Source organism: Mytilus trossulus, unplaced genomic scaffold (genome assembly GCF_036588685.1).
Source record: "Mytilus trossulus isolate FHL-02 unplaced genomic scaffold, PNRI_Mtr1.1.1.hap1 h1tg000244l__unscaffolded, whole genome shotgun sequence".
Classification (NCBI taxonomy): Eukaryota; Metazoa; Mollusca; class Bivalvia; order Mytilida; family Mytilidae; genus Mytilus; species Mytilus trossulus.
In genome coordinates, this window is record NW_026963317.1 from 270,717 (window position 1) to 559,074 (window position 288,358).

Below are 288,358 nucleotides of genomic sequence, written 5' to 3' on the forward strand. Positions count from 1 at the left end.
AAACTTGCAAAATAATACAGATTAAAACAAAATACAAATGATGTCTTTAAATCTTGACTATCAAGTAGTCAGATTGGTAGTCAGTCATGATAAAAGTAGATATAATTTTTGTCTTAGATTGAGAGAAAAAAATCCTACTTCTATCACTAAAAGTATGACTAATATCAATATATACCGTGAAGTAATGAACGTCAGAATGCTTAAATAAATGATTCGTTTATGTCATTCTCTACGCATGCTCATACAATAGAAGAAACACAGATAGACATAATATTTGTCAATATCTGAACACTGAGCGGTAGCGAGTGAAAAATATCGATAAATGTTTTAATGAGCATAAAACATGAAAAAGACGATTTCATCGATTATTATAGCCTATTAGGACACATCAGAACTTTTGTGTTTCGTATCAGATCTATAAGACTCATTCGATACACAATAGCAGGAACTTTGGACCGTCTAATAAAAGATACCAGTATGTGCGAATGACAAGGAGTGGTATTTGGTTCCTATATTATACTTGAATATATAAAAAATGAACCAACAATTGCAAAATAATAGGACAAAGAAAACATATGAATTATAGCAGGGTATTTTCCTTATCAGCATTATAACGGGACTGACATTTTGAAAGAAAGTGACTTTAGTTAATGACCCCAGGAAGGACAGTTATAGATGTAATGATATGAACAATCTATTTACCACAAATTTAGCCTATATACTTTGAAGGAGAAAATAAAACAATAACTGTGAAAGAGAGGCAAGACATACTAAAAAGGGCATTCACGCTCATTAGTCGAAAATAAACTGCCGACGCCATGGCTAAAAATGAAAAAGACCAACAGACAAACAAAAGTATACAAAAAAAAACATAGAAAATTAATGACTGCATGAGCAACACGAACCCTACCAAAACAGGGGATGATCTTATGTGCATGCTCCAGATCATTTATATATTCAAAGTCTCTGGGTTTTTTTTCGTTTGTTTCATTGCTTCTTTGTGCGTTTTGCATTGTTCTACTTTCCTATATATACATATGATTTCCCAACAAAATCAATAACCTTGACTGGACTTCTCAAGACTTCAAGATCAACATAGACGTACGGTGACCTATAGTTGTTAATGTCTCTGTCATTTTGGTCTCTTGTGGAGAGTTGTCTCATTGGCAATCATACCACATCTTCTTTTTTTATATGTATTGTTTCTAGCAATAATCTCACAATATCGTACGACATTTTAAAAATAAAAGATGAGTGTTATTTGTTTGAAGGATGCGCTGGTCGAATGTATAGTTATATTTTTTTAATAATAATAATACTTTATTCAGAAGCAATACAGCTTGTAGAATATACAATTTTACAATATATTTTTTGAATGCATCAGTGAAATATAAATACAATATTTATACAAAATAAATGTATGGCGGAAAATAAAAATAAATTCATATGATAGATAAATAATACAACTACATATTACGATTTTTTTCAATATTAAACAAAAATTTACCTAAATAATTAAGTTCTTTCACATTATGAACTGATAACAACTGTATAAGTTTAAAAGTGGATAGATATTGCCAATAATATTTCTTAATGTATACTTTTCTTACATCACTATATCTATTACATTCTAGAATAACATGGTATTCATCTTCTACAATATTGTTAGTGCACATAATGCATATATAAATGATAGGATAGGATCAGATTCGGGTGAATTTTATATCTTGAAAAGTGGGCATGACTCTTTTAAACACAAGAAAGCCAATACGGATTTTGCATGTGACTGCTTATATGTTCTTCTAATCGAAACAGAATTGGAAGCAGAGTTTCATTTATGCCATATCAGCAATTCAAAATCAAAATTACTAAAAGAAGTTATGCGATGAAATAAACCAACCAGGATGTCTATAATCACGCTATATAAGAAGCCTTTGCACCATGAATATAGCCTTAAATTTTAATTCGTACCATACAAAATTTATCTGTTTTTGACAACTGTTTTTTACAGAAGAATGCCGAATGTTGCGTTCTTCGTATAACGTTCTTTGTTCTATTTGCAAAGACTGACTAAATGGATTATTTGTCAGTAATTTTTACCCGTGAGTTCTAAAAATGCAGGAAGTTTTGACACTTGACGTTAACCAATCAACAAGTCATCATGCCTGTAATGAGACTTGAGGCGATAGTCGTGTATAAATAAAGACGTCATTGCTATCTTTGGAATTCTGCAACACTTGGCCTAAGAATTTGCAGCATTTGACCCGAGTTAACGTCATAAAATATTTCTTTTTTTCTGTCTTTTTTGTATGATTTTTCATCTCTTCAGAATGTTTCTGAACCTACTGTGGTGCTGTGTAATAATTGTTTGATCTATAAATAGAACAATTTTCGTAGGGGCCACCTATAAAATGTAAAATCACAAAAATACTGAACTCAGAGGAAAATTCCAAACGGAAAGTCCCTAAACAATTGACAGAATCAAAAGCTCAAAGACATCAAATGGTATGGATATCAAATGTCTTATTCCTGACTTGGTACAGGCATTTCATTATTTAGTAAGTGGTGAATTGAACCTAGTTTTATAGCTAGCTAAACCTCTCACTTGTATGACAGTCGCATCAATTTCCATTACTAGTATATTGACAACGATGCGTGAACAAAACAAACAGACATAATCGGTACAATGTATATAATACAGCAGTCAGCAGTCAACATTGTTCTACAGTTCTTATCACTAAATAAACATACACACATGTAACAAAGAAACACAAAATGGCATACAGACCAAACATATTCGTAAAAATTAAAGACAAGAATACAAAAATTTACCACGGTATAATATCACAATGACGGGTGTATATAAAGTACAGAGCCACGTCAAATATGTAACGAACAAACATTAAAAAAAAAAAGAAAGACATTACAGCAAATATATAAAGTAAAAATAAAAGACGAGTTACAAAAAAGTACTTGAAGTAACACCAAATGGCATATAGACAAAGCATATTAGAAAACTGAAAGACAAGCATATTAATACCAATAAAACATACAAATATTTTACAAAGATGCACGAAAAAGCATATTTCAAATGTAACAACCTCATTCATTGCTTTCTTTTAAAAGTCCTAAAGTCTCAACAAGCCATTCAAAATATTCTTTCCCCTTTCAAGGGTGGGGGAGAAGATGCAGGTGATTTTGAGTTTGTGGAAATTAGAGAAAAATTATTGATATGAAAAGGTAAGAAAAATCTAAGGAAACAAAGATTTCATAAATATCATTTGCAAACAGGAACTTATTTTAACATTTTCCTTAAAAATGTTATCGTTTCTACAGAGGACGATTGTGTTAAAAACAAAGGAAAAATTAAATACTGTAAATATTATCTATAAGTTTGGAGTATATTGTTCAATTAAATAAATAAATTCCTCTTTATATTTTGTACACAAATATCAGCCACGAAAAAGATACAAATACCAAAAATAAACATTATAAATTAAAAAATTAAATTCTTATAAATATTTTTTTTTTTAGTGATTGTTATCTACCTTATATGACTTTTCCTTGTATCGACAAAATAATGAGATGAATGTAGTATTGACAATTCTGAGCAGCAGTGCGACGCAAACGTTTGTTCACAGATCGATACTATCAACAAACTGCCAATAGACAGACAACATCATCGATAAATGGTAATTTATCCATACACTATATCAGGTCTCTGTGCATATTGGATTTTTATATATAATTCTACCATATTTTCAATTTTGCTTATGTCAGACATATTTTGTTTGTTGCAATATTATATATATTTATTTACTCATTTATCAATTATTTGAATCAACAACAGCATATTAGTTTTAATGCATTTGATTTGCAAGCATCCTTTTCTAAAGAATATAAATCATTTTAGAGAAAATAAATATATCACATATATAATATCTGTAATCATATTTGAAAGGCAATCAAATTTAAATGTTATCATTAACACGGGCTTTACTCATTGTTGAAGGCCGTACGGTGACCTATACTAGTAGATGCTAGTTTCTGTGTCGTTTTGGTCTCTTGTGAAGAGTTGTCTCATTGGCAATCATACCACAGTCTTCTTTTTTTATATGTATTATAATTCAGAAATTTACTAGTCTTACTTTTGCATAGAAAAACTATCATAAAACGAAATAGGTGTGCTGGAATTTAAAAAAACAAAACAAAGTTGTTTCAAGACAACAAATAGCGGTCAACAAATAAATGAATGAAATATGCATCTCTATACAACATACCGTTTAACAAGATATTTTTTTTAATGTTTGTTTAACTCGTAAATTACATTATACTATTTTTTAAACGCCAGTTTTGGTAAAAAAATATCTTGATTAAATGATTTTATCTGTGTACCAGTCTTTGGTATGGTTTTGAAATGATATCCCTCTACACAACTCTATACGTATATGGTCAATTTCAAAAGCAACTTGACACAATTACGGGTCACATTTCTGCAGATATTAATGATCTTCAATTTAAAAAAATATCACAAAACAAACGATATTTGTGCAGGGTTTCAACTTGAAGTAGATATAAAGCTTAGAATATCTCATTTCCTCTGTGATATTCATTTCAGGAACCTAATATTTTGGGGTTTTAAAACCACAAAGATGAACATAATACGAAACATCCATTTACTTAATAAATGCTAGATTTTTTTATATCGCATTATTTTTATTCGACAATCATAGCCTTGCGTGTTGTGGTTAAGAAAAACAGACTCGTAAAAGGGATTGATCTTAGTTTTTACGTAGTATGGGAAAGTCTTTTCCCATCAAGACGCTGTCACCTCGAGACAACAGTTAAGTCGCTAATAACACTTGTATGTAGACATAGTCTTAACACAGTCCAAATTTACTTGCAATGAATTCATTTCAAATGAGATAGAATGACAACTTTATTTTTTCTTGTCAGTCAATGTGAAGAAACATATCATTTAAAAAGCATTTGGTCCAGTGAATGGGGATAATATTTCTGACATTAAACATGAATCCAGGTATTTGGGGGACGTTTTCATTATGCACGGGTAATTATTGTTGCTTTAAGAGTAGATTGCGGCGATGTTAAGCGGAAGTAAATAAAACAATCTCAAGTCAGTCCAATCTATCTTCTGACAGACTATTTTCAAATTTGCTGACTGTTGTCTGTTGTAAAATGTGCGACTCTATCATTTTAACAGAATTTATGTTGGCTTTAAAACAATTAAGTTCAACTTTTACTTACAATTTACATAAATGCATCTTAAAATGAATATATCTTAAAAGCAATTTTAAAAATCAAAACCATTAAAACTTCGGATGTAAATGCACCTTTCCCTCGTCAGTTGTCTTCGGTAATGTTTTACTAGTATTATTTTGAGTCGTCTCATATTGAATTGACTAGCCTTAATGATAAATCTTGTTAGAGTTTACAGTTAACATTTACTCAACTTGTCTGGACTTTGGTCGATTTAGATCTTGACGTTTGGTACGTACATATACACAGTTGTTGAAACCGTGCGTTGACCTCTGTATGCCTGTGTGTGTGGTTGATGTTTGATATATGTGTACCCAAAATCTCTTTCTTTTCATACACTAAGTATGAATTAAAAGAATATAAAAATATAGAAAAGATGTGATGTGACAATGAGGCAACACTCAAACAGAAATGACGTAAAGTTAACCATAATAGGACACCGTGCGACCCCCATCAATGAGACAAGACATAATTTGTAATTTACCAGCAAGAATATAATTTTTTATATATAAATATATAAATACATGTATAGTTTTCACTCAACTTTAAAATAAAAAAAGAAGTTCCTGTTTTTTAAAATAGTTGATAGTATTTATGTTTCAGACTGTGTTTCCTTATATTACATTTAGCATAAGGTTGTGATTCTTATACACGACTTGATAAACCGCGATATGGTTGGAGTATTTTTTGGCAAGATATCGTATATTTGTGACATGAAATCAAACACAGAATTATCTCGGCTAAGTCAATATTATACCTATATATTCTTTTAAAAAACTTACATACGTGTCAGTACCCTTGTGATGATAAATATCACAGTATATCGTAAAGAAAATAGTAATGAACCTTAAATGTTTTTGCAATACGAGCTTGAAATCAAAAATACGTATCAGTAGAAATGTCAGAATTAGCAGCAAAAAACCGTGGGCTACTAGCTTAGGATTGACAAAATATCAGAAGGAGATCAGAGGACCTCACACACACACTGATTACAGACTTCATGGATTGTCACCTCGTACAAAGGGGACATGGATCGAATGTTATCTAAAATTACAGACAAGTCAAAAAGATTGACTAACGGAAATTAGATCCATCGAGATGGACACGCTATTGGGAAATACTGCTGTGGCATATACATAAACAGGGCTTTGTTTTCTCTTTCCCACGTAATGCTTTGTATGGTGAGAATAATGAAGTCTATTATCAGAGCTACTCAATTTATCTTCAGCTAAATCTATCATTTTTCTTCTGATTCTGGAAAAGTGCTTTTCTTTAGCTGTTTTATTTTAATCTGCAATTTGTAATATGTAAGTTTTGTGCTGCATTTCATATTTGTATAGAAATTATAATGTAAACGTACTTTTATAATTTGTCATCAGATAAAAAATCAACTGTCTCCTTTATTATATCAAATTTAAGAAGTTAGTTAAATGATTCAGAATACAATCAATATCAAAACAGTTTTTACGATGCCACTGCTAAAATATTTTCATTTGTCCCCCCCCCCCCCCCTTTTTGAATAATGCACATGATAGTATGTACATATAGTTTTTTTTCTTATATAATTTGTTGTTTGTATTTGTGTTGTCAAAATTGCGTATTACTTTCCCTATATTTTCGATCGATAGCGAGAACTATGTCCAGTACACACGAAAAAAATAAGTGTTCCGAAAAAGACCTTATAAATACAATTAGGTGTAAGATAAGATTACAAGGTATACAAAAAATTGCAAAAGTGAAGAAAGCAACAACAAATTGTCTGATTATTTTATAGAAGTACGTTTTAGTTCTGTTATGTTTTTTGTGTGTGCTTTTTTTTTTTAATGATTTAAGGTATCTTTTCCATTATGAATAGAATGAGTCGCTGGGAGTGTACGCAAATGTAACTGCAGACAAAGACAAAATGTCAAGCCATATACCGTATAGCGGGTTATTTTCACGGGTGAAAATTTCACGACTTTCATTGAATAAGATATAAGAAATATTTTGGCGGCTATTATTTTGACGGATTCAAAACTTTTATCGATACCTTTGCATGTGCACTTTGAAATTGGCGGCATTTATTTTGGCGATTTTGTTCTATCCTCGAAAATAAGCGAAATGGAATATATTAAACAGAAACTCTCGCAATTCTCCAAATATATGTTTTCGATAACTTGAGAAAAAAAACCGACAATTACTCACTTTGAGATCTCAAACCTCCTCTTTGACTTTCGATAAGTAAACGTCGAAAGAGTGAATATATAGAAGTACATACAATAAATAAAAACAGGAAAAATATTTGATTCTATAAATTAACCGAACATGAGATCTAAACAAATCGGATTACATCAAAACACAATGAACTATATCAAGTTTGACCTATACCATTCCAAAATCAAAAACATCGCCTGAAAGCAGAACTTTTTGAAAATTCTGGTTTTTCATTGCTCTGCAACTTTGTTATTGATTGGCCGTTAAATTGTTTAGATTCAAGCTACACTGGTTAGTCTGATGAAGACCAAAAAGAGCGTCAGGTGAACTAAGTTGTAACTTTGCTTTTTTTTAAAGAGCTGTTGTAGTTGAATCTATTTAAATAAATAAAAACATCTTTCATAAATCATATATACCCATTCAATCATTTAAACAATAATTGGTGATTCGAGTTGAAAATCACGTGACATGCGTATACTACATGTAAATGCACTTAATGTCGTTAACGAATAGACACCAGCATAAAGTATCGTTTTATGAAGATGTCAAGATGTTACACAGAATGGAGCCCGTAATTGGTAAGGTATTTATTGATTTCTCCCGGTTGTCGCCAATTTGAAACTGTTCACGGATATTAATTTTAATACTTTATCTGATAACCGAATGTCTTTGAAGATATAAAACACGGCCGTCAAATCCAATGGCTGATCTGTTGATTAACCATTTAGAGTAAACTATCATATCAGCTAGACTCTAACTAGGTTCTTTTAATTAAATTCACAAAAAGTAAACTCAAACATCAACAACTTTGTATACGACAATAATCATGTTCCGATTTAATTTCAATGAGGGTCTGGCTGGAGGTCAACATAATATCATAATAATGGTAACAATATGGAGAATACAGAAAAATGGACCAAAGTAATGAAATAAAGATAAGAGAGTGACGGGGTGCTAAAAAGTAAAATAACAAAAATTCAAAACGGCAAGTTTGTAGTTATATGGCAAATTCAAAGCTCAAACACATCAAACGAATATATGACAACAGTCATTTTTTAGGTGCAGGCATTTTCTTATGTGAAAAATGGTAGACTACACCTGTTTTATAGCTAGCTACACCTCTCACTTGTATAATAGTCACATACAATTCAATCATATTGACAACGATGTGTGAACAAAACAAGCAGACATAATAAGTAATAATGTCAAAAATTAGGCAGAGGTGTCAACTTTTGGGTTGTATCTTAATCACTAAAACAAACAGATATATAACAAAGAAACGCATAAGGAATATAGACAAGACACAATAGCAAAAATGAAAGACAAGAATCCTAAAAATTACCATAGAAAAATAACACAAAGCCGGAATGTATAAGTACAGAGCCACGTCAAATGTAACAAAGAACAAAAAAAAAGCATATAGACAAAGAACATTGGCAAAATTAAAAGACAGGAATACAAAAACTTACCATAACACAATAACATTATGACGGGATGTATAAGTACAGAGCCACATCAAATGGATGTTTCTAAAAACATACAAAACAGTAAAGGTAATATTCATAAAGATATATACAACAATACTGTAACACGTTATTCAGATGATAAACAACGTCAGTACCTAGAATCTATAATTCGAGATCATCGTGTGTTATTTGTGAAGTTGATACGGAATATTATCAACAAGGTCTTGGTACCTTCCGGTGAACTTTTTTTTTTTTGGAAAAAGGACAGGACGTTCTTTTGCATACCCCTTGGTTCATCGGCTTTCTACCCAAACACTGTTGACGTTTTACAAAGTATGTGTAGCAGCTACAAGTTAATGAATATCGAATAAGTTGGAAAATATTTATCCTATATGCAGGTGAACTTGGTATATTGCTTCTATGGTGGGGGAATTGAGATAATTTTGAAATTAAAGAAACAACAGACACGCCTTACTCCGCCTCATTTTCAGGCTTATACCTCGAATTTGACTCACGCAGTCATCTCATTTTCAAATCTATAACAAACGAGACGTTTCGTTCGTCATAGATTCTGAAAATGAGATGAACGTGTAAAAGTCTTATTCGAGGGATAAGCCTGAAAATGAGACGGGGAGAGCCGTGTCTGTTGTTTCATTAATTTCTAGTTCTTGTAGGAATTATTAAGACTAGAGAAAAATGGTTCAAAGACAAAGGAAAGTGATACGAAAAAATAAAAAAAATACAGAACTGAAGTACCCCATATAGACCCTTATTCGAGGTATAAGCCTGAAAATGAGACGAGGGAAGCCGTGTCTGTTGTTTTTTAAATTTCTAGTTCTTGTAGGAAATATTAAGACTAGATAAAAATGGTTCAAAAACAAAGAAAAGTGATATAAAAAATTAAAGAATACAGAACTGAAGGACCCCCATATAGACCCTGTTCAATTATACGCAATTGAACTTTTCATAACCAATGTTTCATCTGTTGTCAATATATGTATAGATAATATTGTCAGAATAGCTAAAAACCAATATACTGTTGATAAGGTAATGGAAAGAATAGTTATATTTGTAATATAAATCCCATGTGCTCTAGCATTATATCATATACTAGTATGTGAGCTAATAATAACAACTTATAACTACCACACGTGCTATGGACAATATACAAAATGGTATAAAAGGAATGGGCTCAACTATCACACAGTACAACATATTAAAGCAACAATACCAGACTTTTCTTGGAGTAAGCCTCAACATTCGAGAAGAATAGTTTTGAAATTAACATTTAAACTAACTGAACTATTGCATATTCGTACATAAATGCAACAGACAAGTCTGCCTCACTTCTTGATTTCCATCTATAAATTGACAATGTGGGTCGGTTAAGAACAAAATTCCAACGACAAGAGATATCATTTCAGATTCCCCATTGTTTACTTTCCACTTCTTTGTAATGACATTCGACCAGCGCCTGTATTCCCTATCATGGTATCCTTAAAAGCTTGATTGAAGTTTGCTGCTCATAAGGAATCTATTAAACCTAGAGTTCCAAGTGGGTAAAGTTTTTTTCTCAACCGACCCTCATTGTCAATTTATAGATTTCTGTCAAGATGTGAGACAGACTTAACTGTATCTTTTGTATCCTTACCAAATCTGATAAATTAGTTCAACATATACACCAAGTTTTGAATTATTTAGTGAGGAGACATCAAGTACTAGTCGTAGTCAACACTTAGGTTTTGACATGAATATCAATAATGTCGTCATTTTCTATAAATTTCCTGTTTACAAAACTTTTAATTTTTGGAAAACTAAGACCTTTCTTATCCCAGGCATATATTACCTTAGCCGTAATTGGCACAACTTTTTGGAATTTTGGATCCTCAATACTCTTAAATTTTGTACTTGTTTGGCTTTATAAATATTTTGATATGAGCGTCACATATAGTCTTATATAGACGAAACGCGAGTCTGGCGTTCAAATTGTAATCCTGGTACCTTTGATAACTATATATATAGTGGAAAGCGAAAAATTATTATGGTAGCTTCTTTTCGTTCTTCATAAGAACATCTTTCATTAAATCAGCCTCACATGAGTAAAAGAACAAGAAGTCGATTCACATGGGAATGACGACTGTTTGTTGAAACACGTCCTCCAAAAGTTAAAAATATGTTTTCAGTCAAGAAATCAAGCATTTGAGTTTCAGAGAATGGTTTTGTTCGAAACAGACTTTACAAAGTACAATTCATCCCTTGCTAAGACAAGATGCGTTTTTATCCATTGCTAATTCTTTATGACTCAAAGCAGGGTCAACTCTTTCAACTTGTCTTTTATTTAGGAATTGGGAATACTTATGTAAAATAAAGAAAAGTAAAATGTTTTAATACCATTGCCAGAATAAAAGTCTTAGATTGTATGTAAACAAAATTGAGAAATATTTAGTATCTATATCTGATTCACGCCGCCTCTTAGCCCTCTAGAACAGTTAGTTTCACAGTACTTTGAAAGTAATTCGTTTAGGCTAATACAGGTAAAGTTAAACCTGTTGCTAAGGTCACAAAGACATATTAAGTCTGTTCATCATCTTCCTTTCCTGATGTAGTTATACCGATACGTTTCGAAATACAATTCAAAATTAACTTCTATTATACATTCAGTTTTCTATATCCCCAAAATTGACATACTGTATATGATTTGTACTGTTTATTAATAAAGATTATCATTTTAGATAAGATGACACCATGTTGCATTATTTGATTTTACTTGAGTAGAACCAGAAAACTGAACTTCGAGGAAAATTAAAAAAGGAAAGTCCGTAATCAAATGGCAAAACCAAAAGCGGGGTTTCTAGCTAGCTAAACCTCCCACTTGCATGATAGTCGTATTAAATTCCATTGGATCTGAAAGCTTTCTATCTGATTACAAAATAATATTTATACAATTGTAGTACCATCGGATAAATAATGTAGTGTGACATACATAGTATTTAAAGCGGTAATGTAATATTACCCAGTGTATTGTTATGATTCGTATGACTGCCGCTGCATGTAGGACATGGGTACGATTAGAAGTTCAAGCGATTTCCACAGTATTTCCCGCAGGAATGCAGGTACAGTTAAAATGATTTCAGAGATGCGAACATCGGTAAACTGCTGTTGTCTCTTATTTAAGATCCTTTCACGCAATCATGTTTTACTGACATCAAATAAATGATTTAGAATATCCTTGTTCACAACTCTGTCTTCGAATGGCAGACAACAGCACAGCAACCAAATCAAAGACAAAAGGACCACATAATAATAACTATATTTATGTGCCGTCGAAGAATTTTCAAAACCATTCTGTTGCCCTTTTATAGTTTTCATACATGATAAAACATTATTAAATAAGAGCAGTCTTTAATATCTAACAGAATGCTACCCCAAAAATACCTTACTCTAGATATAGGAAGATGTGGTGTGAGTGCCAATGAGACAACTATCTAGCTGTTTATACCAAACTGTTCCGAATTTGATGTCATCAATGCCTCTTCCTCTGCACCAGATAAAGCTTTTTATCTTTTCCATTCAAGCGTTACTGATATAAAAATAAAAGATGTAAAATGATAGCAAATACTACAACACTCCACCAATAACAATTGACATAGGAGTTTAAAACAACTATTGGTCACCATACGGACTCCAACAATGGTCAAATCAAAATCTGCATATCAGCTTTTAAAGAAATCGAAATACCAAATGTAAAAAAATTCAAACGAGAAAGTAAATCGCACCATGTATTTTCAAAACAAAGGACCAAAACAGATATGATATACTCCAGCAAACGACAACCGCAGAATTACAGTCTCCTCGCTTTGAATAGGCAAATATAGATTAATATAAAAGCGATAAGTCTTTTGTATACCAAATGTCGTGTGTGACGTACACAATTGTAAGACTGGTCTTGACGAGTTTTCTATTATGTGCTATTCCTCTGAATAATGTATGCAAATTATGAGAACAACTGGCACTGCCGACTGATTTCTCTATCAATATATTTATTGAAAGAGAAAATCTTATTCTAAATCAGCAGTATACTGTGGATGGACAAATATTAAAAAAGGCAAAATAAACAGATATACGTAGGAAGATGTGGCGTGAGTGCCAATGAGACAACTCTCCATCCAAATAACAATTTATTAAAGTAAATCATTATAGGTCATTGCACGGCCTTCGACACGGAGCCTTGGCTCACACCGAACAACAAGCTATAAAGGGCCCCAAAAATAACTAGTGTAAAACCATTCAAACCGGAAAACCAACGGTCTTATCTATATAAAAATCGAGAAACGAGAAACACGTACAAGTAACTTAAACAAACGACAACTACTGTACATCAAATTCCTAACTTAGGACAGGTGCAAACATTTGCAGCGGGATAAAACGTTTTAATGGTACCAAATCTTCTCACTTTTCTGAAACAATAGCATAACATCACAACATTGAAAAACACACGATAAAATATTAATTGACGGGCTTAACTCAATAAAGTACGAATGTGAAGAGCATTGAGACCCCAAAATACTGAATTTGTTTTCCAAATTCAGCCAAGGTAACATATTCATTGGGTAGAAATGCGTATGAATTTAAAAAACCTAAAAAAAAATTGTAAACAGTTTATTCATTATTTTGACCATATCAGTTCATGTCTGCACAGAATTGGATACCCTTGAGTATGTCAATGTGTTCATTGACTGTACTTTATTACGTACATGTTTATTTGTTATAAAGCATGTAATCATAACTTTAAAATTTTTGAGTTTAGGGAGATTGATTTATGTAAGAGCACTGCTCTTTTCTCCTAATCCCAATTATTGAATCACTTGTATATTTCGTATTGCCGTCTTTACCTTTGTAGCTTTTTATATAAAGATTTTTTTAATAAAATATATTAGCACTAAGTGTGCTGCTTATTTTGATTAACTACATGTAGTTAAAATTGACATTAATTTTAGGCGGAGAACAATTTATGATACAGGAAATGATCTCAATTTTCCCATTGTGAACTTTACATATCTTTATACCGTATTATGTTCCAGCCGCATTTTAACTATAATATACTATGTTTTGCATATTACTGCCTAAGAAAATTGAATGTTATAAGATATCCGGCATCTATTATGCTTTATCCTAAATACTGTATAACTCCGGACAACTCTGTTCTGAATTATTGAATGCTAACATTTTGTATTTACAATAATATTACGATGCATATGGCTTTAGACTAACATTTGTCGGGGGTACATCTACTGCATAAAAACCGAAATTATAATCAGTTAAGCTTTAAACACATAAAGTAAAAATATGAAAGCGAATGAGAACATCTGCAATTCTATACACAATACAATTTCTTGACCAATGAAATGCGATGTTACAATTTAGATGGCCCGTAACACTTTCCGGATAAATGTATTGCTTGCTATATTTGATCAGTTATCGTTAAATTACATATAAAATGATAATGCCCTTTCTCGTGTGAAATTGTGATAAATTAAATTTATGTATATACATAAACAAATCTTGTTTTAAAAAGGATACGTTTGACTCATTTTACTGTATGATAATAAATAAATCAAATCAAACGTAACAAATTATATATGTTATATTCTACTTTCTAACATAAAGTTCATTGTAACACTTTTTACACTTGACATAAACTCGTTTAAAACCAGCCTTTTGGCTCAAACCATCTCAAATGTGAATTAAAAAACTCAATTAATTAAAAAGATGATAATCAATAGGACATGTCTCATAATGTTTATTTATCAAGTGTCTATAAAGTGGTGTTGGGTTACACATGAAATGCTATGGTGTAATTGATCGTCAACGCTACACTATAATTTGTTCAGGGAAATTCAATGTCGACACTGACACGGAATCCTTATAATAAATATTTCAATTACGTATCATCTTACTTTACCGTCAATTTTGTAATCTATAGCAATTGAGGGGTGTTCAAGTTACAGCACGAATCGTGAGAATGACATTTTAATAACAAAAATACATCCTATCTTCCCGTTTGGGGAATTCCTAACTGCTTTATCAGGATTATAAATGTAGATTTCATTTCTCGTGTATTGTAGTGTTAGGGTATTGTTGTTACTTAGATTTTATTTGGATATATAATACTTCTAATTTCTTAAAACTGAAAATTATATATCATGTAGCTAAGGCAATGGTCATAAAAATAGTTAATACTGGTAATTTGTTATATGAATCTACCAGTTAAAAGAAACTTTGGAAAACATTAAATTTCTCTGAATAAAAGTCAACGACTGTTCGGATTATTAAAATAGTCAAATAAAAATAAACTCTATGTTTTAGAGATCATTGTTTTATATGCCCCAAGAGAGAGAATAAAACTACTAGAATGTCTTGAAAAATCCTACCTGATCACATATGACACCAAACATTATTATAGACCCCTTTATAGGGACGGAATAAGGATCTTTGAAAGATGGCGTAATCCGCGATTATTGACCATATAGCACAGAGCTTAGCTTGGCGAAGATATTTTTTGAACTACCATCAAATGTTTTTTTTCTCACAAGATCAACCCTGAAACAACTAAGAGTCGGAATTGCAAACAACAAAATAAACAATTGATGTGAGTGGTTGAATGTCCTTTATTTTTAAATCATCAAAAATAATTTATGCACATGTGAAGTGAACGGATTAGTCTTTAGATGTCATGAAAACATACCAAAATTTGTTTAATACAATTTATCATATGGTCAGAAAGTAAATAGTAGTTATCAAAGACACCAGGACTATAATTTAATACGCCAGACAAGTTGAGTGCAAAAATTATATATATATTTCAATATCAGTATTTCGGGTTATTCTTCTTCTTCGTATACACACTCAACAAAGCTTCACTGTATGACTCATTATTGTTTGTGTTGATGAACTTATGTATTTGATTCCCTTTCTACTGGTACCGAAGGTTATGTCTCAATGACTGTTTTTCTTTGAATAGTTCAGCACTGATGACAGGTCTTTGATGTCTTTGTGGGTTTTTCAAACTTGTTGCTGTTGAACGCTGGTTCTATTCAGTCTCAGTTTAATCAACTCACATCTTGTCCATTCGAGGTGAGATATAGATTGACATATGTCAAATCTCATCTGAATGAAAATCGGAAAAAACTTATTCTAATGATGTGTTGAAAAACAAAGGTCAGCCAAAATAATGAAATAAATGGAGGAGGTATGATAAGCATCTTATTTGACCCCTGATATTGAGATCAGTAATCTTTATCCAAAGATTACATGAACAAAAGCTTTTGGTCCCAAACACATATTCCACATCTTTTGTGAAATAACCATTCTATAGCAAAATACCTTAATGTAAGGCTGATGTTCATACCTTAATATTGATGACAAAACATCACATGGAGGCTAATTTTGCATTTTATTTAAATATTTTCGACTACATAGAAAAAGGTTGAAGCCGTAACTTAATAGATAACACAAATTTATACATTTACTAATGGCATCAACTAAAACATTTATTGTCTATGGATTTATGAGTTTTGAACAGCGGTATACTACTGTTGCCTTTATTTACATCCTGGTATCTATGATGAGTTTATTTACAACCACGGGGTCGATGTCACTGTTGGCGGAGTTTTTATTCTCAGAGGGTATCACACGTCCAGTAGTCAGCACCCCTTTGTTGATAATTGAATAATTGATATATTAAATAAGTTTAAATTAACTGCTTACAAAACAATTTTTTTTTGAAAAAAAAAATGTTTTATCTACCTCTGGAATATATTTCCTTAGTTTTACTTGGCAAACATTTTAGGAATTTATGGTCCTATGCTATTAACTTCGTACTTTATTTGGCATTTTCATTTTTTTTTATTTAAGTGTCACTGCATGATGAATCTTTAATAGACTAAACGCGCCTCTGTCACAAATTCAAAATTTCAATCCTGGTATCTATGATAAGATTATCTACATAAGACAGACAAGAAACTCAGTATTGGAGCGAGTCATTATTATAAGCAGACATCAAAAAAGAAATCAGGGAGTCTGAATGCAAGATCTATATTGATGAACATTTGTGTACATAAGGTCCTCCACCATTAGAATCTTTCTAAATGCCTATTTCTAGTCAGACATAAGAAAATTGTTTCTCTCTCGTTCCATCGCTTGGTAATTCTTGATATTATCAGTGTCAATAGATTTCACCTTTTTGTTTTTAGCTGGGATAATTATTATTATATCTTTTTAACAAAAATTAAATGCTTAGTGAAATTAGAGTCTTTCAATCTTGTTTAATCTCCCCTTAAGTGTTTATAAAGTCATGACTATTACTGACGAACACGTCAAATCTATACCCTATTGACATTAGATTTTCAGGATGCTTTAAAGTCATAGTGACATCGGTATGTGTAATACAATTATTTTGGAATGGATTATATTACTACCTCTGGGTACGGTTATTGTGTTTGTTAAAATTGTGACAACATTTTTGAAATTATTTTTAATAAAAGAATATAATTGCCTCATGCAAATCTCCGATTCCTTGCCAGATTTTTTGCTATGCTTTTGAGACTTTTTTGGTTAAAAGCCCATCCTGTATGTGTTATGCTTTAAACTTGGTACCGTTAATGTTGTATGAACTATTGATATATGCGGGTTTTTTAAATTTTGATATCGTATTGATTTTACTTTTGTCATACATATATACGACCACATGTAATGCCAAAGTCAAATAAACCTTGTCCATAAAACAACAGGTGACTTATTCTCACCGAAAACTGACCACAAGGACCAACTGGATGATATATAACATTTTCAAACAAAGTCTTAAGTATCATCAATGATAGTGATTAAATACACTTATTAAATTGATTTTATTTACTCAACATTTGAGAACAACGAGATAATCGACTATCATATATTTTATTTGTTGTAGAGAGACAAAGGACACACAAGAGACATTCAAACTCATAGTCGAACATAAACTGGCTAGAAAGAAAAGGACAAACAGACTAACACCAAGGGTTGGTGTAAAACTTCACGCCGTATTTTGCTCTAGTGAGTGTGTTCATGAGTTGATACATTACTCACTAAAAGTACGAGTGTCTCGATTTAGATTCCACGTGATTTATTCATAAATCTTGTAACGGAAATTCATAATTTAGTGTGTACTTCAAATTCAAAACAGGATAGCATTTCTGTTAAATGTTTTAGGTGCCGACTTTGTGTATCATTTTAAATACTTTACATTTTTGAATTTTAAACATCAGTATACTACTGTTGTCTTTATTTACAATTTCCCCTTGATTTTTCTTTGTACAGCTATGTCCCGTTTGAGTGTTTATCAATTTTTAGATTACTCACTAAAAGTACGAGCGTCTTGATTTCGATTCCAATGTGCTTTACTGTTACATCTTGTAAAGGAAATTCATAAAAGAGTGTGAACTTCAAAAATAAAACGTAATGGTGTTTTCAGTCATATGGTCTAGGTGCTGATAATGTGTACAATTTTAAACGCTTTGCATTAATGACTGTCGAACAACGGTATACTACTGTTCTCTTAATTTATAGTGTTCTCTTTATTTTTCTTTGTACAGCTATGCCCCTTTTGGTGGTATTACTTTTGAAGTGCTCGATATTTATACATTCTGGATACGAACGTTCTTTGCGCTGGTTAGTTAAGAGTTGCGATATGTACACCTGAGTTTTAATTATGGCACCCTCAACGGAGTTGGGGTGTCGTATTGTTATTCTACGTTTCTTTTTATTTTTTTTATTTCTATTTTTCTTCCACACTTTTTTGTCCACTCTGGATCTCAGAATTGGAAGAACCCAAGTTGATGGAACTATACCATAATGTTAACCAACATGTGAAGATTTGCAATTGAGGGTTGGCACTTCCAAGATGGCTGCCGTTTCCATGGAAACAGCAAAAATCCGAAAATATTCAAAGTGTTCCAAACTGGATGAAACTTCACAGAATTAGTAACTGGCATAAGCAGACTTGCATTTTGAAGTTGGAATTTTCAAAATGGCCGCCGTTACCATGGAAACAGCAAAAATGTGCAAAATTTCAAAATGCTCCAAACTTAATGAAACTTTACAAAAATGATGATATGCATCTGTAGATGCACTCTTTGATTTTGGAATCTTCTAGATTGCTGCTGCTCGCCTGGCAATAGGGGGAGGGTGCCATCCGCTATTGCTTGCAATGGCAAATCTAGTTATAGTTATTTTCCGTTATGTTTACATTTTATTAAACTTGCACTCTATTGGAAACGTATAAAATGTACATATGTTATTGTGTTAAATGTACTGTAAGAACAACAATGATTTATCAGTTAACGTAGGCAAAATTGACCTTGGATGGATTTTCTTTTTATGTCCCTTTTGTTTATATACCTCACAACTTTAATGCAGTCTTTGTTCAGGGGCCAGCTGAAGGACGCCTCCGGGTGCGGGAATTTCTCGCTACATTGAAGACCTGTTGGTGACCTTCTGCTGTTGTTTTTTTTTTTTATTTGGTCGGGTTGTTGTCTCTTTGACACATTCCCCATTTCCATTCTCAATTTTATTTGCCTTCCTTTTTTGTAAAAGCATTTCTTAAATTAAAGACCTAATGAAAAACGTGGCAGTATCAGTTACAAATAAACTACAAATAGTCTGCCCCAGAAAAAAATAACAAATTTATAGACGCCATGTTTGATTAAGTCGGAATGATACATTGAAATCGGAAATGGTTTTGTGATAACTATCATTTGTTATTACTGCAACACGTATAAGGTACCAGGTGCAGTCTGTAATTATATGGCATTGATTGTATAAATTCATAACTATAAAGGAAGTCTAAGACAGAAGAATGATGATGAATACGCTTTCTACAAGTTACAACTGTAAATCGTAGAGGTTTAAGATGGCGCCGCGACATACAAACAAGCTTTGATTAACTTCCGGTATTGAGTACCAAACAGGAAATGCATCCGATTGTCCAACTAAAATATACAAGAAATAAATACCGTCACGCAAAATATGTATCTTTTATTATCGTTGCATTTAATGTAGCGGTTATAACCGTCAACGATTTCTGTAGTTTGTGAATGACCGATGCGTGTTTAAAGTAATACGCGATCTGTAATGTGCATACGTATTGTATGCAAAATTGACAAAAATAGATCAAATCTAAAACTTGTAATAGTAAGGTATTACCACCCGTCAATTACCAACAATTTATCAAATTTAGGTAGATATGATTGTTTATAATATTTGCACTTATCTATTTAGATAAGTTCAGTTAAAATTAAAAAGAATATTTAAAAAATTCGCATTGTGTTTCCACTTGTTTTGTCTTCTTTTGTTTAATGATACTTTCATCTGCTTATTAGATGTAAAAATTTATAATTTAATTTCGAAAGTGATCAATGAAAATAAGAATTCTGTACCAAAGTAGTCGAGGGATAATGAATACAAAGTGATTGCATGAATGTATATTCTTTTTTTTTTTTAGAAAACTTTGCAATTTTTCGGGTAAACGCCACATAATTATCATTTACTTTTTTGTAAATAGGATTGAAGTATATCAGATCATATCTTAACTTTTGATGCTTGCAAAATGACGTTGCTTACAAATCCTTACATTTAGATAGAAATAAAAAAAAAAAATCGTCAGCATATCATGCAATTAAAATATATATTTTTTAAAATTTTAAAAAGAATCATAGAAATAATTTTATGACTGGTTTAAAAGTCATATTCAGCGACCATTTATCCTTTGTATAATGGCAGAGGGATTGGATTTTTTTTAAGACAAAATAGATAAAATTGTAAACAATTGCGTATGATATATTATATTTTTATGTACTTTACTGTAAGAATAGTCTAATTACATTATAACATATAACTTTGTACTTTACTGTAAGAATAGTCTAATTACATTATAACATATAACTTTGTACTCTACAGTAAGAATAGTCTTGTTACATTATCATATAGATCTTCATAAAGATGATAAATCACAACAAATCAATTTGTTTCGTGCTCGTTTCAAATTTGGCTTTCTATTAAAAACTGACAATTACACAATATCGATATGCCATGTCTTTATATTAATACATCTCATGATTTAGCAATACACGTCATATATCTCAAAAATTTAATTATTGTCAATGGTATAAAGTTTCCTCTGCTTTCTTGTGGTTTTTAAATTGCTCCGGATCTTGTTTCCAGAAAACCGACAATTTTCAGTTTTAATAACGAAACAACGGTTCTTCTGTTTCAATGTCAATTATACAAAAATACGTTACAACGCCAAGAGTAAAAAAAACGCACAGATGACGGCGTAATTATTTCTTCTAACGGAAGCCAGAAGATTGACAGATATGATCTTTAATCATCAGTTCGCGGAAATTCGATCACATATTAAATTTAACATTATTAGAATGTACATGTGTGTTCAAATGATAAATCGCATTGCTTCGCCTAAGTCTGCATTGGAGGTCTAAATTAATCTGTAATTACTGACAAGATTTTTATTGTCTGTTATTGTAGCAAGCAACGCCTATCCAAAGTGAAAAAAAACACGCGGATTTCTTTTAAGTGTTTTTTTTGCAAGTTTGACAATAAGTCAGGATATAAATGCAGGGATTATTTTTTGTTTTCCATCAGACAATGGAGCATTGGAACAGAACTTGCCTATCATAAATGTATATTTGAACGAAACGTACGGCCATTATCAAGAGAATAAGTAAAAGCTTTTACTGAAATTGTAATGCATAATTCTAAACTGGCTATTGAACAAAGATTTTAGTCATAATTAAATTGAATTGTTGCCCTAGAACAAATAAAGAATTAAAACAAAAGAGATCAAAGTTGTCATTTGAGAGTTGCAGATAATCTTGAGAAAAAATGATTTTTTTTTTCTCATTCTTCACAAATCTAGGGAATCAAAATACTTATCAAATGAATTATAACCTCTCACAAATAAATAATGCGTGCTATGTGCTCACAAATAGTAACGATATCAAAACGTTAGCTTATTCCTTAAATGTGTTGGCTGTACTGGAAATATATACTTCATTTTGTTTTCAAACCGTGTTTGTACTTTTCCAAATTATTTATAAGCGAGGAATATTGTAATCTAAGACTGAACTGAGAATGCATTTTTTTTCTTTTCATAGATATACGAACGAAATTGCATAAAATGTGCAAAGATTTCTTTTGGATATCTTCTGAAAAAAAAACCACATATGGACCCCTCAAAAATTCGCTTGAAGGTTTATAAACAAAGGTGAGCGTAGCATTCTTCAAACAGCAAATTGACACCCTCTGTAGTATTAGTTTTAACGACCGGATGAGCGAAGTTAAGAAAGTCAGAGCATAGTAAGTCCAGTCTGTACTGAAACTTCTGATCAGGACTCTTAGTGTATTATTTTTCTTTTCTATATTTATGTTTTAAAACATGATCACTAATTTTCGATTTGTGGGTCCTCAATGCTCTTCGATTTCGTTATTTATTTGACTTTTTTAAAAAAAATATTTCGAGTTTCTCTGACCAGTGTTCCACATAAAAAAACCAGCAAGCTATAAAGGACACCAATTATTCTAGTGCAAAACAACACAAACAATCCAAGCAGGGAAACCAACTGTTTAATCTATTTAAAAAAACGAGGAACGAAAATCACTTGTGAACCACACCAACAAATCACAACCACTGAACAACAGGCCTCTGACTTAGGCCAGGTGCATACACATGCAGCGGGTTTAAACCATGTGACATGCGTCAATCTTCACTCCATTTTGAAAATCATATGTAATTATTTTTAAGGCAATTGAATAGATTTTAAATGGTTAGATATAATAGTTATCAAAGGTACCAGGCTTATATCTTGATAAGCCTGTCGCGCGTTTCATCTACATAAGACTCATAAGCGACGCTTACATGTGCTTCTAATATTAGCACTGAATGCAACTGCTTTAGAACCGAAAGTGACCCTTTTTAGTTCTGTTGTATAAACTGGACATGTTCCGACCGAATATAATGTTCAAATCATGCAAACGACGAATACTGGAACTAAGATACCATAAGAATTAATGACAAACTGACCATTTATTAAGATCCATTTTCATTTTGAAGAAAGTTGCATAACTTGTTTCTTGTCCTTTCTGAAAAGCAAATCCAATCCTTTCCCGTTTGTTCCTAGAAATTTTGTGGACCCTTTGAATGTTTTCTGTGTGGTATGATCCAAGACTCAGTGTTAAAGACCGTACTGTAATCTATAGTCGTTTACTTTTCTAAATAGTGATTTTGAGGGAGAGTTGTCTCATTGCCACTTATACCACATCTTCTAATATCTGCTTGACAGAAAACATTAATCAGATGTAGTATCTTCAGATTCGAATTAATTCTCATACACAATATTCTTCAATCTTGAGTTTTGATTTAATTAAAAAAATACAGTGTAACTTGCCTAATCCGACACATGAGTATTCCAACATCCTGCTTAAACCAACACATTTTCATGGTCCCAAAATATGCCTATTCTTGCAGAAAACAAACCATAAGTATTCCGAAACCCTGCTTAATCCAACATTATTTTCAGGTCCTTCAGTGTGTCATTTAACAAAGGTTACACTGTAATGTTAACAGGTTTTTTGGTCTTTGGTTTTATCAATTATAAAAAAAATTTGTCGGCCTTGGTTAGTTGAAATATTTAGCTAACAAATGTGTTGTATATCTGTGATATCTATATAGTGATGGCTGTTGTATAATAATTATTGTCACATTACACTTTTGTGGTTGTTTTGGCTGCTGACTCAACTATAAACAACTAGTCAACAAGTGGGAGGATTATCTAGGTATAACACCAGGTCTAACACACCTTCGGGAAATGCCTTTACAAAATCAGGAAAATGGCGGGTTTTTTTACATTCGATATTTTAGTTGATAGAGTTCAGCATTTGACTTTGTTAGTTTGAATGAACTTTCCCTTTTCTTATGTTCATTGTTGGTCGGTATTTTTGTTACACTTTTTTATTCAATCCTCCAGCACACAAAGGGTCTTTTTGACGTTCCCTAAAGCTTGTATCGATTGAAGCTACACCACATTTGTCATGACGGCAGTAAAAACCCACCAAAGATAAATAAAAAAGGTTAAAGAAGAAATATATCTGATATCCGTTGATCTTGAAATAATGCCTAATCTTTAACGGGTATGCATGTGACCAAACATGTGTTTATCATTATTTTCTCAATTTCAATTATCAGTCTATTCCGATACTCAACAGTTTGAATATTTTCCGTGAAAGTATAAGTTATCCATGCAACAAAACAAAAGGAAGTTCATAAAATGTTGCGTTTTGTTTAATTTAATTTTGATACAATCTATCTCCTTCTATGTACAGTACTATAACGGTAATTAATCATTATTATTATTTTATTTGTATGAATCAATCTAAAAAAATAATTTGAAGGATTTTTTGGTAAATATTAAGAACTAAAAATATTGTGTTGGTCCCTTGTAAATCATTTGAGGAAATACAAATAATCCGATTTATTTAAAGTTGGAACCCGATGTAATTCAAAAGAGATTAATTTTGTCAATGTAATGGTCCTTAATACGTCCATTTAAAGTACATATAATAATTCTTCACAGAATTAAAAACAAAAGTCCATTAGTTTATTTTTGTGCATACTATATGCCGATTATGATTGTTCAATGTTCGTTTTATTTAAATAAAAGCAACAGTATTCAACCGCTGGTCAAAATTCATAAATCGATAGAGAATAAACAAATCCGGGTTACAAACTAAAACTGAGGGAAACATATCAGCTATAAGAGAACTACAACAGCAACAGAAACTCAATACTCAATTTCGTTAAGTATATATGATCATGATTCGTAATAGTAGATTTGTAACTTGTCTTGAGAATAGCCATTGTAGACCCCGATCGAGCGAAATGCATTTATGCAACCATCATTAAATTGAAAGTTAAAACACAGTCTTGAAAAAGTCTAATTTCTAACACTTTTTTCATAAATGTTCAATGTGTTGTATTAGAAGTTGTCGTTATAAATTAAACTGTCTTCAAACAAATCTTAATTATTAGTGTTTTACATCAGAAAAAGAAAAGTTGAATGATATCAAAGAGACATTTGAACTCAAAAGTCGAAAGCAAGCTGACAAGCCAGTGAATAAAAAGAGAAAAAGACCGACGCACAAATATTAAATAGTACTAGTAATAAAAAAAAATACCATAAATATAAGTTCTGAAAAGGGATCGCAAAAATGTTACAGGAACAAAATAAAAGCACTCTAAATTGTCTGCGTCAAGCTTAACGTATTTTCTCTGTTTCTCTGTTGCCCAATTCAAAATGCATGGTCCATGGTATTTTACAGCAACACATCAACATACATTGAGTGCAAAATAACAACACAGTTTTGTAAAATGAAAAACTTTTATTCTGAATTTCACCTCAGAAACAGAAGGAAAATTGTTTTAGAACTGTAAATCAGCGATTCAATCTTAGTTTCCAAAAATAGGTATAATTTTAAAACATCGGTACGACATTAAAAATATATTATTAAAATAAAACAACTTATACTTATTCGAAGGACACATATCATGCATGTTAGCTTTATCTATAGTATCACATTTACCTATTATACAGCAACATGTTAACATGTCATAGTTAACATGTCATACGAAGAACGCTTAAAAATTCTGAAAATTCCAACTTTAAAATTTAGAAGGCTAAGAGGCGACATGATAGAACATACAAGATAACAACAGGTGTATATGACTCAAAAGTGACAGAAGGTCTATTTACTCGTAATACCAGCTCGACAACAAGAGGCAACTCTATGAAATTGGTTAATATAGAAGCAGACTAGACATTAGAAAATACTACTTTACTAACAGAGTAGTGGAAGTATGGAACAGCCTACCAAACATCGTAGTGACCGAAAAGAATGTAAAGAATTTTGGAAATCTCCTAGACAGGCATTGGAAAGAACACCCAATGATATATAACTTTGTTACTGAATACACCTATAACACCGTAAGTAGCACAAGTGTAGTTAGTGACGATGAACAAGAGCCAAATATAGAGGAGCAAACTGATCTCCTGCGTTTGGAAACACTTAGGTAGACTTAGGTAGGTAGGTATGTGAGTACAAGATAACACAATTATGTAAAAAGACCGTGGCAAATTTTGATTCAGAATCTCCCCACATAAAGGAAAAAACCGCAGATAATTAAAGGCGTGTTTGAAATACAAATAAATGAACAACTCGTTACAACATAGACGGCATAATTTCATAACACCAGTATCAGTCCAAAACAAATTATTCAAAAAGGACAGAGTTCAAGGTCAACTATTATACTTGTTAGCTTTATGAATAATGTCATCTAAATGTACTTGGTGTAAAACACAACTCACTCAATTCCCCTGTAAGTGAAGACGTACTTTACAAGTTATTGTGATAAAACACATTAATATGTGTGCTATCTTTATCTATGTTTCCAAAAGATTTTGTTATAAGCATATAGTTTTCATTAAAATCTGAGACGCCACTGCTAATACAGGCATATCAAATCAACTGGGAAATGAACACTCCATATCAAAGCTTCGACTCCATATGTTATTTCAATTTGAGTATTAGTGTTGGATTGTATGAACAAAGGATATATGTTACTGAGATTTGCTATCCACATTCAAATTAGTACATTTGAAACATAATGAAGATAGAAAATTATGGTTTTTGAAGTCGTAAATATTCAGTACAATTATTATTAATGTAGATTATATTATATGATGTAACTTTATGATTATCAAAACAACTTAATTGTAATATTGGTATTAAATAATTTCAAAACGTCTGAAAAGTGTGAAATGTCTTCCTTACGACATAAAACCCTTCATTTATAGCTTTACTTAATATTTGAATATAAATTAAAATTGGGCATAATTCTCATTTTTGTTGTTGCAAAATGAGACGTAAAACTTCCCGTCTAAAACGAAAACAATAAATGATAATTCATGTATATCCAGTATTCTTTATTTTTACAGAATACAGGAGATTTGTGATATGGGAACTTTTTTTTAAGATAATGAATCTCTTTTGGTTTTATGACTCTTTGTTTACTCCTTGGTTTTGATTGTTATTGTATCTTATTAAGCATTTACTTTGTTGAACAATAAATGATAGTAAAAAAAATGAAACAACACGCGCGTGTACGTACAAGTATTTCATGCGTCTGGAGCGCTTTTCTGGATTTACCTTCATCAGGAACGCTCAACTATTTGAAAGCCAAGGATGTATATGAACCGCCATCAATGAGTTTGGCTGTACCTTTCGTATCTTTCGTCCCTCGTTTTAAAATGCTTTAGTAGAGTATCTTTGAAAGTGACTTTCTTTCATATTAAAGATAAAATATATTAAACATACAGTAAGGACAACAGATGTAAGGAAAACCTTAACTGAACAAAGAATTAACACGACGGGTACCGTATACGGTGCATGAAATGCTTATCCTTCCGGAGCACCTGATTTAACTCCCGGCTTTTAGTGGAGTTCGTGTTGTTTCTTATTTCTTTATTATAGATGTTGATTCAAATGTCCTTTGGTTTTGTGCGTCTTTCTTTACTACTTGGTTTTGATTGTTATTGTCTTAAACAAAAGATAATCGGTATAATGTTGAATGGTACCTTGATATACAATGTCTTTGCTTCTACGACATTTCAATTTAAAACTGGAATGCATCATCTTTTTTAATAACGAGACTCATTTCAAAATAGTTAGAGTAAAATTATTGATGTTTACGTTTTCATTTGTGTTTGAGCCTTAATCATTTAAACTGCTCTTTTTGATATGAATTAAATGCAGAAAGTATAAGGTAGAATACTTGTTGCTTTAAAATGTAAGTTTTCGATTCTGAAATTAGCTGACAATAAAAAAATAACTGATCTAGTAATAAAATTCTATTTAGTATAAATCTTTTTACAATAAGATTTATGTTAAAAGATCATTCATATTTTAGTAAGTATAAAATAAATAAACTTCCGTTGAATTTCAATTTTTTATGATTTTTTAATTAAGATTTTGATCGTTCAAACATTAATGTATTGATCCTGCATAAAATCTATCTCACAAACACAAATATGTACCAAAACTATATCCATACCAAAACAAACGAATAATGCATCTTACGAACAATGTGTTTGGTTTCCAAAAATTACCCGATATTTAGTATAAAAATAATACCATTTTGAAATAAATGTGTAACAAAAAATTGAAATTTGATTTTTTTTTTTTTGAATTCTATAAAGAAAGATTTTCAATGCCGAAAGTAAATATATTATGAATAAATTAGGGTTAAAGCTTTTACAAACTGTAAGCTCAAGTTTTGTTTTTTTTGTTATCTTTTTTCTAAAAAAAAATAGCAGATATATAATTTTTACTAGCATTATATTTATTTATTGTATTATTATTGTTATTATCCATTTTATTATTATTATCATTATTATTATTATTATTATTATTATTATTATTTTTATCATTATTGGTGTATTGTTGTTCGTGTTGGTTTTGATTTGAATATAATTTTTTTTTTGTGTGTGTTAAATTATGCGTTGTGTACATTATGTAAACATTGCAATGGAAAATAAATTATACATACCAACAGTTGCTTTAATTCCTACAAAATAATTACATGTTTTAAAAACTAGATTTATCATGCAAAATAATTTTTTAATGTGGATAAGCCATAAAATCTTAATGCAAAAATAGTAGACGCGCTTCCGATTGTTTAAATTGCGACAACTGCTTTAGGGCAGAAATGACCATTTAGATGTCTGAAGAAGACAATTCCTCTGAAGATATGCCATGGTCAGTAACCTATGGTATAGTAGCTCATCATCTTATTAATTTGATAAAAATAATAATTTGTTTATGACGAGGCGCATAAGTGACTTTCGTCAAACGAGACAAAAGTCTGGCCATCAACTTGGGTGGTTCATATTGATATTGAGCTAATACTCATTACTTCATGTTATCTACTTTGCTTCTATGATTGACATTCCAGTTTCATTTTGTGCAGTAATGAACTGCAAAAGTATAGTTCTATTCTCTAGTGTATGTTATGTGACGTCACGTATAGTTACATATACACCTCCCATGTCTGTGATCTTATATCAGAGTTACCATGATGAACTCTGCTTGATTCCCTTCTGTCCAAAATCACCACACAAATTAATATTGTAATTGACTGTTTGAAAAACTGTCTAAGTGACACAGGTAATCTATCTGTGTGGTATGATTTATTAAGCGATCAATGTGTGTGGTTAAACCATAAAAAACACACATCTTTATGAGAAAAATTATCAGCGAAACCTTGAATATTCATCCCAATTTGTTATTTGATTTCTTTGTCATCTTTAAAACATAAGCTTGGAAGAATGCTGATAAGGGTGTTTAATTTCGATTGCAAACAAAGTTTTTGGCTTTTAACTTATTTTGTAATAGAGCATTATCTACCGCTGTAAAACTCACGTACGAAGATCTAACGTAAACCGTTCAGTGATATGATTATATCATCGAGGTTTCACCTAACATTGATAGCATTTTCTTTTCTTCATATCAAACTTCTTTTGATCCACGTCTTCAACAACGACAGCGTAGACACTGATACACTAATGTTGAGCCACTAATTAAACAAAACCAATAATGTTTAATTATAAGCCAGTGCAAATCATCACAAATTAAGTGACCTTCCAACGAACTTATGAATAATACTAATTTTGAAGTGGAGAAAAAACATATGTTTATATTTAGCATGAATTGTGCAGGGGAAGAAACAACAACTAAAATCAAACAGACTATAAACAGGTTGCGAAATTCCTTAACAGATTATACCCATCACCTCACAACTGAGCTCCATAAATACATTAATAAATACATATGTATTAGAAAACAACTACCGCTATAAAGAGTTCTGGTGAAGTTCCTGACCTGTGATAGTAACGTGAAAAGGTAAAAGAATTCAACAATTTTGGTACTTTGAGGTCAAGGTACAGAAATATGTAGATGTCACAAAATTATTTTTTTCTGAATGCAAGTTTTGCTTTTTAAACTAGTACTGAAAATAGGAAAATAATGCATCTATTTTGTTTATTTTATGAAATATTACCAATTGAATTATTTCATAAAATGGTGAAAACTTATATAACATGCACATAAATCAGCAAAAAAAAATTCTTGAATGTGTCTTTTAATCAAAAAATTTCATATCGATATTGTTTATTTCATAAATATAAGTAGTATTATATGTGTTTTCATGTCTGGTACATGTCGGGTTCGCTCTATCTTATTTATTTCTCTGTAGTGATATATTGACTTTTGTATGCATTTCTTTTATGATTTTCATTGTTCATACACGTTTTATGGTTAAAAAATGACTATAAAGGGCAATAACTCCTAAAGTGGTCAACTGACCATTTCGGTCATGTTGCCTTATTTGTAAATCTGACTTTGCTGAACATTGTTGCTGTTCACAGTTTATCTCTATCTATAATAATATTCAATATAATTACCAAAAACAGTAATTTCCTTTAAATTACCAATTCAGGAGCAGCAACCCAACCAAGAGTTGTCTGATTCATCTGAAAATTTCAGGGCAGATAGATCTTGGAAATACTGAGCTTCTTAAAAAGTTAAAATTTAACTGTTGAGAGTGGAGAAATATCGTGATGCACGAGTTACAGTGGTTGAATCTGTTCCTCTTATGATTTTTATCTTTTCTTTTCAAAGATTTGAGGAAAGCTGTGTACTTTTGATGTGACGTCATCAGGCATGGTCGCCTTTTCATGACGTCATAATAAGAAAAATCAGAAGAAAACAAGAAAATTTAATCACAATTAAATGTCAACCAATCTTTTGCCGAGAACAGATTTTTTACTAGTGAGGAGAAATATTTTTCTCACACCGGTTATGAAATGTGAAAATAGCACAAAAATTAGAGAAACTAGTATTCAAACTCATTTTGCGGAGAAAAACGGACAACGACGTAGATAATAACAAAAACAGACAAAAGATTAACAACAAACCACAAAAAAACATCCCAAGTGAGCAACACAAACCACATAAAAACACAGGATAATTTCAGAGCTTCAGAACGGTAAGAAGTTTCTGCTCAATATGTTTTCGACCGGGTTTTAGAGCTAAAGACTCTAGGCGAGATATGCATACGGTGTCGATCTAAAAGAAATGTTAGTATAAAAACTATGCAAGTGTCTATTCTCTCGGAACGGAATCAAAGCATTTAACCTTCCTTATTCATAGTCTTCTCCATTCTCAACTAAAGACAGATTGAAAAAAGTCCTCATTTTTTCATAAAAAAGATAGACCAATGTAGACATAAATATCTTGATTTAAAAATAAATTAATTATAATTTGAAAATAATACATTCCATTAAAAAAAACTCTAGGTGACAAATTTGATCAGAATGCTTACTGTATTATTATTTTTATTTTTGACTAAATCTTTCTTATGAAATAATACGTATAATAAATTGTAGGTACTGACGTTGTTTGTCATCTTAGTAACGTGTTATAATATTCTTTTATTTGTCCTTGTGAATATTGCTTTTGCTGGGTTTTTTTGGTTTTTTTTATTGATATCCATTTAGCATGGCTCGGTACCGATACATTCTCTCATTGTGTTAATGTTCGATGATAATTCTCGTATTCTTGTTTTTCGTTTTCGCTATATCATGTGCTTTGTTTATATGCCTTTTTGTGTTTCTTTGATACATATGACTTTGCTCTGTACTTATACATCCCATTATTGTGCTTTTGTAAAATAAAAATGGAAAATTGTCTTTCATTTTTGCTTATGTGTTTTGTCTTTTTGCCTTTCTATGTTTCTTTGGTACATATATGTCGTGACTCTGAACTTATACATCCCGTCCTTATGGTATTTTACTATGGTATATTTGTGTATTTTTGTCTTAAAATTTTGCTAATATGATTGGTCTATATGCTATTTGGTGCTTCTCTATTAAATATTTGTTGGTTTAAATAGTGATTAAGATGTTGACTGCTGTGCCTCTTCTTTTTTTTTGGACATTTTAACTAGTGTGTTCTTTTTTTGTTGTTGACACATCGATGTCAATATGATGGAATTTGATGCGACTTTCATACAAGTAAGAGGTTTAGCTAGCGTTAAAACCAGAATTAATCCACCTTTTTTCATAAGAAAATAACAGTACCAAGTTAGGAATATGACAGTTGTCATCCATTCGTCCGATGCGTTTGAGCTTTTCATTTCGCCATTGATTAGGAACTTTCTTTTTTGAATTTTCTTCGGATTTTTTTGTGATTTGACATTTTACGTTTGGAGGAAAAGTTTTTCACAAACAATCGGCGTTCCTATGGTAACCAATTGTGCTCCTCATTTTGTTTTCTGGTTCCTTTATTCACATAATGCAGATTCCATACAGGAGCTTCCCCAAAAGAATGGCAGTCTAAAATTCTCTTTTGATTCATGTTCCGCCATAAAGATGATGTCCTTTTACTAAATATTTGAAATTTTGTAGATTGTTGAACGCATATTTCCAATCAAATTTGAACGAAGGTTCAAGTTAAGTCTGCTCTATACTTTGACTTACATCTAGAAATTAACAATATGGGTCGTTTGAGAACAGAATTATGAAAAATCGACGATTTAAGCTTTCAAATTCTGAACTTTCTATATCATTCCAACAGAACATTCATAATGAGTATAAACCTCATTGATGGTACAAAATTGCATTTTCCATAATGACGGTATTGGTAGAATATTTCTGTTAAACAAAGAGTTATTGAACCAAGGGATTCATCTCTACAAAAGTCGTACAGTCTCTACCACGAGCTGGTTGGCTTGTATAAAATATATGTGTCACACATTATAACGTATATGTTTCCAATTTTTGTAACAACAATCGTGTCCCTTTTACTCTATTCTGACATCGCCTAATAAAATAATCACAGAATTTTTACTTTCCATGGGTCTATTGTATTTTACTAATTGTAGCTTTTGACTGTGTTCTCAACCAATAGCTTTTTTTATATATTCTTCGTCAGCCTTCTGTTATTGACAAAGATTGGCGTATGAGTGAAAAAAAATAGAACTGCAGTACTGTGTATAAACAGGCAAATATGCTGTCTTTTTTATGATTTGTTGAAATCCATTTAAAAGTCAATAATAATGGCCCTTTTGTGGTGGTATACTTAGTTAAAAGCCTGATTTCTTTTTTACCTATTACCATATCGAATGCAACAAAATAGTATGTATCTTTACCAACGTTAATAAATGACAATAATACTCACATTTGATGGTTCTGGCGCGCTTTTCATTGTTTAAACCCCTAAATAAAAGAGTAATTTCAGTCACGGAATATTTAATGCAGCAGGCTAGAAATTTGATAAAGCTGTGAAGTTATAATATTTAAAAAAGAAAACTTAATGAGTCTACTAACTCTCATGCTACATTGACCTTTAAAGACCCAGTTGTTGCTAAGCAAAAGTCTTTCTTTCATGATATATACGTTGTCCCCGTAGATAACTCCCGAAAAACGTCGTGTCTGCGTGTAAACTGATATCCTATTATTCCTGGCAAAAAAAAATCCTGGATAATCATGTCTGTTCTATATTCATTTTGCAATTGCAATCAGAGATGGAGAACTGGAATTTCCTTCGTTGAAATTAGTATATGAGTGTCCTTGCTCTTCAACTTTTTACTTGTTTGGCTTTATAAATATTTTGATATGAGCGTCACTGATGAGTCTTATGTAGACGAAACGCGCGTCTGGCGTACTAAATTATAATCCTGGTACCTTTGATAACTACTTGCAGACAACGTTATAATGCTAGTTCTTCCCATTGCTCAAAGATTACTCTTTTGAAAGAATAAAGACTTGTTTCAACAGCAACCAAAGCGGGTACTTCAAATCAATTGTAAAACTACCTATTCCATCGGCGGTGCAAATGAGATGTGGATACTAAAGAATGAAATATGTGTTATAGTAAAAACCAAAAAAAAACCACTTCTAAGAAAGACAAAAACACAAACAAACAAAGGATGAACAATATTTGCTAAACGAATTAATGAAACAATGTATAAAGCAAAATAAAAAAAAAACGTTTTTACTTAAAACGTTTCCTTGGGCAATTAAAACTGTTTATAAAATGCTGGTAGAAATTGTGAGTTTTAAAATTATGAATCATTATCGTTACTTGGCGACAAAAAAGTTATACTTGTTATTTTTTAATAAAGTGTCAAATATTTTTGAGTTTGATATTGATACGAACAAAAGCGATTGTTTTGAATAGAGGATAGATACAAGAGATTTTTTCACCATCTTTAAAGATCTTGATTCAACAATTCATCATCCATACAAAAGAATGGGAATGACGAGAGTTGCAAGCAGCTGGATATTTTTGTTATTTGTGATTAATACATGTCCAATGTGTGTTTCTTGTGATGACGTATCACCGACACAACGTCAAAACCGTATCATGGTACCAAACAGACGAAAAGAAGTTATTACTAATCCCAGTAATTACCGGATCCTTTTTCATTTCGTAATCAATCTAGTATCAAATGTCGTGTAAAATTCATGGTTATACGGTGTCATCTATCTACTAGACACAAAATTATCCGGCGTAAATAACTATTTTAATACCTGATACTGAAACAGAAGATTTAATGGTCTAACAAGAATGCCTTAAAGGATATCAAATCCTGCCGGTGGTCCCTTGATATCATAACGCAGCTACTAGTTAAAATCAGATTTACACCGCAAATAAAATATTAATATATTGCATTTAAAAATCCGATTTCGTTTAAAATGCAAATGGATTTCTTTTTTACATTTATGCCATAAAACTTGGATGTTTTCATTGTAAAATCTGTTAACTTGTGTATGACAAAACCACACAAACATCTAAATATAACACTGGTTAAAAGAACGTACTCTTAAATATTTTATTTTATTTTGGGAGTATACTTTATAAGTTTGATTAACTGTATTTTATCAGTTTGCATAATTCAGCAGTGGTTAATATATAATTATAATTTAAGTAATATAAAACGTTATCAAAGAGATAAACATAAATAATATCAAGAGTACCGAAATAAAAAGTAAATTAAAAATCGTCCTTAAAACCTTAAAAAAGTCAAACTTCGACTACTGAGGATTTTTTTTTCTTTTTGTGTGGAGGCTTGTTTATTTTATTATGCCAAAGTCTGCATACATTCTTATACAACGATTTTTATAAACTTATAAATCGTTGTATACTAGTAGTTGAATTCGTTATTCCCCTTTACCCAAAACATATACGAAAGTGTCTATACAAATTGTATAAATCAACAGAACGAATAAGAATTTAACATCCCTATATGGTGACGTTTGATATCGACTTTGGTGTGCACGATATGTGTTTCTAGAAGCAAATCACATCAACTATCTGGAGTATAAAGTGAGAGGTTTAGCGCTATAAAACAAGGTTCAATCCACTATTTGATACATTTAAGAATGCATGTACCAAGTCAAGAATTTAACAGTTGTTGTCCATTAATTTGATGTGTTTAATCATGTGATTTTGTCATTTGAATGGGGACTTTTTGTTTTGAATTTGCCTCGGAGTTCAGTCTTTTAAATTTTTTATTTGTTTATATTTCTATTGAGAAAAAAACCTGGGTTAAGGGAGATAGCTCATTACATCAATAATTTGATTGTTGAAGGCAGTTTAATTAATACTTTTCAAGTATTCTTGTGAAATAGAATTTAAATTGTCTGTTTTACTTTGAAACTTAAAATATATAATTATGAAATTAATTGATACACACATTCAAGTGATTTGTCAGAGAAAATTAAGTCCCTATATTAACTACTTAAATACGAAATTACAATTTTAGTGTACACGACATATATTCTTCTAAAAACGTCGAAACATCCGCTCAAGACTGAATGTTTATGAAGCAAAAATAGAAATATTCTCATCACAAAGGCTTTTTTTCAAAAAATATATTTTATTTTTAAATCTCACTAGCAAATGACACTAAAGAAACTTAATTATTGACTTGAGAGGAAGGCGGAGTATACCAAGGAAACAGTAGCCGAGATTAACTGGAAAGTTCTTGTCAAAAAATAAAGCTAACCGTTCACAAACCCTTGATAACAACTAAAGACTGAGCAACACGGATCTTTCAAAGTCTCTCTGGTGCCCCTGTTGCTCATGGTAAGTGCACTTTATGCCCTTTTAGTGATGTTACAATCGATAATGAAGGGATTGTAGATATGTATATATCCATGGTCATCTGTAAGATTCGTACTTTCGAAGCGAACTTTTCGAAATGCGCATCTGGTGCAACAAAATTGGTACCGTTGATTTTATTACTACCACTGGGTCGATGCCTCTGCTGGTGGACTATAAGTCCCCGAGGGTATCACCAGCCCAGTAGCCAGTACTTCGGTACTGGCATGAAAATACGGATTTTTTGTGTTATTAAAATTTGCTGTTACAAAATATTAAAAATTATTATAAATTAAGGAATGTATCTCCCTCTGGCAAAGCTCTGATTCCTTTCACGAATTTGGCTTTACTTTTTGGACCTTTTGGATTATAGCTCTTCATCTTTTATATAAGCTTTGGATTTGAAATATTTTGGCCACGAGCATCACTGAAGAGACATGTATTGTCGAAATGCGCATCTGGTGCAACAAAATTGGTACCGTTGATTTTATTACCTCTTGAAATCATTGGTTCATTATCTTTATTGTAAACACAATCATATCTTAAGAAAATCATGATTAGAAACCCCATCTCTGGAACATCGTATCATTCAGGCGCAACTCGAATGTTGTTCTGCTGTGGAGGGGTTTTTGTATTCTTGTCAGTCGTTTTGTGGAATGTGCTTTGTATCTGAGCCTTTTATGTTTCTTTGTTATATACCTGTATTCGGTGGGTTTTTTTAAGTGATTAAGATTATAATACAATGTTGGACTGCTGTATCGCATTTTACATACTATTTCTGTTTGTTTTGTTCACACAGTTTTCAATATGATGTATAAAAAAAATCGACTGTCATTCAAGTGAGAGGTTTAGTAAGCTATAAAAAATGTTTTTTACACCGTTTTCTAAATATCTGTACATATTAGTAGTCAGGAAATTGACAGTTGTTATCCACTCGTTTGATGAGTTTGAGCTTTTTATTTTGCCATTTAATTACTGATTTTTTGCTTTGAATTTTCCTCGGACTTCGGTATTTTTGTTATTTGACTTATAGGCAAGCTAAAATCATCCCTTTTGTATGTTTGCCAATTTTTAGAGGTAAGTTAATATATGAGGCATGCAGATTGCATGAAGAAAGTCACCAAACCTAAACTTATTAAGTCTAAGGATATCATCTATATAACGAAACCTTAAATTAGTTGATATTCCTAGCTTCTTTAACATTATTTCCAAAACAAATCCTGTATGAAGTCTGTCACAATCATTCAAGCTAAAGGTCGGAAAGTAGATCCAATTAGTTCCGGTAGGAATGTTTTTTTTTTATCTTCATACGTAAAAATATGCTGTCAATAAGAAAATATAGCATCTTAATATTATCATTTTTTTAAATTGTGAATTATCTCTTTAAAACATTATATTTGCATCTACGTTAGACATTATAAAAAAGGGGGAAAGATACCAGAGTACAATCAAACTCATAGATAAGAAATACTAGTAACTGACAACGCCATAGCTTAAAAACGAAAAAGACAGACAAGTAATAGTTCACAAGACAAAACGTAGAAACTAAAGACTCAGCAACACGAACCCCACCAAAAACTTGGGGTGATCTCAGGTGCGCTTGGAAGGGTAAACAGATCCTGCACCACATGTGTTGCTCATGTTATTACAAACCCGGTATATAGTCTTATTCAGTACGTCACATTCGTGAAAAGGGAAAAGGATTGGAGTGACGACATAAGGTATATATCCGATTTGTGTATCCATTTGATGACTTTTTAAACTGATTTTTACTTTTTTCATTATTTGTCTTATGTTTAATTGCCACACTCCTGTCCAAGGTTAGAGGACGGTTGAGCACTGACCAAACTTTTCAACCCAACCATATACTTTATAATACTGTCAGAAGACAGGAACCTGTTGTTCAGCAGTTGTCTTTGGTTCATGTCTTTCATATTTTTGTTTTTGTCCCCCTCTTTTCTCACTTGCATTGTTTCATATCTTTTTTATGTCGGGACCTTTTATAGCCGACCATACGGTATGGAAATTGCCCGTAATTGCTTACATCCAAATCATTTGAACTTTTTTTAGGTACTCGTAGTTGTCGCATTGGCTATCATACCACATTTCCTTATTTTGTGTAGACATATCTGATTACCAACTCCTTTAGAGTAGATAGGTTTACAGAAACTGTGAAGCTCGGTTTTCATAGCCAATAAAATTGATGTAAACATTTTGGAAAGAGGTTTTGAGAAACAGTATCGCGTTGTTTGTAAGGCACTTACATCAAAATGTATCCAGTACAATGTAGAAAATTCAAGTTGTTCATATTTGGTTGAAACAAAAAGAAAAGAAAATATATTTTTTTTGGTCATAAACTCTGATTTATAACATTACAGAAACAAGTCTGCTATTAAAGGGATATAATTGGTGCCCATAGGAATACCTACAACTTTCGATAAACTTTATTCCCGAAACGTACATAACAGTTGTCAAAGAGAAAATGTTCAGCTTTGATCACCTAATAACACCTCTTTCAGTAGGTAAATCTAGCATGTAAACCTGGTTCAGCAGATACATTTGGGTTTTTAACGACCATTTAATTACATAGGAAAAGATTGAGCAGAAGTGTTGTGTAAAGAGATGCTAAACTGTCAACCGAAATAACATTACCATTTAAAGCATGGTTTTATCAAAAGCATCTAGAGATTTTTTTATTTATTCTACTATCCTCATGTGGAAAGCATATCTCATTTTTATATAAAATTGAGAATTTAAATTGGGAATATGTCGAAGAGACAACAACCTGATCATAATACAGACAACAGCCGAAGGCCACAAATGAGTCTTTAACGCAGCGAGAATATCCCGCACTCAGAGGCGGTCCTAAGCTGGCCCCTAAGTGAAATTGTGTACTAATTCAATGAAAACGAACGTCACACATAACTTAAAAACATATGAATGAACTAAAATTACTTTAAAATCATAAAGACTAAAAAAGAACAGAGGCTCCTGACTTGGGACAGGCGCCAAAAATTAGTCGGGGTTAAACAGGTATTGTGAGATCTCAACCCTCCCCTATGCCTATATCAAATGTAGTATAAAGAAACACATAGCAAACCGCACAGTAAAACTCAGTTTAAATAGAAGTCCAAGTCCGATGTCAGAATAGGTAACAAAAGAAACTTAGTAAAAGACAAAGCTACATAAATTAACAAAGGACTACTAGCAGTTACTGACATGCAAGCTTCAAGCCTTAATTGAACCACCAAAAAGATTATATCTGAGTTTTCCGATTAACTGCTGACATTCAATATTATGCTATATTTCAATTAATTTCTTAAGGGCAAAAAAAATAAATTAGGTTTATGATAAAGGTTAAGATCACTTTTATATTTACCAGTGGTTTTATTAACTGAATGATATTTGGCTTATACGTGCAAAGCACATTTGTATTATTTAATCGTGTTGAAAAAGTCAATTCGTTCAAATAAAAAATGAACAAAACTACAAACATACATACTTTTGCAAAAACAAAATGCCAAGACTTTAAAAGACAATAGCATAATGCATTAATTTGCTAAACTATGAATTTCTGGATTCCACTTAAATCCACCGTTTAAATCCATTTGAATTTTTACATCAAAGGCTGACTTTACGTAAATAATATTTTTTGCCCTTTGGATTATTCAGCTGCACTTTGTCTTTATCTTTCTTCTCCGAAATACCAATTGTAGTCTCCTGGTTGTGGAAATGTATGCTATGTGCACTTAAGCGTTTCGTGAATAGACCTTCTTTCTATAGAAAAAAGGCGTCAGTATTCATATCACATTATCTTGCAAATGAAGTAGATTTTATATGATGAGTATGCCCTATCATTATTTGAGTTTCAATACCAGATTTGATTTAAGTAGCAAGCAATGTGCTCTTTGAAAAACGTCCGATGAACAATTTTAAAATGTATTATACCTTAGGGACTTTCCGTTTTGAATTTTCCCCGGAGTTTAGTATTTTTGTGATATTACTTTTTATCACATATCTGCCAGCTTTTATGACATGTACATGCAGTACACGTTAATACCCCCTAATCACAATTGAGCGATCGAGAAATAAACGGAAACACACTTTTGAGAAAATGTTCATGAAAAAAATAGCTGTTCTCGTATATTAACTTTTCTGAAGGTAGACAATCAAGATCAACGATAATGTGTCAATTAAAAGTAGTATTTCCTTTTGTCCTGATAAATGTTACTATTTAAATATCAAAAACACTAATAAAAAAAAAGTAAAATCACAAAAATACTGAACTCAGAGGAAAATCAATTAGGAAAGTCCATAATACATGGCAAAATCAAATAACAAAACGCATCAAAAACGAATAGACAAGAACTGTCATATTCCTGACTTGGTACAGGCATTTTCAAATGTAGAAAATGGTGGATTAAACCTGGTTCGAATTTATACTCAATATTTGTCTATTTTCAGTATAACTGTTTGTTGTCATTTAGAACATTTGATGTAAGCGGGCATATCTTTGTTATCTTTATTAAATTTATTTACAATTTTTTTCGTGCATGTATTTCGTTGTTATCACATTGCCGTATACCTTCCATGTCCTTTTTTCGTGTAAAATATAATGTTGAATCGTAAGCTATTATTAACACAATTTAAAAAGGTAGGTTACCAAGTGAAATGTAAATGATCGTCAGACAGCAATCCAATACTAAAACAAGAGAGGCAGTGTCTGCATCAAATCGTGTTAAGCAAATGTCTCGTTTATTATGGTACGTATGACAAAACTGAATTCCACGGTATGTCAAAATCAAAAGCCCAAGCACATTAAATGAATGGATTACGACTGTCATACTTCTGACTTGGTACAGGCATTTTCTAACAAAGAAAAAGGTTGATTAAACCTGGTTTTATAGCTGGCTTAACCTCTCAAATGTATGGCCGTCACATAAAAGGAAGCACTGTTGGATTAGCACAGAAGCTGAATGTTTGTAAAATTGTTCTCCAGTTAACATTTAAGATATAAAAAGAAAGGTAACTCTATTTGCTTTTGTGGAAATATTAAGAGTGTGATACTGGTATACAATCATTTGTATTTATTTTTTTTAAACATAAATGGTCTGCCTCAAAGCTCAAAAATAATTCAGGTTTTATACTATGGTATTTAGAAATTTTTGCTGAACTAGTATACGAATATATGATTGTAAAATAAAATTCTCAAGTTCACTTAAAAAAACTTTATGATTTTAAACTTAAAACATAAAATATTTGCTTTTTGGACAATTTTGGTTTAGGGTTTTCATATTTTGATATTGGTATGTATTCAATTACATTTTAAAACGAATTCAACTAAATACATGTAATCAATCATTTAATTTAGCTGAGACTGTTTGTCTTTTTCATTTTTAGCCATGGCGTTGTCAGTTTGTTTTAGATTTACGAGTTTGACTGTCCCTTAGGTATCTTTCGTCCCTCTTCTAAACAGAAAATTATCTTTGATCATAAAGCAGGTACAGCAACCGAGAAATCTAAGTAAATAGATCAATTCGCTATCACGTATCATTTGTCAAAAATTCGAAATGGGTAAATTGTGTTTTATATATCTCAAGACATATACTTTTAAAGTCATACACTTGTTGGAGGCAACTATGTATCGCTGTGTGGCCTTCAAAAATTATTTTATAATTAACCGCGATTTTTTTATATTAAAAAATGGTACTAACCAAAATAATTGAATCTGCAATCATGAAAAATGAAAGTGAAATTTGTCATTTAATTTTTATAAATATTTATTTGAAAATGTTATCAGTGTTCAGTTGTTTGGGATCTTTTTCATATAGTTATACATGTGTATAATAGATATATTAAGACAACTAAATTTTAAGCAATACAAACCCCATCGACACCGGTGAATGAAACCAAGTACTACAGAATGGTAAGCAGGCCTTGAAACAGCAGTGGCATACGCAGATCTTTTAAATTGATGATTTATGCTTATCACTTACTTACCTTGTTTACAATTAGAGAGCTTGCCTCTGTTTATGAAATTTACATACTCATAGCCGTATTGATATACATGAATTATTTGCTGCGCAGATGATTTGTTACTACTCGAAAATGGAAAGATCCCAATACGGAACCTGTAATCATCGCAGACGAGGATAATCATAGTTAAGGTGGCATGGGTGTCTTCCTCCATCTTGGATTGTACAAAAAAAAACAGAGAACCAAATGTCCAGATGTTCTATCAAGTCAGCGAAATCTGATGCAGGAATGCAGATATTTAATGTGAATTTTCATTTAAAAAGTAAAAACACAAAAATACTAAACTCAGAGGTAAATCAATTCGGAAAGTCCATAATCACATGGCAAAATCAAATAACAAAACGCAACATAAACGAATGGAAAGAACTGTCATATTCCTGCCTTGGTACAGGCATTTTCAAATGTATAAAAAAAAATCATTTAAAAGAACCAATTTATAAGAATAAAACTTATAAATATTTATATTTTGCAAATGTTGATAAATTATGGTTGTTTAGAAAGAAAAAAAATTGGCATTTTAAGGGGATGTAACTCTTAAACAGTGCATTTTCGGAAGGAATCTACATGGAATTTTACTATTTTGTATTTTAGCCGGGAAAAACGACCGGTTACCCTATCTTTTCTTTTGATATTCTCAGAGCGTTGTCTGCAAGCTATTGTTTTCCTTAAGTATTTAACAATTCTATCATTTTGTTTAGTTTCTAATCCCAAAATGGTGTTTTTCCTGTATAATCCATACAAAATGTGTCATTTTGTCACGACCTGTAGCTTGAGAAAATGCGCGGTGACCTATCATTTTTATTATATTTTTCAACATATATCAATAGATTCTACGTCTTGGCAAAGTATGAACAGATTCTATCATTTCTATTTTAGACTTCCATACCACCTTAAATTATCTAAACTTAGATGATATATATATAGGACTGATAGTGTAAGATTTGTGCGCACAAAGTAAAAATGACGGGAAAATGTAAGATATAGAACAGGACGCATGCAAAATACTTTCTTTTAAGGTAGCACAATACAAAGGTTTTTCATCCCCAATCAGACATCTTTAAACTGATGTAATTCCACTCATCTTTCTTTGAATTTTATAAACGAGGTACTAAAAGAAAGAAGAAGGATTAGTCTTTCTAATTGTGATAATTTCATTATGACTTAATATTTCAAAATTAATTGTTGTGTAATTAGTTGCAATATTGTGATGTCCATACCTGGATGAATTTAGCTTCTTTGTTTTTCATAGCATCCCAAAATATTTTATAGATTCGTGCACAACACAGTTTGACCTCCAAAACTGTGTCTCAGATTTTTCCTATTGTATTTCATTCTTTCATAAATCTTCAATGAAGTTTGCAACATCAATTCATAAGAGACCACTAAATTCATTTGGGTATAACATTTGTTCTATTGATGGTTTTGGAAATCTGAGACACGGATTTGGAGGTCAAGCTGTGTTGTACAAGAATCTATAAAATATTTTGGGATCACAATATAGCAACTAATTACATAATCATTAATTATGTAATAATTATGTCATAATAAATATATGTTTTTAAACACAATTTGAAAGCTTCTTTCTTTTGGTAACTCATTTATATAATATAAAGAAGGATTAAATGAATTACATCAGTTTAAAGCTACCTTAAGTGAAATAAAACTCAGATCAAATGAAATAGGAATATTACCATGTGCTTATTACTTCCTAACCTATCCGGTCTCGCTGTATGCACTTGATTCGGGAACATTGCTATTGTCTTAGGAGGGATAAATCATACTTTGTAAATAATCACTCTTTTCCTATATTTTAATAAGGCTTGTTTCATATAGGAACTATGAAGAAAGATCAGAAGTTAGCAATATCCTTTAATTTTACTTTCCGCTATAAAGATGATGTTCTATCACTAAATAATTCAAAAGTTGGTGACTATATATAAAAAAAGAAGATGTGGTATTATTGCCAATGAGACAACTATCCACAAAAGACCAAAATGACACAGACATTAACAACTATAGGTCAGCGTACGGCCTTCAACAATGAGCAAAGCCCATACCGCATAGTCAGCTATAAAAGGCCCCGATAAGACAATGTAAAACAATTCAAACGAGAAAACTAACGGCATTATTAATGTAAAAAAATGAACGAAAAACAAATATGTAACACATAAACAAACGACAACCACTGAATTTACAGGCTCCTGACTTGGGACAGACATATATATAAAAAATGTTCAACGCATCTATCCCATCGAACAAGAGAAAGAGGATACCGTTAAATCTGCCTCATATCTTTACTTACATCTAGAAATTGACAATGAGGGTCGATTGAAAACAAATTTTTACGACAAAACAGATGATTTTTAGCTTTTCAATTGTGAACTTTCCTTTTCTATGTAGCAATATTCAAGCAGCGCATGCACACGGTGTAAAATCTACCAATTGATACGACATTTCCGGGCTTGTTTATCCTATCATGGTTTCCTGCTGTTCACAAGGAAGCTATTGAACCAAGAGTTGTAAGTGGTGAAGTTGATAGCACCCCTTCGTAAGTTTTATGGACGCAATCACGAGTTGGTCGACCGTTATGGAATATCCATTTCACAGAAAATATCGGATATGTTCATTGTGTCGTAACTACAATCCCGTTCCCTTTTAACGAGTGTGACCTACCATTTTCTTGACTTGGTACAGGGCATTTTAAGAAAAAAAATGCTGGGTTGAACCTGTTTATGTGGCATGCCAAACCTCCCGCTTTTATGGCAAAGTTAATCACAACATTAAAAATGACAAAATTACATGACAGGACTACAATACAAATAAATGGGGGAAAATATAGGACAGAGAAACAAACGAATAATAGCCAACAAAAGGTACCAGGTTAAAAAATATTAATACGCCAGACGCGCGCCACGTCCACACAAGACTAACCAGCGACGCTCAGATGAAAAAAGTTTGAAAGCCAAAACAAGTAATAACATAAGCAACACGACGGGTGCCAAATGTGGAGCAGGATCTGCTTACCCTTCCAGAGCATCTGGGATCACCCCCAGTTTTTGTGGAGTTCTTGTTGCTTAGTCTTTAGTTTTCTATGTTGTGTCTTGTGTAATATTATTCGTCTTTTTATTGAGCCATGGCGTTGTTGGTTTAGTTTCGATCTGTGAGTTTGACTGTCCCTGTGGTATCTTTCTGTCCTTTTTCATGCATCAGTAGATATGTACCCCACTCGATTGGACGCAGAAACGAGTAGATATTAGATGTTCTCCTACATTTAAGTAGTAATACAGTATATGGTTATGAATCTATTCAATTTAACCTGAGATGAATTCTTGAAAACAGAAAGGTTATTAATGTTATGTTTTCTTTTTCTATATCTTCCGTTTTATGCAGGGTTAACTTTGGATGCAGACGAAATACATGACTGTAATAATTGCATGCACAAGAATTGTACACTGTATATTCCGTACTTAGAGCTTAAGTTTACATAAGAACTAGAAAAAAAAAAGCAGCATAATTATCTAATCCGATGATTTTAGTTAACATATTGTGAAATTCATGTTATGCAGCAGTAACAAACCATGTCGAGAATATCAAATCAATAAGGAGATAAATACTCCGTATACAGGTGCCGCTGGAATGTTGCTATATAGAAATGGAAGGTTCACAATTAGGAAGATGAAATCGCAACAGAGCTCAATTGTCAATTTCGAGATGTGAGTCAAGGGATGAGGCAGACTTAACTGTACCTGTTGTATTATTTGTCTTTAGTTCGATGAGATAGCTGCGTTCAACATTGTCACCTAATTCAAAATTATTTAGTGAGAAAACATCATCTATATAACCGACCGTAATGTTACAGGATATAGCTTACTTCTTATCTTTCTTCTTAAGAAGTTCTTATACGAAGTCAGCCTCATAATAATAAAAGAAAAGTCACAAGATATAGAGTGACATAATTGGTTCCCATGAGAATGCCGAAGGTTTGTTGAAAAACAAGTCCTCAAAATGTTACAAATATGTTATCAATCGAGATATCAAGCATCTTGATTCTGTTAGGTTCAGAGATTTTTTTGTTTAGATCAGAGTGATTTTTACAAAATAGGATTTATCCCTACCTAAGACAAGATACTTGTAGCTACGTTGGCCATTCATTTTTTACGGAACAATGCAATACCACATCTTTCAATTTGTCTTTTTGTTAGGAATGGGGAATACTTGTGAAAAGTGTAGAAAAGTCAAATGTTTTAATACTATTACAAGATGAAAGAATCTTAGATTGTATATACTCTAAAAGATCTTCGGAAATGTTAAGTGTTCACATCTGAATCACACCACCTCTAAAATAACTGATCATTCACTTTCACTGAAGCCAAAAACAAATTTAAAGACAATTTTCAGTGTACAGTGAGTATACTTTAATTTCAAAGTATCGGCTAACTTGACGAAAGTTTTCTACTCTAGATCCTTCGGTTGGACGGGCGGAGTGGAGTTGTTACAAGACCTTCTCTCGCAGTTTGTCATGCAAATTAAAAATTTGCTCAAATGAAGGGCATTGGAGTTTGTTCTATTTTTGATCCACAATAACATAAGCTATTTTCTTTGTTCTATTTATATTTGCTTGGACATTATACCCAGATACGTTTTTGCAAAAATTATCATATAAATTAAGAAAGTCCCCAAACTACTTTTCAGGAAATCATTAGAAAAAAAACTAGTTTCGTTTTTATAAGAGGTTGTGAAATCCATCTCAATACAAGCCAACTTAATAATGGAATATACGTCTACTTCCTCTAGCTAGCTGAATATTCACAAACATAACAATTCTTAAAATTGAAAATGGAAATGGGCAATATGCCAAAGAGACATGAACCGGGAGCAGAAAACAGCCGAATGACACCAATGGGACTTCAGCGCAGCTAGAAAATCCCGCATCTGAAGTGTACCTGTGCTTGTTTATATTAGAAGTATTTAATCTTATAGTTGATGTGTTTCCTCAGTTTGAGTTTGTAAGCAGAATTTGTTTTCTCTCAGTCGATTTATGAAGTCAAACAGCGGTATTCTTCTGTTGACTTTATGTATTACCATCAGTTTAATTGGTGAAAGGTTTAGCTAGCTATTAAACCAAGTTCAACCTACTATTTTAACATAAGAAAATGACTTTACAAACGTCAAGAACATGACAGCTGTTTATCATTTTTATGTTTGCGATTCTGATTATGAAATTTGATAAAGGAATCTCCGTTTAAAACTTCCTTTGAGTTCGATATTTTTGTCCCTTTATATTTTATTTTTTTGTAACAGATTATTAAAAAATACAGAGAATGTCTGTTTATGATTAGATTTGATGACAAGTATACAATAACGCAATTTCATGTAGAAGTTGTATGAGAATATGATATTGTTTGTCAATATTTAGATGCAGCTCCACGAGTTTGAGTATACAAAAATTTCTAGAAAGCATAAAAACATCTAAATTATATGTACATGAATTAGACCGTTGGTTTTCCCGTTTGAATGGTTTTACACTAGTAATGTTGGGGCCCTTTATAGATTGTTGTTCGGTGTGAGCCAAGGCTCCGTGTTGAAGGCCGTACTTTAACCTTTAATGGTTTACTTTTTAAATTGTTACTTTGATGGACAGTTGTCACATTGGCACTCACACCACATCTTCCTATATCTATGAAGTTCACCTTTTAAATGAAGACTGTTCATTGAAATCGTAAGGACCCACAAAACAAGCCGACACTCAACAGTAAAATCGGATAATATAATGAAGAAAAACTTTTAAAAAGCACACGATTTGCTGTTAAAAAAAAAATCAAGAAATTTTATTTGATAAATGAAATTAGTAGATTCATATACTAGTATCTATATTAGTACTTTTGAATTGCAAACACGACAATGTGTTACCCAAGCATGGATTACCTTAGCCGTATTTGGCAAAACATTTTGGAATTTGGGTCCTTAAAGCTCTTCAACTTTTACTTGATTGGCTTTCTACCTATTTCGATCTGAGCGTCACTAAGTCTTAATATAGCCAAAACGCGCGTCTGGTATATTAAACTATTATATAAAAAAGAAGATGTGGTATGATTGCCAGTGAGACAACTATCCACAAAAGACCAAAATGACTCAAACATTAACAATTATAGGTCACCGTACGCCCTTCAACAATGAGCAAAGCCCATACCGCATATAGTCAGCTATAAAAGGCCCCGATAAGACCATATAAAACAATTCAAGCGAGAAAACTAACGGCATTAATTATGTAAAAAAATGAACGAAAAACAAATGTGTGACTCATAAACAAACGACAACCACTGAATTACAGGCTCCTGACTTGGGACAGGCACATACATAAATAATGTGGCGGGGTTAAACATGTTAGCGGGATCCCAACCCTCCCCCTAACCTGGGACAGTGGTATAACAGTACAACATAATATAAGCCTGGTACCTTTGATCACTATGCACGCCACTGGGTCGATGGCACTGCGGATGGACGTTTCATCCCCAAAGGTACCACCAGCCCAGTAATCAGCACCTCGATGTTGACATATATATCAATTATATGGTCATTTTTATAAATTTAGTGTTTGCAAAAACATGAATTATTCGAAAAAATAAAGATTGTCTTCGCCAAGGCTTATATTAACTTAACCGTATTTGACACAACTTTTAGGAATTTCGGTCCTCATTTCTCTTCAACTTTGTGCGTGTTTGACTTTCTACCAATTTTGATTTGAGCGTCACTGATGAGTCTAATGTAGACGAAACGCGCGTCTGGCGTATTAAAGCAAAAGCCTGGTACATTTTATAACTTATTATCATTGCACCAAACAACGCGTTAAGCATAAAAGATTTATCTGAAACGACTATTTCTAATGGGGGGAACTTTCCTATGTGTCATATTAAGATGTTGATTGGTTATTTGAATGACAGGATAATTCAAAATATGTAATCGGGTAGGTGCTACTACAAATCAGTCTGCAGAAATTAATAAATCTTGAGAATACCGGACAGATTTCTGTGAAATCAAAGAACTCGAGATAGTTCGTTCTTTATATCCACACAAACGTATTTACAATTTGACATAAGATACGATAGGACAAAATATTGAAACACAATCTGATAAATGAATATGGAGAAATTCGTTACAGGATGTATTGGGCTCATCTTGTCTTTGATCAGTGCCACAAAGTGATAGCAAAAGAAAAAGTCAAACTAAAACTAAAATGGTAGGAGGGGGAAATACAATATTGGGAGGTTAAGAGGCAATAGACAAAAACAGAACAGTAAGCTGTGCTTGTTAAGCGGGTTGGTTTTCGTTTTTGGTTGAAGGTCGAACGGAAAGCTATAGTTGCTGAACTTGTACGTCGTTTTGTTTCTGGTGGAGAGCTGTTTCATGAAAATCATACCATATCTTCTCGTTTTTATATTAAAGAAGATACAATCTAGAAATTGTCAACGAGGGTCGGTTGAAAAAAAAATTTACGACACAAGAGATTTTTTAAGCTTCTCAATTGTAAACTTTCCTTTTCTATGTAGCAACATTCCAGTAGCGCCTGTATACGGAGTATATATCTCCCAATTGATACGATATTCACGGGCTCGTATTTCCAATAATGATTTCCTTGATAGATGGTTTCTGGAGTTTGTTGTTCAACATGTGATTAAGCTAATCATATGATTAATTTTAATCAGTCGTTAAACGTTAATCGCATGATAACTAAATATAATGATTAAATGGTCACTAGGAAGCTTTTAAACAAAGAGTTTCAAATTGTGAATTTTACAGACGCCATTACGAGATGGTTGGCCGTAATGGAATATCCGTTTCATAGATCTAGCGGATAAGTTCCTATTGTCGTAACTACAATATTGTCCCCTTTTCACGAATATGACCTACCAAGTAAGACTTGTTAACGGGTTTGTACTAAATGGAGCACCACGACGATTACCAAATGTGGATCAGGGTCTGCTTAACCTAACAGAGCACATGAGAGCATACCAAGTTCTAAATGGGGTTCATGTTGTTTGGTATTTAGTTTTCTATGATAAGTTTTGTGTACAATAATTTGTCTTTTTTACTTGGCAAATAGTGAAAAAGACAAACACACAACCAATAAGGGACTGTGATAGTTATGTAATTTGAGTTGGTTCAAAGTGATCTATAACAGTCTTGTTACATTTGCTACATCACGCTCTTCGGTTTGATTATTCAACCTCGGAAATATCAACATTGTTCCAAACGTTTGTTCCGAAACAACAGTCAGTCGCATTAATTCCATTATATTGACAACGATATGTGAAAGAAACTAGACATATATTATATATTATATATAAGGCCGTTTCTCATTTTGGTCTCATGTGGACAATTGTATCATTGGCAATCATACCACATCTTCTTTTTTATATAATAGGTAAAAGTGTTAAAAAGGGAGAACAGTTTGTTGTAAACTAAATCTTTAAACAAATAATCATATAGACAAAGCAATTAAGCAAAATTGAAAGACAAGAATACAAAATACGACCACAACACAACAACACCCACAACACAACAACACATTGGTGGGATGCATAAGTACCGAGCCACACCAAAAGAATACAAGTATTAACAAATATTGACTAATCAGTAATGGTTCATATATTAAATTTAAAAGATAAATAAAGAACACCCAGACCACATCTTCTTATTTTTATAGATTTTTTGACTGGTCCGTTTGTAGCATATTGCTATAAAACTTTTATCACAGGCCAACTTTTTGTTTAAATGACAGTCTTTATTTACACACTTTCATTCGATCGACCAATTTTGAAGATCAAATTTGTTGTACTGATGGTCACACTATATATGAAATTTGCAACGTGAGGTTAAGCAAATGAAAATCAATTTGAAAATAACCAAGTTAACACCAATAGTCTTTATTTGGCAGATCAACGTTTGAGCTCATTGGTGTAACAATTTGGCTAAAAAAGAAACTCGTTTCGGCCAGAAAGGTATCATAAAACAGTTTTAAAAATATATATTAACAGAGAGGCGAAAGACAAGGAGACATTCAAACTCACAAGTCGAAAGTAAAGTGTAAACGCAATGGTTAAAAGAGATAAAGACCAACAGATAAATAATAGTAAACAAAACACATCTAAAGAGTAAGCAACACAAACCCCCACCAAAAAATGGGGCTGAACTCGGGCAATAGCAGACAAATACCTGTTCCACATTTGGCACCCGTCATCACGGTTGCTCATGTTAGCACAAACCAAGTAATAAGTATAACTTAGTGAGGATGTAAAAAAAATTCCAATTGATTGTTCTAAACACTGCTTGTGGCCCTCAATTTAAAGCTTAAAGACTTAAAAAACGTAATCTTGTGAAACTACACGATTCAAACTACAAACTACTTTTTATTTAAATGGTGTAAAGCCTTTAGTTTTATTCTTAAGATCAAATTATTAACTATTAGTCCAAATATAATATTGTCCCGCTAATGTTTAGCCAAAATGATAGCATACTCTTGTGATTAAATCCAAGTATCTTGCGTTCGTTTAGTGTATCAGCAGGTTTTCAGGCGACGTATATGCATGGTGTTTGTTGGGGTTCGTGTTCCGCCAATATTTTATTTTTCAGTGAAGTGTTTTGTGGACTAAAAAATTGTCTTTTCTCCATATTTCTTTTTGGTCATCTTGTTGTCTAATATCATTGGCAGTATTATTTATTTATACCTCCTCCTTTTTATCTTCTAATTCATGTTGTGGTTGTTGTTTCAGTTCTATTCTAATGAAAACTCATTTTTGTCTGAATATATGGGGAAAAAATCACTAATAATTAGGTATTGCTGATGATACTTTCAAATACATGTTTTTCACACATTTCATCTTTTCCTATGAAATTGAAAGCTGCCGACCGTAAATTATACCTTGATTCTCTATTATAATTTCCGTTAGTGCTTTACTTTGGGTGTATATTCACACTATTGATTTACTAATCTGATCAGTCAGTTTAATAATAATCTGGATATAAATATTAAGACTTCTGGTTTAAATAGTCGTCATGGCATGAGGTAACAGTTCAGGTCATGAAAAGTTCACTTGCTTTTCTATTGACTATACGAAATTTTCTTATTTTCTAACTTGCACGGCGATGAAACTACCATATAACTATGCATGTTCAACGATTTATTCCAAATGTGTCTGCATTCTTGTCATATCTATTGTATATTACTTTTGCATCCGAAATATGTAAATCGGCTCATAAACACAGGCACTTGTCTCTTTCCATACGAAGGACGACTATCCAAAAAACTTCTATGTATATGGTTTGTCCACTTTCGTATGGATAGAAACAAGTGTCTGTGCTCATAAACATGAATTCTGACCGTCTGCAAAGATCTTAATTCATTAATTTTTCATGAAGAGTTTTAAAAGTAGAAAGTAATAACCACGAGACATCTCAATTTGTTCAATTTTCCAGAACTTAATTATAATGATTTGATATTTAAGAATAGATGGCGAAAAAAAAACATTTGCTGGGTTTTTTTTTCCTTTATGTCGTATTTAAATTTTAAAGATTTACTGCCTCCCAAATTCCACATCCGTTTAAAAAAAGAACTCATCAAAACAAAGGCTACGACTATCTCTAACAAAGATTGCACTGATGAAAAAATACTGAACTCCGAGGAAATTCAAAACGGAAAGTCCTTAATCAAAAGACAATGGCAAAATCAAATGATAAAACACATCAAACGAATGGACAAGAGTTTATCTACAACAAACAGGTAAATGCCAATGTTTGCGGATGATACCTCCACGAGGGTACCACCAGCTAGGTAATCAGCAATTATGTCTTAACAGTAATTATTATTGATATGACCATAATTATTAATCAACTGTTTGAAAAACTTCAAATGTCCGAGTAGATTACCTTAGCTGGATTTGGCAAAAACCTGTTTGGAATTGTGTGTCCTCAATACTATTAAATTCGTGCTTTATTTTGCAGTTTTCACCTTTTTCATTCGAGCTTCACTGATGAGTCTATTGTAGACGAAACGCACGTCTAGCGTATAATATTTAACCCTGGTATGAGTATTTGTATAATTTATTTAGACAACTTTGGGTGTTCTGATTAGCTTTTGTTACTATATTTATGATTCGTTTGTTATGCATTTAACGTAACATGTACATGTAAATCCACAAAAAAAAATGTTCTCAATGAAAGTTCTACCCGAATCATATATCATGTGCTCTAGAATCATATATTTACATTATACCTTCGAAGAACATATAAATCTGATACTAGTATTTTGCATGTGCTTCTATCGACTTTTCCTTGTTATCAGCAAGACAAGTGACTGCTGTCATAATGAATATAATGTATTTCACTTGATTTTATTGTTATAACATGTATAAAGCTACATATTATGATGTAATAAAAAGCTAATATTAAGGTATAAGTATTATTTTGAAATTTGTTTTTGATTGTCTGTATTATAAGCTTTTTATATTTTATAACTAACTATCTGTACTCAAAGCAAGAAAGAATTGTGCAGAATAATAAGTTATCATCACAAAAAACTGTGTAAATGGTACGGAAAATTTCCATTTGTCAACTGCTATCAGGAAATCTGAGAAAATAAATAACATGCTACCGACACATGCAGCCAGTGCCGGAAATGTTTTTGTTCGTTCATATGTATTTGTCGCTCTCCAAGACATAACAAGGATCAATGTCATATATACCATCACCAGACAAAACATTATAAAACTATCAATGTCTGCGTGCAATGTCACTGCAAGAGCTAAATATCCCAGAATATACAAATTCTGTAATCTGCTTTTGCCACTGGACGGTTCAAAGGCCAATATATAGAACAAATGCGCAACACCAAAGACCAGCATACCTGGAATGAAGAGAGCGGTACGAGCCACTAATAATGCGTCTCCCAGACTGGATGTTAGTAATCCAATGAAAATGAATTTCTTATAGTCATTGTCCATAAGTGCAGACAATTTTCCTTTGACGGTGGACCGCACAAAATATGCCAACGACAACACTGGAAGGATTTTAAAGAATGCGGCGAAGAATGTTATAGGAGGATACCCTATAAAGGGCTGATATAACACAAAGTATAAAAGAAGTGTCCCATAGAAGGGATAAAGTGTTGGTTTAGGTAGGTATCCTAACAGCTTCGTCTTCATCATATCCATGTCCTGTAAGAATAATAACAATAAATTATTACATAAACTCCTTTATCCTGATTTAGGATAATTTCTAGCAATTTGATTGGCTGATATTGACGTAATAAATTTCAGTACAATTTTTTATTTCGTCAATTTGAATTATCTCCCTTTTAACGTTGACCTAATAAAAATTAAAAAAATTTGGCACATGCAGATAACCACGAGTATATTTGGCTGGCTACAAAATATAACCACTTAGAGCATAAGCGGGAACTCCTTATCTTAGTTTTTCTTAGGTTCTCGATGGGATTTATATCCTTATCAATCTTTTGTTTTCTGTATACTGTTGTATGTACTGAAGATTAATTGTGCGGGATGTATAAACATGCAGCCTCATCAGTTAAAAAATGGGACGGAATGCCAAGTTTCCAATACGATAAGAACCCATGCAGCCACTCTTTTAGGGGTCCGTTGCAATGCTAAATTATTCCATATGCAATTTACACTCATTTTTCATGATCTGATCTTGTGTACTTATTGTTAATTAGTTATCGTCCTGGATATGCATGAACCATTTGTCACTGGACAAAAAGCAAACAGTAACCAATCAGTCAATTTAAAACAAACTCCATATATTCATTTCAAATGTCTGCTTTCGGTCAATTTGTAGATCAAATTTACACGTATCGATGATTAATGATTCTGATGATGTCTTCAAGGTGAACAAGAGATATTTGTCAGCCCTGATTAACAGAGTAATTAATCTAACTGTTCTCAGCGGGGCTCAGCACGGTATGATAAATGTTTGGTTTTCTGTAGACTGTTTTTCGGATGATTTTATTTTGTCCTCGACTTATGCTTGAGATTGCCCCTCTTTGCTCCCTTTTTGCATTAATCAAGATGTCTCAAGGGGTATTTTTTTAAATCTGATTTGAACATCCGTCTTTATTTGTTAATTTAACCCTACTTGCCAGAGAACTCCGTTCGACTTTTGTGAACCATTTCTCTTGTGGAGTAATAATGGGTGGGAGTGAGATCGTAGGTTGTTCTGAGAATGGTAATCCTGGCAGACAGAAATCGGTGAAATATCGGACTAATAATACGCCACCGAAATAAGATTCGATGTGAGTTGCATTGAAAGATGTATAAGAAAAGATCACGATAAAAAAACATCACCAATTGCTTATTCTAAATAGTGAACCCGGAAATATAGCTTCGATTCTCTATAATATGACAATATCAATAAGTGACACCACTTCATTGAAAACTAAACCTGGTCCTTTGACAACAGGTTGGCAAATACGAGCGAATAAAACGCTTATTGACATAAAATGTTCAGAGTGTTACACAATATCGAAAAAGTACCATTTGTTAAAAGTTCTTTAACGTTTGCGCACTGTGCAAATAATCAATCATCGATTTTTTTTAATGAATGTTTTGAAAAAATTGTTAAACTACAAAGATATAAAATTTCACCTACCATATTTCAAGTACGGATATCCTTGATATAATGTGTACAATGGGGTGTGTCGACACTCAGACAGACAAAGATAAAATTAATATTTACTCACCTTGAATATATTATCAGCGAATCTCTGCAGTACACTTAATATAATATATAGTCATGTGGTTGCAAATAAGGTACAAACGAGATTTAAATACATTAATAGCTTTACCTTTCACTTTCGATAAATTGTAAACTAAATCAAACTTAGTTCGGATTGTTATTAAATAAATCGACCTTCATTGTACAAAGCTTACATATTGCACAATTGCGTATTATAAATATTGAACAGGTGTCTACGTATATTTGGCACTGTTTTACTTAAAATTAAACTTGATCTTTTGATCTTTATACATTCATATTTTACGGTCCGTATATAAAACTTTTAAACATACTATGCCATAAATATCCCAATTAAATATTAAGTATGGATTGTTTCTCCTCTTAGTAACGCTGAACGTCTTCGACGGATCACGTGGATAAATCCATTAACTATTCTCCTTTAAAGGGCATTGCCCTTAAAATCTGGATAATAAAGTACTTTAGCTTATTCTACTTTTCTTATTTGTATGTTTTGTATGCCTACTTAGCTGTGAAGTGTACGTTCTTTACTTTGAAATAGATAGTATTGAAAGACCATACAACAACCCTTATATGTTATTATCATATATATGCATAAAAATGAACAGCAACCCAACACACAGAAAAACACAAGAAATGTATGATCAACTATGCTAAGCGACATATCTTCGGTTTTAAAAATAGTTGCAGGCAAACAATGTAAGCTAGTCCCTCCCCCCTTAATTTTCATTTTTAACCGAAAGTTTTTCGTTCGTTATGATCGATTTTCAAATGTTCTATCGTCAATAATCGATGATCTCATGTTCCATCGAGCTCCATCGTACGAGACTCGATGTCAAGTCAGAAAAGAGACGTTAAATTCGAAGCTTCGTGTAAAGAGAGTACAAACCCCGTTAAGAACCCTTGCAAAAAATCTATGTGTTCCTTTTGTGATTTGTTGACAGGCTAAATTTCTGTCCCTATTCAATATATCCTTATTATCCCGTGGCATTCCAAATTTGCCACACTGCCTCTATAACATGACTTATTTTTTGTTTCTAGTTAAAAAAAAAATCGTCCTGAACATTCATTATATATTTGCCACTGGACGTTAAGCAACCAACAATCAATCAAGCAATCCATTATCATACATGGCAGGCATGCGAAAATCTGTTTCAATCGTATACTGTTCCGAACGAGTGGGTAAGTGTTTTTTTTCTTAAGAAAATTGACTTACGGGGACATTTTTAAACGTTTTTTATTCTTACATATTCTCTAGTGTACGTTCATCCCACGCTTGAAAATTGTTTATCAATATTTACACAGAATTCTACACCATGTATCAGCAAAAACTGCACGGTTCAGCTACTAAATCTGTTAAGGGGATATCTTTATTGAGATATTCGATGAGGTCGACAATGACAAGATACCAATGGTGATTACAAGTATAAAGGAATTTGAAAATTAATGGGTTTCTTCAAATACCTATTTTATAAAACATCACTCATTTAAAGCAAAACTACTGTATATCATAAATATCTGGTATATTGTGAAGAAACATGTTAAATTAGCCTCTATTGTTTCTATATAAAATCAAATATTTCTAGAATATCATCTATCATCAGATACCAATGCGTCATCTAATAGATAAGCGGTCAATCAAAAACATTTTAAAATAGCAAATATAACGCTCTACAATTTCACTCGTTTTAACAGAAAAAAACACAACAAATAATGTACAATTCTACTGCATTGCTATTACTTACCTTTGAATGTCGCTATCAGATAATACCATTACGGCTTCACTGTTCAAGGCTAGCGCAACAATGTCCTTGATTCTGACAACTAACCTGCGCAACGAAGTTACATCAGGAACAATTATTGATTGTACTGGCAGTACCTAACTTTCTCAAATCACATGCTATTAAGCTTTACAAAGTAAGCTCATTTGTCAGCGGTAAAGTTACAGTTGTCTAGATTATTGATTGAGTATTTCTACAGTTCATATAGATCTTAGAAAGATAAGAACGTGAATAAAATAGCATATGGTATATCATGCTTTGTTGTCTTGTTAATCAATATGTAGTTATGTCTGTATTGTAATCAAAATTTTACATAATATATATAAAAAAAAAAAAAAAGAAGATGTGGTATGATTGCCAATGAGACAACTATCCACAAAAGACCAAAATGACTCAAACATTAACAACTATAGGTCACCATAAAGAAACTGGATATTTCTTTTAAACTGCATCCCATCAAAGGAGCGTGTCTCAGGTGTCAATGGAAATAGTACATACATGTACTAAACTAATCCTTAAAGAAGTTAACTTAAATGGTATATGAATACTTTTATCAACCGTGGAAGGTCCAAATGACATGCTTCTGTATACAAGATCAGTTAAAAAGTTTATCAAAGTAAAATATAAAGAAAATCTATATTTTGAAGCGTTCTTCTAGCGTATCCTGCGATAATCAATGAAACCAAACGCCAAAAAATTGATTGATGCTGTTTAAAACATATAGCGGCAAGTATTACAAATTTAGGAAGAGATCAGATTAATTATTAGCAATAAATGTAACTTTTGTAGAATATTAACTGTGCAGATAACTTAATGGTAACTAACAGTCATTTTTCGGTTGCTTTTTTTCCAATGGCGTTTTCAGTTTGTTAAAAAAAGCAAAATGCCAGAATACATAATACAAATGTTAAATTAAAAAAAAATAACAAGATTTGCGGATCATTTACATCGAAAAGAAAATGTAAGTACAAACTAAATGTTGAATATAAGGGTAAAAGGATTGATAAATATAAAAAGATGTGGTAGGAGTTCCAATGAGACAACTCTCCATCCAATTACGTATCAGTTTATAAAAGTAAACCATTACAGGTCCAGGTACGGCCTTCAACACGGAGCTTTGGCCCACACCGAACAGCAAGCTATAAAAGGCCCCAAAAATTACTAGTGTCAAACCATTCAAACTGGAAAACCAACGGTCTTTTCTATATACTTACGAAAAACGAGAAACACCTATGAATCACATAAACAGACGACAACCACTGAACATCTGATTCCTGACTTGGGACAGGTGCAACAATTGCAGAGTCTGTTTATCTAATGATGTATACAATGTATGACAAAACACTCAGAATAAAATTGAGAATGGAAATGGGGAATATGTCAAAGAGACAACAACCCGACCAAATAAAAAAAAACAACAGCAGAAGGTCGCCAACAGGTCTTCAATGTAGCGAGAAGTTCCCGCACCCGGAGGCGTCCTTCAGCTGGCCCCTAAACAAATATATACTAGTTCAGTGATAATGAACGCCATACTAATTTCCAAATTGTACACAAGAAACTAAAATTAAAATAATACAAGACAAACAAAGGCTAGAGGCTCCTGACTTGGGACATGCGCAAAAATGCGGTGGGGTTAAACATTTTTGTGAGATCTCAATCCTCCCTCTAACCAATGTAGAAAAGTAGACGCATAGCAATACGCACATTAAAATTCAGTTCAAGAGAAGTCCGAGTCTGAAGATTATTCGACATCACACGCGACAATGTAATCAGTCAGCTTTGGTGCAAAAGATAAATAATAAATATCATAAATTTTCATACGCAACCATCACAAATTTACATTAATATTAAAACTTGGGGTTTTATCTATCCTCTACATTTATAATACTATTCCGTATGTGTAATTGAATGATTCACACATTGACAGAACAATTTAGCCTCTAGTGTAATCATGATTGCCCTTTTCTACTAAGTTATTCATACAAATTTCTTATTTAAGTATAAAAAAAAATCTTATACTTCGTGACAAACCACATTGATTCAATCTTAGATGTATGATTCAACAAACAGTCGATAGTTCAATCAATACTGAATGTGACATCCTACTTACGGACTATTAATTCACATAGCCGACATAATGACCCGATGTTATAATCAGTGTGGTGTCCGTCGTCCGTCCGTCCGTCTTAGTATACATTTTTTTTTTAATTTTCTCTAATAACTGCTTTCTCTAATATTTTCCATATTTTACCTTAATTTTTATAATGGAACATAGTTTTAAAAGCATATCTGGGAATTTAATCCATTAACAAGAAGGTTGCTGTAGCAAATAATAAAACACAGAGGTAAAAGATTTGCCTATTATCTCAAAGACTATACTCGAAGAATCGTCTGATCTCTAAAATATGCGCGATTGTGTCCTTCCCTATCATTAATGTTTTGCTGTCTGGATTCGTCTAACGTCGCATGATGCATACAATGTATCTAGTTTAAAATTATTGCCCAAACTGTAAACTCAAAGGGGCACATCTCCTAGAAAAAACATTGAATCGTAATTCCCTGTGGATGAAAACACACATATATATATATATATATATACCGTATAGCGGGTTATTTTCGCGGGTGTAAAATTTCGCGATTTTCATTGAACAAGGTATACGAAATATTTTGGCGGTTATTATTTTGGCGGATTAAAAACTTTTATTAATACCTTTGTATGTACACTTTTAATTTGGCAGAATTTATTTTGGCGATTAAGTTCTGTCCGCGAAAATAAGCGAAAATTTGCACCCCGCGAAAATAACCCGCTATACGGTATGTGACTGTATCTTACATTAATTTGTAGGATCCTTTACTATAGATAATTTAGCTGATCTGTAACAATAACATCTTCATGCCTTATATATCATGTACTGTAGTACGACGCTAGATTAAAACTGACGTGGAAAGGTAACATATGGCCACCGATAGCTCTTTTTTTGAGAGCCCAGGTGGTCGTGTGGTCTAGCGGGACGGCTGCAGTGCAGGCGATTTGGTGTCACGATATCACAATAGCATGGGTTCGAATCCCGGCGAGGGAAGAACCAAAAATTTGCGAAAGCAAATTTACAGATCTAACATTGTTGGGTTGATGTTTAGACGAGTTGTATATACATTATGTACACAGCCATGTATCACCATCATTGATGGCGATCCGATGGATACATCTGTTGTAGGGTTGTCACTGACTCAGACGTACTTATGAATATAATTATTTTCTGTGACTGTATCTTACATTAATTTGTAGGATCCTTTACTATAGATAATTTAGCTGATCTGTAACAATAACATCTTCATGCCTTATATATCATGTACTGTAGTACGACGCTAGATTAAAACTGACGTGGAAAGGTAACATATGGCCACCGATAGCTCTTTTTTTGAGAGCCCAGGTGGTCGTGTGGTCTAGCGGGACGGCTGCAGTGCAGGCGATTTGGTGTCACGATATCACAATAGCATGGGTTCGAATCCCGGCGAGGGAAGAACCAAAAATTTGCGAAAGCAAATTTACAGATCTAACATTGTTGGGTTGATGTTTAGACGAGTTGTATATACATTATGTACACAGCCATGTATCACCATCATTGATGGCGATCCGATGGATACATCTGTTGTAGGGTTGTCACTGACTCAGACGTACTTATGAATATAATTATTTTCTGTGACTGTATCTTACATTAATTTGTAGGATCCTTTACTATAGATAATTTAGCTGATCTGTAACAATAACATCTTCATGCCTTATATATCATGTACTGTAGTACGACGCTAGATTAAAACTGACGTGGAAAGGTAACATATGGCCACCGATAACTCTTTTTTTGAGAGCCCAGGTGGTCGTGTGGTCTAGCGGGACGGCTGCAGTGCAGGCGATTTGGTGTCACGATATCACAATAGCATGGGTTCGAATCCCGGCGAGGGAAGAACCAAAAATGCTTTCGCGATGGATACATTTGTTGTAGGGTTGTCACTGACTCAGACGTACTTATATATATATAAGAAAATTATTAAAAGATAATAACGGTTTCAATGCATATATATATATAAGGGTCTAAAAACAGCACAAACAACATTTTCCAAAAGACCAAAAGAGTGAAAAAGTATATTTAAACAAAACGCATTTGACTAACAGGTCGAACAACTGATGTTCTTTAACCCTGCTGACTGCCATTGGCGATTGCCAAATAAAATTGATCACAGGTTGTAACAAAATGGATCTTATTATAAATTTAATACGTCACAGAAAAAAAAAAATTGTTAACTTGTGGACAGGATGTTGTGCCACAAACATTCGGTGTCAATATTTCTTTAGTACACCATATCCGGATTTCGACAATAAATGTCTCTTCAGTGATGTTAGGGATCGAAACGGTATTTGGAAGGCCATATAAAAAGCACCCTCATTTTTAGAGAAAGTACCCTCATTTTTAGATTAACTCTTGAATTTTAAGAGTCAATATATAGGATGAACGGATCATATAAACCGGAGGGAAAATATGATACATGCCCAAACAAAAAATATAAACGAGTCTAAATTGAAAACTACGTTCAAACCTATGACTGCGTTGGATAAAAACCGCAATTTTTATACGTGTGCATGTCAAACAAATTTCGTTGTAAAAGGGTCTAAAAACAGCACAAACAACATTTTCCAAAAGACCAAAAGAGTGAAAAAGTATATTTAAACAAAACGCATTTGACTAACAGGTCGAACAACTGATGTTCTTTAACCCTGCTGACTGCCATTGGCGATTGCCAAATAAAATTGATCACAGGTTGTAACAAAATGGATCTTATTATAAATTTAATACGTCACAGAAAAAAAAAAAATTGTTAACTTGTGGACAGGATGTTGTGCCACAAACATTCGGTGTCAATATTTCTTTAGTACACCATATCCGGATTTCGACAATAAATGTCTCTTCAGTGATGTTAGGGATCGAAACGGTATTTGGAAGGCCATATAAAAAGCACCCTCATTTTTAGAGAAAGTACCCTCATTTTTAGATTAACTCTTGAATTTTAAGAGTCAATATATAGGATGAACGGATCATATAAACCGGAGGGAAAATATGATACATGCCCAAACAAAAAATATAAACGAGTCTAAATTGAAAACTACGTTCAAACCTATGACTGCGTTGGATAAAAACCGCAATTTTTATACGTGTGCATGTCAAACAAATTTCGTTGTAAAAGGGTCTAAAAACAGCACAAACAACATTTTCCAAAAGACCAAAAGAGTGAAAAAGTATATTTAAACAAAACGCATTTGACTAACAGGTCGAACAACTGATGTTCTTTAACCCTGCTGACTGCCATTGGCGATTGCCAAATAAAATTGATCACAGGTTGTAACAAAATGGATCTTGTTATAAATTTAATACGTCACAGAAAAAAAAAAAATTGTTAACTTGTGGACAGGATGTTGTGCCACAAACATTCGGTGTCAATATTTCTTTAGTACACCATATCCGGATTTCGACAATAAATGTCTCTTCAGTGATGTTAGGGATCGAAACGGTATTTGGAAGGCCATATAAAAAGCACCCTCATTTTTAGAGAAAGTACCCTCATTTTTAGATTAACTCTTGAATTTTAAGAGTCAATATATAGGATGAACGGATCATATAAACCGGAGGGAAAATATGATACATGCCCAAACAAAAAATATAAACGAGTCTAAATTGAAAACTACGTTCAAACCTATGACTGCGTTGGATAAAAACCGCAATTTTTATACGTGTGCATGTCAAACAAATTTCGTTGTAAAAGGGTCTAAAAACAGCACAAACAACATTTTCCAAAAGACCAAAAGAGTGAAAAAGTATATTTAAACAAAACGCATTTGACTAACAGGTCGAACAACTGATGTTCTTTAACCCTGCTGACTGCCATTGGCGATAGCCAAATAAAATTGATCACAGGTTGTAACAAAATGGATCTTATTATAAATTTAATACGTCACAGAAAAAAAAAATTGTTAACTTGTGGACAGGATGTTGTGCCACAAACATTCGGTGTCAATATAAAAATTGCGGATTTTATCCAACGCAGTCATAGGTTTGAACGTAGTTTTCAATTTAGACTCGTTTATATTTTTTGTTTGGGCATGTATCATATTTTCCCTCCGGTTTATATGATCCGTTCATCCTATATATTGACTCTTAAAATTCAAGAGTTAATCTAAAAATGAGGGTACTTTCTCTAAAAATGAGGGTGCTTTTTATATGGCCTTCCAAATACCGTTTCGATCCCTAACATCACTGAAGAGACATTTATTGTCGAAATCCGGATATGGTGTACTAAAGAAATATTGACACCGAATGTTTGTGGCACAACATCCTGTCCACAAGTTAACAATTTTTTTTTTCTGTGACGTATTAAATTTATAATAAGATCCATTTTGTTACAACCTGTGATCAATTTTATTTGGCAATCGCCAATGGCAGTCAGCAGGGTTAAAGAACATCAGTTGTTCGACCTGTTAGTCAAATGCGTTTTGTTTAAATATACTTTTTCACTCTTTTGGTCTTTTGGAAAATGTTGTTTGTGCTGTTTTTAGACCCTTTTACAACGAAATTTGTTTGACATGCACACGTATAAAAATTGCGGTTTTTATCCAACGCAGTCATAGGTTTGAACGTAGTTTTCAATTTAGACTCGTATATATATATATATATATATACAAAATATGTCCTGAGTATCTGCAAAGTTTCATGAAATTCCGTTGTCGGTTTCATGGGAGTTGCTACAAAAAATTGCTGCAGTATAATATTTAGGTCAAAATTCTTAGTTCAAAGGGCATAACTCCTAGACAAAAATTGAATCATAATTCTTGTCAATATGCAAGTCTACATAGTATGTCCTTATTATATACAAAGTTTTGCAAACTTTTGTTTTGTGGTTTCAGAAGAGTTGCGATGTCAAAATGTTGAAGTAGTATTTATTTGACTAAAAATTTTAAATTAAGGGGTATTACTCTTAGAAAAATGAATCATAGTTTCCTGTTCGGCGATATGCGCATCTGCATAGTATGTCTTTTTATCTACAATGATCTACATTTTTCGTGAAATTCCGTTTTGGTTTCAGAACCCTAAGTTGCATGCGATGGCTAACACAGAATTGACGGATTGACGGACAGATCAACGAAAACATAATACCGACTAATTATAAAAAAGAAGCAATGCTGCGGTATGATTGACAATGAGCCAACTCTCCACAAGAGACCAAAATGACACAGAAATTAACAACTATAGGTCACCGTACGGCATTCAACAATAAGCAAAGCCAATACCGCATAGTCAGCTGCAAAAGGCCCCCGAAATAACAATGTAAAACAATTCAAACGAAAAAACTAACGGCCTTATTCATTTAAAATAACGATAAAAAATTATGTAACACATAAACAAACGACAGCCACTGATGACCACTGATCTTCAGGCTCCTGACTTGGGATAGGCACATACATAACACAACTACCGACTAACGCAACTTGCGTGTGTATAAATAGGTTCTTCTGTTTGTAATATATTGATATACTATTATTTAATACAAACTTATACTGTTAATCCGTAAGCACTCAGATTAAACAGGCACAATTTGTAAATTGTAACAATATAAGCCGCGACACCAACAAGTATAGAAATGCAATAAATTAAACAATCAACATGCAATCTCTCAAAAAATATGTCAGTGAAATGTATCCTAACTATGGGTGGGTTCAACATTTAAGATACTCTGGTCTTGTGTTGACAGGTACCGGTATAAGATTATCAACTGACATTTAAAAATTGTTTGAAAATGATGATAAATTTAAAAGAGGACAATTTTCGGCTTGCTCCCGTTTGTAACACTTCAGTCTTCTCTTTAATTAATTTCCCTTTCCGTGTTCAGTGGCGTAGCTGGGTAATTTTTACGTGTACGCCCGAACCTTGGCGAGGGATATGAGGGTGCCAACCGCTCAATGTTAAACCTGCTGGTAGTGGCTTCGAAAGAAACGAAGCCCCCGAAAGCTGTCAAGAATGAGATTCCGTAACGATTCCTGTCAGTAAAAAATCATTGATAGCAATATACTTTTGAATCTAAATAGTTTGCTTGTTTTGGTTAATTGCATATGTAAACTTTATATCCATCGTGTTAAACTGGAAGATAGCCTAATGGTCATTGGTTTTAGACAAAACGTCCAAACCAATATTACTTTTAAATAAGTTTAAAGAGTGCCGCGAGTGAGCATACAATCGACAAAAGCACCTTTCAATGAACACGGAAAAAAAACATTTGTAAGAGGTGCAATATTAAAAAATTTCTGGAACGCCTAGGATTTCTTCCTACAAAAAGTGACTCAATTTATCATTCTTTTAAAGGGATTTAAAAACAAAAACAAAATCTTTTGATATTTTTTTCTTGATCTGGAATATTTAATGACAATCTTTGAAGGTTTATAAATTGAGCATGTAAAACAATTAATTGCGTAAAGAAGAGTTCGGCTATCTGTCTATCAGAAAAGAACAGAACAGAAAAATGAACGAAAACAAATGCTTTCAAAATCTTAGCTTTAGACATTAGTCATAGAAAAAGCTTCTTCGGCATTTTCATAAAATTCGATGAAGGTTCGACAAGTAGTTAATGTAATTGAGAAATAACAAAATGCAAGCCCAAACTGAGAAAGAAATACATGTTGTCCTTAAAATGCGGGAAAGATATAATTGCATTATTAGATTGCTCTAAATACTCTTTTGATCATAAACAGTTTGGTATCCGGTCGTTCCGGCCCCAAACCGATCCGGCCCCAAGTCAATCCGGTCCCACGTCGATGCGGCCCCAAGTCGATCCGGCCCCATAATAAAATATGAATAAACTATATTGATTTTGAAGGAATTTGTGACAAATTCTAACAGTATAAATGGAAATTGCAAAAAGTGTCGGGATGACAACAGGTAAGGGAAGTATTGATTGGAGTACCAGTTAAAGAACTATTTTAAATTGATACGAGCATGACTAGTGTTATTGTGTCTGTTTGTATAGCAGCTTCAGCATATTTAAAATATGAAGGGTTTTTTTTCCATGATAAGTTGGAATATCATGGCGATTTTTATTTTATATAGTTCATTCACAGAAAAGCTAAATAGCTATTTACAGTCCGATGGAACCTATAAAATTTAACTCATCATAATGACTTGTTTAATCAAATCATGAGTCTGTAATTGGTTTGTTTATTCAACAATTGTCTAATGATTGTGAACTAAGGTAATCACGGGTGTCATTCGGTTTATCGAGAGAAATGATAGTGAAAGAATATCCAACGGCGGTCAAGTATTGAGAGACGATCGTGAAAGTTCTGGTAACGGATCGTGAAAGACATTTAATGTACATTCTAGTTCAGAATCTTTGAAAAAATCGCTTAATTTTCAAAACGCAGAACAAATTCGAACAAAAAAAAATATGTCTGTCAAAATGGTTTAACTTCCTCAACATAACTGTGAAAGAAGATAAAGAAAATATGAAGTACTTTTTGAAAAAAATACAAAAGGCGCAATGCGTGTCTGTGAAATTAATTACAAATAACATGCTTTTTGTACCTATAATCATATTTCAAAATATCATTATTTATTTGAAATTTAATCTTTGGTGTATCTGATAGTACAGTAAAATTAAAGTATGTTCTTCCATTAAAAGCGTTAATTTGTTTATGAAAACCTTGAATTTGTTGAATTTCAATCAAACTTGATCGTGAAAGAGCAGGCAACGTATTATGTCGATCGTGAAAGAAAATGCGTGACCAGACTTAATACTAGTAATCAGAAATCAGTATTTCTTTTATCATTTGATAAATCCGCAAGTGGTTGAAGCCTGTAACTATTTTTATAAGGATGAACATTAAAGCTATAATAATAATTATCTTTTTTTCTATTCAACACTTTACCTCGAAAGTTAAACACAATTGAAGTCATTATGGTCATATAAGAAACAGACATGTACACCATACACGAAACATCTTGTCGCTATAGCATACAGGTACAACATGTATATATTCAAAAGGCCAAACCATTGCCGAATGATGCATGATAATGAGTTCAATGTTAGTTGAAACCTTGCACAAGTCGAAAATATACACATTACAATCATAACAACAGACAGTTATCCTAAAGCTTAACGAATCCTCGATACGGACTTGACCACTAAAATGAATCTTCATCCATGAAATGAGGCAAATTGAGGTTGGGGTGATTCCTGTCTGACGGACATTTAGTATAGAATCCAATATACAAAATATGGGTATCCTATAACTCATGATAAGTGTGTACTTCACATAACAATAAAAAAACTTCATCCTACAATCATCCAACTATTTTTTACAAGCAACATGTTCACAAATACCCAAATAATAATGTTAATGTATTTGCTCGTCTGGCGTACTAAATTATAATCCTAGTACCTTTGATAACTATTTACGCCACTGGGTCGATGCCATGTTGCGATGCTGGTGGACGTTTCGTCCCCGAGGGTATCATCAGACCAGTATTCAACACTTCGACGTTGACATGAATATCAATAATGTGGTCATTTGATACAAATTTCGTGTTTACAAAACTTTGATTTTTGCGAAAAACTAAGGATTACTATAGTCGTATTTGGTACAACTTTTTGGAATTTTGGATCCTCACTGCTCTTCAACATTATACTTCTTTGGCTTAAACCTATTGAGGATGTTGACCTATCTAGCCTTTTTCAATATCAATAACAAATATGAATTATCATATATTGAAAGAATAATGTGAAAATCTTCGTAGCATGAGATCTTTCACGATCCTTTTCACGATCTTCAAAAATGCGGTACGTGATCTTTCACGATCCAAAAAAAAATAAAAATTTATGGAGGTAGTTTACCAAGTTTCAGATCATATTTATACAAAATAACTATAAAAACCGTTTAATTAATTCCAATACAATGCCCTTATTCTGATAAACGTAGTATATCTAGTCGAATTTGTGAAAAAATCGTGTTTGTTTACATTTTTTATGTCATTGAAATGTCGAGAAGTAATCAGCCTTTTGTCGTTTTGTAATAACTATGTACTTTTGAAACTGGATATTCTGACATACTGATCATAATGTTGAACCATTTTGACAGACAGTTTTATTTTGTCGTAAATGTGTCTGTGTAATTAATTAGATTATAATATTTACTGGACTTTCATATGTCTTCTCGATTAAATGTCTTTCACGATCCGTTACCAGAACTTTCACGATCGTCTCTCAATACTTGACCGTCGTTAGATATTCTTTCACGATCATTTCTCTCGATAAACCGAATGACACCCGTGGTAATGCCACTCGTAATTACTTAATTAAATCAAATCCTGATTAATTAGAGTTACGTAATTTTTTATTACTTTAAGCACATTATGCTTATCAGTGCAATAAATACAAATACATTTTTATAACATAATGATCTTTATAGATGTCGAGGTCTAACATGTTGGTCACATACCACACAAGGAAAAGCCATTGTGATATTAAAATTCCGCTGCATTCTATCTTCTCTTTTATAGAAAGGATTCGGGAAATCAAACAACATTTCTCAATTTGAGAAAGGAGTAGGTCCGGTAAGGGCAGATTTGGGCCTCAAATTGCAGGTTCATCTATTCAAGCTTAAATTTGAAAAATTTAATAAATATAAAATAAAACGTCACTTTTCAGATATTTTTTGGTCAAAAATGAAAGTGGCCGTATCCGTGTTCATCCTCACCTTTATATATGTGTTATGTATTATTATCATTAAGCATGACTGAATGATGCTAGTATACCCCATATATGTGCATTGTACTGTCAAAAACAGCCCATATTTATGTAGCAGAAGCATTCTTCTTTCCGGTAAATAGCTAAAAGATTATATTTTCACAATTTTGTAAAGCTGCTATATTTTGGGGCTTAGCGGTCGGCTTGTACCGTATTTTATATACGTTTTGATATAATTATACCAAATTATCTTGAAAACTTCTAATAAAAACATAATCGACCTAGTTGTTTTATACTCATCTATTTTTCAAAGGACCTTTTTTTTTACCGTAACCTTTTACATTATAATAAAAATCATACACATTTATAAATTTCAATTAATATATATCATTATTTTTGTTCCTTATAAAATATTTTTTGATGGGGCCGGATCGACTTAAGGGCATACGATACAGTTTTGATTCTGTATTTACAAGTTCATGAAAATTTGCATATTGGCTATTTTTTACCTGATTAAGTCAAATATGTAATAAAAAATATACCTTCATATGCTACTTTTTGAGCAAAATGAGGTCGAAATTTTGTATATTTGTTCAAAATTCAGATTTGTGGCCGTAATTTCTTTTTCGAAAGAAAGACATAACTTTTTTGTTATAAAAGATAAACACAAATTGTTTTTGTTAAATAATCGGTAATTTCTGCATTTTATAAGTATCATAAAAAAATATGCAATTTTTTATTCAGAAATAACTCATATTTATCAAATGATCATGAATTGAGGAAAAAACGTCATTTTTTACTGCATGTTTATCAAAATTAAAAAAAATCCTCTATTTATAGTTTTATAAAATTTTGGTCACATAATCTCCCTGCAAAATGAAACAAATTGCCGTTTTGAAAAATAGGGGTCCATGAATTAATTAAATCAGTTTGAATGACAAAAAACAGTCGAAAAATGCATCTTTTCCCGATATGTTACAGTTTGACGTCGCGCAAATAACATTTTACGTTAGCAACGTCATTACCTCCCCTGTAGCTGTATCGTATGCCCTTAACATTTGGGCCGGATCGACGTGGGACGGATCGACTTGGGCCGGATCGACGTGGGGCCGGATCGACCCGAAAGCAACAGTTTCTGTCAAACTTTCGTAAAAAATCACGAGAGTCATTCACATTCGGAACCTAAATACACTTTTGAAAACGGTATGATGCCAGTTTGTTTTTCATTTTATTATGCACAAAGCGGCAATCATCATGATTTATAATTAAATATCACACAGTCTGAATTCGTTCATGCAATGATGGTAGATATATGTATCTGCATTTGCATATAAACTTACCTGTTCACCGACTTCTATGTACATTTTCCAGGACCGTGGCTGTTGATCATTATTAAAATATTCTTTTGGGTTTTAGGTAATATTGTAATTTCATGTTATCTCCCTTGCGTCTCCAACATAAACAAATTTTATCTGACATTTACAATTTAGTGATTATTATAATGTAGATGGGACTGGCATGCACAAGACCTGATATTAACAATGTCATAGACTTTCCACAAAAACTATTGTTGCTCGGGAAAAGCGGTGCAGGTACAATGACAAAATAATATGAGTCATACAGAAATCGCACCCCCTTTTTATATTTTTAGTAGATATTTTATTTTATTAATGTGGAAAATTAAAATAGAGGGCTGTCATATTTTTATGCTGTGTATGGTTAAATCTTACAGATAAGTAAATAGTACGGATAAGAGCAAGAACATATTTGATAAGCTAAATAATAATAAATTACTATAAAGAAATAAACGTAGTGTCTGGGCAACAGAATCCTGGTCTGTTTGCGGCCATTCATGTTCGCCCCCTTTCACTTTCACACCCAAAGTCCATTCACCCTACATGGTCGCGCCCAATTTTAATTGGTTTTGGGTTTAATAACTTTGTAATTAAGTTTTGGCAAGTAGTATTCTTATAAGTATAAATGTATGGCAAGCCAAAGTGGACAAAAAGAGCTATTTTCTAATATTAGAAAATCATTTTCTAATATTAGAAAATCATTTTCTAATATTAAAAAATCATTTTCTAATATTAAAAAATAAGGTACTTTTTAATATTAGAAAATCATTTTCTAATATTAAAAAATGATTTTCTAATATTAAAAAAGGATTTTCTAATATTAAAAAATGATTTTCTAATATTAAGAAATGATTTTTTAATATTAAAAAATCATTTTCTAATATTAAAAAGTACCTTATTTTTTAATATTAGAAAATGATTTTCTAATATTAAAAAATGATTTTCTAATATTAAAAAATGATTTTCTAATATTAGAAAATCATTTTCTAATAATAGAAAATCATTTTTTAATATTAGAAAATCATTTTCTAATATTAAAAAATAAGGTACTTTTTAATATTAGAAAATGATTTTTTAATATTAGAAAATCATTTTTTAATATTAGAAAATCATTTTTTAATATTAGAAAATCATTTTTTAATATTAGAAAATGATTTTTTAATATTAGAAAATAGCTCTTTTTGTCCACTTTGGCTTGCCATATAAATGTTATCATTGTCTCAAAACTTAAAGTGAGACAGCATTTATAATTGTGTTGAATAAATCTGAATTTAGTTTTGGATAGTGTATTGTTAAAAAAAAAATTCCTTTCTAAATAAAGTGGGATTCTGTCAACGTTTTATTTTGTGTTGAATAACTCTTAATCATGTCTTGGTTAGTGTATTGCTATAACTTTTGTTACATTGACTTGTTTCGAAATGGAGTGAGATTCTGACTACGTTTTTTTTTTGTGTGTTGAAAATTTTTTATCATGTTTGATCATGTTTTGGTTATAATAGTGCATTGCTATATTAAGGGACCTGGGAACAGTATATCAGTCAATATATATGTTCCTGAAGGGACCAAGCTGTTAAAATCTTCAATCTTTTACTCATACCAAGCTATAAATACATTCAGTATTTACAAGATAGCAATTAAAAACAACAATCATGATTTTTCAATGATTCAACTGGAATTTGAATTAAAATTGGGCGCGAACAGACCTTGGGTGCGAACGTATATTGGACGCGAACAGACCTGATACCTGGGCAACACAGCATGAGGGGACACATAGATAAATTCATGTTCATAGGCAGTCATAGGCTTCATGAACCAGCTTCCAATTATATTATTGAACATCATTGAATCCAGAATAAAACATGAAGTAATGGCAGAAACTATCACAAAGTTAAGTAAATAAATTGTTTCGATTAACATGTTTTATTAGTTTCCAAATATTTCTGATATAAGTATTAACTTAAACTATAATTACTGATATAATGGAACTTATGATAGAATTCTGCTTCTGCCAGATAATAGCCACATTCAACAAACTGATTATACTGCCATGGATATGGTACGCATACTAGTCTACTAGACCACACCCTCCCCAAAATTTGTTAATTTAGTTTAGCTTGTCATTAAGACTTTAAAAGCCTTGACTGACGATGCTGATACAAAACCAAGAGGAAAAGCATTCCAATCCTTGATGGTTCTTGGAAAGAATGAGTGTTTGTGATAATCACTGGATGCTGATGGTACATTTTTGTTGTTCCTTTGGAACATGTATCTTCCTAGTTTTATTCTCCCTTTGGAACATGTATCTTCCAAGTTTAATTATCCCTTTGGAACATAGACAAATTAAAATCTTGAAATAAGTTTATGATTAAAATCAATGAAAATAGTTTAAGGTTAAAGTATAGATAAAAATGTTTAAAAGTAACAAGGGACATTTATTGCACATTTCATGGTTTGACTCCTGATCCAATGACATCCAATAATGATTTTAATTATAAATCCAGATGCTGGTATGTATAGCTTACAAATGCCAGTATTTGAATACTCATCCCCCATGTGCAGTTGCAAAGACACTACTAAAATAAAACACAAACAAAAAGTACAGAAAAATGGAGGTCCACTCCCCATATGCCTGTGACAGAAACCGGTAAAGACATATGGGGGAAAAACACTTGTTACTGATGTGTTAAATGGGAGAGTTTGCAATTTTGATTTCTTTGAATTGTTTGCATGTTGATTCATTGATTTTTGCATAAAGGAATCAATTTTTAATAATATAGGGTTATTGCATGAATATTGGGGAGTATTGTCCCGAGTAGAAATGTATATTGCACGAGCTGGCGAGTGCAATATATGTTCTACGAGGGACAATATTCCTCAATATTCATGCAATAACCCTTTTATTGTATAGCAATATAATATTTTAAAGTAAACATTGTTTAAATTAAGATTTTGTCGCTGATGACATCATGAATTTTGAAGATTTATTGCACTAGTGCAATATTGGAATTTATTGCACGCTAACTTTTGGTTACTTTCTGTGGGAAATATTATATTGCTATACAATAATAAAGTTTATTACATGTAATATGAATATAATTTTTTATTCAAAGGTAAAACAAGCTTGCTTTATGGTTGGAAGCTAGGGTGTGATTCTGTCATAAAACCAATACCTACAGAGGATTTTAATGTTGAGAAAATTGAACATAAGGGACAAATCTACATAGCATGGGATTTAAGTGGTGCTCCCTATTACCATCCAAGATGGAGACAGTTTTACCATGGAACTAATGGTATATATTTATCTCCATTTTATTTGATAATGAATGATAATTTCACTGATAATCTTCCTGCTGGATAAAAGAGGCTACTTAGTGGCAGGTTTAGAATGATATTTTAAATAATCTTCAGGAATTGTAGTACATTTGTAAATGATGATATTTTTAGTTTAGAACAAGGTTTTACTAATCCCAAAACTTCAATGTAACAAAATATTTCTATAGTCATACAATGTATAACACATTTAATACTTCAGCAATACACAGATTATATATTCCTTTCAATATTGAATTTATTAATGTAAAACTATTAGTTAAAACCAAAGAAAAAAAATAAAATTATGAGCCCTCACTTTGTTTTGGGATATTTTTTCTGACATCCTGACATCACCTATTTTGTATCAAGTCAAAGGAGTCATAACTATTTGAGAATAACAAAAAAAAAGTAATTGAAATTGATAGATTGTTGTTTGCTTAATGTGCATCAACAACTGATTTTTAATCTTGATATGCAAATGTACATGTATGTTGCTGTACGATGTCAGGCCTTTAATAATTTAAGCTTGAAATATTGTATAGACACTTATCTATTTTTGAAGACTTTATTTTGTATTCTCAAAGTCTTAGTTATTTCAAATTTGTGTTGTCTGTTTGCTCCTGTCTGTATATTACACATCTCATTTAATTTATAATTACTTCCCCTTGTTTTGTAGTGTTAGTTATCGTCGTAGACAGTAGTGATGCAGATGTTATGAAATCACTGAGGGAAGATGTCACCTCCATGCTACAGGAGAGAGATTTAGATGACATTCCATGTGTACTTATACTCAATAAATCTGACATAACTGGTAGGTTTCATTCATAAAAACTCAGGAACCAAACAAAACAAAATCAATCAATTATATAAATTTGAATTAAAACGTAAAATCACAAAAATACTGAACTTAGAGGAAAATCAATTTGGAAAGATCATAATCACATGGCAAAATCAAATAACAAAAAGCATCAAAAACCAATGGACAAGAACTGTCATATTCCTGACTTGGTACAGGCATTTTCATATGTGGAAAATGGTGGATTAAACCTGGTTTTATAGAGCTAACCTCTCACTTAAAACTACTTCTGTCCAATACAAATATTTAAGTAGACAAAGCTAAGGCAAAGTTAATATTCTAAACTATTATTATGATGGTTGAAAATTTTAGGCTCTTAAAAACTTTTATTTCATTTTTTTATAAACATAAAACCACACACTTCTTCCAAATATGTTCCTTGCACACACAAGGTCAATGTTCAGTTTCAGTAGCAACAAATATGTTTTATGTTTGAATTTTTACCATATATTCTCTGCAAGGTTTCCCTAGAAAGCTCCATTTAGAACTTCTATAATCAAACAAACAGTGATGATTTAATACCACACATAATTAAAAGTCACAATTTTATTACAAAATTCATCTATTAAGGTGTTACCTAACACTTTAACTAAAATTAATTTGGCTCGTTTAATTTTCTTAAAATTTTGACAAAGTGTAACTTTGAACCTTTGACAAAAATAGAATTTTTTTAAAAATTTGTACCAATCGTTTATTCTGAAAATGACACTGGTTATATAGCAGTTTGACAAGCACTTATTTTGATCATTGAGAAGCTTAAATTCCCTTATGAACACAAAGTCATTAAAACATTCTGTTGATTTTACAGAGTTATCTCCCTGAAGTGTTGGGTACCACCTTAATTCTTCTTCTAAAAGTTTAAAAAAAAATCTATTTTTAGATGAGAAACCAGAAGCAATGGAGAAGACTATAGACTTTCCAAGTTCACCTAATCTTCATGTTATCTCCTGCTGTGCCAAAGATGACAAAAGTTGTAAAGCTGCTTTAGAAAAAATATCTGATGTGTGTAGGAATTCAAAACGTTTAGAACAATAGATGAAGTTTTTCGCTATAATCAAAGCACATTGTTTATTATATTGAAAGAACCTTAAAATACTCAATGTATAAGATCTGTAATTTGTCTTTTTAATTAGTTTATATTTCAAATCTATTCAAAAAATTAAAAATAAGTTAAGGGCTCATCCAGAATAAAACACATATGTAAGGCCTTGGGAGGCTTTTTTTACTCCCACTTATCAATTTTGGAACAGCTCCCAAATAATAGTCATCAATGAGTTGTGTATAAATATTAAAGCATTTAGTGTAATCTTTAAACTTAAAAATATTATAAAATAAAAAGATTTGGTTAATGGAGTTCAAAATGAAGTCTTTTCAACAACTGATGTATATTCATCAAGATACGTTTGTGTGTTTTTTGGTTTTTTTTGTAAGTTAGTTTTTTTTTTTAGATTCAGGTACTGGTACTTTTTTTAAATTAGAACTTTTGGCAGATAAAAATGTCTTTTGATTGTCATATTTAACCCCGCCACATTATTTATGTATGTGCCTGTCCCAAGTCAGGAGCCTATAATTCAGTGGTTGTCTTTTGTTTATGTGTTACATATTTGTTTTTCCTTCATTTTTTTACATTAATAAGGCTGTTAGTTTTTCTCGTTTGAATTGTTTCACATTGTCTTACTGGGGCTATTTATAGCTGACTATGCGGCATTGGCTTTGCTCATTGTTGAAGACTGTACGGTGACCTATAATTGTTAATGTCTGTGTCATTTTGGTCTTTTGTGGATAGTTGTCTCATTGGCAATCATACCACATCTTTTTTTTATATATATATGTTGAAGTGTATGCAAAAGTGTTAGAAAGAAACAGGACTAAATATTTTGCCAGAAGTGTAGAGATGTAGGTACAAAAGTTGTTTCAATGCATTGCCTATTAAACCCTTTGGCCTAAAAAAAGTAAGAGTTGAAAATATGAGAAACACAATTTTTATCATTTATAGAAGATGCCTTGGTGCAAACATCAAAGAGACAGCAACCCAATGACACACATAAAAGACAACTTGAGTGATGATTCATTGTCTAATAACTTCAGTAATCAATTTCAAATCTTTTAAGTTAACAAGGGTTTTGAACATTCAGTAATTTTTGTAAACAACTGAAACTAAATCAAACAGTTTTGTTGAATTTGCAATAATATATCAATTTAATAAATTTCATCCTAAGCTAAAGTATAAATGTTTAGTGTGGTTAAATATTTTAAAAACATCAATAAAATTAGTCAGACCTTCATAATAAACATAAAGCATCTTAAAAAATGTTATTTAAAAAAAAATCCATATTTAATGAAATAGATTTTAAGCTTATTGTACAATTTTGTCTGACCATGTGTTGCATATATTTGTTTTTCACTGTATATTGCAATTCAGCTTGTACTAAAAATGTATGAAAAGCTTTACAGTTACGCAGCATTAACATTAGACAAAGACTTATTAATATTTTGATAACTTATTGAAATCAGGTTGTATTTTTTATTTAATAATTGTTTTATTTTACTTTTTTTACATACATGATTTCATTTAATCTGTTTTAGTGCAGACACACATTGTTGTATATTTATATGTGTTGTGAAAACATTTTTAACATTTTATAATAAAATTTTATCAGTTTCAATTTGTGATGCTGAATTTCATAAAGCCATTAGAAACCACCAAAATTATTATAAGGTGCATATGTCTTTGGCAAGATTTATCTCCCCTTAACCTCATTTTCTTGGTTCATCAGTCAGTGTAAAGTGTTCATGGTACAGTAAACAATGGTATATCAGGTGTATGGAATGATTGCAAGTTGAAAAAGTCAATTTTGCCAAGTTATTCTGACCTAAACCTCAGTTTTCAAGGTTATTTGGTCTACATTTAATACCTACTGGTAGTAAAACATTGATCTTAAAGTCTTTCAACATATCCATACTTCAATATAGACCAGTAAAGCAGCCTGGACATTGCATTGTGTGCACCTTTGTTAAGGAATGATGGAGGATATAATCTCATCCTAAGTTAATGCCGGTCAGATTAGAATCCCTATGTCTGATTGGTCATACAAAAAGTATGCAACTTTCTAGTATATTTAAGGTGGTACCCAACACTTTCACTAAAATTAATTTGGCTCATTTAATTTTGTCAAAGTATTTACTTTGACACATAAACAAAAATACATTTTTTTTTAAATTTTTGAACCGACAGAAAATTACACTGGTTATATAGCAATTTGACAAACACCAATTTTGATCATTGAGAAGCTTAATATTCTTTTTAGAACACAACATAATTAAAACGTTTAGCTGACTTTACAGAGTTATCTCCCTGTAGTGTTAGGTACCACCTTAATTTCCTTATATTATAATATTCTTGTTTAAGGCTGTACAGTGACCAATAACTGCTATACCCGTTAATGCTTGTTGTTTTAACTCAAATTTTAATCTAGTCTGATCAACAAACATACCACATTTTCTTGTATTTGTAATATTAATTCTATATCTCTACTTTAACAAGAAGATTCAGGATTACATTTCTTCATGGACATCCTCAGATTTATGTTCTACAATTGTGGTAAAAATAAATATCATTACTTCTGCAGGGTTTAAGAGTTGCTCTTACATGATACAATTATTTTGAAAATTTGTTTCTTTAGTTCCTTTTCAACACCTAAGACTGAGATTATATACCTCTATGCACATACTCTGGCAATATTCTACAACCCTGTCAAGATTCAACATATTCATCATACACCTCGAGAGGCTTTAAGCTTACAATGCATATGGACAGACTCAAATACTGTAAATTCAGAAATTATTACGATGTTTTTAGTATTGCAAAAAAATTTGAAAGGGTTATAATCAAAATAGTTTAAACTCGCATTTTGAAATTTTTTATATAAATTGAAAAGGATTTTTCATAATATCACAAAAATAAAAATGCATTTTAGTCCAAAATGATAATATCACAATAATTAATGCACACAATAATTACTGAATTTACAGTACAAAAAAAGTAAGTTTGATACTTCCCCCTAAAACAAGTACTGGGATCATATTCCTAAATGCAGATTTCCAAGTACATTTTATTATTTTACAACTGTCAAATTTCATAAATATCTCTCCAGTCTGTTAGTTGACTGTAATGGTCATAGATAGACATATAGATGGAACAAGATCTCCTCTTGAACATGGTTGACCTCATGTCCTGGATTGTATTCTTCTTTAGTAAGTTTTTAAAACTGTGTCAATTTTATAAGTCAAATAAGACAACACTGATTGCAATGGTAAGTCGGGTTATCTCCCCTTTAACATGAAGCACCAGAATTACATTCCTGTATGTCAGGTAGTTTTCTACAACTGTTCAATCAATATCTATCCAGGGGTTACAGGGGGCATGGACAGACATATGGTTCAAAATATGAAAAAGTAAATGAATAAAGCCATTAAGCATTTTATAAAATTTTTGAAAATATGTATTCAACATTTATTTGAGAGAATGTAGGAACAGCATACCTCTCGCTGTCAAGTCAGACAATAAAAAGTAGGGAAAAGTCATCACCAGGTGCTGTTATATAAATGTGTTTTGGTATAACCTACTTATTTATTTTTCATCATTTTCTCCCCACTGATGCACATAAAAAATTAATATTCAACTTTTAGAGACCTCTTTATGTCAGTTTTCTCTTTAATAGAGTTTATTATAAATCCAATCTTAAAGTTGCAGATGTAACATTATATCTAAATCTCTTCAAACCACACTTGTATTTTGCATAAGGAAAATTCACACAGATTTTTTTTTACATTTTATATAAAGAACTTCATGTACAATCATAACTGACTGACAGCCAATATTAAATATAAACAATTTGCCAACTAAAAAATCTCTATACAGATATCTTAAAAACTGTGTTTCTCACAACTTTAACAATACCATTCAAAGAAATATTAAAAGTCCTTTATAGTTTAAGTAAAATTGTTAACAATTTAGTTGATAGTCTATGCTTACACACAAACTTAAAATAATGTCTTTAAAAAAATTCTTACATAAACAAATGGTATACAATATTTCAATTTGACTTAAAATCTATTGTGTTTTTAAATAGATACATTTGTATTACCCAACTGCACGATAACCACTTCAGGTGTTGGTTTACCTTGTTCAAATTCATAGATGAAAAGAGTATGATTGTTTTTTGCTAGTAAAATTAATGTTACTCTTGAATCTTTTTAGCACTTCATAAATTTATTTAACATTCAATAAACTGTTTTGATTTCATTACATGAAATATTACATTTAATTTTTCCACCAAGGAAAAAATTCATTTAAAGAAATGTTGTTCCTTCCATTCTTTTTTGAGTGCTTAATTTAATTACACCACTTCATATCAAATGAATATATCTGTTCATCTGCCTGTTATTCGTACCATTGCTAAATTCTGATTTTGACCTTGTTGTGATGATTGTGTCTGCGACTTAGATGAACGTGGAGTACTTGTGCCACGAGGTACATTTGATGTGGCACCACGTTGGTTAATCATTTGCTGTTGTTGTTGATATCCCTGTTGACCTCCTGCTGTGTTGTAAGGACTTGGAACTGATGATGATGTGGGAGGATATTGACCTGGGTACTGTTGTTGCCCCTGCTGGTACTGCTGATAATTAGCACCTTGGGGATAAACCTGCTGTTGACCAGGAACCTGTTGACCTGCAGGATATGCTTGTTGTGGATATCCAGGATATTGCCCCTGGGCAGAATACTGTTGTTGAGCTGCCTGTGCATAATTTGCCTGTTGGTAGCCAGGAGGATATTGAGAGTAGTGGGCCATGCCCTGAGGTGTTTGTTGCCCTGGTGGATAATTCTCAGCAGAGCCTCCCCCTCCACCCCCACCCCCACTCATTAAATTCTGTATAGATTTACTACCCTCTCCTGACAAGAATGATGAACTGTACATGCTACGTGACATATATGGATTATAAGATGAGAACTCTGTAGTTTGTGCAGCACCTACTGTCTGTATAGTTTGTATATTTGCGTCATCTGAGGAATGTGATTTAGACGCAGCATTTACCATGGCAGTTTGTCTGAGATCAGAACTAGAATTAGATTCTTTTACTTTTGGTGTTGTTGTTCGACTATCTACTCTTGCTAATTTACTATCTGGTGCTCCATCTGCTGGAGTGGTCTGTAATTATAATATTAAAAATACATTTACTTTCTTTTATAACTGAGGAAGTAATAAGAAAATGTAGGGGGCAAACATTTTAATTTTAATTCAGTAAAATATTTTTTTTCTTTATTTTTTTTCTTTTTATACTTTTCTTGCCTTCTACTCAAAAGTCTGTTCCCCAACTTATGAATAGAAGGAAATTAGAGGTACATATATACTTAAATAAGACAGCAAAACAACCACCACCAAAGAACATCTAGACTTTAACCCTGCCTCATTCTGAATGTTCCCAAGTCAGGAGCCTGTAACTTGGTGGTTATCATTTGTTGCTGTATTTCATATTTGTTTTCGTCTATTGTTTTATACATAAGTCATGCCTTAAGTATTCTCATTTCATGTAATTTCAAAACTTTTATAGCTGACTATACGATACAGCTTTTTCTAATTGTTGAATGATGTACAGTGACCAATAGTCATTTGGTCTTTGTTTTATTGGCAATCATACCACATCTTTTATTCTTATATTTTATTATAGACAGGTTTATATTCAATATGTCTTTCAGTTTCTATAGTATTATTTTTTGAAGGAGTATATTTTAAAAGCACAGTAATAACTAAACCTTTAATGCAACATAAGTTTATTAATTATTGCTTACGGTAGTTTTTTTTTACCGTTGCCAAAAAATCAACTGAATGTAATTGTCCGGAACTCACATGCTTTTCCCCATTATTTTATTTCAATTTATGAATTTCTGCAATGATGGAGTACTCATGACTGAATCATTTCATTATATACTTATCAAATGTTTAAATATAGATGAAATTCAGAGTCTGCATACCATACTTACACTCCGTTTCTGCGGAGGTGGTGGTGGGGGTGTTTGTCTGTGTGATTTACTAGGTGTGACTGGAGGTGAATCTTCATGTTGCTGGGGATTTTTACTGTACAGGTCTAACACCTTATGACATATATCTGAAAATAAAAGGTTATATGTTTAATAAACAAAGATAATATATATATATTTTTTTTATAAATCTTTAAAAAACAATTGATTTTTTTACCAAATTTTTTACCATAAATCATGTTCAAAAATCTATTTCATTTTCAAGCAGAGTCATCTATATATACATTCATGTAAGTTTGGTCATTGTCTCTGTGGTGTATTCCCAATTTCCAATTTCAATTTTTAAGAATAAATGTATGTGTGAGTTTAGCGCAATCTGATGAGATTAATAATCAAAAGACATCAAGAGGACTCATGTATTTCATTACATGGACTTTTGTTATGAGAGTATTCCAATAGCATTTAAACCAAAATTAAAATGATACCATTTCTAAGACTCATAATGCTTAATTCTTCCAAGATTCCACAAATATTTTTCTAGTTGATTTTGGTACAGTGCAAATTCTAACTTTTATGGACCTCTTCTATAAATGATTTGTTTCTATAATTGTAAATCTAGCTAAATCTTACCCTCCATTAATTCCACTGTGATATCTTCGACGATCCCTTCCCACCATTTTAATTTACTTCCTGGTGGCTTGCCTTGCCAGTCAGATATCTCAAACTTTGCCAGACGTGTTGCCAGATACATTAGTGATATACCTATTACCTCAGGTTCCCATTGTAAACATAGAGTTGTACATAAACTGAAATAAATAATGATAATGTTGTAAACACACAAGAAGGAGGAACAAAAGGTCCATATTAGCCTAGATTGGTACTACATTAAAGTTACCATACATTACATGATCCTAATATAGCCTCAACTTAGGTACATGGTTTTCAGAAAATAAAATCAATAAAGTTTCGACAAAGTTCATTTTGTAAAACTAGAGGCTCTTAAGAGCCGGTGTCGCTCACCTTGGTCTATGTGCATATTAAACAAAGGACACAGATGGATTCATGACAAAATTGTGTTTTGGTGATAGTGATGTGTTTGTAGATCTTACTTTACTCAATATTCTTGCTTCTTACAATTATCTCAATTTATAATGAACTTGGACCATTAGTAACAGAGAAAAATATTTTGTTAAAATTTACAAAAAATTATAAAATTTACAAAATTTTTAAAAATTGACAATAAATGGCAATTACTCCTTAAAGGGTCAACTGACCTTTTCGGTCATGTTGACTTATTTGTGGATTTTACTTTGCTGAACATTATTGCTGTTAACAGTTTATCTCTATCTATAATAATATTCAAGATAATAACCAAAAACAGCAAAATTATCTTAAAATTACCAATTCAAGGGCAGCAACCCAACAATGGGTTGTCCAATTCGTCTGAAAATATCAGTGCAGATAGATCTTGACCTGATTAACAATTTTATTCCTGTCAGATTTGCTCTTAAGACAATACTTTATAGAAAGATTCTCAACGACAATTGTGTTGTCTCTTTTGTTGTAAACAATGTTTCAATAAATTAATTAGGATCAAAAATTTTCTGAACTCTTGTTTACAATTTACAAATGTGATAAATTATGGTGTCATAACTTTGAAAATCTTGTCTTATTCATTAATATTCCTTAATTTCATGCATTTCTTTATATTTTGTTGAAATATGAAGTAATCCTTAATGTGCTTACCCTTTAGTTTAGCAACTATAAATTCAAATTATGGTGAACACTGATGGATTATAGGATAATTGCTGTCTATAGAGACAAAAATAACATATCCCTTCAAGTTTTAACATCTTTTATTGTCCTAAAGAAATTTATATTTGGTAAATTTCTATGTGTTACCATAGTTACTGAACCAACCTGTCATTTATAAATGTCCAAGCCATCTGTACAAGTTTTTGTGATTTCTCCTTTTCAACTGTAAAATAAAGTGATAATACAAATGAAACCTAGTGACAAAGTATAAATATTTTTTGCAAAAACAAGTGTGCACATTTTCACAAGTACACATTTGAAAGCATCTGAAATTTTCATTCATCTTATATCTTATGCACATCTCAAATATTTGCTTAAAAGTAATAAAGTAGAAAATAAAACTTAAAATTCAATAATGTTTGAAAAGAATGCATGCTTTTCCTATTCTGATTCTGTTCTGAACCTTATTGCTGTCAAGTCAACGTATGGTAGTAGTCTAGTAGAAAACAATTATTATTAAAAACGTTAGATTTTCTTATCAATGTGTTTTTGCATCAATAAAAAGCATCATTTGAATGTCAGACCGTTGATGCACACTTCAAATGTAGTAACATGTATCAGTTTTCATATCAGACATTGGCCTTTTATTACCTTCTGTTTCGTAGGTAAAAAGATTTAAAAAAAAAAAAATTTGGAAGTCTTGTGTAAAACAACTTACTTTTAACTTGTTTGGCAAACTTTAACAGGCAAGCATAAGGATGGTCTACTTGTAAATCAAATTTGATTGTCTGTAGAAGTATTCTTTCTAATGTCATTATTTCTTCCTGAAATATTAAACCAACATTGATAATAATTTGCAGCAATTATTCTGTTATATTTATATGATTGTATTTAGAAATGGCTGGCAGCGGGTTAAGAATATTTTTTTCTATGACAACAAGGAACTCCAAATAGTTGATTCATATGTCTACCTCGGAATATTACTGCATTCTAATGGCAAATTTCTACAAACAGAGAAACGTCTGGCTCAGCAAGGATCCAAGGCCTTATCAACACTAATGAATACTCTCAAAAGCGTTTACATTTCAACTGATCAATGTTGTATTTTATTTGACAGTATGGTTGGTTCTGTTCTTAGTTACGCATCAGAAATATGGGGCTTTCATCGTGCTCTTGATGTTGAATTAATTTTTAACCGTTTTTGTAGATTTCTTGTAAAAGTTGGTAAAAATGTACCTATTATTTTTCTATGTGGTGAACTTGGGCATTTGCCTACCGGTATGTATGTTTCAAGGCGTATTAGAATTTTAAAATATTGGTTTCATATTTTATTGAAAAAGCCAAGTGTTGTTTACGATGTGTACATGCTTCTGTATAAAGATGTTATTAATGGTAAAACAAATTGGGTTTCTTATGTACGAGATTTTTTGTCTAATCTTGGCCTGAACTTTTTGTGGATTTCACAAGATGTAACTAATGTAGTTTTTGATATTGTTAAAAAACATATTACTGATCAATATTTACAAGAGTGGTCCACATCTTTATGTGATTGTGAAAAACTTTGCATGTATAGAAGAATCAAGACAGATTTTTGTCTTGAAAATTACTTAAATTTCTTTTGTGATGTTCGATTACTTACGAAACTACATAGTGGGACACTTCAATTAAATATCGAAGTTGGTAGATATACCAATACGCCAAGAGAATTACGATTGTGTCTTTGTTGTAACATGAACGTTGTTGAAGACGAATATCATTTTGTTTTAGTTTGTCCTGTATACAGACCTGTAAGGTCACATTATTTACCAAAATAATTTTGTTCTTGGCCAAATATTTATAAACTGGACCAATTGTTAAAAGCTGTCAATAAAACTGTAACTATAAAATTATGTAATTATATTAAGGCAGCATGGAAAATGAGATGTCAAATTCTTACTTAACTTTGTATGATGTGTTGTTTTCTGCTGTTTATTATTGTGTCATATATGTAATATATGTTTTGATTGCCATAGCATGTAAATGCATTTTGCAAATAAATAAATAAATTCATTCATTTATAAAAGCAATGAAAACTATCCCAATGTTTTTTTACATTTACAATACTGTTTCCAGGATAAGTCTTAATTTTCATTAACACAGTCTATTTAACTGTTTATAGTTATTGTGTCTTTTTTTGAAACAAATCATGAAAGGTTTTAGTATGAAAATTGATTTCTGGCTTCTTTTCTTTTAAAGTTTTCACAGAAAATGACAAGAAATTTAAACCAATCCTTTATCACCAAAACTGTAAGAAATGGTAAGGCCTAAAAAAAATATCTGTGTTTCCGGTAATATCATTTTAAAAAATAGGGTTGGTAGGTCGGAATTCTTTTTTTTTTTACATTTTTTCTTTGACATTGTAAACGAAATCTGGAAAATTATAATGGTTTTTCCAAGTCTGGGTCCTTAATTAGTTTCAAATACCTGAAGTCAGCCATTTGCAATGTTTTGAAGCACCTGCTGTGCAAATTTCTTGAATTTTAACCTATTTGGAATACCTGTTGACATTAATAAAATGTTTTACTGAGTTTCTGTGCCAGTAGAAGCAAGTAAGGTAAATTTTTTACCGGTATGTCGATTAACAGAAGCCTATGTCGAAAAACAGGGTTGGTTGATACTGTTTAAAAAAAATAATTTGAAGATCCAATAAAAAAATTAGGGTCAGGGCTAAAAAACAGAGTTGGTTGGAATACCAGACACTCAGATTTTTTTTTCTCAACCTAAGAGAACAATTGAAAAATTTTACAAAACAGTCCGACTCCAAGGCTATCAATGAGTCTTCAGCTACAATGTATAATGTGAAAATGTCTTCATAAAATTTAATAAAGTACAAATTATATAAACATAATTTAAGGATGTACTTAGGTGATCTAGGTAAAATTAAATAAATCAAGAATTCAAAATTGATACTTTAAGCTGGAAGAATATGTGTAAAGGATCAAAATAAACTAAAAATATTGATAGGTCATGGAGCTCCTTTTCGAGATATTTGACTTATAAAATAAGGCGGAAAAAGGCTGACTCTGACTTACACCTTATATTTGCATTGGTATTATTTGAATCTCAAATCAAAAGAAAAAATATCAAGAATCTGCCTAAATTTTGTCAAATGACCTTTTATTAGCTATAAAGTCTTATGATAAAAGATAAATAGGTGTTATGGGGCAAAATATTTTACCTTGTATTGTATGGAAAAACACCAAGGATTCCGAACATTTAACACTCATTCCAAAACCTCACCTAAGTACACCCTTAAGCAGCTAAATAGATCATGTGTTTTAAATTTTAGTAATTTACAATCTTACCTTAGGGTCTTCTGAAAACACTGAAAATAATTGTGGAGATAGGATACTCTGTGTTATCTTAACAATGTCTTTACATTTCTTTGGTGTTTCCTCTACTTTACCAGCCAGAAATAAACAACCAGCGGCTGTTATCTGTAACAGAAATAAAGAACTATAAGTCAGGGTATTTTTTTTCGGTGGTTGTAACTAGTAACAATAAAGATGATCTAGAGCAAGTCATCATTGCTTAAACTAGTAAAGAGATGTATGTATTATGAAATTCACCAATAATTGCTAAGCAGTCTGACAGTATCACATTCAATTTTGATAATTTATTATGACAAAAGTACAGTCTGCACTGTTAACCACAAGTCTGATGCCCAAAAACTATAGGCATAAAATTAGGACCAATTTTAATATTTAGTTTTTTAGATTATTAGATGAAATTTTTTTTTGGCATAGACTGAAAGCAAAGAAGGTGGTGTCCAAAAAAATAGAAAAACAAATACTTACATATCTGTGGAAATCTTTGAACGAATGGAAAAGATAAAATCTGTGGAAATATACTACACCAGTGGCACATGTATCATATCTCCTGAGGCTATGTTAAGGAAATAAGATTTTTGTTTTCCGATTTATACTGTATTCCTGTCATGTAAAGGTGTCATTTTAATGTTATATCTAACATTGCCATAAAAGTTTTGAGGTTTGGCTAGCCACAAAACCAGGTTCAACCTACAATGTTTTCTTAAAATGACCTGTACCAAGCCAGGAAAATGGCATTTGTTACCTTATAATTTGTTTCTATGTTTGTTGCATTGTCATTTGTTTTTTGTTCACTCAAGTGTTTCTGTTGTTTTCCTCTTATACATTAGTTGATGTCAGGACTTTCAAACAGCAATATGCTACTGTTGGCTTTATTTATATACATGTAGTACTAGTTGATTTACTTGATGTCTCCATCATGACCATACTGTTCTCAAAATCCGTAAAATTTAAGAAAAATCTTTTGTAAAACACTTTCTGTTTTCCTGTACAATTTTGTTGATAAATCTGAAAGAATAACTGAAGTTTTGTCAGGCAAGCAGATTAATTTTTCATCTGGTTCATGTGGTTACGTCTTTTTGAATATGAACATAGTAAAATGATTTCTAAATTCATTTTGTGGTCCTCCTCACACAGAAAACAAACAATCTTTGACTAAATTAAAATGTTTATATTTTATAGAAGGATACAGTCCCATCTTTGTTCCTGCATCAATGATAAATCTTGCTCCTTCTCTTCTGTACCTGGCTTCTGTTGTTGGATCAATCCCATCTCTGTGTGTTGGTGTGTTTCTTATCTCTTTCTTATCAAAGTACCAGCAAGGCATATCTATAATTATAATAATACAAGTTATGCTGAAATTAACTCTATATATCCTAATGAACATATAACTGCAACCTAATTTATAAAAAAGACATGAATGAATTGCTATTTAGTTAAATATCACATATCAACAATGTTCATGTACAGGTATCATAAAGAAGAATTGAAACAGAAAAAGAATAACTTCATTCTGTCCCCTATACCCACATACTTGGACTAAAAACAAGGTTTTTTCCCCACATCAGCAACAAGATCTAGGTGTCACATGTGGACCAGTATCTGCTTACCCTTTCGTAGCTACGTGAGATCACCCTGTTTTCAGATTTTAGTTTATATAATTACAGTAGAAAAATCAATAAAAAAAAATTAAAAATTTCTGGAAATTCATTCTAATTATGAACTCAAAATCGTTAACTTTTTTTCAGATTTACTTCCGTTTCCAGTCTTGTTGGCATGAGACTTTGAATAAAATGTATATCTATCAACATATCAACAAATATAGAAAAGAATTCAACACCCAATCATTTTAAATAATTGTTTGATATGAAAAAACGTTACCTGATACCAGCGTTTCTTTGATTACCTTGAATATGACGTCATAACTTAAAAATGTCACAACTAAATCCCTAACTACAGTTGAACAGAACCAATATTGGAAACTTTACCGTATTTTCTTTTCTTTTACCAACATGTTGGCATTAAAAAGAAATACAGACTCCGTAATGCCTGTCTCATGTTAGGCAGCGGGTCTTATGTTTCAGAGTTGTTGTTTTCTATGTTGTATTTTGAGAACTATAATTTGTGTGTTGGTCTTTCATGTCACTTTGGTGTCAGTTTATGTTTGACTTATTAGTTAAAATTCTTTTCCTCTGGTATATTTTCACACTAAAAAAATATTGCGTCTTTGTGGATAATTACATGTACATATTTTTTAGTTTTATGACTAGGTTACTCCAAAAATCTGTGTCACTATTCGACCCAAATCTGTAAAAATCTGGCAATGTACTTTACATACCGTTAGGTTTCAATGTATCATACCTGTTTGAATCGTAAATAATCTGTTTTTAATGAAATATATCTTGTTTCTAAAAAAAAAAATACCAAACGTAACGGCTCAGACTAGTTTTCGTAATGTCGTAAATATTTGTAATATTTTATAGCAGTAGTTTCAAATGATTTTTTTCATATTTTTTCTTTCTTTTTTAATATTTTTTTTAACTTTAATAAAGTGCATCAGATTTCATTTGGATTTAAAATAATCGGGAGATTTTCACGACATACGAAATGTGGTGACGTAGAACACAGCGGAAGTTGGAATTAGTGAGATACTGCTGAAATTTAATATCACATTGTCAGCTTGTGGTAAAAACGACCAGATCCTTTGCCAAATAGTGTTGCAGTTCAGTTGTCCAATTACAACTTTCATTCATTATTTCTTTACTGGTAGGTAAATTGTTTGTGAAGTCTCTCTTTTTTTACCAAACACATGGTGACATGCTTTAAAAAGGTATTGCCCATTTAAGGTAAATTTTAAGATCATTTACTTTGACTACAAAAACCGTACCAATGCTATTAAGAGAAATTTTGTCGTTAAAAAGAATAAGCCTTAACAAAATATGTTCTATTCATGTTCCAATATTGACTGTAAAAAATAATGAATTGAGAATCAGCAGGGGAAATGTAAGAATGTAACACTTCAAAGTACCATTTTGCCAAAATCTGTTTATGAAGGGTATACTTTAAACAGACGAACAATTGCATGATCCTAAGCAAAGATTTATTTCAGATATTTGTGACCACACCCTGCATGCCCTGCACTCTGCTACTCTGGGCATCAAATAATTGTTTATTTATCATCCACATCTTAGGGGTGTTGGTTTTTTTTGTTGAGTTTCAGTGTACATTGTGTATGTGATGATGTAATAGCAGACGTTTAGGCCTCAAGGAAAACTAAAGTCGCTTTGCTAGGGTTCAGGATATTTATTAATCAGTAACATAAAACACCCAACTTGTGGAGCAAGGTAGTTACTGTCGTGGCACAAACCAATTCAAATGTACATACTGGTATATCACACAGTGATATCTTTATAACAGCTTACAAGTTGTCAAAATGTCAAGTCTGTCAATACAAATAGAATCATTACTATTCTTTCAAACTATAAGTTCTCAAACACTTCAATGGCTACTGGACATATACGTCTGCCCATTTTGACTCCATTAGTCCTTCTAACTCAAAACAAAGAACCTCGGAACTGAGCAGTAAAACTTTAAACTAACCAATCAAATCCAAGTAATCAAGAATATTGTATGGAAACGTTACAGTGTAATTAAAGTTTATATGAAACAATCTGTTTTGAAGTTTTATTTATTATTAACATAATTATACATCTTTATTTTACAATTACAATATATACAAAATAAAGAGGCTACCACAATGACTTGTCAATGAGACAGCTAACAAATCTATAGAACAAATTATCTTCTTCCACAAGCTCATATATTATCTAAAAATTTATTTACAGTGTCTGAAAAAAATATTTACAAACAATAAATGAAGAATCAAAATTACAGATAAACTACATTTTTTATTGTACATGAACAAGTTATATAATCTGAACGCAATAAATAAACTATTAAAGGGAAACTTCGCAAAAAAATCAAAAATTGATATTATGTTCATTCTGTATAAAAATGCTCAAATTCATAGATATTAAAGTTTTATTCCGCTAGATAAGCGATCACCATCGGTTTTAAATTTAGAGTATCAATTCTCCGAGATCCGCCATCTTGTCTTCTTTCCCGATGAATAAAAACGATATGTCTATAAACCACAAAGAAACAAAGCTACAGTAACCGATGTAGTCGTAATTGCGTGTCGATATCTTGTCAAACGTACGGTTGTTTAATCCGACTAACTAACTTGATACGGAAAATATTCTTACTTTTTTTGAAATACCATGGTCTGTTGTTTTTTAAACTGTTGATATTGGAATTAGGTGAAAAGTCAAAGTTGAAATCATAATTAAGTGTTCCGTGAAAATTGTTTTCGAAAATCAAATTTGTTCATAATTCTTTAAAGTAATAAACTTTTTTCAAATATATTTTGATCTTCCCTCATCTGATCACCAGCATGGCTAAAGGTATTACTTCCAAAGGTATTGTGAGGGGTGTGAGGTGTCACGTCCAGGTATTCAAGCGATTTCCTGTCGGGCTTGCAAGTTCATGCATCGTTTCACTTCTGCAGGTATTGATCAGTGTACACGGCTGATAACTTATAACTTATAACTTTCCATTTTGAACTATCAGATGTATAATATACAGTTCTGTCTTACTTGTCATTACTAAACTCATACGCTTGTTTATAAATAACATTTCTGGTGTAAAGAATATAATTAATAAAAATATAAATAATACCCAAAAAATAAGATTTGATGAAATTAAAATCTATTTAAATATTTTTTCCAAGGGTGAATTTGGGAAAATGTAATATATAGTCATTGTCAATAGTGAAGGACAGATTGGAACAGACCAGAAATATTGATTTAAAAAAATGTACGCACTTGCCGACGATTCGTTTATACGACTGGATAGAAAGTTACGGAACAATAGCGCAATTTAAAATATATACGTGTATACATTGACCATAAGAAAAAAACATATATTTTGAATAAATAGGGGTTAAAGTGTTGTAAATAGACTAGTCCACGTATGCCAACAGTATGTAATCATTGAATGTCGATAGACTACAGTTGAATACCAAAAGAAGAAGAGAACCAATTTGATTTAAATACAGGTCGATGTATAACTTTTGCTTTGGTTCATTGAAGCTGTGGACCTAGGAAAATCACAGATTTATATTTCAATAAGATTGTTCTCAAACAAAGGAAGGAATTCGTCATCACAATTGTTATATATGCCACTGGACGAACACTAATTATCCCCAGGGGATGTAAATATTTTGCTGGGAAACTTTTGAGTATCAAAGTTTCAAATTAATTTCGGGATTTATTTTCTTTCTTGGTATTCAATAACAGAAAAAAGAATAAATTACTTGTTCGCTAAATAGGGGTATTCTTGTCAGATAAAAGAATTTTAGTTATATTTAAAAAATAGGGAAATATGACATTAAATTGGTTCTGTCTTTTTTTAAACATCGTTAAAACGATGTGTGTCTAAGGTGAACGCCACAAGAACCCTGTAATACTAGTACGAGAGTATAGCATGTAAATATTCCTTCTCAATAGTATGGTTGTATTGGAAATCTTTTCATACAGATTGACAACTCATTGTCCGATATGCATGTAATATTTGCCACATGACCCCCATAGTTCTTTCTACCATCATCACCTTATTCTTTGATATTGCTGTAAACATCGATGGTTCACACCTAAACAAAATGGGAGTAATGAACCTTCAGAGATTCTCCGTGTTATACACTTGTGAAATATATAGACGAAATTTCTGTATTGAAATGAATCTACATCTCACAAACAGGATTTTCAAATAACGATTTTGAGTAATCACCTTACAAACCAATATAAACGTATGGCAAGATATAACCATGAAGGAATTTAGTTTTTGTCAGACGCAAGAACTTATCACTATATCATAAACGTATACGTATATATATGCATACAGTTTCAAATATCAAGAACAAGCGGTCGATGTCGATAGTCTGTTTTCTAACTGTTCAGAGGTAGACATGTCACTTGTTCATTCTTGGAAGCCTTCATATTCCCCGTCTAACGATGGGAACTCTTTCTGATTGTGTTGACTATAAATGCGTGTATGGTAATTCTGTCGTTTATCTGTACAAGCGGTTGCATTTCCTCTCCTTTCCCAACAAACAAACGAACGAAACGCCACTAGTCTGATTTCTCTGGAGCTCATCCTCAATGGCTCTTATACGTCAGGAAACTTACATGTATACTTATAATGATTGTTACATGAACAACGATGTATGAACGAACTATTATAAATTCGTCAATATCTGTTATGTATGACTAAAATATAACTTTTATTACAACTACTGTATTACTTATTTGGATTATTCAACATTGCACAAATATTATCATAGAATTTTTAAAAAAATCCTCAAAAATTCTCAAAAGAAATAATGCCTTAGCTTAGATAATTGGTATTCTTTTCACAAAAAGTTCGTGTAAATGATTGTCAAATGAATTTAATTATGTAAGAATAAAATGTTAAAAAGAAACTAAAAAAAAATTATGCATGTTGTAGGTTGTATTTTTTTGTCAATTAAAAACTTTAAAATTGCAATAGTTTTATTAGCATTTAAACACAGCCAGATTTGAATACAAGTTAAGAAATTCCGGTAAAGTCAATGATATCAAACAGATGTACAATGGTATATCAAATTGGGTAATATTGCATTTAGTTTTTATTAAAGATTAAAACTACTATTTTTTGCTTCATATTTGAATCTTTACGCCAATTGCCGCTAAGAAAGTAATAAAAAATTGTTTCCTTTTATTTTTATACACTTTCGGAATTACGAATCAGAATTTTATTTTCAATTAATTTACACAATTTAATTATTGTATCTTTATTCTCATCGTGTATTAAATCTTAGTGTATTAACATCATGGCAGCATATACTCTTTCTAATCCTTTCTGTTTATCCTTTCCAAATAACAACATTTATACCTGTGTACGCTTGAACTCACACCTGCGGCTAAATAGCTACAAGGTAAACGAATTGACCTCAAGCCGAGAAATATACAGTGACCTTTACAAAATAATATACACACTCTGCTCAAACATTAGTTGCATTGAAATGATAATCAAAACAATAACGGTAAATAGAATTGAAATATTTTCAGTTCAATATCAGTAAAAATGTTCAATAAATATTTTATTAAAAAAATCTCAACAATAATTAATTAAATTTATTCAAAAACATTTACTAGAGATAATTTTATAGGAGTTTAATTCAATCAATACAAAACGGTACATATATGCATATTCACTTTCGTTCATTCTTATATTGTGGTTAATAACTTCGACCATTCGTCGGCTGTGCGCTTTTAATTACGTATATTGTCGATAAGCTATAAGAGTTAAACAGATTTTATTTTTTCCCAGAATTCAATAAATCGGGCTAATACGTCACGACCCACTCGAGAATTCAACCAAAAAAGTTACAAATACTTGATTTTCTCCGTTATTAGAAGGAATATAAATTTAAAACTTTGCAAATGTGTTTTTTATGTTAAGATGAACATGATTAGATGATAAGTAAAAAATCGTGGAATTTCCCTTTAATAAAATGACATATGAATAAATAAAATTGAGAATGGAAAAAGGGAATGTATTAAAGTGACAACAACCTGAACAAAAAGCAGACAAAGACCACCTATGGACCAATGAACAATGATGAAGGAAAGATTATTAATACTCTGACAAAAAAAAGCAAAATTAACTCTGTTGAAAATTATTGACACATTATTGATCTAATCAAAATGTTCCCATGAAATTGTGTGTATAGCCTTCCCAAAACACACCCAGATCTACAAATCATTCATTCTATTTTATCAAAGAGCAAGATTAAATTCCAGGGAGATCTCTGCTTTGAGTATCTTATGAGTTCTGAATCCCTCACACTGATTTAGGCAAGATGAAACTTTATAGTTGGTATACAGTGGCGGATCTAGTGGGGGGTCCAGTGGTTGGAACCCCCCTTTTTTTAGCTCACCTGGCCTTAAAGGCCATGTGAGCTTTTCTCATCACTTGGCGTCCGTCGTCGTCGTCTGTCGTCGTTAACAATTTTTCAAACATCTTCTCCTCTGAAACTACTGAATGGATTTGGATGAAACTTAGCATGATTGTTCCTTAGAGTATCCTGCACAAAGTGTGTGCTTCGATTTTTGATCCGTCAAAAAACATGGCCGCCATTACTTAAAATAGAACATATGGGTCAAATGCAGTTTTTGGCTTAAAAAACGAAAGCATTTAGAGCAAATCTGACAGGGGTATAAAATATTCATTAGCTCAAGATCTATCAGCCCTGAAATTTTCAGATGAATCAAACTATCCATTGTTGGGTTGCTGCCACTTAATTGGTAATTTTAAGGAAATTTTGCAGTTTTTGGTCATCATCTTGAATATTATTATAGATAAAGATAAACTGTAAACAGCAAAAATGATCAGCAAAGTAAGATCTACAAATAAGTTAATATGACCAAAATTGTCAATTGACCCCTAAAGGGGTTATTGTCCTTTAATGACAATTTTTCACAATTTGTTCATCATATTTGCTAACTTTAAAAAATGTTCTCCTCTGAAACTACTGAATGGATTTGGATGAAACTTAGCATGATTGTTCCTTAGATTATCCTGCACAAAGTGTGTGCTTAGATTTTTGATCCGTCAAAAAACATGGCCGCCGTTACTTAAAATAGAACATAGGGGTCAAATGCAGTTTTTGGCTTATATCTCAAAAACGAAAGCATTTAGAGCAAATCTGACAGGGGTAAAAATATTCATTAGCTCAAGATCTATCAGCCCTGAAATTTTCAGATGAATCAAACTATCCATTGTTGGGTTGCTGCCACTTAATTGGTAATTTTAAGGAAATTTTGCAGTTTTTGGTCATCATCTTGAATATTATTATAGATAAAGATAAACTGTAAACAGCAAAAATGATCAGCAAAGTAAGATCTACAAGTAAGTTAATATGACCAAAATTGTCAACTGACCCCTTAAGGGGTTATTGTCCTTAAATGACAATTTTTCACAATTTGTTCATCATATTTGCTAACTTTAAAAAATCTTCTCTTCTGAAACTACTGAATGGATTTGGATGAAACTTAGCATGATTGTTCCTTAGATTATCCTGCACAAAGTGTGTGCTTAGATTTTTGATCCATCAAAAAACATGGCCGCCGTTACTTAAAATAGAACATAGGGGTCAAATGCAGTTTTTGGCTTATATCTCAAAAATGAAAGCATTTAGAGCAAATCTGAGATGGGGTAAAAATGTTCATTAGGTCAATATTTATCAGCCCTGAACTTTTCAGATAACAACCCATTGTTGGGTTGCTGCCACTTAATTGGTAATTTTAAGGAAATTTTGCAGTTTTTGGTCATTATCTTGAATATTATTATAGATACAGATAAACTGTTAATAGCAAAAATGTTAAGCAAAGTAAGATCTACAAATAAATCAATTTGACCAAAATTGTCAATTGACCTCTTAAGGAGTTATTCCCCTTTAAAGACTTTTTTTCACAATTTGTTCATCATGTTGACTTACTTTAAAAAATCTTCTCCTTTGAAACTGCCTTTAAAAAATCTTCTCCTTTGAAACTGCTGTATCAATTTCAGCCAAACTTAGGCTAAATGAGTTTCAGAGTATCTAGTATAAATTTTATATTTCATTTCCTTATATGTCAAGAAACATAGCTCCTATGGCTAAAATAGAACATAGGAGAAAATGATTTTTTTTGCTTTTGAAGAAAATAGGACGATTCAAAGAACATTTAAATAAATTGAAAAGCCAAAATAATCATTGATGAGAGATTAAACCAAAAAAATTCAGGTGAGCGATTCAGGCTCTTGAGAGCCTCTTGTTTGGACAATCAATGGATTTGAATGGGGACATGTGGTTGATTCTATGGGTCAACCTTAAATGCCATCAGTGATTATGGGAAATGAAAAAAATGTCCTTGTATGTATTTATGCAATTGAATTTATTTGATTAAACTAAGTTTATATTTAGTTATATATAATGTACATGTACAAATGTATCTATAGGTTTAAGAGAGACGTGAATAATAAACAATGGGAAAGAAAAGTAAAAAGAATAAAGAAAAGCCAGCTGCAGTTTCTCCTGAACATAAGGAATTATCTAAAGGTGAAAAGAAAGAAGTCTTGGATACAGTTAATCAGCTGTTAGAAGGTAAATATTTTGTAACATCATGTACAACATAATTTTATATAGATATAGAAAGATGTGGTGTGAGTGCCAATGAGACAACTCTCCATATATATTCATGTAAATAGGCGATATGGTTGGGAGGGCAGTGAACTGATCATGAGGCTAAAATGAGTGGTCTAAAGAGTGGTCTAAAGAGTTAGACATGAAGATATGCAATTGGTGCTGTGGTGTATTAAAGGTGTGAGTTCAAATTTAAATTCCATTGAGGATAAAAAAGAGTGTCAGCATAAAAATATAATCTAACATTTTGGGTTTAATTTTCAGACTTATATATATAAAATAGGTCAATTGTTTTTGGCCAGATTGATTGATGTCTAAAGCCATTTTCAGCACAGTTAGTTATTTCCTGATGGTAAGTTTTTATGAGAATGCAAGCGAGAACCACAACCTTTGGTAGAAAACTGACAATCCTGGTCAATTAATATTGGAGTAAAAAGGCACCTACAACCAAGTCACAACCTCAGTGTTTACAGGCTAGTGATACTGTTTGACATCTTAGATACCTCAGCCATCTACGCCTTTCAAATCAATGAAACCTGTTAACAAAAAACAGAATTAATGTACATGTGAAGCGACTAACTACTGACAAATGTATAACTCAGGGATGATAGCAGGTTCTCAAGAAAGGTTATACATTTTTGTAATACAAAGAATGCAAATTTGTCATCCATTTTGAAACTGAATTGATCAAATATTTGTATATTATCAGCAAGTTTTTCACAACTATAACATACATTTCAGTTTGTTCTAATCCTGTGAATGCAGCTGGTCCAAAAGAGTTGGAGGAGTATATGAAGATCAAGGCTCTAGTTGAAAAAGTTATAGATTTACAATCAGGTTTGTTTAAATCTCTTCTCTCATTGGTTATACATTAATATTGGTCCCATGATTAGTTACCTTTCTCTAACTTTAGTTTCCTTGAACTAAATGTTTTGAAACAAACAACAACAAAAAGATCAAGTTTGAATTTGGGTTGCGTCACTGTTACCATTTTGAGTTTCCACCCTTTATAAATAGAAAAAAAATCTTAATTTTTTTGTTTCCGTTCTTTGACTTTAATTTGCCTCAACCAAATGTAAAGAAACTCATACACAATTTTTATTACAAATGTACCTCAAAACTCAGATTAAATTAAAAAATGGAGAAAAATAATTGATCATGTTAATAGTGTCCCCTTATAATGTTATATGCAAGGATTGGCAACATCTGTGTCCTATGGACACATTCTCCTTTTATGTTAATAGAAGTTAATCAGTACATAATTAATATTTATCCAGGCATGAAATAATGAGTTGTCTTTCATTTCTAGGTCTATGTACTCCTGCAGTAGACAGAGAGAAGAACTTCCCAGGATTTACAGAATGGTTACATAGTTATGGTGTAGAAACAAGTGTGGTTGATATAAATAACTTTCCTGGTTGTGGGTATGGCTTACAAGCCACCAAAGATCTCAAAGTAAGTAGTAAATTAATGAACATATAATAAAATTTAATTGATAGTTTTTGGAACTTTTATTTACACAATGGCAATATTTTAGTGATTGATGATAAATTTAATAAAATAATAAAATGATAAACAATTCATTATAAAAATATAAAAGAGCAGTAGTCATAGTTGTAGCCATGGCAAATTGTGCTTTTCAGGTAACAAAAAAAAAACCAACATGGAACTGAAATGGAACATGTTGTCCATGAAATATTGAATAAATTTTCTCAGCTACAAATGTATATTTTGATTACACTCCTTTTAAGTTTTGTGTGAATCTTTTTCTATTTTGTTTGTGCTATTTTCACATTTCCTGACCCTTGTGAGAAAAATATTTCTCCTCACTAGTGAAAAATCTGTTCTCGGCATATGATTGGTTGAAATTTTCTTGTTTTCTTCTGAATTTTCTTATTGTGACGTCATGAAAAAAGGCAACCATGCTTGATGACGTAATATCAAAAGTACACAACTTTCCTCAATTTAAAAGGAAGGATAAAAAAATCATAAGAGAAACAGATTCCACCACTGTAAATAGTGTATAAAGATATATCTCCGCTCTGAACAGTTAAATTTTAATTATTTAAAAAGCTTGACAAGCCTCACGCTTTAGATATTTAAATTTAACTGCCTTGAGTTGAGAAATATTGTAATACACTGGTTGAAGTTGTGGAATCTATATATAAATGTGTACATTTCAGAAGATTTACAAACTTTATTTCTTTTTCCAGGAAGCTGATCCATTTTTAACCATACCTAGAAAAGTCATGATGACAACACAAACAGCCAGAGATTCAGTATTGGGTAATATATACATATATATATATAGATTAGAGACTATTCCATTTGAACAACATGCCAGGAAGGCATAGAGGCTGTTTCGTTTAAACATGGTGCCCAGTAAGGCACTTTGAAAATGGAGTTACCTTCTGTAGATGCAAATTTAGAATGTCTCTTACACTTTCACTGTACAAAACTTTTATTTATGATACATTTGTACATGTAGATCTGCCTCTCATTTTATGATAGAAATTTGATAACTAAAACATTGAATAGTTAAAAAGATGTTGTTAACAGTGCATATAAAAAAAAAGATGTGGTATGATTGCCAATGAGATAACTGTCCACAAGAGACAAAAATGACACAGAAATTAACAACTACTGGTCACTGTATGGCCTTCAACAATGAGCTAAGTCCATACCGCATAGTCAGCTATAAATTGCTTTGAAATGACAATGTAAAACAGTGCATATCAGCTCATTTTTGAGGAAAAAAATTGTTCTGATTATATGAATGAATAGAAAGAGAAATATTAATGATGACACACTGAATAAAGCATAAACTTTTCTGATATTAACAATTATATTTTATATTTGTATTGATTATTGTTCAATATATTCAAATGATTTACTAATGAACAAAATATGATAATAAAAAAAAAGTACATGTCTATGTTTTTTATAGGACCATTAATTGGGCAAGATAAAATGTTACAAGCCATGCCAAGTATACTACTAGCCCTCCACCTGCTCTGTGAGAAGAAGATGCTTGAATCATTCTGGAAACCTTACATTGATATCCTTTTACATATTTTTTACTCAGCTGAAACTGTCAAGGTGAATTATTCATATAAAGCATTATATCATGAACATATACACTCTATTATGTTGGATAATATTTTGGAAACAACATAATAAACAAATAGCCTGTTTTTACTTTTATTTGACTTTTTCAATATAAAAACAATGACTTATCTCCCCTTTTCCATGCTAGGAAAATGTAAGATATATAGATTCTTACACTGCAACAAGTGTATTACGATATTTCTCCACTCGAGACAGTTAAATTTTATTATTTAAAGCGCGAGGCTTGCAGAAGAAATATCGTAATACACGAGTTATAGTGTCGGAATCTCTTTCTCTAATGCCTTTTATCGTTCTTTTTCAAAGATTTTCATAAAATTGTGCTCTTTATATACGACGTCATCAGGCAAGGTCGCCTTTTTTCATGACGTCACAATAGAAAAATTGAGAAGAAAACAAAACATTTTGACGTCATAATCAAATTTCGACTAATCATTTGCCGAGAACAGATTTTTCACTAGTGAGGAGAAATACTTTTCTCACACCGGTCAGGAAATGTGAAAATAGCACAAAAATTAGAGAAATAATTTATATCAAATAAAACTTTTGGTAATTTTTTACCATTACTCTTGTGAAAAAGATACAAAATATTTTGTATAGCATTTATCAAGTTAACGATTCAAGTCAGTTACAGACTTACACTGCTTTGGCTTTAAAATACAAGTTTTTCACCTTATATGCTTGCATATGTTGTTTTGATTTTAGAGAACATTGTTGTTCAGTTGAAAGTTTTTTGTAAAACCAAGAAATTTTGAGGTGAAATCATAGTATCCCTCATTCTCAAAAATTGAAGAAAAACTTTGGTCCTTACATTCCATAGTCCTATGTAAATTGATTGAATTAAGCTCTCGCCACAATATCGCCTATAACAACTATCAATTTAGTGTCCCAATACAAGTTGTTTCCTCCAACTTAAAACATAAAAAACATATACTTATAACCTTAACATATGATAAATGTATTACCAGATTCATATTGCACACCACTCTACTTTACAGAGGATGAAATTAAACTTCTAAAAGGCTCTCCTGTACAAAGTAAGTTATTATCTCCCTTGGCACAGGTAGGGTTATCTCCCATTAGTGCCAAGGTTCAGTTATCTATAGCCCAGTTTTGTTTTTAGAATCGTGCTAACATTTTGTTTAGAGGTTATTCTAAAAAAAATTCTTACAGCCTTGATGTAACGCAGTCATCTTTAAGGCAACAATACATCACTGTGTTCTGCTCTCATGGTCAGGTTGTGGAAAAAGATTTGGGAATTTTTTTTAAAGAAACACCTGGTGTCTTTTTAATAAACATGCTAAATATGCCATTACTCTTCGCACTACTTTGTATGCATGTTGACCAATTTAAGTGTCTGTGTTCTGTGAATCCACATCTGCATACTGGATCATCATAAATAACTACCGGTATTTATATTTCAGGTCAGGTTGTCATTGTAAATATTTTGAAATATACAGACACTTATTTTCATGCATGAAACAATAATGTTCCAGTGTTTTGATGTTTTATTTTACATTTATTTTCTAGGTGATTGTTATAATCAGTTGAAAAACATAGCCAGACAGTATGCCTACTTTTACAGATTATTTCAGGTAAGTAAATCCAACACATTTTAAAATGTCATTGTTTGTGGGGAAATCCTCTTTAGTGGGTCTCATTGTGGTCTAAGCGTGACGTGGGATTGCGGATTTTTTGTAAGTGTGACACGTGAAAGTCAAATTATTGTGTCGTGAAAATGGGAAATGAGGTCTAGCGGGACCTGGGAAATGACAAAAAAATTTGCTTACGTACATAGTGTAAGCGGGATACAGGAATCTGACAAAACAGTAAGCAGGATCCAGAATTGGAACTCCTCAATGGGACCCCCCTTTACAGGTACTCATTCTGACTCATATCTTGAAGTTTCATTCTCAGCTGTTCCAGATATATGTTTTGTATTGGTTTGTTGGTGAAGGGTGTACAACTGCTACTTATGGTCAAATATTTGCCTCCTTCTGGCTTGATATTGGGCGTTTTATAAGAAATTTTTAGTTTAAACACTTAGTTAATGCATTGAATTAATTATTTAAATTTCTTATTGAATTTGCATGCATCAACTTGTCACAACAAAATTAAAAAGTCAACATAGAAATATATCACCAGTATTATCATAATTATGTAATATGGAGCTTTACTTAACAAGTTGAAAGTTTATAGATACAGTGTGATTCAAGTAAAGAAGAACAAATCCATAGAAGTTTTTTGTTGCACTTTTTATCATCTTTTTGTATTGATTTATTGTAGAATTTGCCAGCAACATCAAAACTGCCAATTAAAGATTGTTTTACCTTTGAAGATTACAGGTGAGCCCTTTTTTTTTGACAATTTTTTATGATTTTTTTGAAAATAAAGTGTTATCAACTCAAGTTTATAGCTATTAGTATTTTATTTGTAATTTAAGGTAATTCTTTGATATTTACATAGGGGAGACAACTGGTCTTTTACAAGATATATAATAAGATTTTGAGTTTGTCACAATAGAGAGGCAAAGATACCAGAGGGACAGTCAAACTCATAGATCAAAAATAAACTGACAACGCCATGGCTAGAAAAGAAAAAGACAAACAGACAAGTAATAGTACACAAGACACAACATTTCAAACTAAATTTAGGCAAAATGAACCCATCCAAAAACTGGGGGTGATCTCAGGTGCTCCAGGAGGGTAAACAGATCCTGCTCCAAATGTGGCACCTGTTGTGTTGCTCATGTTTTTACAAATCCTGTAAAAAGTCTCATTCTGAACAAAATGTGTTCATGTAGTTAAAAAAATATTAATTATGACGAGTTTCCAATGTGATTTGTTCATGATTTCAACCAATGTTTTTTGCAGATGGGCAGTTTCTACAGTGATGACTAGACAAAATCAGATTCCAACACCAGATGGCAGTAAGATCACTTTTGGTCTGATACCAATGTGGGATATGTGTAATCATTGTAACGGAACAGTAAGTTTGACTGAATGCTCTTTGATTTAAATAGGTGATCTTTTACACATCCCAAGTTATAAAAAAATATATTTGAAAACAAAGCTTTAACAGGGTTCTCACATAGGCTAGTGCACAAGTTCTGGACTCATCATTTTCAAAACGGGTGAGTCCAAAGATGCATCAAGTTTATAAACTTTGTATCAACTGAGCACAAATATCTGTACTCAAAAACTAAAAATGATTTAGACTTTTTGTCATTTCCTGGCTATATTTTTTCCATGGGGACTGAAATAAGTTATGATATAGCAATAAAATTTCATTTAAAAATGCAGGACTTGCCATGGTGAAAAATGAAAAGTCCCTGGACTTCCCTTCAAAAATCCTTTTTAAATGAGAACCTTGGCTTTACTAATGATCAAACAATTTGATAGAATTGACAACTTCTTAGGTTCTTTTTATGGGACAGCCCAGAATTATTGGTTAGATTAAACTAGCTCCAATTCAAAAGCGAGTTGTTCTTGTTAGAGGTAGAGTTTAGCAGGCCATCACATAAAATTTGTATTGGATTACAATGTTTCTCATTTGTATGTTGCTATTATTTTATATAATTGAATAAAGAAATCATTGTTTTATGACAATCTATTTTTAGATAACAACAGATTATAACATGGAATCAGACTGCAGTGACTGTTTTGCCTTGAAGGAATTTAAACAAGGTGAACAGGTGAGTAAATTAGTAATTTGGGAAGAACAAATATTTGAGGTCAGCACTGATATTATCTTTGATTTTTTTGTACAGATGAGGTGATTTGAAAAATCATTATAATGCTAAAGTAAATGGTTTTCTGGTCAGGTTGTTGTTGCTTAGTTTTTAAAGGCAGTGCTTTAAGACCTGACTTTTAAGTCATGAGGTTCATCTTTTCATACTCAATCTATGCTGGGGGTCTTTTGGCCAGAAATAGATCCGGAAATGTTCGAATTTCTCCTCTTCTTTTTATGGTATGATATGGTTTTTGTTTCTTTCATTTACATTGGGGACTAAAGAAACGATCAGTGTGTATTGTTCGTTTTATAGAACTTGTTATTAGTGTGTATTTTGCATTATAAGCAGTCAACCTGACTACAAACTATCATTATTTGTATATTCCGTGAGGAAAGAGGTCGGGTCAATTTCAAGTGTTATCTGACATATAAAGATTCTTTAATTATTTCAGACGTTGATATAACAATGAAAAGTCGACTGAACATGATTAATATTGCATCTTCTATAATTCAAAGCGGAATTCGGTTTATGAACGAGAAACCGTAAAGCGTTTTCAATTTCGGTATTAGTTATGCATGTTGTCTACGTATTATCCTGGTTCCCGGTACTACGTTCCGAGTATTAGCTATTTGATATATTTGATGTGTAACATTACAATCGGGTACCAGCCAATCTACGTGTGTATGTGTACATGATTTTCCGCGAAAATGACCGACTTAAAAAATAGTCCATAAACGTTCTGTATAATGATATGCAAATTCATAATTAATCGTAACTTTTTTTATCTTTGTATAATTAATATATCAAAATGCATTCCACAAAATTGAAAATAGCATTATTTTACTAGGATTTCTCATATTTTTTTCACTTCCGGGCGCAGTAATACGTATGTTTTGAAGTAGCTCGAAGAATTTGACAAAGTGAATTGAGAAGGAAACGGATAGATATACGTCCTTGCTATCAGGTAAAACAATTTAAATGTACAGAACAAACACATTTTCTTCACACAAATAGTACAGACTTAAGCTTTTTATTACGTAGCTTATACACGACTAGTCAAGTGTTTAAACAACGGCGGTGACCTACAAGGTACGGGTCATACTGGGTCAAGTCTAAATATGTAAACATATCCACGTGCTATTAGGTAGAACGCATCGTAATGCAATATCTACAATTTTTCCTCCTTTATACATCGTTTAACCAGATATATTTCTCCTTTTTACATCGTTTAACCAGATTTATTTCTTTTTCAAATACACTTAAACACGGGTTGTATGTACGTATCTTTTCTAGGGTTTTCTTGTCCTTATTAAAGTTCATTTGTTGATGTTTAAATATTTTTGAACGACTGAACACAGGAGTGAATGAATGCAACAATTATATATACTGAAGACTTGGACTGTACAATGATAGTGTACATATATCATACTGATAATTATTCTAGCAGTAATTATGTTAATTTAGGATGTAATGTCTAATGACAGGAATTCATGAGCTATGCCTCCGGCTTTCTGAAAAAAATATCAATGACAATGTAAACAGGAACAAAACATTGACACGAATGATGCTCTCTTCTATGTTATATAGTTATTTAGGTATATGTGTTGCACAAGTTTCAATTAAACTTAAGTTATAAAACTTTTTTTCAGGGCACAAACCCACTTTAAAGAGACTTGTCTACTGCCATACCCATCCTATTTTCATGCACCATTTGCAAGCAAGAGACTGAATGGTTTGCAAAATTAAAAATCAGGACGGTGTCCAATTAAAACAAAAGAACTAAACTGGATGAATATTGTAGGAGAAATCCAGAGGAAAGTTTTGATTTGTGAAATTGGTTTTCCTGAAAAGTCATTCATCCTAGCCTGCAGAAAGGAACTATAACTGTCCACCACCAACTGACAAGCTAATGTTGAGCTTCACATTATGGAATTACTCAAATACCATCAATGTCTATGTTTTCAGCACAGATTTCACAACTTATGACACAGCTGTGCTTTTTTTATACCTGTCAAAGAGTTGTATACTAAATTTTATTTTTTTTATCAATAAATATATATTATATTAATTGTGTCATCTAAGAACTTGTATTTTGCCAAAAGATGTATACTAGTGAATGAAAGTGGTGCAGTTCATTTTGCTTTGGTATATAGAATTGAATTACAATTGTTCATGTTATTGGAATGCATATAAAAATAAGGAGATGTGGTACAATGTATATGATATTTAGTGAGTTTATCAAGCAAAAGTGAATAAGAAATAGGTATAAGCAGTTACAGGTACTACTGTACAATCTCAAACAATGAGAAAAACTCAAACCGTAAAGAGAATTTCATATTTACAAGTAAGTTTTGTTTTTGCATTGAATAATTTTCTTCTATTGTTTTAATTGCAAATATGGGAAGTGGTTAAAATGCTAATGAGACAGCTGTTATGGCCACAGAGCCTTAATTGAAAACTTCTTTTTCATTCATACCGGTAGATTTTGCCTGGAGTTAGAAACATATCTGCCAACTTTTCAAATGCACATGGGGGTTTTACGTGAAAGATGGTTCATATAGTCATACAAAACCTTCAAGGGTGCCTTCAAATGGAAGCAGGACAAGTCGCCCCACTGGCTAATCGCCCCACTTTTTAAAAAAACACCACAAACTGATTTATCAAATCGTCCCACATGTGAAATTGGTTAAATCATCTTTAATATTACTCCTTCCAACTCACCTTACATGTGAAATTGGTTAAATCATGTTAAATCAGGGTTCTCGCTAAGGATTTTTGAAGGCGAGTCCAGGGACTCGTCATTTTTGGCCACGGTGAGTCATGGTAACTGTGTTCAGTTTATACCAAATATTTCAATATTGATGTATATGTGGACTCACCAGTTTTGAAAATGGTGAGTCCAGACAGGTTTTGATGAGTCCAGGACTCATGGACTTGCCTAGCGAGAACCCTGTTTAATATTACTCCTGCCAACTCGCCCTACTTATAAAAAAACGGTAATTTTTAGATTAATATATATATAAATAATTAAAAATAAAAACTCGCACAACTTTAATGAAAACTAATCTACACAGAATACAATCAAACCGAAAATTAATTTAATTACTATTATTGATATATACGGAAATTAAAATTCTAAAAAAAAACAGATTGTTGAAGAATAAATGTAAGTTTTGAAGCTTAGTTATTTGCATAACAATTGAAAAGAAACCTGTTAATTGTATCATAATGCAATATAAGGAATTGAACTTATATTCAATGGGATAACATCTTTTTCCATACGTGGGGCGAGTTGGCATTACTTAATTCATCCTGGTTAATAATATATTTATCTAGATTTTACCAATTTCCATTAGGTGGGACCAGTTGGCAGGAGTAATATTAACAGAATTTAACTTATATACAACGGGATAACATCTTTTTACATAAGTGGGGCGAGTTGGCATTACTAAATTCTTCCTGGTTAATAATATATTTATCTAGATATTATCGTTTTCTATTAGGTGGGGCGAGTTGGCAGGAGTAATATTAACGGGATTTAACACAGTTCACAAGTGGGGCGATTTGGTAATCCAGGTTGGGGCGAGTTAGTGAAAAAGTGGGGCTATTTGCTAATGGGGCGATTGTCATGGATTCCCTTCAAATATATTCTTATGTGGTTTTTGGCTTCTTCTTGCATTAACAAGCTTATAGCCATTGTTGAATTAATTGTTTTCTTTAAATAGTCGACAAAATTGCTCTTACAAAATTTCCATTTGGGAGCCTCGAGCTCGATGGGGGAAATACTCTGCAAATACTGACAGTTGGCAGGTATGGTCATCAAAAAAGTTGACATGTTTCTATGTACATTTACCATTATGTTACTTGATGATCTTGCTATACACACAGTACAGAGACTAGTCAATCTTTGTGAACTATTTTTTATGGGAGTCATAGAATATGCGTACACAATCAATAATTAAAAATAGTCTATTTATATTGAAAAGGAAAAGTTCTTATATGTCTAAAGAAGAGGGACGAAAGACACCAAAGGGACAGTCAAACTCATAAATTTAAAGCAAACTGACAAGGCCATGGCTAAAAATGCATTTCATGGCGAGGCACAGAAAATATACTGTAAACAGTAGACTATAGATATAGGTGAACTAGGTACAAAAGAACTCTAAATCTTAAATTCTACAAACCACCTCTGTTCTATGGAAGATAATGATATAACTGGACTAGAAATACACACAACCTGTAATTAACTGCCTTTACAGCGCTTTCGCGCTTTGATTAATAATGTTCTGTGTTGCGTTTTGGCTTTTCATGGTACTTTTTCTTTTGCCATAGCATTTTCAATTTGTCTTCACCTTTCTTAAAGTTTGAATATCCCTTGGGTATCTTCAACCTCTCTATTTACAATTTTTAAAGTGTGTTGTATGAACTTCCGTTCTGCATGGTTCTCAAATATATGAAAAAGTTCAATTTTAGTATCAGCTTAAATTCTTTATATTTTACTGCAATATATTGATTAAATGTATTTTACTGCAATATATTGATTAAATGATAATGACATAGTTTATTTTTTATGTTTTCTCTTATTTTTGAGATATTGAGATAAGACGTGGCACGGTACTTGTCTATCCCAAATTCATGTATTTGGTTTTCATGTTATATTTGTTATTCTCGTGGTGTTTTGTCTGATGCTTGGTCCGTTTCTGTGTGTGTTACATTTCGGTGTTATGTCGTTGTCCTGATTTTGTTTTTTGTCCATGGATTTATGAGTTTTGAACAGCGGTATACTACTGTTGCCTTTATTTACCTATTTCATGAACAAGTGTTTTTATTGATGACATACTGTACTTATTTATGACATAGTTTTTGTATTGATGACATTATGTACTTTTTTATGATATCACTAAACATAGTTCCTGTGTTCTAATTTGCCACTATAAAGTTTATATATCAAATGAACAGACTTATAGTTTATAAATCTTTCTGTGTTATAAGAACTATAGATTCCTCTTTTGGTTTTTCAGATCAGTATATTTTACGGGGCCAGATCTAATGCAGAGTTACTAGTACATAATGGATTTGTTTACCCTGAGAATGATATGGATAGAACAGCTATTAAATTAGGTATAATTCATGGGATAACAAAGTTAAAAACTACTACATGTATAATATCTTCTGCACAGATAACAGGGGCAGATCCAACCATTTTAAAAAGGGGGGTTCCAACTATATGCTCCCATTCAAATGCATTGATCATTAAAAAAAAAGGGGGGGTTCCAACCCCGGAACCACCTTTGGATCAGCCAATGGATAATACCTCACATTTAAGTGTTCTTTTTACAGACTGGATAAAAAATCCTAAATTGACAAAAGCACTGAGGTGCAAAATAAAAAAAAGAAAAGCTATTTTATAGATTCAATGTTGCAGTTTGTAAAGAGAATAATATGCTAAACCTGTATTGTTAAAAGTTTTTATTTAACAATGAAAGCTTTCAAAAGTTTTCAACAACAATGATATTTTGTAACTCATCAAATTATATATAGATTTAAACCAAATTTTGCATAAGATCTATCCATGAAAATTAGTACACACAAAAATAACTGAATTCTCAGTACAGTAGAAATTCATACAATTTTGTGTTTATTTCTTTTTATTTATTTTAAAGAAAATTCCAGAGGCATCTTTTTCCCTGCCTAAAATTCTAATTTTTTCAATGCTTATACTTATTCTTATGTTATCATAATTTTAATGCTGGAGACGATTACATATTACATCTTTAAAATGTCTGATTATATTCTAATAAGTTTTTTTTCAGGAATTAGTAAAAGTGATAGCCTCATTGACAAAAAGACCAAATTATTAACAGCTCTTGGTTTAGCTCCGTAAGTAAAGATTAAAATTTTAATAGATATTAAAACCCGAAGAATGTACTTAACTTCATTTAACAGATTAAAACGACAGTTCAAGAGAGTTGAAAACAGAAAGAAAGTGCCCATAAATTATTTGTACTCGGGAAGAAAAATGTCAAGTTGAACAGGGTTAATAAGGTCTTTGTTAGTCTTGTATTATTTTAATTTTGGTTTCTTGTGTACAATTTGGAAATTAGTATAGCATTCATTATCACTGAACTAGTATATATTTGTTTAGGGGCCAGCTGAAGGACACCTCCGGATGCGGGAAATTCCCGTTTCATTGAAGACCTGTTGGTGACCTTCCAATGTTGTTTTTTCTATGGTTGGGTTGATGTCTCTTTGATACATTCCCCATTTCCATTCTCAATTTTATTGCTTTCATGCTTTATTATGACTCCACTTAGAACATATATGTTTTGAGTCAACCATGAAAAAAGAATATAGTTTATAAATTATTGACACAATATCAAAACACAAACAAGAAAAAAAAAATAGGAACAGAGCTTTTATTGCTGTTCTTCATCTGAAAGACACAGCCAAACTTACATCAAAGAGCAAACACTATCACCTCACTTCAAGCTTAAGACATCATGTAGTTAGTACACTCTATTTACTAAATTATAAATACTGATAAAGGAATTGCATTATATATTTTAGGTCCAGAATGTTCTTTATTTACTCAGGGGAGATCCCTGTAGATCCACACCTTGTATCTTTTCTTAGAGTATTTAATATGACAGAAGGTAAGTGTTATATATTTACATTTTGGAGGATAACCCATAATGTTTTATTTTATCATTAGGTGATATGTAGAATAACCATACACTGTCTCGAAATATCAATGTTATTTGAACAAGGCTTAGAAACAGGTAGAAAGCAAGGCTGTGCCGAGCATTTCTACCTGTTTCGAGCCGAGTACAAATAACAAATTGATATTTCGAGACAATGTATGGTTATTCTTGATATACTGCAACTCTTAAAATGTTCTAAATGAAGTATTTTGGGTAAAAAACATCATATCTTATTTGAAGCGGACGACGTTAAATTTCCGCGAACCTGTATGTTTTATTGACGTCATAAATAAAACTCTAAGGAAACCCATTGTCAATGTCATAAACAAGGTGATAGACGGTCATGGACTGTATATGACATATGAATATACAGTCAATGCAATTTGACTGCTTAAATAGCACAGCTACAGTCATGACAGTATATATTTGAATATTGTTTTCTTTTTCCATCATCAAATTTAGAAATACAACATTAGATTTTGGGTATATTTGCATACTATCATGTGGGTAAATACACCCCTAACTTAGCCTTATATGGAGATATGGGTTGGATGCCCAGTATTATATCTCAGTGGACATGTATTTTTAGATTATGGTCGAGACTTACTAAAATGTCTCATTGTAGAGTTAATAAAAAGGTTTTCTTATGGGGCAATAGATGCTGTAATAGTAAATTTAAAAATTGGAATTATAGAGTCAATGTGAAATTTAAAGAAATGGATATGGAGTTTTTATGTAATACTGATTTTTCTATTGATAAAAATACAATCAAACAAATTGAAAAGGAAAATTTTTGTAGATATAAAGAGAAGTGGTACTCTGACTTAATGTACAATGAAAGAAGTAAATTGCGAACGTATAGAATGTTTAAGCAATGTTTTAATAGAGAAAAATATTTATGTATTAATATGCCTGGAAAATATAAGAGTGCATATGCTAAATTTAGATGTGGTGTTGCACCTCTGAGAATAGAAACCGGCCGATATGAAGGCATTATGGTTGACAATAGATTATGTTTTAATGAGTAATGTAAGAAAAATAACTTTATTGAAGATGAGAAACATGTCTTAATTAACTGCCCAGTATATGCAGATTTACGAGCTATTTTATTTAGACATGCTAGCTCTTTTAATTGTGATTTTGTTAATTTGTCTGATGATGATAAATTCAAATTTTTATTCACTGATGAAAATGTGTGTTACTTTTTAGCCAAAATCTGCTATGATGTATTATTAAAAAGAAAAGGTATTTTATATAATTGTAGATAATAATGTGTTTAGTAGAAATTTTATAGTCTCTCATAACTCTTTTTAGAGTGGCTCATGTTGTTTTAAATATTACTGTAATTTTATAAATGTATAAATGTATGTCAATTTTGAGGTGAGACTCTAATAAAGTATTTGTCTTGTCTTGTCTTGTCTTGTATGGTAAATTATCAAATGCAATTAAGGAAAGATATATGTCCTGAAGACTTCAATTTACATATTTGTTTTCTTTAATGCAGACTTTTTTCTATACTATAAAAACCATATGGAATTCAATATTTATTTCGTAAACGTAAAATGTTTCAAACATATATATTGCTAATATTATTGTAGATGAAATCTCGTGTTATGACTGTGAGAACATGTCAGAAGAGGATCTAGAAAAGATGGGGGATGTCAACACACCAATAAATGGAGAGAATGAGGAAAAATTGTGGAAATTCTTAGAAACTAGACTGGCATTGCTACTAAGAGCATATGATACCACAGCTGAGGTATGATAGTGTTATTATCCCCCCATTTTATTATTATAATAGAACAGAAGGATATCAAGAAACTTTCTATCTTCATTGACCAAATGTTTGTCTAGATACTAGGATGTTGGTAAGAATTTAAAATATGACATTCTAATTATATTGTTACTTTAGGAAATGAAATTAATTAATATAATCAAAATATGATTTTTGTTGATGTCTATAAAAGATATTCTATATTATCAGTTTTTTTTAATTTTCTTTTGACCTTTCTTTGAGTCAGTTTTCTATATCAAGCTCCTTGAGTGGTATTAGAGTTTTTCTCACAACTGAGAAAACTAAAAGAAAATTGGACCCAATTTCTGAGAATGAGGGATAAACAAAAAAATGACAATCTATGATAGTTACCTTTACAACTTTAGGAAGAGACTGATTTCATTGAGCCACATCTGCATTGAAACCAAACAAAGTTGGAAATAATATGTTATATGACCTGTAAATGTAGTGTTTTATAGTTCTTTAATTTGCCTTTGAAACATTCTTAATAACCCAATTAGGAGACCATTATCTATCTGTGTCTTACCCCCTTTTGCACATTCTCAATTGTCCAATGCCCACACTATTTAAAAAGTCTTTGTTTCACACTTGGTGTGATTTAATCGCCATCTTCTTGTAAATGTTTATGTTATCATTAAACTTATCATAGATACCAGAACTAATTTTTGAATATACCCCAGACACGTGTTTCGTCTTCAAAAGACTCATGAGTGTTGTTCGACTCCAAAAAAGTTAAAAAGGCCAAATAAAGTACGAAGTTGAAGAGCATTTAGGACCAAAATTCCTATTAGTTTTGCCCAATCCAGCTTAGTAATCTATGCATGAGGAAGAAAAGCCTTAGTATTTCAAAAATTCTAAATTGTAAACAGTTTATTTATAAATATAACCATATCAATGATAACTCATGTCAGCACATAAAGTGCTGACTACTGGGCTATTGTTTCTTACACATTTTTCTTTCTACTGTATATAATATATTCTTTGTTAATTGCAGGAGGATGAAAATGTGTTAAAGGAAGCTGGTATAACAGACAATAAACTATTTATAATACAGTTAAGGAGATGTGAGAAACTTATTCTGCAACATGCTGTCCAATTTGCTACAGAGAAAAAAGGTGACATTGTTCAAAGTTCAAAGGACAACAAACAGACTGAATATAAAGAAAAAGATGTGGAATCTTAAGATTTTCTTTTTTAAAAATGTACTGCATTTTAAAACATATCTAATATGGAAAGATTGGAAGATACAAATACTTTTAAAGTGCTTTAATTTATTGATTCGAATTTCTCAATGATAGTGGAAAATAACTTTCCAGAATTTAGAAAATTCATTTTTTCATATTTTGCAAATGCAAAAAAATAAAATGAAAGGATAATATGCATTTTGTTGGGAAACAAAATCTCTAATAAGATTTGTATCCCAAAAATTAAACCACTTACAGTGAAACCGTATACATGTATTAATTACTTAGAAGAACAAAATTACTAGAACAAAACAAATTAATTCAAAACAGGTTTCTCTGTGTTTTTGTTCTTTTTATGTTTTTTGTTTTTTTTATTATTTTGCATCTGGAGATGATGATTGTGTATATCTCGCTAAAAATGCTCTTTTTTAGTTGGCATTGTAATCATGATAAAAAAAAATATATACAAATAGTGGGTTCATTAGAATAAGAAATGTAGTATGCCAGAATGTGAATGAAAAAGTATGTACTAGAATGTTGTACTAGAATATATGTTAAACAATATTTCCTCTCAAATATCTCATCCAATATCTTTGTTTAATTATTTTTTATTTAGGTTTGACATTTTTGTCTGTTTATTCAAAATATTTCAATTAAACTTATTTTTTTCCAATGTAAGATTAAGCTTAACTTCAGTTAATTTTATACATGAACAAATGTGACTTTATATGCATTTAATAAAACAATACTGTATTTGAAGTTTGGAGAGGACTTCGAATAAGGCATCTTTTGATCACACAAATTCTCTTGCATTCACCTGCAATATTTTATGTCCAACAATGAGTAAATTTTCCATTTATTAGTTTCAGGAAGAATCTCGAAATAAGAGCTATTTCCTCAAATCATGAATTGCAACCATGAATAAAAGTATTTTAGAGTATTTTGATATTTGTGTCAAAGTGGATTGTTATAATGATTGTGCAATAATTTTAATGAAGGAATTGTATAATAAAATATTTGCTTCAATATCTGTGTTTAAAATTTGTTTTTCTTAACATTTACAAGAAGAAAGAAGGAACTGACTTTGTGAAGTCACTTAAGGTGGTACCTAACACTACAGGGAGATAACTCTGTAAAATCAGCTAAACATTTTAATAACGTAGTGTTGTTACAGGAATATTAAGCTTCTCAATGATCAAAATAAGTGTTTGTCAAACTGCTATATAACCAGTGTAATTTTAAAACAAGCAAACAATATACATCTAGTAATCAACTGTTCTCTTCTGATCATAAAGACCTAAATGGCCAAGTGGTTTAAGTTGTGCTACTACTGTAATCACTAGCCAATCAAAACTGAGATTTTGAGTTAGAACAACTCCCTTGCAGATGCATTCTACACCAATCTGAATTGACTAGGATTGTTAGATATCCGTGGTCATTAGTTTTCATGAAGTTTCCCGAGAATTGAGAGTCGTTTTAAAAATCTAATAACTCACTTATCTAGACGAATAAACCTTTAATATTTTGGAAATATGCTTATTTATCTAGGATGAACATAATATCAAATTTTATTTTTTTTGCGAATTTTCACTTTAAGGCCAGTTGTTTTCCCCAGCCACTCATGCTTCCTTTACCAATTAGAAATGTCCGCAACGAAATAGTCCAAAAATGGTGCATACAAGTGGTGTTTAAACATCAACAATCATTCATTCTTATGGTCATAACTATCGACTTCATTCAGATAGACCAGTCTTTCCTCTTTTGCTGTATGCTTCTCTACTGCAACAAACCTGCATGGCTATTTTACTCTTAGACATTTATATTGTATTTCAATTTATAATTCATAAAATACTTCGAAAAACCTTAGCTGCAAACACAATGAATGTAACTGAGGAAGAAAAGGGGACAGCATACCAAGTTTTATGATTCTCCTTTGACTTACAATTGGTGGTTTTTCTGGAATTGACACTAACATAATGAAAGAGCTATGAAAAGTCCATGACTCTTTCAACCACCTATTTAGGAGGAGGTTCATGCTAAAAGTAATCAAAAATGAAAATGAAGTAAATTGTACTGTTATACCACTGTCCCAGGTTATGGGCAGGGTTGGGATCCCGCTAACATGTTTAACCCCGCCACATTATTTATGTATGTGCCTGTTCCAAGTCAGGAGCCTGTAATTCAGTGGTTGTCATTTGTTTATGTGTTACATATTTGTTTTTCATTCATTTTTTCATATAAATAAGGCTATTAGTTTTCTCCTTTGAATTGTTTTACATTGTCTTATCAGGACCTTTTATAGCTGACTTTGCAGTATGGGGTTTGCTCATTGTTGAAGGTCATACGATGACCTATAGTTTGTTAATGTCTGTGTCATTTTGATCTCTTTTTGTTATCATTGGCAATCAATACCACATCTTCTTTTTTATAAATGACAATTTTTATGTGTCTGATTGAAACCTCAGAGAGAACATGATACTCTCTAACACATCAATGTTTATTGGCTACGACTACAATCCAAATATCAAGCTTGTAATCCCAATGTCGTTCTTAGAGGAAACAGCAAGCAAAACTCATTATCCTGATTTACAGTAATTTCTCGCAATTTGATTGGCTGATATTGTCCTGATATTATTATTATTATTATGTCAAAAGGAATTATCTCTCTTATTTGTTACATCAATTGGGATTATTTCCCTTATACCATTGACCTAATAAAAAAGAATAAAAATTGAGTTGTAATATTTTCAATTTTTCACAGTTTTAAATCAAATATCTAACATATATCTGGTTGATATTGTCCTTTTATTGAGTTTGAATTTAGTAATATGTAATATAACAAAATCAGGATAAATTCGTTACACAGTGTTCAATTGTCCTAATACAGAATTTATCGGGTCAATAAAATTCATATCAGGTTTGGCTTCGCCTCACCCGATATGAATTTTATTGACCCGATAAATTCTTGCTGACAGCTATTTAAACCTAATTTATAACCCTCTCTCCTTTATTGCCATTGGTTTAGATATTATCAAGCACCACCATGAATATCCTTGAAGGCATTCAAAATTCCAACATAACTTAGTATGATTGAATATTCGGATGTACAGTTCGATTAATTGTGTGATTGTGACATTGCAGACAGATCTTCTACCCTTATTTGTGACAAAACCTCTGGTGGTGGGCAACCCTTTTATCACATAGCATATTAATTATTATATCTAATGGAATTCAACAGACTTGAGTTAGACATGACATTGATTGCATGGAAACCGTTTACTAACCTTGACATTGTAAACAGAAATTCCCTCTTTATTCACAACGTGCATCTTTGGAACTTTATCATTGTAATTTCAAACATACAGTTCCATTCTCAATTTTAATTCAATATAAATATAAGAAGATCAATTTTGTTTGCAACATGGGGTCGTCCAGCTAATCAGACATTCTATCGGTCCAACACACAAATAGTGTAACAGTGGTCGTAATTTTAAATCTACTTATAGAATCCGTAGACGTGGTATTTGGACTAATGTTCAAATAGCGCTGGTATGAAAGATTGATTGCTAACGATCTCCCAGCTTTGCAAGGGTTTTACAAGAAGACGAGATAAACCAAAAATCAGCAAATGTCCACACCCCACCATCAAATATACCAACATTTGTCAGGAGCATGCATTCCCTTCATTCCGATCGACTCATACTACAGGATTTATCTTATGAACTTATTACTAATTAGTCCTCCTAAACATCCATGAAATATTTCCAACTGGGATTATTAAAGGTCTTTCTTTAATTTCTCTATGCTAGCTTCATATATTTTAGGAGAATTAGCATGTTCCTGTGACATATTCAGCTATCAGAGTTATTAAAAGTTGATAGCTGGTTAGGTAATGACGAATTTGTTTAAATCCAAGAAACATACTGATTTTATACAAAACTCCAATAAACATTAAATACATTCTCATCGTTTGTAATTTCGAGGAGAAAAAAACATGAAATTATTTACAAGCATATGAATCGCCAACATGGACTCTGTTAGCAGATTAAAATTTTGTTAATCAATGTTTTTTGGGTTTTTTTTTTAGTATTTCCTGTCTATTTGTATTACTTTATTAAAGTATTTGACGATGCCATCGATATTTCTTTGTTTTCTAGCAATGTGCACTTTACTATCCATATCCGTATACTGAAAAACCTTTTTTTTTCGCTATTCCTAGACTATTCACTTTTTTCGTTGGGCTTTTGAGATCAGATTATGAGTTATGGGTTTTGCTCGTTTTTTAAAGTTGTACGTTGACATATAGTGGCTTACAATGACGTTATTTGGAGTAGGGCGATATGTACTTAATCTCACTGGCAATCACTACCACAGCTGTTTCGTGAATGTAACCTTTATTTTCTAAAAAAAAAAAATAAGAACCATCTTTATTATTTTAACCTATTTTCACTTATGTTATGTTTTCTTACTCCTATCCTTACGCTATTAAAATAACAGTACACACATGTAGTTTATTTATGATGCCTCTCTATTCCATTTTTATTTTCCATGTCCAAGAACGCATTAAATAAGTGAACGCATGTTAAAGATTCAAAGAAAGTTTACGTAAGAAAAATAAAAACACAAACAAATATTTTGAAGAAAAAAAAAGAGGGATGATGTGGGTCTATTCCATATACATTGTATATACCTCGAAAAGAAGCACATATACCCTTTATTGTCTCTGCTGTTTTAGTTCCTTTATTTATGTACTATCAATTCAAAACAGTGCTTTAAAAAAAATAATTTTGAAACAGAGTAGAGAACATCCTCAAAGAAATTGTATTGCCAGTCATTCAATGGAAAGTTTCGCGAATTAAAGCAATTTTGTATACCATTACCTGCATGTTGTTAACTGAATAAAAGATAGAGAAAACGCTGTGAAGTTGACATGCAGTCAAGTTTTAGGATAGAATAAGAGAATTTACATGACAGATGGTTTCAGAAATTGGTGAAGTATCAGCGTTAAATAAAAGACATTTACGAATCTGCTATTGCGTGATGCCTATTCATTGCATGGATGTTACTCCTCGGCGTGTTTCAACAGCACTTATACGAAGGATATCGCTATTGGAAGAGAGATTATTGACCCTTTCAATTGTTTGTCATTTCGTTGTCTTTCTGTTTGGTTAAAGTGATGGTATTTTCTACTTTTAGACCTACAAAAAGCGTCCGTCATATTGTTCCTCTCAGGTCGGCAGCATCCGTCATATTGCTCATTCAGTTCGGAAGCGTCCATCACATTGCTCCATTCAGTTTTGAAGCGTCCGTCACATTGCTTCACTCAGTTCGGACGCGCGTTCCTTCACTCAGTTAGAAAGCGTCACTAGAATTGCTGCACTCAGTTCGAAAACATCACTCAAATAGCTGCACTTCGTTCGGGAGCGTCCGTCACATTGCTACACTCAGTTCAGAAGCGTCTGTCATATTGTTTCACTCAATACGGAAGCGTCCTTTACATTGTTTAAATTAGTTTGGAAGCGTCACTCAAATTGCTGCACTCAGTTCGGAAGCGTCCGTCACATTGTTCCACTCAGTTCGAAAGCGTCCGTCACATTGCTCCACTCGCCAGTTCGAAAGCGTCCATCAGATTGCTTCACTCAGTTCGGACGCGTCCACCTCATTGTTTCACTCAGTTCGGAAGCGTCCGTCACATTGCTTCACTCAGTTCGGAAGCGTCCACCCCATTGTTTCACTCAGTTCGGAAGCGTCCGTCACATTGCTTCAATCAGTTTGGAAGCGTTGCTGTACTCAGTTTGAAAGCGTCTGTCACATTGCTCCACTCAGTTAGAGAGCGTCTGTCACATTGCTACAATCAGTTTGGAAGCGTCACTCAAATTGCTGCATTCAGTTCGGAAGCGTCCGTCACATAGACTGGTTATCTGTCCTTTATCTGTTTGGCTTTGCCAGATATGAGGACCAGCCTAGTCCGTAACATTGCTCCACTCAGTTCGAAAGCGTCCGTCACATTGTTTCACTCAGTTCGGACGTGTCCGTCACATTGCTTCACTCATTTTAAAAGAAGCGTCCGTCACATTGCTTCAATCAGGTTGGAAGCGTCACTCAAATTGCTGCACATAGTTTTGAAGCGTCGGTCACATTGCTACACTCATCTTGGAAGCGTAAAACACATTGCTCCACTCAGTTCGGAAAACGATGGTCGGCTTTGGAAACTGAACAAATGTCTATTTTGCGTCGGTACTATCGAGCAGGGATCTATTTAATTCACGACAATATTGTACGCAAGATTTACAATGAGGTTATAAGCAGTATATAATGTGGTTTTAACCCGATATCTAGTTTGTTTATGAGGTCTCTTTTATGAGTTTTTGCTTTCATATTTTAACATTCTAGATGCGATAAAACTTTAAAATGTGGTGGCGTTTGGATTATTATTCAATGTTTTGGGCCATATTTACGCTTTACTTAGTATTTCTTTTATTCATTTGACACTTACAGTGATTGAAAATTTTACATAATCATTAAAAGACACAAAATCAAATTATTTCATACCATTATTTATAAATATTTCAAATCAATTTTTAGTCCAAATTCGAATTGCGTAATTAATTTCAGATCATCACAAAGTGCTCTAATTATCTATGATAAATTTATATATAGTCGTCACATGATTTTTCTGAAGTGTATATTTTTTCAATTTTTTTTTCAATGATTTAAACAAGAAATATAGAAATGTTTTGACTATTAAAGAAATATCGAAATGTAAATGCTTAAATGGAACATGCAACTTCCGTGTTCTCTATGACCTGATTTTAATGGTAGTTTTGTAAATTTTTAATCGAATTAAGTATTACGCATAAGGCCTTAAATTAATGGAATATTTTCAAATGTGCAGATTCCATTATAATTTTTAAAAAACTTGTAGGAAAAGTTAAATGGGACATGAATGTGTTCATCCAAAGACACTCGTTGAAAGAACTAAAACACCGAAAGTGACATTATCATAGAAATTATAAAAAGAAGATGTGGTATAATTGCCAACGAGACAACTCTCACAAGAGACCAAATGACACAGAAATTAACAACTGTAGGTCACCGTACGGCCTTCAACAATTGGTAAATCCCATACCGCACAGTTAGCTATAAAAGGCGCCGAAATCACAAATATTAAACAAATTATTTCAAACGAGAAAACTACGTTTACACAAAATCGGAACGGAAACAAAATATGTAACACAGCAACAAACGATAACCAATGAATAACAGGCTCCTGACTTGAGTTAGGCACATACACACAGAATGTGGCGGGTTTAAACATGTTAGCGAGATCCCAATCCTTCCCCTAACCTGGGACATTTGTGTAACAGTACAACATAAGAACGAATTATAACGATCAGTTGAAAAATCCTTAACTCATCAAATTGATACAAATAGAAATACATCTAACAAAAATAGAGAGTGGACGTGACCGGGTACTTGTACATCCCTACAAATCTGAGAGTTCACCCAGTTACTGGCATGCTTGTTCCAAACCATTACAACTAATAGAAAATGCCTTTTATTTTTTTCAACAGCAAAGAATATTTAAGTGATATACTCATTTATTCGGTTAATTTTGTTTCCTGGTGGTCTGTACAAATTATGTTGTATGCTAGTTTGTGTCAGTGTTCCTCCTGTAGATCTCAGTGAGCTGTAGACAATGACACTTATCATTTATCTTGTGTACTCTCTAGCTTTTATATTTTAGCTGCATATTTTTTATTTGTGTTATAAATGCTTGAATTGCTTTTAGTGCGCTTATGAATATTAGTTTTTCTACATTTTATGTTTGCTTTAAATGCTTTTATTTGCCATTAATTTTTATGATTTGCTGTGCTTGAGACCAGTAAGTATGCTTTGTGTTATGCATGTGCTTACTGTTGATATGTTCTATGTCTTGTGGTTATATATGTGTGAATGTCGGTTAAAAGCTCTACGGAGGTTATTTTGTATTGTTATATTTATACCAGACTGTAAATACTAGTAAATCTTTTATGCTTTATTTTTTAAACTTAATTTTAAAACAGGTTTTAATACGTATCCTTGTTATCAAATGTGTTATGCCTTAACCTAATGAGCAAGTATCATAGACTAGTTTCAGTGGGTTTTTTTAATGTTACAGTGAGTTTGATTTTAAATAGCTAACTAAAAATCGGCATTGCTATTGCTCGTTGTTAAAGGTCGATGACCGGTAGTTTTTTTTTTAGTTCCTGCTCGTTTGTCTTCGGTGGATTGTTATAATACCAAATCTGCTTTTTTAAAACATTGTTTCTATAAAATATGTTCTTTTCATAAAAAAAAAACAGATGATGTTTTTTCCTGTTTAGCTTTTCGCCACAGCTTTAACTGAAAAGGCCAAAATCCTATAAAGCAAAACCAAAAAGTGCAAACCTCTTACAAGTTGTTTTTTCCAGTAACCAGTTTAGAGACTATCTTGATGTACGACAACATATTTTAACTTTCTTTAACCCGTAATTGATCGGTCTACGAATAGTTGTAAAATTATTCATTTCTTCAAATATGTTACAAATCGTATTATCTATCGTCAGAGAACATCATTACAAGTTCGACTGTGGGGAAATTGATATTTTCACAAATCACAGATTTTCATCATACTTATCATAATTTAATTTCGAAACTTCGGTTTGTTTTTCTCTCTGTCATTTGCATTCAATTTTAAGAGAGTATTGCTTGAATGATCTTTGCTGACATAAAGCAGAGCTTGTTCACTCAGTTGGCAATATTTCTATAATTTCTACAAATAAACTGTTATACAGCTTAATTGACAATACAAAAATGGTAATTGAAATATTGTGACTAGTCCTGCTGCGTTTTAGGTTTCTGTTGACTTTTAACATTCTGTCCCAGTTGAAATTGTTTTGTTTCAGTTTTTAATGTGTCCCACTTTTGTTTCCATGCATGCAAATGATCACAGTTTTGAAGAGAAAAAATCTTTTGAATAAAACATGTTTAACCTCTACATTAAGGATTCGCATGTTTATGCCTTTAAGTAGAAATTGTGTTGCAATATTATTCAAATAATTCAAACGACACAAATGCAAGACATTCAAAAGAAGGGGGTTATATCAATAAAGGAAATGTGACGTAAACGTTTATGAGACAGCAACCTTGCACCACAGTTAAGCTTTGGAAATATCAGGCTAGTATACAAATAACGTAATTGAACATATGCATATGATACTTATTCTCATAATGTCAAATATACTTTTTCCATTTACCTTCACTGTAGGCATATAAAGGAGTGTTGAATTTATTCTATTTGATTTCAAATTCATTTCATTATCATTTGAATGTAATGTTTCAAATTGTAAAAGGCAAATTCAAGAAAAATCATCTTTGTAAACGCAAAATTATATATAGATTATGCGAACAGTTTTAATTGTGATAAATACACTAATGCTGGTTGCAGTGTCAAGAGTCCTTGGCTGAAGGCAATTTCTGATTACAATGTAAAAGAGGTTAGCAAAGCTTTTTATACAACACTACCCATAATTTGTACGTGTATTTTGTAACATAATTGTATTTGGTTCACCTCTAATAACCACACAAAAATTAGGATGCGGTATCAAACTGTAAAGACAATATATAGTCGGGACATACAAATAATTCGTTCGTAAGGCATATTAAGGCACAATTTTCATTTTTTTTTTTTTAACTTTTTTAATATTTTAAAAATTGTTTTGATTGTTCTTTTACACAATAATTAAAAATATATGTTTTCATAGAAGACCATATGGGTGTTTTTGTTTTTCGGTATATAAGTCTTTGATCGTTGATTAATTAATTAAGGTGTTAAAGGTCAAATGTATACCATCCATACCTTATAACAACACTGACCACCTTACCAAATTTTGTGACAGATTGCTCCTTCTCAAACTCGAACGATTTAAAACAACAAATATAAAGAGATACAAAATTACAAAACTTTGCTTGAACATTTTAAGGATGACCCTAACTTCTATTTTTGACCATTAAAGAAAGGATTGTCCCCTTAAGGTCATGGCATCGCTTTCATTAGAGCCTCGTCGAGGCTAATTACTCTGTAGTTACCTAATTGATAGTTGTGAAAGCTCATTACGTCCACTTCCCGGGGCACAAGAGTGACCAGAGATATCTATGCAACTTTCTTTTCACTGCCATCTGGTCTCTTATTTTGTATAAAGTTTTTATTCTTGATGTTTTATTTAAAGTACACATTTGAGTTTTTTTTATTGTTACTAGTAAAAATGTTGTAACTTGTTAGGCTGTTCATAACACCACAAAATTTATCAGCAGGTAAAGAAAAAAAAACATAAGAGAGAGACGACAGATAAGTGGAAAGGGGGATAGAACAAACTTCTTAATCTTGTTTCTTTCAAAATGACTTATTGATAGTAAAACTTATACCCCCCCCCCCGAGCCATTTATATAAGTCTGTTTGAAAGAGGGGGAAAGGAAAGAATACAGACACGCAAACCTACGCTGTGGTTAGCATAAAAAAAAATTGTTTTTTTGTTTAAACAAGGAAAATAAACATAAAAAAATATTTTAAAGTTTTTTTTCTGAAAATATGTGACTCATAAAAAATATAGAAAATAGACCAAGGAGACAAAAGTGTCGTACTCTAAGCACAACGAAATAAAAAAAAAACATCATGAATTACTGACTTCTCTATTTATTCTACTACTCAAATAGGACTAAGTATTTTCAAGCAACATAATCCATAAACAAGTGATACATTTGCAATACTAGAGACCTAAACATGCATAGATCTGGTAGTACCATCAGAAATTATGACTGATTATTTCTATACTAGCAGTAAAATGATTGTAGACTTCATTATAAGCAACAGACAAATCTCGAAACAACATTATTTAGAACCCGTTAACTTTTATTTTTATTAAAATTGTAACTGTTTCTCTATCGATATGCAGCCGTTCTGTGGTTAAACGCGGCATGATTGATCTTTTTGACCAATCAGCGAACGTCTTGGCACGCGACTACATAAGGTAGAAATAACTTAAGATAATACCAATCAAAAACACTTTTGATTGGTTAAGAAAATTCCGAAAACTTCTTTTGGCTTTGATATAAATGTAAACGAAAAGTAAATCTCATTATAGAGTTTTAATTTTTCTTAGAATCGGGCATATCTTTTTCCTTTTATTCCGATAAAAAATGGCTGATGAAAATAGGATTTCAGTTAGCGAAGAAAGAGTTGAAAAAAGAAAAGTGGATGATTTCGCAGCTTTGTACAATCTCGACAGCAGTGCTAGAAACTTAACGGAAACAACCGGTAGGTCTCTAATTCACAAAATTCAATTTATTACGACGAATAATTCATTTTATTAATTAATCTCATTTCCAATTACCCAATAATTGAAGAATTGGAATAAAATTTATTAATTTATCAAGGTAGGGGGATGTAAAGGGATCGGAAATGTTATTACATACGGACAATAATTCTATTTTGTTTACAATGGTCGTAAATAACTAAATATATTATTCCTATTTATGTTCGACACGTATGGAATATGAAATAATGTTGCCAACGCTAAATACAATTGTACTAATTTGGTATTGATAATGATTCTATCAACTCCAGGTAATTTACACCAAGCGTAATTTTGTTTTCTGGTAACGAAATTTTGTACTCCGGGAAAATTCCATTTGTTATGTCTGCGGCAATAAAGTTAATATATATGATTAAAGGATGTTTCTATTAAATTACTCCGGTCTTAAACCTAATATAAAGGGAGAACGTTTTTATTTTATGCAACGCAGAGGCAATCATATAGAAGTGATCATAAACAATACGGGATTACATATATGGTAAGAATTATTAGTAAAAAAAGTTCTTTGATTTTCAATGATATTTGATTTCAGTTTACATCCGTAAGAAACATGTATTCTGATATTAGTCTAAGATACCTAATTAGGAAAAAATTTAATTTCGTAAACTTCCACAACTATTAATTTAGATTTTTTTGTTTCTTCATGTTAAAATATATCAGTTTCGTTTTTAGGACAAATATAACTTTACTGCAATTCCAAAGACTCCTGTATTTTCAAGAATTATTTTGGAACTATATGCTTTTCTGTGTATAACAATTTTCAGCATCGAGATCTTTAATGCAAATGTATAGAATTCAGTATATTCAAGATTTTTTAAGGGATTAAATGAAAAAGACATGTTTTTAATTTGCCTATTTTTTTTTGGTTGAAATATCCGGCACTGCATAAAATCATTTTATTTTATTTTTGTTGGGCATTTAAAAGTAAAACGATCTTAAATTGCAAAAAGTAAAAGTGAGATACCAGTCAATTTCTCTGTCCAAGAGTCCAAGAAAATAAAACAGAGGTATTTCTATTTGAAGCACTTTTAGAATCACTAATTCGATGGAAACAGACATCGCATTATTTAGGATAAAATTTTAAATATAGTTTAAATAATTTGAACATTCCATGTTTTAAATCTTGGATACTAACTAAAAAAATGATCACATGCAAAAACAAAGCTGGTATAAAGAAAGAAAAGAAAAAAATAATTTTCTTTACAAAGTTTTTTCTTCTTATTATTATTTAAATTTAAATGAAATTTACGTGAAATTCTTCTACATATCATGTATTTTCAAACTATGCGCTGGTACCCTTTCCAAAAATAAAAAACTGATACCGTGACTCTAAACGATTAAATAGGTGATAATTCGGATTGAAATTTGTGTTCGCGTGTTGCTTCTAAAATGTGTGTAAATATAGACGATAAGAAAATAGCAATCTTTTAACAAGCTTTCTGAAAAGTCAAAGGTGGCAAAAGTAGGTGTCGAACAGAAATTCGGAATTGTTGTTATACCTGGCGTTAAAATGAAATTGTCCGGAGATGTGGCCGGAGTTGACCATCTGTTGACACCTTCTTGTTAACATGTGATTCTGTAAATAATTAATAAAATATAAGTTACGTAAAAACATCATTGTTTGACTACCGATATTGACCACTGATTTGTTTTTCTTTAATTTTTCATCTACACGGGGGTGTTTTTATAAAAAAAAAAGTTACATTTAAAAACATGGAGTACTATGCAGTGGATTCGGATTTTTACGGTAAAAAAAAAGAGTTTTTAGTTTTTTTCAGAGGAAAAAAATCAAAACAAAAAAGTGTGCAATATGTGTTGTTTAATATATAATTCATTATTGCCTGTTAATATAGATATATTTATATATCATTATTACATGTAAATATATTTTTTTAATTACAGTACAAGAGGGGGCTTTTAAAAAGATAAAACCAGAGCCTGGGAATGGCGGCTCAAGTTCCCTTTTGAGCGGAGGATCTGGAAGTGGCAGTCACAACCCTAGTTCCTGCCCGACCCCCGCGCGGAGGAGACATCGGACAACATTTACGCAAGAACAACTACAAGAATTAGAATCAGCTTTTGCCAAAAGTCACTACCCAGATATATACTGTCGGGAAGAACTAGCTAGGATTACCAAATTAAATGAAGCAAGGATACAGGTTAGTTTTGTTTGTTTGTTTGCTTATTTCTATATTTGCTTATCAGTTTATTTTTCTTATTAGTTTATTAGGGTATTTGGTATTTTTTTGTTTTGTTTATCCGGAATTGAATTACAAAATTGCTTTACAACATCGGTAAGATTTTGCCGCCTATAGTTTCTGAAACGGATTTTTTATTTCCGTGAAGTAATACGCCCTTTTAAATCTCTATTTATATATTTTTTTAGATCCTTTTTGAAAAAAGTGTATGGAATTAAAAAGTAAAAAACCCAAAAATACTGAACTCCGAGGGAAATTATATTAATTGGAACTTGCTGATGATTTAAAAAAAAAAAAAAAAATAATAAGTCGTTTTTTTCTTCCGAAACCTGAATTAATTTTTTACAAGTATAATTCACCAATGAAATAATTTCGTAAGCATAATAATAAATGTTCGAAGTTGTTATACATAGGATGAAATTAAAGCACGACAAGGACTTTTAGGATTATTATTCAACTTTTCTAACGGTGTGTCGGTTGTTCGTTAACAAACTTTGCAAATCATATATGCATATGAAATACAACTTTTAGTGATTATGAAAATAAAATAAAACTATAATACAAACTGATAATCAAATATAACTTGTTGTAAAAATATTTAAAACGAATAAATATTGTAAAAAAACACATATTCATTATGTCGTGAACTGTTAAAATTGGTTAGAAAAAATAGCCGTATATTTTGGAGAAAAAACTTGTATCGGAAAATATATTCGAAATAAGTAAAATAATGGATAAATATGCTGATTTTAAATAAAAGTAAGGGAAGAAAAAAAGAACAAAATAAATATCCCGGGCCTTACATGCATATTAATAAATTGAAATAAGTGAATGGTAAAGAACGCTCTCGATGATTTTAAAAAGAAAGAAAAAGAAAAAAGAAAAATGCCCTTAACCATACCTGCAATTCGAAATAAGTATTAGATACTGAATGCACTAGATGATTTTAAACTGAAGGTAGGAGAAATAAGTCTGTTCTTAAATTGGTACAAATTAACAATTCGAAATAAGTTAAAAGGTGTTTTATGGATGCGGATTTAAAAAGGAGGAAGGAAAGAAAGAAAATATGCTCTCAATGAACATTCATAATTCGACGTTGGTAATAAGAAACAGAAAGTAAATACACGCAATGTTTTTAAAAAGAAAGGAAGACAAAACGGCATGTCCTAAGTTTAAATAACAATTGAAAATAAGTAAAAGTTGGTTGATGCTCGCGTTGATTTTAAAAAGAAAGGAAGAGAAAAAAGAAATATGCCCTCAATGTTTTTTTAACAATTCGAAATAAGTAATGACAGTTGATGCACATGGTTAATTTTTAATAGAATGCATGCCCTCGATGCAATTTATCAATTCGAAATAAGTAAAAAAAAAAGATAATGGATGCATGCAATGATTTAAAAAAGAGAGAAAAGAAAAGAAAAATATGCCCTCCGTGCAATTTATCATTTCGAAATAAGTAAAAAAAGTTAATGGATGGCATGCAATGATTTTAAAAAGAGAGAAAAGAAAAGAAAAATATACTCTCCGTGCAATTTATCATTTCGAAATAGGTAAAAAAAGATAATGGATGCCATGCAATGATTTTAAAAAGAAAGAGAAGAAAAAAGAAAAATATGCCCTCCGTGCAAATTATCAATTCAATTTAGAGATTTAAGGAACAGATGGAATATTAGCGATAGCAATGTCGCCGCGGGGGGCACCGACTAAATACACTAAACTGAACTATTGGAATCATTATATTCACTTGAACAAGTCCGTTAGAATTCCTCAAAAGAAAACAGAAAATGCTTGTAGTTTTAAACATGAAATGTCCATATGTCTCCCTGTTTACAATGTCAATGAAAGTTTCGTACAAACTGTCGCTTTAGTCTTTATAAGGAGAACGGTCAGAGAGTTAACAGCATCCTTTCATAGGGAGGAAGATGATGTTAAAAATTATTTATTTATTCTTATAAAGGTTATTTGCTGTTTTGTTTTAACTTTTGAACTACCAAGATCAGTGTCTCTCTGTATCAAAATGATTTTTTGCATTCGGAAATAAATGTCTAACATAGCATAAAAATAAAATAAAATGATTAATTAAAGATTTTTTATTCTAATTTCGTTTAAACATTTTTAAAAGCATAACAATATTATAATAAAAAAGTATTAAATTCCCAAAGTCGATTATCTAGTTATAGGCTGCTAAGAATTCTCACATTTTGATTGGATTATTCCTATGAAAAAAGTTTTAAGTGACTATAAAAAAAAAAGACTGCTATTATTTTGAAATAGAGTTTAAGAAGATAGCTCGGAATTACGTATGTCTTTACAAAAGGAAAAAAAAACAATGTAGTCACCATACTAGTTGTCTCCTATTTCAAAGTAAAGAATATGAAAATATCATCAAATCTGAATAAAAAAAAAGATTAATAAACACTATTGTATATGCATATAATTGTATTCTTATAAACGAAAAGTTTAATAGCTAAATTTTATTTTGCATCCAAATTTGACAACTAAAATAAATTATAAACCATTGGCATTTGTTTGTGATTCCATATTTCGGAATAGTACCATCATGCCATGATTACCTTTCATTCTAATTCAGTTTCTTTGAACTGATTTTTTTTGTGGGTTACTCATTGTCCCACATCATTATGAAGAACAAAGGAAAAGAGTACTAAAATACCAATTAAATTCCATCATATATTCTAACTGTATTCCTGTATTTAGTCAATGGTTCTCTTTAGTTATATCTGATTGCTGTTATCTTTATTAATAGTAGGTGTTCAATTCAAACAAATGCGGATATTTTATTTGGCTGAAAGACTGACAAATCATTTGATACCATCATATGTTTCAATTTCGTATGAAAACAAATTCATAACGTATGCAAACAACTCATGTCGTATGAAAGCAACGCATGTCGTATGAAAGTAACCAACGATGTATGAATGCAACCTAAAATTATAATTAATTTTAAAATTATTAGCACCTCTCATCTTAGATCATCTAATTATTTATCACATTTATGGTGTTAAACAAATCTGCTTTTAAATGAAAAAGTATGACATCTAAATAAAAATATAGCAATAAACTAAATCCAATGAGATACATGTACGAAATATAGAGTAAGTGGTCGTCACATTTTTAGAAAGAAGCGCTTAATGCAAGATCATGCGATGGAAGCATGCTTTCATTTCGTATAAATTTTCAAAACAATGCTCTCAATTCTATAGTGAACTTGGTAATGATGCAATGTCTCTCATAGTTTTTCGACTGAATTTATCCACATCTTTTGTAGACTTGATAATTTGGAGCTTGCCATAATTTTATTTTTATCTATATGTTTTTTTATGTCATTGGGTTGCTGTCTTATTGACTGTGACATGCATTATATATCTTTTATTTGCACGTGAAAACCAATAAAATTACAAAAGGTAACCCAGAATAGATAGTTCAGGGTTGAAATTTGGTTGAAGTCATGCTTTCCATCTTTGAAGTTTAAGAAGTTACTTGGTATATTTTTCACCCGTTTAAGGTTTGGTTTATTCTGCCCACCATCAAAAGTTACTAACATACATTCCCATTGAACTCAATTGCCAAATGTTACTCTTTAAAGTAATCAAAACACAAACTGGCACCTTACAGTTTTCTTAAAATAATAAGGCGGTTATTACGCTATATAGTAGAGGCTAGTGGAAGTAAAAGATGGCCTTTTTACAGAGAACAAATTTGAGTATGTAAAATTTCTTCAAATTTACGTAAATAATTTGTTCTGTTGTTCTTTTAAGGTCTGTTTGGGCCATATAGGTCTTTGTGATTATAGATTCATGGCTTACAACATTTTATTTAGGTTCCCGATGTAGGTTAAACCAAAACAGCCATTCGTATTCATAACTAACAAAGAACTATTTTCATGTATCTAATAATTTTGAATATTTAATGTACAAGGAATAAGTGGGAATATTTAATGCACTAGTTATATACACAGCAACATCAGTTTTTAAAACCGCATGCAGGTTAAAAAAAAACTTATCGGAAAAATAAATCAGCCTTTATTTTAGATTCACGGGATAGGTAAATGCACAAAAGACTACAATAAAAAGGAAAACAAATTACTAACTTGTCGTTTTGTTTTCGTTGAGTGTGGGAATGTTTTCGTATTTTACTAGAAGCTCCAAATAACTGTATTTCATGCATCCTTCCAATTATTTATACATATTCTATTTTGTTTTCTCGATAGATTTTTTTTATTTTTTTTACGGTTGTCTTATGGTTTGCATATTGATGTGAAATTGCTTTTTGCATTATGTCTGTAACTGGAAACCCTTCTTCCCAATGCATAAAAAAATCATTCAAAACGGTTAATAAATTTCAACGTCTTTCCATCTTGAACATATTTTGTTATGTTCCTATAGAAAATACAGTGCCAACTCAAAATTCATTCCGACTATTTTGCTCGATTTACAGCGATCTATATACTATAGTAGTTGTGTGATAGTCAAAGAGTTCCAAGATTTTTTTTAAATTTCAATAATTTTTCGAATATTTAATTTGGCTTAACATCTGTATTTTTGTGTTTCTCCAGGCTTTGGGTTTCTTTTAGGATGAACCCAAGATAGTGAAATCGCCAGGCAACAATAGACGGGCTGGACCGTACTCTTTATGTCCTTTTGGGTTTTTCGCTAAACGTTTTGAATTTTGGCCAATTATCTTTCGAATCGAGGCTATTCCAAGAACACAAGTTGTGTTAAAACAATAACAGCACAAGATTATGTTGTTTTAAATTTGGAAACTAGTGTAATTCAAACCAAAAAGAGAAACCTCCGACTAAGAGTAGTAGTATTATGTATAGGACTTTAATCTCTCTTATATTGTTGAAACAAGTGAAATCTGTAAAATTCGGTAAATGTTGCGTTCACTCAGTAAAGGATTGTGATTTTGGAACTACGGACAAAATGCGAGACAAACTTTTGCGATTACTGCAAACTCTGCGTCTAAAAGTACAACTTATATGCATAATATGTATTTTTTTGGCGAACCATACTCCGTCGCATTTTCGCACAATCAAAAAAGAAAATCGTAAACATTTCTGCATTTACAAAATTCGATTCGCTATTATTGTTGTGTTGAGATTGGAAAGAGGTATTTTGCAGACACGGTATTCAAAATTATTTTGCATACAAGGTATTCAAAATTATTTGATAAAAAAGATTTGTTGATACATTTTATTCTAAAAAAATAAATTTGTCCCCTTATGGTCTGTATACCCTGTTAATAGAATCAACACGGAAAATCCTATTTACCACAGCTTAATATTTCTGGAACAATTTTCAAAGACTCGACCCTAATTACCTATCAGAACTAATTCTATAATGCTCAAATGACTACCATTCTAATACTGCAATGTTTCGGTGTGTTTTCTTAGGCTTACAAAGTAACGAAGTTGCCATTTTCCTCCATGAAAAACATTAAAACTTAGCACTGCTTAAGGGAAAATCAAAATTGAATTTAGCAAATGAGTGAAGAACGATCAATGGTATTCTAACATCGCTGTTGATGAATTTTTGCCTGTCGCTAATGCGTCGAATGTAAAGATGCTAGAGACTTCTCCATTAAAAGATATGTCAATCCTTATTACTGGCACCATTCTCACGAGACAGAATAACTTCGCTTAAAAACCTCCTGACTATTCTCTCTTATACCACGTCTCTTAATATAAAAATTCATAAGATGTATAGTCACGGGACAGACGAGAATATAGCCAGCTTCTCTCGTGGTAGTGACCATTGTGTCAAAATATTCACATTTTATATTCATCAAATAGTTTTGCGTCTTTGGTTTGTCAAAAAATGTGTAGAATTCTGACTTGTTATGTTAATAATATTCAAAAGGGATGGAGAAAAACTATGTTTCCATTCCCTAGATATTTTTGCCTTTTGTCCCTTGAACTGTCAAAGCTGCTTGTGTTACATTAAGAGCGTAGCGTTAGTCCCTTTTAGCAAAATTACCGTATATATATCATGAACATGTGGGCTCATGTATTCAAATTCTTTTAAGAGAGAATTTGGCAGGAATGAATACGTGTTTTTTTTTATTTGCCTGTCGCCTTAGAAAACCTATTCAAACGTTGAAAAATTTGAGATAGAAAAGGAGATCCTTTGCCAAAACGTTGAACATAATCTTTATTATCATCTGTTTTGTTGTTGCAATGAGTCGTCCTAATCTAAACCTATTTGACCTTTAGGGAATGTAAAATTTCGGAAGTTTTGTTGTTAAAATACACGTTCATTCTTTCTTTTTATTAGCGCGACTCAAGCCAGGCTCAAATCAGATCTTTACTTAATATTGTATAAAAAAAGGGAACTCATTTTAATTGAATTAAAACTATGCTTACACCCCTTGTATACTCCGTTCCCTTTATTCACTTGGTCCGTCCAGTGGTTGTGTTACATTCACAGCATGGCATTATTTTCTTTATTTTCCAATCTAGAAGATTTGGCCAAATTTATACAAATTAATTTGTAGAGAGAATTCAAGGCCCAGTTTCACGAAGCTGTCTTAGGACTAAGACATGTCTTAGGATGGTCTTACGACATATCTTAGTCCTATGTGGGTTTCACAAAGCGGTCCTAAATTAGGACATCTCTTAAAGTTGGTCATAAAGTTAGGACAACGCGAGAGGTGTCTTATGATGGTCTTAGGATAGTTATACGTTTATTTATATACATTACACTCATTTTTTATATTAATTTTGAAAAAAATATCTTATTATTATCTAATTATCTATTCTCCTGTTCCTGCTTAAAACATATATACATTGACGGATTATCAGGATTTGTCAACAATGAAAATTCGATGTATTGATATAAAAATTGCACGTTTTTATCTCTTAACCTTTTATAACCAATAAAGTCGAAATTGAATTCATCTCACTTGTACCAAAACAATGTCATAATTTTATATTCTTTTTTCTTAATTTTGCATTGAAAATTTCATATTTATATTGATGTATTGTTTAAAGATAATTTATATATATTAAAATTACTTTTATTTTTTTATATTTATTTTGCAAATTATGTCATTATATTAATCAATACGTTTAGAATAATTTATGGTAAGACATACTACATTTAAATGATTTTTTTCCGTAGATCATATTTATATTTGAAAATGTAAAGAACTTGCGACAGGTTTAGGATGTCTAAGCTAAGATGATCCTAAGACAGCTTCGAGACGAGGTCTGAGATATGTCCTCGGATAGTCATAAGAGGATCATAAGACATGTCCTAAGATATGTCTTATGACATGTCTTAGGATAGCTTCGTGAAACCGGCCCCAGGGTTTTACCTTTATGTCCAATTCCTAATCGCAATTAAGCAAGAGAAAGAGAAATTCTGCAAGACAGTCAGACATACACTTTATTTTCGTCTTTATGTTGTATTAAGGTGTCGTCTCAATACACATTTTTCTGTTTATAGATTTGACCAGTCACAAGAGAAAACATCTCCATATTTGATAAAAAGATACATGATATCATTTTTTTGTAACACAAATAGAAGTTTCTTCTTACTTTTTTTTAAGCGCAAATCAGTACTTTAAAATGTGTTGTCTAGCTTTCATACAAAAAAAATTCAAAAAATCAAATTCAATTATCTCAACGGATTTTATGAATGAGCCAAAATTATTCAAAAACTTTTGACTGAATTTCAAATTGACAGTGGAAAAGAGAGTATAGACATTTTCTATTGGTATCGGAAACTACTGGCTTGTCATCACGATAGTCAACACAAAGACACTCTAATTGCTGTCCTCAAATTCACATTCTTTATTCAAGACGCATTTTAAACCTTATTAAATTATAAGACCGCGGACTATGCTGATGAACACAAAATGGCATCTCTTTTGGTAGATTTTCTCCGATCAGGCGAGCACTATTATGTCACTATAAAGACTTTGTTTGTGCTCATGCGATCACTGAAACGGCCTCATCTTGCATGTAGAATAGAGAACCAAATTCTTTCAATTTTACCAATGTTTAATGCATTGATCGGTGACGAGTTGTTCGTGCTAGATGCCGGTACTAATTGTAATCAATTCCGCTTCTTCGATTAAAATGCTACTTGGATTTTGTGCGGAGTAATTGACAAGGAACATTCTTGCTTCATTAGATGTTGTAAGAGTGTTTGCCCACTCGACTCATCAGGACCTATTTAATTTCAATTACATATTCACAATCAAGACTACCCAGCCCATACTTGAACGCACCGAAAGAGGACTTCCATTTTATTATTTCACAAATATTTTGTCGAAAAAGAAATTATTTCATTCGGTCAGTGAACATTAAAAGCATCCATTTGTTACAGTTAGGTTATTAAATAAAAGTAAGCATTACTATAAATGGGTGATAAAATACATAATACGAACTAAGATGACAACAATTTAACGACGATTTGAAAAACACAAATACAAGAAAATGCTAATTCAAAATTGTTATATAGATAAAAAAAAAAAGAGATAGTTTTCCAAAATGAAATTAGTTGTGAATTTTATTAAGAGGTTCTACTAAATTTTAAATATCGGTGAAAGTTGATAACGTACAAACAGTTAAACTATACTAGTAAACCTGATTGCAGTTGTGAATATTTGATATAGAAGACGCATTTTATTATTTTTTCGGGGAGGGGGTATGGGTTGGGGTGGGGGGGGGGGGTATGATGGTGTATAGTGGTACTGCCAGATTCACAAAATATATAAATTTGAAGGAACAATAGCATTTAAGCAGTTTACTTCAGTGTTCTCACCGCACTTTCATATTGTGCATATTTGGATGAAATAGTATAAAATAATCTTTCCCCATTCCTGCTGCATTGGTAAAAGGTTTTCAGTCTAAGTATGTACTCGGCAACTTTTCCTTATTTTATTTTTGTCACAAACAACCGTGGTGATTTGAGTGTGCTATTGCCATGGACGTTTAGCAAAAATCAACCAATGTATGTTTTTTTTAATTATTGCATTTCATTTTTTACAGGTTTGGTTTCAAAACAGAAGAGCAAAATACAGAAAACATGAAAAACAACTCGCCAAGTCTCTGTCTCCAGTAATGAACCCTGCTTGCAACGGAATGATGAGGAACTTGTACCCAACTACGTCTCGGCCCTATGCTGCTTACTCGCCACACACCAATATGAATTCTATGGCGAGATATCCACAGATGAACTCATCATATCCTTCAATGGCTCAGTTTTCAGGGATGTCCAGTATGGCTACTTCTAACATGGCCAGTATGCCAAGACAAGTTCAACAATTCCCAATGGCTTCAGACTATAGTTTGGTAAGTTTAGTCTCATATATTCAAGATTTGCAACTTTCTGAGTCACTGTTCTAGTTTTCATTGTATTTCTTTCGTCTAATTTGTTATGTAAATGATGATAGTCAAATTTTCGAGCTTAAATTCAATAAATTTACTTACATAAAGAAATTTAGTCATGCAAAGAGTTTGAAGAAATTGATCAAAATATGCAAGTATATAAGATTAAATCCGAGATAGAGAATGAACCCGACTTTTTTTATATATCTTACTAAGATATATTTGTGAGAAAATTCTCATATTTACTTTTTATTATTTTCCAGGACAACCACGAAGATGATTGGTATAACAAAAGTTTGACAGCACTGCGCATGAACAACAGCCACCACTTATCAAATCCTGTCCTACAGTACCAAGCATGACTAGAGTCAGAATCAGGAAAAATAGACCATTAAGGAGGGCAACCATTGCTTCATCATCATCAAAAGTGCTGACATTATAACTATGAAATGAACATGATTATCGTCTAGTCTTAAAGATTTATCTTAAATTGTATAGATTCATCAATATCTGTAAGATATTCAAATCGATTTGGAAAATCCTGCATTTGAAGTACCGTTATCTTTGTATTCTAATATCAATGTCCAATTTCTGTTAAAGCAGTCATCTGCCGAGAAATAAGCCATAGCCAAGGACTCACACCTAGAAACCTGCTTTGTCATATTTTGGAAAGGAAAACCAAGAAATTCCAAATCGAACATATGATTGATACTAGTAGACTCTTTTATTTATTTGACACTCTTAACTTCTAGAGTATGTTTATTTGAAGCTATTCATTGGTTTAAATCAAAACCAATTTTGCAAGACTTTCTAAATTGATGCTGATTTCCTTGGATTTTTGTATAGATGCAAACTACAGGCTTCAAACTTGAAGTAGTGAAATTTGCAGAAGCTTCGATTAAATAGATATTAAGGACTAAACCACGTGGAAAAATTTATGTTCACAGAAGAAGATAAATCCACAGAATGTTTTGAATAATTAGGGAGACAGTTTCTGCATGTTGTTTATAAATGAACACCATTTTGCCATATGACGCTGGTGAATCTGGCTTTGTGCCATATTAACGGATATTGTATATATAAATTATTGTAAATATTGATATTTATATTTCAGCTATTGGTAAAACCAAACTCAGTATTACTGTTGTGGTGCAGTCTGCACAACATAATAAAAAATGTGAAAAGACTCAAATTATGTGTTTAATCATTTAGCCAACAATAGGATAAAATTGAAAAAAAAGTATATAAATATGTTTTTGGTTTGATGGTTAATGAACAATTATCTGGAAAAGGATGTTCACATAATAGACAAAACATATCAAAATTAACTAAATAGTTATCATCCTCATTATCAAAGGTACAAGGGTTATAATTTAGTACGCCAGACGCACGTTTCGTCTACACAAGACTCATCAGTGACGCTCATATCAAAATAGTTATAAAGTCAAACAAGTTAAAAGTTGAAAAGCAATGAAATCCAAAATTCATTCTCTGTACAATTCTAAAGCCTTTAAGAAAGTGGTTGTCATTAATAAATAGTTGGTGTTTGCACTAAAGGTATCAACAAAGATCAAGATGCAATAACTATTTGGTGTTCTTTGGAAGTCGATAAAAGGGCTAATTTGTATTCTTTGCAAGTCGAAAAATGGCTAATAAGTGTTTGTAGTCAATAAAATGGCTCTTTGCAGTTGGTGTTCTTTGCAAGTCAATAAAATGGCTCCTTGGTGTTCTTTGCGAGTCAATGAAATGGAAAATAGATGTTCTTTGCAAGTTTAATGAAATGGAAGATAGGTGTTCTTTGCAAGTCAATAAAATAGCAGATTGGTGTTCTTTGCAAGTCAACCAATTGGCTCCTTGGTGTCTCTGCAAGTCAATAAAATAGAAGATTGGTTTTCTTTGCTCGTCAATCAATTTGCTCCTTGGTGTTCTTTGCTGGTCAATCAAATGGCTAATGTATGCACTTTGCAAGTCGATAAAATGGAAGATTGATGTTCTTTGCTGGTCACTAAAATAGAAGATTGATGTTCTTTGCAAGTCAAATCAAATGGTTCCTTGGTGTTCTTTGTCAGTCAATAAAATGGCTCCTTGGTGTTCTTTGCAAGTCAATAAATTGGCTCCTTGGTGTTCTTTGTAAGTCATTAAAATGGCTCCTTGGTGTTCTTTGCAAGTCAATAAATTGGCTCCTTGGTGTTCTTTGTAAGTCATTAAAATGGCACCTTGGTGTTCTTTGCAAGTCGATAAAAAGGAAAATTGGTGTTCTTTGCAAGTCGATAAAATGGAAGATTGGTGTTCTTTGCTGGTCAATCAAGTGGCTAATGTGTTCTCTTTGTAAGTCGATAAAATGTTAAATCGGTAGTATTGTAAGTTCAATAATAAGTTTAAATTGTGTTCTTTTTACAACTCGTAAAAATGGCAGATTGGCGTTCTTTGTATATCAATAAAATAGCCAATTAGTGTTCATGGTGAAAGGCAATAAAAGGGTGCATTGTTTGCAGATCAATGAAATAGTTTATTGGTCCTCTTTGCTAATTGGTAAAACAGTAGATTGGTGTTCTTTACAAGTCGAAATAACGGTTGATGAGATGCAAATCGTTTCTAGATGTTTGGTGTTTATTACCATCCAATTGACTGGTTTAATGGTATTCTTTACGTTTTAACTAAATGGCAAATTGGTGTTTTTGCAAGTCGATAAAATATATAAAATAATCTTTTTGATGTGCTTATCATAGTTTTTGTTATTGTCTGTTTCATTCATCATTTAGATTTATTGTTTGATTATCTCACCATGTTCCCTAAAGGCCTAGATAAACCTATGGGTTTTGTCCATTGTTGAAGGACTAGTGACCTATAGCTGTTACTTTTGGTCTCTTATGGAGAGTTATCTCATTGGCAATCATACCACATCTTCTTTTTTATATCTATATCATCTTTTATAATGTGACCTACCAAATTAGACTGTTTGTCATAGCATCATTAACATAACAGTTGCCACACATAGAGCATAATCGGCTTACCTACTAAAGCCCTTGAGATTATCCCTGTTTTTTTACTAGAATTCCTGATGCTCAGTTGCTTAATTTTGATAATAAAATTGAGAATGGAAATGGGGAATGTGTCAAAGAGACAACCATTCGACCTTAGAGCAGACAACAGCAGAAGGTCACCAACAGGTCTTCAATGCAACGAGAAAATTCCTGCAACGGAGGCGTGTTGTGTTTAGAGGACTGTTTTATTTGTTGTCAATTTTTGTCAATTTTTGTCAGTCAACTTTCGAGTTATGAGTTTGACTATCCCTTTGTTTTCTTCTGCATATCTTGATGATATATACAAGACGAAAATAAGATTACAAATATATCTCTCCATTTATTAAAAACTTTTACAATACCATACTTCCACCACATATATATCAATTGCACAATGATTTGGTATAATGAGCATAAAAATAACAATAGCTAATAATTATGTCAAACAATCACAATAAATAAGGCTATGTCTGGGAAATGTAGTGAATATACTTAATCAATATGCCCCTGTGAATCGTTTCTCATTAAGAACTCATCACAATGGTATTACTAATATTTGAGAGACAGATATATAAAAAAAAATCCAAACTTGTTTCTGAATCCCATATTTGAACTTCAAATAACATTGAAATAATTTTATTCTTGTAATTTTTCATTAAAAAATACTGTTTAAACTACATTTTAATTTATAAAGTAATAAATTCAAATTTGCATCTTTTAAATCATCCAATAATAAACCATAAATTATACATCTATTTCAAATATTGTTATAAAATCAGATTAAAATTAAACACATTAAAGATTATATAATGTATGGAATTATGTAAAACAAATAAAAAATCTAAATTTTCCTTTGGATCTTTTGAGAAAGAAACATGTGTCCAATTTCATGAAATTCCATAAGAAAATTATAGAATGTCTCAAAGAAATAATGTCACAAATGAAAATAACTGTTTGGGATATTTTCAAGGGAATGTAGGATCACTTTGTTTTTCTACAACAACTTTTGTTACAGATGACACAAAAATGGAATGTTTCTATAAAGATGAGCAAAAATCAATCAATTCAAATATTTATTGATTTTATTTTATATAAAGATTGGAAAAGATATGAACAAGAATTGAACTTTTCATTCATTCAGTTGCACTTAGACATATTTCAAATCTTTGGTCCGCATTATTAATCTTAGTTATTTGATGCTGATCTATCAATATAGGCATGGGAAATTGAAAAATCTTCAGATAGGTCCATAATAACATCCTTTTATTTCTAAAGCCAAGATCATTTAGAATGTAAATTTGACCAATCAATGCATAATTTTGCATTTAAAGTTTGAGATTTTGTGAAACAGTTTTGTAAAAATAATTTTTAATTCAACTTTGAGCTTTGGACTATAATATTAAAAATAAGACTACTTAATTACTTATAAATTGTTATAAAAATAAGAAATCTACTGCTTTTAATCAACTGTTTATCTATGCTGCATTATAAAATCTATTGCAGGACTATGTCCCTAAACTTGCTATATTCTAAAACAGATACTGTAAATCTGAATGCTATTGCGATGTTTTTATAAATGCCAATAACGTGACTGGGTAATGAGAATTGCAATACTAAGTAATCACACTCTCATATCTTGTACATAAGTCTGTTTTCAAATAAACACAATTATTAACCTGCCATTTTTGTCAATTCTTCCAAAATTGCAATAATAAACGCAGACAATGAGTTTACAGTACTACTAATTTACCCTTATTCATTCATTTTGATTTTGCTAACTACAAAATTCTGCATCATTTCAAAAGAAACATTTTGCATTTCCTGAAATTATCAACAAATCAAGCGAATTTTTTTTTAGATTTTTTCTAATTATCTAAAATTTTTATAAATAAGGTATAACTTAATGTGAGTTGGTATACCTTTAATATTATTTGTGAGACTCTTTATACATAATTGGTATATTTATGATGTACAAGAAATATATACTTTTCATCAAATGTCCCTCTTTCAGGCAAGTGGGGCATAACAAGAATTTAAATTAAATTGATTGTTGATTGCTTAACGTCCAGTGGCTATTATTTCATGCACTATTAAAGCTTACATAGTAAAGAACAAAATTCAGCACAAAATAGCACTTCATTTGTAAAAGAAGAGATTTATAAAAAATATCTTTATAAGTGTTTTAGTGGATTTCTTCAGATCACAAAACCAAAGATAATACTACAATATAATACCATAAAATTGCTTCATTTGGACAGACTTTTTCAAACGTCCAAGTAACATTTATAACATCAAATTTTCCAAACAATTCATTCATGCAACTCACAAATAAATTACATCAATGAATATCTTTTTTTAATTGCCCTAGATACAATAAGAATATAAAATTATGCAAAAAAAAATATTTAATTTTTTTTTTTTAGCTGAGAATTTATCAATGTGACTCGTGAGTCAAATAAAAGGCAAATACCTCAACAAAGTCAGAAAATTGTGAACAAAATCATCTTATGATGAGCTCTAAAAAGAGCTAAGCATGATAAGTGCATGTACATGTAAAAAAAATGGTTAACATTACATACATTGTATACAGTGCTCAGATCATGATACAAAAAGTCAAAGAAAAATCAAAATGTAGATAAAAATTTAGCATACAGGTCTATGTATCAAATAAACATGCATTTTTCTATAAAAAAAAATAAGACCAATATAAAGATTAAATTTAAGTCCATTTATAGTATTATTTGTGAATTTAATACAAGTAGCATTTGTGTTCTATCATAAACAGACATGAACAAACAACTTTTATTTTTCAATTCAAAATAAGAAAAGGTCATAGCAACTAAATTTTCTGTGACCTTTTAACAAGCAGTATAAAAAAAATACTTTCCTGAACACTAAATACAACAACCCTACCACCCTGTAAACAAATAAAAGAAAGGCCAGTGAACTGAAATATTCTATTAGAGATAAGAATCAGTATATACTTTTCTTTTTCTGTATTTCTCATATGAAATTAAAGGGGATTGATTTTCAGGAGACAGGTATGATCATATAAAAATTCATCCTTAAATATAAGAGAATTTCATAATAACAAACAAACATAAATTATCCATTTTCCCATTCTTTAACTTTGCGTATTTTAGTTCCCTAATTTTTTAATAAAAAAAATTTCATATCAGATCTGAAATGCCCATCAGGTCATAAAAACGGGCAAAACGACAGTTTTTAAGCTGGCGGTGGTGCCTTATTATCTCCCCCTTCTTTAGCTTTTCTCTGAGCCGTTACAAATTCAAAGTATTCTATATAACCATCGTCATTGAGATCATCCTCTTTCATCACCATATCTATAATACTAGTCAATTCCTCGTCAGTGTAGACTTTAGGTGGCGTTTTTTGAGGATTTTCTTTTCCTTCTCCAGCGCCATGTTCTCCTTCTCCCTTTCCTTCGTCTTCTGTAAATATATATTCATATTCATATAACCTAATTTTCATGCCTCACTTACTAATAAAAAGGCCATTCTAATTTGGTATCTTTTCTTGAATGCAGAAGTAACAAGTAGGTGACTCTATAATGTTATTTCTTAATTTTTCAGATTACTTTTTGACTTTTAAATTTTTTAATTTAATTTTTTATTATTGATTTTTTATGTTAGCTTTATGATGTTTAAATTTTTAATGTTACTTTTTTACTTTTTCATTTTAATGTTACTTATCAATGGTACTGTGTACTTTTCATTTTTTTTATGTTACCCTTTAATTTTTTTATTGTTATTTTTTTAAAGATATTTCTTAATTTTTATTTTACCTATTTACCAATATGAAAGATACTCATCATGAAGAAGGTGTTCTACATTAATATCATTTCATCTTTTTTGTTTAATTAATATAAAATATTGTGTGATTTTTGCATTTTCTTTCAATTAGTGTTTGACAATAAAAAATGAACACAACATACTATATGGGATTGTAAAATTGTTGTCTGCAAGACAAAGGAAAATATTTTGATGAAAAATTAGTATTGGAAATGTTTAATGAACAATAAATTAAATGGTCTTTCTTGAAATTTTACTTACATCAATCAAATTGATAATTGTTTAATGTGCTGCAATTTATCGTGCATACAGATGTACTTTTCCTATTCAATGCTTTTCTTTCTTATGAAAATCAGTGTCTTAAATGTCAATCGCAATTAAAAAGTAAAGCATGAACATAATTAAAATTATCTATCAAATGATTTTGTAGTCTTATAACCCACCCATATTAACCGAATATATCTAGGTTTGAGAAACAGCCGTTCAAGTGAATTTCTTTTCGGAGATATTTGAAAATTTACAATGACGACAGATTGACACAATTTCCGGATTTAATCAATTTTATTGTGGAAAGAATGAAATACAAATTGATGTGAAACAAACATAGTTTAATTAGAACCTTGAAAACAGAATATAAGTATTAAAAACTTTATCTAATTTTAAGAACTTTAATTAGAAAGGGATTGCCTCAAAAAAGAAATTCCTTCTTTTTTAATAATGAAAAACTATAGTACTAACATTTTATCAACAAACAAAATTAAGACTTCAAAAATACAAAAATATATATATAGCAAATTTCAGTATAAAAAATATATGAAGTGTTTATAAATCATCAGAGAACAAGTTTTATGACCTAATAAATAAATAAACCAGATAACATTTCTGGTTCTAGTTTAATGAAAATCAAAACAGAAATGACTGACAATATTTTTTATGTGATTTTGTATAAAATGATCATGTAAAGAAAAAATTCCAAATAACCCATTTCCATGTACTGTACCTGTAGAAACTTAAGAAAATCAGAAAAAAATACTGTACACCTTGAACCTACCATAAAAGCAATTAATGGGATAAAATGAAAAAAGCTTAGGGCAGTATAAGCAATACACACCAATAACATTTAACGGTAGGATTATATTGTAAAAGTTGACAGTAATCCAGGATGATAATTACCCCTTCTCTTGAGAATTATTCATGCATAACAGGCTTTAAACAGCCATCCCATCAGGCCTGTAAGATTGCTGGCATTTACTCAACGAGCTCGCGATCGTCAATAATTAAAGAGTTACCACCTGGCTGTTTCAACGAGGAAGGCGGAGATTTTACACCTCTAGGGTCTTCTCAAGACAGTGACGGGTTAGAACAACATCAAAGTTTTTCTATCCCAGAGGTTTTAATGAATTGTGTTAAAATCGATGGCTTACACAGAACTTAATGCAACGAAATATGTTCCTAAATTTTGATTGACTTTTATAAGGTCAAAATTTCCAATATGGCCATACAATATGACAATTAAGATAACAAATTGTAATTAATGAGTACACCACAATGTATATATTTAAAGGAGAATTTGCATTCAACATCTTTTTACTGTATAATTATTCATTTTAGACAAATTGTCAGAAATTTCAGTTTTTATTTTATGACATGAAAATTCACACAGCTACAGATTTTTCGTAAGAAGAAGAAAACAATCTCTCATTTATATAAAAGTGTCATAAAAGAAAAATTTGAATTGGATTTCTAAAAAACCTTTGACTTGTTGATAAGTTAATGTAAGTAAAAGTTAAAGCTTTTTGCACCAAGAAGTAATAGATTAAAAACTGAAAAAAAGCAAAATAATAAGAGGTTGAAAAAAACACATCAAAATAAAACTTATTGAAACACAAATAAAGAATTGATATTGAATAATTCAAAGTAAAACTTGGACCATTTACCAATATAAAAATTCCAAAACCAATCATAATTAAAAATTTAAAAAAAAGAATATAAAAAAAGAACAATTGTCTGGCACTTACTCTCTGTGTTGTTATCATGGTTATGATTTTTGTCTACAGAACAAGAATGATGTAAGATAATGCGTGTAACTCACATCATATCTCTAAAAGCCAATATTAAATGCCTTGGTTGGAATTGCTTAGCTACTTTTGCAGTATTAAATACATGTAGCTAGTGTAAGGCCAGTCTATCAGAAATAAATGTCTATCATAATCTATTTCATTTCTCTACATATTCAACAAAAATAATAACAAATTGGGTAGATCATTTTTGTAAATTAACTTCAAATCACTTATAATCTCTTGTTGCTCACATTCTTTTTTATGCTTTACTGTGAATATCAATGACATTTCATTGCAAAATGCACTTTTTCATTTCTTTTTCCACTGCATTGCATTGGCATCAAACATGTCAAATGAAGTTATCTATTTTTGTACAGTTTTAAAGAATGTTAAAATACAAAAACCTTCTTTTTTCCACTAAATTTAAAATATAAACTCAGAAAATAATGAAATTCTTATTCATTTTAACATTTCATGGAACAATAAATAATGTACAAGAATGTTTGTAAAAATGTAACTGTTAATGTAAAAAAAAATAATCCTCCATTCATATTTATATAGGTTTTTTATTCATTTAAATCATAACACTTAAATGGAAATTGTTTTGAAATTAATTGAAAATATTCACATGAATTGACTATATAAAATGTATCCTCATGAAACGAAAAATTATGTCACATACGGAAGTCTTTAAATTTTGAATTCAAACACATATAAAGTTGTATACTATTAGTAATAGGTTTCCAATAAAATACTAAATGAAAAACCTACAGTACACTCAAATTATTTAAATAAGAGCATAATATTACTTCATAAATTGAAACCAACAAGGCATGGCTCAAACAAAATACAGAAATGAGTAAATGCTCAAGTTCAACTTCAGGAGAATAAACTATTCATATTATGAAACAAAATTATAATGAACAAATAAATATTCCAATAGCTTATACAAACACACAAAGAAAGTGGGTGGAATATTTGTATCTGCAATGTCCTTTAATTAGGTTGACCAACGACCAACTCATTTTTGCAGGTAATTTGTTTTGCAACTTTAATTTTGAACAATCATGTAAATTATGAAATATATTCATATTGCAAACAAACAATTAGCAGCGTTTCCTTTATGTATGAATATATCAAGAAAATAAAAAATCTTGAAAATAAATGACCCAAAATGGGCTAGAAAGGTCTTAATGCAAAAAAAGTATCAGCCAAAATAAGTTGGCTAACAGTAAGTAGTATGTAGTTGTGTATACCACACTGACTCATTATATATTATGAGTAATATAATGAAAGAAACCCAATATATTTCAAAAGTTCCCTCATAACTTTCTTACCTCCCTCTGATTCTGAAAGTTCTAATTGTTTTCAGAAAAGCATTTTATAAATAAAGAATTCATACCCACTTTTAAAATATAGCATTAAAACATATAAAGTTTTCAATTATATTCAATCAAGAATAAGAAATACCTCAGAGTTTACAAAGGTACTGAAATGATTTATCAACACTCAGTAATTATATAAAATGAAAATTCAGAATTTTTTGCTGTATTTTTATCATTTGGAAATTAAGATTGGAAAAATTCACCAATACCAAAAAAAAAAATTGCATTTGAAATTTTGAAAACATTTCCTAAACTCATAATAATTAATCTCATATTTTGTCCATAGTGCAACAATGGCAAGCAGCAATTTAAAAAATTTACAGAAAATTAAAATGTTTCATTAGAAATTTAATTGGTCAATTTAAAATCTCAACATCATGTTGAACAAAAGTATTAACTTGGGTTGATATTTTACAGACAATGATAGGGCTTAATTTGAAAGGTACCTTAAATACACCTTATCACTATCGGTCCGCCATTACTGGACATCACAAAAGTTCTAACTTGTAAAAAATGACATCATAATACAAAATATCTGATGCCACAATGGAAAAGTGATCGTTGTATGATATCAATAGTTCAAATGGCACAGTTTTCAGATAAAAAAGAGCAGATTTTCAAATTGCAATAAGGTGAATCTATCAATACCACAATTTGTCTGGCAGGGGATTGACCATTTGTACTCAAACAACTTGTCAATATTAAAGACAGAAACCCAGCTGTGAAAAAAAGACATCTAAAGAGCTCAACATACAACTGTTTCAGTAAGTTTGTCATATATTTCAAGCTTAGCTTACAACAGTCATTTATTCAAATATTTTAAGATATCATACAAATAAAGGGAAGTCACTCAAAATGAAAAATAATACATTTTCAGCATAAGAAATTTATCCAATACAGTTTCAAAAATTGTTGTGTGTTTACAAGTAAAAACAAGACACATTAACTTTTGATGAGATTTAAATAATTATCAAAATATATCTGGTACTGAAAAAAATACATCTCATTTTTCCTCGCACTATGAAACTTTTAAGAAAATTACTCCTTAATTTTGTGGAATTTTTTGTGGAATTTTAATGGATGATTGATTTTAGTGTTTGATGATCCAGTCAGGTCTCAGTCCTTACAGCTAAAAGGATGTGCTGGATCAGCTCCTATAAACTATCTGCTAAATACACAATGTTAAGCTGACCATATATAGCTGATTTATAAGTTTGGTTGGAATTAGTTAAGTAGTTTCAGAGCAGAAGATGTTTGAAATAGTTTACACTGGATGGATGACAAAGGACGCCAAGTGATGACAAAAGCTCTCATTTCCTTTGACAAGGTGAGCTGAAAATGTGGTAAGCAAGCTGATTTATTTTAAAAGTAAAAAAACCAAATCCATACACTTTAAGCAAAAAATGGCCAACTTTTTCCAACGTGTTGACCTGAATTTCAATCTTTTGATCTCTTGATATGGTTCAACTTTGTGGTAGCTAGCAGAGTGCAAATAGACACAAATTTCTAACAATTAAAGATGATATCAACTTTAAAATAAATACAGGAACTATTCTACAATATATACTACTGATAGACTTACCATCATGAAAATGAGTGATAGCTTTGGTTACTTCTACACCATCTAGTTTATTGTTGCCGTCATAATCATGTAATTTAAAGTAATGGAATTCTAACTCATCATCAGTCATTTCTTTCTCTGGTTTGTCAACAACTTCTTTTAAATGCTCTTTTATATGTCTGTAAAAAAAGATTAATTGTTCTATTGGAACTTGCTTCATATTCATTTAATAAATACATCTATAATACTAAAATTACGAGGTCCAATTTGTCAGTGGTCATCACGTAAAAACGATGAAACAAAGAATTCAACTTTACATATAACTAATATAGTACAATGGTGTTGATTAAAAATTACACCACTCCAGGCCCCTTTGTTTTCCACGTAATTAATATTGCCAATAATTAAGAAGTTCTGGATGGAATCTGACACCGATACCAATAGTATATCTTTCACCTGTTACCTATTACCTTATCTGTACGTTCTGCATCTGATAGGCGCACCACCAAACGGTGTATTTAGAATTTTGCTGTATACTGTTGAGTAAAAGATACTCGATTCCAGGCCCTTTTGTTTTCCAAATTATTAATATTACCAATAATTGATAGGTTCCAGGTCGACGGGTTCAAACAGAAAGATTTAAAAAGTAGAGAAAACTGTGCATCTTATAATCGGCATGACTTTATCAGATGACAATACCAATACTAAAATAAGGCATACCCATAGTTATGTATTTTAATTCAGTCACGGACCCGCGATATCACGGGTGTGTTTTAGTATGTCTTATAAACATGGTATATTTAACTTCAACAGAAAATTCAGAGCAAACCATTTCAAAAAGTAAAATATCTTTTTCTGCCAGAGCTTTATATTAATTGACACAGATAATGTAATCTTTTTAAATCTAATTATATTATAAAGATATAAAAGATTGTTCAAGTACATGTAATGTGATATCTAAAAAATATATGAATAGGATGTGGTTTTGTCGTGAAATATATACAGGTGTCTGTTGTTCAGTGGTTGAACTTAAACTGATTTTCAATGCATAATTTATTATAATATATATATTTTTTATCCTCCTCAGCTAGAGATTTTCTAAAAAACTGTAATTCGTATTCTACTGAACTTTAAATCAAAATGTACTTTCTCTGTTCAAAAACATGGTAAAGCTTATAAACAAACTTACTCTCGATCATGTACACTATCCCTCTGGTTGAAGGTATGATGACCTCCAGAGTTACCCTGATGATGACCTCCTTGACCTTGATTTTGATTTGGTGGTGGCTGCTGTTGGAATTGCTGTGTATTTTGTTGTCCTTGAGGTGGTTGTTGATACTGTTGTTGTTGCTGACCTTGACCCTGTTGATACTGTAAATTTTGTTGTTGCTGGCCTTGACCTTGTTGATACTGTTGATTTTGTTGTTGTTGACCTTGATACTGTTGATTTTGACCTTGATATTGCTGTTGATTTCCAGGTGGTTGATGCATGTGTTGTTGCTGTGGAGGGACTCCAGGAGGGAAAGCTTGATTCTGATGTTGTGTTGTTATGGTTACACACAAAAAGAGAATGGACAATGATTGGAGAATCATCTTTGATATCTGTAATGTAAAAAAAAATTGTGTTTCAAGAACTACATGGTATACAGGTATATAGCACAATCTAAGAAAACACAATGAATAACAATTCTTTTTTTTTTTAAGTACACATAATAGTAACCTACATTAATTTAAATAAAAATATCTTTAATGTAAAATAAATCCTATGTTTATAATTTAATCATGTTGATAAAAAAAAGATTGGAAGTATATCACTATAAAATTCATGCTTGTAACAAAACCAGATTTCTCAAAATGTGTTTTTCCCTAATGGTCATTGAACTTAATCTGCTGGTCCTCACTATCATTTCTTTCCAAATTGTGTCAGTCCTTTGCATAATTTTGGTGGTCAAACACTTTGATTTTTGAGCACTTTGAAATATAATTGTTTTCAGTTTTGATAAAACTACTGATCACTATAGATAAACTACTAATAGACATGATTGCTATAAGAAGATAATGTATGAGTGCCAATGAGACAACTCTCCATCCAAACAACAATTTATAAAAGTAAACCATAGATTATCAGTCAATGTACGGCCTTCAAACACTTGCCGCACTTGGCCACTAACATGACTTAGATCCCAAGAAGTGTTGAAATATGCATTGTCAATATTTCTAAGACATTACAGGTTATATATCAGTGAAGATCTATTGAGAAAACACAATTCTAATATGAGATGCTTCTTTCACTTTGTGAACAAACCCATGCTCTAAATCCAATAAAATTTGTTTGCACCTGCATATATTGACTTAATAATAATGAATTTCATCAAATTATCATGCACCAAGGATTTGTATAGTTAGACTTAACATATTTCCTTAACTTTAAAGCACTTTAAAACTTTTAAATGGGGCACATGAACAACTTATTCATTTATTATGACTGGTAAGCATTGCATTAAAAATTGAAATACTTGACTTACATGTAGATAGAACAACTGTTCATACTGGCTGTTCAAACTCATTCCTCTTTAAAATCACAGTGCCAGCCTTTTACTTTTTTACAAACAAAATGGGAGGTTCATGGAAGAGCCTACACAAACACTTTTACACTTGTATGTACTTAACGGACATAGAAATTACTTTCATTGTCTTAATCAGAATCGAAATAATTGATGCAAGCTATACTTTATTTTAGTTAAAACATGGGTAGGCAATACATTTGTATTATTTTAGGCCTCAGTATCATGACTATCGCTCAGGCCATAATAATCACTAATATAATACCTAGTGTTATTACCTACCCATGTTTAAACTACAATAAAGTATAGCTTGCATCAATTATTTCCTATTTCATCTTTAAAGATGTGTTAAGAATTTCAGATAACCTCTTCAAAATACAAAATGTACTTCTAAGTTATATATTTATATATACAATGTATATATATGTATTTTTCATACATGTATGATTTCATCATGATGTTATACTATTATTTGTTTGAATTTCATACTGTAATTTGTAATGTACATGTAGTGAAACTCATTTTAAAGGCATATAAACAATTGCTGGCAAGAGAAATCAATGATCCTTAAGTCAAAGGGTTAAATACTTTCAAAGTAAATAGAAATCTTGGCAGGATATAGGTGATTATATAGGTATGGTGATGAAAATTAAAACAAGCAAAAAAGGTTTCTGTAGACCATGTAGACTGTTTTTAAAAATTTGATATTAAAACTATGCTACCAGAAACAAGGACTTTTGGCCAAGGAGCTAGTTTGGGCGATATACTATTTTGGCTATGTAATAAAAAATGTTTGGATCATACAATAATTTTTTATTAAGGGTTAATACTTTTTTTGGGGGGGTTGATGAAACAAATACAGTCATGACAGTTTTCTGCAAGCATACTGAATAAAATTCACAAACAGGGTTTTCAGTGGACATTGTCCGTTTACTGCATCATACATGTAGATATATTTATCAATAAAACTATCCTATTCCAAGAAGTATTAATTACCAACATACATGTATACATTTTTTCTAACATTGATAAGCATAGACATAAGAAAAAAATGTACAATGGTATTAATGGACCCAAATGACCAGGACAGAATTAGTGTATGGACACAACAACAAACGGCTGAACTAGTTCATGGCCAAACGTCTGGAAAGTATCTGACGATGCAGCAATCAATCTTTTTTTTTCCAGCCTTTACTGTGAATGACAGGTGTCTCCATAAAATTTCTTTTAAAAATGGCAGTGTCTGCGCGTACCCGCATGCGGGTATGAATAGTCAAATTGCTGTTCTAGACTGCGCATACCCACATCCGGTTTTCTAGGTATGCGCAGCCTTAGACCGAATAATCTGTCTCTAGTGTGGGTTCATATGTCATTCCATATTTTCTTTTCATCATTTGGCTATTTTATATTTTTTTTTTTTTTTTTTGTGTCCACAAAAAAATATAAAATAGCCAAATGATGAAAAGAAAATATGGAATGACATATGAACCCTCACTAGAGACAGATTATTCGGTCTAGCGCAGCCTAGAAAGGCAATTTGACTATTCGTATCCGCATGCCCAGACACTGCCTTTTAAAATAGCATGAGTCTGATGTTACAGTATGTTTGTCAATTTGTCAAGTGTTACAGAATCGGAAATATTATATTTTTTTTTTGTAACATATGTTGGGAGTTAAAAATGAACATACATTTGTAAAGAAGGTATTTATGTATTGTATAATTTAACAAATGTTTATGAGCTGTCTTTGAAAAGATTGAGTAAACGTGTACTAATTTTGAAAGCAGTGCATACCTAAATATTATAATAGACAAACGCTGTGGTGTTTAATGATGAGTTGGCCAAAGCCGAATGGAGATTAAATTTTTTCTTCAATGTCAATATTTACTTTGCTTCTGATGGGATTTTTGCTTAGGATAAAACGTTTCAACGATTTTGCTGTTCAGAACACCTTTGTCTCAGTACAGATGTTTAAAGAAGAGGACAAAAAAGCTCGAAAAAATGTAAACAGGAAGTTGCACGTGTTTACTGTAAAACCGTTTAAAATGCAGACCACAGAACCTAACCCTTTAATAGAAACATTGGTATTGGAATTTTTAATTATAATGTTTATATCAATTGTATTATTAATATTGTAAGAAACCAGTGTTTCATGTGGAAGAGGATGTAAGACAACTCGCCCCACTTTTCTGTTTTCACTTTAATAAAATTTTAGTCATTTGAAATCCAACTTTATACCCCTTTTTTCAAGAGTATAAACTTTCGAAAAAAATATCCCTACCGACTAGCCACACTTTGTCATTTGTGAAAAGTAGTCCCAAATTTATCGGGATTCAACTCTTTTAATTATATATAGCGTCTTAACAGGAACATATATACATGTATATTTTAACACTTCCTAATACACATTATTGCTACTCCCGGCTGACCTGAGAATCTGTCCAACTTGAACTATTGACTTCATACATCAATCATCTTTCCATTGTGGTGTCAGATATTTTGTATTATGATGTCAAATTTTTACAGGAACCTTTGTGATGTCCAATAATGGCGGTCAAATAGTGATATCATATGGTTTATTGTACATGTTGTAGCCAATGTAACATGTGTAAAATGTATGTACATTTGTACTATCAATTATCTAAATTATTTCTGATACTATAAATAAAATGTCATTTGAACTAATAATAAGCATTAATAAGTGATGCCAATGTATCGTACTTGTAATTTGAAATCCACTTTAATAAGGGCATACGATACAGTTTTGATCCTGTATTTACAAGTTCATGAAAATTTGCATATAGGCTATTTTTTACCTGATTAAATCAAATATGTAATAAAAAATATACATTCATGTGCTACTTTTTGAGTAAAAAGAGGTCGAAATTTTGTATATTTGCTCAAAATTCAGATTTGTGGCCGTAATTTCTTTTTCGAAAGAAAGACAACTTTTTTGTTATAAAAGATAAACACAATTTTTTTTTGTTAAATAATCGGCAATTTCTGTATTTTATAAATATCCTAAAAAAAAATGCAATTTTTTATTAAAAAATAACTCATATTTATCAAATGTTCATGAAATGAGGAAAAAACGTCATTTTTTTCTACATGTTTATCAAATTTAAAAAAAATCCTCTATTTACAGTTTAATAAAATTTGAGTCACATAATCTCCCTGCAAAATGAAACAAAATGCCGTTTTGAAAAATAGGGGTCCATGAATTCGTTTTCAAATTAAATCAGTTAGAAGGAAAAAAATCAGTCGAAAAATGCATCTTTTCCCGATATGTCACAGTTTGACGTCGCGAAAATAACAAATTATGTTAGCAACGTCATGACCTTCCCTGTAACTGTATCATATGCCCTTAAGGAGGCTCGCGGGTCTTAATCAATTTTTTATCCTAATACTGTGAAAGTACTTTAATTCGTGGGTATCAATTTTCGTGGTTTGAGCAATATTTACATGTTCGTGGGTTTTTAAATTTGTGGATTTTAAATTTCTAAAAAAAATATAAAAATTTGAAAAATTAAAGCCCTTAGAAACACAGGTTACAAATAGTCTGGATTGAAGGAAATTGCTAAGTAAGCATTGACTCCTGGAAATCGTACTGATAACACTTATTAACTCATCATGAAGTAATCAACAGATTAAAGACCATCAAAGGTGTTAAATAGGCCATAAACATGTCACCTAAAGAGTAAAACCTACCGATGAGGATCCTTCCATGTCTTGATTTGGACAATTGTTTTTTTTATTTCGTTGGACACTTAAATTCATGGATCCAGTCATCCACGAAAACCACGAAAATTGGTACCCCACGAATAAAAGTACTTTCACAGTATAAGATTTCTCTTTATTTTTTCATAAATGAACTTTATCATATACTTAATAGAAAATTGAAATAAAAATGGGGTCACCATTTATTTTAATACAATACACTCACAATCTGACTTCAAAAGAAGCATACATTTTTGTTTATGTCCTTTTTTTCTGTTGAACTAATAGGAGTAGAAGGGGTAATATAGAAATAAAAAAAGAAATAGATTACTGAAATTGCTTTAATTTTACAATTATTTAGTTTATGAACTGCTTATTCCAAAACAACAATAAAAAATATAGGTCAACGATGAGTAAAAAAAGATATTTCAAATTTATGCCCAAAAAATGGCATTTTTGCAACAAAGGGAGATAATTTGGAGCTTTTTCAATGATATCTTCATTTTAAAAGTCACCTGGCCCAACACAGATTGATTTTTTGGAATGATTTTTGTACCATATGAAAAAGTGACAACTATTAAAGATGTGTAATAAAATTTGTAATGAAAAATAAATGTATAATTTTTTTTTGAAAATATTTTACTCGCCAAGCATCCTTAAAACATTTGTAAAATCCAAAATTTAACTTTGTTTGATTTCAACTGAATTTTTTATCTTTTTTTTTTTTTTTATTAAATGCTAGATTTAACCATGTTGTTAGATTTTGGATATCATATCATAGTAAAATGGAGATAATTCCGGTTTTTAAGATCTTTGATTACATTTATTTTGTGTCAGAAACACATATTTTGTCCAAAATATGATCACAATCCATATTCAGATACATTCTTCACCAACCATAGCCTGATATCATAAGACCTCCGAGGTTTTACCCTGAACAGTTGTGGAAAGTTTGGACACAGTAGACAGTATCAATCTTCAATATTGTGTCTAAACTTTCCACAACTGTTCAGGGTTCAACCTCTGAGGTCTTATCAGGCTGTGCTCAGCGAAGCATTTTATTTATAGTTTCTCACAAATATGCTCAGAACTGTTTTAGAACTTGGGAAAAACACGTGAATTGCCATGGCTCATTTTTTATACGACCGCAAATTTTGAAAAAATTTTCGTCGTATATTGCTATCACGTTGGCGTCGTCGTCGTCCGAATACTTTTAGTTTTCGCACTCTAACTTTAGTAAAAGTGAATATAAATCTATAAAATTTTATCACAAGGTTTATGACCACAAAAGGAAGGTTGGTATTGATTTTGGGGGTTTTGGTCCCAACATTTTAGGAATTAGGGGCCAAAAAGGGCCCAAATAAGCATTTTCTTGGTTTTCGCACTATAACTTTAGTTTAAGTAAATAGAAATCTATGAAATTTTGACACAAGGTTTATGACCATAAAAGGAAGGTTGGTAATGATTTTGGGAGTTTTGGTCCCAACAGTTTAGGAATAAGGGGCCCAAAGGGTCCAAAATTAAACTTTGTTTGATTTCATCAAAATTGAATAATTGGGGTTCTTTGATATGCCGAATCTAACTGTGTATGTAGATTTTTAACTTTTGTCCCTTTTTCAAATTGGTCTACATTAAGGTCCAAAGGGTCCAAAATTAAACTTCGTTTGATTTTGACAAAAAATTAATCGTTTGGGTTCTTTGATATGCTGAATCTTAAAATGTACTTAGATTCTTGATTATCGGCCCAGTTTTCAAGTTGGTCCAAATCGGGGTCCAAAATTAAACTTTGTTTGATTTCATCAAAAATTGAATAAATGGGGTTCTTTGATATGCCAAATCTAACTGTGTATGTAGATTCCTCATTTTTGGTCTTGTTTTCAAATTGGTCTACATTAAAGTCTAAAGGGTCCAAAATTAAACTTAGTTTGATTTTAACAAAAATTGAAATCTTGGGGTTCTTTGATATGCTGAATCCAAACATGTACTTAGATTTTTGATTATGGGCCCAGTTTTCAAGTTGGTTCAAATCAGGATCTAAAAATTATTATATTAAGTTTTGTGCAATAGCAAGTCTTTTCAATTGCACAGTATTGCGCAATGGCAAGAAATATCTTATTGCAAAATATTGTGAAATAGCAATTTTGTTTTTAATTAGAGTTATCTTTCTTTGTCCAGAATAGTAAGCAAGAAATATCTAATTGTAAGATTTTTTTTTATTTGGAGTTATCTTTCTTTGTCCAGAATCAACTTAAATCTTTGTTATATATACAATATACAATGTATATTCACTTTTTACTACCAACTGATAAATTAAAATAATCTTTACCATTCAGTGATAACAAGCAGTTTTTTTACCTCTTAATATTTTATGCTGTATTTAAATGAGTAGTTATTGTCGCAAACTCCATTAGAAATTTTAATTGAGATTAGTTTTGGAATAAGGGAAGGGGGATGTGATTAAAAAAATTGGGTTAAATTTTCTCATTTGAAATTTCATAAATAAAAAGAAAATTTCTTCAAACATTTTTTTGAGAGGATTAATATTCAACAGCATAGTGAATTGCTCTAAGGGAAAACAAAAATTTTAAGTTCATTAGAACACATTCATTCTGTGTCAGAAACCTATGCTGTGTCAACTATTTAATCACAATCCAAATTTAGAGCTGAATCCAGCTTGAATGTTGTGTCCATACTTGCCCCAACCGTTCAGGGTTCAACCTCTGCGGTCGTATAAAGCTACGCCCTGCGGAGCATCTGGTTATTTATTATTTTTCATATTGAGATATATTTGTATGTCAGATCATCTGATGTAAATTACAAGTTCTAATATTTTATTTTTGCAGAGGGACATTTGTGAAATTTTGTTTGATTCGTCATCAGAGGATCCAAGTGCACCACTGCTTTGGTTGAATAATTTGGATAAAGAACTGAAATCAGGCAAATACCATAAACTGATAATAATATACCGGTATATGTTCCGGACCATATGAGTATTTGGACCGTACGCGTATGGTCATGACCATATTTGTATACTCATATGGTCCGACCATACGCGTATGGTCGGACCATATGAGTATATACTCGTTTGGTTATAAACGGGCCGGACCATATGAGTATTTGGACCATATAGGTATATTTTTCAATAATATGCATGAAAAAACTTTATAAAATAACAATGATTGCTACATGCAATTATATTATTTACAATTCAAATAACATTAAATATTGATTCCAAAGTTAGTTTTCATCGCTAATTGTCCTCTTGCATGGATGCGTAGGGTGATATTTACGTCCACACGTATCATAGCTTTTCTTAGGGTCCTTGGCCATTCCGATGTGTCTACGGTGAAAAAGCTCTAGATCTCCGATATCGTAAAATGACTGAAGTACATCGTATCACCAAAAACTTTCAAAAATAAACTACTGTCCTTGCCGGTGACCTCATTCTTTTTTTTTATTTTACAAAACAGGTATAAGTATAAAAAATTATGAATATTGCACTGCTGATGCTAATTATATTAAGTTTCAAAAGTAAGCAATTTATTAGACTCTTTATCCTGTCAACTTTTACGTCAGGTTATTATTAAACAGTTTACTTCTTGTGTAACAGTTCATTAATATATTTTTGGAAGTTATCTTCCCAGGTCGACATTTTGCCATTCACTCGTAATAACATATCGGTAATGAAAAAAATGTGTTTACTATAGTTTTGACTATTGATCATGTTGATGAAGTTTACTGTGTGAAACTGCTTATTTAATTTGTTAATCTTGTTAATACTAATTGTTAATAAAATAATGACCTTTGGTATTGTCTTTTAATGACGTGACAACTAGAAGGGTTATATAAAGAGGTAAGCATAAATGTACCTGTTAATATGAATATACCCATATGGTCATGACCATACACGTATGGTCCAAATACTCATATGGTCCGGAACATATATATATATATAAACAATATGAGTCATAATATCTCCCTTGACCATTTTTGTGGCGTAAATGATATACATGTGTATAAAGTATATTAGATACACTTTCATCTGAGGATGTATAACACAACACAAATACTGTTAATTCAGAAATTATTGTGACGTTTTTATTATTGCGAAATGTGCAAAAGGGTTAAAATAGCAATAAGTTTTACTCACATTTTGAAACTTTTTCTGTGAATTAAACAAGATTTCTCTCAATATCGCTAACATTAAAATCTCATTTTAGTTTTAATAAAATGACAAAATCTAAGTAATAAATGCACACAATAATCTGGGAATCTACCGTAGTCATCTTATCATATTCATGATGAGAGGTGTGTTCATCTATGTGATAAATCAAATTGATTTTTATTAGATGACACATCAGAGTTAATCTAAAAAAAAGAGAAACACTGACTTAGGGTATTTAGCTTTAGATTAAGGACATTTGCACTCTGATTGGTGTACAATACTTGTTTTTTAATGCTTTAATAGAGTGAGATATATTTACACTTTTGGTATATAGCTGAATTATGACCCAGATGAGTGTACTGTGTAGATCTGTCTGCTGATAAACTTCTGACATCAAAGTGAAACAACAAATCACTTTTTAATTATGATGTCAAATTTGTGTGATGCAAAATTTTAAGGGAACTTGTTTGACTTCACATCATAGCGAACAAATTTGCATATAGCAGTGTTAATTTGTCTGTTTTTTCCAGATAATTCAATTATTCATACAACTTAAATCATTAATGCTAATCTTGAATGTTGTAAGGATTATATATTTTTAAGTTTCGGTTTGTGCCCTTTGAACTTAAAGACGCTTCACTATGGCAACAGAATACGCATGCTCGAAAATCCTTTCTGTGGTTGGACAAAAAGCTGTCACGGTGGGTGATTTGGTTGTGTTTGAAAAAATGTCTCGAAAAGCATATCGTGATGGAAAGCAAGTGAAAAACTATAAACATTTGAACTAGATCTTACAAAGATCTATATTTTTATTAAAATAATTGTTTCTCCAATACCTCTTTGCATCCATGACAGCTGTTCATTCGGGACAATTATATAATTTTTAATGAAACTTTGTTGTACCTTTGGGAATGCACCTACGCATGTGAGATTTCCATGGGGTTTTGGGTGAATGTAAACAGAAAGCATTACTTATACTACCAATAGTGTCTAGCTTTGTTAACCATGAATTAAGTTTAATGTATATTTGCTTCTTTTTATTTGCACTGGATTTTTTGACAAATCACAATATTCTTATACATGTATATTATTGCCTTAATATAACAAGACTTAGTTAAGAATTTCTTGTAGTTACATTCAGATGGAGATTTTATTAAAGAGGTCCTGTATCATTAAGTCATTGTGCTTCTGAAGGTTATCGAAATGATAGTTTTAAACATATACTCAAATTTAAATACGTCGGATATCTTTTTTAAAGATAGTTCTTGTTTACACAGATGATCCATTGTGTACTAAGGGAGATAACAATGTTGATATGGTCATACCCAAACTACTGGATGTTCTCAGAGAATGTTTGTCCTCCCATAGATGGTCTCAAGTGGTACCAGTCATAAAACAGATATCTAAACATGAACTTACAACATTCTGGAAGGTACAGTAGCATAATTTATCAATTTTTTGGGGGCTTTTTGTCGAGTGAGTGCAGCAATGTTCAGGTTGTGCAGAGCAGCTGATATTTTACATATATGTAGATAATTGATTTATTTGGATGTACTTGCGCCTTTTGAAGTATATTCTTATTTTCACCAGCAACTGGAAGTTGACTTGATAAGTTCGTGTCAAACTTATCAATGTCAGTTCAAACATTATGACGTCGCTGTCTGATATGTTCACGGCCAAAGTTGTTAAGGACGTGTCAACATACATTTGTATTTGACATCACAAAGAATAATATTGAGAAATGAGCAGAGTGATGTAGACTGTGGGACGACCGATAAATGCGGATATCTGTTCATACATACATCCATCCATATATCAGTATGTCAACCTTTTTACAATGACTCAAATTTGCTTTAATAATAATTTTATGAAATTTTATTACATTATAAGAATTGACAGATGAAAGCATATTTGAAAATTTGAAAATTATTTGGTCTGTCCTTCAACAATTACAGGAATTTAATTATCTGATTTTGGTCATTTTTCAAATAACATGAACTTGAGTTTGCTTAGCTCAATAAACTTAAAACTATAGATAAAAAAAAGAAGATGTGGCATGAATTCCCATGAGACAACTCTTCGCAAGAGACCAAATGACGCAGAAATTAACATCTATAAGTCACTGTACTGCTGTCAACAATGAGCAAAGTTTGGTGTGAACTTTAAACAAAATTGTTTCACATGGTTTGTAGAATTCATTGTACTATGCTTTATTTTATTTCTAGACAAGTATGGAAGCTATGTATGTATCTGAGTCTTCAGTCCCATTGGTGCAGCAACTTGTCAAGTAAGTTAGAATGATTTATCCTAGACAATATTTGCAGAATTTAAAACTGTTAGAAATGTTCTTCATAAACATACATTGTTATATTTAATTAGAACAGTTTTAGGTTTTTAATTATTACCCATTAGCTATTTGAATTGAACATAGGACAAAGTTTATATATATTTCCTGATCTGACAGGAATAGTTGTACTTAGCTCATACTAGCCTTTGATTTTAGAAATAAATATAAGTATACTTGTAATCAAGCAAGAGGAAAGAAACAATATTTGATGTGTGAAACAAGTTATGTTGCATATGAAAAACACACGATAAAGGTTTAGGTTGAACAATTTGCACCAATCATTTTTCTTCCTAGCTGCTAGCACAAATATTTTTAACTTTTTTATATAATTTTTTTATACGACCGCAAATTTTGAAAAAAATTTCGTCGTATATTGCTATCACGTTGGCGTCGTCGTCGTCGTCGTCGTCGTCGTCCGAATACTTTTAGTTTTCGCACTCTAACTTTAGTAAAAGTGAATAGAAATCTATGAAACTTTAACACAAGGTTTATGACCATAAAAGGAAGGTTGGTATTGATTTTGGGAGTTTTGGTCCCAACATTTTAGGAATTAGGGGCCAAAAAAGGGCCCAAATAAGCATTATTCTGGGTTTTCGCACAATAACTTTAGTTTAAGTAAATAGAAATCAATGAAATTTAAACATAATGTTTATGACCACAAAAGGAAGATTGGTATTGATTTTGGGAGTTAAGGTCCCAACAGTTTAGGAATTAGGGGCCAAAAAAGGGCCCAAATAAGCATTATTCTGGGTTTTCGCACAATAACTTTAGTTTAAGTAAATAGAAATCAATGAAATTTAAACATAATGTTTATGACCACAAAAGGAAGATTGGTATTGATTTTGGGAGTTAAGGTCCCAACAGTTTAGGAATTAGGGGCCAAAAAGGGACCCAAATAAGCATTTTTCTTGGTTTTCGCACCATAACGTTAGTATAAGTAAATAGAAATCTATGAAATTTAAACACAAGGTTAATGACCATAAAAGGAAAGTTGGTATTGATTTTGGGAGTTTTGGTCCCAACAGTTTAGGAAAAAGGGGCCCAAAGGGTCCAAAATTAAACTTTGTTTGATTTCATCAAAATTGAATAATTGGGGTTCTTTGATATGCCGAATCTAACTGTGTATGTAGATTCTCAACTTTTGGTCCCGTTTTCAAATTGGTCTACATTAAGGTCTAAAGGGTCCAAAATTAAACTTAGTTTGATTTTAACAAAAATTGAATCCTTGGGGTTCTTTGATATGCTGAATCTAAAAATGAACTTAGATTTTTTATTATTGGCCCAGTTTTCAAGTTGGCCCAAATCGGGGTCCAAAATTAAACTTTTTTGATTTCATCAAAAATTGAATAAATGGGGTTCTTTGATATGCCAAATCTAACTGTGTATGTAGATTCTTCATTTTTGGTCCCGTTTTCAAATTGGCCTACATTAAGGTCCAAAGAGTCCAAAATTAAACTAAGTTTGATTTTAACAAAAATTAAATTCTTGGGCCTCTTTGATATGCTGAATCTAAACATGTACTTAGATTTTTGATTATGGGCCCAGTTTTCAAGTTGGTCCAAATCAGGATCTAAAATTATTATATTAAGTATTGTGGAATAGCAAGTCTTTTCAATTGCACAGTATTGTGCAATGGCAAGACATATCTAATTTCACAATATTGTGAAATAGCTATTTTTTTTCAATTAGAGTTATCTTTCTTTGTCCAAAATAGTAAGCAAGAAATATCTTATTGCAAAATATTTTTTTTATTGGAGTTATCTTTCTTTGTCCGGATCAACTTAAATCTTTGTTATATACAATATACAATGTATATTCACTTTTTACTACCAACTGATAAATTTAAATAATCTTTACCATTCAGTGATAACAAGCAGTTTTTTTACATTTTATTTAGTTTATTTTATGATGTATTTAAATGAGTAGTTATTGTTGCAAACTCCATTAGAATATTTTAATTGAGATTAGTTTTGGAATAAGGGAAAGGGGGATGTGATTAAAAAATTGGGTTCAATTTTTCTCATTTGAAATTTCATAAATAAAAATAAAATTTCTTCAAACATTATTTTGAGAGGATTAATATTGAACAGCATAGTGAATTTCTCTTAGAGAAAACAAAATTTTTAAGTTCATTAGAACACATTCATTCTGTGTCAGAAACCTATGCTGTGTCAACTATTTAATCACAATCCAAATTTAGAGCTGAATCCAGCTTGAATGTTGTGTCCATACTTGCCCTAACCGTTCAGGGTTCAACCTCTGCGGTCGTATAAAGCTACGCCCTGCGAAGCATCTGGTTTAAATATATATTGCATATATACATGTATACAATAAAATGAACATTAAAGTGTGCCATTGTTTTATGTTAAATGTTGTTTTTTGCATTCCTTTGATAAAAATTCCAATAATAACTCATATAATAACCTCTATTATCAATCTTGTATATGATAACTGCTGACTTAAATTGGGGAGCATTCTAATTCAATATAATTCAAACCTAATAGAGACTTTTCATTTAATTGTTGATGAACTCTCTGTATGAACAAAACTTGATTGTGTAATGCGTATCTATAAGCTGTTTTATAATTAATATGTATTTGATTTGTAGGGAATTGAAGACTGTACGTCAACTCAGTTGTCAGGAAGTTTTGTTGGAGTACCTCATGTTTTTACTTCATCATGGTAAAATTGATGATGCAAAACAGATTTCACAGGTCAGAATGATATTTATTGTGATCATATTTTTTCACATGTATATCTTTATGTATACATTTATAATCAATGTACCAAAGCAATATGAAACTATTTGAAATTGAGTAATTTTTGCCTATTATCTACGTTGAATATTTGAATAACAGAATAAGGGGAGACAACTAAAACTTCAAAGCTGTGCAATCAGAAAATAGTGAGATGTTTTGATGAATGAATAATGTGTGACAGGATGTACATGTACCATCAAAAAATAATCAAACAATTGCAGAAATCATTTTGAGTTGCATAAAATCTCTTTCATTAAGAACTTGTAAGTTATGAGGGATTTTACTTTAAAGACAAATTCTGTTTTAACTGGTTTTTTTTCTTTTAACTATAGGATGTTTATTTAATAGATATTGTAGGTACAGTGGTATTTTCTTTTAAAAATATATAGATATAGGAAGATGTGGTGTGAGTGCCAATGAGACAACTCTCCATCCAAATAACAATTTATAAAAGTAAACCATTATAGGTCAATGTATGGCCTTCAACACGGAGCCTTGGCTCACACCGAACAACAATCCATAAAGGGCCCCAAAATTACTAGTGTAAAACCATTCAAATGGGAAAACCAATGGTCTAATCTATATAAAATAGGAGAAACGAGAAACACATACAAATTACATAAACCAACGACAACTACTGTACATCAGATTCCTGACTTGGGACAGGTGCAAACATTTGCAGCGGGATTAAACGTTTTAATGGTACCAAGCCTTCTCCCTTTTTTTGAAACAATAGCATGACATCACAACATAGAAAAACACATCATAAAATTTCAATTGGCAGGCTTAACTCAATCAAAAACGTAAATCAACACACTATGAACTAATAAATTTGATCTGCGATATCTGAATGCTAATGCACAGTTCATAAAATATAAGGGACAAACATTCAAGGCCAAAAAGCAAACAAACAAGTCAAAACAAAGCCCTGACAAGACACCACTATGAAATATTTAACCCTTTGAAAATAATCACTTTAAAAAAAACCCAGTTTTAATAATACAGGTAAAGCTTGAAGTTTATACAAATATAGTACAAATTAGTGAAAATTAGAAGATATTCCAATTAATCATAGCTGGAATATTTGTTCTTTTTGTTTGTAATAATCATATAAGAGAGAGATTTTGGTTGCCACAATGCTAATTCGGTAAGGGCTGATTTTTGCCTCAAATTTCAAGTTCATCTGACGAAAGATTTTAGACACTTTTTAAACACTTAAGTGTCTATTTTAGTTGATTCAATAAGTATATGTAAATGATTTTGACTGATTTACTCATTACAAATGCCTCGATTTTAGCTTACATATGAAAATTCTATCAAATATGCCAAAAATTGTCACTTTTCAGATGTTTATGTCAATAATGAAAGTGGCCTCGTTCCTCATCAACCTTTATATATGTTATGTATTATCATCAAATACAACTTACATTTCAATATTAAGAATGAACACGAATGCGGCCACTTTCATTTAAGACAGAAACTGTCTAAAATATAACTGAAATGCTATAATTGTGAAGATTTTAGTAATTAAGCATGACTTTGTGATGCTAGTACCCGATATATGTGCATTGCATTGTCAAACACAGCCCATATTTATTTAGCAGGAGCATTCTACTTTCCAATGAATAACTTAAAGTATACATTTTAACAATTTTGTAAAACTGCTATATTTTGGGGCCGAAAAGGGGTCTTACTGAACCTACTCCTTTGTTTTTGTTTGTGATAAATCAAAATCTAAAACTAACTTTGAATTACAGTTTTGACACCTTATACCCTAATGTTTTCACTAAATGATTATTATAGTTGATAATGAAAAGAGAGTTGACCATTTTGTTTTTTTCTTAGGAAAAAATAAAACAGACAAGATTCCAAAAGAATGCTCGAGATCATCACACAGAGGTTTTATACAAATCGTATCTAGGTTTGGTATGGTATGTGGAATGGAAGTTTCTGAAGATGAAAATTAAAGATTTGGATGAAAATAGTAAGTCAGTGAGTTATTAGGGGTTTACATTGAACATTATTAGTTTAGAATTTACAATTTTTATGGTATGTTAATCATTTGCTAGCCTTCAAGTTAAGAGACAATGATCTTTTGAAGATAAAAGAGAGAGAAGACCTTTTCCAGAACATTTCTTACCATTTCAAATGACTATTTTTTGTTGTTGTTTTCTTTCTCTTTTCCACTCAAATATTAACCTGTTCCATGTCTTTAACTGTCACATGCATATTAATTTTAGTGTCTGTACTTACTTAGACCTAGCTTGTTTTTAGCTCACCTGACCTGAAAGGTCAAGTGAGCTTTTCTCATCACTTGGCGTCCGTCGTCCGTCGTCAGTAAACTTTTACAAAAATCTTCTCCTCTGTAACTACTGGGCCAAATTTAACCAAACTTGGCCACAATCATCCTTGGGGTATCTAGTTTGAAAAATGTGTCCGGTGACCTGGCTATCCAACCAAGATGGCCGCCATGGCTAAAAATAGAACACAGGGGTAAAATGTATATTTTGGCTTATATCTTTGAAACCAAAACATTTAGAGCAAATCTGACAGCAGATCAAATTGTTGATCAGGTCAAGATCTATCTGCCCTGAAATTTTCAGATGAATCGGACAACCCGTTGTTAGGTTGCTGCCCCTGAATTGGTTATTTTAAGGAAATTTTCAGTTTTTGGTTATTATCTTGAATACTATTAACAAGGATTTATTTAATACTGGAAACTACTTTTGAAAATGGAATGTCATATTTTAATTCCTATTTTATTTTCTACTTCACCCATATCTTTTTCCAAAATAAAATTATACTTTACCAAAACATCGCGGTATTATAAACTCATCTTGTAATTCATGATTGTTTTAAAGGTGTATGTGTGTGTCAGGTTTATAATCAATGTGCATGCACAACTAAGTCAACTAACCCTGTGCATGCACGACCTTAGTCAACTAACCCTGTGCATGCACAGCCTTAGTTAACTAACCCTGTGCATGCACAGCCTTAGTTAAGTAACCCTGTGCATGCACAGCCTTAGTCAACTAACCCTGTGCATACACAGCCTTAGTTAACTAACCCTGTGCATGCACAGCCTTAGTTAACTAACCCTGTGCATGCACAGCCTTAGTTGACTAACTCAGTGCATGCACAGCCTTAGTTGACTAACCCTGTGCATGCAAAATCTTAGTCAACTTACCCTGTGCATGCACAACCTTAGTCAACTAACCCTGTACATGCACAGCATTAGTTGACTTACCATGTACAGCATTTAGTTGCAGAGAATCCCCAAGTCAAATCAGCTTTTGTGGACATTTGGTCCATAAACCCTTTAAATATAACTGGACTACAGTTCTTTACTGGACATCTACATGTGCTGTTTATAAAATTTGTATTACACTGCCATGATTGCTGGTCATCTGGTTGAGTAATATAGAGCAAACTACTGCACTTTTACAAAGCATTTTTAATGTCTGAACTTTTGGAATCACTGAATTTGACTAACCCGATGCATGCACAAAACAAAAATGACCAACATAGTGTATGCAAAGTGTTTATTTCACAAGGTATTAAATAAAACAGGAAATCAACCAAGTTGCATGCATGGACTAACACAACAGACTTAGTTCATGCATGCATGGACGAAGGCAACTAATGTTAACTTATTCCATGCGTACATGGACTAACACAACAAACAAGGAATTTATTGAATCTGGAATAATTATATATTTTCCTTGGAATATAAATTTATTTTGTGTATGTTGTTCTTAGCCTTTTCATATAAGATAATTAAAAAACACTAATATATTTTAGGAACCTATACATACAAATATGATGATCTTCAAATTGTCAGGGAAATATAAGGTTAAGTCTGTAATTGATGATGATTTAAATCCAAGTATGGCTAGTTGGATGTAATAAAATAAATTATTACTGTTCAACTAACCAGTAGCCATGCACATATGAGGAACCCCCTTAGTTAGACTAAAGAAGAACATTTTGTAAATAATTTAAAAATTTTAAATGCAAAAATTAAAAAATAAATAAATCAAGAATTCCGAAAAAAATTTAAATGAGATTTTCTTCTTTTTTTTTTTAACTTCAATTAAATGCAGTTTTTTTTCTGTCTTTCATATTTTAATAGAAAAAGATAAAAATTCTTTTTTTCAAAATTAAATAAAAAAAAACTAATACCCTGTTGTAAAAATAAATAAATGCCACTTTGAAATGGGAATATTCATGGCTGCCAAAAGATTGGAATGTTCACATATCATTTCAAAAGCAAAAACTCTCCAGTGACCAGAACGATTGAAGGTTTAAATGTTTTGCCATAACCTGGATAAGCTGGAATTAATTCATGAAAGTTACTGTCCATTTAGTAGCTATAGCGGTAAGTGTTTATTTTGTTTATTGTTTAAATTTATCATGTCTGTATAAATCACTATGATTCGTCTTTCATGCTATGCTTCATTATGTAGATCCTTTATATTAACCTTGGTCTCTATATCATGTATCTTCTATTATGAAGTCGTTGGAATAATATATCAAGTTAAATGTAAAAACTATTTACTGAATAGAATGGATAGGGTAAGAAATGTTTTGCAATAACCTTGAGAGGAATTGGAATCAATTCATGAAAGTTCCAAATAATTTATTTGTGGTACATGAAAGTGTTCCTTTTATTTCATTGGCTATGAGCCTATGAGCTATGTTAACTCTTTTATATAGAAACTTGCATATTGTTGTATTTTGCATATTAGCCTTTATAATATCATACTAATGGAAGCTGTATGTTAACCTGTGATTTACAAATTGTTGTCTTAAATATAGTCATAGCCAATCATACCACATTTCCTTCTTCTCTTGTACAATTTAAGATATATTTGCAAGTTGAAAAAATTTGTCTGACATTTATCATATCCATATTCATGATATTTATGATAAAATGTATTAGCAAAATATTTGTTCATGTGTATAGATGATCCTTGTAATTTCTATATACTAATCTTTCAAAAATATAAATTTAACTACAAAAGATGCATGTATGGAAGGTCTTTTTTGACATGTACACATGTTGAACTTTACTCACAATCATATTGCATCTATAAATGCTAAATTATGCAACATCTAATGCAAGGAGACATAAGGGTAACCAATTAGTTAAATGTATAACTAGTTTTTTTCTTACACGATATTTTTTAATTTCAAAATAAAAATAACCAAAACTGAGTATTTATTAACAAACATTTATTTCAAATAGCATTTCCTTCTTTAAGAATATTTTGAACCTTTTTCTATAAACATGATACATTTTAAACCAAGGATGGCTGCTGTCTAAAAGAAAAACAACTAAAATGTATATCACAAATTAATTACACCTTTCAAATCACATATTTTCTTTTAACAACAAGTGCAAAAAAATTACAAAGTTCTCTGAAACATTTTGATTGGTGATCTTTTTTTTAATTATCTATAAAGGCAAGCATGTTGTTAGATATGATCAAGACGGCAAAACAATTGGTATCTCAATACTTGGTAGTTACATTTTATTATGTCAATTCCTCTTATTATAGTTTTTATGCCCCTGCCCTAGCAGAGTGGGCATCAAGTTTTACCTTTGTCCATCTGTATGATACATACATCTGAACATTCTAGAATGGTTTCTGTTCTCTAACTTAAATTTGCCTCGACCAAATGTAATGAATTCGACGCTCACATTCTAATTACCACAAAACACCATTCAAGATCAAATTTTGGTGGCATCACTTTTACCTTTCTAGAGTTATGCCCCTTTCCAAATAGAAAAATTGGCGATTTCCATTATCTAACTTTAGTTTGCCTCAACCAAATGTAATGAAACTTATAAAACTAGGAAATTTGTAGAATATATTGTTGTTTAAATAATTGATTGGCCATAATTTATCAGATTCACACAGATGCATTGCAAAAGCATCTTCTTTTTCATAAGTGTCTACAGGAGCTTGTGTTTCTGTATCTTTTCTTTTAAAGAATCATCATGATAGCTTCTGTTCCCTTCACATTATCTTTGCAGATATTAATTACATCTTCAGGAAAATATCTGCTCCTTATATCTTAATCTGAAAAAACAAAACAAAAAATATGCTTTGACATAGTTTGACATATTTTTACAAAATTGTACATACTGAAATGTCTTGCCTACTTTATGGTCATGATTGAACTTTCTTTTGCATGTTTCCATCTGAAGATTATACCACAATTAGTTCCTTAAAAATAAATAAATGTTCATTTTTCTTCCAACATGATATTATTTATTTACTAATCAAGGTGACAGTAGACAATGAAAAGTAGATAACCATCATTACTGTAGCTTCTCAACTTTAATTTGATATCAACAAAATGTATTGTGGCTATTTCTCAAATATCAGTGGTAGATCCAAGGGGAGGGTTTGGTGTTTGGAACCCGCTTTTTTGGGGGACTATCAATGCACTTGAATGGAGACACATAGTTGGAACCCCCCCCTCCCTTTAAATGCTTTAGAAATGTGAATCCCTGCATATGATACAGGTTACCCAATCATCACGAGTTGGTTGACCCTTATTGATAATTAACCATTTCACAGATGATATCGGATATGTTTCTTACTTTGTACCTACAATCTCCTTCACTTTTTATGAATGTGACCTACCAAAATAGACTATTTACCAGGTTTGTAATAACATGTGCAACGCAAAGGGTGTCACATGTGGAGCAGGAATCTGCTTACCCTTTTGGAGAACCTGAGATCACCCCGAGTTTTTGGTGGGGTTTGTGTTGCTCAGTTTTTAGTTTTTAATGTTGTTTCTTGTGTACTATTAATTGTCTGTTTGTCTTTTTCATTTTTAGCCATGGCGTTGTCAGTTTATTTTTGATTTATGAGTTCAGCTGTTACTCTGGTATCCTTCGCATCCTTTGCCCCTCTTTTTTTTAACAGGAAGTTAATAAGCTGTAGCAATGGCTGTTAGCATACATGACACTGTTTAAAATGCAAAAATGCAGCTCCATGCTGTATGTTTAAGAAGGAAACTATTGATTTGTAGTTTAATATTCATTTTGTAAAAATATTAAGTTAAGTAGCCATTCAATTCTTTTAAATTAAAACTAGTCTGAAGTACTGGACCATGTATGATTGGATTATCTTTACATGCTATAAGGACACACTTCTTCAAACATCAGTACAGTGGCGGATCCAGGGGGAGGGTTCTTGGGGTTGTAACCCCCCCCTTTTTTTGGGTTGGGACCCCCCCCTTTTTAAAATGGCTGGATCCGCCCCTGCAGTAACAGTTATAATAATACCTTTGCTGTTCAGCACTTGGTTATGTCTTCAGTTTCTTTTCTCATAAGTATCAATATTATATGTAGCATACCACCATCTTGATTATTGATGCATTCTGTATTACAAATAGTTACTCAACAGTTTTATCGTAGCAATCTTTTGGTGTTTTTTTTTTTTTTATCAGAGATTACATGTTCTATGTTCTTGGATTCTTACAATGCATGGAAAAGCTGAAAGTATAAATTAGGTAAATAAATTTTAATAAATATGAAACGACACAATCAGCTTTTTTAATGATAAATGATACAATCATGCAAAACAGCATGATAGTAACTTTTTGAAACACACTATTTGGATATCAAATATCAGTTTGTCATCAATAACTTTGGTCCATCTATCAACTGGGCTCCATGGGAAACAGATGATGCCCTGCTTGCATATAATTTGTAACAAGAGGGGGTTTAAGTAGAGCTCTTTGTAAGAACCAGGCAGAGTGCGATACATGAAGGTTTCAGATTTTTTCTTTAATTGGTCTAGTAGAAGCAATAAATGAATACTGCTCAAAACATAATTTATCTTTCTGCTTAAAATGAATTTTTAATAAGGAAACATTTTTTTTTAAATCTCAGAATAAGCTTGGATAGCATCTTAAATAGAGAGAACATAATTTTATTAATTCAATAATTAAGCATCTTCATTCTATATATGGACCATAATTTGGTATTTGGCCTTTGGTTTCTTTTTGTATCCTTTTTTATAAGTTCTAAAACTTTAACTTTTATTATGTGGGTTGTGTTGTTGTTAGAATAGTATTAATGGAACAATTGAGTTTTTCATGAAAAAAATAGTACATTTTGATTCACCATTTACGTGACAGGAAACTTAACAGGAAACCAATCTTTATTTTCTTTATTTTGCACAATATATTTCAAAAGACATAAATGAACACCATTACTAGTGTTACTTGCTTCATGTTAATATTTAAAATCTATTTTCAATGTTAAATTAAAGGTTTTTTTTAAACGCGACAGGAAACCATAAGATACCGAAAGCACTTTTTTACTTTTATTTTATTGCAAAATCTGCTTAAAATAATCTGAACAGTATACTTTTTCTTAAAATCCATTTTAAATGTAACAGTATTATAAAACTCCTAAATATGTGCTTGTTTTGAAAACAATTAGTACAAATTATTCAGGAATTTCCATATTTTCTTCATTGATACAGGATACCATAATCGTTGTATCTTGATGTTTTAGCCAAAAAAATGTATTTATATTTGGTTTTGAAATTCCAGTTATATACAATTTATTCCAAATCATTGGCAATGTAAAATTCTTTAAATCCAGTAAAGAAAAAAACCTTTTAACTTGCAATTAGAATCTTTAAACTAGAGGCTCTAAAGAGCCTGTGTCGCTCACCTAGGTTTTTGTGAATATATATTAAACAAAGGACGTAGATGGATTCATGACAAAATTGTGTTTTGGTGATGATGATGTGTTTGTTCATCTTACTTTACTGAACATTCTAGCTGCTTACAATTATCTCTATCTATAATTAACTTGGCCCAGTAGTTACAGAGAAGATTTTTGTATAAGATTACAAAGATTTACGAAAAAATGGTTAAAAATTCACTATAAAGGGCAATAACTCCTTAAGGGGTCAACTGACCATTTCGGTCGTCCTGTTAACTTATTTGTAGATCTTACTTTGCTTAACATTATTGCTGTTTACAGTTTATCTCTATCTATAATAATATTCAAGATAATAACCAAAAACAGCAAAATTTCCTTGAAATTGCCATTTCAGGGGCAGCAACCCAACAATGGGTTGTCCAATTCACCTGAAAAATTCAGGGCAGAAAGATATTGACCTGATGAATAATTTTACCACTGTCAGATTTGCTCTAAATGCTTTGGTTATTGAGTAATAAGCCAAAAACTGCATTTTACCCCTATGTTCTATTTTTTGTTGTGGCGGCCATCTTGGTTGGTTGGCGGGGTCACGCCACACATTTTTTAAACTAAATACCCCAATGATTGTTGTGGCCAAGGTTGGTTTAATTTGGCGAAGTTGTTTCAGAGGAGAAGATTTTTGTAAAAGATTACTAAGATCTACAAAAAATGGTTAAAAATTTACTATAAAGGGCAATAACTCCTAAAGGGGTCATTTGACCATTTCGGATATGTTAACTTTTTTGTAGATTTTACTTTGCTGAACATTATTGCTATTTACAGTTTGTCTCTATCTATAATAATATTCAAGATAATAACCTAAAACAGCAAAATTTCCTTAAAATTAACAATTTAGGGGCAGCAACCCAACAACGGGTTGTCTGATTCATCTGAAAAATTCAGGGCAGAAAGATATTGACCTGATGAATAATTTTACCACTGTCAGATTTGCTCTAAATGCTTTGGTTATTGAGTAATAAGCCAAAAACTGCATTTTACCCCTATGTTCTATTTTTTGTTGTGGCGGCCATCTTGGTTGGTTGGCGGGGTCACGCCACACATTTTTTAAACTAAATACCCCAATGATTGTTGTGGCCAAGGTTGGTTTAATTTGGCGAAGTTGTTTCAGAGAAGATTTTTGTAAAAGATTACTAAGATCTACAAAAAATGGTTAAAAATTTACTATAAAGGGCAATAACTCCTAAAGGGGTCATTTGACCATTTCGGATATGTTAACTTTTTTGTAGATCTTACTTTGCTGAACATTATTGCTATTTACAGTGTGTCTCTATCTATAATAATATTCAAGATAATAACCTAAAACAGCAAAATTTCCTTAAAATTAACAATTTAGGGGCAGCAACCCAACAACGGGTTGTCTGATTCATCTGAAAATTTCAGGGCAGATAGATCTTGACCTGATGAACATTTTTACCCCACGTCAGATTTGCTCTAAATGCTTTGGTTTTTGAGTTTTAAGCCAAAAACTGCATTTTACCCCTATGTTCTATTTTTAGCCTTGGCGGCCATCTTGGTTAGTTGGCGGGGTCACGCCACACAATTTTTAAACTAGATACCCCAATGATGATTATGGTAAAGTTTGGAGTAATTTGGCCCAGCAGTTTCAGAGGAGAAGATTTTTGTAAAAGTTAACGACGCAGGACGCCGGACGCCAAGTGATGAGAAAAGCTCACTTGGCCCTTCGGGCCAGGTGAGCTAAAAAGGCACCATGTGATATTTGTGACCTGTACACCATCTACATGGTTTCCACATTTTAACCTACTTTAGTGGGCTAAAATCAATAAAGTACTTCCTTTCAAGTCATGCATGGTAAAAGATTACTTTTCCTTTGACAAGTTTATTGTGTTTCTGAAAAGTGTTTGCAGAACATGAATAAAAAAAATTAATTAAAAATTGTGAAAAAGATACCAATTTTGTACATTCCAAGTGTAACGGTATATTAACATGTATTTTTTATTAAATTATCTTTATTCACCTAAAATATCCAGTAATATTTACTGCTGAAGTAATATCAATCCAACGAACATAGGCACCATGATAAGAGACGTAATTTCGATTGAATTTTCCAAGGACCCTTTACATCTTTATTGGGAAACGACGTGTGTTAAAATGTCGGTCAAATCTGAAATCGTTCCCGTATTCCGCTTGAACTAGCTATATACATAAACAATTCTCATTTTTTTTGTAATTTCCAATGTCCTGCTAGGCTTGACATTTCCCGTTTTCACAGCACAATAATTTGACTTTCACGTGTCACGCTTATAAAAAATCAGCAATCCCAGGTCACACTTAGACCTAAATGAGACCCACCTCATATGATACTTGTCTTTTAATGGATCAACAATTAAAAACTAAAACTTTTTGTTTTAATATATAAAACTAGTCAGCTTGGAATTAATAAAAACAATGATGTACAACTTGTAAATCAAGAAAACGGGACATTGCCAATTTTTTTTTATACTATTGAACAGTGACAGTAGTGCCTGTGCTAGGACGAACAGACCTGGATTCCTCTTCCCCCTTTCTTCCCTTATATTAATTTTAAAGCCACTGTCACTTTGCCGGTGTATTTGTGTACATGAGTGTAATATACAGAAGAATTCTAGAGTTTTGTATCACTATAAGAGTCAAATTCTGACACTGCAGCCCAACTGAGACCAGATACCCATGTTTATTCAGAGTTATGCACTGAGGTAGGTCTAATGGGGGGGGGTAGGAGGGGTCCTGATCCCGAAATCCCGGGCTTAAAAACACCTGATCCCGAACTCAAAAACACGAAATCCCGAGGTCCCAAAATACGAAAAAAAAGAATTCCCGAATCCCGAAAGGATCAATCCCAAAATCCCGAGCTTAAAAACACCCGATCCCGGAGTCCCGATAAAGGTCCTATCCCCCCTCTCTAAAAAAACAGTTTCATTTTTCGTGTTTTAAAATTTATATATTTGCGATCCTTTTTTTTACTTGTTCTAAATCTTACCACGTAAATTCGTTTACTCTGTCTTTTGTTTAATTGAATGTTGATTTTGTTTGTCTCAAAACAATTTAAAATGTTTTTCCTGTGAATAATTTTCAATCTTCTGGCTTCTATGAAAAATTGCAAATCATCTTTTCAACAGACGACGCGAGTACGAATCGCAAAGTTCTAAATGCATATAAAAAAAAGTCCGCTGTCGAGTTTTAATTTGATTTAGAATGACAAGACATTTCATAGTTCTTTCTTCTTTTTCTTCTTTAAAGAACAAAACATGATATCAATACACGTTTTTATTTTATTGATCTTTCTAGGGATGTTGCGACTTAATAAATATTCGTGTAGTAATATTCAACAACCTCTCTGTACGAAAGGAGACTGTAAACAGAGACGCAATGGATGGAACCAAACGAAACTTGAGGGGACTTGAGGATGAAGATGAAGATGTGTTTTTGATCAAATCTGATTACGTAAAATGCATTGAACTTAAATTTTCTCGGTAAAAATTCATGGTCTTTCAAAACTGTCATTAACAGTAAGGAAGCACTCATTATTAGATGGAAAAAGGGGGGGGGGTCTCAAACGAGTCCGGGAAGGTTCGCCCTGGTATTTATTATATTTAGCCGTCATGTGAAGAATGTAAATTAATTGAATTAATATGGGGAATTATGTTGAAATGTTCGCCGATTATGGCCAGATAATTATTTTCCATTGATTTGATACTTGTGTACCATAAAATGTGTGCTGGAATCTTGGGAAGGGCCAAGAGGCACTTTCTATACATATATTAATGGTGTCAGGTGGAAACAGTATGTATCTAATACATGTATATCTGTTCCTGCTGTCAGATAGGTTGTGCTGCAGGAATAGGTCACATTTTCTGATAGGCAGAATCAGGGGGCCGGCTCTGACAACACCTTTTGTTGGAAAAATCACAGGAGTTTGAAATCCTATCAATGAGGGGACCCCTCATAGTCGACTTTGGTATATTTTGACCCCCTCATTGATAGGATTTCAAACTAGAAGCTCTACTGTGATACTAGTCGACTTTGGTATATTTTGACCCCCTCATTGATAGGATTTCAAACTCCTGTGGAAAAATATAGGGATTGACTGGAGTGGGGACCCCCTCTTAGGCAGTCAATGGGCCCCTCTTATGTAAATTTCTAGATCCGCCATTGTTTTCTAGTTTTAAAATATGTGAATAGGTGGTGAAAATATTCAAAAATATATTATTAAGTCAACAAATTAAAAAGAAAATGTGGTACACTGTATGATTGCCAATTAGACAACTCTAGTCTCTAGACAGGAGACCAAATTACATTAGAAATTAACAACTGTAGGTCACTGTTTGGCCTTCAACAAGGATAAAACCAGAAACTACTATAAGTTACAGAGAAAAAGAAACATTTATTTTTCATTACAAATTTTATTTATTACCTTAAAGTACAATTTAGTTGTAACTTTATCATACATGTATATGGTACAAAAATAATTCAAAACTACCTCTACCCTTTTTTATTGGGAAAGTATGCATCATATTCATCAAATTGGGAAATTTAAAAAAAAACATGAATTTGACTGAAACTTCAATTTACAGACCCATTCATGCAAATTAAATATGGCAAATGTTGGGTTTGCCTGAGAATAAGAATAATTACAGTACACACAGAGAGGATGTAATCTCATACTCCCTTCACTGTTTAGAAACTTGGTGTCACACCAGGAAACTCCACCAATTTTCTCCAAATCTTGGTAGGAAATTTGGAGAAACTTGAGTAATTACTCCCTAAAACTCCTTAATTGTTTATAACCTTGGTATGGTTTCTCCCAACACCATGATTTTTATTGCTATGTTTACCTTTGAAGTGTGCCAGTTGTTGATGACTACAATAAACATTTCTTGTGTTTCCTGTCATTAAATGACAGTCACAAAAATGATAAAAAGTGTGAGATTTGTTAAATTTCATCAGAGATATATTCTAATCTGATTTTATAAAAGAATCCTGCACAACTTATTTAAAAATATTTATTAAAAATATATATTCAGCATTTGTTCTGACTGTGTTGGTTTTTCATACCTAAGGAATATAATTAAAACAAAACAAAAACATCTGTAAGTGTAGTATAATTAATAGAAAAAAAAGACATATTTTAATTGAATTAATAAATTTAAATAATAAATGAAGAATATATCAGTATATAAAATATAATATGTATGAAATTTATCTACATTATTTTATTTCATTCATTTTTAGCTCACCTGGCCCAAAGGGCCAAGTGAGCTTTTCTCATCACTTGGCGTCTGGCATCCGGCATCGTTAACTTTTACAAAAATCTTCTCCTCTGAAACTTCTGAGCAAAATTAAACCAAACTTTATTATTATAAACTTTATCATTATTTGGGTATCTAGTTTAAAAAATGTGTGGCACGACCCGCCAAACCAACCAAGATGGCCGCCATGGCTAAAAATAGAACATAGGGGTAAAATGCAGTTTTTGGCTTAAAACTCAAAAACCAAAGCATTTTGTAGCAAATCTGACATGGGTTAAATTGTTTATCAGGTCAAGATCTATCTGCCCTTAAATTTTCAGATGAATCAGAGAACCCATTGTTTGGTTAACGTTGGTGTCCCTGAAATGGTAATTTTAAGGAAATTTTGCTATTTTTGGTTATTATCGTGAATATTATTATAGATAGAGATTAACTGTAAACAGCAATAATGTTCAGCAAAGTAAGATTTACAAATAAGTCAACATGACCAAAATGGTCAATTGACCCCCTAAGAAGTTATTGTCCTTTGAAGTCAATTTTAAACAATTTTCATAAAATTTGTAAATTTTTACTACCGGTGTGATGTCATATGGTATTTTGACCCCCCCCCCCCCCCTCCCCCTGTATGGAAAATTGAACCCCCATGGTAAATTGAACCCCCCTGTTTTTTTTCATTCTAGATGATTAATAAAACATTTAACATTATTTAAAAGCTAATCAAATATTCAAAATCATTAATTTAAGAAGGGGAGGTCAATTTTCAATGATTGGTTAAAAGAAAAATATTTGCTTGGTATACATGGTATAAGTGCTCTGAAGTCTTTACCAACAAAATTTCAATAACAAAAATTCTTAAAGCATTATAACTAAACCATGTAGCTTGGACACTTTAATTCTTTGAAATTTGAAATATTTATATAGAATGGTAGACTTAAAAATTTAAATTCTCCATGGTAAAAAAGGGGGAGAGGATAAATTACCATGGCTCAGTTAATCTAAAAATTAAAATTTTCAAAACATCTTTTCAAGCTACTTAAGTAAATACAAACTACTTATTTAAGTATAATAAATATGTTAAGGAGTTACAGTAGCTAGATATTTTAGCATTAAAGGTCTTTAGATGTAGTAAAGTAGAAAGGTTCAATATACCATGGTAGGGGGTCAAAATAACATGGCAAAGTAAAATTTTCTAAACATCTTTTCCAGCATGGTAGATACATTCAAACTACTATTTGGAGTAAAATAACACTGGAAAGAAGACATAACAGCTAAAATTTTGAAATTCAAGGTCTATATAATAGTATAGTAGGGGGTTCAATATACCATGGTAGGGGGGGGGGGGGTCAAAATACCATGGCAAAGTAAAATAATCAAAATTTCTATTCAAGCAAGTAAAAGACATACAAACTATTTATTGGAGTATAATGACTATGTTGAGAAGTTAGAATAGCTATAAAAAAAATATTTATGACAGGTCTATAGTAACGGGTTCAATATACCACAAGGGGGTCAAAAAACCACCGCTAAGTAAAATTTTCAAACCATCTTTTCAAGCAAGTAAAATACATACATACTACTTTTTGGAATATAATTTAAATTACTATGTTAAAGAGTTATAACAGCTGATTTTTTTTTATATAAATACAAGGTCTATAGAAGGGGGTTTGATATACCATGGAAGGGAGTCAAAATACCATGTCAAGGTTAAATTTTCAAAACATCTTTTAAAACAAGTAAAATCCATACAAACTACTTTTTGGAATATAATTACTATGTTAAAGAGTTATAACAGCTGCTTTTTTTTTTAAATACAAGGTCTATAGTAGGGGGTTCAATATACCATGGTAGGGGGTCAAAATACCATGTCAAGGTAAAATTTTCAGAATATCTTTTCAAGCAAGCAAAATACTTACAAACTACCTATTGAAGTATTATAACAATGTAAAGGAGTTTGAAAAGCTAAAATTTTTGAAATTTTAGGTCTATAGTAGGGGGTTCAATATACCGAAGGGGGTCAAAATACCATGGCTAAGTAAAATTTTCAAAATATCTTTTCCAGCATGTTAAATGAATACAAACTACTTAATGGTGTATTATTACTATGTTAAAGAGTTAGAATAGCTTGGATTTTTGAAATTTTAGGTCTATAGTAGGGGGTTCAATATACCGAAGGGGGTCAAAATACCATGGCTAAGTAAAATTTTCAAAATATCTTTTCCAGCATGTTAAATGAATACAAACTACTTAATGGTGTATTATTACTATGTTAAAGAGTTAGAATAGCTTGGATTTTTGAAAGTTAAGGACTATGGTAGGGGTTCAATATACCGGAGGGGGGTCAAAATACCATGGCTAAGTAAAATTTTCAAATGATGGTATTTGTCCTATTAGAATCGAAATAATTCATGGAAGCCATAACGCTCAGGATAAAATTTGAATATCATGGCCCAGGTCATGTGTAAATTTCCAACAATGTATGGCTTCCATGGTTTATTTCTTAAATCTGACAGACATGAACCATTTACATGTACCAATGACAACTTCTGAACTACATGCTCTTGACTTAGAACAGGCACATACAGAATGAGGCAGGGTCTGGCCTGCCTACTTGACTTTATTGTCATACTAGTAGATCAATGATAATGTTAAGTTTATGTGATACTAAAGCTTTTAGTAAAAACTTTATCTTTAAGGCTTTCAACATTAATTTAATAAAGCAAACAAAACATAAGTCTCAAGTATGCAAGTCTTGTAAAAAAAACAACATTATTTTACTTTCCCTTTTTGACTGCCAGATATTATCATATGTAGAAACATGTTTATTCGCCATAGGAAACACTGCACCTGGACTGAAATTCTCACTCTCCAAACAATTTTTCCTTGTAGATGTTGCAGATAAATTCATAATACAAATGATGTTGAAGAAGAAAAGAGGAAAGGAAGTTGGACTGTACCATTTTCTTTGCAGCTCCTAAGGTGAAGTATAGCGCAGTACAACACTTATATAAATGTTTTGTAAAAATAAGATGTGGTCTGAATGTAAATGAAACAACTCTTCCTGAGAGACTAGTGAAGCCAAAATTAACAACCATAGGTAACTGTGCACCCTTAAACAATGAGCTATACAACGCAAGGCCTTGAAATTATCAATGAGAAACTTAGGGCCGGATTTATTAACAAAACATTGAACGATAAACGATATACAGCAACAAACTACTGAATTACAAGCTCCTGAATTGAGACAGGCATATGGAGTTTGAAAAACATTAAAAATGGTTGCTAGCACAAAACCCTCCTTTAAACCAAGGACAGTGGTGTAACAGTACAACTAGCAAACTATAAAAATCATTTGAAAAGGGCTTAATTCTAAGATCAATACAAAGTCAAAGCACAATTTAAAATCCTTAAACAAAATGACACAAAGTACACATCTGAGATTTATAGCAGTTACTGAAAGCAAGTACAAATAATCAATATTTTATCCTGGTCCTTACACATTCGGCTGAATTTCTCTTAAAAGCTAACCTAAACCTTCAAATGAATGATTATAGCCATCTAAACAAAAAACATATAGATGGAGAGAAACTTAAGTTTAAGTTGCAAAAATGATCAACAAGACAAGATCAACAAAAAAGTATCATGAATGGTTGAAATTGTTAGTCAACTCCTAATTATTTAATGAATTTTCCACAGATTTTTTTGTATGGTCTAGTTTTAATTAGGATTTTATTGTAGATCAAGGAGGTGAATTTCCTTTGTTGAGGAGTCGGAAAGTTGGACTAAAAGAATATCAAATGAAGGTTAACATAAATGTACCTTGAGTATGTATCAAAGATGTATTTGATAAGATGGTAATTGCTGTATGTGAAACAATAAAATTTGTTTAAAGTGGGCAGTACATGTATAAACATACCATCAACATTGGAACAACCAAAAATGCAATCATATAAGCATATGCAAAAGTTTCATAAAAATCTGTGAAAGTATGACACAGTATCCATGGTATCAGTTATTTGATGTCCAAGACATTGAAAGTGGATATTGTGTCATTGGCAATAGACCTATTTCATATTGCATGTACATGTACCCACTTTAATCAGAACAAAATTGAGGGAACTTAACTGTTTAATGCTTTCTTTACATGACTAAATCATCAGAAAGCAGTAAACTTTCCCCAAAAATTGCACCGTTTATATTTTTGAATTTACTTCTTTCGGTTGTTCATAGTGACCGAGTACCAGGATGTTTAACCACAGAGAAGGTAACCTGTTGAAAAAATATAGAATCGGAGACAAAAGTTGATAATGAATTAATGTGAAAATAGACTATTATACCACATCATCTTATTGTCAAGCCTGCAACTATTGTTTTTGGGAGTTTTGGTTAAAAAAGTTGAGGAAATAGAGGCCAAAGGGTCCAAAATTAAACTTTTTTTGTTTGATTTCATCAAAAACTTAATTATTAGGGTTCTAGGATATACCAAATCTATCAGTGTATTTAGATTCTTAATTTTTGCCAGGTCATGTTTTCAAATTGGTCTACATTAAAGTCCAAAGGGTCCAAAATTAAACTAAGTTTGATTTTAACAAAAAAATGAATTCTTGGGCTTCTTTGATATGCTGGATCTAAACATGTACTTAGATTTTTATACGACCGCAAATTTTGAAAAAATTTTCGTCGTATATTGCTATCACGTTGGCGTCGTCGTCGTCGTCGTCGTCGTCGTCGTCGTCGTCCGAATACTTTTAGTTTTCGCACTCTAACTTTAGTAAAAGTGAATAGAAATCTATGAAATTTTAACTCAAGGTTTATGACCATAAAAGGAAGGCTGGTATTGATTTTGGGAGATTTTAGGAATTAGGGGCCAAAAAGGGCCCAAATAAGCATTTTCTTGGTTTTCGCACTATAACTTTAGTTTAAGTTAATAGAAATCTATGAAATTTTGACACAAGGTTTATGACCACAAAAGAAAGGTTGGGATTGATTTTGGGAGTTTTGGTTTCAACAGTTTAGGAATTAGGGGCCAAAAAAGGGCCCAAATAAGCATTATTCTTGGTTTTCTCACAATAACTTTAGTTAAAGTAAATAGAAATCAATGAAATTTAAACACAATGTTTATGACCACAAAAGGAAGGTTGGTATTGATTTTGGGAGTTTCGGTCCCAACAGTTTAGGAATTAGGGGCCAAAAAGGGACCCAAATAAGCATTTTTCTTGGTTTTCACACCATAGCGTTAGTATAAGTAAATAGAAATCTATGAAATTTAAACACAAGGTTTATGACTATAAAAGGAAGGTTGGTATTGATTTTTGGAGTTTTGGTCCCAACAGTTAAGGAAAAAGGGGCCCAAAGGGTCCAAAATTAAACTTTGTTTGATTTCATCAAAATTGAATTATTGGGGTTCTTTAATATGCCGAATCTAACTGTGTATGTAGATTCTTAATTTTTGGTCCCGTTTTCAAATTGGTCTATTAAGGTCCAAAGGGTCCAAAATTAAACTTAGTTTGATTTTAACAAAAATTGAAAAACTTGGGGTTCTTTGAAATGCTGAATCTAAAAATGTACTTAGATTTTTGATTATTGGCCCAGTTTTCAAGTTGGCCCAAATCGAGGTCCAAAATTAAACATTGTTTGATTTCATCAAAAATTGAATAAATGGGGTTCTTTGATATGCCAAATCTAACTGTGTATGTAGATTCTTAATTTTTGGTCCAGTTTTAAAATTGGTCTAAATAAAAGTGCAAAGGGTCCAAAATTAAACTAAGTTTGATTTTAACAAAAATTAAATTCTTGGGCCTCTTTGATATGCTGAATCTAAACATGTACTTAGATTTTTGATTATGGGCCCAGTTTTCAAGTTGGTCCAAATCAGGATCTAAAATTATTATATTAAGTATTGTGCAATAGCAAGTCTTTTCAATTGCACAGTATTGTGCAATGGCAAGAAATATCTAATTTCACAATATTGTGAAATAGCAATTTTTTTTTTAATTAAGAGTTATCTTTCTTTGTCCAGTATAGTAAGCAAGAAATATCTGCAAGAATTTTTTTTAATTGGAGTTATCTTTCTTTGTCCAGAATCAACTTAAATCTTTGTTATATACAATATACAATGTATATTCACTTTTTACTACCAACTGATAAATTTAAATAATCTTTACCATTCAGTGATAACAAGCAGTTATTTTACATCTTAATATTTTATGATGTATTTAAATGAGTAGTAATTGTTGCAAACTCCATTAGAATATTTTAATTGAAATTAGTTTTGGAATAAGGGAAAGGGGGATGTGAATAAAAAATTGGGTTCAATTTTTCTCATTTGAAATTTCAAAAATAAAAAGAAAATTTCTTCAAACATTTTTTTGAGAGGATTAATATTCAATTCAGCATAGTGAATTGCTCTAAGAGAAAACAAAAATTTTAAGTTCATTTGAATACATTCATTCTGTGTCAGAAACCTATGCTGTGTCAACTATTTAATCACAATCCAAATTTAGAGTGGAATCCAGCTTGAATGTTGTGTCCATACTTGCCCCAACCGTTCAGGGTTCAACCTCTGCGGTCGTATAAAGCTACGCCCTGCGGAGCATCTGGTTGATTATATCATAGGCCCAGTTTTCAAGTTGGTCCAAATCGGAGTCCAAAATTAAACTTTTTTTTGTTTGATTTCAACATAAATTGAACATATGGGGTTCTTCAATATGCTGAATCTAATCGTGTATTTAGATTTTTATACGACCGCAAATTTTGAAAAAATTTTCGTCGTATATTGCTATCGCGTTGGCGTTGGCGTCGTCGTCGTCGTCCGAATACTTTTAGTTTTCGCACTCTAACTTTAGTAAAAGTGAATAGAAATCTATGAAATTTTAACACAAGGTTTATGACCATAAAAGGAAGGCTGGTATTGATTTTGGGAGTTTTGGTCCCAACATTTTAGGAATTAGGGGCCAAAAAGGGCCCAAATAAGCATTTTCTTGGTTTTCGCACTATAACTTTAGTTTAAAAGTTAATAGAAATCTATGAAATTTTGACACAAGGTTTATGACCACAAAAGAAAGGTTGGGATTGATTTTGGGAGTTTTGGTTTCAACAGTTTAGGAATTAGGGGCCAAAAAAGGGCCCAAATAAGCATTATTCTTGGTTTTCGCACAATAACTTTAGTTAAAGTAAATAGAAATCAATGAAATTTAAACACAATGTTTATGACCACAAAAGGAAGGTTGGTATTGATTTTGGGCGTTTCGGTCCCAACAGTTTAGGAATTATGGGCCAAAAAGGGACCCAAATAAGCATTTTTCTTGGTTTTCGCACCATAGCGTTAGTATAAGTAATTAGAAATCTATGAAATTTAAACACAAGGTTTATGACTATTAAAGGAAGGTTGGTATTGATTTTGGGAGTTTTGGTCCCAACAGTTAAGGAAAAAGGGGTCCAAAGGGTCCAAAATTAAATTTTGTTTGATTTCATCAAAATTGAATAATTGGGGTTCTTTAATATGCCGAATCTAACTGTGTATGTAGATTCTTAATTTTTGGTCCCGTTTTCAAATTGGTCTACATTAAGGTCCAAAGGGTCCAAAATTAAACTTAGTTTGATTTTAACAAAAATTGAAACCTTTGGGTTCTTTGATATGCTGAATCTAAAAATGTACTTAGATTTTTGATTATTGGCCCAGTTTTCAAGTTGGCCCAAATCGGGGTCCAAAATTAAACATTGTTTGATTTCATCAAAAATTGAAAAATTGGGGTTCTTTGATATGCCAAATCTAACTGTGTATGTAGATTCTTAATTTTTGGTCCAGTTTTAAAATTGGTCTAAATTAAAGTGCAAAGGGTCCAAAATTAAACTTAGTTTGATTTTAACAAAAATTAAATTCTTGGGCCTCTTTGATATGCTGAATCTAAACAGGTACTTAGATTTTTGATTATGGGCCCAGTTTTCAAGTTGGTCCAAATCAGGATCTAAAATTATTATATAAAGTATTGTGCAATAGCAAGTCTTTTCAATTGCACAGTATTGTGCAATGGCAAGAAATATCTTATTTCACAATATTGTGAAATAGCAATTTTTTTTTTAATTAAGAGTTATCTTTCTTTGTCCAGTATAGTAAGCAAGAAATATCTGCAAGAATTTTTTTTAATTGGAGTTATCTTTCTTTGTCCAGAATCAACTTAAATCTTTGTTATATACAATATACAATGTATATTCACTTTTTACTACCAACTGATAAATTTAAATAATCTTTACCATTCAGTGATAACAAGCAGTTTTTTTACATCTTACTATTTTATGATGTATTTAAATGAGTAGTAATTGTTGCAAACTCCATTAGAATATTTTAATTGAAATTAGTTTTGGAATAAGGGAAAGGGGGATGTGATTAAAAAATTGGGTTCAATTTTTCTCATTTGAAATTTCATAAATAAAAAGAAAATTTCTTCAAACATTTTTTTGAGAGGATTAATATTCAACAGCATAGTGAATTGCTCTAAGAGAAAACAAAAATTTTAAGTTCATTTGAATACATTCATTCTGTGTCAGAAACCTATGCTGTGTCAACTATTTAATCACAATCCAAATTTAGAGCGGAATCCAGCTTGAATGTTGTGTCCATACTTGCCCCAACCGTTCAGGGTTCAACCTCTGCGGTCGTATAAAGCTACGCCCTGCGGAGCATCTGGTTAATATTTGGGCCAGTTATCAAATTGGTCCACATTGAGGTCTAAAGGGTCTAAAATTGAACATTATTTGATTTCATCAAAAACTGAATTCATGGGGTTCTATCATATGATATGCTGAATCCAACCATGTATTTAGATTGGACCATAATAGGTAGATGTCCAATTTAAAAAAATTAAGTTTAAGTTCTTAGACCACATTCATTCTGTGTCAGAAACCAATCTTGTGTCAACTATTTAATCACAATCCAAATTCAGAGCAGAATCAAGCTTAAATGTTGTGTCCATACTTGCCCCAACTGTTCAAGGTTCGACCTCTGCAGTCGTATAAAGCTGCGCCCTGCAGAGCATCTGGTTTGTAATGTGAAATTCTCTCTTATTAAAAGTAATAGAATAACTATATTTGGTATGTGCGTACCTTGGAAGGTCCTCATGGCTGTCATACTGTTTTTACCTTGACCTCATTTTCATGGTTCAATGGTTATAGTAAAGTTTTTGTGTTTTTTTTCTTCTTTTTTTCATATACTGTATGCAATAAGTCTACTATATTTGGTGTATGGAATGATTGTTAGGTGTACATGTCTAGCTGGTATGTGTCATCTGACCTTGACCTCATTTTCATGGTTCAGTGGTCAAAGTTAAGTTTTTGAATTTTTGTCTTTTTATTTAAACTATATGCAATAAGTCTACTACTATAATAACTATATTAGGACAGTGTTCTCCCAAGAAATTTTGGATAGCATCACATGTGGCAATTGTAATTTGTCGTGTCATGGCAATGCTCTATTCTTTTATAATATATACATTATTATTTATAACAAAATGTATTATATGCTTTGTATGCTATAGGCCCTTATTTGGTGAATAAAATATTCTATTCCACCCTATTCTTTGTGTTAATATTGTTGAATTTATAACTGAGAATACAATTAAACTAAAACCATGATAACAGTATTTTCAGTTTATGTTTTCTATATTCATAATCATTTATAGTAACCGGAATTATTTTTTCCTCTTTGGCAAAATAAAAATTTAGGTGTATGGAAATATTTTATGATCTATATGTCAGTCGCTCAAATTGAATTTGACCTTGACCTCATTTTCATGGTTCATTTGCTTAGTGTTAAGTTTTTGAGTTTTGGTCCGGTTTTTTTTGTAAACTTTAAGCAATAGGTCAACTTTATTTGTTGGATGGAAGAATTATTAGCTGTGTATGTGTGCCTGGCATGGTTCATCTCACGTTGACCTCATTTTCATGATTTAGTGGTCAATTTTTAGTTTTCCTGGTTAATGTTAAGTTTATGTTTCAATTGTAATAAAGCTTTATGTTAAGGACTATCAACATAATATCAATGATTAGTAAAAAAGGCGAGACATTTCAGTGTGTGCACTCTTAGTTTTATATTTAACCATAGAAAGTAGCTACCAGTAAATGTTGACTGCAAAAAACTAGAATCCTTTATCAATTAGATACAGGAAAATGAAAATATTTTGATTTTTTTTATCATAAAAACAGTTGCGCTTATAATCCAGTTTCACTAAATTCCAAGAAGGGTTTTCACAAATAACCATGACTGATTTTCAAAATGATCATCATGAATGTAAAAAAAAAAAGAGAAATTGCCCATGAAAACTATCTGTAGGAACAATGACAGTTCAGTGGTTTGCTTTCAACCTTTAGCAAAAATGATTATCGTATATATTGTGATAAGCTATTAATAAAAGCCCCACATTGTAAAATGTTAAACAATTAAAAAGTAAAAAACAGCGTCCTGATAGTGATTTTTACAAGTTAGAAAAAAAAAAAATGGAATCATATTATGGTATGATGTTGTCGTTAGCGCTGTATATCGACACATACAGTTTCCGGATTCTTACCGTACATAGTTTAAGCGAATGGATATCTATGAAATTTTACTATGAGGTTCAATACCAAAAAGGGAGGTTGGGATTGATTTTTCTGGGTAATGGTACCAACAGTTTAGAAATTAGGGGCCAAAAACAAGCATTTTTGTAGTTTCTGGACATTAACTTGTGAGTCAGTGTACTGATGTCTCTGGAATTGTTTTAAGGGGTAATTTCCTCAAACATTCAGGAAATAAAGGTCAAAAACAAGCATTTTTCTAATTTCCCGACAATAACTTGTGTTTAAATGTATGGATCTCTTTAAAATTGTACTGCAAGGTACCATACCACAAGGGAAAGGCTGGGATTAAGTTTTGGAGTTATTACTGAAAGGGGGGTTAAAAGAAATCGGGGGGCGGGATTTTTTTTCTCATAATTTTGATCACAATCCAAATACAGACAGTCTATCTAGCTTGAATATTGTGTCCAAACATGCACCAACTGTTCAGTCGAATAAGGCTGCACTTTGCGCATTATGTTCTTAATCATATTAATCTGACACATTTAAGTTTGTACATTATTGAAGTTACTGTTGATATTGTGTATTTCAGATTATTATTGAAAAAAGAGCACTTTGAAGCACTAGGAGAATTTGAAAACATCTTGGTGAAATAGTCCGACTGGATATGACAGAACATCAAAAGAAATGACGAAAAATTACACATCTTATCAAAATACTAGAAGCTAAAAGTGACTTGCAATTTTCACTAGTTTTGAGCTCAGTAACAGTCTGACAAGGAAAGAATTTAAAAACCATGTATTCATCTACATTTGTACATTCATCTATCTTATGATGTCTCCTGATAAATATTAAAACATATTGACTGTAAAATAATTACAAGCTCACTAATTACATCTGTTGTTAACAAAATTTGTTATTTGCAAATATCTGTTGAATGTTTTGAAATTAAAATGTGTTAATTTAAATGATTAAATCATTGGAGTCTTTAAATGATACAAAAGCATACATTGAATGATTGCAATTGAGACAACTCCTAACCCAGCATACATTTTTAGTAGGGCACTGATGTAAACAAGTACAGGTCACCTGAAGTCTTCAACAATGAGCAAAATCCTTAACTTAAAGATCTGTTTACTATAAGTTATCTACGGATATGAACGTAGATTACAAATTTATTCCCCGGTCTTGGTACAAATCTGTCGAGTTTTAGGGAAATTCGGGTACAAAGTGTAACGTGAAAATATTTTTTATGGGGTGTAGGGTACTATCTTTGGTAGAACCTTACAGGTAGTCTAATATAAGAAGTTTTTCAATCCGGAGACAGAGAAACTGGATTGAGTTAAATTTGGCGCTCAATGTTGTGAGTGTTACGTCATAGATGCCTTGACGTCAACATGGGTCATTTGCATAGCTAGGTTAGAAGTCCTATTCATTGACAATGTGGCAGAACAGTAAAATGAGTGTAAATAATCAAAATAATAAAATAAAATCGTTAGTGGATTAAGTATCTAATTATACAGACATCATGGATAATCTACATAATTTGATATTTCATAAAAAAACAAGCATGGAACTAAGGAAATCGCGCGTGAATTTACCTGATGTAATAGGTTAGCAACACTCAGGGGCTATGGGTTTTGTAACGACGTCATTTAACCAATCAAAATCCTAGAAATATACTAAGGCGGGGATAAATGGGCTTACCGTATTAGGTCCCAAGATAATGGTATTTACATCCTTTGCTTTCAAATTTTTGTTTGTAAGTTTCTGATGAGGGTTCATTAAAATAAGCCCAGCACACTTAATTTGTGAACTGTTTTTTTTTTAATTTCAAAAGAGAAAACTAATAGACAAATTTAAGCAAATAAAAAAAAAGGAAATCCATTTTATATGGCAGACAGCAACCAAACACAACCAGTGGACATAATGAACCTGTTTCTGAGTGCTCAAACTGCATTATAACCTTAGACACAAAAACATCTTATATAATACTAGATTACACAAAAGTGTAATTCTTTTAAATCATCTGCTCTTATCTGGTGTTTAAAATGTACGTACATGTACAATATATACAAAAAGTTAGCTGCTATTGAGACAAAGGCAAAAATCATAGTGCAACAAAAAATGTTAAATACAGACATAACAACAAATAAACTAATGTAACACTTACCACTACTAAATGATTAGGAACTTTCAGGAATTAATTGCAGCTACTGTCCAGGTTATGTTAAACAAATTTTCATCTCCAACTGCACTGTTCAGTGAAGAGTTTTTACCATTGAAATGAAATGTGAACACATTCCAGATCATTCCAATCTTATGGCAGCAGTGAATATTCTGATGTGGCATTGATACCTATATCCAAGGGTACCTATATGTGGTAGTGGTGATACACAGTGATAATTAACCTTTTTTTCTTTCTTTTATTTAATTTTGAAAAAAAAAAATGAATTTAAACTTTTTTTTCTGAATTTTGGAAAAAAATAATTCTGTAATTTTTCATTTTTTTTCATTTATTTTTTAAGTACATGTATTATTAAATTTTTAAAAAGAAAAACCATTTAAATATTAAGTCAACTAATGCTGTGCATGCACAGGGTTAGTCAGCTAAGGTTGTGCATGCACAAGGTTAGTCAACTAAGGCTGTGCGTGCACAGGGTTAGTTGACTAAGGTCGTGCATGCACAGGGTTAGTTAACTAAGGTTGTGCATGCACAGGGTTAGTCAACTAAGGCTGTGCATACACAGGATTAGTTAACTAAGGCTGTGCATGCACAGGGTTAGTTGACTAAGGTCGTGCATGCACAGGGTTAGTTGACTAAGTTGTGCATGCACGTGGATTATAAACCTGACATACACATACACCTTTAAAACAATCATGAACTACAAGATGAGTTTATAATACCGAGATGTTTTGGTAAAGTATAATTTTATTTTGTAAAAAGATATGGGTGAAGTAGAAAAAAAAGATAGGAAAAAAAATATGACATTCCATTTTCAAAAGCAGTTTCCAGTATTAAATAAATCCTTGTTAATTATAGATAGAGATAAAAAATAAAACCTACAAATAAGTCAACATGACCAAAATTGTCAGTCAACCCCTTAAGGAGTTATTGCCCTTTATAGTCAACTTTTAACCAATTTTCGTCAGTTTTTGTAACTTGTACAAAAATCTTCTTCTCTGAAACTGCATGGCTAAATTAAACCAAACTTGGCCATAATTATCATTGTGGTATATAGTTTAAAAAATGTGTCCGACAACACCGCCTACCAAACAAAATGGCTGACATGGCTAAAATAAGAACATAGTGGTTAAATGCAGTTTTTGATTTATATCTTTAAATTAAGACATTTAGGGCAAATCTTTCAAGATTTAAATGTCCATCAGAATAAGATCTATCCCCTCGCAAATTTTCAGATGAATCTGACAACTCGTTGTTGGGTTGCTGCCCTAAAATTGGTAATTTTAAGGAAATTTTGCAGTTTTTGGTTATTATCTTGAATACTGTTATAGATAGAGATAAACTGTAAACTGCAATTTTGTTCAGCAAAGTAGGATCTACAAATAAGTCAACATGATAAAAATTGTAAGAGTACCCCTTAAGGAGTTATTGCCCTTTATAGTCAATTTTGAACAACTTTTCGTCATTTTTGTAACTTGTACAAAAATCTTCTTCTCTAAAACTATGGGCCATATTAAACTAAATGTGGCCACAATCATTACTATGGTATCTATTTAAAAAAAGTGTCTAATGACCCCACCCACCAACCAAGATGACTGACATCAGTAAATATAGTAGCAGGTGAGCGACACAGGCTCTTGAGAGCCTCTAGTTTTATAATTTGAACAAACTTAAATTTACATTTACTTAAATCATTTTCATTTACCTTTTTGTTTGTAAATGATTGTTTGTTTTGAGATTGTAACTCTGTGATGACTGCTGTACCCATATTTTGACTATCTTATTTATTATATAAAATTGAGAATGGAAATGGGGAATGTATCAAAGAGACAACAACCCGACCATAGAAAAAAACAACATCAGCAGAAGGTCACCAACAGGTCTTCAATGTAACAAGAAATTCCAGCACCCGGAGGTGTCCTTCAGCTGGCCCCTAAACAAATATATACTAGTTCAGTGATAATGAACGCCATACTAATTTCCAAATTGTACACAAGAAACTAAAATAAAAATAATACAAGACTAACAAAGACCAGAGGCTCCTGACTTGGGACAGGTGCAAAAATGCGGCAGGGTTATGTCTGTTTTCTTCATGCATCATTGTAAATATAATAGAATTTGATGGGACTGGCATAAAAGTGAGAGGTTTAGCACTATAAAACCATTTTACTTTTCACATTTTGTGACTAAGACTCAGGTCTGACAGATATATCCATGGAAACAGTAAAATCACAAAAATACTAACCTCCAAGGAAAGTTCAAAACAAAAAGTCTCTAATCAAATGGGAATATCAAAAGCCCAAACACATTAAACAAATGGATAACAATTGTCATATTCCTGACTTAGTACAGGCATTTTTGTATGTAGCAAATGGTGGATTGAACCTGATTTCAAAGCTAGCTCAACACTTTACATTGTATGACAGGTCTGACAGATATATCTATGTCACAAGGACTAACAGAAAGTAATTTTACCTGCTATTTATAGGTGACCTTGTATCTAACTATGAAGAAATAATGGCTGTTTATGCACAGAAAGCTATGATTGGTTTCCAGCAAGTCTCAGGAGAGATTGGAGTCTGGGATATATTTGTTACTAAACATGTAGAGGTATTTATACAAATTTACTCAAAAGTTAACAAATTATTCATGTCAGTGCGGGTAGAAAATGTTTTAGAATTGAGATGGGTATACAAATTTCTATGTTAAGAATTTTTGTTTGTGATTGTCCAAAAAAAGATACACTTGAGGTATGGATATGCCAGTTGGTGTACTTTGAATGTCAAGTGGATTTCAAAAGTCAATTCCTAATGATTCAGATGTTATGCCCTCACTCTCTACATAGGGGGCATTAAGTGTTACCCTTCTTGGTCTGTAGGTCCCAAAATTTGTTTTCCTCAGCCATTTGCTTCAACAAATGTTATGTAACTTATACACAATGCTTATTACATTGTATCACAAAACGCAGATTAAGTTTAAATTTAGTAGCTGTCACCTTTACAATTCTTTAGTTATGCCCCTTTATAGCATTATATGCAAGTAGGGCATCATTTGTGTCCTACAGACAAATTCTTCATTTATTTCATCAATTTTCAAACGTTTTTTTTCACTGAAAATGGTTTAGAAGGGATGCTTGATGGAAAGGGGGATTGCTGTGACTCCTATCTCTGTAAATATTTTGTTTCAGTTGTCTACCTTGTAACTATTTCTGCTGCCTGCAAACTGAACTTGTGAACAAGCGCATTAAATACCTGATTGAGTCAGCCAAGTAAATGGCAGGTTTCAAATTCAAATCACATTAACATGTATTTTCCCTGGTCCAGTGGTCTAAGTAGTTACTGCTATAATCACTTGCAAGTCAACACTGAGGTTGTGAATTTGAACCGCACACAAATGGATGCACTCGACTCAAATCTTAATTGACTAGAATTGTCAGTTTTCCTATCAAATATTCAGTGGTTTTCTCTGGGCATTCCAGCTTCCTTCACCAATAAAAACTGGCAGCCACGAAATAAACTTAAAGCAGTGCTTAAAAGTAGAGTGAAAACACCAACAATAAAATAAAAAATAAAATCCTGGTATACATGTAATATTTGCCACTACATATTAAACAGCATGATTGCCCAAAGAAGTATATCCCCTACAAATACTGTTTTTAGTTGACATACTTCTTTCAGGGTGATGTATCCTTGTTTCAACATCATATAATGGCTGTTATTGTTTAATATAGCTATGCACCCGTCATTTTATTTATCTAATAAGCAAATAATTAAAAATATTTTTCTGTTTCAGATTTTAGAACACTATGACAAAATAGAAGAAGCAAAAGATATCCTGACAGATTACAGAGATAGAAATACAGATAATCTAAATGCTCACAAATATTTCTACTATTTCTGTGAAAGAAATGGTTTCTATCCTAACGAGGAGATTCAATTACTAATGGTAATAATGTATTACTGTAAATTCAGAAATTAATAAGGGTATTAATGTTTTATTATTCTATTTATGTAGTACATTTATTGGAGTCATATCTAATGGTGTTTACATGTTTTATAGAAAAATGTCTTGGGAGTGTAGGTAAAGGTAATTCTTTGGCTAGCTTGCTCTCTATATGAACGGTGAAGTCATTATTAGGCTAGGTATAATACCCTCCTTTAGGACTAGACTACTCCGAAAAGGAGGGTAGTATACTTAACCTTATAATGATTTCACAGTTTTGCTAATAAGCAAGCTAGCCAAAGAATTACCTTTACCTACACACTCAAGTCATTTTGCTGTTTATATAGAACTAGGTTTTGCAATACCTACTAGAGAGAGAATTTTTAAAGCTTTAATTGGATTTTTAAAAATGAAAATGAGAACACAGTTGATTGTCAAAGATTAAAAAAACCCAGATAAAAACTAACAGAATAACTGTTCTTCCTAGCATTTAATATATATATTTTTTTAAACATTATTGATTTTTAAACACTATTTCAGACTTTGATAATGCATTTAATATTGGTTCACCATTAAAATCAGTTTTAATGTTATTTTTCTTTCAGAATATTGCAGAAAAGTGTCCCTCAGATTCTTTGGTTTTACAGTTATGCAACAAATTGGTTGAAGGTTGGTATTCATTTAAACAAAATTTCATTTTCAAATATGTATAGGGAATTGTTAATTTTTATAAACAACATCAATTTTCAGGAACATATAAAATGATAAATGAATAGGTAAATAATAGGAATAAATTAATAGTTAATGAAAAAGATAGATGAATTTATTACACTGGCTGTCATGAAGCTCCTTGATCTCCAAATTATATAAAAACAGATAATCTCATATGTAAGATAAATTTGATTGTTTCACTCATATGACATCTTACAACAATGGTTGTTGTTGTGACTTCCACGATCATTTGCATAAATACAAATTGGTAACATGTAGAAAAAGATATAGGGTCTGGTATTTTATAGTTTATTTCTGGTTAGAAGCCTATACGTCAAAAAAGCATTTGTTAATTAATGTGTTGTTCGGTCCCTATCTAAATATTTTTTAATATTTGATTTTTTATCAATTAGTTTATATTCTAAGGATAAATGTTTTGTTTCAGATAATAAAATACCAGAAGCCTTGAATTTCCTGTTTTATTTGCTGGATTACAATTGTTGGCAGCAGGAATTAAAACCTTGGAAACTACTGGTAGACTTGATTGATACAAGAAACAAAAGGTTGGTAAGAAAGAATGATGCACATACTTAACAGGTTGTTTTGAAAGAAAAAAAAAGTTTGTTCAATTTACAACCTAAGCCCATATTCAAATTGTTGAAAAATAAATAAACGTATGTAAAAGCAAAACAACTTTTCAAAATTCATTGAAATTGCAAGAAATGAAATGAAACCAAATGTATTTATGTTTCATGGTGCAACACCTAATTATGTATCATTTGTAGTTTTATGACTGATAAATTCCTTGTAAATAAATTACTATGAAAGTGAGGTACTGTGGATTCATTATAATTCGTTGGATATTAATTTTTGTGGACGTCATGGGTACAGGGAAACCAAGAATTTAAATGTTCAACAAATTGCAAATTTTCTGTATGATTGAATGCAGACTTTTGGAAAACCACGAAATCAAATATCCATGAAAATGCAAGTTTTCCTCAATCCACGAAAAATTAGTACCCACGAAAATAAATGAATCGACAGTATTTTAAAAAATGTCTCCAGCAATGTTGAAATTAGATGAATTTAATTTAATTAGATCCTTTTTATTCATTTCTACATATTTACACATCCCTGTTTTTTTAATGTTTTGATTTGAGCCTTTGTAATGATATTCCAAATAATTATGACATCTTGAAAGGCTATTTTATATTTGTGCTTTGACGTCTTACCTCAACTAATCAAAGATAACCTTTCAGAACCTCATAATTACTTGGGTTATCCTTATAAAAATATATCCAGGAAAGCTCTCAGGACACATGCAAATTCATGAAGTATTATTCTCATTTATAATATATTCTGTCACAATGGTTTTTAAAAAATTTTCATTTCAGTTTAGAGGTGATTCATACTTTAGAAGAAATTTGGAAGATGAGGCAATCGTGGTGGCCTCAGTATCATTTTACCAGCTATGACTGTCCAGAAACAGGGGAGGAATGTGAATTATGTTTATGTAAAGCTAGATATGCAGTATTTGTTTTAGGTCAAGGTCAGTGTCATTTACATTTTTGTTTATTTCATATGCATACTCTTGTATGTTCTATTTTAAGCTTTCAAATGTTTTGGTGTGAGGGATCTTGACGAAGATAAATCCAGGAAAGGATATTTTTTTTGTAAGTGTCCCAAGTCAGCAGCTTCTGACCTTTGTTAGTCTTGTATGGTTTTAAATATTAGTTGATTTATATGTTATAAAGTTTAGTATAACATCCATTTTCACTGAACTAGTACACATTTTGGTTTAGAGACCATCTGAAGCCCCCCTCCAGTGCAGGAATTTTCCAGATGTATTGAAGACTCATTGGTCGGGATTGTTGTCTTGTTGTTGTTGTTCAACTAATAATTACATTAGATGTATGTTTCATTATAATACGTTATTCTGATTGGCTAATTGCACATCACATGTTATTCCGTAAGCAGTTGCATGAGACAATAACATTTCATTCATGATTACACGAGGTCCCACAATAAAGTGCACAGGTGAATTTAAAAATTTAACTTCATGAAAATCGTGTTTTTATAATCTTAGCTAAAAAAATGTAATTATAAGTATTGAATGCTTCTTTTTGTAACTTTATAGGGTTGTAAAAGCATTGACCGTGCAAACATTTTTAGAATGAAGCTTCATACAAAATGTACTTTGGTCAACGCTTTTACACCCCAATAAATTTACAAAAAGAAGCATTCAATTCTTTAATGTAAACCAACCAAAGCCATAATATATCAGCAAGCATCCATATCAACATTAATTCATCTGCAATCAACAGGGTTTCCTTCAATAAATCAAGCTCTTTTTCTACAAAAGTTATCATTAAGTTTAACAGAGACTACTGATGATTCATTTATTTTCCTGGTACCAATTTTTGTGGATTGAGAAAAACTTACATGTTCGTGGATATTTGATTTTATGATTTTTGCCAATGAGCTTTACAACTGTATAAAGAAGTTGTAATTCATTGTACATTAAATTTCCTGGTTTATCTGTACCCACGAAAATCACAAAAATTGGAACTCCTCAAAATAATAATGAATCCACAGTATATAAAAATAATAATCGAATCCAAATTCTCTAAATAAAAAAATGACAACCATATGGGTAGCAATTAGTATTTGTGATAATGAGGTTCAAATGAAAATAAATAATTCAATTATTTTGTTTTTTTATTTATTTTGTTTATTTTTCAGATTTTCAAAATATACATAAAGACTTTGAACATTTGAGTAAGACACAGATACAAATGTTAATGTCCTCAGTGACTTGATTATAAAAGTAAGTCCTTCCTAAATGGTGCCAAACATATGGAATGATGAAATCTACCGAAGAGATTTCAAAACAGATACCTGTTCCCAAAACTGCAGGTAAAAGGACTGAACGATGGACTCCCTTGAAAGACCAAAACAGAAAGAAGTTGTTTTGTGAACAACAAAGTTCTAATACACCTTATGGCTATTACCCCACTCGACCTTTTGACGTCACTTTTCCATTGTGGCGTCAGATGTTTTGTTTTATGACCTCAACATTTTACAGGAACCTGTGTGATATCCAGTAATGGCGGACAAATAGCGATAAGGTGTATTGAACAAAGTGTGTTTATGTTTTACCTGAAGTGTTATACTGGTACCTGACTAATTTGATACAGTATAATAAATTATACATGAAGTGAACCAATTTGTTTTTATTTTTGTGTTTTTGATGCCACTTTGAAGTACTGCTTTTTTGCCTTGACTTGTTTGTTGTCAAGTACCCCTGCACACGCGGGATTTGAACTCGTTATCTCGGTGTTTGTTGGCTAGTAATTAAATTAGTAAATATTTAGACCATTCAGCAACTGAGGCCCCTGAATTGAAACAGGGGCATATACAGGTATTGAAAAAATTGCCAAAATAACATGATCAAAGTGTAATATTATTGGGTGGGGTATGAAAATTGCTGTTTATTTTTTACATGATGAGCACTGACAAAACAGCAACTAGTGACATTTTCGTAAAGCTTTTAAATTGTGGATGAACCATTGATTGTCATCAAAAACAATAATAGTCTAATTTGGTAGGTCACATTCATAAAAAGGGAAGATGTTTCTAGTTACAACTAAAGAATTCCGATAGCATCTGTGAAACAGTTATTCCATAACGATCAATAAACTCGTGATGGATTCCATAAAATTTATATGAAGGGATGATTTCAACTTCACCATTTGGAACTCTTGGTTGAATACAACCCCGAGAATATCATATCAATTGTGAGATATATATTCTGTATGCATGCTCTGCTGGAATGTTGCTACATAGAAATGGAAAGTTCACAATTTGGAAGCTGAAATCTTCTCTTATTTTGTAAAGTTTTGTTTTCAACAGACCCCCATTGTCAATTTCTAGATTAAGTCGAAGATATGATCTGTTGTATCCTTTATCTCTAGTTCGATGGGATAGATGCGTTCAACATAGGTACCAAAGTTTGAATTATTTAGTGAGAGAAAATCATTTATGTAGCGGAAGGTAAAGTGTATGAAATTCTTATTTTTCTTCATAAGAAGATTCTTTATGAAGTCAGCCTCATAATAATAAAGAAAACAGTCTGCAAGAAGAGGAGCCCAATTTGTTCCCATTGAAATTTCGGCAGTTTGTTGAAAAACAAGTCCTCCAAACGTAACAAAAATCAAGAAATCAAGCATTTCGATTATGTTAGTTTCAGAGAATTTTTTGTTTGAATCAGAGGAATTACAAAGTAGTATGAAGTAAAAACACAAAAATACTGAACTCTGAGGAAAATTCAAAAAGGAAAGTCCAAAATCAAAGGCAAAATCAAAAGTCCAAACACATCAAACGAATGGATAACAACTGTCATATTCCTGACTTGGTACAGGCATTTTCTAATGTAGAAAATGGTGGATTGAACCTGGTTTTATAGCTAGCTTAACCTCTCACTTGTATGACAGTCGCATCAAATTCCATTACAATGTCAATGATGCATGAACACAACAAACATAGTATTTGATACTTGTATCTACGTTGGTCATTCTTTTTTACGAAACAAAACAAAACCAACTTTTTTAATTTGTCTTTTAGCTTGGAATGGGAAATACCTGTGTGAAGTGCAGAAAGTCAAATGTTTTAATACTATTGCAAGAGTCTTTAAATCATGTGTATTTAAATTTACAGGAAGCAGATATAGCAAGGTGTAAAATACCAGCAGAAAAGAACAACCCATGGTGAAATAATATAAATTCACGTTCCGATGATTGATTACTATTCTAATTGGACAAAGCAGCCATTCTGTTGTTTCAAAGTCATAAATTGATTGAGAGAAAGCAAATCCGGGTTACAAACTAAAACCGATGGTTACACATCATCTATAAGAGGAAAACAACAAAACAACAGCAACACAAAAGTGTAACAACCAAAACGACAATGTAACACACACAGAAACGAACTATTAGATAAACTGTGTCATACGCTAGATATGTATATCTCTGGGATACCATACGTCATATTTTGTTATTAATGAACAAAAAGGTATAACATGCTACACAGAGAAACAAGTTATAAGTTTGCTAGAGTTACTGATCGACAACTTATTTGTTGAATTTGGAAGTCGAATTTCCAACATATTATCGGCATTCCTATATATGAACTAACTCTACGCATCCCCTTGTCGACCTCTTATTTTGATACGAATTGGAGTCCCTTCAGACAGCTTCTTCCGCCTCATTTTTGAACGTGTACCTCGAATTTGATATAAGCAGTCACTCAGTACCAAAATTTATGACAAACTAAACCTATTTTTATTTTGAAAAGATCATTTTCTCCCATTTTAGTAGCAATATACTAATTTCACCTGCATATGAGATATAAATTTCTCAACTCATCTAGTATTCAAGATCATGCAGTTGCTACGCAGACTTTATAAAACGACACTGAGCAGAAAGTCGACGAACCAGTATATTTTAAAAAACTTCTCGTCTTTTTCTGTAAAAAAAAAAAGGTTCATCGGAAGATACCTCGTTGATAAATATTCCCTATCGACTTCACAAATAATACATGGTTGTCTTAACCAACAGATTCTAGGTACTGACACGTTTCATCATTTAAATTACGTATTATAGTTTCTTATATTTGTCTTTGGAAATTATTACGTTTACTGGTTTGTCCTTATTAATTTTTGGTAATATACCTTTGGTGTTGCTCGGTACTTATACATCCCGTCATAATGTTGTTGTGCTTTTGTCATTTTTTGAATTTCTTGTCTTTCATTTTTGTTTTTGGGCTATGTCTTTATGCCATTATGTTTTTCTTTGTTTACATATTTGTTTCTTATTATGATGATTAAGATTATAACACAATACTTACTGCTGCACCCTTTTTTGACATTTGTACCTGCTATAGATATAAGAAGATGTGGTATGAGTGACAATGAGACATCTCTCCATCCAAGTGACAATTTTTAAAAGTAAACCATGATATGTCAAAGTACGGTCTTCGACACAGAGCCTTGGCACACACCGAACAGCAAACTATAAACTTTTATGTCTGTTGTTTTTGTTCACATATTGTTGTGATTATAAATTGATGTTCTGTGACTGTCGTACAAGTCAGAAGTTTAAGTAGCTACAAAACAGGTTAAATCAGCAATTTTTTTTAACATTATGCAATGCATTAGTAAACATGATTTAATTAAACCGTAGACATAAGTGTTATTGTTTCGTCCGTAATAAATCAGTTCCCAACCCAATTAATTAGTTATAACATAACAAACTTTTTTCGTTACTGTTACATTTTCAATGAAGACCGAGCCCTTGCCAATCTTATCTTGTTATCTCTTCATTTACTTTTGATAATAAAAAATATCAAATACACCTAAAAGGTTAGATTTTTTTCAAGATAATAAAATCAATTCACTTGATAATTCTTTATTCTTTTTAATGTTCTTGAAACAGATACAAGCTATTTTTTTTATAAAACCTCTTGTAATAATGAGCCTTTTTCAAATATCGATGTGGTAATTTATGCGAGGCAGTTGTTAGGTGGAATGCAAAAGCTTTTAATCCTTCCATTATTTCTTCGCTCGTAGGAGTAATTTCTGATGCAGGTAGAAAGAATGCTTTATCTCCTTCATTTCTTAAGTTCAATTGTATACGAGTACTTAATGTTTGCTCCACCTCTTGCATAATCATCTGACACTCCAGCAATTGAACCAAATTCTGGTATAAAGGAATTTTGGTCCACTCTGAATTTCGTTTGATGCTTAGTAAATATCGCAGCTGCTGCAACTTTACCAGCGTCCTGTAGATCTTGTTTATCTGCTAATTCTTCTAAGGAGTAACCTATAGGATATGACATTATATTTCCATAATTATGAAAAGTCCAGTAAGCAAGGAATTTAATGTTCTTTTTATTTCTACCCATCACTCTCCTGAGGGCTTTACTTTCCTTCTCTGTGAAAGGACCTGTACCAGCAAATCTCTCATAGTCACAAGGGTCTGTTGAGCCACCAACTGCAGGATTCCAAGATTCGTCGTCAAAACCAAAATTTTTATTCAAATCAACCCCAAAACATTTAGGATCATAGGAAGTCTGTCTTCGATTTTTCCTCCAGCAAGGGTCTGTTGTGTAGCTATAAACATAACCATCTGGGTTGAGAACAGGGATGATATACCAGTCATACATGTCGACCAACTTTTCTATGGCAGGATCCTTTGTAGGGTTATTCTTAAGTTGGTTAATAATATTCAGCACCACCGCTGGTGAGATCCATTCACGTGCATGTATTCCGCCATCTATCAAAATCGAAGGTTTCATTTTCCGTCTTCTTTTTCCACATCCCCCATTTTTCTTTTTGGATATCTTGATTAAATGTATTCTTCGATTTTCTGCTGTTTTGCCTATTACTTCTCTATAAGCAAATATCTTTCCCTTACCTGATGGTCCGACGGATGGTTGATAACTTAGTGATGTCAGAAATTTTTCTATTACTGCGTATTTGTTATATTATGCAAAGTCTATTTGTTTAGCGTGTGAAAAGCCCTGGTGTCGTTCTTTTATATGGTCCTTGATTGCCGGATTTCTTTCGATAGCCACTAATATTCCCGGAGACTGGCATTCTGCAATACATTGTGAAGCGGTGTTGACAATCAGGAATGACAAAACAAGAAAACTCTGCATTTCGGATTATTCTGAAATTTAAATAAATCTCTATGGTTACTCTGATTGAAACAGATTTTTTACCCTCTTCTGTACAATTAAGCTTAAATAATTTAATTTTGGATGTAACGCGTCTTCTGATTGACTGACAGTGTTTTGCCTATAAGCTCATAGGCATAATTTTGTCATTTGACCTTAAATCATAAACGTTTTTTTAGGATTAACTCTTGCTTAAAATGGAATTTAGAACTAAATTACGCGGGTTATTCAGTGTACCAATTGTTTTAATTTTTTTCTTCATAGACATAAATTACTATTAGAGTAATTACTTAAATAACACACACAAGGGGACAAATACCAACACAGCAACTACACATACAATTTGAAAGAACACCATCGTAATAACATGAATATCAACTAAAATACCAAACTCACAGCAAATGACCTCAATTGTCCCAGTCCTTTGTTTCATAAACTGTTATTGGATGAATTTATTATTTTTCGAGGAAGGGAAATTGGTGTGCTCTTTAATCGTTAATAAAATAAATTGGGAATATAAATATGCATTCATCTGAAGACATTTCTTAGCGATAACACAATATTAATCAAAACCAATGAGTAAACAAAGACTCACAAAACCAAGTGACATTTACAACAACAGTTATAAATAATAAATAAGAAACAACTCGAACTCCACTAAAAACCGGGAGTGAAATCAGGTGCTCCAGATGGGTAAGATTTTTCTGCACCGTATACGGCACCCGTCGTGTTATTACTTTGTTCAATACGGTAATGATGGAAGGTTATTATAACTGAGGAAGAATATCAGATATGATTTCTGACACCCTTTTGTCATAATGGTCAATCAGCTCCTGATGGTGAAAGGAGGATATGTTAAGATGAATAGCCTTGCCTTTAAAGAGTTTGTCAAAACAAAATGAAAATAAACAGTTCACCGAACAACATGCAGGATATAAAATTTAAAATAACAAACTCAAACTCTGATGAAAATTCAATACAGAAAGTCCCTATTCTAATGGCAAACGAATGTGTACACAAGTGTTAGTAAATAAGCTAGACTCCGAAAAGATGAAAGTGAATATTCTGACAAAATGCAATAGATAACAAAAAATCATAAAATAGGTTCAAAATAAATTATATATATTGTCTTCGAAATATAAAGAACAACACTCACTGTTGAGTTGTGTAGATTGGCACAGACCAATTACTAGATATTACAAATAACCTTAATCGTGGAAATGGTATAATTCAGTACAATTCAAACATTGATATCATGACAAAACGAAACCAATACCAAATTGTCTATAATGTTTTATTTTCTTATGTTGATCTTTTAAGTAAGAAACTATGTCCAATAATCAAGATATTATAAGATATGGAAAACGATTTTTTTCGATCAACCTTAAGTTGTTAAAATACTTTAAGGATGTACTAAAATAAAGACATCAAAAGACTCGTTATATGTTTTTTTCCTAATTCCATCATGTATAAATATATTTATGAGGATTACAATTTTTCAATTTATATCCCTCCTGCTTTTCTTTTTTCTCTGGTTTAAATGTTAACAACTCGATCCTCAAGTCACACGCTCATTTTGGCTACAATACATATTAAAACAATATTCAAGATAAATGCATACCTATACCGTGCAGAGTGTCTTCAGCAACAGCTGATAATTGATATTGGTTTTTATACAATCATTTGATGACCTATATAAAATGATCCTTGTTCAACAAACAACAAAAAGAAAAGAAAAGTTTTAAGTCAGTTGCAGATAAAAAGAGTCAGTCCAGGATGTAACAAAAACCAAAAGAAGAAAAAAAGAAGAGTCCAAAATGTAATTAGTGAAACAAATATGTTAAAACTTTGTAGGAAAAGCTTTGAAAAAATCCTTATTACATTACTTTATTGGCTCTCACAGATGAAAGTGATTCGTTTACCGAGGTCTTAACCAAACAAACAAACAATGATAAATTTTCGATTCTCAGCAAAATATATAGATGGTTCTGAGACCCTAAGCTACAATTTGTTATTCTACTAATTACTCAAGCAATTGTGTTGTAACATCATACCGATACACATACGTTTTACATGCGTGTAACACGCATGTGTTTGCCAAAGTTTATAAGTATCTGCCATTTTAAATGTCAAAAAGAACCGTTATTTTGTCCACTTTAACTATTTCGTCTAGGTTTGTTTTGTTTAGAACGTACATGAACAAGATCGATTTCATTAGCCTAAATGTAAACATTCCTTTGTTCTTTGTTGTTATTCTTTTACTAATTTTATTATATATTGCAAGATGTAAAATATATTCCGTATATTGACAAGTGTTTTAGAAGACATATATAAAGCAACTTTCATATCAGCATAACAAAAGTATGCTAGAACGTTTGAAAGCATCTTTGTGCAAAAATATGTATGTTTGAAGGTAAATGTCAGATGTTAAGATAATTCTTGAAATAGTTCTCAAAGAAAAATCTGAAAATTATACACAGAGCATGCGACAGAGTCAATAATGAATTATTTAAAGTATTCCGAAAAAAAGAAAGAACTACAAAAAGGTTAGAAGTAAAACTTACTGTTTTGCTTTTAGAGTGGCATTTACCATTAGATTGCAACTACATGTAACAAATTTGGTAGAAAAGAAATATCAATGCAATTCTAAACAATAAAAAAAACCCCAACAAAACAATGTATAAACCAAATTATCTATACAAAAATAAATAAAACTCTGATTGATATGGCACTGCTGATAATAATTGCTGTTTAAAATGTATTTCCATCTTAATTTTTTTTCAAAAAGGTCAACAACTTAGAGGAGTCGATAAATGGTTTCAGACGTTTTGACCCTATTTTAAAATCGATGATTTTATAGATACTAAAGTACATCTTTTTTGTAATAATAAGTATATAGAGACTACAAGCAGTTAAACATAGTATCACATTGTAACATGTAATACGATTAAGACACTATGATACTAGTATAGTTATTTAGTAAAAATCGATACAATTTTTTTATGAGGTTTACGGGTTCCCATTTTATACCCCTCCTGCTTGATATTTTGTATAAGTATTGTATTCAAACACCATTAATGATAAATGTATACGCATGTTGTTGTGTGTGTCTTTAGCAATGAACGAAAGGATCATATATTCCATACATGCCAAAGGATAATACATAGCCGTAGCGTTGTCAGTTAATTTTCAATCTATGAGTTTGACTTTTCCTCTGGTATCTTTCGTCCCTCTTTTTTCACTTGTGACACCCTGGGCAAATTAATTTGAAAAATTGATTTAAACCCCGTTATTACCATAAATGACTCTAAGGGGTTAAGAAGATTCCCAAATAGGCACAATGACGTTTTGTCTATCTACTATGAATCTTTAAATGATATTGTATTTTATTGTGTATTTTTATTCTAAATTTGACAGGAAAAGTCTCGGGTGCAAAAACAAAAATGCTATACGGTTCACTTCTCAATTTCTTTGACACTCCCTTATGATTTTACTAACCCTCTACTGATTCGAAGGGTATTAGAAGCAAACCATATAACTTACAATGCAACAAATGTATGCAAATTGAGAAGAAAAACAGCTTGTTATTGTAATATGTGTGATTTAATATGCATGTTCATGTTTTTGTAGCATTGGCATGTTTAAAATCAATACTTAAATTTATCCAAGGTTGTTTGTTTAACAAGATCGAATTTCTAAAGGTCATTAGCTCATTAATTGTAATAATAATATAAAATGAATTTATATAAACAATGTTTTGTATGATCAAACGTATGATCTGTTCAATTGTTACATTTGATATTAATGTTGATCCTTCATTTGACATCAGAATATGGCTTCGAAATTATCTATCTTTATGTAAGTTAATCATCTTCTCATCATAAAAAAGCTTCATCATTAACTTTGTATAGATGAGTATAAGCACATTATCTTGATTGAGATTAGCTAGCGCTGTTTCAATTGATATTTTATAGAGTCTCGTTCTATGTCGGAATTATTAATTCAGGTAAGGGTGAAGGTTGGCGATGGTCGAAACGTTCAAACCCTCTGCCTTTGTTTACACCTGTTTTAGGTCAGGAACCTGTTGTTCAGTGGGTTTCGTTTGTTGATGTGATTCTTAAGTGTTGTTCGTTGTTTACATAATTTAGACCGTTTTACACTTGGTCTAGTCATTTTGGGGTCCCTTTTGGTTCGAGCCAATGATCAGTGTTAATGACCGTACTTTGACTTCAAATTGTTAACTTTTTACATATTGTGTTCTTGGATGTTTCTTGCTGTCCTTGAATTTCCCAGTTAAATTCCTTAAAATGCCGCTTTGCATCGCATCTCCTTCGGATGAAGTGAAGCGAAGACTGATGAGATATATTGTGAAACATGCAAACAAACACCCACACACATTTTTATTTAGCTTATTTCGAATGTCCTCAGAAATGTACATTGGTTGTTTTTAATTGTTTTACATCTTACAGTTAAAATACTGTATCTTTTGTGTTATTTCTCATCTTTCATTTTTCATTTATGTATACCGGTTTATGCGGTCTGATATTGTCTAGATTCAGTACCATCTGTTCAGTGCATGTTTTATTGATAAAATCTGTATATGGATTTAAAGTAAAATCTTTTTCAATTAGCGAAATAATTAATACTGTTTTCCTTGATGTAATATTTATTTATTCAAATTCAGGTAAGCAGATATTTTAAGTTTTTTTTGGCGTTCGGTTTTCTTTCTTGCATCCAAATTTATTTATATTCATTTGATGGGTTCTTTATACGGTAAAAACGAACGGCTTACCAATAAGATTATTTCATTCCAATTGTCGAAACTACAATACCGTCCCGTTTTTCCCTAATTTGACTTGCAGAATTTGACTTATTCCCGGGTTTGTATTAAATGAGCAACACCACGACTGCCACCTGTCGAACAGAAACTGTTTACCCTTCATTAGAACATGATATAATATCAAGATTTTTTGTATGGCTCGTGGCGCTTTGTCTTTAGTTTTCAATGTTAAGTTTTGTGTACTGTTTGGCTTTTTGGCTTTTTCTTTTTAATCGATTTCGTTTTCAGTTTATTTTCAACTTATTAGTTTGAAAGTCCTATTTGTAGATTTCGCCGACCTTTTATTTTACTCTGTGACATTTTCACATACAAAGTACATCAAATCAATACATTGATCTTTCAACTAACAGTTTTAAAGATATTTTTCGTATTTAGATATTTCTTATGTTTTAAAAAAGTTAATTCACAAAAATACTGAACACCTATGAAAATTCAAAACGGAAAGTCCATAATCAAAGGGTAAAATCAAAAGCTTAAACAAATCAAACGAATGGAAAACAACTGTTTTACTCCTGACTTGGTACAGGTATTTTCGTATGTAAAAAAATATGAATTAAAAAATGTGAATTTTGAAAAATAACCACTGTACAAGAACTGTTATTAAAAACTGAACGCCGGCGGACGTGGATTGGAAATTCCATTTCCGTGTATAATCACAGACCACACATGAAAAGTTAAAATATTTGAGAAAAAAATACTTTGTGAGGAAATCTATGCACGTCGAGACAATTAGAATTATCTTTGACAATACAATAAGTTATATTGGACATCAGAACAATTTTTTTCAGCTACATCCGATGCATATTGTTACAGTTCAACATGTCCAACCAATTCACAGCTGACTTCAAAATCTTACTAGAAAATCTGAAATATCGATTATATAAATACGTAAGAGTTATCTTTCCTTGCATTGAACGATGCTATGTACTTCTGAAATATAATCTGGAAGACCGGAGATGTTTGATTAAAGATGGTACCTTCAAAAGAAGGCCGAAAGATACCATACCAGAATGACAGTCAAACTCATAGATCGAAAATAAACTATGGCTATAGAATAAAAAGACAGACAGACAAATAAAAGAAGGACGAAAGATACCAAAGGGACAGTCAAACTCATAAATATAAGATAAACTGACAACGCCATGGCTAAAACTGAAAAAGACAAACAAAAAATAAAAGTTCACATGACACAACATATATAGAAAATTGAAGACTAAACAACACTAATCCCATCAAAAACTGGGGATAATCTCAGGTGCTCCTGCAGAGTATTTTGATCCTGACCCACATGTAACACCCGTTGTGGCATGAATTTATATGTGTCTTTGTTTTAATCAAGTATAATCTCTTATAGTGAAATAACGAATTTTTAAGCCAAGATCAAATCTACCATGAAGCCCAAATTAAGACCAATTGTTTCAGTTAAATTCACGAAACAGTTATTTCCAGATGTATGTTTATTTATATTTTTTATTCTCGGATTTTAATTTCTAATCTAAAAGGCATCGAACGACTTGAAGGCAGTTAGAAAATAGTTATTAAGCAATGCAATACAACACATATATAATTCAATTATATATACTATTAAATGAGGAGACCTCATTTTGTGTGTCGCTTCTCTTCCTTCCACAATAAATTAATCATCATGCCTCTGTGTCCTACAGGTACCACGCATAGTAGAATTTGTTTGCTTGCTAACGATTATTCCGTATGGGTTATTTTAGGTGGAAAACGAAAATAAGGCGTCTAAATATTGTTTTTGTCAATGGACGGAATTTTAGGTCAGACTAGACTTCCGGTTTCTGTTTTTCTGTATACCTTGAACATACATGTACTATGAATAAAGTATATTTGCTATCTGCTATCATTTTCAAGTTTATTCTATCCACGGCGGTCACAGAGTTCATTAGATAGAGGGGGTCTAAATAATATACCAATGACCGCAGTGGACCGATTAGTAAACTAAGAATTGATAGTAAAAGGCAAATACACTTTATTTAAAGTAATGAATGTTCAAAATACACAGATAAATGCTAACATTATTGAAAGTGATAGAAAACCAAAAATTGTCCAGTCCTAATGTATCTTTGATACCTTTTTTGAAATTCTCCAATCACATAATCCTTTACAAAAATTCACGACGGATAGATATAATCACATTTTGAAGAAATAAGCAAATGTCGAAAATGACAGCCTGCACAAATGCTTAGATTTATCAGAAACAACATTCGTAAAGTATTGGCGGGAAACGGTTTGGTGATCCCGGGATGTCTCAGAGATAGGGTGCTGAAACACGATCTGCAATACACCTTTTCACTATTTGTCCGCCATCACTGGACATTACACAGGTTCCCGTAAAATTTTGACGCCAAATACAAAATTTCTGACGCCACAAAGGAAAAGTGATTGTGGTATGACTTCAGTAGTTCAAGCGGGACTGATTATCTGGTCAGCCGGGAATAGCGATTTACAGGTGATAAGGTTTGCTGCGACTTATAATTGACATTTAAAACCTAGGGTTCAGAAACAAAATGTCAAGAGAGCAATCAGAAATGCAATTCAAACATTCACGTGAAAGAAATCTCTTGGTTTTTTTACGAGAATTTTTTTTTTTAAAGAAATGTAGAAACAAGAAACAGAGATAAACAAAAGTCAAGACGAACGCATGTTTGAAATTGGTTAGAATTTGACAATGCAATAGAACATATATTTGGTGGTGTTCAAAACAGGCACAAAAAGTGAGAATAAGGGAATCGGGCACTGGAAGTAAACCGAATGTCGAATTATGTTGTGGTGTATTTTGAAATGCTCGACGACGATACATGTTTATTCTCGTAAAGGAACTTTGGCCGTCGCGAAAAAGACCATATAAATATGAAAACATTCATTCTTCATTGAAACCGCTGTATGATGACATCAACAGGCTATATTCCGATGAACGATATGGTAAGAGACGCAAGAATGAAATCGAGGCTTTTTTTTGATATTTTTCCTGAGTTTCAGAAGTGCATTCCATAGTCAAGGCTGTCATAAAAATTGATGAAGTCAGTTTTGCAGTCCTGAAATTATAACCATTTACAAGAACACCCTCGAAAAATTTCAGAAATTAAAGAAATGTTAAAGTTAAAACAACAAATAACACTTGGGCGTACACAACCCAACTATTATACATTTGTTATATTTGACGATTATTGGTCTGAGCGTCACTGATGAGTCTTATGCAGACGAAACGCGCGTTTGGGGTATTTAATTGTTATTCTGGTACCTTTGATAACTATTGTATCCAAAATGAGATAGATGATGTTGTAGGAATAAACGATAGAGCCATAGGAGTAGTTAAAACAACTTACTATTTGATTCAAACTATAAGATGAAGCGGAGTTTCTTTCAACATTTGCATAGCATAAACTTCTTTAAATTGGAGATGACACGTAGAAGGTTAAAAAAAAAATTAAAAAAAGTTATTTTTCGGTATAGAAAACAATATCCACGACCAAACATTGAGATTATAGAATACATTTTCCTCCGATTTACGATTTCTCACGCCCGTGCTGTTCAACTCAAAACACGGTCATTTGTATAAGTTCTGTGTAAAAAGAAAGCAAAAGACTCTTTGAAATCTTGAATGAATGCCATTTGTGTTTCTTTGTGGAAATAGTTATTTGATTAGGATTATATTACAATGTTGTCTACTGTAACCCGATTGTTGACAATTTTACCTATTATGTCTGAATTTTTTTCTCAATAATATTTTTCAATATAATTGATTCTATGCAACTGTTTATACATGAGATGTTTAACTAGCTATTGTGATTTTCTTCATTCTCATTACTCTCTACTCTTTCATTAAGTTTATCGAGAATATATTATACTCGTAAATGTTGAAAAGAATGTAAAGATACAATTCAAATTTTTTTCCTTTATTTTTTTGAATTTTCTAAATGCTATGTTAAGCAATTATGCAAACTTCCTTTTTATACACATGGCTTTACCATTTTTTATAATAATAGTATTTTCTTCGAGGCTTGTAGATGTAGTTTGCAAAAGCTTTTACTCCCTCCAGCATTTCTTCGCCATTAGGAGTGATTTCTGATGCAGGTAAAAAGAATTTTTTTTCTCCTGTATCCCGAAGTTCAATTGTATACGAGTACTTAATGTTTGCTCCACCTCTTGCATAATCATCTGAAGCTCCAGCAATTAGTCCAAATTCTGGAATACGGGCAGATTGGTTCACTCTGTATATCCTTTTGCTCTTAGCAAATATCGCATCTGCTCCTACTTGAGCAGCCTTCCTGAGATCTTCTGCATCAGGTAATGCTTCCTTTTGGTATCCCCAAGGATATGCCCATATCTGACTATAACTTTGGAAAGAAAAGTAAGCAACGAAGTTTACACCCTTCCTGTTCATCACCTTCATCACGGCTTTAGTTTCCTCCTCCGTAAATGGACCGGTACCAGTATAACCATTATAGTTACACGGATCTGTTGATCCACCAACAGAAGGATCCCACGTGTTGTCATCATAACCAAAATTTCTATTTAAATCAACACCATAACAAACAGGGTCTGACGAAGTCTGTCGTCGATTTTTCCTCCAGCAAGGATCTGTTGTATAAGTATAAACGTAGCCATCAGGATTGGCTACAGGGATGAAATACCAGTCATACATGTCGACTAATTTTTCTATGGCAGGATCCTGTTGAGGATTATTCTTAAGTTGGTTAATGAAATACAGCACTACCGCTGGTGATATCCATTCTCGTGCATGTAATGTACCATCTATCAAAATTGCAGGTTTCCTCATACGTTTGGAATATCTGGTTCGTTTATGCATATCTTTTTTGAATATCTTTACTAAATATATTTTTCGATTTTCTACAGTTGTGCCTATTACTTCGGTATAAGCATAGACTCTCTGTCCTGATGGCCCAATCGATGGCTTATTACTTAATGACTTAAGAAAGTTTTCTATTGCTGGATATTTGTTATATTTCTTAAAGTTTATTCTTGGAGAGTTTGAAAGGCCTTGATGTCGTTCTATTATATATTCCTTTAGTTTCGGATTGTCTTCAAATTGCGCAACAAGGCCTGGACTCATACATTCTGGGACGTCTTGTGGTTTCAATTTTGAATATCTGTAATAGCGGTACCGGTATGCAAAGGATTCGACTATCATGAGAGACAAAACAAGAAAAGCCCTCATTTTCATTTTTTTCTGCAAATAAAAAGGATTATAAATGTTTAATATAACTTAAGCCTATTATTCAATGAATATTAGGAGACACGCTTCGGGACTGCTATTTAATTGTAAATCCAAAAACTTCAAGTTGATGAATATTATAATAATAAAATGTACGTCATTCTGAAATAGTTTGTCTAATAGCCTCCATATTCAACCCGTCTCGTGTTACATTGTGAATTTAAAATAGAAAACAACCAAACATAATGTCACTTATCAAATACATCTGATTTTATAGTTCTTTCTTATGTTGTACTGTTATTTATACCACTGTCCCAGGTGAGGGGGGGATCCCGCTCACACGTTTATCCCCGCCATTTTATTTAAGTATGTGCCTGTTTCAAGTCAGGAGCCTGTAATTCAGTGGTTGTCGTTTGTTTTATGTGTTACATATTTGGTTTTTTTGTTATTTTTTTTTATGTAAATAAGGCCATTAGTTTTCTCGTCTGAACTATTTTACATTGTCTGATTGGGGCCTTTTATGAAGCTGACTATGCCGTATGGGCTTGGCTCATTGTTGAAGGCCTTACGGCGACCTATAGTTGTTAATGTCTGTGTTATTTTGGTCTCTTGTGGACAGTTGTCTCATTGGCAATCATACCACATATTCTTCTTTAAATATTCATTTATCAAAAGTTTACTATGCAAAACTATTTGTGAAATATTTGCAAATTGTAGGAATACCAGATGTTTTAATTTTCATATCAGCATAATTTACATAGGTTTATTCAAAAAAAATGTTTTGTTAAAATGAAAGAAAATAAGCTGATAAACTAATAACTATAAATAAAGAAAGGCAACAGTAGTTTACCGCTGTTCAAAACTCATAAATCCATGGACAAAAAAACCCATCGGGGTAACAAACTAAAACTGAGGGAAACGCATTAAATATAAGAGGAGAACAACGACACAACATTAAAATGTTACACACAACAAACGGACTAATCATTAGACAAATCAAAAAATATCAAACCCATGAATTTGTGTTAGAATTGACTCAATCTCGTTAATTTTATTAGGAACTTTCCATTTTGAGTTTTCTAAGGAGTTCGGTTGTGATTTTACTTTTGATTCATATATAAGTAAAATATTTACTATAATTATAATTAATCTAATTTGCTCTGATACCAGTCTCAAATCTGTACTCTTTGTTGATAAGATTAAATTTTATGTATAGCGGATCAAAATAATAAAATAAATTGCCAGACCGATTATAGCAAAAAATAAAAGTACAAACGAAAATCTCTTTGGCTAGAAAACAAAATTCTCTCTAATGTTTTAGATATTGGTATCTCTAGAGTAGTTATCTACACCAACGCTTTTTAACATCATGTACAATGGCCTTTCCGATTCTTTAAAGTTTGTGTAACTTTACTGACAAATGAAATGTTAATTTGGAAAGCTGGCTCATCATTGACTTTTGACTTTTTACAATCCCATGGGACTAAAATGGTATAGGTAAATAGTTTTTAATTTGAATTCTTTAGTAACATCTTTGAAAAACAATAACACTTACTGTTTTTCTTGAAAATTAAGTTGAAGTAATAATGTATTAAAATAGGGTAATCATAATTGAAAAGTATTTAAAGAAGTCAAGATTTATCGGATTTTCGTCATATAAAACTCTCTCGGAGAACTAATGCTAAATATAATGGTGCAAGATTACACATTTTATGAAATCTTATCTGGTATAAAGTAGCAAGCAACTATTTATTCACTAGGAAAACATATATAGCTTTGATTAGTTCAAAACATAATTACGTAGAGATATACAAACCAGCCTTTGTAATTATATAGAACAAATTATTAAGAAATGGCTGTAACATTTGTTTCTGTCAAAAAAACAATCTGTCTGAAAAAAAATCCATAAAAAGATGAGGTGTAAAACACGAGATATATAAAATTTGTGCACCACATATTTTAAAAATTATTTCAAATAGACAGAAACAAATACAATTATTTTTAATAAAACTTTAATTCCAAACGCTATTTATTTTAAGGATTAAATCATTTAAAAAAAAGTGTAGAAGTGTATGACGTCATGGTCATATGTAAAGCTGTTAATTGTAAAATATGTGTTTAGTTCATCAGGACGTAAAAAAATTTCAAAGTGATGAAGTAATTCACATTGCACACAATACATTATTACTAACGCCATGGCCTTATTACATTCATTAGCAAAGGATGTAAGAAAATTACGACCTTAAAACAAAATAGAAACGCTTTGATTTGGAATTTGAATATAAAACATGAGTGACCTTGGTTTTCAAACCCCTCTTCATGTTTTCGATAGTATAATGACAATTATTACTTAAGTCGCCAATACTGAAACAGTATATGCTAGAATAATATATGAACAGCTAAAGTCTTTAGAGTGTGTTCGGTAATTAAAAAACAACAACGACTAAATTGAAAAGTTCTAAATAAAAAACAGCTTATAAAAATTAAATTTGTTTGTTGTAAAAAGTGAAGTTTCTGACTGATTTGTTTTAATCAAAAAATTTCCGGAGCTCTTAATTTTTTATCTTCATAAAACAAACATTGATTTCATATTGTCCAAATATGTCTCAAAAATGAGAAAAAAATAATAGTATTACTTCAAAATACACATACACTTGTTAGATAACATCACATCAACGTTACCTGGAGCGCGTTTTGTCTATTCAAAGATCGAAAAGTGACACTCGAATCAAATCACTTAGAAAGCAAAATCAAATGGGGATTGAAAAGGATTAGAAACCAAAAAGGTCGACGTTTTTTACCCCAAAAAAAACCCCGGAAAATAACAAATATACCGAATTCTGACATATGTCTAAGTCAATCTGTGACTTAGCTAGATTTGATTTGAGTAGTAGCGCATTTGATTAACAATAAGTGTACAGAAAATGAATACATTGATGGTATTTCATGTGAACACAAAAGTGCTGACTTCTGGGCTAGTATATGCCACCAGGAAATAATGATAGTAAAACATACCTTTGTTAAGAGTGTCTTTAGTAAAGAAAGAAATTTGATTATTTATATATACTGAAATTATGCAAATTAAGAAACAGCTTGCGAAATCACTAATGTTACTTTTGTAAACGTGTTAAAATTAATTTGAATTGGTTAGAAACTTACTTTTTTTTGTTGATTCACATTTAATTTATGCATTCTGCATGAAGCGAAGCAAATATCTTATGAAACTACATCTACAAATAGCGCTAGACATACACAAATTCAAATTATACTTAAAGCTAGATTAGAAAATAATCAACTTAATTTTTTTCCGTGAAATTCTGACAAACAATAGTATCGACAAAGTTTAAGAAAAAATAAATAATAAAACAGCTCACTATCTAAAAGAGACATTTAAAAAAATTACTTAACTTATAAACTGCAAGCCTTTGAGAAACATTTTACACGGAGCAACAACCTTAAAGATACTAGTTTATTTATTTGTTTAATCAAGCTATACATGAAATAGAATATGATTTTTTTTTCGGTTTTATCATTTATGAAAGAGTAAAATAATAATTTGTTTTAAACAACAATTTTGGTTCTGTTTTGTCAAAATAAGCAAATGAACCTCTCTAATGAATTATTCACTTGCAAGGAATCCATATTTATGTGAATTTTAATTGAATTCTATCGATAGAGATGGACTAGGCTTGTCAAACAGACATAGAAAAATTCAATTGCACGAGTTCGCAATCTATTTATATTTTTGTTAAACTTATATGGGGTTATATGACCTTAATTGGATGGCGTCTAGATTTAATAGTGTGTCGAATGTAAGAATTCTAGACAAATCGGTGAACACGGATTTCACATGAATTTGCAATGTCTTGAACCTTATTAGTTGCTGTCTTATGTCAGATGATCTATTATTTGTTATGATTTTAACAGTTTGGTGTTGATGACAGATTCATGCTGTTTCCTACCTTAAATACTTAATAACTCGGTTAATTTTATAGAGACGATTAAAAACTTGACGTTTGGTACAACAAATGTCGATTTTTATGCCTCCAACGTAGGCACTAAGTGGTTTTTTTTACCGTTCTTCCGTCCCTTTGTTCGTCCAATTTTCGTTTTCGCACTTTAACTTTCCTCATCTAAATTTTATAGAGCTCATGTACATTGATAGGAACCAAAACCAGCAGAAAGAGTTCGAATTTTTGCAGTGGTTCACGTACCGTTCTAGAGTTATGCCCTTTTTAACTTTCAAAATCGTAAAACGGGGGCAGGAGCATTCGTGTCTTCATACATATTTTTCTTTTATTTACTGTCTGCTATCTGCTAAATATCGTTTCACGCATTATGTTGTTGTTTCATTGACGTTTATACCACAGCCCCTTTTATTTTTTATAAGAAAACATAATTCTTACAAAGAACACTTTGTTGATTATTATACAGAAAAAATGCCATAATATTCATACATCATGGCAGATGTTACTCATGTTCTTTACTTCCTTTAAACTTATACACTTTTTACTATAGATATGTTATGTTGCTTGGTCCGTTTCTGTCTGCTGTTGCGTTTCGGTGTTGTGTCGTTGTTCTCCTCTTATATTTAATGCGTTTCCCTCGGTTTTGGTTTGTTGCCCCGATTTTGTTTTTTGTCCATGGATTTATGAGTTTTGAACAGCAGTATACTACTGTTGCCTTTATTTATTAACCACGCAATTCCCGATTTTACAAAAATAGTTTTAAATATGTGCTGTTTTCCTAAATAATTCTGAAATGAAAGGTCAAATAACTCCATATCACAAGGACTAAGAAATTGGCTCAGAATGAAGGATTTTCCATCTCATTTTTCAAAATTTTCTGGCGGGAATAAATTCAGGAGTAATAAAACTGATTCACTGTCACTGAATGTAAACTTAAATTGATCAGAAATAAAAACCAAAATATTTTCAGAACTCAAATGAACATTTGTGTGTTTTTGAGGTGCTCACACCCTAGCTAGTTCGGCCTGCGTTGCTGCCCTTACCTGTGATAGAGGTGGCCTACCAGGACTACCAAAAAAAATGTTCTTGGTATTCCTTTGGACTACATATCCTCTAATGTTAGTGTCAAACCCTGTATTAATAATTTCATTCTTGGTACATTATCTCGATTCAATGAGGTTCATAGAGCACCGGTTTGTTATGCTCGGCAGCAAAGTTTCAAAGTATTTCAGTTTAATTTACTTTCAACTAACACAAGAATGAATTAGGTTTTATAATTAATTCAATTATCCTTGATAATAGTGAACTCAACTGTCTTTTGAATAGACATACAGATATAAAAGGTGAAATATAATAAATGATTATATTTGAGCTGGGTTTATCAGCGGGTCATACAACTCCCTAGTCTATGTATACATGCATCAAAAGACAGTGAAATTGATTAATAGCTGTTGACTAAGGCTTTTCTACCTCAGAAGTAGATTACCTTAGCTGTATTGGCAAAACTTTTAGGAATTTCAACTTCGTACATTATTTGACCTTTTTAACTTTTTTGGATTCGAGCGTCACTGGTCAGTTTTTTAAAGACGAAACGCGCGTCTGGCGTTAATAAAAAATGTAATCAAAGTTTTATGGAGCTCATAAGAACCAAAAACTAGTAGACAGAGTTCGAATTCTGCCAGTAAGTCACTTACAGCTCTAGAGTTATGGCCATTTTTTATTTTCAAAATTGCCAAGCTTGGGCAGGAGCATTCGTGTCCTCAGACATACATTTCTTTTATTTACTGTCTACTTTCCGCTAGATATCGTTTCACGCGTTGTGTTGTTGTCTCATTGACGTCTATACCACAGCCCCCCTTTTTTCCAAAGAAAACATAATTCTAACAAAAAACATTTTGTTGAATATTATACATCATATTGCCATAATATTTAAACATCATGGCAGATGTTACTCATGTTCTTTACTTCCTTTAAACTCTAAACACGTTTTACTATAAATATGTATAACCACGCAATAATCGATTTTACAAAAATAGTTTTGAAAATGTACTGTTTTTGTTTTTTTAATTTCTAAGTACACATATGTTCTCAAAGAATAGTAAGTACTCTTTTAGTCTTTGAAAGTTATTATAAATTTCATGCTTGTTACATTATTTAGGTTCACTGAGGTACATAGAGCACCGGTTTATTATGCTCGGCAGCACAGTTTGAAAGTTATTTCAGTTTAATGTACTTCTATATAAAACATGAATGAATTGGGTTCATAGCCAATTATTTTTTATCTTTCATTTTTGCTGGTGTTCTTTGTACGTGTGATTTATTGTGTTTCATTGGTACATATGACGTGGCTCTGCACTTTTCAACATCCCACCATTATGTTATTGTTCTATTATAATGCCATTATGTTGATTTTGAAAATACTTTGAATGAAAAAAATATTTTATATCTCTCTTTATGTGACGTTTACTCATCAGCGTCACTGATGAGTCTTATGCAGACGAAACGCGCGTCTGGCGTACTAAATTATAATCCTGGAACCTTTGATAACTATTCACATTCTGACGTTAAATACGTCATTCTACACTAGAGTTGATATGAACCTAGCCATTCAGTAACATGACTTTTCAAATATTTGAATACTTAATAGGTTGATTTAAAATACCAAAATAAGTAAGGAATGAACGACGATGTTAAATTTGGTATATGCTTTTTTTGTGCTTCTTTGACTGATGTACCCCTATTTTGACAATTTTACCTATTATAAGATTGAGAATGAAAATGGGGAATGTGTCAAACAACCCGATCGACCATAGAACAGAAAACAGCAGAATACCTATGGACAATTGTTACCGTTAATTTTATTATGTCTGTTTTGTTTACGCATCGTTGTAAATATAATGGAATTTGGTGAGACAAGTGAGTATTTTAGCGATTTAAAACCAGGTTCAATCCACCATGTTCCACATTCAAAAATGAATGTATCAAGTCAGGAATATGACAGTTAATGTCCATTCATTTGATGTGTTTTATAACTTTTATTATTTGATTTGGCCATTTGATAAGAGAATTTCCGTTTTGAATTTTCCTCGGAGTTCAGTATTTTGATGATTTTATTTTTTTTGATTTACAACATCTTGTCATAACTTTCAAACATAATGACATTTAAGCAGATGTTTTATATGTTCATTTAATTCTTGTTTACTTCTAAAACTTTCTTATAAAAACATATTCAATTACGCAATTGCAAATGTTACAAAAGTACTTTTGAACATGTTTAAGTACTTTATTTTTATGTACTTTCATAGTACTAGTAGATTACATTACGTGGCTTGTATAACATATACGTATTACAAGCGTACTGTAAATAATGTTAATTATATGATACAATTTTAATTATATTTACAATATTAAAAAACACATATGAAGAAGTAGCTGTGCAAAAAGAGTGTGTAAAATTAAGCAGACGTCAATTCGTAAATGAAAATAGCTATTTAAATAAAGGAAAACACAATTCATCAATTCAACAAGGTAACCCCAATTCAATAGTGCAAAAAGCTTTTAGAATAAAAGGAACCCCAATTCAATAATGCAGAAAGCTTTAAAAATAAAGAGAACCCATTTCAACAATGCAGGAAGCTTTTAGTATAAATGGAATCCCAATTCAATAAGGCAGAAAACACTATAATTCCACAATGCAGAAAGCTTTGAGATTAAAAGAAAACCCAATTAAACAATACAGAAGGCTTTAAGAATAAAAATCAACCCAATCCAACAACGCAGTGTTGTTTTGGAATAATGACATATGAATTCAACGATATTCACATATCTGAAGAAACAATTATTCACAAAAACTGGACACAGAGAATATCACGCACTTAAAACAGAACTCCAGTTGCTGATTGAAACTCAAAGTTAAGACTAAAAAGAAGGAATAAGAGTCGTATATAAAGCAATAAAGAACATACTAGAGGGAATAAGAGTCGTATATAAAGCAATAAAGAACATACTAGAGGGAATGTATTTATTTGTCTTAAACATTTAATTACACTACACTATTTCATTTTGAAAGTGTGTGTACCGCGTCAATACCGACAATATTTTGCAGTTCTGATGGCAATTAAAAGACGATTTTTTTACCGGAAGTGGCAGAATGAATGTAAAAGACAAATAATAAGTATGACTGTTGATTAGTGTAAACATATTTCATTAATTAAATTCATGTAAGTAATGTATATAAATTTGTATTTACATATTAAAACAAGTGAATGATTAATAGGATTCAGAAACGAGCTGTTGGTTTATCAACGTACATGAGCAGGAAGCTAATGCACATTTCTTGAGATAACTCCATATGACCAAAATTTTAGAAATCCCCAAATATGTCGTACGTAACAGCTTTTCTTGTAAAAAGTAACAGTTAAAAATTTTAAAAAACTACTTTTTTTACTCTGTCAAAACTGTACGTATCTTAATTGATGACCCTTTTTATTAGGAAGTCTTTGTTTTATGATAGTGGTTAAATGTAGCACATTTGAAGCATTTACTATTTAAGCGTAAAAAGTGAAATATAAAAAAAAATGAACTCCAAGGGAGATTCAATTCGGAAAGTACCTCATCAAATAGCAAAATGGTAAACAGACTAGAATGGTAAATATGTGATACATATTTGTTTTTCGTTCATTTTTTGTACATAAATTAGGCCGTTAGTTTTTTCATTGAAATTATTTTACATTGTCATTTCAGGGACTTTTGTAGCTGAATGGGAGGTATTGACTTTGCTCATCGTTGGAAGCCGTACAATGACATATAGTTGCTAGTTAATGTGTCATTTTGTCTCTTGTGGAGACTTGTCTCATTGGCAATCATACCACATCTGTAAGGCATTTTGAAAACAATTGACACACACGTATCGTATTAGTAGTGGCGAACAAGGACTTTCCTTGGTGTCCTAAATATTTAAAAAATCAATGTCCCAACTCTTTCTGGCACTTGGTTATTCTTTAATGTCTTATTATTTCTATAGATGATGTGTACGTGCTAATTTATAATACATCATTGAGGAGAAGCGGAAGACGCTAAAGGGATGTTTTTACTCGAGCGTCGACGGCAAACTGAGCCAAAGCGCCGTGTTGAGTATCGTACAGTAGTTGGTACTTCGGTGTTGACATAAATATCAATTATATGGTCAATTTTGTAAATTTCCTGTATACAAAACTTTGAATTTATCGAAAAACTAAGGATTTTCTTATCCCAGGAATAGATTACCTTAGCCGTATTTGGCACAACTGTTTTGGAATTTTGGATCCTCAATGCTCTTCAACTTTGTACTTGTTTGGCTTTATAACTATTTTGATATGAGCGTCACTGATGAGTCTTATGTAGACGAAACGCGCGTCTGGCGTACTAAATTATAATCCTGGTACCTTTGATAACTATTTGACCTATAAAAATAAAAGTCACAAAAACTTAACGATTCAATAAGGCATAAAGCTTTTAGAATAAAGGGAACCCCAATTCAATAATAAAGAAAGCTTTTAGAATAAGGAGAACCCCAATTCAACAATGCAGAAAGTTTTAGAATAAACGAAAACCCAATTCAACAATTCAGAAAGCTTTAAGAATTAAAGAAATCCCAATTCAACAATGCAGAAGGCTTTCAGAATAAAGGTCAACATAATTCAACAATGCAGTGTCTTTTTGGAATAATGACATATGAATTGAACGTTAATCACATATATATATATGAAGAAGCTAGCTGTTGGTTAATCGAGGTAAATGAACAGGAAGTAATGCATATAAATGTGTTTTTTTTATAGATGCTTTTGTTGGGTTTATTTGGGTAAAATTGTAACACGGTGATTACTGGTGTACCCATATTTGACTATTGTATGTATTCTGTCTGTTTAGTTCATGCATCGCTGTAAATATAACGGTTTTGATGAGACTGTCGTACACAGTGAGAGGTTTAGAGCTTTAAAAACAGGTTCAATCCAACATTTTCTACATTTGAAAATGCTTGTACTAAGTCAGGATTACGACAGTGGTTGTCCATTCGTTTTTGATGTGTTTTTTCTTATAATTTTGCCTTGTGGTTAGGGACTTTCCGATTATATTTCCTCGGAGTTGAGTATTTTTGTGTTTTTTTCTTTTTTCTTGTGGTTACTCCAACTGACTAAAGAATAGCTTTTTTGTAAGTAGTATCAGTAAAAAATATAAGAAATTTTTTGTTTACTCTGTCAAGACTGCCTTTCTAAATTGATGACACTTGTTATTGGAATGTCTTTTTTCTTTATGATACTGGTTTGTAGCATTTTCTATACAAGCGTAAAAAGTCAAATAAAATAAAATAATGAACACCGAGGAAAATTCGAAAAGGAATGTCCCTTATCAAATGGTAAACAGTAGGGATGTTGAAAACAATTGATACACACGTATCATATGCAGAAGTTAGTAATGGCGAAAAAGGACATTTTCCTTGGTGTTCTCAACTATAAAAAATTGTTCATAATCTCTCTGGCAAAGTTGAACTTAGATGAATTTGGCTATTCATAAATGTCTCGTTAATTTCTAGAGATGATGTGTAAAAAGTAAAATTACTAAAAATACTGAACGTCGAGGAAAATTAAAAACTGAGAGTCCCTAACCTAATGGCAAAATCAGAAGATAAAACACATCAAACGAATTGACAACAATGTACGTGTTCATTTTTTATACATCATTGAGAAGAAGTGGGAGATGTGAAAATGATGTTTTACCTCGAGCGTCGTCAGCAAACTCAACCAAAGCTTTGTGGTGCATATCGTTCTTTGACCAACAATATTTTACATTTTACACATTATAAACAACCATACATTATCGTGGCAACTACTCTTATATAAGTATTGTTTTATAACTTTTAATACAATGTTAGTTTCAAATGTATCTAAACAAAAACAAATTTGTCTAATTAATAAAAGGAAAGGGTTCAAAACCTCTATTTTTGTTACTTAATTTTTTTTATAAGTTTGTCGCCAATACATTTCTTTAACTTCAAAACGAATATGATGTTGCTTCGCTAAACTATCATCACATGGTTAAAGTCAAAGTACCAATTTTTCTGTCTCAAAGTTGGCATATTTTTTGTTCATTTTTTTTCGTCGATCGTGATATCACCAAATGAGAATCATAGCAGAATTTGCACTCACCATGAGCAACACCACGAAAATGCCATATAAAGAGCATGATCTATTTACCCTGCCAGAGCAGGTGATATTCATGTAGAGAGTAAAACAATCAAAATACCGAACTGCAAGGGAAATTCATAACGGAAAGTCTTTTGTTTAAATGGCGAAATCAAAAGCTTGAACTCTATCAAACGATTGGAAAACAACTGTCATATTCTGGACTTGGTACAGACATTTCAGTTTCCTATTTACAAAATGGCGTTTTAAATCTATTTTGAAAGACAACAAAAATTCTTTCTCGTGTGAAAGTTGCATTTGTTAGCTTAATCTTTAATTTTTGATGAAGTGTTAATGAAAAATCATCAAAAAAACAAGGTTTATAATATGGTCTGCCAGACGGCGTTTCGTATTCTTTATAATCATCAGTAGCGCTCGAATAAAAATATACAAAGGCTTGATCATATAAAAGTTTAAGAGCATTAACACAGAAATCTAAACGTTATTTACAATGTACCAAAAAACGGTTCACATCTAAAAATTTATAGCTGACTATGCAGTATGGGTTTTGCACATTGCTGAAGGCCGTACGGTGACCTAAAGTTGTTTAGTTCTGTGTCATTTTGGCATCTTGTGGAGAGTTGTCTCATTGGCAATCATGCCACATCTTCTTTTTCTATATTAAAGGTGACTTAAAAAAAGCAATAAATGTGACTAAAGAGATGATACAGTTTTCTCATTGTTAACTTGCAATCAATATGTTCATGTCAAACACTTGAAATAGCTTGGTCATACTATAATACTGTATAATTTCAGCTGACAGCCCTTAAAAAACTCAAAAAATTGTTTTGTTTAGACTAACTGTTGATACAAACGAAAACATTCTTAACAGCTTTACGAAGAGGCCTACTTCACCATGTATACTACAAAAAGAGAATATCATTATGACGAATCAAATTTATTATTTTACAACAAAGTTTTATAATATTCAAACCTGATGATATTCAGACAAAGTTACAAAACACCTTGGTATATGGCAATCTTACACAACACTTTGATATACGGCAATGTTACACAATAGTTTGATATACGGCAATGTTACACAACACTTTGATATACGGCACTGTTACACAACACTTTGATATACGGCAATGTTACACAACACTTTGATATACGGCACTGTTACACAACACTTTGATATAAGGCAATGTTACACAATAGTTTGATATACGGCAATGTTACACAACACTTTGATATACGGCACTGTTACACAACACTTTGATATACGGCAATATTACACAACACTGTGATGTACGGCAATGTTACACAACAGTTTGATATACGGCAATGTTACAGAACACTTTAATGTACAGAAATGTTTCACAAAACAAAAAATGAACGGCAATGTTGCACAACACTGTGATATATGGCAAGGTTACACAACACTTTGATATACGGCAATGTTACGCAACACTTTGATATACGGCAATGTTACAGAACACTTTGATGTACGGCAATGTTACACAACACTTTGATATACGGCAATGTTACACACAACACTTTGAAATGCGGCAATGTTACATAGCACTTTGATGTACGGTACTTTGATAGATGGCAATGTTACACAACACTGTGATATACGGCAATGTTACACACAACACTTTGAAATGCGGCAATGTTACATAGCACTTTGATGTACGGCAATGTTACACAACACTTTCATGTACGGCAATGTTACACAACAATTTGATATACGGCAATGTTACACAACACTTTGATATACGGCAATATTACACAACACTGTGATGTACGGCAATGTTACACAACAGTTTGATATACGGCAATGTTACAGAACACTTTAATGTACAGAAATGTTTCACAACACAAAAATGTACGGCAATGTTACACAACACTGTGATATATGGCAAGGTTACACAACACTTTGATATACGGCAATGTTACGCAACACTTTGATGTAGGGTAATGTTACACAACACTTTGATGTACGGCAATGTTACACAACACTTTCATGTACGGCAATGTTACACAACAATTTGATATACGGCAATGTTACACAACACTTTGATATAAGGCAATGTTACACAACACTTTGATATACGGCAATGTTACACAACACTTTGATATACGGCAATGTTGCACAATTCTATGATGTACGGCATTGTTACACAATACTTTGATATGTGGCAACGTTATACAACACTTTGATATACGGCAATGTTACACAATAATTTGATGTACGGCAATATTACACAACACTTTAATGTATGGCAATGTTACACAATACTTTGATATACGGCAATGTTACACGACAGTTTGATACACGGCAGTGTTACACAAATCTTTGATGTACGGAGATGTTACAAAACACTTTGAAATACGGCAATGATACACAACACTTTAATGTACGGATATGTTACACAACACAAAAATGCACGGCAATGTTACACAGCAATTTGATATACGGCAATGTTACACAACACTTTGGTGTGCGACAATGTTACACAACACTTTGATGCACGGCAATGTTACAAAACACTTTGATATACGGCAGCGTTACACAACACTTTGATATACGGCGATGTTACACAACATTTTGATATACGTCAATGTTACACAACACTTTGATATACTGCAATGTTACAAAACACTTTGATATACGGCAGCGTTACACAACACTTTGATATACTGCAATGTTACACAACACTTTGATATACGGCAATGTTACACAACACTGTGATATACGGCAATGTTACACACAACACTTTGAAATGCGGCAATGTTACATAGCACTTTGATATACTGCAATGTTACACAACACTTTGATATACGGCAATGTTACACAACACTGTGATATACGGCAATGTTACACACAACACTTTGAAATACGGCAATGTTACATAGCACTTTGATATACGGCAATGTTACACAACATTTCGATAAACCAGTACAAAAAATTTCAAACATATAATCAGATATAAAAATACAAAATTAAAATTAACAACAGTAAGGGACGACATAAAGAAAATCAATGAAAATTAAAAAAAAAAAAAAAACTAAATTAAAATAGTCTTGGGGTGGGGTCTCAAAATTGCTGCAAGTTTTGTTTTAAAAATTGACGTCAATTTGTATATGTATATCCTTATTGGTCCATAAAGATTTCCCAAATTAAGTTAAGAGGGGGTAGGAGGTCAGTGAAAAAAAATATATGAATTAAATTTTCTTTATTCTACATTGAACTTTTGATGTTATCCCTAAGCAATGAAGATATCGATAGAAATAAAAATACATACAAATCTGAACAAGCAATAAATCACAATAACTCGCCACAGACTCACATACAACTTTTAAAATTCTTATTCAGTTAGGTAAACAGAGTACTTGTGCTGCCGAATGATTAACAGATTCAGATTACTCAGCGAATTTTAATACTTTTCAAACGATAAATTATGACGTAAATTAATCCGGATCTTAAGCACTTAAATCTGAATGTTTACTTCCGGACTGGTAAAGTTATAAATGAAGGCTTTCCTTAACAAGCAACTAACAACTTAATGCATTGAATACTACAAAGAGACACTATGATTGTGTTACTTTCATAACTTTACTGCAAACTTCCATGCTTTTGAAACATTCAGACATTGGTTTTCAACACCGTTATTCAAGAAATCACACACATAATCAGATTTAAAAATCGAATTGATAAAGATAGGATCGATTCGCCGGTTCATGATGCTTTCTGTGTAATTTCTTGAACCCGGAAGGCTTTAGATTCTGAAATAGTAAATTGAGCCATGTTGATAATGTAATTGACTAGATACTATCCCAACAATTTACATATAAGTTGAAAGAAGCAACAACGTATCAACAATGGAAAAACAAATTGAAATAAAACAAACTTAAATTCGACAATACAGATAACCATTGGAATTTTGACATATGGACTGACAGATATACCAAATCAAAAATCTAAACCAACAAGCATTTATTCACGATAAATTTAAACCAGAAATTATATCATTTATTTACAACCAACCATTCCCTTGTCTGAATGGAGCGAACTACACAACAGAGAGTTTTGCTACATAAAAAGGACAATCTTAGCATTCCAATTTTTCCTATGCAGGATTTTCTTACTCTATCGATTTAAATTGTAGGAAGATGCCGGAGTTGTACTGAATGTTGATTTTATATTACCATACATATATCTTGTTGTCAAGTTAGCTATAGAAAAGAATAAGCCTTGGAGACCACACAGTAATATGAATATGTATTCGAGCCAATCAGACTTTAAAATACCAGATAAAAAGCCCGTGACCCAAAAGATTCCAGACAAAAGAACAAGTCGCAAAAACAGTTTTGCATGCTGAAAATTTGAAGATTGGATGATATGTTTGGTTTTAATATGCTGCAAGCAAATTTTGACTATAACTCTCATCAGAATGGCGAAACTTATCACTCCGCAAAAAACAACTGGTCCACTAAAGAAAATAAGATTTGCTGGATACCGGTTTGGGAAGCAACCTGAATTTCCATATCCTGCAGATAAATTTTCAACACCAAATTGATCCAGAATGACAGCAGGAACAACAAATACAACTGGAATCAACAAGGCGGTTACCATCAAAACTCTTCTTGTGGAGGTACCAGTCTGTTTAATTGTTTTGTTGCCGGACTTCATTGATGTAAGATTCTTGGCTATATATAGAACTGATATCCACATGAAAGAAAACACTGACAGCCAGAAGTAATGAAGAAATATGCCAACAGTGTAACACAGGATGGTTGGTTTTGGGACAAAACTACCAACCATGAACAAAACGTTTGCACAAATTAGTGAAATGGAAATGTTTTCCATGTTGGAACCTGCAATGCTTGAAGAGATGTTAAAACGTCTGCTCAAAATTAAAGAGAAAAGTAATGCCACAACTGAGACTGAAAAGCAAAAATATGTCAGGATAGCTTTTATAGAGGAGGTAAAGTCTCCACTTTTATTGGAATCTTGTTTTCCAAAGTATTCGTGACAGACTATATCCAGAACTTGTATTTTGAACATCTCAATTTGACCAGCAACCACAGAAATCCTCTTACAACCAATATGTTCAGAGTTTGATGAGTTTACACTATTTCTTGAAAGATTCTTAACTATATCGTTTATTTTCAAACCATCGTGTATCCTACCAAACGATTCGTTTTGCATTGCCAATGGTAAATTCTGCTCTTTAATTATTTCAATAGTGCTATTGTCATAAGTCAAGAACAATTTCCACATCAAATTACTTAGATTCCGCTCCATTGCCTTTATTTCATGAATGAAAGATGGTTTGGTGATCGTAACCTCCAGTATAACTTCTGCGACGTTATGTGTATCTCCTTGTGGAAGAAAAACCGAAGTTCGAGTTACTTTAACAAATTCAATCATCTTCGTCAAAGTCCATTGGAAACACGCAGTAGCTGCTGAAATTTGTTCATCTGTCAGGGTAATACTCGATACAAGGTAAAAACTCCATGGTTGCATGGCAAAATTTGTGAAGATTTCTAAATCACATGGATTGCTCGCATTTATCTGAAAGTAAAATTTGAATAACGATTCAATCATCTGCTTACCTTTACGGTTTTTGTAGGATTGTTTTCGTTATTCAACCTTTGGTGTAATATGTTGAGTTTTGTGTACTATTGTTTGTCCGATGGGCTTTTCACTTTTTTAGCAATGGCGTTATCAGTTTTTTTCGACTTATTAGTTTAATTATATCCCTCTGGTAACTTTTGCCTCTTTTACTTCAGCTATATGTAAAAAAGGGGGTATTAGCAGTGATATAGCATATCTAATGAGCTTAACTTTATTCAAGATGTATTTAAAATCCACGTGTATTTTATGTTTGCTTGACCATATTTTTAAGACGTTTAATCGAAAAGAAGAAAAATAATTGACCACTGGAAAAAATATGTATGTGACATCTTTTTAACGGTTCTTAAAGTTTTTTGGTGCTTTCAAACTTTGTCTTTTGTAAATTAATTTATTTTTGTAAATTAATTCATTTGATATGCTATATCACTGCTAATACCCCCTTTTTGTGTTAAATCATATTTAGGTTTTTTTTTGCAGACATTGTAAAAAACCGAAATCAAATACTGACGAAAATACACGACAATTGATACTCACGAACAAATGAATCCACAGTATTTTCAATTAATTCGGTATCATAACTTTTGGAGTTCATGCTATTCACTTTCGCTTCTTTTTTTTTTTTTATCACAGACTTAATGATATTAAAATATCTGTAAACTATTTTCACTCTTGTTTCCCTCGTGGTATAATATTCAGCCTTACGAAATACTAACATATACTTTAAAGGTTACAGTAAGAGAAAAAGACAAATAGACAAACAAAAGTGCACAAAATGCAACATGGAAACTAAAAATGAGCAAACAAGAACCTCACCGAAAACTGGGGATGATCTCAAGCTCCGAAAGTGTAAGCAAATCTTGCTCTACATATAGTACCCATTGTGTTACTCATGTCAATTTTTATAATCCTGGTACTTTTGATAACTATTTATATAATAAATAAATTTCAAGTTACCTGGTAATTCAAATTGGTACAATACTCTGTATGTTGTTTCCTTTCTTCAAATGAAAATAATATGGTCATTGGGTAAATTTTAAATCGATCAAAATTATTATACAGTGGACCAACGCAATTGGCTAAGTCACGTGATGGTACTGGAACACAGAACCGATTTCTGTATATCTTTAACTCTCTCCGGACAAATTGGTAAACTGGATTAATGAACATTTGGCAAAGTGTGTAATTGTTTTCATTTAGTTTAAGCATACATGGACGGATGGTTATATCATTAGGTGCCAATAATCGAAAGCTTTTTCCGTTTTGTAAAAAATAATCCATTCTTTCCAAACTCGATATGTTTTCCTGAAGTATTGATGGGTCTACCCGAACAAGTTGAATTTTAAGATCAAATGTATCATACAAAGTGATATTATGACAAAAAGCACAGTACTTATTTTTAAATATAATATTGTTATTAACAACACATGGTCCTACATTCAGCAAATCATTACTTTGACAAAGAAGTGCAACAGTGGTATTATCTACCGTATCCGGGCATTCAGCTACAGCAACCAGTCCTGTATATTCGGCACTGGAATATTTGTAGCATTGGTAATATGGTGTGTATACAGAGTTTTGATTTTCGTTATACTTAATACCATGGCAACAGTCTTTAAATTGATGACATTGTTTATCACAATTACAGTACTGTTTCTTCATTGCCTGTGTAAACTCGCAAGTTCCATATTGATAACATGGTTCGGATAAGATTAAAGCCTCATTTGGAGAAATACTCGTTTGGTAGCTAAACCGGTGACTTTCGGACAAAATAGTTGTTTGTCTATAAATAGAATTTTCTTCCGCCCGAGTAAAATCAGTTGTTCGGTAGTTCTGGCTTAGGTTATTACCAGAGTCAATATCTCTTCGTTCCTCAGGTCTTACTATGATTTCCGATGTGTACACAAAATCGTGTTTGAAAACAACGAAAAGAATAATTATTATTATAACAGTATTATAAATCCTGATAGACATGTTTCAGTGTTTAAGCTATACTGTGTGTTTTGTATCTTATATTATTCATTATATATAGTCATTTAATCTCTAATTAATTTTGAAAAGATATACTTACTTATAAATAAGCAGTAAATTATTATCATTTCTGGTGATGTAATAACTATTGACCGGTGCTAATTGTTAGTATGCAATAAGATTGCATTAATTTCCGTGTAAGTACCAGATTAATGGTCAGCTATTGTAGCCATAAAAAAACAAATTGTAAAGGCTGAAGATCACGATCCTTTGAAAACAATATTTATTGCTGTAAAATTTGCGATAATTGAAGAAAATGATTATACTTACATAAAAAATCATCTGTGGTCATTTGAAAACTGGGAGTAAAGGCCAGAACATACAATACAAATTATATTTAATGATAAGAGCTGAGTCATAAGATTTTAATTTACGTCCGTATAATGTTATCATCGTGTCGTCGTCGTCGTCGTCGTCGTTGGATAATCGTCGTCCGAAGATACAAGTCATTTGGTTTCTGACAATAATGTTGGTTTAAGTGAATGAATTTCTATGAAATTCCACCAGACGGTTAAATACCACAAAGGAAGAGTATGATTGATTTTGGAGGTTTTGGTATCCACAGTTTAGGAATTAGGGGGCAGAAAGGGAAGGAGAACAATCATTTTTGTAGTTCCTGGGGGGGGGGGGGTGTCATAAAAGTTGGCGGATTTTTTTCTTAGGGGGTTCATATGTTTTAATCAAGCTGAAATTTCTAACTTTTTGAAATTTCTTTTTAAAGTAGGGGATTTTTTTTCCATTTTGATTTGTGTTTGATTCCATCATAAAAATAATGATTGCGGCTTTATGATGAGCTGATCTAAATGTGCGTTATTTTTTTTGATATTTAGGTCTCTGATTATTAGTTCATATTAAGGGTTGAAGGGTCCAAAATTAAACTTTGATTGATTTCAACAGAAATATTTTGTTGTGATTTTTTTATTATGCATATGCTAAATCTTACCATATTGTTAGAAATTTGGAAATCAGATCATACTAGGGACATTCAAAGTCCTATTTCAAAGTTTTATGATCTTGACTACATTTATTTTATGTCAAAAACATATAAATAAAGGCAACAGTAGTATACCGCTGTTCAAAACTCATAAATCCATGGACAAAAAACAAAATCGGGGTAACAAACCAAAACCGAGCGAAACGCATTAAATATAAGAGGAGAACAACGACACAACACCGAAACGCAACACACACAGAAACTGACCAATCATCAGACAAAACACCACGAGAATAACAAATATAACATGAAAACCAAATACATGAATTTGGGATAAAATGTCCAATATTTTATCATAATTCCAATTCGAACAGTATCCAGCTTGAATTTTGTTTCCAAACTTACCCAACTGTTCATGTTCATGCGCTAGGCAAAGCATTTTTAAAAATGTCTTATTAGACACTCTGGTACAAACACATAGATTAATTTTGTAAGATTGTTAACAAAAAATAATACTTTTTTTGTTTATTGTCCATATAAATCATATCTGGAAGTCTCAATTTTTTTCTGTTATGATGTTTTTATGTTTTTGAAAAAATAAAGGAAAGCTAGAAAAAATACAAAAGGGAAAGCTAGAAAAAAAATAAAGGGAAAGCTCAAAAACTTTGATCAAATGAAATGGATAAATACAATAATTTGTTAATGATATATAATATATTAAGTTGAGGAGGAAGATCAAAGTAGCTGTAAATCGTTTAAAGGTCATTTGTGCAAATTTCATCATGCCATCTAATCTTTATCTATTTGTTTTGTTCACACATCGTTGTCAATATAATGGAATTTGATGCAACTGTCATACAAATGAGAGGTTTAACTACCTTTGAAACCAGTTTATTCTTCCATTTTCTACACAAGAAAATATCTGCACCATGGAAGGAATTTAACTGTTGTTTTTCCCTTCGTTTGATGTGTTTGAACTCTTGATATTGCCATTTGATTAGGGATTTTCCGTTTTCAATTTTCCTCGGAGTTTAGTATTTTTGAGCTTTTATTTTACATTACTTTCACTTAAAATGTATCAGTTTTTACATATTTTGTTCATTGATTTATGTTTGAACACCAGTTTACCAAAACTCCGTCCTCGATTAAATAAAAGGAATTGTTTTACCTTCATTATTTTCAGTGTATAAGATAATCTCGATGTATTTGTTTGTTTGACTGTTTGTAATATATTTTTAAGGGGTCATTGTATTCTGGTTTTTGAGAGGATGCACTCTTTCTGTTATTGCTTTTGTTTGATTATTTTTCTTTCTTGCTTTTACCGGGGAAGGTTGTTGCTTTTATTTAAATGTAATATGAGAATTCGAAAATGATCAAACTGCTGTCGACTGATCGAAAAATTAGGGCAACAGTAGTATACCGCTGTTCAAAACTTGTAAATCCATGGACAAAAAACAAAATCAGGGTAACAAACTAAAACTGAGGGAAACGCATTAAATATAAGAAGAGAACAACGGCACAACATTAAAATGTAACACACAGAGACGGACTAAGCATTAGACAAAATTCTATGAGAATAACAAATATAACAAATATAACATCAAAACCAAATACATGAACTTGGGATAGAAAGGTACCGTGACACGTCTTATAGTAATGTGAATTCACACTCAAAAATAAGAGAAAACAAACGACACAACGGAAACACAACGTTAAAATGTAACACACACAGAAACGAACTATAATATAACAATGGCCATATTCCTGACTTGGTACAGCCTATTTCTAAAGGAACAAAATGTTCGGTTGAACCTCGAAATACATTACATAAAATCAATTTAAAGAAAACAAATCAATGAATGTGTTTGTAGATGGATGTTTATTTGTTTTGTAACATTGTTCCTTTTAAAATTGTTACACGATGATGACTGCTGTACCAATTTTTTGACTATTTTTTTATTGTGTCTGTTCAGTTATTGCATCATTGTAAATATAACGGAATTTGATCAGACTGTCATCAAAGTGAGAGGGTTAGCGCTATAAAACCAGGTTTAATCCACCATTTTCTACATTTGAAAATGCCTGTACCAAGTCAGAAATATGACAGTTCTTGTCCGTTCGTTTTTCATGTGATTTGTTATTTGATTTTGCAATTTGATCATTGATTTTCCGAATTGATTTTCCTCTATGTTCAGTATTTTGTGATTTTACTTTTTACTAACAAAACTGAGGGAAACACGTTACCTATACCAGGAAAACAAAGGAACAAAAGAAACACTGAAGTGCAACAAAAACAAAATACAGTTTCGTTTTCAACCCTACATTATTATCCATTTCTTGATGCGAGTCAATATATAATGCAAACTAGTTGGATCTGTTGTATATGAATTACTATTTAATTATCCCATTTCTTTTTCATCTCTGAAACAACTTATTATTTTAATCAAGCGTCTATTTACTGTTCTTTAGTGTGTCTAGATTTTAATTAGTAATTCTTATACGTATGTTAAAGCATATATTGCTTCCTTTACTGAAAGTAGTGTTATTGATTTTGTTTCTTATATTTCATAGTTTACATTTTTATTTATAACCTTTTTATTAGTTTTATATCTTTATACTTTTAAAATTTTACATTTTTTTTTCTACTTAAGATAAAACATAGAAAGGAACAAGATATTATAGAGTAAATCTTGGGTCAGATATAAAATTAGGAGTGTTCCAAAAGAAACTCTACTACGAGTTATGTTGAACAAATATTGTATTCGATGTAGAAAGTGTCTTTGAAGTGACGAAACTGATAAAACAGATAAGATCACTGCTGGCAGTCAGTAAGAAGAAGTTTTCAAACTTGGCATTATATGCTGCCTTTTAGAACTGAAGAACAATATCTTCCCCAAAATCAATACTAGAACTCAAAAGAACAAAGATTACGTTAATAGTTATCAAAGGTACCAGGATAATAATTTAGTATGCCAGACGCGCGTATCGTCTACATAAGACTCATCAGTGACGCTCATATCAAAATATTTATTAAGCCAAGCAAGTGAAAAGTGAAAAGAGAATTGAGGATCCAAAATTTTTGTGCCAAATACGTCTAAGGTAATCTTTAAAACTTTAATGAAAGTTGGGAAATGGCACAACCAAAAGCTCAAACACATCAAACGAATTGATAACAACTGTCATATTCCTGACTTGGTACAGACATTTTCCTATGTAGGTATTGGTTGATTAAACCCCATGACTGTAAGAAATATAAATGCACGGTTGCTACAGCTTCAGTAGATGCTGGAATGATTGTTGAACTAAGAATACTAGTAAATAGTTATCAAAGGTACCAGGATTATAATTTAATATGCCAGACGGGCATTTCAATTTATAAGAGGTAGAATCAAAGTGTGTGGTCGATTCTTTAGTAACTTACTGGTTTCTGCCAAACTATACTACATGTATATGGTATCTTTATAAGACAAGTCGTGTCAGAACGAAGTTAGATAAGTCTGTGATGAAGCCCTTAACCTTCAAGTAACTGGTAGGTTCAATTCTGTATTGTGTTTAACACAATTTTCATTTTTGGTGCTGTAGTGACTAATCTACAAGTTTATTATATACCTGGCTTGGACTTAATGAAACACCTAAAGTGTTTAATTGTTTATACAGATGATTTAAAGGTAATTAAATTTGTATTTTTTAGACATAGGCACTTGATTCAGGATTATTTCCCCTATATATACCTTAAAATGAAGTGTTATATGCAAGAATATACGGTATCACGGGTTATTTTCGTGGGTGGAAAATTTCATGATTTTCATTGAATAAGGTATAAGAAATATTTTTGAGACAATTAAAACCCTGCGAAAATAACCAGCTATACGATAGGTGGCGGTCAGTTTTTAATTGGTGGAGCAAGCCAGTCTCAGGTCTTACTATGATTTCCGATGTGTACACAAAATCGTGTTTGAAAACAACGAAAAGAATAATTATTATTATAACAGTATTATAAATCCTGATAGACATGTTTCATATTAAGCTATACTGTGTGTTTTGTATCTTATATTATTCATTATATATAGTCATTTAATCTCTAATTAATTTTGAAAAGATATACTTACTGATAAATAAGCAGTAAATTATTAACATTTCTGGTGATGTAATAACTATTGACCGGTGCTAATTGTTAGTATGCAATAAGATTGCATTAATTTCCGTGTAAGTACCAGGTTAATGGTCAGCTATTGTAGCCATACAAAAATAAATTGTAAAGGCTGAAGATCACGATCCTTTGAAAACAATATTAATTGCTGTAAGATTTGCGATAATTGAAGAAAATGATTATACTTACATAAAAAATCATCTGTGGTCATTTGAAAACTGGGAGTAAAGGCCAGAACATACAATACAAATTATATTTAATGATAAGAGCTGAGTCATAAGATTTTAATTTACGTCCGTATAATGTTATCGTCGTGTCGTCGTCGTCGTCGTCGTCGTTGGATAATCGTCGTCCGAAGACACAAGTCATTTGGTTTTCTGACAATAATGTTGGTTTAAGTGAATGAATTTCTATGAAATTCCACCAGACGGTTAAATACCACAAAGGAAGAGTATGATTGCTTTTGGAGGTTTTGGTATCCACAGTTTAGGAATTAGGGGGCAGAAAGGGAAGGAGAACAATCATTTTTGTAGTTCCTGGGGGGGGGGGGGGTCATAAAAGTTGGCGGATTTTTTTCTTAGGGGGTTCATATTTTTTAATCAAGCTGAAATTTCTAACTTTTTGAAATTTCTTTTTAAAGTAGGGGATTTTTTTTCCATTTTGATTTGTGTTTGATTCCATCATAAAAATAATTATTGCGGCTTTATGATGAGCTGATCTAAATGTGCGTTATTTTTTTTTTTTATTTAGGTCTCTGTTTATTAGTTCATATTAAGGGTTGAAGGGTCCAAAATTAAACTTTGATTGATTTCAACAGAAATATGTTTTTGTGATTTTTTTATTATGCATATGCTAAATCTTACCATATTGTTAGAAATTTGGAAATCAGATTATACTAGGGACATTCAAAGTCCTATTTCAAAGTTTTATGATCTTGACTACATTCATTTTATGTCAAAAACATATAAATAAAGGCAACAGTAGTATACCGCTGTTCAAAACTCATAAATCCATGGACAAAAAACAAAATCGGGGTAACAAACCAAAACCGAGCGAAACGCATTAAATATAAGAGGAGAACAACGACACAACACCGAAACGCAACACACACAGAAACTGACCAATCATCAGACAAAACACCACGAGAATAACAAATATAACATGAAAACCAAATACATGAATTTGGGATAAAATGTCCAATATTTTATCATAATTCCAATTCGAACAGTATCCAGCTTGAATGTTGTTTCCAAACTTGCCCAACTGTTCATGTTCATGCGCTAGGCAAAGCATTTTTAAAAATGTCTTATTAGACACTCTGGTACAAACACATAGATTAATTTTGTAAGATTGTTAACAAAAAATAATACTTTTTTTGTTTATTGTCCATATAAATCATATCTGGAAGTCTCAATTTTTTTCTGTTATGCTGTTTTTATGTTTTTGAAAAATAAAGGAAAGCTAGAAAAAATACAAAAGGGAAAGCTAGAAAAAAAATAAAGGGAAAGCTCAAAAACTTTGATCAAATGGATAAATACAATAATTTGTTAATGATATATAATATATTAAGTTGAGGAGGAAGATCAAAGTAGCTGTAAATCGTTTAAAGGTCATTTGTGCAAATTTCATCATGCCATCTCATCTTTATCTATTTGTTTTGTTCACACATCGTTGTCAATATAATGGAATTTGATGCAACTGTCATACAAATGAGAGGTTTAACTACCTTTGAAACCAGTTTATTCTTCCATTTTGTACACAAGAAAATATCTGCACCAAGGAAGGAATTTAACTGTTGTTTTCCCTTCGTTTGATGTGTTTGAACTCTTGATATTGCCATTTGATTAGGGACTTTCCGTTTTCAATTTTCCTCGGAGTTTAGTATTTTTGAGCTTATTTTTTTTACATTACTTTCACTTAAAATGTATCAGTTTTTACATATTTTGTTCATTGATTTATGTTTGAACACCAGTTTTCCAAAACTCCGTCCTCGATTAAATAAAAGGAATTGTTTTACCTTCATTATTTTCAGTGTATAAGATGATCTCGATGTATTTGTTTGTTTGACTGTTTGTAATATATTTTTTAAGGGGTCATTGTATACTGGTTTTTGAGAGGATGCACCCTTTCTGTAATTGCTTTTGCTTGATTATTTTTCTTTCTTGCTTTGACCGGGGAAGGTTGTTGCTTTTATTTAAATGTAATATGAGAATTCGAAAATGATCAAACTGCTGTCGACTGATCGAAAAATTAGGGCAACAGTAGTATACCGCTGTTCAAAACTTGTAAATCCATGGACAAAAAACAAAATCAGGGTAACAAACTAAAACTGAGGGAAACGCATTAAATATAAGAAGAGAACAACGACACAACATTAAAATGTAACACACACAGAAACGGACTAAGCATTAGACAAAATTCTATGGGAATAACAAATATAACATCAAAACCAAATACATGAATTTGTGATAGAAAGGTACCGTGACACGTCTTATAGTGAATTCACACTCAAAAATAAGAGAAAAGAAACGACACAACGGAAACACAACGTTAAAATGTAACACACACAGAAACGAACTATAATATAACAATGGCCATATTCCTGACTTGGTACAGCATATTTTTAAAGGAACAAAATGTTCGGTTGAACCTCGAAATACATTACATAAAATCAATTTAAAGAAAATAAATCAATGAATGTGTTTGTAGATGGATGTTTATTTGTTTTGTAACATTGTTCCTTTTAAAATTGTTACACGATGATGACTGCTGTACCAATTTTTTGACTATTTTTTTATTGTGTCTGTTCAGTTATTGCATCATTGTAAATATAACGGAATTTGATCAGACTGTCATCAAAATGAGAGGGTTAGCGCTATAAAACCAGGTTTAATCCACCGTTTTCTACATTTGAAAATGCCTGTACCAAGTCAGAAATATGACAGTTCTTGTCCGTTCGTTTTTCATGTGATTTGTTATTTGATTTTGCAATGTGATCATTGATTTTCCGAATTGATTTTCCTCTAAGTTCAGTATTTTGTGATTTTACTTTTTACTAACAAAACCGAGGGAAACACGTTACCTATACCAGGAAAACAAAGGAACAAAAGAAACACTGAAGTGCAACAAAAACAAAAATACAGTTTCGTTTTCAACCCTACATTATTATCCATTTCTTGATGCGAGTCAATATATAATGCAAACTAGTTGGATTTGTTGTATATGAATAACTATTTAATTATCCCATTTCTTTTTCATCTCTGAAACAACTTATTATTTTAATCAAGCGTCTATTTACTGTTCTTTAGTGTGTCTAGATTTTAATTAGTAATTCTTATACGTATGTTTAAACATATATAGCTTCCTTTACTGAAAGTAGTGTTATTGATTTTGTTTCTTATATTACATAGTTTACATTTTTATTTATAACCTTTTTATTAGTTTTATATCTTTATAATTTAAAATTTTACATTTTTTTTTCTACTTAAGATAAAACATAGAAAGGAACAAGATATTATAGAGTAAATCTTGGGTCAGATATAAAATTAGGAGTGTTCCAAAAGAAACTCTACTACGAGTTATGTGGAACAAATATTTTATTCGATGTAGAAAGTGTCTTTGAAGTGACGAAACTGATAAAACAGATAAGATCACTGCTAGATAAGGGGCAGTCAGTAAGAAGAAGTTTTCAAACTTGGCATTATATGCTGCCTTTTAGAACTGAAGAACAATATCTTCCCCAAAATCAATACTAGAACTCAAAAGAACAAAGATTACGTTAATAGTTATCAAAGGTACCAGGATAATAATTTAGTATGCCAGACGCGCGTATCGTCTACATAAGACTCATCAGTGACGCTCATATCAAAATATTTATTAAGCCAAGCAAGTGAAAAGTGAAAAGAGCATTGAGGATCCAAAATTGTTGTGCCAAATACGTCTAAGGTAATCTTTAAAACTTTAATGAAAGATGGGAAATGGCACAACCAAAAGCTCAAACACATCAAACGAATTGATAACAACTGTCATATTCCTGACTTGGTACAGACATTTTCCTATGTAGGTATTGCTTGATTAAACCCCATGACTGTAAGAAATATAAATGCACGGTTGCTACAGCTTCAGTAGATGCTGGAATGATTGTTGAACTAAGAATACTAGTAAATAGTTATCAAAGGTACCAGGATCATAATTTAATATGCAAGACGGGCATTTAAATTTATAAGAGGTAGAATCAAAGTGTGTGGTCGATTCTTTAGTAACTTACTGGTTTCTGCCAAACTATACTACATGTATATGGTATCTTTATAAGACAAGTCGTGTCAGAACGAAGTTAGATAAGTCTGTGATGAAGCCCTTAACCTTCAAGTAACTGGTAGGTTCAATTCTGTATTGTGTTTAACACAATTTTCATTTTTGGTGCTGTAGTGACTAATCTACAAGTTTATTATATACCTAGCTTGGACTTAATGAAACACCTAAAGTGTTTATTTGTTTATACAGATGATTTAAAGGTAACCAAAGGAGTAGGTCCGGTAAGGACCGATTTTGGCCTCAAATTTCAGTTTCATCTAACGAAAGATTTTGACCACTTTTCAAACACTTAAGTGTCTATTTCATTTGATTCAATTATTTTTGATGAAAGATTTTAACTCATTTAGTCATAAAAAGCGATCCGATTCAAGCTAAAATATGAAAATCTACCAAATATGCGAAAAAATGTCACTTTTCAGATGTTTTTTGTCAAAAATGAAAGTGGCCGCATCCGTGTTCATCCTCAATCTTTATATATGTTATGTATTATCGTCAAATACAACTTCCATTTTAATATTTTGGATGAACACGAATGCGGCCACTTTCGTTTCACACGGAAACCGTCTAAAATTTAACTAAAATTCTTGAATTTTGATGATTTCAGTAATATAGCATGACTTAATGGTGCTAGTACTAGATATATGTGCATTGTATTGCCAAAAACAGTCAATATTTATGTAGCAGAACCATTCTCCTATCCAATAAATAACTAAAAGTTTACATTTTAACAATTTTGTAAAACTGCTATTTTTTGGGGCCAAAAAAGGCTCTTACTGGACCTACTCCTTTGTATTTTTTAGACATAGGCACTTGATTCAGGATTATTTCCCCTATATATACCTTAAAATGAAGTGTTATATGCAAGAATATACGGTATCACGGGTTATTTTCGTGGGTGGAAAATTTCATGATTTTCATTGAATAAGGTATAAGAAATATTTTTGAGACAATTAAAACCCTGCGAAAATAACCAGCTATACGATAGGTGGCGGTCAGTTTTTAATTTGTGGAGCAAGCCAGTCTCAGGTCTTACTATGATTTCCGATGTGTACACAAAATCGTGTTTGAAAACAACGAAAAGAATAATTATTATTATAACAGTATTATAAATCCTGATAGACATGTTTCATATTAAGCTATACTGTGTGTTTTGTATCTTATATTATTCATTATTATATAGTCATTTAATCTCTAATTAATTTTGAAAAGATATACTTACTGATAAATAAGCAGTAAATTATTAACATTTCTGGTGATGTAATAACTATTGACCGGTGCTAATTGTTAGTATGCAATAAGATTGCATTAATTTCCGTGTAAGTACCAGGTTAATGGTCAGCTATTGTAGCCATACAAAAATAAATTGTAAAGGCTGAAGATCACGATCCTTTGAAAACAATATTAATTGCTGTAAGATTTGCGATAATTGAAGAAAATGATTATACTTACATAAAAAATCATCTGTGGTCATTTGAAAACTGGGAGTAAAGGCCAGAACATACAATACAAATTATATTTAATGATAAGAGCTGAGTCATAAGATTTTAATTTACGTCCGTATAATGTTATCGTCGTGTCGTCGTCGTCGTCGTCGTCGTTGGATAATCGTCGTCCGAAGACACAAGTCATTTGGTTTTCTGACAATAATGTTGGTTTAAGTGAATGAATTTCTATGAAATTCCACCAGACGGTTAAATACCACAAAGGAAGAGTATGATTGCTTTTGGAGGTTTTGGTATCCACAGTTTAGGAATTAGGGGGCAGAAAGGGAAGGAGAACAATCATTTTTGTAGTTCCTGGGGGGGGGGGGGGGGTCATAAAAGTTGGCGGATTTTTTTCTTAGGGGGTTCATATTTTTTAATCAAGCTGAAATTTCTAACTTTTTGAAATTTCTTTTTAAAGTAGGGGATTTTTTTTCCATTTTGATTTGTGTTTGATTCCATCATAAAAATAATTATTGCGGCTTTATGATGAGCTGATCTAAATGTGCGTTATTTTTTTTTTTTATTTAGGTCTCTGTTTATTAGTTCATATTAAGGGTTGAAGGGTCCAAAATTAAACTTTGATTGATTTCAACAGAAATATGTTGTTGTGATTTTTTTATTATGCATATGCTAAATCTTACCATATTGTTAGAAATTTGGAAATCAGATTATACTAGGGACATTCAAAGTCCTATTTCAAAGTTTTATGATCTTGACTACATTCATTTTATGTCAAAAACATATAAATAAAGGCAACAGTAGTATACCGCTGTTCAAAACTCATAAATCCATGGACAAAAAACAAAATCGGGGTAACAAACCAAAACCGAGCGAAACGCATTAAATATAAGAGGAGAACAACGACACAACACCGAAACGCAACACACACAGAAACTGACCAATCATCAGACAAAACACCACGAGAATAACAAATATAACATGAAAACCAAATACATGAATTTGGGATAAAATGTCCAATATTTTATCATAATCATAATTCCAATTCGAACAGTATCCAGCTTGAATGTTGTTTCCAAACTTGCCCAACTGTTCATGTTCATGCGCTAGGCAAAGCATTTTTAAAAATGTCTTATTAGACACTCTGGTACAAACACATAGATTAATTTTGTAAGATTGTTAACAAAAAATAATACTTTTTTTGTTTATTGTCCATATAAATCATATCTGGAAGTCTCAATTCTTTTCTGTTATGCTGTTTTTATGTTTTTGAAAAAATAAAGGAAAGCTAGAAAAAATACAAAAGGGAAAGCTAGAAAAAAAATAAAGGGAAAGCTCAAAAACTTTGATCAAATGGATAAATACAATAATTTGTTAATGATATATAATATATTAAGTTGAGGAGGAAGATCAAAGTAGCTGTAAATCGTTTAAAGGTCATTTGTGCAAATTTCATCATGCCATCTCATCTTTATCTATTTGTTTTGTTCACACATCGTTGTCAATATAATGGAATTTGATGCAACTGTCATACAAATGAGAGGTTTAACTACCTTTGAAACCAGTTTATTCTTCCATTTTGTACACAAGAAAATATCTGCACCATGGAAGGAATTTAACTGTTGTTTTCCCTTCGTTTGATGTGTTTGAACTCTTGATATTGCCATTTGATTAGGGACTTTCCGTTTTCAATTTTCCTCGGAGTTTAGTATTTTTGAGCTTTTTTTTTACATTACTTTCACTTAAAATGTATCAGTTTTTACATATTTTGTTCATTGATTTATGTTTGAACACCAGTTTACCAAAACTCCGTCCTCGATTAAATAAAAGGAATTGTTTTACCTTCATTATTTTCAGTGTATAAGATGATCTCGATGTATTTGTTTGTTTGACTGTTTGTAATATATTTTTTAAGGGGTCATTGTATTCTGGTTTTTGAGAGGATGCACCCTTTCTGTTATTGCTTTTGCTTGATTATTTTTCTTTCTTGCTTTGACCGGGGAAGGTTGTTGCTTTTATTTAAATGTAATATGAGAATTCGAAAATGATCAAACTGCTGTCGACTGATCGAAAAATTAGGGCAACAGTAGTATACCGCTGTTCAAAACTTGTAAATCCATGGACAAAAAACAAAATCAGGGTAACAAACTAAAACTGAGGGAAACGCATTAAATATAAGAAGAGAACAACGACACAACATTAAAATGTAACACACACAGAAACGGACTAAGCATTAGACAAAATTCTATGAGAATAACAAATATAACAAATATAACATCAAAACCAAATACATGAATTTGGGATAGAAAGGTACCTTGACACGTCTTATAGTAATGTGAATTCACACTCAAAAATAAGAGAAAACAAACGACACAACGGAAACACAACGTTAAAATGTAACACACACAGAAACGAAATATAACAATGGCCATATTCCTGACTTGGTACAGCATATTTTTAAAGGAACAAAATGTTCGGTTGAACCTCGAAATACATTACATAAAATCAATTTAAAGAAAACAAATCAATGAATGTGTTTGTAGATGGATGTTTATTTGTTTTGTAACATTGTTCCTTTTAAAAGTGTTACACGATGATGACTGCTGTACCAATTTTTTGACTATTTTTTTATTGTGTCTGTTCAGTTATTGCATCATTGTAAATATAACGGAATTTGATCAGACTGTCATCAAAGTGACAGGGTTAGCGCTATAAAACCAGGTTTAATCCACTATTTTCTACATTTGAAAATGCCTGTACCAAGTCAGAAATATGACAGTTCTTGTCCGTTCGTTTTTCATGTGATTTGTTATTTGATTTTGCAATGTGATCATTGATTTTCCGAATTGATTTTCCTCTAAGTTCAGTATTTTGTGATTTTACTTTTTACTAACAAAACCGAGGGAAACACGTTACCTATACCAGGAAAACAAAGGAACAAAAGAAACACTGAAGTGCAACAAAAACAAAAATACAGTTTCGTTTTCGACCCTACATTATTATCCATTTCTTGATGCGAGTCAATATATAATGCAAACTAGTTGGATCTGTTGTATATGAATTACTATTTAATTATCCCATTTCTTTTTCATCTCTGAAACAACTTATTATTTTAATCAAGCGTCTATTTACTGTTCTTTAGTGTGTCTAGATTTTAATTAGTAATTCTTATACGTATGTTTAAACATATATTGCTTCCTTTACTGAAAGTAGTGTTATTGATTTTGTTTCTTATATTACATAGTTTACATTTTTATTTATAACCTTTTTATTAGTTTTATATCTTTATACTTTTAAAATTTAAAATTTTACATTTTTTTTTCTACTTAAGATAAAACATAGAAAGTAACAAGATATTATAGAGTAAATCTTGGGTCAGATATAAAATTAGGAGTGTTCCAAAAGAAACTCTACTACGAGTTATGTGGAACAAATATTTTATTCGATGTAGAAAGGGTCTTTGAAGTGACGAAACTGATAAAACAGATAAGATCACTGCTAGATAAGGGGCAGTCAGTAAGAAGAAGTTTTCAAACTTGGCATTATATGCTGCCTTTTAGAACTGAAGAACAATATCTTCCCCAAAATCAATACTAGAACTCAAAAGAACAAAGATTACGTTAATAGTTATCAAAGGTACCAGGATAATAATTTAGTATGCCAGACGCGCGTATCGTCTACATAAGACTCATCAGTGACGCTCATATCAAAATATTTATTAAGCCAAGCAAGTGAAAAGTGAAAAGAGCATTGAGGATCCAAAATTGTTGTGCCAAATACGTCTAAGGTAATCTTTAAAACTTTAATGAAAGATGGGAAATGGCACAACCAAAAGCTCAAACACATCAAACGAATTAATAACAACTGTCATATTCCTGACTTGGTACAGACATTTTCCTATGTAGGTATTGCTTGATTAAACCCCATGACTGTAAGAAATATAAATGCACGGTTGCTACAGCTTCAGTAGATGCTGGAATGATTGTTGAACTAAGAATACTAGTAAATAGTTATCAAAGGTACCAGGATTATAATTTAATATGCCAGACGGGCATTTCAATTTATAAGAGGTAGAATCAAAGTGTGTGGTCGATTCTTTAGTAACTTGCTGGTTTCTGCCAAACTATACTACATGTATATGGTATCTTTATAAGACAAGTCGTGTCAGAACGAAGTTAGATAAGTCTGTGATGAAGCCCTAAACCTTCAAGTAACTGGTAGGTTCAATTCTGTATTGTGTTTAACACAATTTTCATTTTTAGTGCTGTAGTGACTAATCTACAAGTTTATTATATACCTGGCTTGGACTTAATGAAACACCTAAAGTGTTTATTTGTTTATACAGATGATTTAAAGGTAATTAAATTTGTATTTTTTAGACATAGGCACTTGATTCAGAATTATTTTCCCCTATATATACCTTAAAATGAATATATGCAAGAATATACGGTATCACGGGTTATTTTCGTGGGTGGAAAATTTCATGATTTTCATTGAATAAGATATAAGAAATATTTTTGAGAAAATTAAAACCCTGCGAAAATAACCAGCTATACGATAGGTGGCGGTCAGTTTTTAATTGGTGGAGCAAGCCAGTCTCCACTTAGATTGAGCACAACTGCCAAGTGGAGGATTCCACCTTACTAACTCAGTTTTCACATTCTAGTTAAACAGTACTCTGACAATTTGGCCATAGAGCCCCAAAAATAACTGACTGTGTGTGTCCTTATGTGCAAATGTGTGTAGTCAGTATCTTCACAGATTGATTTCCAGTATTAAATATTGAGAAATACGGAGTATCTTCACAGATTGATTTCTAGTATTAAATATTGAGAAATACTGTTCTTTGGTTCTGCATTCTATTTTTTTTAATTCATGGTCCATTACGGTATTCTCCCTCCAGTCTCTCGTAAATAAACATGAAGATGATTTGCAAAAAACATGAATACTAATAAACATAAACCTCATATGTCTCACCTACTTATAAGTGTTATAGTATAATGATATAATTTGCGATGTAACATGTCTTCTGATTGGCTGACATTTTTTTGTTATGAGGCCATAGACATAATTTAGTCATGTGACCATGAAGTTATCAATGATTTTTTATGGTTTTCTACAGTTTAAATTGGAATTTAGAATTAAATTATAAGAAATGACTATAATGTTTTTTCTGTCTATTCCACATAACATAAAACATGTGGTGCACACTGTTAAACCAGATGCTCCGCAGGGCGTAGCTTTATACGACCGCAGAGGTTGAACCCTGAACGGTTGGGGCAAGTATGGACACAACATTCAAGCTGGATTCAGCTCTAAATTTGGATTGTGATTAAATAGTTGACACAGCATAGGTTTCTGACACAGAATGAATGTGTTCTAATGAAATTAAAATTTTTGTTTTCTCTTAGAGCAATTCACTATGCTGTTGAATATTATTCCTCTCAACAAAAATGTTTGAAGAAATTTTCTTTTTATTTATGAAATTTCAAATGAGAAAATTGAACCCAATTTTTTTAATCACATCCCCCTTTCCCTTATTCCAAAACTAATCTCAATTAAAATTTCTAATGGAGTTTGCAACAATTACTACTCATTTAAATACATCATAAAATATTAAGATGTAAAAAAACTGCTTGTTATCACTGAATGGTAAAGATTATTTTAATTTATCAGTTGGTAGTAAAAAGTGAATATACATTGTATATTGTATATATAACAAAGATTTAAGTTGATTCTGGACAAAGAAAGATAACTCCAAATAAAAAAAATTCTTACAATTAGATATTTCTTGCTTACTATTCTGGACAAAGAAAGATAACTCTAATTAAAAACAAAATTGCTATTTCACAATATTTTGCAATAAGATATTTCTTGCCATTGCGCAATACTGTGCAATTGAAAAGACTTGCTATTGCACAAAACTTAATATAATAATTTTAGATCCTGATTTGGACCAACTTGAAAACTGGGCCCAGAATCAAAAATCTAAGTACATGTTTGGATTCAGCATATCAAAGAACCCTAAGATTTCAATTTTTGTTAAAATCAAACTAAGTTTAATTTTGGACCCTTTGGACTTTAATGTAGATCAATTTGAAAACAAGACCAAAAATGAGGAATCTACATACACAGTTAGATTTGGCATATCAAAGAACCCCATTTTTTCAATTTTTGATGAAATCAAACAAAGTTTAATTTTGGACCCCGATTTGGACCAACTTGAAAACTGGGCCGATAATCAAGAATCTAAGTACATTTTTAGATTCAGCATATCAAAGAACCCAACCGATTAATTTTTTGTCAAAATCAAACGAAGTTTAATTTTGGACCCTTTGGACCTTAATGTAGACCAATTTGAAAACGGGACCAAAAGTTAAAAATCTACATACACAGTTAGATTCGGCATATCAAAGAACCCCAATTATTCAATTTTGATGAAATCAAACAAAGTTTAATTTTGGACCCTTTGGGCCCCTTATTCCTAAACTGTTGGGACCAAAACTCCCAAAATGATTACCAACCTTCCTTTTATGGTCATAAACCTTGTGTTTAAATTTCATAGATTTCTATTTACTTATACTAAGGTAATGGTGTGAAAACCAAGAAAAATGCTTATTTGGGTCCCTTTTTGGCCCCTAATTCCTAAACTGTTGGGACCTAAACTCCCAAAATCAATACCAACCTTCATGTTGTGGTCATAAACATTGTGTTTAAATTTCATTATTTTCTATCTACTTAAACTAAAGTTATTGTGCGAAAACCAAGAATAATGCTTATTTGGGCCCTTTTTTGGCCCCTAATTCCTACACTATTGAAACCAAAACTCCCAAAATCAATCCCAACCTTTCTTTTGTGGTCATAAACCTTGTGTCAAAATTTCATAGATTTCTATTAACTTAAGCTAAAGTTATAGTGCGAAAACCAAGAAAATGCTTATTTGGGCCCTTTTTGGCCCCTAATTCCTAAAATGTTGGGACCAAAACTCCCAAAATCAATACCAACCTTCCTTTTGTGGTCATAAACCTTGTAATAAAATTTTATAGATTTATATTCACTTTTACTAAAGTTAGAGTGCGAAAACTAAAAGTATTCGGACGACGACGACGACGACGCCAACGTGATAGCAATATACGACGAAAATTTTTTTAAAATTTGCGGTCGTATAAAAATTTGCTACACGTGTTATTCAGTGTGCACCAAATTTTTATGTTATTTCTTCATAGACAGAAAAAATATTACACTCATTCCTTAAATGTATGCGAATATTGAATCGAAATGGTAATATCAAAACATACAAACTATACAAAACCTTTAAAGTCAATGAACCATGACTAAAGGTGCAGAATCAAACAATATTCATGTTAATGGATGCCAGTGCTTATAAAATTACATTACAAATACCATTGAGTAAGTGGTTTCTCTTATTACAAACTTTACAGTGTAAACTATGCAAAACATTCCAAATCAATAGACCATGACTTAAAGGGATTGAGCCACACAATCCCCATGGAAATAAAATGTGGCAATGTTATGCATCTGCATACCAAATAGTATTAACCAAACACTAGTGGTCTCCTTACACTAAAATTATCACAAACTAATACATTTTAGGTAAGCATGGTTTTATCGGTTGTTTTTTTTTCGATCTATGAGTTTAACTGTCCCTATGGTATCTTTTGGTTCCTCTTTTAAGCAAAGGTTTAAAGGTTAATAGACCATGCCTGAGGGGTTGGTGCCAAATATTCACCATAGACATACATGTAAGTTTGTATCTGCCTGTGATGAAAATCACTATTCGGTCAGCCAAAAATCTTCTAAAAATAAAATTATTAAATAGGGAATATTATATGACTTTTTAATTATCAAATTTCTGATTTTGTTTTTTTATGACAGTCAGATGACACATATAACATTTGTCCACATAAATCACATGTCCTCTCATTACTTATAGGCTGCCATTATACCTGCAACACCTGAAAAAAAGAAAAACAAATTTTAGCATTTATAACATTTTTTGAAGGCGACTGTTTATCGTTATATATTTATTAGCAGAATGTAACATAAAAATAAGAATATCAGATGAACAGAAATAAATAGTATAAGAATTACTTTTGATTGCCATGGTGAATTAAACCTTAAAGTGATGGCTGGTATCACAAGCCCAGTAGTCAACACTTTTTGTGCTGACATGAATTGTCATTGATATGGTTATATTTATAAATTTACTGTTTACAAATTTTTTTATTTTTTGAAATACTAAGGCTTTTCTTCCTCAGGCATAGATTAACTTAGCTGTATTTATCAAAACCTTTCGGAATTTTGGTTCTCAATGCTCTTCAACTTCGTATTTTATTTGGCATTTTAAACTTTTTGGGATTCGAGCGTCACTGATGAATCTTTAGTAGACGGAACGCGCGCCTGGCATACATACTAAAGTTAGTCCTGGTATCTGTGATGAGTTTAATGATACTTTGACCAGAAAAAAAAATAATATATCATGCAGGTGAAAATATACCATGTAACTTCAGGGACAAGAATATATTGATATGCTGTGAATATCAACCTTGTTTTGTAAAAGACCAACACAGCTCATAGTATTCTGTGGTTCAACTGGAGTCTTGGTGAAAGATTTTATTATATAGATAATTTATTATAGAGATTAAACAAATCAGAAATATTAGATTTAACTAATCGGAAATATTAGATTTAACTAATCGGAAATATTAGATTTAACTAATCGGAAATATTAGATTTAACTAATCGGAAATATTAGATTTAACTAATCGGAAATATTAGATTTAACTAATCAGAAATATTAGATTTAACTAATCGGAAATATTAGATTTAACTAATTGGAAATATTTTCATGACCAAAAATACTATCAGATGTATTTTAAGTGTAATACATATTGATTTTTTGTTAAGGGCTATTCCAGAAAAAAATGTATGGGGGTTGGAAGGCACATTGTATTAATAATACATGGGTGTTGGGTATCAGAGCAACTTTTCACACTATAATGCACTATAATTCTCAAGTACAATTGTCTGGGTGGTGGGTGCTGACAAAAACTGCCTTCCAACCCCTCCATACACTTTTTTCTGGAATAGCCCTTAGCTTTGAATGTATATTTTTCTGTGATTTTCATATTCACTCTCTTCAGAAAAACACAAAGCCAAGCTTTTGAAAGACAAGAATGTATATGTACTATTTTCCTTCAGGATTCAATGTTACATGGGTGTGACTTTAAAAATTTTGCCAAACTGTGTCCGGGAAGAAAATGTTATTTGTGAATTATACCCTCAGAAAAATATTCTTTTACAAATTTTTAGGGGACACCACTCCTGATTTCAAATGTTCTGACGGACCTACTGATTATTGAATATTAATTTTCTTTTTCTTTTTCTCTACAGCTACTTACTTTCAAATGTAATTTTCTCTGTGATATTTTTTGTTTTGATATTTTCCTCTTGGTTTGTGATGTAAATATTTCCATCATTCTGTAAGGACCAGCCATATTTTGAAATCCATTGTTTCACTTGAGATTCTACAAAATACGACAAAAACACTTTTTAATTTCTGTCTAAAGCAGACAAGTATGAAATTGTATAGTATTAAATTTTATTAATATACCAATTAGAACCTATACAATAAATGATAAGGAAGAAGCCATTTGTTTTAATCAAGAAGATTTTGCGTTTATATTTTTTTTGCAATAGCCTTGTGACTACCCAATCTTTTTAAATGGTGCTTTGCTTTTGCACCAATTGGCATTTCACTTGTACCGGAAAATACAGGTAAATAAAATGTTTTTCAAAAACAGACTTTTAATGATAAAGAAAGCTTTTGTTTGTTAAATAAACACAATCATAAGAAATCATTCATCATAAACCCATACAAAGTATGTTAAAATTTCGTTGAAACACAGTTCTGTCACTTTAAACATATTTGAAAAGGAGTAAAATTGCGAGACAGTTCTAACTTAAAGCATTTAATTTATACACTACAGTAAAATTATAATTCTTGTCATATCAGTTGTTATTCTGGCTTTTTACATCTAAACCATTTTTAATTATGATGCATATGGTAAGCTATTATATACCCTATGTGTCATCATAAAAAAATACAAACGTATTTCCTCTATTTCATACCTGCCAACTTTCACGATTTAGGCGTGAACTACACGATTTTGACCCTTTGTCACGATTGCACGATCGTGTTCCTGAAAAACCCTCTAAAACACGATTTGGTGAAAATCTACACGAAAAATATTGTTGTTCCCGATTTTGAACTGTGTCCAATGGCGGACAATCTTGTTTAGCCAATCAAATTGTATGTTTCTCATGATCAAATTAATCAGCCAATCAAAAACGTTTTCTCTCAAGATTATTCTAACATGCTAGATATTGAACTTGTGTTGTATTCCTGTTTGTTGGTGGTCAGAATAGCAAAAACGTGAACATGGCAAATGAGTTTTCAACTGCAAGGAGGTTCTTAAACAGAATAAGAATAAAAGCATGGCTGATTGACAATGATGCAGTAAGACCATGAAGATAATAAATAGTAGTTTATTCACTAATAAATTTATTGACATTACACTTGCTGTAACATAATTTTATTTATGTATTTAATCATTTAAAATATAATGTACAATTCATTATTTTTCAAATTCATGTGTTGACCATATAATACCAGATAGAGCATAAGATGTATAGTTCTTTGGGAAAAGTTTCTTCAAATGATATGAATGTGTGCTCATCTGTACTTAAAAAGTGGTTTTTAATGTCCTTACATGGAGGGGGTATCCCTAGGTGTTATTACCAACCTGATAAAGGTCCTTCTTTGTGTATAATTTAGAATTGTAAAAGTCAACAACCATTTTGCATCCTTGCACATAAAAATAATTCCTGGTCTTACAGCTTCTTGTTCATATTTTCTGCTGATATTATAACCTTAATCATGCAAATAAACTTAAGAAAAAGGCATGTAAGCTCCTCTTACAAATATGACACTTTTTCTAGACCACAAAACAGCACGTGCAAAATAGTCGTCGCAAAGAATTGTAACCTTTGAAATTGTTGTCGCGCGCTAAAACCCCCATGGGCATTCTCAAAAGTTGGCAGGTATGCTATTTGTCTCTGAATTGACAATGTCCACCATAACATTTGAACACTTTATAATTCTAAACCTCAGATTTGTATTAGAAATGAGTATGAACAATTATCCAGGAGAAACACTGTAGAAACAAATCTTATTCACTATACAACAATGAGTATTTAACTTTTCAGTTATATGTTGCCTGTATTACCTGTGAAATGGCTCAAAAAAATTATAACCTTGTGGCGCAAATGAAAGATTGGATTTTCAAAAAGTTGGCACAAATGCAATGCACCCTTTGATTGATTGATTGTTGGTTGCTTTACGTCCTTTAAAAGTGCATCAATATTGTTTAGATACCAATATTTGTTAAACACGAAGGGCTGTTCTAAAAATTTATTGAGAAAAAGGTATACACAAGTATTTACAGTACTGGTACCTTACCTGGTATATTGCCTAGTAATTCTGTAAGTGTATCGAATGGTATGGTCTGGTATGTGGTACTAACAACATGGCACACAACTGAAAAAACATGATTAATTAAATTATCCATACTTTTAATCATTTTACTCTAGTTAACTAGTGCTAGTATTATATTAAAGTATATGATTGTATTGATCTTATATTTTGTAGAAAGAAATCAAAAGACCCTTTAGAAAAGAAGAATCTTTAGAAAAGACCAAGATTAGTCCAGGAGAACAGTATTTATATTAATCTGTTTTATTAAAGTACAGAGAGGTTCTGGCAGAGGAGTGAACAAAGTGTCTGCTTTATTTTAAAAAAATAATCCTTTTTTGCCACTGGTCCATACTATGGGATGTATATTTTATTTATCTGAATTCCTAGTGTATACATAGGAAACACACTGTACACAAAACATAAACATTCATTTCCTTTACAACACTTGGTTTATATAGAAAGGAGGGGTCAAACAAAATACTCCAAGATTGGTACATGTATATACTTATATAAAATAACATTCTAACTTACATTTTCTTATGCTGTCTTCAAAACCTGTAATAACATGAACACTGGCACTTAGTTCTTGGTCTATTTTCAGACATTCCTGAAAGAAAAAAAAAGTAATCAAGAAAAAAGAAATACATCAAGAAAAGTTAAAACCCAGTTTAATTTTCTACTTCATTAGGCTCTCAATTTTTTTAATATGATCATCACTAATGAGTCTTTTGAAGAGGTTACATACGTCTGGCATACAATATTATAAGCTCAGTCTTTTGTTAGAATTTCTTGTTGCCCTTTATGTCTATTTGGGCATTTGTTTCATTGGAATGCTATCTTTCCGACATCTCTTTATATATATTTAGTAAGTACAGTACAGCTGTACTACATATACTTACCCAGAAACTTTTAAACTGACACATCTCCAACATCTCAGCAATATGCATCACCTTCATGATGGGTTCTTCTTCTTGCTGAAAAAAAACAGTGAACATTTCATTTGATATTTGATATTGATAAATAGGGTACATGACATAATAATGTATGTGTGCAAGTTTAAAATATATAGTAATACAACTAGTGTTGTTCCGATGTTCGGAATAAGTCGGAAATCAGTTGGTTGGGACTGGCGATATCGATAATCGATTGGGATTTTGTTTAATCGATTGTTGTTAAAGTTTCCGGACTTTTAGCTTATTAACTTCCGGTCAGTTTCCGGTTCTCATTTTATATGCGCAGTCAAACAAAATATATCAGTCGATGACAATAACTATGTCAAACATCCTATAATTAAAGACATAACTAATTTCCTTCTTTATAAACGTGACAAAAGCATTGACTATACATATTTGCAGATTGATGGAATGTAATTTAAGCTTAAGGGGGCTCGCGGGTCTAAATCATTTTTTTTATTTAATATAAGATTTTGCTTCATTTTTCTCTAAATGAGCCTTTTCTTATACTTAATAGAAAAATGAAATAAAAAAATGGGGTCACCGTTCATTTACACTCACAATCTGCCTTCAAAAGAAGCATTCATTTTTGTTAATGTCCTTTTTTTCTGTTGAACTAATAGAAGAAATAGCGGTAATATCGAAATTAAAAAAAGAACTAAATTACAGAAATCGCTTAAATTTTACAATTATTTAGTTTATGTACAGCTAATCCGAAAACAACAATAAAAAATATAGGTCACTGATGAGTTAAAAAAGATATTTCAATTCTAATGCCAAAAAATGACATTTTTGCACCAAAGGGAGATAATTTCAATGATGTCTTCATTTTAAAAGTCACCTGGGGCCAACACGAATTGATTTTTTGGAATGATTTTTGTACCATATGATATAGTAACAACTACTAAAGGTAATTAATAAAATTTGTAATGAAAAATAAACGTTTATTTTTTTTCTAAAAATCTTATACCCACGAGCCACCTTAATAACTTTGTATGAAATACCGGTACTTGTTCCTTGAGAGCGTACAAATATTTCAGATTTTAGACAAAATAATGTCTTTGCTTCATTAGAACGTGTTTCAAATTGCCTGTTATTATTGTTTGATCCATTTGTAGCATCAAAAACATCATATTCCTTTCCAAATTGCTTGCCAAACATCGTTTATTTTTGTAAATTTTCCGAAATTTGTCTGCCATTTATGAAAATAAGAATCACGAATCGGTTAGGGTTCAACTACGTAATAATTCCTCATTCTTGCAATTATAACTTCAGACGCACGAATGACAGAAATTAATGAACACAAAAGTGAAAGATGGCATTCTACACGAATTAACAGACATTTGCCTAATCCCCTTTGTCTACTGCATATATTATAGTGCAAATGCATTGTTTTATTTTTTTCTGTTAATTTTAAATTTCTTAAAGTTAAGCACTTTATATATTTTTTCTTGATTAGAAGCATTCAAATGTTAATACAGCTATGTTATTGAAATTGTTTTGTAAGTTACACCATTGAAATTTAGAAATGTTGGTGTCACTGTTGGTAATTAATGTTGTAATTATGAGACAAAATATGTTCAATATGAATCTTGATTCTTTTTAATTCATTGTTTTAACTGCTAAATAGATAATTATCTAATCTATAATTAAGTATACGCCAGAATATGAAAAAGAAACAAAAGATCAAAAATGAATATATAAACTCTGCAATGATATGGAATATACACATTTATAATTTAGACATGTACAATAAGACTAAATGCATGATTTCATTTAAAAAAGGGCAAAGTATTATGATGCGATTATAACCGATAGTCGGTTGGTTGCTGTCAACCAATTGTAATAGATAATCAGTTGGTAATTTCAACCGATTATCCAACACTAGTAAAAACATATGTGTTGTATAATACAACACATATGTTTTTACATTTTCTTGTCTCTGTCCCAAATCAGGATTATTTGAAGATTTATGTGCTAATTGCAGATCTTCAAGTTTTTCAAACAAAATTTCAATCAAGACTTGATTCACAGGTTAGCATATTTTATAGCTGACTATGCAGTAAGGGCTTTGCCCATTGTTGAAGGCCGTATAGTGACCTATAGTTGTTTATTTATGTGTCATTTTGGTCTCTTGTGGACAAATGTATCATTGACAATCATACCACATATTCTTTTTTATATTGTATAGAAACCTGTTTATTGACAGATGATTCCTATAACCATATGTTCATACCTTATTTAGGTCTATTAAGCATTTACACAATGTAAAGTCTGTGTGAGGCAGGTTTGTCAGAGCTTTTAGTAGAACCTGAGCTGCTACGGTGGTCTGGTAATGGTTTGGATTGAACTGGTACCTGAAAACAAAATATACAATAATGAGATAACAATGTGTGATAAAACAGTGCTATTTATAATCCAATGGCAAAGGTGTTTTAAAAAATACTGCAATCTATATATTTTTTTTTTATTCCTGTATGTTTCTTGTTTGAAATCAGACCGTTTAATGAGATGTATGATGTATCTGTGGAAATTGAAGTTAGAACCATGTTTATACTTACAATTTTAAAACAGCCAGATTAGCTTCCAAGTCATATGTGTTCTCTTGAGCTTGCATGTTTATATATTTTTCCAAAGTTACTAGATTTTCAGGGTTGTATCTGTAATAAAACAATGTCAATAGTTTGATATGGATCATCTCCAAATAAGAAAAATTTTGTCCATCACACATGTCACAAGTGGAATACATTGATCTTAATGAAGTACTTGCAAAAATAACTACATGTATAATTGACAATTGTCCAGTGCAAAGTGGATGAGGTTGTCAGATTCAATCTTGACATTGAACCACTTCCAAGATTCAGTCAAAACTTGAGTGACATAAATACAAATGTATACTGAAATTAATTTATTCTAAAATAATATTTGGACAAAGTCTTTAGTCCAACCAGGTCAGGTATTAATCAATGATGATAGATCTCTCCAACTTGTGAGGAGAATTCTACAAGGCAGTTATGTAAATGTACACGGTTAGATTCTAATTTCAGATTTAAAAAAACACTACTCTGATTTTTATATGATTTTCCATTTTGAATATAAAAAAGAAGATGTGGTGTATGATTGCAAATTATACAGCTCTTCACCAGAGACCAAATGACACAGAAATTAACTACAGGTCACCTTCGGCATACATGTACATTTTCAACAAATGTAGGAACTGAAAAACTAATTTGTGAGACCAGGCAATATGGCACTGTTCTCAATACTAATACATGTATGAGGCAGGCATTACCTGTGAAAGGGGACACAGGTCTGTATGAATTATTTTTTTTAAATTCAAACATATTTAAACTTCCAAAAAAGAAACAGAAATACAGTAACGTTTTTCGATTTTGGTTCTGTTGTTTGGGATTAATGTTGTGACAATATTGAGTTACATGCATATATGTAAGACATTAACTTCAATGTAAACAAATAAATGCGATCATCAGGTGACGTTTTGTGGTTCATATTACCAATTATTAAAAAATAAAATTGGTTGTGTTCCTGGAGTTCCTAAATTTTACTTGCTATATATAGACTACTCAAAAGTCTCATGACAATGAGACCAGATGGAAGAACATTTCTGCACAAATGCCCAAAGTCAATAAGTCTGGAGAAAAAAGTTAACGATTTTGAGTTCATTAGTAGAATGAAAATTTTGGGGTTTTTTTTACTGATTTTCTACCGTAATAGGATATTTCTTTCAAATTTCTACATGAATTTTGTATGTAGAAGAAGAAAAGACCAAAAGTTAGGGGTCGAATACACCTTATCGCTATTTGTCCGCCATTTACTGGATATCACACAGGTTCCCGTAAATTTTGATGTCGTAAAATAAAATATCTGACGCCAAAATGGAAAAGTGATTGTATGCGTCAAAAGGTCAAGCGGTTGGGTCGGCCAGCCGAGTAGGCTAATAGCGATAAGGTGTATCACGCTGGTACCATCCATGGATTTTCACCACATAACATTTAATTCATTAAAATATTGTTTAGCTGTACAACTGGAGGTATATGCTTTCAGGAGGATGTTGGGTAATTAAGGGGACAGAAAAATTTTGATAACATACATGTATCTTAATCAGGTTTGTTTATGATCTACAAAGGGCTGCAGTGTCATTATTAACACAAAATCAAAACCGCTTTCGTATTATCGTGTTTTACCTGTCAATTCCCTTTAGCAAAGCACCTACTTGGGCCCTCATCGCGTCAGCCATCCTGGAGTTAGTGAATTACAGCTGTCAAAATGAAAATTAAGAAATTCACATGTGTACCGGTACTTCAAGCGCCTTTGTGATCGTGATTTTTTGCCGTAAAAAAGTATTTTGGGTAGGTCTGAAAACCAACTAGATAGTTTTTTAAAGCATTACCACAACCTACTAAATTTGCAGTATTTTTTTTAATTTTGATTGGTAACTTAATCTCTTAAAAGCTATTACAATACTGCTAAAATTTAATACAAATCTTATTGTTTTGTTTGATCAACTTATTTTTATTTTTGATTTTATCATTTTCTTAGATAATGAGATTATGCTTAAACCTTTGCTTTTTGTGTGGTTATTCTTTTGTGCTTGTACTGATTTTGTGTTATGGATAGATACCCAATATCATTTGGTTCTTTTTAATAATTTCTGAAAGCAAAAGCACGCCTTCACCAGTATAGAGTTATGGAATTCTTAATCTGGCCTCCAACAATTACTGGCCATTTCATTTTGTACGTTACAATCTATATTATCAAATATAATTTTCACCAATCAAGTCCACGAATAAAAGGTAAAAGATTTTTCATGTCGTATGAAACACTGTAAAGTCTTACATCCTTTTATAGTTTACTTGCAATACATCAAGTGAATACATGTCTCTTCAGTATATACAGTTTTAATGACATTTCTAGTAACTCAGTTTCTATTAAAAACAAGATCAATAAAAAACAAATTTATTTTTACTTGCATCTTGAAACAAATTATTTCATGAAGAATTTTAAGTAAATAAAAAAAAAATGCTCCCCAAAGAAGAATGAATGTATGGTGCTGCTGCATTATTTGATTTTAGATCTTTTTTTTTTTTGTATTAATGACAAACGTAATCAGATGCGGATTTAGAGGGGAAGAATTTGGTTCATTATTTGTAGGGAATTACTGAAGCATGAACGGGGGCGGCCCCCTCCTAGGCAGTCATTGGGCCCCCAATTATGAAAATTTCTGGATCTGTCACTGGTACTTCCGTGTTTCGATACAGTTTTGATCTCGTATTTACAAGTTGATGAAAATTTCCATGTAGGCTATTTTTTACCTGATTAAGTCAAATATGTAATAAAAAATGTATCTTCATGTGCTACTTTTTTAGTTAATTAGTTCGAAATCAGTTTATATATTTGCTCAAAATTCACATATGTGGCCGTATTTTCCTGTTCGAAAGAAAGATATAACTTTTTTTGTTTTATAAGATAAACACAAATTGTTTTTTTGTTAAGTTGTAATTTCTGCATTTTATAAGTATTCTAAGAATTTATGCATTTTTTTTCAGAAATAACTCATATTTATCAAATTGTCATGAATTAAAAATAAAAATTTAATTTGTATTGTTATAAGTTAGTTTGTTAGTTTTCACATCGTTGTTTCAAAATTTCCATGTCGATGTGGCAATACAGTATGGGTTTTTTTTTTTTTTTTTATCATTTCTGACCTATAATCACTTATATCCACGTCTGTTTTACTCTGGTGTATAATTGTCTAAACGCCGCAATCAGCGTTTTTCGTTTACCTTTAAAATAAACTGTTTAATGACTAATGTTTTTTGCTATACTCTGCGAAAGCTTTTTATTGGAGAAAATTTCGCATTCCATTTCAAAATTGGACCATTTAGAATACCTTCTATTCACATTGTGATGCTTTTTTCTCGGTGTGATCTGAGAGGGCGCATTGCATTTGCGCTCATTTTTAAAAATTACAATCTTTCATTTGCGCCACAAGGTTATGTTTCATTTGTGCCAAAAAATAAAAACTTCATTTGCGCCATTTTTTTTTAAAAGTTTTTTAATTATATATATAGTGTTCACATGTAAAGTTCGAGGTGTCTAGATGGACATTTTCAGTTTAGAAATACAACAGGAGAATTAAGTGTGTAATATTTTGATGACCACACTTTTAGTTTATTATCAAAGCCTACGTTCTGAAAAATGGAGACCAAGTCGTTTATTGGTATCCCAAATAAATGAAACCTTGCAAAGCCAGTATAGCAACTGAAATGGACTGCAGTTCATAAAAAAATGGACTATCTTTTTTTTTATCAATATGTATGCACTTGAGAGGAGGAATGTTCCAGACATGAATACATCAGGGCCGTCCCTTACAAGTTTGGTGCCAGAGTAGACGTATAACTTTACAATAGTGTATCATGCTTTGAATAACTCCAGTGTGAACTGTTTTCTTTCATGCTAAATAGTAGGTGTTATGATCACGTTTATATTTAGTATAACAAAACTGCGTTTCTTGTTCATTCGTTTTTGATGCGTTTTGTTTTTGATTTTGCCATGTGATTATGGACTTTCCAAATTGATTTTCCTCTGAGTTCAGTATTTTTGGGATTTTCCTTTTCATTAAGGTTTTAACATTACTTGTGTGGTTCAATGTCGACTGATTTCTGAAGAATATATTTAATTTTGAAAAGAAAAACTTTTATTACCAAAAATCTTTTTTTAAATATATGTTTTATACTATTTACCTGTAATATTGGCGCAAATGAAAGTTTTTATTTTGGCGCAAATGAATTATTGTTTGTGGCGCAAATTAAAGATTTTTTGGCGCAAATGAAATGCCAATTGGCGCATAAGCAAAGCACCGATCTGAGACTACTATAACACAGTGGCACTGTATACATGTGTTAAACTAGTAGTTTATTGAATAATGTAATGTATACCCCAATGGGGTTGAAGGCATACATAAATCAACAAAATAATACGATACATCATAAAAAAAACAGTAAAGAACAAAACATTATATACATGTGTATCTATCATTTAGTTGTTGATTCACCGTCCTCAGTAATCATGACTTGTTTTAACAAATGGAGCAGCATGGCTGCATAATTGACGGACACGAAAGACTAAAAGCAATTTATCAAAATTATCTATATTATCTATATCAGTACTTATAGGTGTAATAAAAACAAAATGTGTAACCTTTTAAAACCTGTAAACTGTAGCTTGTTAAACAAACTAGGTAACTCAAATTAATACAACAGTGTATTAATTTTTTAAACATGTCAAAATACGGTAAACGGACAAAAAGTCACAGGGCATAAAGTCACAAATTTGATAGGACAAAAAGTCACAGGACACTTTCTTTTCGTTACATATATTCATGTTTAAGTTGATGAAATTGCTCATAAACCTTGATAAACGAAAATGTATTAAATTTTAATCAAGCGAAGGATATATTTATTGAAAAAATGAAGCTATAAGCCACTTTGACATTTTGTTTTCATAACAATGATTTAATAATTATTGATATCATTGTAAAATTTTATTCACAAAGTTGCTTCAAATATAAAACTTCAAGAAAAAAAAAGAAAAAATCAAATAAAATTGTTCTTGTTTAAAGATAAATAATCTCAAAACTGAATTGTGACTTTTTGTCCTGTGACTTTCTGTCCTACATTCTCAAAATACATACTACAGTTTGGTCAAGTATCATGTAAACATTCTACATTTTTTTTCTATATTTCTATAAGAAGAAGACTTGTTTATTATAGTGGATACTGCATAAACAAATAAATACATGTTTTAAAATACAAACGGTAATCAGTCAGCCAAATACAAATGTAGGCTTATGATGTACTTTCTGGTGATAATTATAAGGCACTGGCTATGGTTACATGGAAATGAAACAATAATAAAAATATTATTGTTACATTGGAGACTAATTTCCGGAATGCATTGTTGGGTAAGGAATCGATTAATTACGAATGTAACAATAATTATTGAGGCTACGGTAAGATGGCGTTATTGTTACATAAAAACAGCAATGTACGATGGGGCTAGTAATATGTACTAATGATAATAAAAGTTAAAGACATTTATTTTATATACAATATATACAATAATAACATACGATATTTATTATTTATCATTATAACAAGTATTATTTAGTACATATGAAAGAATTAAGCAACAAAACTATAGAAGATTTAATTTTAATAAATCTAGCGTACATTGCTGTTTTTCATGTAACAAAATCAACAATAATATTTTTATTATTGTTACATTTCCATGAAACCGTAGCCAGTGCCTAATTATAATCTATACTAAATCATGAAAATGATTTTTGAAAATCAAAATTTAAGTTTGTTAATAAAGTATATCACCGTTATTTGTTTCAGCCCTTAGAATAATAATAGATAATTTCTAAATAAAAGTTATTTTATAAATTATTGTCAAAGTCTACGAAGTCATGTTATAAAGAATAATGTTTGATTTCAATTATGTAAAGGTCCCATTTCTTGGCAATATGAAACGGGTCAATTAACCAGCCTCTTTAATCGATTGTTTTCCCTTTCATAATATCTAATCAATAGTAAGGGGGCTCGCGGTTCTAAATGATTTTTTTTTAATTTAATATAGGATTTCTCTATATTTTTCTATAAATGAACGTCTTTATCTTATACTTAATAGAAAAATGAAATAAAAAAATGGGGTCACCGCGTTCATTTACGCTCACAATCTGCCTTCGAAAGAAGCATAAATTTTTGTTGATGTCCTTTTTTCTGTTGAACTATTATAGAAAATCTTGTAAGATTTCCGTTGCTATTTTTTCTGAATAGGTGCAATTTGGGTACACTTACGTTACATTTTAAAAGTCACCTGTGGTCAGCACAAATTGATTTTTTGGAACGACTTTTGTACCAAATGATAAAGTAACAACTATTAAAGGTTACAAATAAAATTTGTTTTGAAAAATTAAAGTTTATTTTTTTTCTGAAAATCTTATACCCGCCAGCCTAGTGTTGTGTCTTTCGGTCCTATCTCTTGGTCTATAGTAGATGTTGTTGTGTCCTGTTAAATTGTTATACGATGATGACTGATGTTCCCATATTTTGACTATTTTATTGATTGTGACTGTTTATTTAACGCATCATGTAAATGTAACGGAATTTGATGAGACTGTTATTAAAGTGAGAGGGTTAGCGCTATAGAACCGGGTTTAATCCACCATTTTCTACATTTGAAAATGCCTGTACCAAGTCAGGAATATGACAGTTCTTGTCCATTCGTTTTTGATGCGTTTTGTTTTTTGATTTTGCCATGTGATTATGGACTTTCCAAATTGATTTTCCTCCGAGTTCAGTATTTTTGTGATTTTACTTTTTGGTACATCGTTGTTCCTTTTTTTATTATTTAACATTGCGGTAAAAGAACATATTTGCCTGTCGTTAAAGTGAAACAATAAATAATTATATTCACATTGATAAAAGAAATTGATATTGCTCCCTTAATTCTAAAATAGTTTTATCAAAATATGATATCCTTTGATTTCCTTATTCACAAAAAAAGTTTTAGATGACGACAACCAAAAACAAGATTGTTGTTTACCTGCTTACTTCCACACACGTGAAAAATGGAAAGTTCTGAAAAACCTAAACTTGTCAGCGACAAAGACAAAATTGAAGCAGCAGAAAGATTTAAAAAGGAAGGCAATGAACAATATAAAGCAAAAAATTATAAAGTTGCCATTGGCAAATATCACAGAGCAATAATTCAACTGAAAGCAGTGGGTCAAAATAGGAATATAGGAAACCTAATGGGTCTGTCGGCAGATAGTACAGATATTCCAATAGAAGTTAAAGATAGAACAAATACATTAAAAGCAGATTGTTATAATAATCTAGCAGGTGAATTTTGATTAAGCATTGCCTAGACTGTAGTCTGGCATAAATTCCCCATTTGATTGACACTCAAATACTTAATTTCCCATTTGGTTTGGGGTTTAGGGGTATCAGGTCCGTTCGCGCCCAATATACTTTCCCACCCTACACGTTCGCACCTCCTACGTTTGCACCCAAGGTCCGTTCGCACTCTACACGTTCGCGCCCAATTTAAATTCAAATTCCAGTTTAATCAATCTAATTAAAATTAAATCCTTTAATTGCTCCTGTTCTGATATATCACGCATCTTGATGTTTGTTTTTAACAGCCTAGGCCCTTTGATCTGAAACAATGAAACAATAAAATATAGCAATACACTATTAAAACCAAAACATGATAAAATGTATTCATCACACAAAAAAATACGTAGTCAGAATCTCACTTCTTCTTTAGTTACAGAATACCATCAACATTTTGAAGATTACATTCTGGCGCATGCCTGATTGAGGTTGCTTTTTAAAATCAATTTCAATTTTTCTTTATTTTTAAGATTTACAATTTTTATTGAACTTTTAATTTTTACATTTTTTTTTTTTTTTTTTTTTTAAATTAAGATAAAAACAATAGGTACATTTAGTTTAAGTGAGAAAAGGTTTTAAGGAGTACTTCATGGGTAAGTGCATCCTTAAAGTTGTCTGTAGAAGTTTTGTTTGAAATTTCAGGTGGTAGTTTATTCCAGTCTTTGATTGTTTGGCTGAAGAATGAGAATTTAAAACTGTCTTTATTGCATTGGAGCTGTCTGAATGTTAATTGATGAGTAGATCTTGTTTTGGACTGGCTTTTTATCAGAATATCTTGTGATGGTATAGCAATTTCGTTATTTATTACTTTGTGGAACATTTGTAATCTTGTTTTAAGCCTTCGTTCTTGCAGAGTTTGCCATTTCAGATTTTGAAGCATATCAGATACACTGCTGGTGTTGTGAAATCTGTTGCATGTATATCGTGCAGCTCTTCTTTGCACTTGTTCCAGTCTGTATATATTTTCTGATGTGTATGGGTCCCAAACGGTACAACAGTATTCGAGTTTTGGTCTTACTATAGTTTGATATGCTCTTTCCTTCACTAATTTTGAACTAATTTTTAGGTTGCGTCTGACGAAAGATAAAGATTGGTTTGCTTTTGCTGCTGATTGTTGTATATGTTTGTTCCATTTCAGATCTGAAGAGATTGTAATACCTAGATATTTAGCTGATTGTACTTGTTCTAGGATATGACCGTGCATGTTGTAATAGAAGTGTATTTGTTTTTTCTTTGTTGAGACTCTTAAGATGTTACATTTGTCAGGGTGAAGTCTTGTTCCCATTTAATAGCTGCTTCTATGTCTTCTTGAAGCTTCATTTTGAAACAAGTCAATAAAACAAAGTTATAGCAATACACTAACACAAACCGTGATGAAGAAGAGTTATTCAACACAAAATAAAACGTTGACAGAATCCCACTTTATTTAGAAAGGAATATTATTTGTTTTAACAATACACTATAGTCTATCAATTTATCCAACACAATAAAAAATGCTGTCTCACTTTATTTTGAGACAACAAAAACAATTATACTTACAAGAATACTACTTGCCAAAACTTGAATACAAAGTTATCAAACCCAAAACCAATTAAAATTGGGCGCGAACATGTAGGGTGCAAACATGTAGGGTGCGAAAGTGAAAGGGGGCGAACATGAGTGGGTGCTTACATGAATGGGCGCGAATAGACCCGGATTCGGGTTTAGGCTTCATGCATGTACATTTTGTACAATGTTTATTATATACTGTATGAATAAGGATGTGGTATGGTTGTCTGTGGGACAAATTTCGCACTAATTATAATTATCTTGTACCATTGTAACCTGTACTACGTTTTCTTGTCACTTCTTGTCAGACGCTAAATTATTCTTGTCATTAATAGTAAGAGAGACCTGTTCAATGTACATTTGTACATGGCCTTGAACAATGTAAAAAAAAAACCTTTGTGTGTAAAATAGTGTGAGGCAGGTGCTTAAGGATGAGCTCCTGAAGATTTGCTTATGCAGGGAATGAAAATATCAGTTTATCATGATGCAATGTCAGCATACATTTTTGCAATCAGATTAATAAATTCACAGGAAATCATATGCTAATTTTTGTATAATCTAGTAACAAATTTGCAGGAAATCTCATACTTTGTGTCTCTGTGGCTGAGTGGCCGAAGTAGTTACTACTGTAATCTCTAGCCAGTCAACACTGAGGTTGTGAGTTCCACCCCTGTTTGTGCGGGTGCACTCAACTCCAAGCTTAATTGACACAAGGATTGTCAGTTTTCCTATCAAAGGTCATGGTTTTCCCCGGGCACTCCGACTTCCTCCACCAATAAAAACTGACTGCCAGGATATAGCCTAAATGCGGTGCTTTAAAGTGGCATTAAAACACCAAAAATCAAATCATACTCTTGAGTCCTTAATTAATGTTGTTTTAAAAAAGATCATAGGCCCTAAAGATTAATGTTTTAATTCAACCATATTGTTGAGGTTCTTTGTGGTACTGTTACATTGTATATACCCTTCTGTTATGTATGCTCTCTTTGGACATGTTAAAAGGAAAAACATTCAAAATCAGATATTGTACATGTATATATTTGTTGAACATTGAACAAAATTGGACAAATTATTGTGAATTCTAAAAATTCTATATAAATATACATGCACAATTAGTGATTTTAAAATTTAAAATGAGAGAATTCATTTATCATGTTTATCATGTTTATGCAACACATTTTCCATCACAAAAATTCATAATCTTACAACCTAAGATTCAGGCAAGACAAAATGTGGTACAATTCTGTTCAATTAACCCTACTTTCTAATATAAATTAAAAAAACATATATGGCAGATACATGTTTTTACCACCAACAACAATTGAATAACAGGTCAAAATATCACAGGAGTATTAAATCAATAAAATGATAGTTTTAACCTTTATAAAATTGAGAATGGAAATGAGGAATGTGTCAAAGAGACAACAACCCGACCATAGAAGAACAGGCACCAAACAGCAGAGGGTCACCAACAGGTCTTTAATGCAGCAAAAAATCCTGCACTCGTAGGTATATACAAATGTATACAAATGTACATCATGATGGAATGCAGAAAAGACTTGGCACTCAATCCATCAAACTACATGTAGTACTAGCCTGCAGACAATTTTTCCAATATTTTTTCTAATGTGTCTAAACATAAGTTTTGCAAATACTTAATAGTTCCAATAAAATTTTACTAGCCTTGAGCATTGTAATAGTGGTTCACAATACAGATTATTTAACCTTTATTCTAATTCAATAATTTTTATATTTTTCAGCTTGTATGTTACAACAAGAAGAACCAAACTATGAGAAGATAGTAGAGCATTGTAACAATGTATTAGAGGCATCCAAGGGGAATGTGAAAGCTTTGTATAGGAAAGGTGTGGCTTGTTATCATTTGAAGAATTATGAAGAAGCTTTAGAATATTTACAGCAATCAAAACAAAATGGTAGGTTGAGTAATTGTATCAATTAGTCATTTCATTTTTTTGTGTCAAATGAGAATTTGTATTTGAGATCATAATACTAAAACTAATTGATATATAAAACTGAAAAGCATTTCAAAATTAAAAAAATGGTCTTATTTGGTAGAAAGCTATTATTTTCTGAACTTGCACAAAGGACCATCATGGGCAATTGTTTTCAATTGGCGTCTGACTGTTATCTTCCTCGTCCATCATCTTTTACAAAAATCTTCTCAAAGAACTGGATGTTATACTTATCAAGATAATAACATACCTTTCGCAAGGTGCAGGAATCTAACATCTGTTCTAAAAATTTCAATGATGTCATTGTGAAAGTCATATTGAAAAATTGAAATTATCTCCCTTTTTTTAGAATTGCAGTTGAATCAACTACAACCAATGCTTTATACAATGCAATATTTAATTGACTTCCCATTGATAAATTAAAGTAATCTTTACCCTCAGTGCTAACAAGCAATTTGATTAATGCAGTTTATTTAAACTGTATGTCATAAAAGTTATTTACAGAGTTTGTTAATGTGTAAACTCAGCCTTTTAACTCACAAACTTAACATAGAGTCAGTAAACTTAAAATAACCTTTTTTACCATGTTAGCGGATGACCACATTAACAGAATTTTTTTTAACATCTATTTATATTATAATTTTCAGATAAACAATAAGCGACTGTTTGTAAATATGAATTTGTATTTTTATTTTACAGATACATTAACGAGGAAATATTTGACGTTATGTAAAGAAGGAATAGCTAAACAAGATCAAGAACTAAGGACTGCTTATAAAAAAATGTTTACACAACCAACTTGACAAGAAAATGGAGGATAGATCTCATTACAGCAATTTATTATTTATTTCATAAATTACTTTTTTACATTTATGTTTTGTTCATTTTCAATTATGCAGCACCAATAAGTCTCTGGACATTTAGTGTTGTACAAGTCCATCTTTCTTAAATGTGTCTATATTGTGGTTTGGTAATGCCTGAAGTCTTTATTGTCAAATTAGGAGATTAAGACTATTAGAGCCCAATGCAGGGTTAGAAATTGAATATAATAAAAAAGAAAGCATTCTTATATTGCTAAGCATACCTCCACTTTTAATTCAATAGTTGTCCACCACATTTTTGTTTTTTGTCAAGCCTTCAACTTTGTTGAAAGAGTGAGATATAGCAATCCTACTTTCTGTTATCTTTGTCGTATGTGTCGTCCACAAATATTCACTCTGTGGTTAAAGTTTTTAAAGTTTTAATAACTTTTTTAAACTATCCTTGATTTCTACCAAACTTGGAGGACAGAAGCTTGTTTATAATCATAAGATTGTATCAGATATAAATTACAACCCTTACAAAAAAATGTGTAGAGAAGGGGTTAATATCGATATAATTTCAAAGCTTGTGACCAAGTTCAATACATCTATCATAATATGCAAATTGAAAGACATGACTTCTAGAAATTGACAATAAATATAAAAAAGAAGATGTGGTATGATTGCCAATGAAACAACTGTCCACAAGAGACCAAAATGACACAGACATTAACAAATATAGGTCACCGTACAGCATTCAAAAATGAGCAAAGCAAAAGTCATTTGAAAACAACATTTCAGATAAAAGGGATTATGTCACCTTCTTAGTTGTAGACTTTCCATTTCTATGTAGTAACATTACAGCCATGCCTTCATATAGAGAATATATTTCCCAGTTGATACTGTGGATTCATTTATTTTCGTTGGTTCCAATTTTCGTGGATTAGGGAAAAATTGTCTGTTTGTGGATATTTAATTTCGTGGATTTGCCGAAGTCTGCATACAAGTCTATAGAAAAATTGTTATTCGTTGAACATTTAATTTCGTTGTTCACCAGTACCCACGAAAATTGGTACCCAACGAATAATAATGAATCCACAGTAGGATACACCAGCTCTTAAATATCATATCATGATTTCATTAAAAGAAGGCTGCTGCTTTAAATACAAAAAAAGTATTGAAAGAATTTCAAGGGATAAAATGGAGTAATTTCTTGGAAAGTCTTGTGGAGGCCATCGTGAGTGTGTTAACAATTATGAAATATCTGTGATATAGATCAACCACAGATATATTTCAATTATTGTATCCAAAATGCAGTCTTTTTTCTCAATTGTGATATTGTTATGTCAGATTTAACAAGATTTGAACAACATGATGTGGAGCCGAAACTGATTACCCTTCCCAAGTAGCTGAGTTCATGGGAATAAGATGTGGTAAAAGTACCAATGATACATCTCCCCTTCTAAGTCACAATGTATAAAAAGAACATTTTTAGGTCAAAGTACTGCCTTCAACATAGAGCCTTGGTTAATAACGAATGACAAGCAATTAAAGGCTCCAAATTGCAAGTTTAAAACAATTCAAATGGAAACCAATGGCCTAATCTAAATGTATATAAATTAGAGGCTCCAAAGAGCCTATGTCACTCACCTTGGTCCATGTGCATATTAAACTTAGGAAACAGATGGATTCATAACAAAATTGTGTTTTGGTTATGGTAATGTATTTGTAAATCTTACTTGACTGAACATTCTTGCTGCTAACAATTATATCTATCTATAATGAACTTGGCCAAATAGTTACACAGGAAAATATTTTGTAAAAATTAACAAAATATTACAAAAATTGTTAAAAATTGACTTAAGGGCAATAACTCAAGGTGACAATTTCTCATTATGGTCGTGTTTACTTATTTGTAGATCCTACTTTTCTGAACATTATTGCTGTTTACAGTTTATCTCTATCTATACTAATATTCAAGATACATGTAATAACCAAAACAGCAAAATTTCCTGAAAATTACCAATTCAGGGGCAGCAACCCAATAATGGGATGTCCGATTCATCTGAAAATTTAAGGGCAGATAGATCTTAGCCTGAAAAACAAATTAACCCCAGTCAGATTTGCTTTAAATGCTTTGGTAACAGAGATATAAGCCAAAATCAACATTTTACCCCTATGTTCTATTTTTAGCCATGGCAGCCACATCTTGGTTGGTTGGCCGGGTCATTGGACACATTTTAAAACTAAATACCCCAATGATGATTGTGGTCAAGTTTGGTTAAATTTGGCCCAGTAGTTTCAGAGGACAAGATTTTTTTGTAAAAGTTGACGACGATGGACGCCAAGTGATGAGAAAACTAGAAACACTTATGCACCACACCAACAAACGACAACCACTGAACATCAGGCACCTGAATTAGAACTTACCAACCTTCACCCTAACCTGAAACAGTAGTTTAACATTTACAGCATAAAAAGACACTTTATTGACAACATATTTGTTGAGATTCGAGGTAGACTTTACCAACAAATTGTCAGCATTCATATGGGAACAAACTGTGCTCCTCTTATTTTCATATGAATCGGAGTTCCTTCAGAGAATTGTCAAAAGCAGGAGGATCACTAAGAAGCCAGATTATTCGATTTCACTTTCAGATATATTGATGATGTTCTTAACATAAACAATCTGAACCTTTCTGATTGGGTTCCATTAATATATCCCCCAGAACTAGAAATTAAAGAAACAACAGCTTCCTCCGCCTCATTTTTAGAAATCTTGAATTTGACTTAAACAGTCATCTCAGCGCCAGAATCTATGACAAACGAGACGATTTTAATCTTGAAATAATAAATTTCCCCCACCTTAGTAGCAATATACCAACTTCACCTGCATATTGGATATATATTTCCCAACTTATTTGATATTCAAAAGTTTGCAGCTCCTACTCAGACTTTGTAAAATATAAAAAAGAAGATGTGGTATGATTGTCAATGAAACAACTATCCACAAAAGACCAAAAAGTCATAAACATTTACAACTATAGATCACCATACTGCCTTAAACAATGAGCAAAGCCCATACCGCATAGTCAGCTATAAAAGGCCCAGATAAGAAGATGTAAAACAATTTAAACCAGAAAACTAACGGCCTTATTTATGTAAAAAAATCTGAGTAGAAAGTTGATGAACCAGGGGTATTTCAAAGAACATCTTGTCCTTTTTCTAAAAACTAGAGGCTCTCAAGAGCCTGTATCGCTCACCTGATTCTACTTGGGTTTTTGAAATCATATAAAAAAATATAAAATTTGGCTAAAAGTGACAACACAACCTCATTTATAAGAAAAGGAACATGTTTAATTTCATTCAAAAGTCCCCCACTGGCGGCCATCTTGGATGACGGATCGGCTACAAAGTAACAACACTTGGTCAGCACCTCATAAGGAACATTCATGCCATGTTTGGTTTTATTCCATTCAGTGGTTCTCTAAAAGAAGTCATTTGTATGCATTTCCCATAGGGTCCTATGTTAAACTAAGTTCCCTGCTGGCGGCCATCTTGGATGATGGATCAGCTACAAAGTAACAACACTTGGTCAGCACCTCATAAGGAACATTCATGCAATGTTTGGTTTTGTTCCATTCAGTGGTTCTCTAAAAGAAGTCATTTGTATGCATTTCCTTATAGGGTCCTATGTTAAACTAAGTCCCCCGCTGGCGGCAATCTTGGATAATGGATCGGCTACAAAGTAACAACACTTGGTCAGCACCACATTAGGAACATTCATGCCATGTTTGATTTCATTCCATTCAGTGGTTCTCTAAAAGAAGTCATTTGTATGCATTTCCCATAGGGTCCTATGTTAAACTAAGTCCCACGCTGGCGGCCATCTTGGATGATGGATCAGCTACAAAGTAACAACACTTGGTCAGCACCACATAAGGAACATTCATGCCATGTTTGGTTTCATTCCATTCAGTGGTTCACTAGAAGAAGTGATTTGTATGCATTTCCAATAGGGTCCTATGTTAAACTAAGTCCCCCGCTGGCTGCCTTCTTGGATAATGGATCAGCTACAAAGTAACAACACTTGGTCAGCACTCCATAAGGAACATTCATGCTATGTTTGGTTTCATTCCATTTAGTGGTTCTCTAGAAGAAGTCATTTGTATGCATTTCCCATAGGGTCCTATGTTAAACTAAGTCCCCGGCTGGCGGCTATCTTGGATGATGGATCAGCAACAAAGTAACAACACTTGGTCAGCACCTCATAAGGAACATTCATGCCATGTTTGGTTTCATTCCATTCAGTGGTTCTCTAGAAGAAGTCATTTGTATGCATTTCCCATAGGGTCCTATGTTAAACTAAGTCCCCGGCTGGCGGCTATCTTGGATGATGGATCAGCAACAAAGTAACAACACTTGGTCAGCACCACATAAGGAACATTCATGCCATGTTTGGTTTCATTCCATTCAGTGGTTCACTAGAAGAAGTGATTTGTATGCATTTCCAATAGGGTCCTATGTTAAACTAAGTCCCCCGCTGGCGGCCATCTTGGATGATGGATCGGCTAAAAAGTAACAACACTTGGTCAGCATCCCATAAGGAACATTCATGCTATGTTTGGTTTTATTCCATTCAGTGGTTCTCTAAAAGAAGTCATTTGTATGCATTTCCCATAGGGTCCTATGTTAAACTAAGTCCCCGGCTGGCGGCTATCTTGGATGATGGATCAGCAACAAAGTAACAACACTTGGTCAGCACCTCATAAGGAACATTCATGCCATGTTTGGTTTCATTCCATTCAGTGGTTCTCTAAAAGAAGTCATTTGTATGCATTTCCCATAGGGTCCTATGTTAAACTAAGTCCCCCGCTGGCGGCCATCTTGGATGATGGATCGGCTACAAAGTAACAACACTTGGTCAGCACCCCATAAGGAACATTCATGCTATGTTTGGTTTTATTCCATTCAGTGGTTCTCTAAAAGAAGTCATTTGTATGCATTTCCCATAGGGTCCTGTGTTAAACTAAGTCCCCTGCTGGCGGCCATCTTTGATGATGGATCGGCTACAAAGTAACAACACTTGGTCAGCACCACATAAGGAACATTCATGCCATGTTTGGTTTCATTCCATTCAGTGGTTCACTAAAAGAAGTCATTTGTATGCATTTCCAATAGGGTGCTATGTTAAACTAAGTCCCCGCTGGTGGCCATCTTGGATAATGGATCGGCTACAAAGTAACAACACTTGGTCAGCACTCCATAAGGAATGAATATTCATGCTATGTTTGGTTTCATTCCATTTAGTGGTTCTCTAGAAGAAGTCATTTGTATGCATTTCCCATAGGGTCCTATGTTAAACTAAGTCCCCCGCTGGCGGCCATCTTGGATGATGGATCGGCTACAAAGTAACAACACTTGGTCAGCACCCCATTAGGATAATTCATGCTATGTTTGGTTTTATTCCATTCAGTGGTTCTCTAAAAGAAGTCATTTGTATGCATTTCCCATAGGGTCCTATGTTAAACTAAGTCCCCGGCTGGTGGCCATCTTGGATGATGGATCGGCAACAAAGTAACAACACTTGGTCAGCACCTCATAAGGAACATTCATGCCATGTTTGGTTTCATTCCATTCAATGGTTCTCTAAAAGAAGTCATTTGTATGCATTTCCCATAGTGTCCTATGTTAAACTAAGTCCCCCGCTGGCGGCCATCTTGGATGATGGATCGGCTACAAAGTAACAACACTTGGTCAGCACCTCATAAGGAACATTCATGCCATGTTTGGTTCCATTCCATTCAGTGGTTCTCTAGAAGAAGTTCAAAATGTAAATTGTTAACGACGACGACGACGGACGACGACGGACGACGACGGACGACGGACGCCAAGTGGTGAGAAAAGCTCACTTGGCCCTTCGGGCCAGGTGAGCTAAAAAGTTCATCAGAAGGTAACAACCCTTGTTGATGAATATTCCGTATCAATTTCACAAATAATACAGGATGGTCTTGATGTGTAGATTTTGCGTACTGATGTTGTTTATCATCTTAACAACGTGTTTTATTGTTCTTTCATTTGTCATTGTTCTTTCATTTGTCTTTGTTCTATTATTGATAGTACGTTTACTGTTGGATTGTTTTATGTGATATCCATTTAATGTGGCTATGTACTTAAACATCACATCAATTTGTTTGTATTGTTTTTCATTTTTTGCTGTTTTTTTTTGTATATGCAAATTTTTGTATTTCTTTGGTTCTTATAACGTGTCTCTGTACTTTAAAAGATCCTGTCAGTATCATATTGTTCTAATGGATGTCATTATGATTTATTTCTATTATGAATTACAAAATACTTTGAACCACAAACGTCAAAATTATTCAATCACATAGTGGATTAAACTATTTGTTGATTCTTATAAATTCTATAAAACTTTTGTGCTATTTTAAATTTTGGTCTATTTCTGAAATTAGTTCTTACATACTTTTGATTTTTTAAGCCTGTATGCTAACATTGCCTATTTGAAATTTTTAAATTGTTTGTATATACAGACATTGAAAGACATATATATGTCACATATAAAATTTTCTGACGTCAGACACGTGAATCAATGAATGTGTTTGTAGATAGATGTTTTTGTGTTCTGTTAAATTGTTCCTTTTTAAAATTGTTACACGATGATGACTGCTGTATCCATATTTTGAATAATTTATTTATTATGTCTGTTTAGTTCACACATCATTGTAAATATAATGGAACTTGATGAGCCTGTCGTCAAAGTGAGAGGATTAGCGCTATAAAACTAGGTTTAATCCACCAATTTCCAAATCTTTTAATTATCAAATATAATGGGCAGATAACTTGCCAAAAAAAATGTCCTTTTATGTAAATAAAATATAAGTTTACACAGCATGATTGTGAGAAGACTATAAGGACAAAGGCTTACAAAATAATTCTAAAGTTGTTTGTTATATTTATTCTAAACGATATGTTGACTATAGTGTACCCAATATTAAGGCAGACATCATATTCCTGGAGGATAACGGGAAGACTTCATTCTGCAAAATACAAATGTACAGAACATAAGCAATACATAAATAAAATGATAGCACATGCATTGAGGTCTGAGCAAACATAGACATTTACAGTCATCTAGTTATTCAGATTGGATTTAGAACTTTCAGTGGCAAATACTGATCCATATTCAGGACAAGAGTGAAACAAAAATTGATGCTTCTGAAGATAATTATATTTTAAATGAAAGGTTAAATTGATATCATATCTATAAAGTTTAAGGACCTTTCACCAGTAATATCTTGCCTACAATATTAACAGGAGTTACAGGACATGTGTCAAGTGAAGGAGGAACTGGTCAAATTTCAGGAGCACCTGATTACCTCCCCTTTTTAATGGCATGGAGTTTGTGATGCTTAATTTCCAGTTTTCTGTGTCATGTTTTATGAACTTTGTTTATAATTTCCTTACTGTGGATTCATTTAATTTTGTTGGTACCATTTTAAAGAAAAAAATGTATTTGCTTGGATATAGGGGTTTCATTGGGGGGTTCTGATCCCAGATCCCACTTACTTTTTTGTCAGATTCCTGTATCCCACTTACACTATGTACAATAGCAATTCTCATTATTTTGTAATTTCCCATGTCCTCCTTGACTTCATTTCCCGTTCTTACATCACAATAATTTGACTTTCACGTGTCACCCTTACAAAAAATTGGAAATCCTGTGTCACGTTTAGACCCTATAAATAAGACTCACTTGATTTAATGTTTTACAGATATTTGTTTAAACAATTTAAACTTTGTTAATATTTGAATTTGGGGTTTCCTAATGCCCACAAAATCAACTCACGAATGATAATGATACACGGTAATCTCATTTATTGACATTGAATTTAAAAATGTTTATTATGATTTAGACCATACATTTTCATTCCTTACCTTAAAAGTAATGTGTAAATTATTTCTGAGGTTTTCCTAATTTTTTCCGTTGATATAAGACAAATGAAATGACCTGCTACTTTGAGTCCTGCCACTTCTCCAATATTATACTGTCTGTAAATCCATGTATTACCATATTACCTACATAAAAAAACACTTTCAAAGTTAGTTCTTATCATGGATATTTTTGAAAAAAGTAAAGCTGTAAGATTTGGGTATTCTATAGTGAAACGTGTCTTCTAAAAAATATAATTGTCCCAATCAAATGGTTTAGGATGGGTAGAGTTTTGTTTTACAATTTTTGTAAGAAAGGATATACCGTAGTGTAAAATTAACTTCAAGAAAACATTTTTTTTAAAATCTTGCAATATTTTTACGTGTGACTTTTGGCTTTAAATTGTGTTTTTTCTCCGTCTTAATAAACCCTCAACCATCTACAATTGATAAAAGAAACCTATTTTGATATCATCCACTGTTGATATAAGAATATGTAAATCAGCAATAACAGTGCCTCCCACTATCTCTGGGAATGAGAATATGTTTCTGTAATATGAGCTGAAAAAGTACTCTTCAATTATAAATGAAAATAAATAAAATTGTAAGATGATGGCATTTTTCAACATGATGTAGATCAAACCTTTTTTTTTTTTTTTTTTTCACTTTATACTAAATATTTCACTGCCAGATTTGTGTTATTGCCCTTGAAAATAATCCAATGTCATTGTGTGTATTTATTCCATTGTTGTTATAAAATCAATTGAGACAAATTATACAGATCCAAAGTGTTATATATATCAAGCAACTAAAATGTCTACTTTTGTAGAAAATTGTTTTCAAAATTACTTGGTGACATTGGAAGATTTTACACAAGATATGTATTCGGTACACCTATGAATACAGTATAAAGAAACAAAAATGTGCCCCCAGTACACGGATGCCCCATACACACTATCCTTTTCTATGTTCAGTGGACCACGAAAATGGGATAAATTCTCTAATTTGGCATTAAAATAAGAATGATCATATAACAAGGAACATGTGTACTAAGTTTCAAGTTGATTTGACTTCAACTTCATCAAAAAATATAACCAAAACTTTAAACCTGAAGTGGGACAGACAGATGAAAGGATGGATGAACGAACAGACAAACAAATGAACAGACGGATGGAGGCACAGACCAGAAAACATGATGCCCATAAATGGGGCATAAAAATTCTGCTTAAACAAAATTTCCAAATAAAAAAATCAAGAAACCAACAGTATATAATAGCTTTATCATATGTTTAAAGGTACATACCATAACAAAGTTATACATTCTTTTAAAATTATGATTTATTTACAATTAACTTTAGTCAGATCACTGTTTTACTCCCAATTATGCTGTCAGACATTTACTGTACCTTAAGGTGGTACCCAACACTTTCACTAAAATTAATTTGGCTCGTTTAATTTCATGAAATTTTAACAATGTATTTACTTTGACCCTTTAACAAAAATATAAAAAATTCAAAAATTTTGAACCAACCGTTTTGTCAGAAAAATTACACTGATTATATAGCAGTTTGACAAACACCAATTTTTAGCATTGAGAAGCTTAATATTCCCTTTACAACACAACGTAATTAAAACGTTTCACTGACTTTACAGAGTTATCTCCCTGTAGTGTTAGGTACCACCTTTTAAGTGTGCACTATACATGAGAATCGGTTATGATTTTTTCTGAGAAGAAATTATTTTCATCTTTTTCAAACAACTGTTGTCTCCTGTGAAAAAAAACAATACTAATATATTTGTGGTGTAGATTCAGTTTATTGTTTATCAATCATAGATTTTCTTTCCTGCTATAAAATTGAGAATTGAGATTTTTGTTTTTCTTTCCTTTTTTTGTTTCCTTCTTTTTATTTTAATAAAAAAAACTGCTGGATTAACATCTTGTAAATTAATGCACAAAGTTTCGAAGTCATGGTTCATAGGGTATTTTTTTATTAAGATAAAAAGAACACTAAAATGTTACTAAATATGTGTTCTGGTAAATTAAAGTAAATTGTTTGCTGTGCTTTTAAATGATGTAAATATCTTGTATGGTGTACACAGATTGACAGTGTGTTGTCTTGTTGGTTCAGGATATTGACGAATACAAACAAGTTTTACTGTAAAAAATACAACACAAACCAAGCTAGTCTTAATAAAAATATAAAATATTGGGGGAAGAGCTATATTTAACTTGATGCAGTGGTCACAGTCACACCTATATTTAAAAAAAATGTAGTTTCTACCTCTAATGTAATCTTTCTAAGCAGAGTTGTATCTCACCAGATTTAGACAGCATTGTATACAGACTTTGTATCATGTGTTGTGATGTCCAAATATTACATATAATTAAGTCATACAGCATCTGTAAATAGAATGTTGATCTTTTCATTTTTACATAGTTTTTCTGTTTATACATATATTTACATGCCCTATACCCAGATGAAAATCCATCTAACTTTATTCTCAGAATAACCCTATTTTTACTCCCCCTCATCCGCAGCGCCCCCTTTAATTCCTGTTTCCTGCACACTGTCCATCCCTTAGATATCCATATATGATTTTTACAGTGCTAGCAATTGCATAGTAAATAATGGGCACACACTGTGGAGGGACGGTCTACCAGATATATTTTAAATTTCATCATTTGTCCTTCTCCTTAGAAAACTTATCCCATTTCAATTTTTTGTCAATTAAAATTCTGCCAGCTTTATTTGATGTGTTACACCTTCTATGAAAGAGAATTGTTTTACACTTGTTCCAGAAGTAGATTTTTTTAAACATGTTTTTTAAGCAATGAAACTGTCTTCAGGTTTAATTTGATAAAAAGCAAGAAACTGTATTTCATCTGATATTAGGACTATAACCTACCTTACACCCTATGTTAAACTGTATACTTTGGTACTAAAAAGAAAAAAAATTATATATAGTATAAATTTATTCATAAACCTATAATTGAAATTCCCTTATTTCTATGTCTAAGTTTTGTATGTGACAATACAGTTTGTACATGATCTTGTTGTTTGCCTCTTTTTTGGTGTTGGCACATTCATTAAATGAATGAATAAATTTTCTAAACATGTTGGCCAATATAAATTACTGAGATGCTATACTATATGTTTCTTTAATACCTTTATCACTCATTTACTTATTTTTTGGAACACTGTAAAAATGTAAGTGAACCAACACCTGGAGTGGTGATTGTGCGGTAAGGTAAAACAAGTGGATACCGCTAGGTATTCACAGTCATTTTGAAAAATATGAAAATGTCCTGATGATGCTTATCTTTAGGTGAAACATGTCCACCATATAACAGATACTTTGCGGTAAAAACTTGAGTGTTAACATTGTCTTTATTGTCGACATATTTTTTAGGACAATATATGTACAAAACACCAGCATTCAAATTGACAGAAGGATGAATGAACAGACAGGTAGACAGGGGTAAAACTATATGTTCTCAACTTTTAGTTAGGAGCAATGAAAAATAGCTTTTACATTGCTTTTTTGCCTATTTAAACAAGGTGAATCATTAGCTTCAAGCATGACAACTCATGAACTAAAAATCTTATAAATATATATGATCCTAAGTTTGTCTTGTCAGTGTAATTAACTTATTCACTATTTTTAACAACTGCTGATGATGCCAATGCCAGAAACAGTATATAAAAAGTTTCATTCTTATGATTGTTGCCATGTGACTATAATCACATAATATTAATCACATAATAATTTTCAATTTTCCATGAAGTTTGCAAGTATAATATAAAAAGAGGGTAATTGCCAATGAGACAGCAACCAAACATCATTATTTTTAAGATAAAAAAACGACATAAAAATTTAAAGTTAATGAATGTATAAATAAAAACAGCTATTATACATGTAAAACCAACAGTGATAATTTTTTATTAAAGATTTCATTATAGGCCAATACATTTTCAACAAGAAATATGTATACAATAGCCTAAAAATGGTTAACACAACAATCAATGAAATTTAAAGGGAACATTTATTTAAAAAGACAAGTCATTTTCTATTAATCTATTTTTAAAAACCTTGGTTAACACAACAAGGTAGAAAAAGGAAGGAAAAATGGATGAAAATTGAATTAAAATTTGATGAAAAAAATCCAGTTTTGAATGTTACTTTGAAACTGTCATTTCCATTTATAATAACAATATTAAAATGTTATCCGTAAAATGTATTCCATATGCAAATTTAATATTATCCTCATATTTTTTTTTTAGAAAAACTTAAGGTACCTTGCAATCATCTATTTACCTGGATACCTTTAAAAATAGCTATTTAAGTCAGTCATCACAGAAGTTCTGGCATTTTAACTATTTGCCTGGATATATTTGAATCAAAAGGAGAAATAGTAAGTCAATTTGCTATGGAATTATTTCAGCAATTTTGCAAATCAATTGATTATCAAATATGTTTTTTTCTACAAATTCTAAAATTTTAAAATAAAAAAAAAATATCAACTTTTCAAAATAGATCTTTTAAGAAAAGAGACTTTTTTTTAGATTTGTTAGTGTGTTAATTTAATACTATAGTTTGATTGTCAATTGTTTATAAAAATCATGAAAATATTGGTGATATCAATCATTTAATTTGAGCCAGGTAACTTGGGCGCTTTAAATAATATTCACAACTTTTTTTTAAATTTTGTAAATATTGACAGGACAAGGTGAAGGTGCATTACATTTCCATGTAATAATAACTGTGCTTCTATTGCATTTGCACTTTATCATTTTACATGTAAAAATATTAAACAGTGGAATAATAATTTTATTCACAAAATATATTTGACATAAAACTCCATGAAATGAAAATTGATTTTCTTGTCACTTAATTTGCACTTGCATAAGTGACATTGCTGAAACCACATGTGGAACAAAAGGTGTATCATAAGCCAAAGATAAGACTAAATGACAACCATGTACTTCATAAATAATTTAAACACACTATACCCAATGCTAAAGCCCAAATTCAGACTATATCATCATGTTTACAGAATCATGCAAAAATATTAACTTTTCAAAATGTTTACCGTAACATGAACAAGAGCTTAATAATTATTATTGTTAACCATGCAACAGCCCATTGGGATTTTTACTGACAGGATCATTGAACTTGTTTAGATATCAACCAGATACATTATCGGCCAGATATCTCTGAATGTCGGTTTACTGAACCACCTGATCACTTTCATTAGCAAGTTACCATGGTTACCATATCTATATAAATAGGGTGTAAACATTACTCCACCATTATGCCTCTGATGAAGGTCCCTTGTGGACCAAAACAGGTCTGTCTATGAAACATCAACAGGCGCAATTAATTATGTGTTTTGGCATATACCATATTTTTATGCTTTTAAAGTCCCCCCTGACTGATACACATAATTAATATGGCTTCTACTTACAAAAGCTTAATTTGGAGCTATTGTGTTTAGAGACCTCTTATGTCAGAACACCATTCCTTAGATATTGCCTTACTAAAAGCAAATTGGCCAATCACTTTACTAAATTCTTACGAAACATAATGCTGAAAATGAAATAATAAGAATATGGTGTATTACTCACTACTAAACATGGAGCATATCATATGGCTTTTTCAATATCACATCCATATCAACCCCGAGACAGCAATATAACCTCAGAGCTATCCTCGAGGGATTATACTGGTTGAGGGTTGATACAGTGTGTGATATTGAAAAATACATATCACATACCCTTTATTATATAACTACCACATTTAGATGTTTAACCTAAATTGAGGTCATAAAGATAAGGCGTTTGACAAGATTTGTAATACAGATTATAGATTTGACATGACATCATACAGTTAATAGGTTTAACATGACATCATACAGATTAGAGGTTTGACATGACATCATACAGGTTAGAGGTTTGACATGACATCATACAGGTCAGAGGTTTGACATGACATCATACAGATTAGAGGTTTGACATGACATCATACAGGTCAGAGGTTTGACATGACATCATACAGGTTAGAGGTTTGGCATGACATCATACAGATTAGAGGTTTGAAATGACATCATACAGGTTAGAGGTTTGACATGACATCATACAGATTAGAGGTTTGACATGACATCATACAGGAAAGATGTTTGACATGACATTCTACAGGTTAGAAGTTTGACATGTCATCATACAGGTCAGAGGTTTGACATGACATTCTACAGGTTAGAGGTTTAACATGACATCATACAGGTTAGAGGTTTGACATGACATCATACAGATTAGGGGTTTGACATGATGTCATACATATTGGAGGTTTGACATGACATCATACAGATTGGAGGTTTGACATGATGTCATACAGATTAGAGGTTTGACATGACATCATACAGATTAGAGGTTTGACAAGACATCATACATGTTAGAGGTTTGACATGACTTCATACAGGTTAGAGGTTTGACATGACATCATACAGATTAGAGTTTAAACATGACATCATACAGGTTAGAGGTTTGACATGACATCATACAGATTAGAGGTTTGACAAGACATCATACGGGTTAGAGGTTTGACATGATGTCATACAGATTAGAGGTTATACAAGACATCATGCAGGTTAGAGGTTTGACATGACATCATACAAAAACAGAGGTTTGACAAAAAAAAACACATCATACAGGTTAGAGGTTTGACTTGATAACATACAGGTTAGAGGTTTGACTTGATAACATACAGGTTAGAGGTTTGACATGACATCATACAGGTTAGGGATTTGACATGATGTCATACAGATTTGAGGTTTGACATGATGTCATGCAGATTAGAGGTTTGGCATGACATCATACAGATTAGAGGTTTGACATGACATCATACAGGTCAGAGGTTTGACATGACATCATACAGGTTATAAGTTTGACATGACATACTGGTTAGAGGTTTGACATGATGTCATACTAATTAAAGGTTTGACATGATGTCATACAGATTAGAGGTTTGACAAGACATCATACAGGTCAGAGGTTTGACATGAGATCATACAGGTTAGAAGTTTGTCATTACATCATACAGATTAGAGGTTTGACAAGACATCATACCGGTTAGAGGTTTGACATGACATCATACAGATTAGAGATTTGACATGACATCATACAGATTAGAGGTTTGACATGACATCATACAGGTTAGAGGTTTGACATGACATCATACAGGTCAGAGGTTTGACATGACATCATACAGGTTATAAGTTTGACATGACATACTGGTTAGAGGTTTGACATGTCATCATACAGGTCAGAGGTTTGACATGACTTTCTACAGGTTAGAGGTTTAACATGACATCATACATGTTAGAGGTTTGACATGACATCATACAGATTAGAGGTTTGACATGATGTCATACAGATTGGAGGTTTGACATGACATCATACAGATTAGAGGTTTGACAAGACATCATACAGGTTAGAGGTTTGACATGACATCATACAGATTAGAGATTTGACATGACATCATACAGATTAGAGGTTTGACATGACATCATACAGGTTAGAGGTTTGACATGACATCATACAGGTCAGAGGTTTGACATGACATCATACAGGTTATAAGTTTGACATGACATACTGGTTAGAGGTTTGACATGTCATCATACAGGTCAGAGGTTTGACATGACTTTCTACAGGTTAGAGGTTCGACATGTCATCATACAGGTCAGAGGTTTGACATGACTTTCTACAGGTTAGAGGTTTAACATGACATCATACAGGTTAGAGGTTTGACATGACATCATACAGATTAGAGGTTTGACATGATGTCATACAGATTGGAGGTTTGACATGACATCATACAGATTAGAGGTTTGACATGACATCATACAGATTAGAGGTTTGACAAGACATCATACATGTTAGAGGTTTGACATGACTTCATACAGGTTAGAGGTTTGACATGACATCATACAGATTAGAGTTTAAACATGACATCATACAGGTTAGAGGTTTGACATGACATCATACAGATTAGAGGTTTGACAAGACATCATACGGGTTAGAGGTTTGACATGATGTCATACAGATTAGAGGTTATACAAGACATCAAACAGGTTAGAGGTTTGACATGACATCATACAAAAAAAGAGGTTTGACAAAAAAAACCACATCATACAGGTTAGAGGTTTGACTTGATAACATACAGGTTAGAGGTTTGACATGACATCATACAGGTTAGGGATTTGACATGATGTCATACAGATTTGAGGTTTGACATGATGTCATGCAGATTAGAGGTTTGGCATGACATCATACAGATTAGAGGTTTGACATGACATCATACAGGTCAGAGGTTTGACATGACATCATACAGGTTATAAGTTTGTCATTACATCATACAGGTCAGAGGTTTGACATGACATCATACAGATTAGAATACAGGTTATAAGTTTGACATGACATCATACAGGTCAGAGGTTTGACATGACATCATACAGGTTATAAGTTTGACATGACATACTGGTTAGAGGTTTGACATGATGTCATACTAATTAGAGGTTTGACATGATGTCATACAGATTAGAGGTTTGACAAGACATCATACAGGTCAGAGGTTTGACAAGACATCATACAGGTCAGAGGTTTGACATGACATCATACAGGTTAGAAGTTTGTCATTACATCATACAGATTAGAGGTTTGACAAGACATCATACAGGTTAGAGGTTTGACATGACATCATACAGATTAGAGATTTGACATGACATCATACAGATTAGAGGTTTGACATGACATCATACAGGTTAGAGGTTTGACATGACATCATACAGGTCAGAGGTTTGACATGACATCATACAGGTTATAAGTTTGACATGACATACTGGTTAGAGGTTTGACATGATGTCATACTAATAAGAGGTTTGACATGATGTCATACAGATTAGAGGTTTGACAAGACATCATACAGGTCAGAGGTTTGACATGAGATCATACAGGTTAGAAGTTTGACATGACATCATACAGATTAAAGGTTTGACAAGACATCATACAGGTTAAAGGTTTGACATGATGTTATACAGATTAGAGGTTTGACATGAGATCATACAGATTAGAGGTTTGACAAGACATCATACAGATTAGAGGTTTGACATGACATCATACAGGTTAGAGGTTTGACATGACATCACACAGGTCAGATGTTTGACATGACATCATACAGATTACAGGTTTGACATGACATCATACAGATTAGAGGTTTGACATGACATCATACAGATTAGAGGTTTGACATGACATCATACAGATTAGAGGTTTGACAAGACATCATACAGGTTAGAGGTTTGACATGACATCATAGAGGTTAGAGGTTTGACAAGACATCATACAGATTAGAGATTTGACATGACATCATACAGATTAGAGGTTTGACAAGACATCAAACAGGTTAGAGGTTTGACATGATGTCATACAGATTAGAGGTTTGACAAGACATCAAACAGGTTAGAGGTTTGACATGATGTCATACAGGTCAGAGGTTTGACAAGACATCAAACAGGTTAGAGGTTTGACATGACATCATACAGGTCAGAGGTTTGACATGACATCATACAGGTCAGAGGTTTGACATGACATCATACAGGTTAGAGGTTTGACATGACATCATACAGATTAGAGGTTTGACAAGACATCAAACAGGTTAGAGGTTTGACATGATGTCATACAGGTCAGAGGTTTGACAAGACATCAAACAGGTTAGAGGTTTGACAAGACATCATACAGGTCAGAGGTTTGACATGACATCATACAGATTAGAGGTTTGACAAGACATCAAACAGGTTAGAGGTTTGACATGACATCATACAGATTAGAGGTTTGACAAGACATCATACAGGTTAGAGGTTTGACATGACATCATACAGATTAGAGGTTTGACAAGACATCAAACAGGTTAGAGGTTTGACATGATGTCATACAGGTCAGAGGTTTGACAAGACATCAAACAGGTTAGAGGTTTGACAAGACATCATACAGGTCAGAGGTTTGACATGACATCATACAGGTCAGAGGTTTGACATGACATCATACAGGTTAGAGGTTTGACATGACATCATACAGGTTAGAGATTTGACATGACATCATACAGATTAGAGGTTTGACAAGACATCAAACAGGTTAGAGGTTTGACATGATGTCATACAGATAAGGGGTTTGACAAGACATCATACAGGTTAGAGATTTGACATGACATCATACAGATTAGAGGTTTGACAAGACATCAAACAGGTTAGGGGTTTGACATGATGTCA

General features: G+C 31.7%; 11 protein-coding genes and 3 long non-coding RNA genes across 19 annotated transcripts; 6 read left to right on the forward strand and 8 right to left on the reverse strand.

The window, feature by feature from the left end:
- Nucleotides 1-53,667: 53,667 nt before the first annotated feature.
- Nucleotides 53,668-56,034, reverse strand: LOC134701371 (lysoplasmalogenase TMEM86A-like). The gene is made up of 2 exons (XM_063562510.1): nt 55,956-56,034; nt 53,668-54,505 (listed from the first exon to the last, which is right to left on the reverse strand). The coding sequence occupies exons 1-2, from the start codon at nt 55,956-55,958 to the stop codon at nt 53,807-53,809; spliced, it is 702 nt and encodes a 233-aa protein (XP_063418580.1). The 5' UTR covers nt 55,959-56,034; the 3' UTR covers nt 53,668-53,806.
- Nucleotides 56,035-71,063: 15,029 nt separating this feature from the next.
- Nucleotides 71,064-77,846, forward strand: LOC134701467 (uncharacterized). The gene is made up of 4 exons (XM_063562623.1): nt 71,064-71,214; nt 74,088-74,267; nt 74,966-75,100; nt 76,026-77,846. Exons 1-4 carry the CDS (start codon nt 71,130-71,132, stop codon nt 76,178-76,180), a joined length of 555 nt encoding a protein of 184 aa, XP_063418693.1. The 5' UTR covers nt 71,064-71,129; the 3' UTR covers nt 76,181-77,846.
- A 1,896-nt stretch (nt 77,847-79,742) lies between these two features.
- Nucleotides 79,743-89,799, reverse strand: LOC134701465 (cyclin-K-like). Of its 3 annotated transcripts, none has more exons than XM_063562619.1 (9): nt 89,649-89,720; nt 88,501-88,639; nt 87,779-87,860; nt 87,287-87,418; nt 84,661-84,766; nt 84,108-84,165; nt 82,818-82,993; nt 82,182-82,315; nt 79,743-81,357 (listed from the first exon to the last, which is right to left on the reverse strand). In XM_063562619.1, exons 2-9 carry the CDS (start codon nt 88,635-88,637, stop codon nt 80,578-80,580), a joined length of 1,605 nt encoding a protein of 534 aa, XP_063418689.1. In that variant the 5' UTR covers nt 88,638-88,639; nt 89,649-89,720; the 3' UTR covers nt 79,743-80,577. The 3 variants fall into 3 exon arrangements, with proteins under 3 accessions (XP_063418689.1, XP_063418688.1, XP_063418690.1); XM_063562618.1 differs by having other exon boundaries at nt 79,745-81,357; nt 89,672-89,799; XM_063562620.1 differs by having other exon boundaries at nt 79,748-81,357; nt 82,191-82,315; nt 89,672-89,799.
- Nucleotides 89,800-89,903: 104 nt separating this feature from the next.
- Nucleotides 89,904-114,947, forward strand: LOC134701466 (actin-histidine N-methyltransferase-like). 2 transcript variants are annotated; one of them, XM_063562621.1, is made up of 16 exons: nt 89,904-90,076; nt 97,409-97,553; nt 98,334-98,429; nt 98,902-99,047; nt 99,806-99,878; nt 100,540-100,650; nt 101,675-101,755; nt 102,249-102,313; nt 103,005-103,063; nt 103,592-103,706; nt 104,338-104,412; nt 109,473-109,572; nt 110,265-110,331; nt 111,019-111,104; nt 112,751-112,911; nt 113,942-114,947. In XM_063562621.1, the coding sequence occupies exons 2-16, from the start codon at nt 97,436-97,438 to the stop codon at nt 114,128-114,130; spliced, it is 1,542 nt and encodes a 513-aa protein (XP_063418691.1). In that variant the 5' UTR covers nt 89,904-90,076; nt 97,409-97,435; the 3' UTR covers nt 114,131-114,947. The 2 variants fall into 2 exon arrangements, with proteins under 2 accessions (XP_063418691.1, XP_063418692.1); XM_063562622.1 differs by having other exon boundaries at nt 89,907-90,080.
- A 10,361-nt stretch (nt 114,948-125,308) lies between these two features.
- LOC134701435 (homeobox protein unc-42-like) lies at nt 125,309-137,966 on the forward strand. 2 transcript variants are annotated; one of them, XM_063562585.1, is made up of 4 exons: nt 125,309-125,466; nt 127,427-127,683; nt 136,739-137,041; nt 137,341-137,966. In XM_063562585.1, exons 1-4 carry the CDS (start codon nt 125,349-125,351, stop codon nt 137,437-137,439), a joined length of 777 nt encoding a protein of 258 aa, XP_063418655.1. In that variant the 5' UTR covers nt 125,309-125,348; the 3' UTR covers nt 137,440-137,966. The 2 variants fall into 2 exon arrangements, with proteins under 2 accessions (XP_063418655.1, XP_063418656.1); XM_063562586.1 differs by lacking the exon at nt 125,309-125,466 and adding an exon at nt 127,160-127,271.
- A 5,336-nt stretch (nt 137,967-143,302) lies between these two features.
- Nucleotides 143,303-153,381, reverse strand: LOC134701540 (uncharacterized transmembrane protein DDB_G0281039-like). Of its 2 annotated transcripts, XM_063562689.1 has the most exons (5): nt 153,276-153,381; nt 150,108-150,520; nt 148,940-149,097; nt 145,931-145,963; nt 143,309-143,552 (listed from the first exon to the last, which is right to left on the reverse strand). In XM_063562689.1, the coding sequence occupies exons 2-5, from the start codon at nt 150,509-150,511 to the stop codon at nt 143,326-143,328; spliced, it is 822 nt and encodes a 273-aa protein (XP_063418759.1). In that variant the 5' UTR covers nt 150,512-150,520; nt 153,276-153,381; the 3' UTR covers nt 143,309-143,325. The 2 variants fall into 2 exon arrangements, with proteins under 2 accessions (XP_063418760.1, XP_063418759.1); XM_063562690.1 differs by lacking the exon at nt 145,931-145,963 and having other exon boundaries at nt 143,303-143,552.
- Nucleotides 153,382-153,482: 101 nt separating this feature from the next.
- LOC134701383 (TATA box-binding protein-associated factor RNA polymerase I subunit A-like) lies at nt 153,483-198,881 on the forward strand. Its single transcript, XM_063562533.1, has 12 exons — nt 153,483-153,565; nt 158,042-158,135; nt 160,641-160,795; nt 161,589-161,650; nt 164,319-164,424; nt 166,315-166,453; nt 193,692-193,813; nt 194,996-195,148; nt 195,751-195,814; nt 196,302-196,419; nt 197,251-197,405; nt 198,599-198,881. The coding sequence occupies exons 1-12, from the start codon at nt 153,527-153,529 to the stop codon at nt 198,673-198,675; spliced, it is 1,284 nt and encodes a 427-aa protein (XP_063418603.1). The 5' UTR covers nt 153,483-153,526; the 3' UTR covers nt 198,676-198,881.
- Nucleotides 169,916-176,348, reverse strand: LOC134701353 (uncharacterized). The gene is made up of 3 exons (XR_010104098.1): nt 176,205-176,348; nt 171,773-171,982; nt 169,916-170,555 (listed from the first exon to the last, which is right to left on the reverse strand). It is a non-coding gene; the product is annotated as an uncharacterized LOC134701353 (long non-coding RNA).
- On the forward strand, nt 176,570-189,825 carry LOC134701470 (uncharacterized). The gene is made up of 3 exons (XR_010104127.1): nt 176,570-176,697; nt 181,360-181,449; nt 189,611-189,825. It is a non-coding gene; the product is annotated as an uncharacterized LOC134701470 (long non-coding RNA).
- A 3,641-nt stretch (nt 198,882-202,522) lies between the features above and the next one.
- LOC134701499 (carboxypeptidase B-like) lies at nt 202,523-203,209 on the reverse strand. The gene has a single exon (XM_063562651.1). It carries the CDS (start codon nt 203,207-203,209, stop codon nt 202,523-202,525), a length of 687 nt encoding a protein of 228 aa, XP_063418721.1.
- A 9,154-nt stretch (nt 203,210-212,363) lies between these two features.
- LOC134701488 (carboxypeptidase B-like) lies at nt 212,364-213,335 on the reverse strand. Its single transcript, XM_063562640.1, has one exon. It carries the CDS (start codon nt 213,262-213,264, stop codon nt 212,419-212,421), a length of 846 nt encoding a protein of 281 aa, XP_063418710.1. The 5' UTR covers nt 213,265-213,335; the 3' UTR covers nt 212,364-212,418.
- Nucleotides 213,336-251,110: 37,775 nt separating this feature from the next.
- Nucleotides 251,111-260,139, reverse strand: LOC134701373 (eukaryotic translation initiation factor 3 subunit K-like). The gene is made up of 8 exons (XM_063562514.1): nt 259,989-260,139; nt 258,345-258,443; nt 258,020-258,140; nt 255,730-255,804; nt 255,362-255,437; nt 254,816-254,893; nt 252,696-252,821; nt 251,111-251,249 (listed from the first exon to the last, which is right to left on the reverse strand). The coding sequence occupies exons 1-8, from the start codon at nt 260,039-260,041 to the stop codon at nt 251,218-251,220; spliced, it is 660 nt and encodes a 219-aa protein (XP_063418584.1). The 5' UTR covers nt 260,042-260,139; the 3' UTR covers nt 251,111-251,217.
- A 5,251-nt stretch (nt 260,140-265,390) lies between these two features.
- Nucleotides 265,391-270,160, forward strand: LOC134701374 (tetratricopeptide repeat protein 9C-like). The gene is made up of 3 exons (XM_063562515.1): nt 265,391-265,712; nt 269,075-269,248; nt 269,987-270,160. Exons 1-3 carry the CDS (start codon nt 265,439-265,441, stop codon nt 270,088-270,090), a joined length of 552 nt encoding a protein of 183 aa, XP_063418585.1. The 5' UTR covers nt 265,391-265,438; the 3' UTR covers nt 270,091-270,160.
- A 6,888-nt stretch (nt 270,161-277,048) lies between these two features.
- LOC134701483 (uncharacterized) lies at nt 277,049-280,991 on the reverse strand. Its single transcript, XR_010104130.1, has 4 exons — nt 280,945-280,991; nt 280,320-280,438; nt 278,044-278,184; nt 277,049-277,145 (listed from the first exon to the last, which is right to left on the reverse strand). It is a non-coding gene; the product is annotated as an uncharacterized LOC134701483 (long non-coding RNA).
- Between the last annotated feature and the right edge of the window lie 7,367 nt (nt 280,992-288,358).

Coding starts and splice junctions, on each gene's coding strand:
- LOC134701540 (XM_063562689.1), bottom strand. CDS start 150,511: ATGATTCTCCAATCATTGTCCATTCTCTTTTTGTGTGTAACCATAACA. Junction 149,098..150,107: donor GATAGTGTACATGATCGAGA/GTAAGTTTGTTT, acceptor CTTTTTTTACAG/ACATATAAAAGAGCATTTAA. Junction 143,553..145,930: donor CCATGATAACAACACAGAGA/GTAAGTGCCAGA, acceptor ATATATTTACAG/AAGACGAAGGAAAGGGAGAA.
- LOC134701465 (XM_063562619.1), bottom strand. CDS start 88,637: ATGCCTTGCTGGTACTTTGATAAGAAAGAGATAAGAAACACACCAACA. Junction 87,419..87,778: donor TCAAAGATTTCCACAGATAT/GTAAGTATTTGT, acceptor TTTCTGTTACAG/ATAACAGCCGCTGGTTGTTT. Junction 81,358..82,181: donor AGAAACGGAGTGTAAGTATG/GTATGCAGACTC, acceptor TTATAATTACAG/ACCACTCCAGCAGATGGAGC.
- LOC134701435 (XM_063562585.1), top strand. CDS start 125,349: ATGGCTGATGAAAATAGGATTTCAGTTAGCGAAGAAAGAGTTGAAAAA. Junction 125,467..127,426: donor AAACTTAACGGAAACAACCG/GTAGGTCTCTAA, acceptor TTTTAATTACAG/TACAAGAGGGGGCTTTTAAA. Junction 127,684..136,738: donor TAAATGAAGCAAGGATACAG/GTTAGTTTTGTT, acceptor CATTTTTTACAG/GTTTGGTTTCAAAACAGAAG.
- LOC134701499 (XM_063562651.1), bottom strand. CDS start 203,209: ATGAAACCTTCGATTTTGATAGATGGCGGAATACATGCACGTGAATGG.
- LOC134701466 (XM_063562621.1), top strand. CDS start 97,436: ATGGGAAAGAAAAGTAAAAAGAATAAAGAAAAGCCAGCTGCAGTTTCT. Junction 103,707..104,337: donor GTAATCATTGTAACGGAACA/GTAAGTTTGACT, acceptor ATCTATTTTTAG/ATAACAACAGATTATAACAT. Junction 109,573..110,264: donor TAGAACAGCTATTAAATTAG/GTATAATTCATG, acceptor GTTTTTTTTCAG/GAATTAGTAAAAGTGATAGC.
- LOC134701383 (XM_063562533.1), top strand. CDS start 153,527: ATGCAGACCACAGAACCTAACCCTTTAATAGAAACATTG. Junction 166,454..193,691: donor TAAAGATTTGGATGAAAATA/GTAAGTCAGTGA, acceptor TGCTATTTATAG/GTGACCTTGTATCTAACTAT. Junction 195,149..195,750: donor AGGAGATTCAATTACTAATG/GTAATAATGTAT, acceptor TTTTTCTTTCAG/AATATTGCAGAAAAGTGTCC.
- LOC134701488 (XM_063562640.1), bottom strand. CDS start 213,264: ATGCATAAACGAACCAGATATTCCAAACGTATGAGGAAACCTGCAATT.
- LOC134701374 (XM_063562515.1), top strand. CDS start 265,439: ATGGAAAGTTCTGAAAAACCTAAACTTGTCAGCGACAAAGACAAAATT. Junction 265,713..269,074: donor TTGTTATAATAATCTAGCAG/GTGAATTTTGAT, acceptor TATATTTTTCAG/CTTGTATGTTACAACAAGAA. Junction 269,249..269,986: donor ACAGCAATCAAAACAAAATG/GTAGGTTGAGTA, acceptor TTTATTTTACAG/ATACATTAACGAGGAAATAT.
- LOC134701373 (XM_063562514.1), bottom strand. CDS start 260,041: ATGGCTGACGCGATGAGGGCCCAAGTAGGTGCTTTGCTAAAGGGAATT. Junction 258,444..259,988: donor TTGCTAAAGGGAATTGACAG/GTAAAACACGAT, acceptor GTTTTATTACAG/ATACAACCCTGAAAATCTAG. Junction 255,438..255,729: donor GTCAGTTTAAAAGTTTCTGG/GTAAGTATATGT, acceptor TTTTTCTTTCAG/GAATGTCTGAAAATAGACCA.
- LOC134701467 (XM_063562623.1), top strand. CDS start 71,130: ATGGGACTGGCATGCACAAGACCTGATATTAACAATGTCATAGACTTT. Junction 71,215..74,087: donor GCTCGGGAAAAGCGGTGCAG/GTACAATGACAA, acceptor TTTTATTCAAAG/GTAAAACAAGCTTGCTTTAT. Junction 75,101..76,025: donor CAATAAATCTGACATAACTG/GTAGGTTTCATT, acceptor ATCTATTTTTAG/ATGAGAAACCAGAAGCAATG.